Source organism: Indicator indicator, chromosome 29 (assembly GCF_027791375.1).
Source record: "Indicator indicator isolate 239-I01 chromosome 29, UM_Iind_1.1, whole genome shotgun sequence".
Classification (NCBI taxonomy): Eukaryota; Metazoa; Chordata; class Aves; order Piciformes; family Indicatoridae; genus Indicator; species Indicator indicator.
Genome location: NC_072038.1, coordinates 6221762 through 6510119, shown reverse-complemented (window position 1 = coordinate 6510119; position 288358 = coordinate 6221762). Strand labels below are relative to the sequence as shown.

The 288358-nt window shown below is 39.9% G+C and overlaps 4 protein-coding genes across 4 annotated transcripts; 2 read left to right on the top strand and 2 right to left on the bottom strand.

Annotated features, from left to right (window-relative positions):
• Positions 1–17152: 17152 nt before the first annotated feature.
• Positions 17153–40225, bottom strand: METRNL (meteorin like, glial cell differentiation regulator). Its single transcript, XM_054393872.1, has 4 exons — positions 40113–40225; positions 34122–34510; positions 18382–18441; positions 17153–17678 (listed from the first exon to the last, which is right to left on the bottom strand). Exons 1-4 carry the CDS (start codon positions 40223–40225, stop codon positions 17362–17364), a joined length of 879 nt encoding a protein of 292 aa, XP_054249847.1. The 3' UTR covers positions 17153–17361.
• A 16944-nt stretch (positions 40226–57169) lies between these two features.
• On the top strand, positions 57170–166904 carry B3GNTL1 (UDP-GlcNAc:betaGal beta-1,3-N-acetylglucosaminyltransferase like 1). Its single transcript, XM_054394060.1, has 12 exons — positions 57170–57223; positions 57732–57848; positions 57973–58072; positions 62982–63046; positions 72012–72077; positions 87119–87214; positions 134465–134560; positions 143335–143459; positions 150709–150844; positions 160321–160389; positions 162056–162130; positions 166824–166904. Exons 1-12 carry the CDS (start codon positions 57170–57172, stop codon positions 166902–166904), a joined length of 1080 nt encoding a protein of 359 aa, XP_054250035.1.
• Positions 166905–168432: 1528 nt separating this feature from the next.
• TBCD (tubulin folding cofactor D) lies at positions 168433–287075 on the bottom strand. The gene is made up of 39 exons (XM_054393655.1): positions 286883–287075; positions 283697–283747; positions 283407–283504; positions 282606–282707; positions 281889–282035; positions 281056–281111; positions 277685–277817; positions 269618–269663; positions 266718–266850; positions 265418–265560; positions 264766–264826; positions 264125–264199; positions 260787–260881; positions 237106–237262; positions 228411–228468; positions 223041–223070; positions 220097–220182; positions 215975–216055; positions 215168–215241; positions 214129–214246; positions 212681–212741; positions 211242–211264; positions 204391–204422; positions 201943–202005; positions 201492–201568; positions 200287–200368; positions 197860–197978; positions 197320–197411; positions 196421–196561; positions 191814–191897; positions 190414–190572; positions 189184–189322; positions 183163–183284; positions 182089–182166; positions 175619–175708; positions 174625–174712; positions 172909–173018; positions 170004–170088; positions 168433–168850 (listed from the first exon to the last, which is right to left on the bottom strand). Exons 1-39 carry the CDS (start codon positions 287073–287075, stop codon positions 168839–168841), a joined length of 3594 nt encoding a protein of 1197 aa, XP_054249630.1. The 3' UTR covers positions 168433–168838.
• On the top strand, positions 254732–257316 carry ZNF750 (zinc finger protein 750). Its single transcript, XM_054393656.1, has 2 exons — positions 254732–256158; positions 256596–257316. The coding sequence occupies exons 1-2, from the start codon at positions 254732–254734 to the stop codon at positions 257314–257316; spliced, it is 2148 nt and encodes a 715-aa protein (XP_054249631.1).
• Positions 287076–288358: the final 1283 nt, after the last annotated feature.

Below are 288358 nucleotides of genomic sequence, written 5' to 3'. Positions count from 1 at the left end.
TGCTGCCTTCCCAGGCCCAAACCCATAGCACCTCACAGATAGCCCTGCTGCAGGATCTGGCCACCCCCTCTGGCCTGATGGGACCTGAGCCCTATGATCATGAAGGAGTCCTTTGTACCTCTGAAATGCTGTCAGCTTGTGAAACAAAGCACCAAACAGTCCCAAACTCCTTGATGCCCAAGAAAATGAGTAAGCAGAGGGGCTGGGAGTGTTCCCGAGCACGTCTCAGTGGGCAGAGGGGGACTATCTAATCAGATGTGGATGGAGAACAAATAAAAAGCAGCTGCTTTTCACCAGCTCTTCTCCCAACTGGAAAAAAAAATGCATACACATATGAGAACAAGGGAAGAGGCACTGATGAGCTGTTATCTGAATTTATTGCCAGCATCTGACCCACAGTGGGGTCTATTTATTATTTTTTTTGTCTTCCTTTAATTTATGGCCCAGTTTCTCATTGTGTCATGACATCACCGAGGGAGATAGATTTCATAAACATGCACACACATCACACTGGAAACGGGACAAACCCCTAGGCCATCCTGGGCTCCATGTGGCATCACCCCAATAGCTGGCCACAGGCACCCTTTCTTCCAAGAAATCACTTGGTATGGCCACGACAGAGCCATCCACCTTCCAAGTTTTACTAGGCTGAAGGCAGCTTGGAAGCAATTTTTATACCCCACCAGTCTAAAAGCAACTTTGCACCCTTGTGTCCTCTTGCCCCACCCTAACTGCACTTTCCCTCCAAGGGAGCCAGACAGCTCTGCAGTCAGAGATGATTTATGCTGCTTTCTTCTGGCAGTAAAATATATCAAATCCTGCAGAGACTGGGTGGAACCAAAACTGCCTTCCCCATCGCTCGATCCAGGCTCAGATGCAGAAGCCAGTGGTCAGCAGATGTGTGACCACTGTGTTCCCTGGTCCTGTGTCAGCCCAAGACCAGCAGTGCCTATCTGGCTGTCCCAGGAAGGAGCTCTTGGCTTTCCTACACCTAATGTAGACAAGCTGGTGGCAGATCTCTTGTTCCTTAAAGCTCTGATATTTGTTTGTTTGCCTGCAGCCTCCACTTGGTGGAAAACTCAGCTGAAAGGTCAGGGAGGTTGAATTTCCCTCTGCTTTTGGAGGTGGCAATACAAGCTGAAGCACAGGGAGGGCACAGCTTAGTACAGATCACTGTCAGTACAGGGGCACCCCAAAGTGCTTCTAAAGCCAGTCTAGGGAAACTGGTGTGAGAATGAATAGAAACCAGCCTCAAGCCCAGCAGCGATAGTGCAGGCAGGTATTCTGTGGGTCCAGCATCAGTGGCTCAGACTGCATTCCCAATAACTTGCTTTAAGCTTGATTACTTGTAAAATCAATTAAAATTCATGGAATGAGAAACAGGAGATACAGAACCTACCTTGTAGAAAGGGTTTGACCAAGGAGGAAAGAAACTTCTTTCTGTAGAGATGGTGGAATGAGGGAAACAAGCTTACATTGCTCTCTTCATCTGCACAAGGGGTCATTGCACCACAGTGTAAAGCAAGAAACCAAGGCTGAAGAGCTGATCCACAGCAGCAGAAAATACAGGGCAGGCAGGGGATTACAGCTCACCTCCCTTGGGTGCTCCACCTTCTCCTGATGCCTGGGAACCTCAAGCTAGGCCCGTGGCATAAGTGCCACTTCATTGCAGGACAACATGTCTTTTGAGAGCTCAAAAAGTGGTTTTGTATCATCAGGCTTTAGAAGAAGACCAACAACAAGTAATGAAAGTGAATGTGACTTAAAGTCATCCTTTCATATGGTTTCTGAAGAGCCCCAAATTTCAAATATCAGGTCTGGTAGTGTTACCCACACTGAAAACACAGTGCAGCCCTGGTGGACCTCCTCCATCACATGAAAGTCCTCAATAAGAACAGCTAAAGAGGAGCTGACCAGGCCACTGGGATTTAGAGTATTTTCTGAAATGTTTTCCTTGGGGCTTCTAGCTTTCACTTTGTTTTCTCATGTGTAGGACAGAAGTCATCTTTAACAGACACTGTACATGACCTCATCATTAAAATATACTCTCATCACAACTGGAACTTACCCCATTTGTTACCATTGGGTTTAAGTTCAAGCTGAACCCCTGACCTCCTGGCTCCACATTAAGATGCCTAGCAAGCCATTGCAGTTAAGGATGCTATGTAATGAGCCAAATCATCCTTCCTGCAGCTCCAACCCAGCCAGCAGAGCTGGGCTAGAGGTTACTCTGCTTCAATGATTTTCACAGTCTGTCAGAAACATCTTGTTATGTGGAATCCTTATATAAATAGTTGTGAGGTGGGTGGAAGGATATCATGATTAAAGAGTCCTGTCCTGAAGGGTCACAATGTAGAAGGCAGAAAACTCTGTTTATGGATCTACATACAAGCCTCTTCCACTCTCTGCTTTTCTGAAATAGGATCATCTCAAGCCTTCCTCCCACTAGATCAGTATCCAACCACACAACTGACCCAATCTCACAGCATGCTGAAGTTACTCCTTGCACCCAACCAGACTGAAAAGCCCAGACAGAAATCAGCTTAGTATCAGGAGACCAGGGAGCTTACTGACTTGTCCATACAGATACCAACTGTGACTGCACTGGTCCACACTTCTCTCAGCAGAGACATGCCTGAGCAGGGCTCATCCTGGAACTGAACACACTGACCCCACAGAGCTGCTCAGGAATACACATTTTGACATCTAATTGCTTCATCCTCTTCTGTGCACCCATCCTAAAATTCATCTACTCGACTGCTTGGCTCCAGGCTGATGTTCTCAGAAACCTCCCAGGCTCTCCATGGCAGATTTGACTCAAGAGCTCTGGGATAATCAGCCAGTGGAGATGCAATAGCCTCCTCCAGCCTGTTTGCTGGTTAGGATAATTCTTTCTTTGACTGATGATCAAGAGGCTGTTACGTACTGAGAGTGGAGTGATTCGTTCTGCAACGCTCATGGCATTGCTTCAGTGCTTGGCAATTCTGTCTTGTTATCACTGGTGGAGGATTTTACAGGCCACTGACAGACCTTCAAATGCAGCCATTGCTGTGTGGAAAATCCAATTTGCTTTGGAAGTCTCCTGACACAAGGCCTTGTCTTCATGGTCCCTTGGCAAACCATTTTCAGCACATGCACTAGTTCATGACCCTGTGATTTAACGGACATCATTAAATTTTAGCAGAAGAATCCATCACTTTGAAGGAACCCCTAACAAGTGTGTGACCTAAAAGTGAGACCTAATATAGTGGCATCTCCACACAAAGGACTCCTTTTCTCTTAACATTTGGCTTATCTCCATGCCACTCCCAGGTCAAGTTCAGTAGTAAGCCCTCATAGTCAATGCACCATTGAGCTGCTCCAGGAAAAGCAAACAGCATCAATGCAAAAAAATGTAAATGTGCATTTCTTTGCAGCATCCCCTGCTGCCAAACAGATAACAAGTTTATGTAGGCACAGAAAAAAATTCCTATTTGAATAATTATTGTTTGCTTATAAATTAAGCCACAGAACTGTGCCACATGCTGTAAAACAATTTTGCATTAGATGGGCTTACACGGTAGGACGAGAATAATAAACTCTGTGTTGAGTCACCAAATTCCTCACATTCTTTGACTTCCCATTCTGTCTCAAATGTCAGATATCTTGCTGGGGTAACACAAGTGGTAGTGAGGGCCAGGGGTTTGCGTGGGTTTTAATTGTAAAAGCAACATTCTCACAAGAGAAGGACAAGGTTCACAACCCCACTCCGCAGCTTGGGCAGACTGGGGCAACTTCAAAGGCTTCTTGTCTCCCTACTGGGTGTTTTGGGGTTTAAGGCCTCACAGGTCTGGCTGAGGGTCTTCAAGCTGTAGAGCACCCATAACCTCAGGTCTCTGAGCCTCTGCAGGCTACTGTCTTTTCATGGAAAATATGTATGAGAGTGGGTCTGAGTGTGGCAGCCAGCTTTGGGAGGCTGCAAACCACCAAATCGTTGCAGTAGCCTGATGGCTTCTCCATTCCCCTTGCATCAGCTCAAAGCAAAGGCAGAGGGAGTCTTTATCACTTGGAGATTGTTCAGCAATATCTAGGCTTTATTTATAACTTTGGTATTTAAAGATCTTTAGATCTTGTGCATGCTCCTCTTCTGGAGCAGGGGAATCCAGACCTGTGCTAGGTTATGTAGATATCCTTTATGCTTTGTAGCTTTCTTTTGTTTTTCTTCTGTCTTTAGCTGAGCACCAAGGAAGATGATGCAGCTACATTGGGGAGTCAAGAAAAGCCTGCAGGCAATTTTGATGTAAACTGTCTCCCCAAAATGGAAGTGATGCATTGACTTTGCCCCTGTCCTTAGACATCAGTGCTTGGTGAAGGTAGCCTGCAGGAGCTCAGGAAAAGACTGGGAGCCCAGAAGCATCCCATGATGTTCCAAGACATGTGTCTCTGCCTGGATTAAAGAGAGAAATTACCCAGAGCCAGCACAAATTGCTGGATTTCCTTTCTCTCATTCTGGAGAGTAGGTTTGGCCTGTGTCTAAGCAACAAGATGCTGATCCATGGGGTAAAGGGGAGCTCAAGGCCATGGCAGCAGACACACAGATTCAACACTTGCAAGTGAAGTGAAAGCACAGGCAGTCCTGGCTCAGTGGCTGCAGTCCTGGCTCAGTGGCTGCAGTCCTGGCTCAGTGGCTGCAGCCCTGCTCTGTCCAGCTCCCAGCTCCGGAGGAAGCCCAACAGCCCGCAGGAGGACAGTGTGCACCTGCAAGCCTCTTCAGCTCAATGACATGGCCCCGTGCCTGCAGTTTTCCAATGCTGACAGAAAGAGGTTGAGGGTGAAAAGTGAGCTGGGTGGTTACAACCAGATCAGTCGTCTTCCTCCCAGGACCTCTCTGGCATGAGCCTGCTGCACTCTCCGAAGAGGTCTGTGCTTTAGCTCATCTGGCAGGAGCTGGGCTGAGGAGGAAAGGGATCTGGCACCCTGCAGCCACACAAAATCCCAAAAATGTTGAGGGGGGGGCTGTCCACTGCAATTGAATTTTTCTCTACCTCCACTTTTATGTAAGCAGACGGAAGAGGAGAGAGGAGGAGAGGGAGGACTGCACTCCCTGGAGCCACTCCAAGGGACTCCTGCTGTGGTCCACTTGACTGTGATCCACATGACTGTGATCCACCTGACCCATCCACGCTGCTGCAGCCCATCCCACTGAAGCCCACCCCATGTGCCCCAATGGCAAGAGCATTCAGAGCCAACCAAGCCCTGTGCCTCAAGCCTAGAAAAACCACAAATGAAACATAAATTTAGCAGCTAGGGTCTCTTCCCAACTATGACCAATAGAAAACATCTGTAGGGGGGAAAGATCTGCTCATTTAATATCTGAAATGTCAGTGAAACCCAGGAGAAAAGAAACCAAATGCAGCAATGGCCCAGGGCTTCCATAGCCCCCTGCAATAATCAAATATGGCTAATTTGCACTGACTCCTTGTGCTGACTCCAGGCATGGAACAGAAGGATCACAAAGGAAAACCACTGCCAGCCCCTTGGTCTTTTTCTTTTTTCTTTCTTTAAAATTAGGAGCTGAGGCTGACTAGCCCCTCAGAGGGAAACCCCCAGCCAGAAGGGCAGGAGCTTTAAAAACTTAATCCATTCAGGCAAATGCAGAATACTTGTGTTTCAGCTGGAGAATGAATCAGAGATGATTCCCAGCAATCCCTGATTTAATAACAGCAAGAGCTGGCTGCAGTGGAGGCAGCTATATCTCCTCTGGAGCTCTACCTACTGAGCAAATCCATCTCCACTTTTTGAAGTTGATTCAGGGCTGGTCAGGGCAGCATTAACTCAAATCTAAACAGCCTGCTCCCGTCTTTGACAGGGAGCCACGAGGTCAACTGGAAACCAGAGAAAATCTGTTCAGTCATTTCTGAAGGCAAAGCAAACCATGCTGATACCACTCACTCTCACAGGCGCTCGGTCGGCACTTCACTGCCAAAGCACCTGGTCCCCACTGCCTCAGTAAAGCAACCAGAGATGCTTTGGTGAGCTGTAAGGGAGACCCTTGCACTTTATTAACCAAACCCAAGGGTTTCTTTTCAGAAAACCCAACAAAACTCATGTGCAGGGCTGTGGGTGCAACCGAGACCATGTGAGCTCAGCCCAAACGCAGTGGAGCTCAACCCTCCTTCATCTCCACAGAGTGTTTTGGGGAGCTGCTCATATCCATCCAATCTGCCTCAGGGACATTCCTGGTGAAGGAACAGCCTGGTCCTCCAGCTGCCTCTTGTCAAGGCCGGTGAGCTCCCGCGGCTCCCGGGCCAGCGCCGGGCTGGCCGCCCCCGCAGCAGGCAGCCTGCCTGAGTGATAACCACACTGCAGCCATCGTGTCTGCCTGCAGAGGAAGGACTCAGCCCCCGGGAGCTCTCGTGGAGCGTTGGATGGGTGCCAGTGGGTCAGGAGGTCAGCTGCATCCCACTGCTCCTGGGGACCGCTGCCCTTTGATGGACAAGCATCCCAAAGCCATGGTCCCAGGGAGACCTGGCCTTGCGGCAAAAGAGCTTTTCTAACCCCATCACAGGCAGAGGCAGGGTGACAAAGTGTGGAACAGCATTGTGGGGATGAGCAGGACATGGAGCCAGCACTCAGCCACCTGGGGCACCCACCAGAAAGAGCATGAGGCTCCTGCAACTTCTGAGTGGCAAATGGAAAGATTCCAGCACTGGGGAGCTGCCTACCCGCTCTGCCAGACCCTTCCCTGGGGCTTCTACTGACTGGGGAGGCATCAAGTAGAAGCACTTTGAAGCAAAGTCACCCTCTGCTCAAGCTGAGGGGCAGGAGCTAAATGCCACCAGTTCCAGCAAGCACAGTGTGCATCATGAGCTTCAGTCACACCTGCAGGTACCAGGCAAGCTGAAGACCCCAGAGCAGCACACACACGGCCAGCAGCACTGCACTCAAGAGCTTCTGCTCTACATAAACAGGATAAATAGAGGGGAAGGGAGGCTCAGAGAGAGGAAGCAACTTGTCCCTGAGTCACCAACAGCTAGAAACAGATTGCAGGTCTCCTCCTCCAGACTTGCTCTCCTTCTCTGTCTGGGAATGTTATTCTGTAGCTGTGTTACCTTCTCCCAAACTCTTCCCCCCAGCATTGTTTCACTCCCCTCCTCCTCCCCAGTACTGAAGTATTTAAGCAGCAAGCCCAGGGTTGGTGGTCCAGCAAGAAATGCAAGCATGGAGGCAACCCCTCTCCTGGGACCAGACTAGGTGGCCTTTTTTTTTAGTTCATGAGGAATTCAATGGGGGGGGGGGGGAAAGCAAATAAAAAGGGGAAGGGGAAAAAAAAAAAGAAAAACAATGTCCAAAGCTTGCTCTTTTTTTTTTCTTTCTTTTTTTTTTTTAATCTCCAGCAACAGCAATTGTTTCTGTTTCCTAATAAATCATGTAGGCCAGGGATGACCAATCTGCACAGCATTAGTATTGTCTCAATGCATTTGTTGAAAGAAAAATAACACTGTGGCTTTGCTGGAGCACACAGGATCTGCCTTCCAAAAGGTTTGTTGATATTAGCCTGCAATCTTGTAGGGCTCCATGTATACTCTGGACTGAAAGAGCTTTGCTGCATTCCCATCCCTAAGATACGGAGAGTCACCAAACCCAAATATTACTGTGAGCAGCTGAGACCTCAAAAGGTCTCTCTTTATTTTCCTCCACACTCTGTTTCCCATTAACTCTTCGGTGGCCTTTGTATGCATTAAACTTACCGAGCCCAGCAGCTGAACTCGACTCCAGGCTGAACTATCTCACATCCATCTAAACAAGACCAACAGTTTGTAATGTGCATGATTTACTCCAACAGCTTTTCCACTGGATGTGAGCAGGGTAAGCCTCCTGATCAGGGGTCAGCTGGGGTCAGCCCAGGCTCCATTTCATGGATAAACATCAGACTTTGCTAGATGCTGGCCCACCTATCAGCAAGTTACTGCCATCATACTCCCCCAGACAGTGATTCTTAGCCTTTCCCAGCATGAGCATCACTAAGGAGCTGTGGGGTCTACTGCACAGCAGATTGGTCCTTAGCAGCTCAGTCCTTTGCAGCTCCCATAGCTACAAGCAGCAGTAGCACCCTGGGGACATTATGGACAGGGCATATGCTTAAAAGCCCCAGGGTTTAGGCAGATCCACATCAGACCACACAGGGGCCACCAAGCACTCCTTGGTGTCCCTGAAAAAAGTACGTTGGATAGAGCGTGGAGAGCAATGCTCGCAGGTCAGTGGTGTGCCCAAGCCCTTGTCTATCTATGTTCCACTTGTGTCATTGCCTACCTCTGAATGAGCATCAGAGAGTTTGGACTTTTCTGACCTTTTTTCTTTCCATAGCACATGCAAACTAGGAGAGCTCTCCATCACGTCCAGAACTAGCCAGGGCATTATCAAGGGCAGCGACAGCTCATACAGGGACAAGGACTTACTCATCCCATCATGAAGTGTCCACAGTGGGAGGGGTGTGGGGTGCCACAACACAGACCCTCTGAGCTGACCTCGTGGTGATTTGAATCAGGTTACCTGACTCACAGAGGTCCCACAAGCAAAAATGACATTTCTGATTTGTGCTCACTACTGGCCCAGCCTCATCTGCCAAGAATGGCCAAGTTGCCCTGCAAATCAGAGAAAACCAGGCAAAGGGAGTCCCAAAAGACTTTAGACAAGCATCCACATGGAGCACTGGCAGCCCCAGTGTGCCTGTTCACACCCGATGCAGACTAATCCCAGTCTGCAGACATGGAAAGAAAAGAGACATCAAGACAAAAGAGCTAACAACAGGGAGTGCTGCCCCACTCAGAGGCACAGCCCAAGTGAGCTGCTGGTGCCCACAGCTCTGCAAATCATAGCATCTCTGTAGCCAGTAAACAATGTCACAACAGATAAAATTTGTCCCCTGATATTTCCAAGAGTCACATATTGTGATACCTACAGCTTTGAGGAAAATGACAGCTTAAATTTGGATGCTAAGCTAAGGCTACATTGATTTTGAAAGTTCAACAACAAGCCTAGAGGGGTTTTTCCATCCAGCTTCACTTCTGCTGCCTTTGCAGCAGTTCCCCAAAACCAGGCTGCTTACACAGGGCTTGCTTAACATCATTGCCCATTCCCTGCTTGCAGAGGGCCCTATGTCATGAAAGGTGAAGCAAAGGGCATGTGCTATCACCAGGGAGATAAGGCAGCAAGCCAAAACAACTCTGCAAAGGTGGGTAGATATGGCTGGCCTGACTCATGGGCTGAATCCACCCCTTTTGGAGGTCTTCAGAAACAGTAGAAAAATGCTAAGTGAAATAAAGGTCAAGCTTTAGCTTTACATTTAACTACTTTTAAAGGTCTCTCAAACATGATTAATACACATACTAGATCCTTTCACCCCCTGGAGCAGTGTTTACACCCATGGCATAAAGAGGCACTTGCATCCATGAGTCAGCAGAAGGCACTTGGTCCCCTCTCAGTGCAAAGGGGCCATTGAACTAGACAAGCCCAGCAAGGGACAGGTCCTTGTGGACCCTATGGTCTGTTTGAAGTGACTCAGTGCTTGAGCCAGACTGACCATCCCAGGTCTTTCTTGTCCAAAATCCACCACTGATACCCAGCTCCCCAGTATCCACCAGGATTCAGGGCTGGGATGTTTGTGTGTCTCCCACAAGAACTGACAGAAATGTCAGTGCTGTGTTACCAGCAAACAGCACCCAAAACATCTCCTGGAGGGTTAAAGAAAACTCTTGCAGGGTAGCAGCATTTGGGGGTGGGGATTTTAAAAGCATTTTTTTTCCACCTTAGGAAAGACACAGTGTCTTTTTGCATCTGGGGCAGAGTAACAGGTGAAAACAGGATTTCTCTGGAAAAAACAGATTAAATATAACCCAGGGAAGAGTGGGAGCACCGCAGAGTCAGAAGAAAAAAGCCCCAGGGCAAGGCAAGCTTGGCCAAACTGCCCCAGCCATCCTTATTCAGGCTCAGGCAGCAACTGTGGTAGCAGCTCATGGACAGCAGCCCAAGCCCTGTGTCATGATCTTATGTCCATGCTGAAAGCTGTCCCTGGGATGGGTTGCTGCCTGAATGTCATCCTCCCACCAGCTGACAGTGCACAGTCTGCTGTCTCCATCCAACAAACAACTCCTGTGCAAAGCACTGACACGTCTCCAAGAACCTCCACCACCCAGATCATAACGAAGGATGTGTTTGTTTGTGTCTCATTCGAGTCCCCAGTTGTCCTCTCTGAAAACCACAGCACAATTCAGCTCCAGGGCAGGCTCCAGCATGGCGACAGCACATGAGCAGTGTGGGAGGTGGCCGAGACCCCCCACCCACCACTGCCTTTCAAAACACATCTCTGGGCTGAGGCGACTGAACTGATTTTTTAATTTATTACTATTTTTTCCTCTCCAGGCAAATAAAGTCTCTGCACAAACCGGTCTGACTCCAGCTGGATTTGGCACTGCCCAAAGGAACCAGAAAAACCGGTTGGTGACGAGGCAACCCCTCCACAACCACCACAGTCCTGGACGGGCACCTGTCCCAGCTCCCCACACCTGCAGAGGTGGCAGTGGCACCCACGCTGCCTCATCCACCCCTTCCTCACCTCTCTCCTTTTGAATTTCAGCAGGGTTCCATGCAGGTCAATAACACCCTCAGCAGGGTAAGTGGCAGTGAGGTTATCCTTCAGCCTTGGCTCAAAATCTGCTCCCCCTCAGCTTATTTCAAGGGGGATAAACACATTTGTTGAAGAAACAGTCAAAACTAAGCAAGATTCAACCTCACATCAGAAGAACCCATGGGGCTGGCAGAAGCATCAGGAAAGATCCATCAGGCTTTCAGGGAAACCTGGAACAGGCAACACACGGGTTGGGGTCAGCATTCCTTTAGCCTGAGCTAAAGGAGCATCATTCCAGGGGGATCTCTGCTTTGGGGATCTACCTCACTGACTCTGCAGGATGGAGGCTGTGGGGAAGGAGAACTGGGCCTGTGCCTCCCAATGCACACAGCACACACCACTGCCCGCAAGCAATGCACTGCTGCGGGTCCTGGAGGTGTAGCCTGCTGCAATGGAGGTGGAGCAGGGAGCCTCACCCAGCACCCCACACACTGCTATTACTAGGAGATCCCTCCAGTAGATTAGATGTACAAGATGTTCCACACACCTCAGCTCAGAGCTTAGGGCTACATGGCCACTGGCTGCAGAGGGCAGAGCCAAAGCTCAGGTGCCCCAGAAGCTGTAAGCTCAGCATGACCTCATTTCCAGCAGGAGACAGGACCTCCATGGTGTGGTTTTCAGTTCAGAAGCTCATCACTGCCTCACCCATCCTGCTCCATAGTAGTTTGTTCTGACACATGCATGAGTAATGCCATCAAAGAACACTCCAGTGAGACTGCCAGCCAGAGGAGGAGCCTCTGTGCCCCTCTTCACCACTGCAATGATGGAGACACAGCAGCAAAAGCAGCTTTGCTGCAACCCACAGTTGCCCCTGTGATCAGTCCAGGCTGGACAGCATGTGTTTCCCAGCAGGTGTGCAAAATGTACACCCAGAAGCAACCTTGGAACTTTTACTGAGCTTCTTGGCTGTTGCCCCAAAACAACCAAGACATGACTTTCCCAAAAGCAACTAACCACTCACTCCTGCTGCACTGCTATGGCCTCTGAGGCCCTGGAGATGCCCTTGGGCTTCAGAGAAGCCAGTAAAAGGCAAAGCATCTGAGTCAGCACCCAGCCCTGGAGAGAAAGCCCTGAGTCAGCTCTGTTGGGAGCACAAGCCAGCACGACTCTCCCTCTCAGTTCTGCTGGCAGCCTCCTCCTTGCCCTGGCAGCACTTCATCAGCCTGCACGTAGGGAGCACATGGGTGAGGCTCTGCAGGCTGGAGACCTCAAACACATGAGCAGTCCATCACTGTCCACAACTCAGGGCCAGTTAACTCCACACGAGGACCAAGGGGTCAGCTGCAAACCTTCTGGAAAAGCTCACAGCAATGTGTACTGTCACCAGCACAGAGCAAGGCTGAGGAGGAGAGCTGTGAACTGGCTTATACAGCATCCATGTCCTCCAGCAGCCTCAGCTCAACACACTTCAGCTGGGGAAAGCAAGAAAACTCTATGAGGAGGCCCCAGCTGACCCAGTGCTCTGCAGCCTCTTCTGCAGCAGTCACTACTGGTGCTCTCATCACTGTTTCACGGCCCCAAACAGGCAGACTCCTAGGAACTGTTTATCTGACTATTCAAAACCTCCTCATGAGCTGGGCCCCTCTGAGGCTTTGAGAATCCCCATGCACACAAAGGCTGGTTGCCACAGCTTCCTCCAGACTGTTATATTTGGAAGTTCTGCATCTCCTCCCCTACTGGGAACAGGGAGAGGAATAAAATCTGAGACATGTTTCCTTAAACTAGGTGAGATAACTACTGAAAATTACCCTTTCTTTTGTCTTCCCTTCTCACTACTGCTCTCACTTAGATCTAGCTGGATATGCCCATGGATGCTCCTATCCCAAAGGGCCAAAAGGATTGTCCTCCTTAGAAACTGCTGCCCAGTCTCAGCTCAGCTACACAATGCAGTGCCCCTATCACAAAGTGAGTGAGCAGTCAGCTGCTAGCTGCAGCAGCAGCCACATGCTGGTGCCAGTGCATGCTACTGGTTAGTGTGCTCCCAGCCTACCTTGGGCATGCCTGACACCCATGCTCACTTGGGCACACAGCCCAAAACTGTTGAGGGGGGACACAAGGCAACAGTTCTCTGTAGCTCTGTTCCATATTTTCTGCCTACACTTGGCCAGAGATTTCCAAACACTGCTTGGGGAAAAATCAAGCATTTGGGTGAAGCTGAGACAGAAGGCTGTGACACCCCAAAATGAGCTTCACAGGGCTGTGCTGTTTTCACTGCCTCTAAGCATCTTGCTGTTGATAGGGAAGGAGGGAAGAGGAAGGAGGTGCTCACAATTACTCACAGGGTCTGCCCCTTGATGAGTCAGTGAAACTCTGAGGCAAATATTGATGGTGAAAGACTAAGAATTGTCTTGAGGACACACTCTCTTTGTTCCAGCACCAGACCATGGCACCACACTTCTGCCCACCTGTAGCCAGCACCTCTGACAAGCATCACTAGGAGACTTTTCCAGTTCCAGAAATAAGTATCATCTAATTAAGGTGGTGATGAGCAGGAGGAGAGCTCCTATCTCCTTTAGAGGTCATTCAAATCCTGTCACACTTCAAAAGCAAGGTAGGTAGGAAACACCTGCAGGATTGCACCACAGCATGTCCTCAGGTGCACAGCCTCCTCCCAAGCCCAGGGACACTCCTGGGTGCTTGATGCAAGAGCCAGATCACTTCCCCTGCCTTCTGCCAGGTGACTCACTTCAAATCACATCTTTCCCCTCTCTCATTTCAAGCAGCACAGGACCAAGAAAGTCTCTCTGTGCTGAAGAAGACACTGAAGACATTGACGTTTGCATTCAAGGTGCCAACAGCCTGGCTGCTATTTCGCTTCAGTGTGGCTGCCGTGTCCTTCCCTACAGCCTGTATGTGTCCCTAGAGTGGGGAGAAGAAGCTATTGCACAGAGGATCAGACCACAATGCACCCTGACAGAGGAGACAAATCAGGGCAATTCCTTCTCCTGCAGGGCTCAGGCTGAGCCATGCTGATAAGCAACATCTGATGCTTCCCAGCATAGAAACTGGGATCACTAGCAGGAGTAGACAACAGATCTGAGGTAATTGTGTCAGCAATAGAAATGAGGTGGATGAGAAGTTGCCTGCAAATGTTTCTGATCTTACTAATAACTTGTCCCAAGGGTGGAATTGGACATCACCCAGCAGTGCAGGCAGTGGGGCACACACCTCCTTGCAGCATGGCCATGGCTCACATGTAAGAGGCAAAGAGTGATCAGCATAGCTTGAAGAAAAAGATCCTGTTCTTCCTGAAGGGGAAGCAAAGAGGTGTTTTAGTCCAGATCCTCTAGCCTGGCTGTAGGCAAACCAAGCATGGCCATCTTGCTCCCCTCCATGTCAGGCACTGAGGTTGTGGTGTTTGGACATGAGCTTGTCTCTCCACAGGATGAAAGAGGGCAAACCTGCCCCCAGGCAGGCAGCATCTGATAGACCTCAAATAAACTGCTGTAGACACCCACGTGAGTTTCTCAACCTACTTACTATCTGTCACCACAGCAAGCTCTGTATGGCTCTTGCCTAGGAGATGACTTAGTTCACCAGTGGGCTCATTACTTGTGCTTTATGGAAAATCAGAGAAGCAGAGGGTTACCATGGAAAGTGTTTTCACTAACAATCCGAACCACAGGCTTGCCAAAGTTCAGATGCAAAAACACATCAGAGGCCTTGTGCCTATTTATGGGTAGTGCTGCCCAACTGAAGGGGGCTCCAACCAAGGCAATTCAAGTTCAGGAGCTCTGCTTTCTTAGGAACAGGTAAGTCAATCTGTTGCTTTTAAGAGCAATTCAATTATGTTAATTAGATATCAAGAAGAAGCCCTTCATCTTCAGAGAGCTGGAGTGGTAAGAAAAGCAATGCTTTGCAAGCACCTGCTCCACCTCTGTCCTGAGTCACCTTCAGCCAAGATTTTTCATTAAGTGGCAACAAGCATGTCCTCACCTAATGCTGCACCATGTCATTTGCTTCTCATTAGAGAGTGGAGCCAGCACATGTGAGCAAAGGCTGTAATTTTTAATCCATCCTTTCCATCCCTGACTCTGCTGTCAGATAGGTCAAGCTGTAATCATTTTTCAAAGACCTAAGGGTGAGCATTTGGGAACTGGATTTTAGAGCAGTGGGTGGAATGCCTGCATTAACCTCCTGCTGTACAAAGTGCACAAACACTTAACTATTGAGATGTGGCAGCAGAGCCTGCAGCTGAGAGCGAGTTCTGCAGTTACTGATGACTTGCTGGGGATGATGCACATCAGCCAAACTGAAGCTGCAGAGAGCAAGGCTCAAGAAAGGTTGGGGGGGGGGAAGGGCAGAAAATGTTGCAGAGCAAGATCTTAATGCCACTTTGATTAAAGAGTTGGGTTCTGAGCAAAGTTATTGCTCATCCAACCACTCCCTTCGCTGCTCTGTAATTGTGGGCGTGCAAGCACCCCACAGTGAGGTGGACACGTAGCAACCACAGAGCCCTCCAACACTGCAGCTCAGCACTGTGGTGGAGCTGAGGCAGAGCAAAAATCAGCAGGGCACTATTTCCTCTCCTGCCAAGGACTTCTAGGGAGCTCACAGGACACAGGCAGCTTCCTGGATGAGAGCAATTCAGCAGGGAACAGACCAGCAGTGGTGGAGGTGGGAGAAAGCACAGCCCTGCTCCTCTCCTTGGGTGAGCAAACAAAACAGCAGACTAAAGAAAGGCACCAATTCAGTGCTTGGCTCCTAGTGTGCTTCAAAGAGTATTTACAAACAGGAAAAAAAAAATCTACAAACAATTTAAGCTGCCATAAAAATCAAACTGCAGCCAAAGCCTCCCTGGCTGAATTTTCCTAGTGCTGCCTTCACAAACACTGGCTGAACATTTAATTCAGCCTCTTCCCCTCACTCCCGCAGCCTTGCATAGGAAAGGAGAGTGGGCAGGTTGGAGACAATTCCAGGAACATGTTGTTCTCCCTTCCTCATCCTGCCAGCAACCACTCTGCACTGGAAAGAGCTCACAAAACACAGCAGGAGAGGAGAGGTTAGATGCAGGGCTTCTAAGCTAACTCAGGAGTTAGTTCATTGCTATATCACCAAATCATTTTTAGAAGCCTACAAAAGGCTGGCTGAGATCCCTGGAAGTGGAAGCAGTGTTGCAGAAGAGAGGTTGGGGCAGGCTGAAGACAAGGAGTGAACCATTTCCCCCTCCTCCACCAGTCCTGGCCCATTTATCTTAAAGTAGGAGAGGGGAAACCTTGACCTATACAGAGTAGGGTGCTGGGTTTGGTGTTTTGTTTACAGGAGGCTGGAAGGCAGCAGAAATCAAAGCAGCAGATAGAGAGGTTCTAAATTGGGTTTAGAGGTCTTTGCAGAAGTACTCACCATCTTCTGGAGCCTCTTAGGATCATCTCAGCAGAGCTAAAAGAAACCCTTTTCCAACAGGTCCTCAGTATGAACCTTGCTGAGAGAAGTCTATAGCCACACTTACAGAGAGATTTGGGTCCCAACTTCAGGGCAGTATTTTGGTACAACCCTGTGGTTTTTCACCCTCAGTAAGCCTCATAGCACATCTCTGTCCCATCCATCTTGAAACTGGCTGCATCCACCCAAGAGGACCATCCTCTGAATTACTCCAGACACCCTCCCTCAGAAACAACAGTTACGTGAAGGAGATAGAAGGGTCCTGTCCCCCATGTCTCACAGGCAGGCACCAACATCTGCCTCATGCCAAGCTACCAGCCAGCACAATTAAAAGCTTCAAGCGAAACATTAAGGGGCAGCCTGCTCTTTGGAGCCATTCCCAAAATAACCCCATAGGCATCAGAGAGAAGAACACTTACAGCCTTGCCTGGACACGTGTCTAAAAATCTCCAAAAATAGCTCCTGCTTCCCCCTTTGAAAAACACTGCGGTTCCCAATGCCTCACAGGAACTCTGTTTCTGCTCAGAGAAGCCACAAAATACGTGAGCAGCCCAGAATTGATCTATGAGCACATCTGGACTAGCTGAGATTGGCCTTATAGAAAAGTTAAAAAAAAAAAATCTTTTAAACAGCATATGTCAAATCCAGGGACCTTTATTTCTCTGGAATGGAAAGAATCTGCCAGCCTGGACAAAAAATTGCAGGCATTGATTCTACATTCTTTCAAATGAAATGCAAAAAAAAAAAAAAAAAAAAAAAAAAAGAAAAAAGAGAGAACACACACAAAAGGGTTTGGTTCCATAAATTTCTGTCAAAAGAAACAACTTTGATTGTACACCGAGCTTTCTACAAAGCATCAATGTTATGATGCTTTCCCATGCTCTATCACATCCCTGCCCATTTAATACAGAATATGCCACACCAAATGCTACATCCACCTGAAGACATTTTAAAAATTAGTATGAAAAAGATACAAAGGCAAGTTGGCTTTCATTTGGGGTTTTATTAAGACGTGGGAGTTGTCTTTGTTTCTTTTCCTAAGGAAGTCACTAAAAAAATATAATAACTTAATTCATAAGGACAAGATTGGTTAAAAATCCAGCCTTGCTTGCTTGGCAGCCTTCTGAGCTCGTACCTCTGTAGCTTCCACCAGTCTAACAGCACTGCAGGCTGCAGATGTGTCCTGTGGGGTCTCAGCCTGCACTCCAGATCTGGTCATGCTCTCAGTTACCAGTTTTGTTCAGAGTTTTCACCACGGCCAGGAAATATTCCTGACCTGATGTTAAAAGCAATCTTCAGCCAAACAGGGGAGTTCAATCTGGGCCAATTTCACATGGGTTTAGCCCTTTGTCTTTTGCCTCTTTGTACATCCTTTGGAAGTCTTTAAAACGAGGGGCACAGCCTAACCTGGCCTCCCCAAAGTGCATGCGTCCTGTGAAAAGGAAGTCACCGTCTCCTGGTTTCACCCCACACTCCAGCAGGGTCTTTATTTGTCCTCGCCAGTTCCCACTCTCCCCTGTGAGCTGAAAGACTTTGCTCTTCTGCCTGTACAGTTTGTTTACACTGACGAGAATTACGGACTCTTGCTCTTCTGCCTGGTTTGTCACATCCTGAATGGAGCCTCTGATCACTGGAAACAGGGAAAGGAGATAAGGAAGAGTTACTCAAAACCCCTCTCTGGAAGAACCAGATCCAAACTCAGCCCCATGCAGCCAGGCAGTTGAAGGGGGACTGCGTTCACTACAGAAGCCCTAATTTTGGTCCTTTGTTTATTTTCAGAGTCCAGTTCCTACCAGTAACCTCCAGCATACATTTGTATTTGCTAGAGTTTATATTTGTAACCTGTCCACATAATTAAATTTGAACACATAAATAATTACAGCAGAAAAATAGCATCCATCATGACAAAGAGATCTATCCAGATACATACTTAATGCTCCTTTACTGTTTTTCAGTCATTACAGATACCAGTTAACGTTAATTTCCCCTGTAAAAAGGGAAGCACAGAAAATTCTTGAAATTTTTGGTCTTTCTTCAACAGTGCAATTTAGGGCAGCAAGTAAAGGCCACTCTTAGTTGCATCTAAGTGTTCGAACTTTTACTTCCATTGTGATTGCTGGGTTGTTCTCCATCCACCCTCGGGAAGTGACAGCTGAGTACGTAGTTTTGAGGTCCTTCACTCAATATACAACTCCCCCTCCCATGCACACATCCCCTTCAGACCACATTTACAGTTGGTGGAAGTTGCAAAGCCTAAGTAGGTGTCCACCAGTGTTTCTGAAAGTCACATTCAAGTGAGCCACCCAGGGGAGAAGGAGGAAGGAACAACTCACCAAAGTCACTAGTGCAGACAGCCAAGAGGACCTCTGTGTCACTGCATGGTCGGCAGGGAGCTAGAGAGAAAGGGGCAGAATTAGCAGAGGTCTAGATGACAGCAAATCAACAAACCAGCATTTAAGTTAACCAAAAACATGACAAACACACACAGAGACACACAGAGACCCCCCAGTGTGCATGACACAGAGACAAGTGGCCCAAAGACCTGTCACATCTCAACCATGCTACAAAAAAAGGGGGTTAGCCCTTAGCCCCCATGTCATTTTTGTACTGAAGTAGGAATATGAATCTCATTAAGGCTCCTGCTGGGATCCATCATCCAGCAAACACCCCCCACACTTGCTGTGCTTATGCAGAGTATGTTTGGATACTGTGTGCATCTGCAGCAAGCTCTGCTGTAGATTCAAAGCTCTCGAAAAGGCTTTGAAGATCATGTGCCTTTTAAACTCGGATGGCAAAGCTTCTCTCTTACAATTTCTACCAAATGTTGTTGGACTATCTCACAAGCCATTGAGTCGATCACCACATCAAAGATCCAGGAGGTTACAGAGTAGGAGAGGCAAAGAGGGGAGGAAAAAACCCCAGCGCATGTGTTTGAGGGCGTCGAGGCAAAGCGGAAACTCGAGCCCTTGAGCTCGATCTCTTCGAGCTCAAGCAGCACAAAGACCATTTCCTGTACTGCTGGAAACATTTGGATATCTGCACTAATCTAATCAATGCAAGAATGTGGTTCCTCTTTGTACTCAGCCAGCTATTTCTGAGGAGAAGGTACTGTAGTTGCAGTACAGATGTTTCTCTAATACCCTGTTGGGTTCAGGAATTTGCTTACTCTCAGGGTCCGCCCTGCCCAGTTAATTAAGTCTATCCACCAGTGGCCCAAGGATCAGAGCCCACAGCTTTCACTTGATGTCATCTTGAAGCAGCACTTCCACTTCAGTCAAAAAAATGAAAACCCACCAAGTGTCTGGGTTAGTGCAGGCAAAGCCTACAGCAAAGCAGAGCTCTTGCTGGAGATGAGACAAAGCATAGGAGCTGCAGCTTATTTCATCATGCTTTCCACAACCAACCCCCAAGTTAAAGCCACCCCACTTCTCCCCACCCTCAAAAAAATTTAGTTTTTGAACCTCAACATCTGAAAACACTTAAGTTACCAGATTCACAAATAAGTCACACCCTTCCTCTCACCCCTGCCTGCTTCCTGGAGAAGTTTATCCACTGCCCTAAGAAGCAGATTCAAAGTAGTCTAAACAACGTGGAGTGGCTGCCTGTGACACTCAGCCACCGTGAACCCTCCTCTGTTGGACAGCACAAGCCATTCTAACATAAGACACAGCAAATCTCTTATTTTTTCCAAGGTCCCAGAAAGGCAGCAATCCAGAAAGAAGGATTATTGAACCAAATCCAAATTTGCCCCAGTCAGATGATTAATACACAGTGAAACATGCTGTTTAATAGGATTAAAGAGAACATAAAATGCACATTTCTGGGCAAAGATATTTGAAGGAATAATTCAAGAAGGTTAAAAAGCTCTAAAAGAGATAAGGGATAGGCAAAATAATTTTATTAAAGCAACTGAATCAATTGGACATTAGAGATTGAATGCCTTCAGGGCCTTCAGACAAGTCAGCCTTTACCACCCTTCTTTTCCCCACATAGGATTTCAGCTCTCTTTTTAGGAAAAGTTTGGAAACTTGTTAAGCATCATGGGAAATACAGAACTAGCCAAACTCTGTGCATAACTGGAGTATTATAATAAACTCAGTCTAAAGATACTTTAATTTTTAGACACTAGAGATTTTGATTAGTGGCTAGACCAAATACCCAAGTTCCATTAAACAGAGAAAATTATATTAGTCACATAAGATCCTTACTATGGAGCTGCTTCATTTGTGGCACCTACCAAATTCATCCAGGGCTAATATCCTTCTTCCCCAGCCTCCATCTGTCCAAATCAAGACCTAAGTTAGATCAACCAAATGGAGGGAACCTATAAACCTGTATGAATCCTATGGCGTTTTCACCTGGACAGAAGCTCTAAACCAAAGCACAAATGACAGACATACTGAAAATCCACAGTCGGATTTCAGACACTGGATTGCACATATTTTGTTCTGCAAAGGTCTAATAATAAAAAGGCATCTTGTCCTTTTTAAGTCTGAGTGAAAACAGTCTTGGTTTAGACCAGACATCTCTGTAGTTTGTCCAGCCCCATCAGAAAATAGGAAAAAAACCCAACATGACTAAGCCATTTTTGTTCCCTAAAGGAGTGCAACACAAGAAACGGCATTAAAGATGAAAACCAAACTGCTTTAAAAGTGGTTCCTTCCATTTAAATAGACTGACCCTATAATAAATCAAATGAACAAATCTCCACATATACACAGAATCAAATAACCTTAATTGTGGACTCTAGGCAAAATCCTGCATACTTTTTAAATGAAAAAGGAAATTAAAAGTCCTCAGCATTGCTCACACTAGATCATCACTTCAGATCCATGCTGACTCACAGCAGTTTGGTGGCACACAAGCTTATTTAACAACCACTTACCACCACCCATCACTGCAATACCAGACATATGAAGAACAGAAATCCTTTTCTGTGGAACAACTCCCACATCTGCATTCACAGAGTATCAAATATATCTTGCAAGTGGCAAAACCAAGGTATGCAAGCACAGATGGAAAGCGAGTCATGAAGGATTACTGACTGCCGAGGTAAATGGACCATTAAAAAGCAAATAACATTCACTTGCTACAACCAAAGCTTCACTCCTGCACAGCCTCATAAAGGAAACAAAATCCTTAGGAGGAGGCACTGCCTATACTTTCTTTTGAATCACAGCCATTAAGGAATCTGTGTGTTTATGCCAAGAGTTTGTGATTTTAGCTGCAGTTCTGCACTCTCCACCCTGGGATTGGGCAGCAGGTGTTCTCCTTCATCACTAGGTCAAAACGACACATGCACCTCAGGCTAAAATAGGAAACTATCCTTATAACTACAAGAAGAAAATATACCCCAAGCCTTTCACTCATACATAGCAGGTGAAGATGTTCCTCTTCTGGGGACAGGAGCCCAGGTACCAAACAGGATGGCAGTGCTTCCCAGCTGCCCGAATCCCTGGGGATGTCTCGAGGGCTGCCCAGGTTCTCGCACCCAAAAGCAAGTCTATGAACTTGCAACAACAATATCAGCGTCAGCTGCTCCAATTCCTTTAAACTCAATAAGCCAAAGAGCCTTAATTCATACAGCAGCAGGAGAAGGGTGGAAAGAAAAAAAGAGAGAAAAGCAACGTTTTATTGAAGTCTCTAAACCCCAGATGCCTATAACTCAACTCCACCACCGGTGGCATAAAGCCTGCATTGTGCACGTCGGCTGCCGACTCTCCTGGGAATGTCTTTGATGGATTTTGACAGTATCCTGACCTGAAGTAACCTGAGGCAGCCCTCTCCCTCCAACCCCCCCCAGTCCAGTGCCTCCAAAGGCCTCTCTATTCACCTCCCCGCAGAGGGAGATGTAATTACATCATTCCTCACAAGCCAGCAGTCATGTCCCAGCTGCTTTGAGCGATTTGCCCTCTGAACCTGATGTTACCGAGGAGGACATGGCGATACTAACAATAGACCACACTTGTTGGCCAACAGCTTTGTCAGACACGATGCTGGTCCTCTCCACAGGGAGGCAGAAATACTCAAAGAGGGACTGAGGAGATGCCATGAGCTCCAGAAGATCCCTAGCTCAGCTAACACCAGAGAACTGAGTTGTCTATAAAGGATCGTCCCTAATATTGAGGATGGATTTAAGTGCACCTTTAGTGCCAGTTTAGCATGAGTCTCCTCTGCCTTGAGAGCTGTGGGTAGATGTTGCTGTCCTGTGTCAGCACACACACACACACAACTTCAGTTCTTCCTCCTTTGGTTTATGACATTTGCATGCAACTCCTCTATTCTCTGCAAATAGGAGATGGGGGTTATTTGAAGGGCCACCAACATAGCTCCCTGTAGGACCCATCCAAAGTGAGAGGGGTTGGCTCTGGCTACAGGTGCTGCAGAAGCCACATGAATGGGCTTGATCTTGAAACACTTGTGTTTCAACAGCCACCCGTGGGTCTGACTGACCTTACTTTACCTTAAAACCAGCTTCTAACCCCTAAATCAGAAGCCTCCTCTCTCCTGAATTTTCTCAACACTCTCCACAACCTCATAAGTATCAACAAGACAAGATAAACCAGGCTGCACCTCTCTAAAAACTCTCCCTAAGCTCTGCTTACTGAGCCCAAAAGACCTTCTCCATCCACCATACATCTCTGGGTAGCCTCTGTCGAGCAGGCAACACACACAGGAAGAGAAACACCCTTCAAGCAGAAGTGAAAATGTTTGACACAAAGTCATTGCAGAAAACCACTTCACCGAGGAATACCCTTTGGTTTTATGAAGACGCCTGCAAACCTGTGCGGTGTGGTAGAGGAAAGGATGGTGGTGGAGGGAGGCACAGAGCTGGTTTATCTGCACTTCTAGTTTCCGTGGCATACATCACCCACATGTTAGTCTTTCTGAATAATTCTTTGAAAGGCAATTAGACCTTTTCAGTATCAAAAGCTACTGAGGAGGCCCAGGTAGGGTTGGAGTGTTATTTTCTGTTAGTTCTAAGTTCAAATCCTTTGATTAAAAGAAGTTAATCTTTCTTCTTGCACAGTCAGCAGAAGACATGCAAACGGTCTTGTTGCAGTCCAGGCTGTTTTAACCTAAGCTAGGCCATACTGCAGCACTTCAAGACATACCAGAGTGGGGCCACAGCAAACCCATCTCTGGGCTGAAAGCTCTCAGGCTGACATCAGCATTGGTTCATATGGAACAGCAACAACAAAAAAACCCACCCACCCACACCCTTCAATTCTTGCTGGCAGCTCTGTGATTGAACCCATACTGGAAAGGACATCATAGGACGAGTCCCCTTCCTGGAAACACAGAGTAGACTTCTGAGAGCAGATCATAAAAATAGAGATGTGGTTTCTCCAATGATGGTGCATTTCTCAGTCATTTTTCTGAGTCCTAAGCAGAAATTACTGTGTCTCCACTGATAACTGGATCTGTGATTTAGTTGGGAGACAACAGTTTGAGGACAAAGATCACATGAGCAAGAAAAAATAATCTTGCCCTGATCCTTAGCTGATTAAAAAGTAGAATAAATCCTCATAATTATTTCTTCTTAAGTTAGCCTTGGCTTTCTCTCAGAAGAGACAGCACTTCGTGAAACAAACATCTCACAGCTCCTATCTCAAACAAGATGCAGAGATGTGGTACTAAGGGATATGACAGTTAGATATTAGATAATGATTGGAGTTGAGGATCTTAAAGATCTTTTCCAATCAAAATGATTCTATGAACAAAATGACCTGATACTTTGCCGTGAGGGTGGTCAAGAGTTTGTCAAATGGTCAGGTTTACCAGGCTTTGACTAGCCAACCCCTTAACCCCTTTCTAGATACACCTTCAGCTTTCCTCACACCCTCAGAAAGCTCTTCCTGAGAAAGTCAAAATAACATTCAATCTCAAAACACTCACAACCTCCACACTGAAACACCACCTAAACTACATCAATGCATCTGCACCTCAGTGCATCTCAAATTGACAATGAACATGCTAGCTGGGAGCTCAGGCCAGCAGAGCTTCATCCAGCACACCTGCATTTAACCTAATACCTGCAGCAAAGCAGAGGGAAAATGTGGCCAGATGACACAGAGCATCTCCACAGCTGGGCTGGAAGTTACTGACACCCAGTCACAACACACAGAGGAGGTCTCTCATCACTCTTTTGTTTCACAAGGTTTTCCTGCCTTTGGATGGGGTAGAGTTTCAGGGCTTTCTGCAAGCACTGCACTCTTTCCAGCATGTCAGTAAGAAAAGGCCAAGTCAGGGAGCAAACACAAGAGCTAAAGTCAGGCTACTCCCAGCCCCTTAGCTCAGTAAGACTTGGACACAGCATCTGAAGGGATTGTGCTTCTTCAGTGAATAGAAGATTAATGCTATGAATAACACACAGAGAGTTTAGTGCTCCTCTGAAGGGAGAAGAATTTGTCCCCATATTTGCTGTAAGTTAATCTGAGCCCCTGTGCTGAGCAGAAAAAGCAGCTTACAATAAAAACCATGAGGAAACCCACAAAACTCAAAGGCTTCAGTCTACAATCAAAACCTCACCAAGATTTGGCATAGGACAAGACGGTGATCCAGCAGTTGGACCAAAATCATGATGCTGCAATGGACATGCTCCCCAGGCTTCTTTACATGAATCAGGGATATTGGTGATTTTACTTCTTCAGAAAAGAAAGAGTCAAGTCCAGTCCCTTGTTTTAGCTCATTTCTAACATTCAGTTCAACTTGTACACATGGACCAGTTTCCAGAAGTAACTGGAAAATACAGATACTAGCCAAGAACAATTGAAACCTGCAAATAAGTTTAATGAAATGCAGACTTTCACATACTGTGGCATGGATAGTGCCAAGAGAATCAAGTGAATACCACTTCCTTCCTGCAAAGAAAGAACAGAAAGAGCATAGTGTAAGCCTCACCGTTAGATATGTGATGAACTTTGTGTTCTGAGACATGGTAAGAGATCATGAGACCAGGAACCAGAAATTTATCTTTTCACAGAAATATCTTCCAAGAGGGTATTAAAGTCCTTAAGTACCAAAGATGACTATTTACGTAAACAGCATGAGGAAGAGATTTGGTACTAGGCGAGATCCATTGGCAACAGCTTTCAAAATGAAGCTTGGCTCTGTAGCTACAGAGCATGTAAGGATCTGTTGGGATTGCAGAGTCAAGAGTTCCAAGATGCAGCACCCATTCCAAGAAATGAACTGAAAGGTCAGCTAGAAACACAAATAGCCATTTATTAAAAATAAATAAATTAAAAAAAAAACAAAACAAAACCAAACCACAGAGCAGTTTTTATTCAAGCAGCTTTAGACACTATTGAACTCTACCTCCAGGAGCAGGAGATGCATCAGCCTAGGAGAAATTATGAGAAGTGTCATATTTTTGAGACACTCCTTCCTGTCCCACCTCCTCAGGGCTGCTTATTGATCTATCAGGGAAAACTAATGCCTGTCCCCAAAACCAGCCTGCTTCTTTCCCTGCCTCCCCCCTCCAGTCACATGGGGCCAACAGGCACAGTTCAGCCTCCATCTTTATCCTGGTTCCCTCCACTCTCTCTGTCTCATGGCAGCATCTGAAGAGCAATACTGGGTTTTGGACTCCTACATTGCTGTAGCAAATCTCAGTGCTGGGGTGGGCAGCAATGTAATGGTAACAGGACCAGCACCGACTCTCAGCCAAGCTACTACATTTACCAATTACATCACCAGCTTAATAAAAATCTCCAGTTAGTCAAGCCTGCAATGTATTGTGTCTAAAAATCCCTACTCAGCAGATCACATTCTCAGTTAAATTCCTTCTGTCTGAATTGCAGCAAAAAAGAGAGAGCCTAGCAAACATGAAGTTTCTCTGCAACTCTCATAGTCTACATTTCTGTTCAACCAGCCATTTGTAACCATTTCTCTGCTTTCTCTCTCCCCATTCCTAACTGCAGCTAAAAAGGAAAGCTGCTGTATGTGCACAAGACACCAATATAAAGACCTAGAAATACATTTATTTATGTCACAGGAAATCTCTCTCTCCTTTCTTGAACCTACTGCTGCTGCCCAAGGCAGGTAGGAATGGGAAGCACTGGGCTGACATGAGGATGGACATGGTGCTGAATGTGGATCTGGATGGTTGAGGAACACCTCTGGTCTTCTCCAACCTTGCAGCAGAGGAAGGGCAGGGGCAGGACCTCTCTCCTGGCTGCCCCACCATAGGCAGCTGCAGCATCACCTCTACACTGCCCATCCTCTCACCAGCAGTGCAGGACCACAGCAAATACTTCTGACTCAAACTCCACAAAGATTCGTGGCTTGGCTCATCCCCTCCTGAAATTCACTCACAAAATATTTTGTTTTTTTCTCCTAAAGAACATGTCCTTCCAAAGCCTTGTGAAAGCATGCAGTAATCAGATCAAGGAAAACAAAGTTATAAAGAAAGTTTTGATGTCTTGTTTGGATTTTGTCTCTGATAGCTATCAAAACACTCAGCTGAGATCTCATACAGTGCTTGCAAGGCAGAAAATGCAAAAGGAAGGTGTTTTCACTCTGGTGCCCTGGAGAAGCTGTGCAGCCAGGAACATGGCTCTGGTGCTGGAGCTTCACTCTGCCCCTGCCAGCACTATGGGAGAGGCTGGAGCCAACACCCACTACCAGGCTGGAAATCTGCCAGGAACCCAAAGCCTTCCCATCACTCTCCTCTTTGGTCCAGTCAATTAATGCCTCCTATGGAGCAGGAGAATAGAATTAAGTAACAAGTGGCTGGTTAAAGTTAAACCCTGAGAGTGGAGTAATGACAGATCAAAGATTAAGTGAGACTTAAAAAGAAAAAAGAAATAGTAGCATATGTGCACTCACAGCCACACAGGTCTCTCCTTCCCGTTTCTAGAAATCAAAATCTTTTTGGTATGTGGGAGAGCTCAGAAGGAACAGGGCCAGTTTTCACTGTGGAAGGGCTACATCTCACAGTGAGATCGTCAGTGCTGTCACACTGTTCTGTTAACCCCCAAAAAAGTCACTTAAGATGTTCTATAGGTAACAGGAAAGCTGTAACATATAGCACCTTTCCTTACTTAATAGCACACATTTCTTTGTCATATTGTGATAATCCAGCTGTTCTACAGAGTTTGGTCTTTTTTTCCTTATACAAACTGGAACAATCTAGGGGAGAGGGTTAAGGCAATGGAAACCCAGGACAGGATCCACATGTAGATCCCAGCACTAACTATCACTACCAGTCTCCCAGTAGCAGGGCTTTGATCCAGAAAGGACACAGGCACACCTCAGGGCTGACACCAGTTCCAGGAGTCAATGCCCACACCCATCTAGGAGTCAGAGCAGTGCAGACAGACACCTGAGGAGGTGCCCATTCCACAAATTGGAATCAGTAGAAGTTACTGCAGATCAAAGCTGCATGTCATACAGCAGCAGCTTTTCTGACCCAATATTAAACCTCCCAAGGTCAGATTTAACTTCTCACAGCTTTGGGTCCAGGGTAGCTTCTAAATATCTGTGCACTATTAGAGTGTATATTTTCTGGCTTCTAGAGCAGATAAAAGCAAAAGAGGCTTTCTGTCGTGCAAATCAAGGCTCCAATACAAAAAAATTGGTCAGTGTTTGAGTAAGTTTCTTATTCCTCAGGGAAGGTGGGGGGCGGGAAGAGGAATGTGGTTCCCCCGCCCTCCCAGCCCTTCTTTGACTACAGCCTCAGGAATTAGCAAACTAAACAGTTTTGCAGAGCAAGCACTGAGCATTATTAAAGACTGCCAAGCAACACCGTTGGATTGCAAATCTGTTTGAGGGACTATCTTCTGTAGTACATAAAGGTCAGCGCAAAGCAGAGCCCCAGCTGCCCAGACAATACACCTGACTGCTTATTGGTTTTGACTGCCCACTGAGTTGGGAAATCAGCTAACGGCATTCGTGGCCAGTCTAGCAAAAATAAGCTATTTTCTTCCCCCCTGTCCCCTGCAGCTGTGTATTTATCATTGCAGCTCCATTGTCACCTCCTCTGCCCACTGCAAAACCAGCTACTGTCGTGGCAACATCAAAGGACAAGGAGAGCTAGAGGAGACTGCTGTCAAACTCATTTTCTTGGGGAAAGAGATTAAATTAGGGCATCCCTCCAATTTGGGTGGATTTTGTTTGTTTGGGTTTTTTGGGGGTTGGGTTTGGTTGTGTGTGTTTTGTTTGTTTGTTCTAGGTGACAACTTCTCAGATCAGCTTTTTTGACCTTTTTGAGGCTCAGATCACCCTTGCTCAGCTTAGGAACATGCAGAGCATGTGCATTCCCCAAACATCAGAACTGTACTTGGAAATCATTTCACACAACATGAAAGCCTTTGCTTTGCTCTGACCACTTTAGATACATGAATAATCAGAACAGGTTTTGACCTCCTCAAAATTAAACCCATTCTAGGCTCTGTTAAACAGTAGCAGCCAGCCTGACCACTTCAGATGCCAACCCATGACACTGTTCAGCCATATGCTCTTAAAAACTATCTTAAAAAATGTAGCCATGTAGCCCAGTGCCAGCATGTCAGATGGTCACAATGACTCAAGCAGAACCTGTGCTAAGCATAAAAGGTCATGAGGACTTCAGTGCTCCAAGCACCTCTTTCATCACCTCTCCTGCTAATGGCAGTTGATGAGCAGAGTGGGGACAGGCTGTGATTTCCATCCTGTGAATACCTTGGCAGAGTGGGCACACCAGCCACAGCTTTCTGCCCACTGGCCTCTGTGACAAAAAGCAAGAGTGTTTCTGCTCTGACAAGGTGAAAAATACACCAGCACATCTGCTGCTTCAGGCTACAAAGCTTAATGGTGCATTCAGCCTCCAAGAAAGAAAAAGCAAATTGGACACTTGGGAGCAACCAGAGGAAAGGATGAGATTAGGAGCCTGCAAGCTGCAGCAAGGACAGCACTCTTGGAGGATGCCTGCAGAGGTACAGCAGACTGGTGCCCCACCTCTGCCAAGCCCAAACTGCAGCAGAGATCAAAAGTTAAGAGGGGTGCTTCAAAAAGTTGCCTGTTAGTAGCACTGGCATAGCCCAAATATTTATGAGCTTTCTTAATTTCCAATCTGTTTTCTCAGGCCAGTGAATTAACAGCATACAGGAAATAGCTGGGTACTGGTAATTAGTTAACTGGATTTATCCGGTTTTGCCTGGTTTTTCAGACACCCACTGGAGTGCTGCACCTTCTATCTATTAATATTCTCAACCAGGTACTCAGCATTAAAAAAGAAAGTGTATAAAACAGTTACTAGAACCTGCACTAAGTCAGTAGATGCCATTAAGATAAAGGGACATTTCTGTTAAAGTTTGACTTCTTTACTACACACAAAAGCAGGTGGGTAATGAAAGGGCCTCCAATTTACCTCCTGAGCTCTACCAACCACATTACAGACATCCCCTGAGCCTGCAGTGGGAAAAGCAAACTCCACAGCTCACAGAAAGCTGGATCCAGAGCTATAACACTCTTGAAACACAGACTTGGGTAACAAACTAAAGGTGGCTTGATGGGAGAGGGGAAGAGGACTCTAAAAACACTTGGTCAGACCTACAGATTCTTGTTTCAGACTAGTTGAGCAGAAGCTGAGGAAATTAAAAAACAAATTGCTCTCAAGGGACCTTCACATTTTTCATAGGAACATAATCCAAGCAGCTTGCTGTGGTGTAAGGTACACCTAGACCAGGAACACTGCTCCACTATAGCTGAGCAACTCATGTGGGTCCATTCCCCTTCAGAAATCTTGTATGAACTGTATGGACAAACAACACTTTTGCCAAAACCTTTGTCTACTTGCCAGCATAGGTGGTACAGCAGAGATTCAGAGTGTTTTCTTCCAGCAGAAGCAGAAAAGATTAGAATCAACAGAATTCAACAACTAAACGAGTTCTGCTGCTTCTCAAATGGCCTCAGGCCAAAATGTCATAGTGCCTCACTTCTTCAGTTGGGCAAACACCATGGCTTCACAGCCTTACTGCAAGTATGAGCTGAAGCTAATGGACCATCAGTACAGCTAGGAATTATGTGGGGGTCTATCTAATAAAAAACCTAATCTGAAATCAAAAGCACTTTCAGTCACCCCTCGCTTTAGGTATCAAGAGGACAATGCACCCATCGAGATGTCTGAATTGTCAGGGTGATGCTTCTTAGGGAATAAAGTGGTGACAAGCACTGTAGCACACTTGCCTTCACTCCTCTTCCAAGCTGAAGAGCCTACAAACCTCTATGGATGTGCTTTTTTGCTTGTGCCTATCACAGTGAAAACCTTCCCTTACCAAATTTCAGCAATCTGGATGAAGGCCTAGCATATTACTACAAACACTTCCTACAAATAGGGGAGTTTTGAGAGAATGGGATAAGGCAGACTCAGAGCCAAGAGAAGGGTTACAGCCCCCAAAATCTGGAAAACTGTAAGACTGCACTCTGCCATTCAGCCTTCCAGAGAAAACAGAAAGGCCAATTCAGAACCTCTGTATGTTTCCTACTGAATTATTTGCTAGGCTCTGATTAAGTGGGAAAGAGTGACTGTAAACTAATAAAACTTGAGGTTTTCTAATTAAACCACAGGCACCCTGCCAAGCATTGTTGATTTGTTGATGCACCCTGCAATGTCAGGACTCTGAGGACACAACAGGTCATTAAAGCATTAAACAGATGACTTATACTCTTTAATCTGAGCTGGGATGCCAGGTTAGGAAGAGAGAGTAAATTCAAGGGCAGAGTCCAATAATTATCACCAGGAAACAAACACACCATTTAGGGAAAGTGGGGAGAAGTTGTTAGCAAGTAGTTATTGCACAAGGAAAGGGCTGGATTCCTGAGCCCCACACCTGGGGCTTTTATGAGTTGTTTCCCCTGCTCCCCAGTCCTGTGAAAATGGTGCAATAGTTGTGACTTTTCGTCCTTCATCATCAGATGAAGCACTGCAGCACTAAGTGCACAGGCGTCCTCTGCCCAGCCCTGTCAGCACATCTCAGTCCCCATCTGCAACAGCATTTCACATCTCTTATCTCTTCACATGTACTGCCAGCTCTGCTGAGCCCTGTCAAACGCCAGCTGAGACAGGAGCAGGCTTGGTTTTTCCAGCATGCAACAGCCAAGACACTGAAAGCCACATTTGTGAGCAAGGGACAGACGCACACAAAATGATAGGGGTTGGAAGGGACCTCAGGAGATCCAAAGTGTGCTTGGAGAGAAATAAAGAACCTTAAATACAGTTTTCAGCTCCTTTAAGGTCAGCTCTTGCCTCTGGCTTGAGCCTCCTTTCTGATGAAGCAGCCACCAGTGATTACAGTCAATTGACTGTAAACTTCCTCTCCAAACGAGCAGCTCAGTAAAGGGCATTTATTTGGAGGTTTCACAGACAAACTAGAAGCAGCTCCAGAAGAAAGGAGGTCCACAAACTGCAAAGAGTCCCAAATATATTGCTCTAAAGAAGCCTCACAAGGCAGCTATTTGGCAGTTTCCCCAGACATACAGATATTTATAGGAGAATAAAAGTGCTCATCTGACTGAGTAGTGGAAAGAGTCATGTATGGCATTTCCATCGTCTTTCCACCCCCCTGCTGCCCCTCCCCAGAGTCTGGGGAATCCAAAAAAAGGCAAGAGAAATAATTTAAAACACAATAGAGATCCCTAATTTGCCCTGAGGGCTCTGCTGATGAACTATTAAAGAGCTTCTTCTGTGCAAACAAGACACTTGGAGCGTGAAGCAGATATCCTACCAGATTGTTTTATAGGACAGCACTGATATTCAACCAGTGTCTATTACAGCTGGAAATACAGCAGTCACAGAAAAAGTGATTTAATATGCCTATCAAAAAGGAAGGCTGTAATTGGAGTAGGTCCTCAGTCTGACTTCTGAAAGTTGCTGAAGACAACTCCCATTAGCTTTAAAAGTCTTCAAGGTTTTATGTGGAATGAAGAGCAGTTAGTTCTGAAAATGCAGCAGTTGGTGCTGGCTTGTGATGTCAAGTGTGCCAGCAGTGAGTCCTCTTGATATTAGCAAAGCTCGGGAGCAACCCTAGCTATGTGCAAACTAAAATCAGCTGTGATGAGCACTGTTCCTCATATATAATTTTTTACTGCATGCAAAAGCAATTTCAACTTAAAAAAAATAAAGAAAGAATGAATGAAAAAAAGTTTAGGACTTTTCTTGTTAAGTTTAAGTGACTCATCACTAGCCTGCCTGTGTCTCCATCCTCACAGCTTGTCAAAGAAAGAAGCACTGAATCTGGGAACATTCTCCAAATAACTAATTAAACAATGTATTTAATGTCTTCTGCAATGGAATTTTACCACATAGCTAACATTCTGCACAGCATATTCATCTCTGCAGAAGTGATCTTACTGGGCAGCAGATGCCCTGCTTCTTTCACAGTGCTTGCAAAAAGTAGAGGCACAGAAGCCTGCTTAAAATGCAGAACCCTCGATACTAAGCTACAAGGTGCATATACAGCAAGAGTGAAAAAGGAACATTAATCTTGGAATAGCTGTGTTTACAGGTTTTTGTTTCAATGGCAAACACGCCATCTGCCAGCTATTGGGGTTACTGCATTAGCCCTCAGCCAGTCACGTCTCACTGAGGTAAGAACTGTTTGTCTCAGGCCAACCAAGATCTGTAAAATGAAATAAATAAATAAAAAACAACCACCCCACATCTCAACTGCTGTGCCAACACCTAAGCGTTAGCAAGGCAGTGAGTGTACACAAATACACAAACACAGAAATCCAGAGTCCTGGTGTGGAAGGGAGCTAGGGGAGGGGAAAGGATGGGACTCAAGTTCTGCAATCATCCCAAAAAAAGGAGGAGGAATGCAATGCCTGGGAGATACAGCTGCAGTTTAATTAGCCACACCACTGCTTATCAAGTAACATCTCAGGCAAAGCACATGGCACCACTACTGCAGAACCTAGACAGCCTACATTCAGCATCCTGGGCTCACTTTACATCGAGTTTTACCCTGGGCCAAGCCATCTCAAATATGCTGTGAGGACTCATCTCCCCTCCAGCAGGCTGCCTTCACTCTCTACTATTTCAAAAGAGAAACGTGGTTGACACCACGGCCTCCCCCACTTAAAATACCTAAGCCTTGAAACCTCCCCAGTCATCTGGGACAAACTACCCCAGATCTGCCATTCCCCAGGCTATTCTGGAAATCTCCCCTCCTTGGATTCAATGATAAAAGCTAGAGGCAATTCTGAATGGAGGAGATGCATGAAGCTGATAGAGAATCTGAAGAGAATTTCCCCTTACCCCCCTACCATCCTCCAGAAATGCTAGTTTTAACTCTTCTCAAAGTAATTGATTAGCACAATTAGGTTACACCTAGAGCTGTTGTTCCCAAATGGTGTTTAACATGCGATTTAGCATCAGACTTTACAGCTCTTTCAGTTTGTCCACTCCCTTTTCCTACAAGCTTCTAGTTGGTGTAAAATTCCTCCCTACAATACTAGCTTTTCATAATGGTTGACAGAGAAGACAACGCTGGCACTGTGAAAGTATTGTCATGGTGTTGAAGAACTCTGCCATGGCACAGTAATGCTCAAGAAAATGTAATAGGCAAAGCTGAGGAAGGAACACACCATCTTCCTTGTTTGGAAAAAAAAAAAAAAAGCCATAATTAGGTCAGCAAGTAGCAGTAGTTTCAGAGAGGAAAAAAAACCCTCCATGGAAAAGGAGTTCCTCCTTGTTTAAATGTTTATTATTCAAAACATGCAGCAAGGTCTTAAAAACTGAGTTAAAAAGTAGTTAGAAAACTGTTACAGCAGGGCTGGGAAGCCCAGTTCACACTGGAGTTCACTGCAGGGTAAAGCCAGCTCCTGGGATTCACCCCAGGCCTGTTCAGGGAAGAAAAGTTCACAGTGTAACCCTTACAAATCATTTGGAATACAGCCTGTGCTACCAGCTTCCAAAAACACAACAACAACAAACCATTAAAAAAATAAAATCAATACTAGTCTGTTTATAAAACATGTCCTTAAAAGCACATGAAATTCAGACCCAACTGCTTTCCCCTTCGCTCACTGCCATCTGTTATACATCCAATACACTAAGTGAAGATATGGCCAATATCCCAGAACTCACCAGAAACTGTGTGCAAATCAGATGCCATCCCCTTGCTCATCAATTCGTACTGGAAGCCTGTAATCTTCCTGCTAATGTCCTGCTGAGGAGTGGCCTCAATAAACAGGCCCCCCTGATCATAGCCAAAGCAATACACCTTACTGGGGCTGCGATCTCCATCTCGGACCAAGAGTTTCAGTTCTCCAGTTTTTTCCAAATAAATATTTGCTCCTGCAGAGTCCTTGAAGGGTTTTATGCAAACAGTCAAGTGTTTGTAAGAGGCAGGTGAAGTATTGGGTCGCAGGTTGACAATGAGGGCTCCTGTGGGATACATCCACTCTATCGACCCTTCAGAACAGCGGAGGTAGACCTGTTCAACATCCTTCTTGTGAGACTCATGAGTTAAGCCACTGGGGAAAGAAAAAAAGGGAAAGTTAGAGAAATGACAGAGCCAGTAACATGACTGTCATAACTTCAAACCTTCAAAGACCCACATCAACAACTGCAGGAAACTTATGACAGCATTGAGGATCAGACCATCCAGCTCAGCAGCAATCAGAAGTGCTTGTCTCTTACAAGTTTAGTATTATGGTATAATTCTAAATCCTCTTCCCCCCCCCCCCCAAAACAGTCAAACCACTAGTAATTGACTTCAGAATTAAATAGGATATAAGCACATGATCAAAAGCAATTAGATTACCACAGCCCCAGTTACTGCCCATCAGCTGAGCTGTGGCAAATGACCTGGTGCATACTGAGTGGAACACGTACGCTTGAACTCCCTTCCTGGGGGCTTAAACCAGCACCTTCTCCAGCTTCGCAGATCCAACTCCACCTTTTTCCCCCAAGTACTTTGTTCCCCTTCCAAGTCCAATGGATCTGAAACTGGGAGGGATGCCAAGCTTACACTATGAACTGCACCAAAGGGATGTTGTGGGTGCTGTTGATACCCTCTGCTCCAGCTGGGCAGCCCAAATCTCCAAATTGGGATGTAGGGTGAAGAAAGAAGACACACCCCAGTCATAGCTGGGGAAGCACTGAACTGTGCTGCTTTCTTTGGTATGTACCTGTTTCCCCACTCCTCCCCAGTATGAGGTTTCAGTTTAGCATATCATTTTACTGCCCAGTGCTGGTGGGCGAAGAGCTGACACCCAGCTGTGGGGGTTCAGCAAAAAACAAAGGAACACACGGCCAGTTACTACTGCTGAGGCACAGGGCCACCATCAGTCCTGTGTCCTTACCCAGCTCCATGGCCAAAAATTAACACCACAACAGAGATGAGACAGGAGAGCAACATGGGGATTCCAGAGCTAACTGCTAGCAAAAGGAGAGCAAACTGCCATGCTTAAGCAGGACAATGAGTAAATCCCTGTGACTTGCTTGCCCACAGCCTAAACTGAAAACAGCTCAAAACAACCCTTGGTGCCCAGCATTGGTGCTGGACCAACCCTACAGGTTCTTCACCCCAAGTGACTCAAAGCACTAATATGACACTGCATGCTGTAGGCACTCCAGTTAAAAGAGAGTTGTAGGAAGCCTGGTTTATTTGCTGCAGTATTTGGGTCATTAGGCAAAAATTGTTTGGCCCCTGTCCTGTCACAAAGCTATTATGCAAGTATGAGCAAATCACTTCACCATCAAGCCTGCTTCTCCTCCTACAGTTTGCACAACCAGTTGCCAAACATAAGCATCTTCTACGCTGTGCCTGCAGAGCACCACCCAAAATAAAATTCTTCAACACAGCTCATGAGTCTGCTTTGCAGAACTTTAGAGAAGCTTCACAACATTCCCACTTGTAGGCAGATGAACCAAAACAGGGAAAAAGAATAATTTAAAAGGATTAAGTGACTCATCTGATGTTATACAGGAAATCTGTGGCAAAGAACATATTTTAGTATAGCACAAGTTCTGGTTTCTCAACAGAAATCTCCAAACACACCGTTCCTCATCCCAAAGATATATTCAGGTGCTGAATAGGGTTTAAATTCAAGTCAGCATTTAGAAAGTAACAAGAAGCCATGTGTAAAATAAGGGGGGGAAAAAACCCAACAAACATATGGTTTGCATTTACTGTTGATGTGACTCATTATTATGAGTGTCAGTGTGACCTACTTGATAGAGGTTACATGAGGAAGCGCAGGAAAAAAAGTCATATTTAATAACAATAGTGCCTAAAACCACATGCTTTTGAATAATCTTGAAATCCACAGCAAAAACACAGATGAGGAGAAAAGAGGGGGCAAGTTTTTGGACCCTTTGTTGCCCTCAAATTCAGTAGTACTTAACACATTCAGGAAACCTAACTTGCAAGGGGATATTTCAAGCTGACTGTAAATCCACATCTACCCCACAAAATCAGTTTTCACCACAGCATGCACGTGATGCCACTCAACAGAAAACACATAAGTCTGTTTATGTGAAATTAAAGAGTGTAAAGCTTATCCCTCAGCAAAGGGCAAAAAAACTGTGCTCACACATAACTTATTCCTACTCAAGACATCACAAAACAAGCTGCAGAGGTATTGAAGGACTTATACTGGCGAATTCCACTCTGGAGTCTGAGTGCTTAAACAGAAGGAAGGTACCAGAGGCAAAACTCTGAACTCATGCAGTGAAACTGCTGTTGCAAGTGATCCCAACACCACTGAGGCTGTGAATTTCTGCCAGAGGAAAAAGCCTTAACCTTCATTTTGTTCAAACAAAAAACAGGGTGGACTCTGAAATTATCTTCTGAAAGCCAATTATATCCCACAGGCAAGAGTGATGCCATTAGACAGATACATCAAGCACAAGTACCTGTACACATTAAGCTGTATAATAAAGGATGACTCAAAGTTCAGCAGATTTCAAAATACGTGCTCACATTACTTAACAGCAACCACCATCATCCAGCAAAACCTGTTGCTTTGCTTTCTGTCCAAATGACATGTCACCACATTGAGAGATTGTTTAATGTCTTGTTTAGTTTTCATTAGCCAGTCATCAGACACACTATGGCCATAAATTATTGGAGGTCCAGGAGCCTTTTTTTTTTTTCCTCCCACAAGTTCATTAGTGTTTGTGAGGGTTTTGGTTCTTTGTTGGTTTTTTTTCTTTGTTTGTTTTTTTTTGGTTGGGTGTTTTTTTTTTTTTTTTTGGTAAGTATATAAGGAGATAGGACAGCTGTTTCATGGTTGCAGTGATGGATGAGCCTCCCATTCAAATATGTGGTGTTTATTGGGACTTCTACAACAAGCACTACTTCCTCATACCAATCCATGAGGACAACCTGAATCTCTGCATTTGTCTCCTCACTTTTCTTGCTTTCTGGTTTCAGCCATCCCCCTATATCTGCCCAGAAAGATCTATCACAGTATCAGTGCAGTAAACAGGTATGGTGCAACGGGTGTTCTTTGGGAGCAGAAGGAACATTCACACTACTTCAGCTATTTACTTTATCTTTCTACTACATTGCTCTAAAGAGCCCTAGAAGTACCTGTGTCCTTCTAACACTCCTCAATGGACACAGGGAACTTTTGCTCCCAACTTGGAGTTCTTAATTAAAGACGACAATCTAGCGAGCATAAACGCTTCTTCAGAGCATCCAGTGGCAGAGAGCTCAGGATTGATGAATGCCAGCAGCCACATCAAGAGCTGAATCCTTGCTCCTACAGCATAACCCACCGGACTAGCATATTCTCAGCATGTCACTGAAGCACTTTTGCCCAAAGTATTGAGAGGTGACTGCAGTAAGAAAAGCTGGTTGCAGCAAGAGTAACAACCAGACACCATAGTGAAGATTCTGCTTTCCTCTGAACAAAGCTTTCCCCTAAGCTCTCTGCCAAGCAATTTATTAAGATGCTGCTATAGCCTGTTGAGTGTACTTACCTGCAGGTGTCAAGCTGTGCATTGCATCACATTTCCCTGGAAGCATGAGGATTGCCTATAGAATCCTAGTGAAGCACTTGTACTATACTCAGGGACATAAGCTTATCCCTTTTCCACAAGCTAATGGTGGAAAAAAATAACATGCAGAATATTCTACTTCTAAGACTGTTGCTTTTAATATAGACATGTATATAAAAGTGAGAAAACACCTTCAGGTTTGCTGTAAGAGATGACTAGGCTCAAATCTGCCAAAACAAGACAGCTTAGAACTTCACTCTGGGAAGACAGACTACATTTTGGACTCCAGCTCATAGGATTTTTAATGTAGACTATGTTTTGAAGTTATGTGATGCTTTTTACCTCAACTGTTTGGAAAACCTTTCTGACCCATATAGCTCTTACTGTCCGCACTGAAGTATTTAATTGGGTGGTATTTACTGGTATTACCTTTCTTTCCTTCTTAACAGCTAGTTTTTCAGGACAAAGCAGATGATACTTAATGGCCTGAGGATTGCCAGCTTTCCTGACAACACAGATTTGTTACCGGTAAGGCCACAACTGAACTGCTCTGTGCAGTTCCTTCCCTGTGCCTCCAACAGTATCCTCATGAAGCTGTCACCACTTTGGCTCACCAGAGCAACAACAGGTGTGAGTCCAACCTTGCATCACCAGTTCACCTCAAACTCAGTTACAGGAAATGATATTTCACTTCTCCCCCTGCCAAGCATCACCTCTTTAGCACTGCTTATTTCAGCCCTGCTCAAGTGACATGGGTGGTCAGCACTTGCTCCAAGAAAATAGGACAAACAGGATGGGATTACAAGGGTTTGTCCTCACTGCTGTTCCAGGTGGTAAGGTCCAGCAAAGTATACGCAGCCAGGATGCCTAGGGATGAAAGTAGGTACAGCTTTTGGGGTGGGGAGAAAGTTGGTAAAGCAAAATTATACAGTTAGGAGTTTGCCACAGAACCAACACATTTGATGTCTATCAAACAGACTTGCCTTCAAGTGGATTCACTGCAATTAACCACAAATCTGTTGTCAGAGTCCAGGCACCTGCATGCATCAGCAAGTAATGGATAAAAAAATTCTTATGTCGAAAGTCAGTCCAGCTGTTTCCCTGCTTTGAATTCTCCCTACTCCAAAATTCCCTACTGATGCAAGCTAGCTAAACTTATATTTTAAAGAAAGTCAGATTTGACAGAATTACTTAGTAAGAATCAAAACATTTTACTCTCCCAGTACCAAAGCCCGACCCAGCAACACTTGTTTGTTAGCAGAGTCACTTCTTAAAAACTGTGAGCAGTGGAGGAGGTCACAGCCCCAACCACACACGTTAAACTTATTACAAACAATTAAAGCAAAGATAATTTGAGAGATAAACACTTGAGAACTGAAGAGGTTTCACAACGAGTGCAATTAGAATAAATCAGAAGCGAGGCCGCTGTGCCAGCCCCTGATCCCAGGGGCTCATTCATCATCACCATCCTCCTCCTCATCATCATCATCTCCGCGGAACGAAGTGCGGGATGGCTTCCCGGGAGCGGCAACGAGGACTGCGGGGCGGCTGAGCGCGAAGTGGCGGGACGGGTGGACCCGGGCAGGTGCGCCGCACCCCAGGGCCGGTCCTAGTGGGCAGCGGCGAGAGAAGCCGGGGGCGATACCGGGGCTGCCCCGAACGCGGCGCGGCCGCAGCCTGCCCAGCCCCGCGGAGTCCGCGAGCGCGCGCAGCGCTGGGGGCCGCGGGAAGATGGTCGCGGGGAGAAACTTCTCCGCGGCGGACACGGCACCGCCCTCCTCTTCCCCAGCCGACCGAGCCGCGCTGCGGGGCAGAAGGGAGCCCAGCGCGCCCTGATCCCTCCATCCCTCTCCTGCTCCGGGGGCCGCTGCCCCGCGCCATAGCGGCGCGCCCCCCGAGATCGGCCGGCTGCCCGCGGCGGATGGAGAGAGGCAGAGCCGGCCGGCAGCCCCGGCTCTCCGCCTTGAGCCGCATTCTCTTCCCCAAGCCTCGGCCGGGCATCGCAGCGCTCTGCGCCGCGGGAGAACTCTCCCTTTTGTTTTCGGTACCACTTCTTCCCACGACAGGGCGGGAGAACAGACGTGGCAACTCCTGCTTCCCCCCCATCCCGGCGGGGTCTGGGCTCACCTCCCCTTCCAGTTGCACAGGTCGCTGGAGTACTGAGCCGCGGCGCCGCCACTCAGCAGCAGCCGCAGCCCCAGAAGCAGCGGCAGGAGCCCGGCGGCCGGGGCGCTCCGCATGGTCCCCCCGGGCCCGGTACGAACTCGGTGCAGGCGGCGCGGAGCGATGCCCGGAGGCTCGCCTACATGGTGAGGAGCACAGTACGGCGGAGCGGCTACCCCATGCCCGGCTCCGCGCTGCGCCGCTTACAGCTCGGCTCTGAAGTTTGCACCAGCTCGCTGCGAGCTCCCAGCTGAGGGGCGGGAGCGGGCCGGCCTCCCCGAGCCGCCCGCAAAGAGCCGGCTCCGCCTCCCTTCCCTCCTCGGGGCCGGCACTTGCTGTGCGAGCAAAACGCGGCGCGGATCAGGAACCGCAGCTGCCCGCGGCCCGGCCCACCCTATGCGGGAACTACGGCTGCCTCCCCTTGCAGGTGCTCTGGCCTGGGCCGTGAACTCACTGTCCTTCCTGGTGCCCTGCTGCAGGCTGTCCCCAAGCCCGCCGGGGGTGTGCAGGGAAGGGGTGATGCTCAGAGCCCGGTGAAAGGAAAGGGTTTCGTTTAGTCGGGAAAAATCCCAAGAAAGTGACTCACTGCCTGTCCTCGGGCAAGGCGAGGTGTCAGCAGCGACCCTCTCCCTGTCTCCGTGCATAGCAAGGTGCCAGCAATGATCCTCTCTCTGACCCCGAGCAAGGAAAAGTGCTAGCAGTGACTGTCTGGCACCTATACATGGTTAGGTGCCAGGAGTAACCCTTGCTGCAGTGGGTTCCTCTGCCCACAGCAGGATCTTCGTCTGGGCATGATCCTGCATGGATGGAGGCTGACGATTTTGCTGGAACCTTCTCATGTCTCCACTTACAGGGAAGCACTTGGGACTCGATCTTATTTATAAAACTCTCCAACACCTGATGACCACTCTGGATAGCTCTTTGTCTCGTTTAATGCTCAAATAGCTGACTTTAGGTATTTAACTCTTGGTGGCAGAGACTCTTCTCACAAAAACCAGAGGCAAAGAAATTCCTTCCAAGATGTGAGGGAAGTGCAGGGGTGAATCAGTCCAAACTACCCAGGCCAAGATAAATGGGGAAAAAAACCCTAGATGTGGGAATGGGGTAGGGTGAGAGGATGGAACTGCATACAGACTGCATTCCAATATGCCAGGCGCCACATATTTCTTTCAGAGAACCATCAAGGGGGTTGAGATTGATATTGGCCATCCACAGATAGGAGAAGGGTTAAAATATTTCCAGATCACTGAGTTTCTCAGCCTCTTGTTGTTCTCTCAAGTGTCTGTCACACAGCTTTGTTAAGGGCACTGAACAGATTTTTCTAGGTGAGAGTTCATGGATGAGTATTAAACACTGACACCCTCTTCAGTTTGGTGTCTTACCCTCCTTGGTGCCTTTTAAACCACCTTGGGAAACGTCCTGGTGCTGCCAGGGAGGATCCAACGGCTAAGCCAGGATATCACAGCTCTGAGTGCTTCCTGCCTGCTTCTGCACCCAGGATGAAATCCTTCACAGTGTGTCCCTTTCCATTTGCGGGTTTAGCTTTTCATGTCGTTTTGTTTGGTAAATTACAGGTACTGTTCTGCTGATTATGAAGTATTAACATAATTACAGTAATTATGTCCAATGATGCAATGCATGTAAACATGTAATTAGCATGCGGGGACAACACCGAGCAAAGTGATGACAACACCCAGTGATGCAAAATGCCTTATTCTCCTGGTCGTGTGCAGTGACACAGGCTTTAGAGCTCAGTGCCTTGATTATTTCTTTAGAAGAAGGTTTTGTTAAAGTGTTTTGCTTCCTCCCCTCATACTGGAAAGAAAAGCATACAGAGAAAACACCGCACTGCTTTATTCCCTGGTGTGTTTATGTGTGTGACCCTCTGCATGCCTCCCCAACATCCCCCCCTTGGCCCCCCACCCACTTACTGTATCTGATTTCCTTTGCAATATTCTAACTCTCTGCGTTTGACAAAACAAGCAAGTGCCCAGGCAGCTGCTCACGTTACACTTTGGAACTTTTGAAACTGTCTGAAAACTGGGAACTCTTAAGATAGAGAACAGCTTGTGCTGTTTTGCAGGGGGTACTGCCTCTGGCTTTCATTCTTCATCTTTTAACTCAGAAAAGGTGGCGGTATTTAGTTCTGAGGACACAGAAAAATAACAGCAATGGGGGGGGGGGGGGAAGTTCAAAGCTCCTCCTGCCCCCCATGCCTTCATGATGCTGATACAGTCCATCTGCCCCAAGATGATGAGTCTTACAAATGAGCAAAGCCCAGGATCGTGGCTGCACAGCCAGCCAAGGATTCTGGGTGCAGAGCCTGGGGTTGTGGGCACAGGACCTGTGTTCCTGGCTGCAGAACCATGCCCAGGTTAAGCCTTTCCCAGTTCAAAAGTGAGGGGCAGAAGGAGATAGGGAACCTCTGCAGTGACTGGGGCTGTTTGGTTTGCTCATTTGCATCTCAATCCCCACAATACTCTTCCGGCTACTCACAGCTATTCCATAGTAGTGCTCTTGGCTGAGATCTGGGAACACGCTCAAAGGGTGAGGCAGCTTTTGGATGCACTGAGCTGTTTTCTGTTTGAGCTGTGAAAAGCAAACATCTTTTCAAGAGAGAACATTCTGAACAGTAATTTTTTTGCATTTACGATTCAGAAGGAGCAGAACTTCAGTGAAATCTGGGAGGAAAATATTATATAATGTCTAAAGGAAACATAAATCCTCTGTAGTGAAGGCTTCACACTGCTCTGAAAAAAGAAGCCACTATGTTACTATACTGGCCTAATGTGGCAGAACTGGAGATACAGGTTCTGGAAACAGCTTCATACACTCCAACACTTCAATCCCAAAAAAGATCCACTGCCTTCCTCAAGAAGCAACTCAAAGATGAAGATCTACACAGTCACTTCAGACACTTGCTTCTAAATTCACTTTAAGTATTTGCTTGTGGCAGCTACAAATGCTGGCACAAACAGCGGTGATTTTGAAAGACTTGGAGAACAGGCAGCTGCAGGAGGAGAACCTGTTGAAGGAGGGATGACTAATTTCCTTCAGTACTCAAATGTGCAGATTTGGAGAAAACAAAATCCAGTGCTGATTAGAGATGGGCTCAAGCTTAGATCTGGACTTACATTTTTCTTCAAAGCATGGCTGCTCTTAGATCCTAGGTATTAGGGACAAAACTCTCCTGCCAAGCTAGGACCCAGCCAGAAGGCACAACACTTTCAGATGCAGGATTTTGGGTTAAGCACATCTCAGCTGAACATGCAAAGCAGTGTGGCAGAGCTAATCTGATGAAAGGTCTCACTCAACATTGCTGTCCCATAGGGAATATATACAGGAGAACTCCAAACTCCTTGAGAGCCATGCTGGTCATTACCCAGCCCGTATGTTGCTTTCACCATGTGTCCCCGTGTTTTGCAACTTCCAACCAGCTCCCTCTCAGCTGATTTATTTTCATGCTACTCAGCTTGCAGGAGGTGAATCAGGTTCTGTGGTTACAGAGCAGACCCAATGGCCAGTGCATGGTGTGCAGCCCCTCACTGGCTGCCAGGAAGGGAAATCTGAAACTTTAAAAGGAGGAGGGGGAAGGAGGAGAAGGAGGGTATTTTCTGGAAAGGAATAGCCATAGCTAGACAGCATGCATAGCAAAGCAGGAGGGAGGAGAGAGTGGTCTAGGAATTAAAACAAGCCACAAAGAGGACAATAGAAAATTAATACAGGATTAATATGAAAGAAACAATTTGTAAGTTAAATCTGGGAGACAGGAGAAAACAGAAGAACATATCAGGGAGAAGTTTGGCAGCTGAACAGAGAGTGGGAAATTTTTGTGTGCAGAGAGAAGGGACTGTGTTACTGGCTCTCATTAAATTAAAACTAGTAATGAAAATACACTCATCCATAACTGCATCCTTCTGCTTATTCCTGCTTACTTATGTAAGTGCCGGTATCTCAGCATAGTTCCTATTACTCCTAAATTGCTGCTACTCATGGCTTGCTAGTATTTTTTAAATGGAAAAGTTTTGGCCTTTGGAATGTAACAGAAAACGACACAAAGAAAAAAAAAAGGCAAATGTTTCATGGAAGAAGTTCGTGTTAACTGCATGCCTGAAATCAAGTCTCAGGACAGCAGGATTTCTGATGGAACTGTGTCAGTTTCGAGATTGCATTTTAAGGAGAGAGGCAGCATGACAGAAGTGTTGAAAGAGGGGGCGGGGGAGTGCTGGGAGCGAAGCTGCCCCTCTCCCCTTGGACACACAGGCAGCCCTGGAACAAACAGCTACCCACTGAACTGGCAGCTCCTGCTGCACGCACGATCCAGCTTCCGCCTCTGGATGTTTGCGTTGGGATCCCCACCGGCTCCCACCCAAATAATGAGCTTTGCTGTAGGCACAAAAGTGAGACTTAGACTTTCAGTCTTAATTGTCAGATAAACAGAAAAACTCTAGGGAAAAAGAAAAAGAATCATTATATGAAGAAGTTAATTACAAAACATAACACCATGATAAATAAATAACAAAGTGGAGATGCCTAGACTTGTGATGTGGCCAAACCAGTGGGTGTACCTGAAGTTATGTCTATCAGCTCCTGCTGCACCAGGCAGTGTGAAAGCAGGGGTGGATGCTACCTCTGCGGGCAGTGACCTTCACTTGCCATGAATTCTTTGGCATTATAGGCAAATTGGTAGTTTGGCTAATGCGTACAATTTGGGGTTTAAATTTCCCCGCTTAGAGTTGCTGGCAAGTAAATGTCCCTTTCTGCTCATGGTCTTTATTTCCATCTCACAGACATGGAGTAGGGACTGACCCTGGAATTGAAGCAGGGAAGCCAGGTGTGCTCCCCTCCCGTGGGTGCCCCAGAGGCAACAAGAGCAAAGCCCCTGCAAAATCAAGTGACTCAGCCAGGAGAGAGCTGAAACACCTGTAAGCACCTGCCTCTCCATGCTGACTGCAGAGGGAGACTATGCTCCTGGCTATGCTACTCTTAATTCAGGTACCTCAGCCAGCTAAAATACATGCAGATTAGGGAGCATGAGCAAGGTGTGATCTTGGTCAAGGAGTCTAAAGTGGACTAAGGATTAAATCAATACTCTGTGATAGAGCTAAGCCCCTAATTTTAGGATACCAAGGTCCATTTCATTTTCCCAAGCTACACAGGTTGCTTTTCATTAAGCAAAGGGCCACAGCAGCACAGTGCCAATGGTTCCAGGGCTTTATCTCAGTATTTCTCTCCCCCCAACACCCCATCCAAACACCTTGGACTGTTCAGCAACCCAGCCTAGGCAGACAGGAATTTGCATTTCCCTCTTTGCACATCAAACTGAAAAGCAATGAAGGGAATGATGTCTGGACCCAAGCAGCCTATTGAGAGGATCAAAAAGGTAACACAAAGCACAAAAGATGGCTAAGAAACACAGATCATTTGCCATCCCCACACAGCGAAGCTGTCTCAGGACCTGGGGACCCAGGCAGAGGATTTAGTGCCTAAGCCTAGAGACTCCTCTGGGTTGCAGGCATTAACTCATGCTTGCATGCCTGAGACCGGATAAAGCTGAAGTCAAAACCAAAAACCTCTAAAGAGGCCTCAGCATATTGTTGTTTTGGGGATAGTCCTGCACATTTCATCCACAAGAATTAGTGTTTTCTTTTCATTTCACAATAACCTAGGTATTTAAAATGTCTGCCAAAAAGTACTCAGAAACCCAGCATTTAATCTGAGGACTTTCAAGAAGACCAATTGTTTATTTCTCCCATCTAATGAACATTAATTTCCTGTTTTAGAAAACGTAATTTATGCCACTGGTGAAGCTGATATTTATCTTGTTGTGTATCCTCTTGGCTGGCTGGCTTTTTCATTTTCACCAGTTCCTCCAGCCTGCATACAGTCTGCAACCTGTAGACTCAGTCTGTGCAATCAGTAGTCCTTCAAAGGTAGCCAGAAGTTTCCAGTACATGGTGGGAGAATCTGACAGCAGAGGACAAAAGTCTGAATCCATTAGTAGTCACTTTTCAAAATAAAAACAAAGCTAAAGAGAATATTTGTAACACTGATCTGAAAACAAGAATGTATTTTCCTTTCTGCTTCAGAACTTAGACAAAACTAATGCGAGTTACACTAAACAAATCCAGCCCTTGCCAGGATAAACAAACATTTGCAGTCTTGTTTGCTACATGCCTGTCATGAAATAAAGACACTGACATGCATTTTAATGCAACTCTCCTACAAATTGTGAAAAAAATAATTGTGCAGTGTGTATTCGTTGCTAGGTTACTAGAAGGGAAGAGAATATTTTTGCAGACATGATGAACTAACAAGGTAAATAATTCAACTTCATCATTTGCAAATTTCACACTTAATTTTCAACAGCAGGTCTTTTCAGAGCCGAGTTCAACCTCAGATCTGATGAGAGGGTTTTTTTTTTTTTACAGCAAGGCTGACAAGCTCCTGCGAGCCAGATTTGGCCCATGGGGTAGTTTTCATATGACAAACTTTCCCCCCTGCCACTGAATCAATGTAGTTTTACAAGAAGCAAGGCAGCAAGGTTTGCCCAGTTGTTATTAACAGCACATGAGTTTTCATTTCTTCTTGAACTCAATCACTCACTAAATGAGTAATGTCTTACCAAATATTGCAGCATTAACAGAGCAAAGTAAAAGAGCTCTCTGTGCACACCCAGTCTGTCTGCACAGTGCTCCTAGCAGCGCCGTTCCGGGAGGAACAGCACTCATGGTGATTAAAGCAGATCAGGGATTGTCTAACTAAGCCATAAATTCCGACATTATTACATATTTGCTTAAGGAAAAACAACGGATCAGATCATGAAATCAGATCTGTGCTGCTCCACAAAGCAGGGTCCTTTGTGCTGCTTTGTGGCAGTATTTGCAGGGTAGATGTATCTGAAGGAAGGGGTAAAGGGCCTTGCCATCCCATGTCCTGTTAGTACCACCCAGCTCAGCAGCAAGAAAGCTCCTCCAAAGAGATCTGAAGCTCAGATGACAAACTTTCTATTTTGCAAAGTTTCCAGATGACAAACAATACATCTGCTGAAAGAGATTCTGGGACATTGCTTTTATTATTTGCTGGTGGAGTGGGGTTTTTTTTGTTGTTTTTTTTTTTTTGCTCAAAGCATGTTTTGGCCCTCACAGTTTCATTAGGTCAGATTACACTCTCATTTAGGTGCCTACAAATCTGACCACAGAAATGCTTCACTGATTAAGTAGTGGACTGAGGAAGAGACAAGTTAGGTTCTCTGTCAAAGTCTCCACCCAGTTCCTTGCAAGACCTTCTGAGAGTCATTTCTTGGTATTATGATGCAGAATTTAGTTGATGAGGAACTCTGAAAATCAAGTGATACAAATTCACTGTGGTCTGCCAATTTATTTTGAGTGGTGGAAAAGACAAGACAACAGGAAAGCTCAAAGGTATGGTAACAGGCTTTGTTGAGGCTAAAAGGGCTTAATTTGAAATGTCCCAAGGACAGTGACAAGCCATGAAGTTTAATGAAAGCTGACAAGTAATGACTAGCAAATTAGAAAGTATCTTTACTCAGAAACACCATGAAGCCAGGATAAATCTTAATATTTTTAGAAGATGCTGTTGTCATCCAAACTCTCTTTTAATGCTTTTGGGAGAAGACCTTGAAGCAGTACTTAAGTATCAAATCTTTGCTATCTTGGTAATATATATGTCTATGTATCTTCTGTTTTCTCAGGCAGGATTCTGGCTGAAAATCCAATCAAATCCATTCAAGGGTAAAAATACTTTGAAGGAAAGGGAATCCTCCCCACTGTTGTTTGCACTAGATACTTGTGCTCCTACAAAGAACTGGAGTAGGTCTTTTGTTACATATCAAACTTTATCATTCCTTTATTCCTAAGTCTCATGCTGACAAGACTGGGTTGGGCCTTATGTGGACCCGAATGCTGGACACAAAAATCTGGCAGCCTGTGCTTCCTTCCCCTAACAGTGACCTGTCTCATGCTACCTAACATGTCTTCCAATCAGATTTCTGGACATCTCATTGATCAGCTAGATCAGATTCTGTTTTAAAATTATCTTTCATTTAGACTGAAAGAACAAAATTAATTTTTTTCTGTACTGGAAGATTTAGCTCATACTAGTTTACAGTCCTTTTTTTTTTCCTATTTGATCCAAGAATGGTGGACCATTTCAAGAAAATAAAGTAGAACTAACCCACATGGTTGATGATCTTTGTGTCTCTAGTTCTATTTCATTTCATGCCTCCCTCACTTCACAGCACTATAACCTTTTTGAATTGCCCTCTGTGATATCCACTCCTTCATTGTTGACCATTGCTCACTTATTCATTGCTTGTTGGATCAGCTGGGCACTTGCACAATCAAGCCTTTGTTATGCTTTCAGACAGGCTGCAAGTCACAATATTGAAGCAGCACAAGGGCTGTTTCCTCTGCTGGTATTCTTTCCTGGCATTTAGGAAGATGGCATACTAAACACATGAAAATGCATATAAAGTAATTATGATAATAATCCATACAACAGCTGTCATTTAACTGCCTACACTGTATCTTTTCCCCTTTAATTGTCACAAGAGAGTGTAGTTTCCAAAACCATGAAGAGTTTTTGCAAGTTGGTCAACTGAGAAACAAGAATTTGCCTCTTTGAAAAGCACAGCAGAGCTCAGGTTCATTTAATGGCTTGGTAGATGACGGCTGATGATACACACTTAGCAGGAATCCTAGAAGAGCCATTCTCTCCAACCAGTTAATTGGCCAAACAAAATGGAATGTAGTTTTCTAACTAATTAGCACTGACAGTAATGAAGAGCAACTGCAGGGACAGTGGGAAGATAAAGGAATGCACATACCAAGGTTCTCCAACAGTATGAAATGTCAAAGTTCAAGTTTACACGCATAATAACCACAAGTGGCACACAGGTTGTTGGGTGCATAAATAATCTGAGAACCTAAATGAGAACACTAACAAATACAACTTTGTACAGTTGGAGGTTCTAAAACAAAATGAAACTTTTCATAGGAATATTCAGATACCCTAGTATTTAAATACCTGCAGGATCTGCTTCTGGGCCATTGCTATGCAAGGAGCTGGACACCTAGATATCCTTGAACTCTGTCTCAATAGGCAGAGTATTGGACATAGCACAAGCAGCAACATTAATAAAATGCTATTTTTAGTTGATTTCACTTGAAGGCAAAAGTAGGATCTTGGCTTCCCAGATAGGGAAATTAAACCTCTCTCTCTTACAGTAGAAAAAAGAAACACCTTATTTGGGAAGGGAAAGTTTACCTAGAAGTTAGGTAGCTGGGTTGACTATGCCAAAATAAAAGTGTGCAGCAGAAGCAAGCAAGTAAGGATTTTGTCATAAGGAGAGAGAAGCAGAGTCTTTTGTGTATGGTCTTTAATTGCAGGTTCTGATGGCATCAGGATGATGTTACGAGGGAGCCTCTAGACAATGAAATAATGTACTGTCATCTCTTATATCCTCCTAGCACAACAATGTAGCCTTCATAGATCTACTCCTAAAACACTTTCAATATCCAAATTCTATCTGTAGTGTTATGTCACTGAAGATGTCATAACCTTACCTAAAAAAAAACCAAACCAACTTGACACAGTTGTCAGTTTATTCACACAGAATTACTACGAATTGATAACATCCTTTGAAAGGACTGTAATTCAGACAGATTTACTGAGATCTAAAGGGCTCCAGATCGTCCTTTCCTTGCCCTCTCACATACCTCAATGCAAGCAGTCCTCTCAGACTCTCATGATCCACAGGGCTACAGCCCCACAGCTCCCCTGAAGCAAGGGAAAAGCAGCAGTGCTGTGCACACCTGAGAGCCTGGTGGGTTTGTCACCCCCTACTCCCCACTGCATCCCACACATCCTCCACTTGAGCTTACTGGCTCCAAATGAGAATCTCTCTATCACAAGACAGATGATCTCACACCGGGGTTGTGCCTCCATCTTCCCCACAGCCCAGAAGCCACATGCACTATTGGATAAGATGGTAACAAGGCATCACAGGTACCATTTACACAGCTTGTTGGCTTGTTTCCTCATAGACCTGAAGGTCCCCAGGTTAGCAGCATATTTGTCGGGCTGTTCAAAGGTCTTCCTGGCCTTGAGAAGAGTTACATTCAGAAAAGAAAGCACTTACAAATAGAGTAACAGCTTTTCATTGAAAAAGAACAGTTTCCTGTGTCTGTTCTGCTCACATCCTGTCAATTTTCTGATGAGAATTACATCTTTACTACTCTTTTACAACACACAGCCAAATCAGCTGTAAGGGAGTAAGCAGCTCACTATGTTAGCCTTTGTATTATCAGCAGTATTATTAATTTTAATGAAGCTGTAAAATCTGTTTTACTGAAGATGCACAAACCTGAAAGAACTTTGAGTTTCATAACACAGGGCGAGTCTGAAGAACTGGCATTTGTAGGAAAATGGAAAAAACAATCTTTGAAAAGGAAACAAAACTGAAATGGAATTAGTCACAATAAAATGTAATTTAAGACTCACTTTTCAGAGTAGATTAGTATTTTAAGAATGACATTAAAAGATACAATAAGGTATGATATCATAAGATGTCTTTTATAAGGTAGTAGAAAGATTTAAAGAACCTATTGAATTCCATTTTGAATGAAGATGTATTAAGTAAATGCTGCTGTATTCTCTAGAGCTATACAATTCTTGTAACCTTTTCTTTGGAGGCCTTTGGCTAACTCATAATTCAAAATGTTACTCATTTCCCTTCCTGTCTGTATGTCATATAAAGATGTGCATCCAATACATTGTCTTGTGGATCTCTGTGTATTATACACATCCCAGTTCCTGCTCTGTATACATTCCTTTGTAGGGATATGATTTATTTCTTTAAGCACTTTCCCATCTTAAAATGTCAGATGCTTCCTGTACTTATATACAAAGTAGTTTAAGCTCCCAAAGGTACTGAAGTTCAACAAAATTTTTACTGTGGACAGTATGAATTTACTAGTGAATCTTCGGGAAATACACAAATCCACCTACTTTCCTCAGCTCTCTGGCATAACTATATTTCATAAGTGTTTAATTTTTCAATCATCAAAGAGAGGTATGGTTTTGAAAAACAAACAACCTACAGTGAACTTTCTAAAGGTTTATTCCTCTTCAAGCAGGAGCTTTGATTCTCAAGGGTTATCACTTGTGACACACAGGAACTTGTCAAGATTAGGAAAATGGGACCTCACGGCTAACTTTTATCTATTTCCATTATCTGAATCTTGCTATCTTTTGTAAATAAGACTTTCCCCCCCCACCCCCAAATAACTTACTTATAAAGCTTTTTGGGTAAGTAAGGAAAATACCATTATTACTTTACTGGGTTTCAGATTGGTTACTTAATAACAAACCCAAACTGCATAAAGTGAAGTGATTAGACCATAATCAGTTTCCAGTCACTGGGTTCTTCAGCATATTTCACCAGCAAGAAAGTAAAGGTGTTTCTTTTCAATGTATTTTTAAAACACAGCTTTATATTCTTTAAGAAAAGATTGCCAAATAAAAGTCTAACTTTGCATAACATTGCTCAGTTACTGAGCAAAGAAAAACCTGCAGTGGTTTTTTTCAGTTCTATGGAAGAACTGTGCCTCTCCCTTTCCACTATCTTATCCCCTGCAGTTCTAGTGCCACAAAACCACACTAAACACAGAAGTATTCTCTACAGCCTGTGCTACAAGCAGTGAACAGAGTGGCTCAAGGAGAGCAGGGAACCTCCAAAATATTGCACTGTGACCCAGCAAGCTGAGGAAAGGATGTAAAATGCCAGTGCACAGGGAGTGGGATGACTGGTAGTGGTCAAGAAGAGTGTATGTTTGGGGGTGTGGACTGGTACTGAAATGAACAGCATCTTTCTAGTTCACCCACAAAGGTACACAAGTCCAGTTCTCCTGTTAACAAAATATTTGTGACATTTGCCAGCTCCTGAAAACAACCTCGGGCTCCTCAGACTGACTCATTTTTAAAAAGAAACAAGTAACAGTAACATCCTCTGTAACAATAGCTAAGGTTTCAAAGACAGAAATATATCTTCTCTAGAGAGCAACAGTATTTTCCACTGAGCTTCTTCAAACTCATCATGCTGTAAGAAGCTTTCTTCAGAGCAATTAGCTCTGTACTTTCAGCTGAGCATTTGAAGTCTTCAGTACACAGGGAAATTGGCCCAAATAACTCTTAGGTACTAGTCCCCACTAATAATAAAAGCTCTGAAGGCCCAAGGAAGGTATTAGCAACACTTGTGTGACTCCCTTAACAGGGTGTACACATGTAACTAATTGGAAACCAGTAAACAATTCTGGTATTGAAGCACAAAGCAGATAATCTCACTCACACTACTTCAGTCATTTTCTTCTCATGTGGCTGCCTGGAATAAAACTGTTAAAATACTGTTTCCCTCATGCAGAAAAAGATCTAGGGGATATAATAGATCACAAGCTGATTAGGAGTCAACAGTGTCAAGTCATTGTGAAAAAGGCAAACACTGCACTAAGCTGTGCAAACAGGAGTATGGCTCACAAGACACGGGCAGTAATCCTGCTTTGCGCAGCACTGGTACAGTCCCAGCAGGAGCACTAGGTCTGGTGCTGGGTCTCATTCTCCAGTGGAGATGCAAAACACCAAGAGAGAATCCAGAGGAGAGTGATGAGAATAAACAGAGGCCTAAAGCATGACCAGCAAGGAAGGACTAAATGAATCAGATGTCCTTAGCCTAAACAAGAGATCAGGACAGTAGGGAAACATAACAACACTTTGCAAGTATGTAAGTTGTGGCTGTGCAGGGGAAGGGAATGACTTGTTTTCTGTGTGCACGGTGGATAAGGAAGAACAGGTCTGGGACAGAGTTTGCAAGCCCTCTAAGGCAAAGAAAGAGTTAAGATAGGCATTAGCAAGAAAGCAGCTGAGAAGGCACACAGCTGCAGGGGATAAAAACCCTCGGGAGAGGGCTATCAGGGACCCCTGAAGGAGGGGGTTGAGGGAGCCTCTTAGATCAGAGGCACAGGCTTAAGGGATGTTGGGCTGTCCCCTTTATGAGGCAGTCTAGTCTTATCTGTGGCAGGTCACTGGCCTCCTCGTTTATATTGACTCAGAGTGTTTGATTATGAAATGAGTAATTTTTTTTTTTAGGCCTATAGAAAAGCAGGATAAGGTCCTAAGGTTGTTTTTTTAAAAATAGCTCAGTGAAACTTTTAACATCTGACCTAAAGTCTGGTCAAAGTGCTGAATCAACTAAGGTAGGAGGAAAGGAGAATCATTTTTGCCAAAGAGAAAATATTGCAATGCCTGTTATTAATAAAGGCCTCAGACTGAGAAATTTTACTTTGGGAGCTTTCAGTCTGTGGAAAGAGAAATATAGCAAAAACCTTCTGCATAAAAGGGAAAAGTTCTGCATTAGGCTCAGGTTCCACAGCTCTAAAACCAGGGAGGTGGCAGGTATCTGGATCTTTTTGCTTGGGTGAAAATATCTTAAGCCTGCCACATTTGAGGGGGCTTGGAAACCACAGCAAAATGTAGGTTGGTTATTAAGAAATTCTTTCCAAGGGTAAAGATAGTGAGGACTGTAATAAGCAGTCTGAGGATGTTATGAAGCCTGCATTATTGGAGGAAAGCTGCTGAGAAAAGAGGAATGACAGAGCTGATCCAGTCTCAGGAGGGCAGGACTAGATGAGCTTCTGAAATCCCACTCTGCCCTACAGTAGTATAATGAGAATTACTGCATCTCTTTTTTCTTGCCACTCAACTGTGATGTTTTATGAGAATGACTGAGCTTTTTTGTGGAAGCTCAAAGCATTCTTTGAATAGAAGTGGCTTCAAAACTAGCTCTAAGCTGAATATTTCACTCACTTTTTTGAATGATCCTTTTGACATGGTGTGCTCTGGAAGTGCTTTAGTACTGGAGCTTGTAAATTCAGCAACAAACATATTGGAAGAAAACTCTATACTTACTCTGCTATTGCAATTCTGATACAACTAAATTAACTTGCCCATATTCTCCACAACACTGACAGATTTGTTTGTAAGAATACTTTTTTACCTCAATTACAATTTGACCTTTTTGAAAAGAAACTAGACTTGGCCTAAATAATCCCCACAATACCTTACACAAGAAAACTTTATTTTAAATAAATAAATAACAGAAGAAAGAAACCAACTCCTAGTGGAATCAATTGATATCTGTCTTCACAAGTCAGTAGACCTAAGCTGTCCACACCAGACTTCTAGTCTGTCATTTTTCAAATGATGAAGGTGAATGTAAAGAAAGCAAAACAACTCTTTGAGTGTCTTTCTGCCAAGATGAGGAAAATTTCTATTTGATAGCTAAAGCCTCCAGAAGTTGCAAGTTTTAGGTTCATAGTAATAATCCTCAAGAAACTATTTTATCAGAAATAAAGGCTAAAAAATAGTGTGATGTGAAACATCTTTAATTCTGTAATGCCTTTAGTTGCAAAAATGGCTTTGTGTGTTCTTCCACACCGCTCGGAAGGATCTGCAGAGCAATTGGAAGTACTACTGGGACCAAACTGTTTTTGCTTGTTTCTAAATGTGTTTATTTCAACAGCATGAGGAGATCTCTTTCCATTCTGACCCACGTGAAAGAGGCATAGGCACCAAAGCAATAGACTGTCTTTTGAAAAATGCTTAGTTGTCCAAGAACACAGACATGCCTGTGAGATCTTCAAAGGCCAGTAGGTAACAACCTCACAATGGAGGTTAGATGCTTAGGTTATGCTGAAAATCCCACTCAATAGTTTCTGAATGCTTGTGGGCCTTTAAAAGTCTGTCCAAAATCCCCCCAAATGAAAATCAGATTGTGATCAGATACAGAATAACTTAGAAAACATTTCTAGTGGTTTTGATTGGCTCTCTTTTTCCTCGGGGAAGGAAGCATGGGTTTTGCTCTGCATTTTGTAGACTGCTCCGCATAATGAGGGTCTGGTCCCTGACTAGGACTTTTGTTTGGCTCAGCTCAAGTAAAGCAATGCTCTGCTACACTTTCTTAGATAAAGCAAGGCATGCAGGCAACATAAAAGTGCTAGCAGCCTTCGTCGCCAGAAAAAAAGAAATGATCATATTTAGCAGTGCTGTTCACAGAGAGATTAAACTCAGGCTGGATGGAGAGAAGCTGTGTAGATAATTTGAAATAGATTCCAAGGGTGAATTACTGCTTGGCTGTCTTCCTTACCTCCTCAGTTCTCAGATTTGTGTGCCAACAAACATTTTAAGATAACTCTGCTCTGTTTGCTGCTTGAATTGTCTAGCTGTTTAACAGGCTCTTCAGATAAACAAGGGATAATCTCAGGATTTTGCTCAACAAAGATTGCTTTGTGCAAATTTAAAAAATTCTGAATAGGTTGTTGTATAGGGCCTGGTCTTGAGATCCTTTTTTAGTTGTGAATACTTTCAAGGGAGTAAGTGGTTGCACAATTCTAGTTTCAGTAAGTAAATGTTCGATAAACGATTATCATTACCAAGTGTTTTTCAATTTTTGAATGTTATTTAAAAAAAAAAAAAAAAGCGCATCGGTACCATGGAACAGACCAATCTTGACCAAGAAGAGCTGACTGGAGAGATGCAAGTGAAAAATGTAATTTGAGAACAGGTGGGAAACTGCAGACACCGTTTACTTAATAAATCGGTGCTTCTCTAGACGGACCCTTAAGCCCTGCCACCGCCTGACCAGCACACCCCGAGCCAAGCCAGGGGGATGCAAGAGGCGATCCTGCACTTCAGAAGGCCACACAGCAGCCGCCGACTGCAGCAGCCTCTTCGAGCAAGGGGCAGAGTCGGCGGCTCGCTCTCAGGGTCCCTCCAGCCCGAAGACGAAGCAGTCTCCAAAGAGCGGCTCGACCCTCGCGCGCTCCCACCCTCCCCTCAGCTCTCGCTGCCCGCCGCTTCCCTAGGCTGTCGCGCGGCGCAGCACAGCGCTTCCGGCCTCTCCAGCCGCCATCTCTATCGTTGTTCCGGCCGCTGCGGCTCCCCCGAGTGCAGACGGAGCAGGCTTGAGGGGGACGAAGCGGCGGCGGCGGAACCGGCAGCGGGGGGAGACGGGTGCGCTGCCCCGTGGGGAGTTTCTCAAAAGAAAATCGGGTGAAGAGCGGGCACCGCCACACAGCCCTGCGTGTCAGGCGGCCGCATGCCCGGCCGGGAGCGCCGGCTCCTCCAGGGCGTTCCGGGCTGACTGTCACCCTCTCCTCCCTAAGGGGCGGAGACCGCCATGGCGGAGGCGGAGAGAGCCGATGGGAGCCCCACCGCAACCCACCGCCCTGTGGCCCCCCGGGCGCCGGTGGGGCAAGGCTGCGCTGTCCAGGTGGTACGTGTCAGGCCCGAGGCTCGGGCGGGGAGGGGACGTCTGGGCGGGCGGCGCGCCGCGGATTTGGGGACGCAAGTCCTGAGCGGCTGCGGCGCTCGAGCAGAGTTCCTGCTGTTCCTGTGTGAACTACCTGTTAAACATTTCACATTCTGCCCTTTTTTTTGCTATATGTAATAATTCATTTTGCAGTGAACTGTTAGTTTCAGCTTCGTGACGGCAAAACTACATTACTAAAATTACCTAAAATATCTCCAAGTCTTGCCCTAGAGTGTGGGCAGTTCAGGGAAAAACAAGTAGTGTAACAATGCTCAAGTCCAGATCTGATTCATAGTTCTGTATTTTAACTGTTGCACTTGGCTCATAGGCAATGAAAATGCTCCTCTGTTGGATTCTGCTACAAAATGATAATTTTAACTCAGTTGTCACTCAGTTGATCTTGTAATGACAAGAATACATTACTTGTTTGCAATTTATGTCCTTGTGTTGTCTCAAAATTGCTTTTAAAGATCTTTATGTGTATTTCTGTGGTTCAGTATTATGGTGGCAGTTCAAATGTATGAAAGGCTGCTGCAGAGAGGACTAGAATAATAATCTGTGCTGGGATCTTGAGATAGTTGTTAGCATAAACTGAAGCAAAAGGACTTCAGGTATTGGGAAAGTATTCCAAATCCAGATGATTTTAGAAATTGCTTTAGCAGGGTTGGTGTTTGAGTCCCTGGAGGTGATGGTTTGTCACCAATCATACAGCTGTAGTTGATCTTGTTTTAGGCCACGAGAAATTGACATGGTCTCGAGTTTACTACCAGCTGCTTGGTGTTTTAACTGGGAATCTGCACCTCTAAGTTAAATAATGCCCTAGTATGTGGTTTTTTCCTCTTTAAATGAATCAAGGACATTGAAGTATTCTTGTTTAGTCACATGATGATAACTGCCAATTTATGAATGCCTACTTCAGGATAAGTACCAGCTGCAACTTCCTTTTGCCAAAAGCCATCTTCTAGAACTCAAAAATTGAAATAAAAAAGGTTTGCTAGAGAAGAAAGTAAATAATGTATTTATGATGAAAATAACCTTTGCCTACTTTTGTAGTCTTAAGATGCATGTTTTGTGAAAGCTTCATAAGGATCTGGCGCTTCCCCTTTTTAATGATTATTCTTATACTGTAAGTAAACAAAAATAGTGCTTGCTTGACATATGTTTGGAATCTTGCTTGCTGTTTGGTTTTTCTTTTGTAGTCTGTCATTGTGCCTGTTCACAATAGTGAATGCTGGTTAGATGAATGCCTGAAGTCAGTTTGGGAACAAGATTTTAAAGAAACCATGGAGCTGTCAGTTTTTAACGATGCCAGTAAGGTATGTTGCAGACCTTATTTCGATTACTACTCAAATAAACACTGCCTCCAATAGGAATTTTTGGTTTGGACTTGTGTTTGGTCCACTGTACAAGTTTAAAATAGCTGCATCTGCATTTCTCTAGGATGGTTCAGCTCAAATAATTGAGAAATGGAAGATCAAGTTGGAAGATGCTGGTGTTCCTGTAATCATTGGTAGTAACGATTCCTCTGAACCTCGAGGTGGTAGGTATCTCAATAGTGATTTTTTGAGGGTTAGGTTGTTTGAAAAATGTCTTTGTAGCTGCTTGCTTTTCAATGGAAAAAAACACATTATTTTCCAGAGTTCTCTGTTCTAAACTCTAACACTTCAGAATTTCACCCTGTTGGCTTTGGCTCTGTAGAATTTGTTTATATGTCTAGGAAAGATGGACTTGGCTTAACACTTGTGCTCTACTCTGCAAAAGAATTTTGTTTAATTGTAATATACACAATCTTGTTAATGCTTACAATTTTACTGTGGCTTTCTGATATCAGGAGATGGGTTTTAAGCAAAAAAAAAAAATCCCCAAATTTCTTACATAAAGACTTAAAAGGTAAACACATATCTTTCAGTATTGTAGGATAGACCCTGAAACAGAACCAAATACATTTTTTATATCCTTTTGATGATCAGGTTAAAACAGAGGTTTCAGAAAAGCTTTGATGTGAGCTAAAATTCTCACCAAGGCCTAATTATTTACACAAGGGGGTAAATCAGTATGTTCAGTGAGCTGCCAGATAGGCCTACAGTATGATTCCCTATTGATTTACATGCTAATATTACTTTTACCCACTGGAGGAGGTAACAGACATATCTATCTAATAGTTTTTCTTTTGCTTGTGTTGGTTACTTAATGTGTAGGGGTTTTTAGCAGACAAGCTTGCTAATAGTAAAATAGAAACACTGGTGTGTTGGTCTTTGAAGAAGCTGTTTTTGAATGGCATTGAAGTTAGAAGATGATGTCTGTATTCTGAAGAACAACAGGACAAAGCAAGCAGAACAGTGTGCTCACATTCTATATGGGAGCTCTATAATGTTTCATTCTCTATTTTGTGACAGTGAGTAACAGGTAGCAATTGATGCAGGACTGTTTTCAAATGCGTGTATTTCATTTCACTTGTGTTTTGGAAACACTGTAACAAAATCCTGTAAGTTTCTGTTTTTTAACAAAATATGTTGTTAGTAACTGGAAAGAAGGTTGGGCTTCTTACAGTCTCCTCAAAATGTTCTTCTTGCAAAACAGCCCAGTTCTGTTTCAGGAGGATTAATTTTCATTTTGTTGAAACGTGAATAAATTGGAGTTTGTCCACTGCATTCATCTGCAGCTTGTGTTGGCTCCTGGCTTTATTTACTGTCACTTCTTTTGACTATAGACTTCTTTAAAGCTGTTTTTTAAACAGTTTTCAGACCTGCAGTACTGAAGTAACACAGCATAACTGTTACTATAAATATTTTTAGTATTTTAATATCCCTAGTATGAACCGGTGGTGTTTTGACAGTGCAGCTTGTAATATTAGCATTATTGAGCTGGTGATGACAAAAGACAGACAAGGTTTCTGGAAGGAATTTTTCTCTTTTGGGCAGCTGATGAAGCTAGAGTTGAGCAATGTCAAGAATTACTTGCATTCCTGGAAATTTATCTATCTGTTTTTGCTTCCCCTCAACTATTCAGTGATCAATCTCCTTTCAGATCATACTTCTCTTACTAGTTGATGATCTAGATGCTAAGTAGGTTGCAGTTTCTCAGACAAAGAATAATACCAGAGATTGTTAATTACAGTACTTAGGAAAGTTGGCTAGGAAGGTTTTATTATTACCATCTTGTTATAGCATGTATTTTTCACGTTTATAGAACATTTTTCTGTCCATAAATTCTTGTTCCTAACAGAGTGTTGCATTAATTGTGTGTAAACTAGTTTTTAATTTGGAAGAAAACAGAGTTGCAGTGTTTTGACACTAATTTCTGTTAGAGTTCTAAAAGTCAGTTCACCTTTGCACTTCAGGAAACTGAACCTAAAACTAAGTTTGAGTTGTGAACTGCAAGAAGTATATCTTGCTGTTAAGGGTATGTCAGATTATTTTTCGTTTGAAGATGCAATGGTCAGTGTTGGGATGGCTGAAACCTGAACAAATCTTTAATAAATTGGGGATGGGAGATGCAGCTGTGAGCATTGTTTTAGATAATAGTATGAAATGCATAGTTCCTTTAAAAAAACAAACCCAAACTTATTCATGCGGAAGTCACTTTCAGGTCACCATTAGAATGAGGACATCTTTTCTTCATGGTTGTTACATTTTAGGAGCAGGTTACTTGAAATCCATAGTATTTGTTTGCTTTCAGTGATTTACTTTTATTATGTTAAGGGCTAGTTACAACTGTAAGGAGTCTTTCCTTTAAAAGAAGATGCTTTAGTACAGAAACAATGTACTAGTCAGGCTTCACATCTTCAACTATTTACACAAGATGAGGATTTATTTCTGATTCTTTTCTAACATGTAAAAGAAAGGAGGGGAACCTAGAAAAAAGAAAGGGTCACTTGCCTAAAAAAAGGAAACCTTTTTCTTTCCAAGAGTGAGGAATGTTAATATCTCACTGAGGCTTAAGTTTTTAAGGCTGTAACCATGGTAACAGGCTCTTTTCACCAAGAAAGCAGGCCTTACAAAACTCAGAGACCTGGCACAAACATTTGATTTTGTTCAGTGGAGTAATATTAAAGAAAATATTTTACTCACGCCAAACATAGGTTTATCATGGTGAAACAAATTTTAATATCTAGTTTCTTCTATGGGGAGTTATATCTCTCGTATTAATATTTTTAAAAATACATGTATTTTCTTCTCTCTCCTCAAAAAAAAAAAGTATATGTACAGCTTCAGGATAGTTTCTGTTTTAATATCAGAAAAAATAGTTTCCAATTTTTTTCTTAACAAATATTAAATATTTCATTATTTGACTTTTTTTATTTGAAAATGAGATCTGAAACATTTCAGAAAGTTCACAAAGTAATGTAACTATCACTTTGTACTTGCCTTTGAATCTCCTTCACTTTTCCCCTACATTATTCATTCTTAGTACTTCCTTCTTTTCTGCTGAAAGTTTTTTAGATGTTGGGGTCTACTAATGACAGCACTGAAAAAGGAGTACAGGCTGCTTTACAGCTGGCAATGGTGTGTGAGAGAATTGATCTGACTGATGTTGGGCAAGTTTAGTTCTATTCTGTTCTTTTACTTCTTGCTTTAGTAGGGACCTTCACAGTATTGGGGTTTTGCTTGTTTGGCATGTCCAGACCTGCTAACTTGCATCAGTTGTTTTCCAGTAGAACTGTTCATGCCAGGATTCAGCTCTGCTGTTGTGGTAGTTGCTGACTTTGCCAGCGGCTTTTTTACTGCCAGTAGGAAGGAGAATGAGAGTAACTGTACTTGTTAGATTGGATATTCATTTGTGTATGAAAAGTGTTATGTAAATACACTCGAAGATAATAAGTTCAAGAAACCCATGTTGACGAGAAGTTAAGGTGAGGATTAAAATACTTAAAACACAATAGAAAAGAATAACACAGTTATAAGGAAGAGCCTTTATTAGTAGTGTTCTGTTGACATAATGTTCCTTTGAGGCAGGAAGAAATGCAGTCATAAGTCTTGTTCTGTGCTTAGACAACTCAGCCAAATAGCCAAGGAGCACGTGCATTAAAACTGCATGAACCTTTGAGCCCAGTTAAATTTGTTTCCTGATTAAATTTAAACCTGCATCACATAAAAAGAGTAGAGAATTACAGAAGTCTGCTTTTTTTTCAAATGCACAATTAGGAACTGTAGAGATACTATTATTTAAAATTACCCTGCTGCACTTCATGGTGAGATTTTCTGGCTTTAGGTTTCCAGTTTTTCTGTTAAATAAAAACCTCACAGTACTGCATATCTGGACATCATTGGGTTTGAATGTCAAGGCAATCTTGCTGTATTCACTGATTTGGTTCCATAAATACTTTAAACAGAGCTTAAATGTAGGATTTGTGACTAAGTGGAATTCATATAGCAATTTTCAGAATAGCACAGGATAGGGCATGACCTTTCCTTACAATGCTGTCCAGGAGAAGAATTCAAAGGGCAGAATGTTCTTAGGTAGACCTTGCCTACATACAAACATGTAAACACCCCTACCTTGCCACAGTCCCATCCTTACCCTTGGCTGTGTATTCCAGGTTTGGGGTTTTTTTTTGTGGGGGGGGGTTGTGTTGGGTTTGTTTTCTTTTCTTTTCTTTTGTTTGACCCACCAGTGCTGTATCTGCCTCAAAAATTAAGCTGACAAAAAAAGTTTTCTTCTGGTTCAGCTTCCTGAAATGTCTTGGTAAAAAAGGGGTCAGAAACCAAAAGACAGTGGATGCCAACACAGTCATTTGACTGAATTTATATTTCAGTGTGGTCTTCCATAACATGGTATAGTGTAAATAAGCCAGGTTCATGCTTCTTGTATACATCTTTCTGCTTTGGATCCCCTCTGCATTACATAAATGGTGCATAAAGGTTTTGTATTTCCATGCTTGCATAACAAGCATAAAGGAACAGAACTTTTTTTGGAGTTCTTCTGGGAACCTGGTCCTCTGAAATGAAGAATAAGTTGCCTAGCAATCTCTTGTTATTTCTTTGCCTTTTTATCATTTGGTACTATTTGTTATGACTTAAGAGATGAAACTACACACAAGCAAGGGTTCCCAGCAGCTGCTCATTGCAGAGAGGTTGGGCTAAGTGACCTTGAAAGTTCCTTCCAACCTAAACCACTCTGTGATGTTACATGGTAGGTATTGGATGTGAAACCTAGGGTCCTGGACTCTTAAAGATCTGTCTTACGTGTTATGTCCTTGTGGAGGGCTAGCAAAAGTAGTCTGATTCTGCTTGGTGGTAGAAGTCTGAGATATAAAACTGAGAAGATGACTGAAATAGACTTACTACTTAAATATCTACAAATTACCCCATTTTAAATATGAAAAAAAGGTGTCCCTGACTTAATACACAATTTCTTAGTTCTTTTTATCTGTTTCTGACTGCACTAAGATTAAAAAAAAATAGAAAGGTAAAAAGTGCCACATAATTTTATCTTTCCTTTCTCAACAGTTGGATTTGCTAAAAATCAAGCAGTCATTCAGAGCTCAGGAACCTATCTCTGCTTTCTGGATTCGGTAAGTTAATGCATTTTGTCCAACTTTATTTTGCAAATAAAATTTTTCTGTTTTTAATGCAGCTGTTGGTTTGCCTTAAAGATAAGCTGTTTAAAGGTGGTTGGGCTTTAAGAATGCAGGTTACTATTTATAGCTGTAAAGTTGTTTTTCAGCTTGTAGAAAGCCTACAGCCTTGCATCGTTCTTTGATCCTATAGGATTTCACAAGCTATTGTGAGCGGGGTTGGGCAATGTAGGTATTTAGGTGTTTCCAGGATCTTTCTTTCCCACATTCTTCAGAAAATTATATTGATGAGAAACTAAGAGCTAATCTACAGGCTTTTTGATGCAAAATAGGAGAAGTCTCTCCTTCCATCTTGAAATATTTTTCCTGTCCTTTGTTGGATATCCTCTGTGGAGGCATTCAGCTCACTAACCCACAGATAACTATCTGACTTCATTCAGCTTAATATTCAGTGAAGGGTTTCACAAATGTGCATAGCTGATCTGAAGAATGGTGCCATGTGGCTAGGATCAGGCAGGAAGAGCAGGACCTTTAAGGCTCACTGATCTTATGTAATTTCACCTGAAGATTGATTCTTTCCTCTGAATTGGAGCTGAACTATGGTTTTGTGTAGTACTAGGATGAACTGGCAGCTGAAAGTGTAGATTTTCAGGTAGGATTCAAATTAATGTTATGGTTGTCTGTGCTCCTTAGTGTTATGAGAGCAAGGTTATAAACTCTACAGCCTTATAACCACACAGCTTTTAATTTGGGTCACTTTTCAGTTTGGAAATTCCATTTGTTGTGTCAATGACATAGAAGGATTTTTTTGTTTGTTTCTTTCTTTGTTAAAATTTTGTAAATTCCTCAGTGTCCTGTTAGGAAGATGGTGTTAAGTGTTGGGGTATTTTTCCTGAACCAATGCAATGCAGAAATTTCTTGTCTTACCATTTAAGAAATTAAGTATTGCAGGTAACTTTCGTGGTCTTTATTCTAGCTTTTATTAAGCTATTACCATATTTAGCAACACAGCGTGCCTTTTAAAATGAGTTTATTTGAATTTATCCTAGTTCCCCTTTAAGAGTTTGTTGGTTTAGAGGTTTCATTTGTTTTACAGAGTGTATTTCACATAAGTCTCTGGATGTAAGTTTATGGAGGGTGAAGCTTTGAAATGCAGTATGTGATACATATGGGTATATGTGGGTATTTCAGAAAAAGCCCTTTGAACATCCACTGAATACAAAGAACTCATAACTCCATCTACAAATCAGCAGTGTTTGGAAAGGTCAGTTTCTCATATATTGAAAAAGAATTATTTCATCTCCAGTACTGAGTGTCAGTTTCTGTTTCATAAATTGTTTTGAGGAAGTATGAACACAAAATATGCTCTGTTTTTGATCACCTGACTCACCAGATTTTGACAGAGTGTAGGGACATCAAACATGATGCCATGACGTAACTGGAGTGATGCCAGCTTTGTGCAGCTGAATGAACTCAGGATCTCGTTCTTTTTGCTTCACATCAGATAGATACACACCAATGCCATATAATTTATATGAATGATTCCATGGATTTAACTCCTCCTATCTTGTGAGGCTGTTTACACATCTAAAATGGAAAAAAGGGAAATTACCTCTTAGGATTTGCAGAGTTCAAATATTGCAGGCTTGGATAGATACCATGTTGCGTGAGGCATCCTAGGGAGTACTCAGGATGAGTTATGTATGTACTTGTGTTGGGTGAAGTTAGCTGAGTCCTAGAGTTACCATGAGTGAAAAATGAACCCATTATTGTCTTGTCCCATGGAGCTTCATATTTTCTGCCTTAAATCTGTTTAGAGTAATTTACTGAAATAAATTCTGGGTTAGTCTTTCCTTGCAATTCAGACAGATCCAGGTGTTTGGAAATTGCTAGCTGTAACTAGAAAATATAATTCTTTAAATGAAATTAATATTTTTATAGAGAGCTCTTTGGAATTCTTAAATTGTAATTTATCTTATGGTGTTTATATACTGTGCCTCTTCATGCTGCTGTGTTGTTTCTATTTGCCAACTGGATAACAAAACATCAGGGAAACAAATTGCAGCTATTGAGGAATGTAACAGGTGAAGAAATTGGATTTCTTCAATATTATCATTAGCATACATTTATATTTAGTATAACTAAGACTTACTTGAAGTGGTTTGAGAATTTTATGACTTACAGTGTGGATAAGCTTGGAAGAAGCTACCAGGATTTTCTGTTCTACACATCTCTATTCCTGCTTTTGAGCCAGATGCTTCAAAACAGAAGGTGTTCTGAACTATCAGAAGCCTAATCTCAATACAAAAGGAATATTAAATAAGCAGTATTGCTTAAATGTTTTTTCTACTGTCTCCTCTCAGGACTGTGATTTTTTTTTTCCTGAAAACAGATAATAGGAAATGAGTGTGGAAACTGCTACAAGTCTAAAAATTGCTCAATATTTTGGCTATGGTTAGTAAATGTTTTGTGATAATAGCTGAGACAGATGTTGCCAGCTGTTTAACAATTCTGCTTCCACACTCCACCTACCTTCTTTATTTCAGTCAGCAGTCCAGTATCGAGCTCTCTAGGAAGGAATGTTGATATCATCCTTTTGGAATGTGCTGCAGTAATGCCAGGGAACGGACCTTCAGAAGTGAAGCCCTAACCCACATTTGATATAGGTGGAAGATGGAGAGAAATATGACTGGGTCAGTTGTTTCAGTATGTTTCATATAGGTGGAGAAACACATTGAGACTTCTGTATTTGTACCACATCAGAAATGATTTTAGGATTCTGTGAATGTGCAAACATATTTGGAAGCATCTTTGGGAGTACTGGCTCCAGAGAGACTGTTTTGCTTGCCTTTCCAGCTGGAGTCAAGCTGCTTGTGTTATGTCTCTCAACACAGATTTGTGAGGAAAACAAATTGGGAAGAAATGTGGAAAAAAAGGTTACAGAGCTCAGAACTGTCAGAATTTGATCAGCCTGTTCTAGTATGAAGTGGCAGCTGTTTGACTAATAGCTGTTATGGAGGGGTTTTGCTGTGGTGGTTGTTACAGATTTTGCCTCTAAGCTACTGAGGCATTTTTCCCACCAGGAAAACAAGTAGAAAAATCGAAGACATTTAACAAGCTATTCTTATTTAACATTTATCATCTTAGAAAAATCTTGGTCATACCAACAATAGAATGAACTAATTATGCAAACACATTTCACTGTTAGCTTTACTCTTCACATTGCCTGCAGTTGTGACCTTATCTGCCAGTTGCATTGTATTGTAACCTTAGTTTGTCACTTCTTTGGGGTGGTTCCCATCTTTATAATCATTTGCTCAGTTGTATCACAGTGGGACTTTTACACTAAAAATTCCTTTTTCTGCTTCAAACTGCTATTTTCATTGACATTCACTTGAACGTGTCTATGCTTGTATAAAACTGTGTTTCTTTAAAAAGGAACATGCTTTCATTTTGTCATAAACTCTGTGTAGTTTCCCATTATTTCAGGTTTAATCAAAGTGTTGTTGGAGGGCTCCTTCCTGTTAAGGAAGAAATATGAAATGTGTCCTTTTTTGACCTGCAGTATTTCAAGCCCAGTCAGAATCACTCGAGTGCTTGACACATTTCTTTTAGTCTTTTCAAAGGCTCTGTTGGCAATGTATCACTGTTTCTGACATTTCTAGCAAGTTCAAAGATGTGACTCTAAACTATGTTGCCACAGTGTCGCTGCTTATACTTGAAAATGACAAAAGGAAACAGTTAAGTTTTATTCACCAGAAGTGAGAGTGGACCACCACAACTGGCATTCCCATGTTTGAATTGGCAGCTGCTGACCTGTGCCTTTCTGTTGTGAGATTTGTTTGTATGATTTAAATTTGGAATGTTAATTCTTAATTGGTGTGAAATTGCATGCTTTTCTTGAGTTTCAAGTTCAAAAACACTTCATTGAAAGGGTATTCATAAAAGTTTGGAAGAAGTTGGTTGGACCTTAGCTAGCCAGACTTGGTAGATGTTTCAGGGACTTAAGCCTTCAAGATAACTTTTAATTTGCTGAACAAATACATCAAGGTGGGAGCTGCTGCAGCAGCAAAAATTTCCTGGTCAATTGATAGTGATGTTGTATTAAAAGATTCCATAAAAAGACTGTAATTAATTTTTATTGATGGAAGGTACTAATCATTCAGACACACAAGAACATCATGTCTGTCTTCCCATGCAGACCATTTTGTTGCTGCGCTCAAGAAATGGAAGGTGATTAGTAAAGCCAGCTTCTTAAACTCTGAAGTGTTTTCTTTTTTGCCTTTCCTTCTCAATTTAATTGAGAAGCAGAAACAGAAAAGTATTGTTTTTCCCTATGATCTTGTGTGTACTGACAGATCTTGTCCTGCTCAGGTGAATTCTGTGTGGCCTTTAGAGTGCAGGATTCTAAAGGGTTTAGTAGTGCAGGGTTTCTTTAAAACCCCATCTTCTGGAAAATCACCTCCCATCAGGCTATTTGCTTTGGCAGTGCTGTTGACAGGCCAGTTTTTGGAGGTCCCAGGCCTTTTACTTCAAGGAGCTGAACTGAACAATAGCAAGGAAAGATTTTTTTTTTTTTCCACTCTTGTCTGAGCAGGTGCAGGACAAATGAATGACCATTTGATGGACTGAAAGACTTCAGAGAAGCCATATTGTTTCTCAGTGAGTCAAATATTCCACCTGGTGTTGCTACAGGTTGTATTTGGAAATGCATGTGATTCTGAGTCTGTAATGTGAGCTCGAGAAAGCACTTCTGTACTGAGCTGCAATTAGTGTGAACTTGCCCTTGGTTTTAAAAAGTAGATGTGTTTTGTACATTGAGTTATGTGGTTTGTTTGACTTTTTGAAATGCAAAATCCCCCACTTTTAAGGGAAAATCATGAAGTTATCACTGTGGAACTCAGTGTGGTGCAGACAGGATGGCTGAAGAGGCCAGTAAATGCTTGTCATTTGAATTTACCCAAACTGATTTAAAAACATCCTGAAGCAACAGCTTTGAGTAATATTCTTAAGCTCAGTCTATTGATTGGGTTTTCCTTTTCTTCAGCTAAACATATGAGTAAAGTAAAACAAAATAATTAGCTCAGTATAAATTGTCTGTGTTCTTATAACGAATGGTGCCTCTGCTTGGAAGGAAAGCAACCCAGCTGATAGCTGTGTAACTAGCTTTTCAGATTTGGCAGCATCTGTCCGTGGTGTGGAAGCTGAGAGGAGCAAGGCAGCTTTCTGCAGAAGGGCCACATTCGATAGGGGCAGCAGCCGGCAGAGCGCGGGTCGGACTGAAAGGTGATGGAGATCACGGCCCCCCACTGGCAGAAACACATCTGGGCTTGTTTAGAAATCCTTGCTGGCTTTTCATGGGAAATAAAGTCCTTTTCATTCTCCCATCTTTGAGCAAATTGTTTTCCTACTCAGAATGGACGCTGGAGAACAGGAAGCATGTTTGTAATCAGCAAAATTCCTATAAATTCTAGGTTATTTTGACTGACTGAAATAGGTTTCTGTTTATGCTGCTTTGTTTCTTGCTGTTTACCTGTTTGCTTGTATATAGATATTCAGATGACATTAAATCCAGCTATTACCTGAGATTTTTCTTGATTTTTTTTCACTGTTTGGTGAGTTGTGTCACATGAAAATAGATTTACCTACAGATTCTTTTTTATTAGCTATCCCATTGCAGGTACATGTTTACTGCAGGAATACATTGATCAAGCATTTATGTAAAATCTGGTGGATTTTGTCTGTTCTTCCAGTGCAAGAAATTCTCTTCATCCTGTCTGCCCTATGTCTACTAGGATACAACCATTAAAGAGTTCTGTGTTAACAGGGAAAATTGAATTTCAGTGCAAACTTCTGTTAAACTTCTGGGGTTTTAAATCCAATATTCAGTGTAATCACTGCTAGCCTTGTTATCTTCCCTGCTTGCACCTAGTAGACAAAAAAGAAGTAAATATACTCCCCCTTTTGATAGAGCAGCTACATTTAGAGATGTACTTGTGTGTGTATGTCTGACAAGACATGACTGAAAAATAATTTGGAAAATGCTTGTGTAATTAGTGAGATTTTGTTCTCAGGCTTAGATCCAAAAAAATGACCAAACACTGTTGACTGTAAAAAGCAAAATCTGCAACAGCATTGCTGAATTCAATATCCAAGTACAACAGTTTTGGTAGAAAATTTGTGATGATACAATGTTCAGCTGGATAAAATATGTTGGCATCTTAGTTGTCCAATACCATAGTTGCTTAAACTCCATCAACTCTTACAGTACAGTGAGTGGTTAGGTGTCTCACTTCATCAGTGGCCTCTGCAGATGAATTTTTTGTTTTAAGTCCTCTTATTTTGTGACACAATCTTTTGTGGTTTAATCATTAGAATTTGACTGAGTTTTAAATACTGGTCTAGATTACAACCACATTACTTAAGATTATTTCTGTGTGTATATATTCTGGTTTCCACTTTATGGTTCCCTGCCCAGTCATCAATAGTAAAGAATCTGTAATGTGTCAAAGTTGAATTCAGCAGTTAACTTTCTTCCAGAATTGCCCAACCTGAGTCTAAAAAGCTGAATGACTGAAGTGACTCAGTTTTGTCTGGGTTATGACTTGTATTTTGTGCTGTTCTTCCTCATTGCCTAATTGCTTTATTATTTTGTTTAGAATAATCTCTTAAACTACTTCTTTCTTTCTTCTTTTTTTTCTCTTTCCATGAACCTGGAAAGTATGGCAGGACTATACAGCAGTGCATCAAATGTGTTAAAACTAGTCATAAAGAGAAAAAGACAGAATTGTGTAACAACAGCAAAGTATTTGGAAGGATAAGAGTTTGTGGAGTTTTCCAGCATTAGAGAACAAAGATGTATTAATAAAAAAAAGGCATTTTGAAGATTTTATGGTTATAGTGCCCCTGCTTTAGCTGGATTTTACGGAATACTGATGATCTTGATGATAGCCTAAGACCCCAATCTGTAGCCTTGTTAGTTTTGCCAATAGCATCAAAATGACACAGTGTTTTGTTAGGGGGAACTAGACCCTTCCTGTCAAGCTGTCAGCTTAGAAAAACATCACATTGACCTGTTCGATGAGTGGAATATTTGAATTTGGTTTGAATGCTTTCCATACTCATTTAACCTTTTTAAAATCAAGTCGATTATTTGTCATTTTGGCAAATGTATGAGCTCTGTGAAATTTATTTCTGTTATGCAGGATCATAAACAGTGGAATCTTTGAGCACAAGAGCATATATTGTATTAGTAACATTGTTCTAAGGTTTTTGATGGATTTATTCAACTTTTTTTTTTATTTAGCAAGATGATGTCGAAGAATCCTAAGAAATTTGGAAAGAAATGAACAAAGCTCAGTTAAAATAGATATCTTTGTTTCTATTAAAACTAGGGTTTAATTTAAAAAAAATCAGCTCTGCATTTGGCATAAAGAAACACAATTATGATTCTTCATATGGGAAATAGGGTAAATATTTTATGGAAACATTTTCTTGATAGAGTGCCTGAATTCTGGCGCCTCACTGATAAAGTGAATTAGATGGCAAATAACATCGTTGTAGTTTTGAAGTAACTGGTATACAGGGGTTGAACTATCAGGGTTTTATTTACAACTCTTATTCTTATTACTAAATATATCCTAAATACAGAATACAAAAAACTGCTTTTGACAATTCCTTCCTTCATAAACTTGCCTGTGATAAGGGTCACTTTTATTGGTTTTATCTTTAACCTTGAATTATATTAAGTAGTTGAATCTACTTCTAAAAGTTTTTTTCATCCTTGTGTTTTTTTGATAAAACCATAATGTCACCTTTTTATCAAGGTCATTCAGCCCTCCGAACTCTGGATATTTTGTTGCCATTGATTTGACTGAAAGTTTTAATGTAAAAGTTTTTGGAAATTAATTTTTTTGCTTTAGTAGGAATCTCCTTAGAATGATTTTAATTAGAGGAACTAGTTAAAAGAATGGATGTAGAACAGGAATTCAGGGTTCCTTTGAACTGCATTTGCCTGATAAGACAGGGCCATTTGGAAATACTCTGAATAGAAGGAGGCTATGTTAGATTTAAACAGCAGCTAAGACTGAACTGATCCTTGGATAGGGAAGAAGTGTGGCACAAAATGGAAAACGAGACAGGCAGAAACCACAGGAGACTAAACTTAGGGAAGAAAGTTTGTGCTACAGTTGGGCATTTTAGCAGACTATAAAACCATATCCTAGAAAGGATATAATTTTGAACAGGAAATAACATAATTTTGAAAAGACCATCTGTCTGTTCAAGGGAAGACAGAAAGGTGGCTAACTCTTTACACGGCAGCCAGTCTTTTTGTTTGTAAAGAAAATTGAGCTTTGTGCTACAGGTGAAAGAAATATTAACATCAAATTTAAAACTAGGTGGTATTTTAAAGCCAGTATGAGTATGGGGTTTGTTTTGTGTTTTCGTTGGGGGTTTTATTGCTGTTCCTCAGAATTTTATCATGTCCCAAATACTACTTTGGTGCTCATGAAATATGACATGATAGATCTAGACACTGGAGGATTTTCCTTATCAATGAAACAAGGTACAGCCAGACTGCAAAGAGCATTTCCTCACATTGCTGGAATGTCTCAAATCTCCTGCTTTTAATCAAGGTTAGTTCCTTGTCCACACCTACTGCCAGTACAGCTGTTAGAGTTATTATATAGAGTTGGTGAATTTCTCTAGAATATGAAATGTGTGGGTGTCTGGAAGATCTATGTTGAGATCACAGCAAAATTGTCGCATAGTAGTTTTGATTGAATCCAGTTTGAACAGGATTGAGTTTAATCTACTGGAAGTGTGAAGTCTCTTAATGTTTGTTCCATTTGTATTTCTGACTGCAAGCCAGTAAAATGATGTTAATTTAGCAGCATATTCTAATGTGTGTCTGAGTACTGTACCCTTTTTCTCTTCAATAACAGTATGCCATTTATTCCAGGATGATGTGATGATGCCACAGCGGATTAGGCTGCAGCATGAAGCTGCCATTCAACGCCCAAACAGTGTGAGTACTTTTTTCTTGTATTTGTGTGTTTTTCTTTTACAGAGGGCCGGATACATCTTTAAAAGGATATGAAAATTTCACAGTAGGGCTGGTGGAGGCAAAGCAATAACCAGTGTATTCTTTTCCTTTATTTTTAATCCTTGCACTGAATAGTAGCTTTGATTGAACTTCTTCCGGTTCTTAGTTTCTCTCTTCAGTAATCCAAATGTCATTATGACAGTAATACTGTTTTTCAAATCAGTGTACAGGTTTTGCTAATGTATGTCATGTAAAGGAGAATGCTGGTTTTGTGTAGCGTGAGAAGCTGCAGAGGACTGGCTACAGCTATAGTTTATCTGTTCATATTATTTAAGGTACTGTGAACCGTGAAGGACGTGTGGGTTGGTAGCACTGATAAACTGGCCTGCAGTTACACTGGTGTTTCTCCCTATGTCAGCCTACAAAAAAGAATGAAGAATGACATTCTTTATTCTTGTGAAATGAACTCTCAAAAACATTCTGTGAGATACCTGTGTTATGATCTGCATGATTTTGATTTTTAAATAAATTTGTGTGATTAGAGCAAATGTTCTTTAGAGGGTGTTTGTGTATATTCTGCTTACCTGAAGATAATAAATATAAATAATTTGTCCTGGCAATTACTTTTTTTGTCAATGTTAGTGACATAGATACTCTTATATAAACTTGAAAAGTGAGTTTGCATTCTTACAAGCAACGTTCAGCAAAAAAAGTCTTATTGCAACTTCTCTGACATTTGTGAGATTTATTTCAGTGTGCAAGAAGCTCCTGGAAAGGAAAAGTCAATTGACTTGATCTGTCAAGTAGGTATTTCCTGCAGGTCTCAGAACGAAAGAGACAGTTTTAGGATTGTCACTCTCTGGGAATGAAACACCTTTTGAACTTTTCTTCTGAAACAGGCTTGCTTCAAAGCAGAGATGATTGTGGTTGTTTCACCTGAGGACTGTCTGCCAACAAGCTGAAGATGGTCTGCTAACAAGCTGGGGACTGTCTGCTGCTTAGTGGTGGGATGTGTACCTGCTCATCACACCACCTGTATTTTGGTCTCATGAAATCTGATAATCCTTACAGTGTAATTTATCAAATGATAGTTTTTGTAGCCCCTGAGCAGCAGTTAACCTAATTTGCATGATGAACATAATGAAATGATGCATTGAAGGTTGTTTTTGTTCTGATGTCAATCAGTTAATGTGACTCTGTAGTAAAATGCAAAAAAAACCCAACCAACCAAAAAAAACCAAAACCAACCAACCAAACAAACAAAAAAAACCCAAAAAAACCCTGGAAAGGCAAGTTGATCCAGTGAGCCTTCTTATGAAAACTAGTGCTGAGAGCTAATATATCTCTCACTTGTATGACTTCTTTATTTGGATATTAAGACTTTAAAAAAAAAAAAAAAGAGTAATTTCAACTAAATAGTTTGTAGTCTTCTAGAAAACACTTAAACTGCTTTTTTATAGTCTGTTCTACTTTAGTGCCTAACAGTTTGAAGTATTTAAGTGAAAATCAAATAACTAATACTGAGTGCCCGAGCAGACTGAGAGGTATGTCTTCATGATATAGTTTAAGCAAAATACAAACTTGTGATCCTGTTTTTGTGTGGTACTTGAGACAGGTTGATGTTGACTGGATACCAGACGCTCACCAAGCTACTTTATCAACTCCCCTTCTCAGAAGAGTGGGACAGGGGGAGAAGGAAGTAAGCTGGAAAACGCTGGTGGGTGAAGTTAAAGGCAGTTTAATAAAAGCAAAAGTTAAGGGTGGGCATGGAAGCAAAGGAAAACAAAAGATTCATTCTCTACTTCCCACCAGCAGGCAATGTCCAGACACTTCCTGGGAAGTAGGGCTTCAGTACACCTACTCATTGCTCTGGAAGACCAACATTGTAATAATGAATGCCTCCGCCTCCGCCCTTTCCTTTCTCTTAGCTTCTGTTGCTGAGCATGATGTCATTCTGTAGCAATATCCGTTTGGTCAGCTGTGGTCAGCTCTCCTGCTGTGTCCCTTCCCAAGATCTTGTCCACCCCCATCTGCTGGCACAGGGATACTGGTGAGAAATCCCCCCTCAGCAGTAGCCAAAACACAGCACCTTTCTAGCCACCAATACCCAGCGCAGCACTGTGAGGGCTCTCTAGGGAAAATTAACTCCATCCCAGACAGACCTAATACACTACTGCTGCCCTCACAGCTTTTTTTGGCAGTGACCTTGGTTTTCTTGTTTTTTCTTTAGACTTCTGCTGCTTTTTATTTTCTGTTAGTTCTTGTCTTTTAGGTGTAAGGATTTTCCTTCATTGTTCTTGAACCCTATGAAGGCAAAAAGGCATCTGTGTTTGAATGGAATGGAATGTGTGTTTACATTATACAAGTATAGAAAATGTTTGTAATGCCTATGTGGAGTACACTTTCTAGGTTAATGTTGTATTACACAGAATTCCAATTCAAAGGCCTGAAAGAAGAAAGGGGGACATATCCATCTGTTCAGTTTAATCCCCAGCTCCCCAGTAGTTCTGACACATACTGGAGTTACTTAAAGAGCAAACAAGTTGACCTTCTGCCCACAAATCTACTAACCAATGTCAGGGTGGACTTCTGTTCTTAAAAGAATGGTCTCTACTGTCCTCAGAATAATTATGCCATTGAATTTTCTGGCCTTGGAAGATGGTTGGGGATGTTTGAATAAAGTTCTGTTCTGTGTTTGAAGTTCTGACCCTAGCTTCAGTCATTATGACAAGCCAGAGTAGGTGGAGGGAGAGTTGGGGGAAAAAACAAACAAACCAACCCCCCCCCAAAACAAAACCAAAAAAAACCCAGAAGCATGAGAAATGCCAGTGAGGCAGTGAGCTTTTTGGTTTGTTCCTGGAATTCTAATTTGCAGACTTGGACTTTCCATTGTTTTGCAACTTCTTCTGACCTGGATTTTTGACTTTATGTAGTCTCAGTGTACCATCAGAAATTTAATTCCTAATCCTGGCCTTGCTGCTTCTTACTGAGAGCCAGATTTAAAGGCTGGTATTCCCAGTGGGCAATAGTACTGGAGGCTTCACTCTGCTGTCATCACTACTATAGATTTTCAGATAAAAGAGGTTTCCAAAACACTCCACCAAGAGAACTCTTCTTCCAGATCCTAGTGAATCCCTGAGGTTCTTCCTCTTTCATGTTACTCTTAAATGTTGCTCTTCTCTGACTTCAGCCCTGGCCACTAAACACCAGAACCAAAGACAGTAGATGCTTTTGTAATGACTCCCCAACTAGTTGTTCTTCAAAGAAACGCATGTGTCTTATCTCTGAAAAAGCAGGAGGCTTGCCCACAGGTTCAGGTACCGGAATGTGGCTGGGATAGCTTCCTGGAGCTTTACTAGTCTCATTTCCTGTGTTGTAGACTACTTAATCATGCTTTAAAGAGCAAGAGCAAATGAATTTCTACTCTGTTGAGCTGTTCTTCTCTGGAAGACTTAAAAAAAAAAAATCTCATAGGATGCAGTTGTTCTCTTATTGGTAACATTTAGAGTGGAGAGTTTTGGATCTCGAAAGACAAATTGCTAATACATTGTGTTTTTATTAAATGCAGCTCTCTAGGCCCACTGCCATCTTGTTCTCTGGTGAATATTTTACATTATCTGCAAGTCCTGTTGACAACAGTTCTATAAATAGGACACTCAAAAGACACACGTTTTAAAGACTTTGCTTATTTATATTACAAGTTCTTCGGCTCTGCTAGCTCTATATGAAAACCTGCTTTGAGTAGTTTGAAAGTTTAGGGACATTGTACTGTCTGCTGCTAGTGGAATAGCTACCAACCTTTTGGCAATGATTGTCCAGTGCACATGTGTGCTTATGTTATGCTGCATACAAGCCAGCAATGCTTCCAATTGCTTGTGCTCTAATCAGATAAGGAATGCTTTTGTTACTAGAGAATGAACAACTGTTACTAAAATGTCTCGCTCTGCTTTTTGTTTACCCTGCAAGCAGCATCTATCCCACTTATCCCAGGGTAAGGCAAGAGTTGCTTATTTACCAACCACAAATCATGGATGCTTTGCTGGCAGCTCATGAGTAGGAAGAGTCAAGATCACATTCCCCTTAATTCTGAAAAAAAATCAGGCCTCCGTATCTTATTTTACTTATATTTGTGTTCTTCTGGAGGAGTTCCAACGTTGCGTACATACTAGTATTCTGTTGAACAAGACTTCTGGGTTTGGATTAGCCCAGGAAATTGTTTTCCAGACTACACACACACAATGCAGTCTTTCATGCTTTTGTCCCACATTTATCCTGTTACTTTATTTGAGCAGAGCGGTACCCTTTAGGAACTCCTAAAGCCTTTTGTTTCAGTGAGAGAGGAGGTTGTTAGCAGTATCTGCTCCCAGGTTGTCTTGCTGGGTGCTCGCATCAGAACTCTAATTCTCTCACCTGTAATTTCTATGGGCTTGCTGAGGTGAAATTGCTGGATGTGGTGTGAGTAGGCTCTTGGAGATCTCTATCAGCATTAAAGAGCTTCTCTGGATTGTGCCCACACTTTGGCACACTTTGCCAAGCCACTGTGCTGTTATGGAAGTTTTCAAGAATAGAGCAGTATTTGGAATAGTATTTCAGTTTTTCTTTTTCTTAAGGATTCCAGATACTGGAAGGAGAAAAGAAGGGTGCTAAAATGAAATATACTATTCGTATTCAAAACCCACTGACTTTCTCATCTGTCTTAGAACCATATTGAATATTTGTGGACCTGATATTGTCTGCTGGGCATGGTGTTACTTTATTCTTTCTCTCACCAACTGTTTAATTTGAGTATATGTGTGCCCCCACAATATGACTGTTCACATGTAGCTTCACATTTTTATATCTCTCTCTTTCTGTAGAACTGCATAGAAAATAGCTAAGATCTTCCTCACTGTCTCCCACAAGTTCCCAATAGCTGGAATCAACATGTGGGCAGTGGAAATAAAGAACATTTTTTCCTTTTGTTTTCACTGGCTGGATAAGAGGTGAATCTGTACCAGTGTCAGAAGGAACACCTTTCCTTTTGTTGTAAAATTACTACCCTCTCTCTGAAGCATGTAGGATACTTATGCATGTGAGAGAACATTGAGTGTAACCATTTACATTTCTTCAATGAGGAATATTCACTGGTTTGCATCTCTAAAGCAAATTTTTGGCATTTCTGTAGCTTGGATTTAGATCAAGAGCTGCAGTGCCTAAGGCCATTTAAACCTATTGCCTTATCTGAACTTATCTTATTGGTGTTAACCAACTGCCTAAATTCTGCATATCTTTGAAGGTTATTGTGAGTCTAGGATTGTTGATTGGATTGAATGAACTTGGAAGAAGGCATGGCACTACTGGTTGACAGACCTGTTCATCTGCCCCAGGGAAGCTGTAAACAAATATGGCACAATCAGCAAATGAATAGGAGAAAGGAACAGTTGAAGGAGATAGCTGAGCTTGAGCCTTTCTTTAAGGTACAACTCTAGGCCAAAAGAATTCCTTGTCTCTCCCCTACCGGCAAGGGAGCTTGCTTAGAAATGAAGTTGGTGTTTTGTTGGTTTTGGATGTTGTTGTGTTTGCTTCTATTTATTTATTTATGTTAGATCTGGACACATTTCTTGATTTTGGAAGTTGTAATCCAGTAGACAATTTTTGTGTATTATCGCTGTACCCTGGGCCATTCTACTTGCCTGGACTGTTAAACGTTTATGTTGCATGCTAGAAAGACCGATTTATTTCCCCCTTCATCTTTACCTTTGTGCTTACTGGGCACTATTTTGAGTAATTTCACTTTCTCTTTTTTTTTTTTTTTTTGTGGCTAAAATATCAGTTCTTTGAGCTTCCACCTTAGCTATTTAAATCAGTATCTGAAATTGCATGTAAAGATCTCAGCAGCAACAGAAAGAATACACAATGAGTAGGTCCTCTCTTGCAGGTCTAACTGAAACAAAATTTCAGTGGTTTATGAAGCAGGTACTCATGTAGAATGGAACTTTTAAGATCAGCATGCCAAGCGTTTTTGTGGCTGTCATGATAATGAGATCTGATTCTTTTTCAAAACACCTAAAGATTGACAAAGCCATTTTTACATTGGCAAGAGGCAGGGTTTTATATGAGTTAATCCATGAGAGCACCTCTGCAGGAACGGTTTAACAGCTGTTGAGCTTTGTTTCGTTCCGAGTGCAAAAAGATTCATAGACCTTCTTATATCGTCTGTCAGTAACTTCCATATTTTAGATCTAGCTCTCCTCCTTGGCAGGAGGAAGGTTATTCTAGGTAGCCTGGACCAGTTTCCATATGCTGTCTTGCATATCAGAGCAGCTCTTTATGTCAGAGTGTGCACTGATTGTTTTGTATACAGAAAGAGCACTGTGTGTAAATATTGTGTTCTAAGTGATTTGTTTTGCCCAGTAGTTAAGACATTGTTTACACCACTAGTAGAAAAAACATCCAGACAACTGTTTCCATCTATCAGGTGTGTAACTGAACATGTAGAAACGCTTGTGATAGAATTCCAGTGCAGCATCACTCACTGGTACACTGGATCATGCAACAGAACCTTTCAGTGCAGCATTTACTGAGCAGCTGTGCCATAATATATCACATTAATGTGGGGTTTTTATTCCTGCTTATCATCACAAGTCTGGAATAAAGACAGAAGATTGTTTTATCAGTCTTGTGCCAGGCCAGGCTGTTTCATGATGAAAGAGAGCACGAAATAGTGAATAAAAATTGGAAGAAAAAAAGGGAGGCTACTTTGTACATTGGCAGTCAACAGTAGCAGTTTGAGAATATTGGCAATCCTCAGTGCATAGTGATTTTTGCATTCCACATTCCAATGGAGTTAGGTCACCTCTGAAAGATCTTAAAGCTTTTTGTCTGCTCTGTCTTCTTATTAGTCTAATATTAGTGTAGTCCTGAAAATAACAGATTACCCTTCAGACTACATGCTGTGCTTCCTCTTGTGTGCTTTCTCTTGGGAGTCAAAATTGTTATTATATAGTCTGGTCATTACATTGCACTTGGACTTACTCTATCTAATGAACAAAGCATCCTTGTTTGTATGGCTAGAGCCAGCAAAACCAAGATAGTGCATGTTTCCTTCACCTATGTCTTGTTCCTAAAATAGTCTTTTATTACATAGTACTACTTGGAATTCAGCATCTCTAAAACTTGTATGGATTGTCACGTGACTGTTCCTGGTACTTTTTTTTTTCCCCCTTTAACTGGAAACCATACAAAGGAACAGTTTATTAGATGTTTTGCTGTTCTAGTGGAGTTAAAAGTCTGTAGGACGTTCATCAAGAGGTGACCTGAGGTCTAAATGTGTTCATGAACTATTCAGCATATTTGGATCACAGTATGATGCTGCATAGTGAAAAAAATATATGTGCTATATTAGGAGTACATCTTCACAGTGGAGGGTTAGCAGGCAGAAGCTTGCTCCATCTGAAAACTCTGTAGCTGTGATTAGAGCAGTGCTGAACCCTAGCTAGTATTTCCAGCCTTACAACAGCAAGTAGCAGGGCTTGGATCTGCTCTCACAGCAGTTTCACAACTTCTGGTCAGCTTGGAAGATGGGCAGACTGGAGTTATATCTGCCTATAAAACACTCTCAGGAGCATTAGATCAGATCTTGTTTAATTCAAGTAGTGTGATGCAATGGACAAGAACTTCATTTTGGAGTGAGAAAATGCAAATTTGCCTCCAGAGTGGCTTTGCTATTCTTCATCTGCTGTTTCAAGGAAGTAGTCAACAACATTGTTTTGTAGTCTGAGCCTTTATTCTTGAGGGATTTTATTACATTTTCTCTACTTAAATTAGACAGTGTTTTAGTCTGGAATGGGAAAGTAGGTAAGTAGTATCTTGTTTGTAATTTTGCAGGTGTGAAAAGGTAATAAGCACATGGAAGTTTTACTAGGCTATCATTAAATGTAAGTACATAATGTTGAAATATTACCTATCTGTTCAGTGTGATAGGTAAGTCCCTTCATTTCAATTCTGTCCTTCCTGTGTGCCACAAGTTAATGGCTGTTGGTCATCTCTCCATCTATGTCTTCTATTGAGCTCCAGGTCTTACCAATCACTCTTGTAGTGTTTTGTCTCTAGTTGTTGCATATAGCTTATAGATTTTTATTTGATAAATGCTTTTATTTTGTGTAATAATCTTTGTTTCTCCCTGGTTAATTCGCATCAGCTTTCCTTCTGTCTCCCTTACTCAGCATGTCTGAGACAGATCAATGTGTCTTGCCAGGCACATCCTAGCAGGCAGTGCCTGAACAGTTTAGCTTTAATATAAGCAATAAGTCATGTAACAGCTATTGAAGAGAAAGTAATTGGATACTGGCAAGTATAGATGAATAGTTCAAATTTGCTTGCTTACCCCTGTCAGTAGGAATTTGCTCCACTAATGGACCAATTAGATCTAAGGATGCTCTAGTCCATCTTTGGTATGGACAGAGGAAAAGGAGATTACATTCCTAAGGTGATCACCTACAATTGTTGGTTGTCCAAAGTCACTTTACTTTTCAATGTAGGAGAAAAATATGTCCAAAGACATATTTTCCTGAACTGCTCTGGTCATTAGAACTTGAATACTTTATACTTAGTCTCCATACACTATGAAGGAATGGTGACTCTTCCACATTTTTCTCCAGCCCATGGAAAATGTAACTGTAAGTAAAGGCTATTCAGTATAGATATTTAAAAACAAACAAATTATACTTGCAACTTTGGGAAGTTGTCATAAAAGGCTTTCAAAAGTTATTTATAGTATTTCAATAATCTTCTTTTGGTATGGAGGGTAGAAACCAAAGCAGCAGTTGGGTTAAGGTTTTGTTCTGAAGTAGTGACAGGGAAGTATATTTAAGATGAGAAAATATGATTCCTTTTCTTTTTCTGCATTGAAGAATATGAAAACTCTGTCTGACAATGTGAGAGTATTATTCTTACAGTAGTTTTACTTAGTTGGGCCTTTCCATGTACAGCATCCACATATGCTGGAATTCAGCTGTGTCTTTGCTTTTTATTAGGCAGCTTCCTTAAAGATTCTCTTTAATTTGGTATTTCTGAAAAACCACAGTGCATTTTCAAAGTCACAATGTCAGTCTAAGTCTGTTCTACATTTAATCAAATATTCCAAATGGGAAACATCCCAACTTACACACCACTTTGTAATTAAACTTGTGTTTAATACAGCCTCCACATGCCAATAACTCCATCAAATGATTGTGATTACTAGAGTTTGATATTCATAAATGCCTGACTTCAGTGCAGGCTTTCAGCATATTTCATTTCTTAAAATATGTCTGCAGTATAAAATGTTTGAAAATCAAGATCCTTTCCTCTTTGTGTTGGTATTTTGCTGTGGTGATAACTATTATGAATCCAGTCATACTCGCAGAGCTACAGACGCAAGAGAAATTGGTTTTAAAAGAGAAATTGTGTAAGCATATTGCTTTTTTTACTATTTTGAAGCTTTATGCAAAGGTCTGGTTTTGTAAGCATCTTGAGAGGATCCAAAGAGTTTACTTAATTTGCATCAAACTCAGACTGCATGTGTACTAGCCTTAATATAGAGATTGAGCCCTTAGATCTTCTTTATTCCAGGATGGCAGATTTTCACTGAAGGCTTCTGGGGCCTGATGATTTTTCCTACCTCACCCAGTTATGAAAATGTTGGGTCTTACTCACCTTCAAAAAGGACTTCTGAAACTCATTTCACTTGCTGCAATATCTACAGATTTGCTGTAGTATCTCTTCAGTGACACTTACTTGAAGTTTCTCTGGAGGTGTCATGTTCATATTCATGATTTTGTATGCATGACAACATCAGTTTTAGATGCACGTGGTGTGATGCTCCGCTCTGCTCATTCTGATTACACCACCCTGACTTGTTGTTTGTCATATAAATTCACTAAAGAAAATTCAGACTTCCTTGGGTTTTAATTACTCTTTTTTTTTCTTTTTTATGTCCTAAAAAATAAACATACAACATCCTATTGTGGACTTTGAACTTGAATCAGTTCCAAATAGAGCGTTTAACAGGTGTTCTTAAAAATGGGTTACTACAAGATAAGAACATCTGTGGAAATGGATATTCATCTGACCTAAAGGAGTCCCTGGGGAGTCAGCACTGTCAACATATTTTATAATTTTAAAAACATGTTTTAAATACACTAGGGTGTGTTTTGTATCTTTACACCTAATGCAAATTACCTCACAGGTGTCATGTGTTTTGAAGAAACTGTTTCCTCCCTTGGAAATGGAGGGAAGAGGAAATATGTTTTCAGGCTCCTGTCAAGTTTTCATCTGAATGTAGGGATCTGTTTTCAGCGTCACATCAAGTGAGGGGGAATGTGTGGAAATTACTACAATACAAATAATAAAAGTAGGGTTGGAGACAGTATGGGTGCCATCTACTTTTCCTCTGTATTTGAAGATATAGGAATGATTAACCAAAGCTGTTCTTAAATGTTCAAGATAAGGTAAATGTCTCCTATTAGCTTCTTTAGTTTAGGAAATTTCCCTCTGTGGGTATTCATAAAAAGGCTCTTTGGAGAAAAAGGTGTTGTGCACCAGAGGTAATCCCCTCATGTATTGTTTGCTATTCCAATAGTCTTTCTTCTCATAGAACATGATTTAGGATCAGATGTCATGATACTTCTAATTAAAGCTTCTCTAAGTAGTTGGTTACATTATCTTCTAGAAGGTTTATTTAATTCAGTCGTATTTCTAACATGAAACTCAGCACTGCACACTCTCAGTGTGTAGAAAATTTTGTACTTTATATGACCTTTGAAAGCTGCATTTCATTTAATACCATAAGTTGAGGAAAGCAGTTTATTTTGGAAAGGAAAGTTGTGGATTTTTTCTTGCTAAAAATGCATATTTTTCCAATACCTGCCTCAATATCATTATTTATCAGTAAATTAAAAATCATATAAAACAGAGTTCCTCAAAAGAAGACATCTTTTGTGAAGAACTCATATGTATATACATCCAGCACCTACTACCTTACAGAGGTAGTACAGAGAGCTTTTGCCTCTCTTGATTAATTTCCTTTATAAAACTAGGAAAAAAATGGATAAAATTGAAGACTAATTAATTTTTTGATCCTTATTTCCTCTTTGGAACAACAGGAGGATTCTGACACATGAGCTGTCTCATGAATAAGAAAAACTCTTTTTGCTAGAGGAAGTAGTAGTGATTTAAAAATAAATAAATAAAAAAATGCCACATCTGCAGAAAGTGTTTTGTTTTTAATTACTGTCAACTCATTTAATCTTTGCTTCCTCTCACCCACTTCCTTTTCCATGTACAACGGAAAGCACAGAAACATAAACCAATGAAAATAAGATCCATCTCTACCTGAATATTACATTTTAAAACAAACTCTAGCTAAAAGTTGAACCAAATCTTGGCATGTAGGCAGATGACTCATGTTCCTGCTTGGTATAGAATGCTGATTTCTTAAATATCAGGTATATAACTGAAATACTCTTGTATTTTAGTGGAACAGTTTTGTCACCCACAGAACAGTGACTGTATGTGCTCATGGTACAGTTTTGTAACATATGTAATCCTGCCTGCTTCCTCTGAACGTGATTATATCTGTGAACATTGTATCGATCAACAAGTTGTTTCTTACACATAGAATTGTAGAATCATAGATTGGTTTGGGTTGGAAGGGATCTTCAGAGGTTATCTAGTCCAACCCCCCTGCAGTCAGCAGGGACATCTTCCATTATATCAGGTTGCCCAAGGGCCTGTCAAGCCTCACCTTGAATATCTCCCAGGATGGGGACTCAGCTACTTCCCTGAGCAACCTGCTCCAGTGTTCCACCACCCTCATGATAAAGAATTTCCTCCTATCATCCAACCTAAATCATCACGGCTAATCTGGTGTACTGTGACCAGTTTCATGAGGGACCTCATTATTCTAGTTTTATATTGTTATTTTTACCGTTTTAATTGCATTATAGTGTAGTGTCTTTATAGTGCTCAAACTCCTGAAAATGTTCTAAATATAGCAGCATGAAGTAATGTTCATGACTTTGATTCTGGTAATCTTATTTAGATAAGGTTAACTCCACTCCTAATCATGTGAAATGTTAGAGTTCTTAGAGAAGAGGTCCAGGTGCCTAAACATAGACATATAATACTATTTTGGCACTTTAGGCTGAGGTCTTCTAGACAGGATGGGCAGATACTGGAGGCCTGGTCCTTAAGTGAAGTAGAGGCCAGGCAGGACCACAGGACCATAAGCTAGATGATTATATTAGACCACAGGGGAGCTGGAGGAAGCTGTTTGTACTCTAAATAATTCTAGTTTGGATTAGGTGGGGGACTGGTTACATGAACCATGCTTTACTGAAGCTGCCTCAGACGCTCAGGTCAAATTACTCTTATGCTGATGATGTTTATCTTGCATCTAATAAGTCAGAAATCCCAGTCATAAGTCAGAGTCCCGTTGGCAGGGGAGTGGCACAGCTAAAGAGCAGAACGGTGTGGATTTTTTTTGGTTGAGAATTGAGAAATAAATTGGATTGCACAGCAAGAATGTTAAGATTTGTCTGTAAAGCATCTTTTACGATGATGCTAAAAGCCATCTTGAGGGCTGTTGGTTCTGAAAATGCAAAGAAAGCAGGAAGTCTGTGCTGTGCAAAACATTTCACTGTTCTGTTAGGGGAGAGGGAAGTGTGAACATTTCACTTCTTACAAAATGTTAACTTTGTTATGCTTTTGTAGTTAGTTATTTTCCTGCTGTGTCGCAAGATCATAACGTCACTGTTCTTGGTAACAAGCATTTGTGTGTTAAGTGTACTTTGCTGTAATATGATTATAACTAAAGAATGCTGTTTTACAATACCACCTTCTGCAGGATGGAGATCCCTGCTTTTATGTGCTATGCTGAAGGGTTTGGTACCTGCATGGAAATACCAACTCTGGCTTTTTTGTTCCCTTGCTTTTAAAGAAAGGAATTGTCAGGTGGTTGTGGGTTTGGTTTTTTGGTTTTTTTTTTTTTTGTCTGAGGAGGAGGAGGAATGAACACAACAATTCAATTTGCCAGTGAAATAATAAATTGTAGGAATAAACAGAAAGCCTTCTGGAAAGAAATGCTTTAGTTGTGTCTATAGATAGCACGTTTAGGTACCGTTTCAATTCCAAAGGCTCAAAGTATTTTAAGAGCTATAAACAGTAAGTGTAGAATCACTGTTAGAAGCCAACATTCAGCAAAATAAATTGGAGAGTGCAGTGGAATTATCTATGATTATATGGAAAGAGGAGGATATTTCAGCTAGGCATCCAAGTCAAACTCTAGAAATTACAAACAGTGATGTATGATAAAGAAAAGAGCTGTCAGGATCCTATTTAATAGCAGTTATTCTGTCTGCCTTCACCTCTTCTTGAGTGTTTGTACAGATAATTGATCAAACACATCCAGTTTTCTTTGGAAGCATAGGGAATTAAGATCTGAACCAACTGGACTTTAGGGAATTACAGACCTTTAGCTGAGCACCTGGATTCAGCTTTTTTTCCCCAAGATTGCTTAAACTAGCAACAGCATTTATAAAACTGGTCCGACTGGTCAGAAATTAACATGAAAAATATGAACCTCTGCTTCTCATTTAAATTTCAGGTTGCTTAGAAAGAATTGATTGCTCTTGCTAATTGACTCTAATGTGTTCAGAAAAAAGATTTGAGAATCTGCTTTTTATCTCTGACCTCCTTAAGGCTGTTTGTGATTCTATATTTGTTCAGCTTAGGCTGTGACATTCTGAAAAAAGAAACTTAAGTTTCCATACTTAAGTTGTTCCAGAATACCTTTGAGGGGAAAAGTGCTTTGTGATTTTTTTTTTCTAGTCTGACTTTTATGCATGGTTTTGTAAAGTTTATACATGGTTTTGTAAAAATCACAGGACCTGCAAGAGAAGGTGGGATTTAAAGCTCTGTAAATAGAGAAACCTGAAAGATTTAAACTTGCTTACATTTCATATGAATACTTAGGGTGGAAAATAAATGGAATTTTCATCACTGTTCTTGAACAGAACTTGATTGTCTGAAATAACTGTTCAGAAATGCTAATACCTGTACTTTGGTGTTAGTTCTCAATGAACTAACACATCCTCAAAATCTGGAAGAGAAATGGACAGTTCTAGAACAACAGGAGTTAAGTGGTTCATATAAACCAGTATCATCTTCCTTTGCATATCCAATTAAATCCTGTAGTACTCTGAAGGGTTGGAGCAGAGTAGCAAACTGCAGAGTTCTGTATAGTCACACTCCTGGATTCTCCTCAGCTTCTTCCTTTTCCAACCAGACATTAGTAAATAGTTTAGTGTTTGCATGAAATGGCATTAATATGTGTTTGTGCAGTTACAGATAATACGTAATCCTTCTAATATTCTGTTTGATATATTTTGGAAGCTATTTGTTATGCCAGTCAGTGTTCAGAATATTATTATTTAACCCATACAGATATAGAACAGTATTAGAGAAGAAAACCTTGCTCAGATGGGTGTATGAATGAATGATTCAGTGAATGAATCAAAATGGGGTGTCTGCATTGTTCTACCATGAATGAGACAAATCAGAATGGCATTTTTTCCTTATTTCCTATGAATTATAAGTAACATGCAGTTTTATAGGATATGGCACTGTTGGTACAATTGTCTGGTGTTATCCAAGGTCTAATTTTCATTGGACAAACTTATTTTGGTTGAAATTTTGCGTTCTAAATATCTGCCTTTGGATGATTTTCCTTTGAAAATTTCAACCAATAGGGTTCACATACTCCCAAGACTGAGGCTATTGTAAAGACACTTCTCAGTGTTAGTGTTCTAGAGACCTTTGAAAGCCTCTAACTATTCAACGTTTGAGCAGAGCGTTCTGTATTATGAACACAGAAGGGGGCTAGTAAGTGCTGTATGGATAATGCTTGGATTTTCTATGTTCTGAATGCTTATTTTAAATCCTGTTTTGTTGCCATGTGGATATACAGCAGTTTACACTATGTAACTTATCTTATTTTGCTTTAGATTATTGGTTGCCAAGTCACAAGGGAGCCACCGGAGTCTACTGAGCGGTATACTCGTTGGATCAATAATCTGACTGAGGAACAACTTCTGACACAGGTATTTTTGAGTCAGCTGTGACTACAGCAGAAAAGGAGAGCAGGAGGTTTATTTAGATGGATTTTTTTTCAGTCATTAACAATACTTGGTAACTTATTAAGGCTGTCAGATTCTTAGATTTACAGGCTACCCTTTCCATTAAGAGACAAGGTTTTGGTGCACATGATCATCATGTAATGAAGCTTCAGGCTGGGTTTGGAGTGGGCCTTACATTTCTCACTGCTGCCTGTGGCTAAATGCATATGCTTTCATGTTCTAGTCTTCTATGGTACTGACCACTTCTATATCTGTTGAAGTTTTGCTGGAGATCATTTTAAAATATCAGTTCTTCAGGCATTAAACCCTGGGCTCTCTATACATATTTTTAAGTCAGATGTGTCTTGTGCAGCTGAAGATGACAGTTTTGGCTTAAAGAAAGGTTGTTTCGTTAGGCAGGCAGCCAGTGCTGAACTAAAAGAGACTTTGGCAAAAACTAATTAAACTGTGGAAGAAATCAATCTAGGTTGTGGAGGAATGTGTGTACTGAGAATTATAAGAAATCTAATGGATGCTTAGCAGAAAACATCCCAACAGGCATTAAGAAGCAAGTATTTGAGGTTGGGTTTTGTGATGTTATGCTAAGAAGACATTTGCTTTTGATTTTCCTGGATTTAAGTGGCTGAAAACGATTAACATACCCTTGTTTGTTAGACTTCATTGTAAACTGTTTTGTGTACCCTATCCCCAAAGACATACTTACAGGCTCTGCTATAGTCACTGTAACAGAAGAGGTAGACCTTGTTTTAAAATAAGCAGAGGTACTAGGGTTCCCTATAATTCACAAAATGAAAGTAGTTACAGAAGTTACCCATGGGATCTTTGGATCTGCCTTTTGAGTTGGCATTAGAAAAACATTATAGATTTAACCCAGTGAACTTATTTGACAGCAGCATCTGGATCACTGTGTTAATAAAGGAAAGAAAATTAAAACCTGAGGATATAAAAACTTGTCCTACACATTCTGAAGTGTTTCATCCAAGTGGCCTTTAATCCAAGATGTCTTTCATTAATTAAGATGGAAATTAAAAGAAATATCTTAATCTTGAGATTATTTAAGGGGAAGCATGCAAAAAGAAAATTCTTTTTACGGTAGAGATGTATGTCTGCTGGAAGAGATTGTTTAATATAGTGTTTCTAATAGTAGGGCACAAATACATTGACCTTCTCTTTCTTTAGCTCTCTTTCTTTCTCTTTCTCTTCACCATGAGAATGGTGAGAGCCTGGAATGGGTTGTCCAGGGAGGTGGTTGAGGCCCCATCCCTGGAGGTGTTTAAGGCCAGGCTGGATGAGGCTCTGGCCAGCCTGATCTAGTGTGAGGTGTCCCTGCCCATGGTGGGGGGGTTGGAACTGGATGATCCTTGTGGTCCCTTCCAACCCTGACTGATTCTATGATTCTATGACCTGGGAAGTTCTTTACAAGCTTATGTGCCTACAGACGTCTCTTAAAGTCTTAATCAAGCAGCATGTACAATCCATTATTTTTACATATGATTTAGATTCACACATTTTACAAATAGATGAGGAATTTTGGAAAATACATTTGGTTTGGATCTAGAAGGCTGCATAGAAGAACTTATGCTACTTATCCACGAATTCATTAACAAAGTGAGAATTATAGAATCACACTATGAAGTGATCCTAATTAATTTTTTTAACTGGTAACCTGTTCCCCACCAAATTTAACACAGAGAGAGAAGTTCCTCAAAGACACTCACTTTCTGAAAATTCTGTGGAAGTTTGAAGCTAGGGAAGTTTGTACTGCACCAGCTGCAGCTCATATGTCATTAAGCACCACAGAATCCACTTTGAGGGAGATTGTAGGTGCCCAATCACAAGACAAGCCTCAGCTGTGACACACGGCTGCAGGACATTTGGCTCCCTGCTACTAAGAGGACTGCTTGATTTCTAGAGAAGAGTGGTCAGCAACTGGTTCCTGTCCTGGCTTGGTATAGGGTCTTTGGCTCAGGAGTTCAGGTAGGGAGGTAAATAGGTTGCTTTTTCTTGATTTAAAATATGGGGAGGTGGAAGAATTGGGAGTAAAAGCCATCTTATGTGGGCTCTAATAATCGGGGTATGAATCAATTATGTAAGGTTAGGCCTGATTTGTTGTCCTCCTTTACTCTGGTGCACCATACGTTTTGGGTTGGGTGTTCGTTTTAAAACTCCCAAAAAATCCCAATAAAAGTATAATGATGGGCCTTTGCTAGTGGATTTCTAGAATCTCTGAGAGGAGCAGTCCTTCAGGGAATTCAGGAAAATTGGCTTTAATTTACAGCGTATTGTTTGCAGCCATTTCCTGTAGTGCAAGAATGTTCAGCTTTTTTTAGCTGTCTTTGTACTCGGTGCCCAGCTTTTTTTCCAGTTACTTGTGTTGCATTTCTGTATCATGCATATGCAGATTATATGTGCTGTAAATTGGGAAACTAAGCAACCAGTTAAAGAAGGGCCAGTTGTCAAGATCATGTAATCCCCTATCATAATATTGATGTTGTTGATCAATAACATCATACAGCATTTGATTGCTTTGTTATACAGGGACTGCAGTCCAGTTTGGAAAAGGTGGGTGGTAGCAGATGTTTTGTTAGGTGCTTGGATGGCTTCATATGCCTCAGTGCTGGCTGCTGGGTTTATATCACTTGAGTCAATACCAGATTTTTGGATCAAATGTCCATCCCCTGTCCTCATGCTGAGAAGATCATTCAAATACAAAATGCTTTTAGCATTTTAACTTTTCTTTTCCCTTAGCCATGGCCTCTTGATGCTTACTCATCCATTAAATGTTTCTCTAAACAATTATACTGTAACATTCCAAAGATACTTTATGGTATGCGTGAAATTTCAGAATATATACCCCAGAGAGTGTGGGGGAGGAAGAGAGTACAAAGAGAGAATAATGAGGAGAACTTATTTTTAAAATATTAGTGTCTGCTTGTTTAAGGTCATCTTCTGTATAAACAATGAGGTATTAAAATATGGTTTTATAGGTATGCTGATATAAGCCTTAAAAAGACATGTATATGTGTTTGGCAGACTTGTTATCTTTCTGCCCAACAGGGAAAAATTATAATTTTAACTGTGCAGTAAGTGCAGAGCAGAGTGACAGGTACAGGAAGAAAATGAGCAAACAAATGAGGAGAACTGACTGTCTGATGTTTGAATAAGTGAAAAAATATAGATTAAAACTAATCCTCTAGGATATTTGAGTGTGAATTGTGCTTGAAATACACTTGAAGTTTGATCATGCAGCTCTTCTTCTACACTTGAAACTTTACTGTGCTGTATGAGTAAAACTGTCTGAAAGGTTTTAAGGTTGGATTATTTACACAAATATTTATGCAAGTGGTTTTTAAGGATTGTTGCTGAATTGCACGTAACACAGCTGAGTCTATACCTGTGTCTGTTAAATCACTACTTCTGGTTAGTTTAGTCTCTCAGCCTACAAAGTATTATATTAAGCCTGAAGCATAATTCCATCTGACCTACCGTTTTTCCTCCCCAAAGACAAGAGCCTTCTCTGCTTTCATATGGTGCTTCATTTAGAAAGCAGATGGCAAGCTTAGAGTGACATGTGAGTAGCTGCTTGCAAAAAAGAGTGGGCTCTATGGCTGCTGAGACTGGAGTGTCCTAATGGAGAAGAGTAAGGGTCTGAACAAAACATGATTCTACATGTCTGCTGTCCACTGTATGGATGTGGTACATGCTGGACTGGCAGATTACCTCAGAGCTCTTAGTCTTGGATAAATCTGGAATTTTTCACAGGTGATTTGTAGTTCTTTCTGATAACCAGAACCACCTGACAGGAGACCAGTAATTGACATAGACTTTTGCAGCATGCAGTCTTCTGTGCTGTCACTGGTGCCTGTTAAATTTAGATGATAGGTTTGAAAGTTGTGCTTCTCTGCTTAGTAAGTCTTCCTTAGAGTTTAATATTTGATAAGAATTCATGCTACAGCATGAACAGCATTTACTACAGATACTCAGTTTGGAAACAGATCCAGTATGTTGGTTTAGTCAAGCATGAAAGGTGTTTTTAAGGCAAGAAGGACCTGATAACATAACTGGAGCTTTCCCGTAAATTGGATACACATTGACAATGCAATATTGAGTGTATCTCAAAAGGCAGCTTCTTACTAGGAAGAAACTGTTTGGAATAGATTGCAGGTAGAATCAATTTTCCAGGTGGTCTACAGATTGAATATCTCTACATTTAAGCATCTGATTTGTCTGTTAGCGGACCAGAAAATTCCAACTTTAAGTGCTAGGGCTGACTGTCGATGTGTTAGAACTGAAATATTATTTGAGGTGGCAATCTGAGAGTGCCAGCAGTGCCTGTGCTCTGATTATGTTAATAAAGGCAAAAGCTGGACATAGGGCAAGAATGTTTTACTTAAGAATGAATAAAACATGAAAAGGCTGATTGATACGCCCCTGCCCCCCTGTATCTTTGCCAATATTAATGGCTCACTTGTATTTGTTGTCAGCACTCGATGTGATGCTCAGCATTCCCATGGATTTTGTTACTGTTTTGTCTTCCTGCATCCATGTTATCTAAAAATGAACCAAAGTCACAAACTGGTTAGTGAGAGCAGGTTCTATTAGTTTGTGTGAGATTAAGGGTATACCATGTAAGGAAAAAAAAAAAAGTAATTGTCCACTTCCTTTTGTGGTTGATCCCTGTCCTTCTCTGGAGGAGAATGAAACAAATTTTCACAAGCTAGTCCATGTTTTTATTTATGTTTGAAAAAAAGTGTGTCCAAGGGGTTCATGGAGAAAGTTTAATGAGAAGTGACTTACCCACATCTGTGAACCCCAAGCACAATTAGAACTTCCTACTGAGGCTTTATGTAAAGGCATCTCAGAGCCCATTATTTTTTGAACTTTGAACTACTCCAAACCCATTTCTGAAATGTATACAGATTTTGCTTTGTGTGTTAGCAGTTATGCATGAGTTTAAAGGTGTCTCACAGGGGAAAGACTGTTAATTCACTTGGAATTTTCTTTTTCATGTGTTGTTGGATAATTTGCATGCTTAAACAAGGCTTGAATGTGGTTCATAATACAAATGTGATGTTTAAATGGAACAGAAACATTACAATATTGTAGTCCCAAATTGCTTTTGTACTGGAAGCCTGGCTTTGTCCAAGAAGTTCTTGATGAATACAATCTTAGAGTGTGATGGATACTTGTATGGCAGAAAAAGCAGGGTATGATTTCGAGGACATTGAAATTAAGCAGAGAGAAAACAGTTCATCTCTGATTTGAGTTACAATTTGCTCCAGCTGATGATCTTTCCTTGTGGTTTAAGTAATTAGCATACCAAAACATGCAACATGTTTGCATCCTAAAACCCGTTTTTCTGAAGACAGACGGACAGGTAATGCCAAGTGTAAAAGGAAAACTGTTGAGAATTAAATTTTCAGAAATGTAGGGTTTGTTTTCCAAACTATTATCAATATTTATGTCTCCTCAATACCTCTGAAAATTACTTTGAAAAATGGTGCAAGAAGTTAAAATAATATCAGGACTTGGTTGTCCAGTTAGGGTCATGGATGGAATCGGCTAATAACTTCCAGTTTCTGAATGTTCTACTTGTTTGTCTTCTGTATTTATCGTGTAGATACTGTAGCTTACAAATGAAGTGAGCTTCACTTTGAGCTTCTACTTCATTGCCTTTGATAGCTCAAGGAGACTTCATTTTCATCTAACAGATGAGGGTCAAACCCCAGTTTTGTTTTAAAATGGTAGGTGAGGTATTGAAGTAGACTTAACTAATTTTTTTTATCTTTCAAAACAAAAGCCTACTCCAAAGACAAGTTTCCAACTAATTTAGTGATGTTTATTTTTCAGTTGGTTCTCCATCTGTGAGAGCACAGAGCAGATACACCCTCAACTTCCTGTCATTTGCTTTCTTTGAATTTGAAAATCAAACTGCTGATTCCACAAAAAAAAAAAAGGAAATATTTTTACTGAGCTGTAGTGTAATAAAAATTATTGATCTCCAGCATGCTTTTACTGCAGCGCAGCTCCCTGTTACAGCCTTGGATGTAAAGAAGAACATTTATTGGAACTGGGTACTGCACTGCTTTTCATTTTTTCACTGTTTTGAGACTTGTGCATGAGCAGCAGTTAAATGGATTCTATTTATTAATGGAAAATAACTTCCTTTTTTTGGGGCTCAGCTTCTAGTGGTAAAATGTCTGGGCCAGGTTTTCATGAGAGCTCAGTAATTTCCATAGTAATTGGAGTGGCTGAGAGTGTGAGCATCGAAGTGTCATTTCTGATAATGGACCAATTTGATCGACCGCAGTCAAGATTTTATTTCTTAATATTTTTTTCATACTGGCCTCACCCTGCCATGTTTGACATTTGTCTCTACAGTAGTTCTTGCTTTTTTTGATTCTTAAGGAAGCTGAATTTTAAAGTATTTACGTGTACCATATCCTCTCATGAGCATTTAACAGTGTGTTCTGCTTCCATATTTGAGGCCTTTTTAGTCTCTGTTGCAAAAAAAACCAAAAAAAAACCCCAAAACCCCCCAGATTCTGAATATAAAATCCATTTTGTAAGGATTAATTCAATTTTTTTTTTTCATAGTGGAAGTGTGACAAATTGGAACATGAGGTTTTATTCTATTTGTACAGCCTTGGCCAAATGTGATTTAGAAGTTCTTGAGCTGAAGTTATACAAATTAAAAAAAGTAAGCTTTTCAGGGCATTAGCTTGGATCAACTGTGAACAGTGTATCCTTTTTCATAAATAATAGATATTTGTCTTGTCATTAATATTGCAATGACATGGTCTTAAGTTCCTCTAGAAATAGTGCTGGTGTATGCAGCTCCCATTTTGAGAAGAATCACATGTGAAGGAGGTGGAGCAGGCATGTGCTTTGTGGTTAGCAGAGGGATAACCAAGCCCTGGCCCAAACGGAAATCGGAGCAGTTGCAGTGCATGGGGTGTATAACAAGGAAGGAAATGGTCTTGCATCTGGCTTCTAGTGTAACTGTTGGTCCTTTGCCACTTCTCTGGATGAGTTGGTTTCTATGATGTGGGTGGATTTAACCTTTGCATCACTTGCAATGACTGTTCCCACAGTGCAGGAAAAGGCAGCAGAGGTGCAATGTAAACCAAACAGTTTATACCCTTCATTTTACAAACAATGCCTTAAAGAAGTTGAAAACTTGGATGTTATTGGTAAACAAAATATGATGGCTTAGTAGTTTCTGCAAATTATAGTGACTTTTGTCAGAGCTACTGCTACAGAAAAACTAATGTTACCAGACTCTTTTATTAGACGTATTTGAAGTATTTTCCAAGATTCTCCATTAGTTTTCTTGAACTTAGTGTTGAATTTACTGGAGTTAAGCATGCCTGTCAACATAAATGATAAATGTTCAGAAAATGTGCACAATAAATTATTATTTTCAGGCATATAATTTCTTAGCATGGCAGGAGGACTATATTTACTTTGGCTAATTCTTTGCATACGTGTACTGCAATAATGTCAGAATGAAATAAAAATAATAATGAACACATTAATCTCAGGATTATGATTTTTTTTTTTTAGAGTGATAAAGACAAATTGAGACAAGTTCTTGCTGTTTAGAGAATGTTTTATATTTTACTTAAAAAACTGTTTTTAATCTTTATCATTTTGGTGGATTTATTGTGGTGCCTGTATTTTAGCTTCTTAACCTTGTAGAAAGTTTATTCCTTATCTGATTAGGGATTTTATGGCAGAATGTGTTACTAAAAGCCCTTATGTGGGTTCACTTGTATAAAAGTGATTTGTATCAACATAGCTCATAGTTACATCTTCATTCCCTGCAGCTTCTATGCAAATACAACTACATCTCTACTAGAGAGCTGCACTGCTGTAGGTACACTAAAATATGTGAAAGTCTCTGTAGCATAGCTGTTTCTTACAGGAAAGTGTTTGTGCCTTGTGTGACCAGATAGATTGATCCTATAGTGCAAGAGCTTTGAATTGGTGTAATGTTGGGGAGCTTTGGACCTGTATGGCCAGGTCTTATACTATGTGTTTTCTTTTGCTAAAGCTTTGTGCTGTTTTCCACTGTGGACTGCTGGAATTGGTTGTTATGGCCTTGACAGTGTTCAGTAGTTTTCCCTTTCCCACTTCTTTCTCGGTTTCATCTCTTCCCCTGAAAAGGTTTTGTGTTTTCCTGATGCTTCACCAAAGAGCCACAAGTTCACTATATATTCCATTACCCATTAATTTTGCAAGGACCAAATTGCTTAGTAGCTTCTAATAAAGAAATTTAAATGTTACCCACCCATGAGAGCAAGAAAGTATCAGATTAATAATCATCTTCATATTCAGGAGAAAACAGTTCTACATCTGTGAAACGCTTTTTCTATTGAGCCAGAGTCTTGGGGAAAATGGTCATCAGGTTGGCAATTGCATTTAAACAGGTTTTAATGTTTCTGAGAGAAACCAGACTCTTAAGTCTACAGACCTCTGCTAAGCAAAGCTAAACTCAATGTGGTCATACACTTTGACACGCTTCACTTAGAGCGCAGCCAGACCAGAAGGGTAATGCTAAACCCAAGCTAGCAAGAAGCAGTCTTACTGTCACAGTATTTACATATGGGAAACTGCAGGGAAATTCTCAGCTTTATTATAATAGAAGCAAGAAAGAGTCATTGCAGTGTACACTTCAGCAAGACTCTAAAAGGACCATGTTTAGCTTTATGCTTGCTGCTGTTCTTTTTCTTCTGTGTGTTTCTTGGATATTTAACCTAAAGCAGAAAGGCTGTCTTCTAGTTTTCTCCAACATGCAGCCAACAGTCTACCTAGGCTGTGCTTAGAGCTCAGTCTAGAAAGCCTTGTCATGTTATGTTCCAGTCCTGGAAAACTGCCTGAGAATTATACTGGTGAGCACTCATTCCCCTTGTGATTTGTTCTTTATTCTGTTTCCACTTTTTTAATTTTATTATCATGAAGAGTATTATCACCAATGTTTGCTGCACACAGGGCCGATGGCAACACATCTTTTATTTTTTTTCTTCTTTAGCCAAGCATGGTGACAGTCTAAAACTGTAGTGTGGCCATGTCTCCAGAGTTCTATCCACATCTTTCATATTCACATGCTTCTGTAAAAATAAATACATAAATAAATCTGTCATTGTGGAATGAAGATAGATTAGAAACTTAGTTTTAATTGCTCGACAGTCTCAGAACCACTGATGGCTTGCTTAAAAGGGTGGAAAAGTTGAGTTTTCAAGTGATAGTCCTGCTGTTCTATCCTCAAGTGTCCATCTTAGTGAAACTCAAGTCATATTCAATGTGTCCATTGATATAGCTGCAACCCCTTCTTCTTCAGGATTAAGATGTTAGATTTGAGTTTTGTTGTACTTGACATGAATCAAGCAATCAAACAGAGCTACCTCTCATGGAGGTAGCTACTATGGAACCCACACCAGTGGACCACTTTGCTACTCTATTTGAAAGCGATGTACTGTCTCAACTGCCAACATTTATTTGGACACCTCATTTAAGAAAGTAACAGCCAGCAACATTAGCATTTCCTACCTAGCCCAAACTCCAGTTTAATGGCATCTTTCAGAAGAATGTAAATCTTAACCTATGAACCAAACAGTCTCTCTCTAAATCTTGGTGTCAGATTACACATTTAAAAAGAAAAAAAAAAAACCAAACTCAACAATCTTTGGAGTCAGTAGGAGAGATTTTTTTTTTTTTCCTGTCATAAAATTATTCATAGATCTGCAGAACAGATGTTGGCAATTACAAAGAGAACAGAGGCCAGTCTGTGGTCAGCCAGCAAGCTCCATTTCACGTGGGTAGATCAAGGCTCAAGGCAGCAACTATTTCCTGTCAGCACGCTGGGTGTCAGTGATAGCAGGTTTTGTGGGCTATAGCCCAGTTGAGTTATACAAAGTCACTTTTGTGAGGCCTTGGTTCTGTCCCTCAGCTGGAAGAATAATGGTGCTAGAAGGCTCAGTTCTCAGTGTTGTAAGATGTGTGTATTGATACAACATTGTGGGTTAAAAACTTTCATGGGTTTTGTGTTTCTTTGCTAGATGCTGTGCCTCCTTTTAGGAAGTGTAGAACAGTTGACCCTTTCATTTACTGCAGCCATTGCCACTGTGTCCATTCACAATTTAATTATTTTAGCCTCACCCCTATTTAAAGCATCATTTCCCCAAAATGTGGTGCTGGTGGGGGTTTTTTTGTTTGTTTTTTAAGAACTTAAATGGTAGCAATTTTACTGCAAATTAAAAATTAAGAACTCTTATCCTTTTGCCTTCAGTTTTCTTTAAAATTCTCATGGTTGCAGGTGACCTGGGGTGGGTGACCAGAGGAGTCTGTTGGCAGCACCACTTGGCATGCTGGTAGAAATAGTTCAAGTTCTTTTAACTACTGAGAAATGCTTATAGCTCATTTTGTCTCAGACAGGGCTGGTGAAGTAGTGATGATGCTGATGCCACATCCAACGAATTTCCGTTTTCCTCTTTGTTAGTAGAAATCTGTAAATAACCATCTATTAGTGACAGGAAATGAATATTTTCTTCTGCAAATAACTAATTTTGATCTTCAAGTGTATCAGGTAGTGATGGAAGAAACATCCCTTAGCCTTTTGGAGAAGATGGTAAGAAGCAAATAGATAAAAATATAGCTTAGTGGAAGGAGAAGAAACTGTGGGCCTGGCTGCTCTTCAGCATTGAAAGATGATTCTAGAATTGGAGATGGAAACAAATTCTGATGTTTTGCCATATTTTAAATTCACTCTTTCTTGGCTTTTATAATAAAGCCATAGCCACAGAACATGAGTCAAGTGTTCATGATGGGCCTGTCCCCTTGCTGTTGTGTACAGCAGAGGATGCTACTGCACACAAAGCAGTGATAAGTGCCAAAAGCACAGCACGAAACTATTTCTTAAATAGATGAAACCGATGCTACAGATAGCAAATACACGTTTTGTTATTCAGAAACAAAAAACTATTTTCTGCCTGCCTGAGGACAGCATGCACTTCAGTGTTTAGCAAGAAAAGGGTCCCTGAGATAAAATCTACCCTGTTCTGTGCATGACTCAAATCTTGGGTTGCTAGAGCTTTTTTCATCAAGTAAGTAATGTGAATAATTTTAGACTAAAGAGGAAGGAAGAAATTACATGCCTCAGTAACAAGCCTGTTTGCTCTAATACTTTGGTTTCAAGTTCTGTATAAGGGATAGGTGAAGTCCAAAGTCTCCTTTTATAGCAGGATACCAGGTGCAAGCAGCTCGACACAGAACACAATTCAACTTTCTCTTTAGTGAAAATGCTAGCATAGCTTGAGTCTTAATGGCAAACTGCTGTTGCTGGGGAAGGGCTTGTGCTAATTTGTTAGGAATAAAACATAAGCGATGCCAATACTTATTAAATATTTCCGTATGACAGAGGCCAGTGCGTTTGGTGTGTGACTGGAAGTGCCATACAGCCACGGGGCTGCAGCTGGGTTGCATCCCAGGGAGAGAGAACCTCACCTATCAGCATGAGCGAGGGGAGAAACCTTCTGAGCCCTGTAAAAGCAGGGCCAGTTATGTATTGGCAGTGACAGTTTCCTGTTACTCTATAAATATAAAGGTATCTGTGCCAAACCACAGGTTTAGAATGTGTCATGCTGAGTTGTTTACCTGCACATTAACTGAAAACTGTCCATTGCTTCATACTGATAATGCATAGATAGGCAATGTCTAAGGTTATAACTGATTTTGAGAAGAGTAAATGTTTGGTGACTATGGACATTAAGGCAGTATTTAACCACAAATGTGTTGGAAATGGTATTAAAAGAAATAATAGCATGAATTCTAAGTTCACAATTATCATCTGCCTTCATTAAATTAATTTCTAAATGTTTATTAGTTACTTAGTTTTGTTTGTATCAACACAGAAGCCTTAAAATAAAGGTTCTGAAGAGAAATGTATTTATATACACTGATAAGAACTTCAGCAAAAGGACTATTAGGGTGCTAGGATTGATAGGTTTTGATATATGTGATTAGGTTTAAAGTTTGTAGAAAGAGAATTTGGCGTTTGGGGCGAAGGTTGATTCTGAGTTTATTTTTGAGGAGGCTACTATTGTTTGTATGGCAAGAAGACATCGCTTTGCTTTTAATTTTGACTCAGTCTGTTTACTGATCAAGTCAGAAGCTTTCCACATTCACCAGTCAGATTACAAGCTAAATGGTTACCTTATTTTGTGAATTTTGTGGGAGGGCAGGCTGATGTACAGTCTTTGTGACACTGGGACTTTGTAGTGTTGTTTGTAGCACCTTGAAGAATAGCCTGAAGTGTGACCTTTTCTCAGCTTTGACCTTTCACCAGGGAGCTCTATAAAAATGAACAATGAATTTTACAAGGAAATAAGTTTTTTGTTGTTTTTTTTTTTTAAACCATTTTTTATTTCTGCTACTGCTTTGCATATTCTGAAGATTGCTTGAATTTCACTGCAGTATTTGTCTGATATATTTGGTTAATTTTTTCCTGGTGACTTTAGTGCTTGTTAGTGTTAGCTGTCACCGACATCAGTAAACCAAAAGTGTTTCTTAGTAAGATTTTTACTATTTCTTTACAATGATAATAAATCAAACAGGTTTTGACTTTTAAAGTTCATCAAACCTCTTTTTAAAGCAAAAAGATGTTGTTTCTACATTATGTATGTGAAAACTCAACATCTGCTTTACTGACTATGCACAAATAGGTGTGAAAAACTGGCATAGAAAAGTAACTTATCTACCTCTTGCAAAACCAGACCCCTGCTCAGGAGGAGCTTCCATAATTGCCTTCTAAAATGTATTTACATTTTATGCCTGTTTGAATTTGAGATGTTTTACCACTTAATTATGTCACTGGTCCTTCAATAAAATATAACAATGATCATCTGAGAAAATCAGAATATTAACAACTGTGCTACAGGTAGGTAGTTCCTTGAGAGAGTCATGTAATTTTATTAGACTCTGAGTTTTAAGGGAGCTGTACAGACAAGTCTAAAAACATAACCGAAGTATATTTAGTCAGTATTTCAGTTTCCTGTAGCTCTAAAAGGCATGAAGTGCTTCATTAATCTTAGTGCAGAGCTTGGTGAGGGGAGGGAGCATGGGGGAATCATTCTAATGATACTTGAAAAATTTCTTCCACTTCTGCTAGAAGCAAGGATGTTGTGGCTTTAGCCATCATCAGGAATAGGCTGAGGAGTTGTCTGAACATGCGGTGTTGGGCAAATATATACTTCTGCTGGCTTTATTGGTGTGAAATATTTACTGTTATTTTGAGGCTTCTAATTGTAAGAAATGTCCAATCAATGAGAGCTCTGGGTTGTGTACGTGTGCAGAGGTAGTCTGTGTATGCAAATCTTGTGCCCTCTTGCAGTCGTTTTACATAGACACCAGTTGCTTTAAGTTTGCATACCTTTTGACCAGAACTTTGCATTCGTTGCTGTTCGTTCATTTATAAATATTGTGAATGTTAAAAATAGTTTGTTCTTAATGGGTTTGGGCACTCTTGCAGGGCCAGCATGTATTAATTTGAAATATACTCTTGACAGATGCGCTTGTGTTATCCTGAAAACTTGGAGTATTTGGTTTCTTTTTAACTTTTAGATGGGAAATTAGATAAAGGTCACTTTAATATCTTTTTTTTGTAATTTATCTCAGGAACTGCTACTTGTACTTTGTTTTTATTCTTTTCTACTTTAGCAGGTTTGAAGCTTCTGAATCTGATCTTTTAGGTGGATATACATAGAATTTTTTTTTTTTAACTGAAATTTTTACACCCACAGCTGCTAGAAAATAAGAGAGTATGTGCATGTGACCACACTGAGGTCTGGAAAAAGTATGAATATCCAAGCAAGCCAGAGGTTTATCTAAGAGGAAGAACACAAACCAATTTGAGTACTCTGCACAGCTGTTTCCACTGAGGTATTTTATCCATGTGATACTGCATAAGAATTTGATGCCAAAAGTAATACGTAAAGTTTTTTTTAATCAGTGGCATACACAAATTGGTTTCACATGGTCAAAAGCTTCTGCATTTCAAAACAAAACAACCAAAAGTTTGGCTCATCTTGCATTTGCAAAGTACTGCAGCTAAGTGACAACTACATTTTCTGAATCATCCAGTAAACATAAATCAAAAGAACTGACAATTTTTATGCCTTTCTAACTGCAAGAAGGTTTTTTCATTTGCTAACAATGTCCATCATAAAAACTTTAGTTTGAACTGGAGGATGCTGCATTTAGAGTTTTTCACAAATTAAATAGCTATTCTAAGTGGAATTGTATTGTCTTAGGCACAGGTAAGCAGATACTGCTTTCATATTGCTGTGCATGTAGGTCTCTAATTCTCGATTTCCAGCATTAGAAGTGTCTAAGGAATGTTCAGTAACACACAGGATGCACATGCTCCAGTGAAGGGAGGCCAGTGAGTGCTCCAGTCCATGTGTTTGCAGATATCCAATGACAAAGAAAATGCATTCACTAGGTGGAAGTGCAACAGATGCCAAACAGCTGTGAATCATCTGTATTCTGTTATGGGAGAAGTGAGAACCTTTAAGCTTGAACTGGAGAAAGATTTTGCTGTTTGTTTGTTTGTTTTTAGCCCAAAATGGCTGGTTTAAACCATTCTCTCCACTCCTAATTGCATTTGTTTAGTTAGTTGTCCTTAGATTGATAAATAATTATTCTGGCTGCCAGTCCCTCTTAAAGCTCTTCAGATTGTATCTCATTAGAAGTCAGTAAAAACAAAGTGTCAGTTTGAAAGTAGGATCCTGTTTTGTCCTTGTTAATGTCACTTGACATTAAGTGCCCGCAAGTGGCTGACCTTCACACCTACCACTATAAACAACTTAGGTCATGTGCACTGATCTTGCCTGTATGATGCCATTGGACTCTTAGCCCTTTGATACCCAGAGATATCCTGCTATGGTTCAGTTCGTTTTCTTGATGTGCAGGATTCTGCTGCTGCCTCTAACATGTGCAGTCCGTTTTGTTTGGCTTTCCTGCTCTGGCAGATGATTTCTTTGTATCCCCTGGGTTCATCCACTTCTCCTCTGCATCAACCACCCTCCCTGCCAGAATTCCCTGCTCCATGAATGCAGGCATAATTTGGAATGCAATTAGAAAACAAAATTCCTCTTTCTCCTTAGCCTTTGATTGTTTTCAATCAGAAAAGAATAGTTTTAATCCTAAATGCTTCTACCTTCCTCATCAAACATGAATAGTTTTCCCTCTCCCACCCTGACAGCTTTTTTCCTTCAGTTGCAAGGTCCAGCAATCTTTTTGCCGAGCTCAGTGTGTTGTTTCAACTCCAGCGCACAAGTGCTCCCCACAGACACACGGAGCATTCTTAGATGCTTGCTGTGAAACCCTTGGAGCATATCACACTTTAATGGTTGGCTATGTCCACTGGACAGCAGGACTGCTGGACGCCAGGAATGGGATAAGAGATGCTGTGCATGTGGGTTTTGTTTTGTTTTTCCACATAATTGGCGAAAGAAAGGATTGGGAAGCATACTGAGCAGTGTGGTTTTGAAAATGGTCTTGAAAGATATGGGGAGGAAAGAATCTGAAGTGAGAGAAGGGAGTTTAAGGAAGGTGGTTTGTAAGCAGAAGACTGAGAGGAGAAGGCAGAATTAACAACCCTGACCTGTCTACTGTGGCAACCAAAATTGCCAAATATTTCCAAATCTCATGGGGGGGTTGTTTGGTGTGGCTTAGTGTGAATTTGGTGAACCATGAAAAGAACTACAATAGCACTGAGAAATTGGTTGTAATGGTAAAAAATTATGATTAAAAATGCCAGTTACTGTTGGAGCAAAAATAACGAACTGTATGATTTTTCTGGATTATCTTCCTGCTCTTGCTTAACAAGCCTGACGCACTCGAATTGCTGTTCTGTCCTTTGTGAACTGAAGCATGAAGATTCAGCAAGGGTGTTTAGGCACGTTTGGATCAAAGGGACTGGTGTGTGAAAGACTCTCTGACTTACTGTCACTATGGCAGTTTGTGTATGAAGGCAGCTTGGAATTTTCTCTGTGCAACATTGTTATTATTGTTGGTGTTGAACAAAGGGTTATTTATTTTTGCTTCAGATAGGGGAAAAAAACAGCTATGTGAGTTTTGATGGCACTTTGTGAATGCAAACACAGTAAGATAAGGTTATTCAGTGTTTTGCTTCCTTCATAGGCTCTTCTTCCTTTAAGTTAACTTGGTGTTGTCTCTGTCCTTACTTCAGAATCCGTCTTTGACTAATAACATGGAAGAAGTGTGATGTCTTTTTGTCTGCGTGTGTTTTAAAGCATGTATTTTAGGCCCCAGTGTATTTCCACTAGACACTTAACAGCTTAGAAGCCAGTAGGTGTAGGTTTGAATTGACATTGGTTTTGCTAGCAAATATGCTTGTGTGTTGTATATTGGACATTTTAGGAAGTGCACTGTATTGCTTTCTACTTGATTCTTAATTTAAACAGTAGCATCTTTAAGGTGAGCACTTACGAAACAGGTTTGCTTTTTGTAGCTTTTAGATCCACTACAGGACTGGGTATGAAGCAGGTCTTTTTGTACACCAGAATCAAAGAAGACACACAATGCTACAAACTTAATAATTCTGACAGTTATTTGAGAGAATTTTAGAGAAGATACTCTATGATTTAATGTGATCATGATATGAAATCAGCTACAAGTGCTTATTTCCATGGTGCTATGCCATGAAATAATCCAAACATCATTTTTGGACTTAATGAGATGAGGTCTTAAAAACCAACCCCATCCCCTAAAAAAAACACAAACCAAAACCAACCAACAAACTAGTACTGTCTAAGCAGATGAAGAAAAACATAGAGTTCTTGAGGTTGTGCTGCAAATAGTCACATGCTTCATGAGTCCAATAAATTCAGCGTATAAAAGAGTATATTCTTAAAAAAACCAACCAACTAATTTTGCTAAAAAGCCAAGTGGTCCCATCACCTACTGCTGCAACAGAATTCCACTCTACTCTTCCTTTCCAGCTGCTATGAAAATGCACCATGCTATATTTTGGAGAAAAAAAGACCTGTTGGATTCCAGAGTTAGCAGGGGGTTTAGAAGGTTTTTCATCAAGAAACTTACTTAAGCCATTCCTTTCTTCTCACAGGTTAGAGTTCTAGTTTTGTTTAAGTCACTGTCTATATTTCCATGGGCTCTGGGTCACCCTGGATACTTTTTGCCTTCTTACTACAGACATCATCACATGCTGTGAGTGTTAAAATTACACTTTCTTAAAGAAAAAAAAAAGCAAAAAAAGAAAATACTACTTCAATTTGTACTGAGCCAAGATACATTCTGTTGATTGCTTGTTGTCTTTAGAGACCAATACACAGTTCAGAGTATTTCTGGGTCAGTGATTTTTCAGTTTTGATGGTGGAGGTGTATAGACATATGCTCCAGTGCTTTTATATTGTGTTTCCTTATAGGCCTTTTGAGAAAGAAGCAGAGGGATGTTTGGCTAGAAGGCTGGAACTTTTATGTGCAGTTGACATAGTTAGGGCACTTTAATGATGTCTGTCAATAGCTCCCTGAAAAGGAAATGGAAATGATGTTTATAAAACAACACACTGTGTATTTCCAGAAGAATTAAGTGAAAGGCAATGTGCAAGAAGGTGAGGTAACCACAGGCTAACGTACTTCTCTTTCTGTCACTGGGCTTTTCTGTCATGTCTACTGTTTTCAGGCAAGAATAACAAAATGAGATGATGTTTGTATTTTTCTGCCCCTTCATGGTGGGGAATTACAGGTGGATTCCAGTTTGTGCTACGTATGTTGTGGCTGGCTCTGAAGTTAGGTTTAAAATGCGTCATTTCTGGGTATTTTATTGAGGCAGATAGTTTTTGGTGAGAGCAGTGTCCTAAGAAGCCTGTTGTGTTCTCTCTGTTCTTTCCCCCTATGATGTCCTGCAAATTCTTCCCTCTGTTTTTGGCTTTTGACTGTATTTTTCATTTTAGTTTTCTCACAGAAGACCTTAAAAGGAGAGAATAACGTGTGATCCATTTGTCAACAAGTTCTTTAGATGTGTAATTTTTGAAAGCATAGAAATTCTGATTTAAACCTTAATGCAGGAAAGAGACGTAAAAATGTTGGGAAAATATGTCTGGAAGACTTGAACCTGACTATATTAAAAAAAAAAAGCAAAACCATAATTTTTTAAAGGTGTGATCAAGTCAGGTTGCAAGAGATGATGAGAAAATAGGCACTAGGAACTAAGGCTGTCAGTTGTTGTTGTAGAAGACACTAGAAGAATAGCAAGAAAAAGCAGAACTGAAAGTCAAAATATAGTAAAGGAAAAACTAAATTTCCAATGAGTTGATAATTCCAATCAACATACAAATTCAAAGGTTGTAGTAAGAACGTTTTTTAGCAAGAGGAAGTTATACCTCCACGCAAAATCAAATTCAGCCATGCAAATGTGCCCATAGGAAGGCTCACTGTGCTGGGAAAGGTGGCTAGGAATGGATAATTTCTGTTGCTCTAAATGATTTGTTGTGGCCATCAAATGAAAAATGATAAATGAATTCTGTTGTGTGTTTTTTTAAAATTAATTAATTTAGAAATGTAGAGGTATTGGAAAAGCTATAAAATCTTTTGTGTAAAATCTGTATTTTTCTGTGGTTTACAGCTCTTAAAAAATAACAGCAAATCACAGTTTGTGATGAGTTGAAATGTTGCCAGAATGGTGTGATTTTATGCTGTCATATGTCATGTCTTGTGAACTATAATATCTGAAAAGGCTGAATGCTGCTAAAAAGAAAACGAAACTCCTACCACTACCAGGTATTACTGAATTACTGCAGGATGGAAACATGACAAAGAACTTGAAACCGAGACTGTTACCACCACAAAAGCTGTTTAATTAAAAACCTGAAACAACACACCAAAAAAGCCTAGACCACCTGTCACAGACTGATGTGCAAGTGTTCAGAAGGTGATACTGGGAGGTGATGCAAAAACACACAAAAAAAATACCCCCAAACCCCAGACACTCAAACCACCAAAACCCTAACCCTGTAGGGTTTCTGTGTGTGTGTGTGTGTGTGTGCAGAGAAGTTCACATACTCTGTATACATAGTGGCAAAGCATGACAGAGAAGATGGTTATTTTTTATTATTTTTTATATAGTCTCTTTGCCCCACAAAAAGATTATTAAACAGGAGTAGAACTGAAGGTAACAAAGATTCACTTGCAATATTTCCCAGTGAAGGACAAGGGGGGAAAGAGATGGACCATGAGTTTTCAGGCCCAAAAACAGAGCAGGCAGATCACTCCAACTGACACTGTTGAGAACTGTCTGGAGCGAGATGGAAATTAAAACCCAGGAGATGCTGTGGAAATCCACAGGAAAAAGCAGGCTGAGAAGTCAAGTCAGTGGAAGTAGGTTGTGCTTCTGAACAGTGTAAACTATTAAGGTTATTGACATCGCCATTGTCTCCACTGAACCAGCTCTCAGCTCCTGTGCCTCTGTTATTGAGAGTATCATGGCAGATTGCTGCATTTCAGTGTCAAATAAATGTTAACAAACATCAGCTCTGTTCCACTGTATGGTTGATTTATATTTCACATCATTGCCAAAGTAAAGAATGAACTGAAACCAAAATCCAGTGCCATCTAGACTTTGGATGTGGTTCTGGGATTGGAGATCTGTGTTGCCAAAAAAAAAAAAAAAAAAATCTTGCAATCAATTAAAAACCCACACTCCATAATTCACTGACTATTGTGTGATTGTACAGAAGCTGGCTGGACACTTCTAGTGGGAAAAGCCAACAAGAATTTTTCCTTGTGAGATCTTTCCAAGTGCTTCTCTCAGCTGCCCCTGTAACAATAAGCAAACACAAGACAATAAAAGACCATGGCTAAAATGATTGAGCCTAAATTACAAGATTTATGTAACAAGGTAAGATTCTTCAGAAGAGAGGGATCATGAAAAAAATCCTTTAGTTTTTAGTAGAAGTGCTGTATGATATATACAATATAATCAGTTTTGGGAATCACATTTCTCAGTAAGAGATTACATTTTGTATGTGATAAATCTTCAGAAAATAGTAAGCTACTGTACATAGGAAGAGTACAGTCTGTGCTTCCAGGGCATTTCCCAAGATAAATTTCCTTCATGAATAAGGCCTTTAGTTGTTAACTGTTGAAAGGAATCTAAAAGACCAGACCCATAGGGTTTTCCAAGTTGAACACTACATCAGAGAGTTCATTATTATGCATGCATGTAAGATCAGCTGCTCTGTGGTTTGGTGCTTGTGTCAGCATTTTTCCTATAGTTATGTTTATTCTTAACTCTGTCAGCTGCATAAACTGCACACAACTCTAAAGATGTGGTGGATTTTAACACCAGAGGGAAGTGGTTCTTTTTTTAAAAGTTTGTTTATCTATTTGGTTTTCTGGTAAAGTGAACAGTCAGCCTTACTCTGCCAGCTCAGAGGGGAAAAAAGAATAAAACCCAGTATATGAAGGTGGTTATCAGTAGTAGTAGATGAAGTAGTAGCAGTAAATGTAGTATCAGTAGCTACTTTTTGCTCACAGTACTAACGATGAAGCAGATAAAGAATTTATTCCTGGATTGATGTCAAACCAGTTACCATACAATATGCAGTGAGTTATGAAGTGTGCACATGAATTTTGGTTTAAGATGGTCTATTCTTTACTGTCCAACAGAAAATAAATACCAGCAGTGACTAGGAGAAGGAAAAAATGCTATTGACTGTATGACTTTCTTAATTTTGCACAGAAGTGACTGAATTTAACTATCTTTATTTATGACATTATAAAGTAGCTGTTATTTCACTGCTTTAGGCTCCAAGAAAACAAGAACAATGCATATGATATTTGAGTAGAGTGCTTGTTTGTGTAATCAGGGAAAGAAACAGAAAATGTTTTCAGCTCATTGTCAAAAGCCCTATGTCTGGCATAAATTTATTGAAAACATGCATTGTGTTCATTTAAAAGCCATTATTATTCTCATCTCAGAGCCTTGAATTGTTGATTTTTTTTTTATTATTATTTTTTTGTCCAGCTTGTATTCAGCTACTTCTTTTTCGAGTATATTTTTCTAATAATTGAAACTGAATATGAATCCCATTTGGTTGCCAGCTCAAAGATTTGGAGTTTCAGGCTTTCCATGGAAATAAGTGCAAGCCTCTCTGAAAGACCTCCATGCTGAAGGAAAAGTGTCTGAATTAGAAACAGATTAGATTTTTTTTTTCATCCTTTAAGAACTCACACCACTCTGCTGGTTATGTCCAAGAGGAATGTTCTATTCTTCCATTGCCTTCTTCCAGTCTGCGCAACAGACTACATTCCTGCAGTTGTTTTGTGTGACATCTTTCAACCAGCTTTCATGATGGCAGCATTGCCAACTTGCTAGTTTTTTCAAAGCAGAGTAGTCCTCTCTCCTTGTTTTCAGGAGAAATGCAGGTTATGATTACACCTATTGCAAAAGCAAAATTTGGATTAGAATGATGACCTCTACTTTACTCACTTGATTGGTTTTATATGTGGAATTAAAAGTGAAATATGATCAGTCTGAAATATTATCTAACTGCCAGATTAGCTCAACTATTTACTTGGAACACAAGTATCCAGCTGTACTTGAAAATTTGAAGTAAAAACATGTGATCAGTAAGTTATTTTCTGCTTAGAGCTGAAAAATGCAGCTTTTATAGTATTTTTTCATGGTGTTAAGTAGTACTGTGTAGAGAGAACTGTCCTTACTTGGGAAGTCCTCTTCTCAGAAGTCATGGCTTGCAGACAGCAGGTAATATTTCACGTTGGAAAGTAAGTGGTCAGCACTGTTGTGACTCCAGGTCATTTTGTGTTGGATCCTTTATGACTGTTTTGTGGGTAATGCTGTTGCATGACCTACTAAAGTTGTAAGGTAAGCGTGTAGTGGATTTCTAGTTAATGGTGGGACTGGAAGTCTGTCTGTCTTTCTTTACAAAGCAACAATGGCATAAACTTTGTCTTGCAGTCAATACCCATTTCAGATTAAATTTAGCAATATCTTGGCTTCTGTATTTAAATGCACTTCAACCTGTATTCTAAAGCTGTGGTTCTTTGACATTTTAGTTTACATAAGTGCCACAGCCTCTCTCTCCTTTCTTCACGATCTCACCCATTTCCTTGCTGGTACAAGGGTTTAACTGACTTCTTAATGAGCCAATTCTTTACAAAGAAAAGAAAAAAGACGTTTTCCTGTTTGTTTAATGTACTGAACTACTTCATCCAGGTGTGGAGGAGCACCTGTGCTGGCACAATGGAGAGAGGAGGTAGAAGCAAGGCAGCTGGTTACATAGATTGGTATAAGGGTTACAGCCTAAAGTTCCTTAAGAGCTGCTGAGTCTGTCGAACAACTCCCTGTCACCCCAAAAACCAGACTACCAGTAGGGCAGCCTGGCACTCTTTCTTGAGCCACTTCTGGTGCTCATCTCCTGAATGAAACATTTTTTTGCTTGGCTAGCAGCCTGAATTGACTTGCTGATGGTTTACACAAACAGCAGAGCTGTGGCAAGGGAAATGGTGGGGAATGTGTGGCCAGAAGAGAAAGAGCAGCAGATCATCTTCATAACCGCAGTGGTGTGCAGTTACGTCAGCTCAGGCTTGCAGAGCTTCACGTTCATGGTGCAGCTACATAATGCAGCAGAGCTGATCTCATGGCTTACTGCCACCAAAGACTTCAGCCAAGCCCCTCCCTCTTTCTTCTTCCCACTTCCTTTTTTTTCTTGTTTAGTGGTATCTATTTCTGCTTGCTTTGCAAACTGAACCAGTTCATCATATGGCTGAAGGAGTGCTAAAACCAGTGCAGGGAAGGGGATGGACATTTGAGGCTAAGGAAGGATGATGGACATGGGCAATATGGACCCACCTCTTCCCCTTTTGGCTATGGATCAGCATAGTTGAACTCATGGTGCAGCACTTTCTGTCAAAAGGGAGAGTGGTAACAATATGACAGAAGTTAGTTAGCTATCCAAATTTCATTCCTTTGTCTTGATGAGTAATCAAATTCTGTTAGCACCTCTTCATTGCCTTACTATGTTGTCATCTTTCTAATGTCACCAGGCCAGTCACTCTTGCCCTTTAACCTGGTTTTCAGAACTTAGACTTGCCCTAGTTTTACATCAAGAAATAGAATAAACCATAACTGACAAAGAAAATTAAATATTTGATTCATAGGCTTATGAGTATGACTTATGGAAAGTTCTGCTTTTCATTTAGCATTGTATTACTGATGTGTGGGTGGAGCAGTTGGGTGAAGGGTAATCTCAGTGTTTGAAGTATTTTCAGATAAAGACTTAAAAGTTGTATTTATAAGAAAAGTGTAAACCAAGATAACATCTGGAGTAAGAAAAAAAAGAAAACCTGCATCTTTTGGCTTCCTGTTTAAAAAGCCAGTCTGACAAAGCCAAAAAGAGGGATTTAGCTGAGGGGAGCGTTTCTGGTGATGATGATTTTTCTAACAGGCTGTTTATAAAATAAAGTACCAGACAAAAAAATGACTGGCAACTGTATATATGTTTCAGAAGAAGATAGGTGAATAGGTCCTGTGTACCTAGTCTTGTGTTTTGTAGGTGTATAAAGCCTGTTATAAGTATCTTAGCTGAGCCTCTGCTGAGATAAGAGGTTTGCCTGCAATGCCAGCTACCTTCCTCTAGCTTGGCTTGCAGAATCACATTTCTATGAAGGCATTCCAGGAAGATAGGAGCATCCCCTTCATTAAGAGAAGCAGTGCAATGTATACACAGAATTTTTGTGATCAGGGCAAATGTCTAATTGCAGGTCTGGCAACAGTAGAATTTAAGGCTATTCACAGCTGAGATATTGTATTAGATAGCTAGGCATTTAATAAAGGATTTTAGCAATGGGTTGTGGTGATTATCAGCCCTTTTCCAGATGTAGATGTGGCAGTTCAGTTCTGAGTTTACAGTATTCTTGCACTATGACCAAAACCTACATGATATTTGTCTACTAAAATCCTTTTCTTTTTCAATTTGAGATGATCCTACCTTGATGTTAACTGTACCTCTGAAATTTTCCTGTGTGTTTTGTTTCTGGTTCTTTTCATCTTTAATTAGCAAGCATGAAGGAAACCAGCTTTAACATGACAGTGCTCTTTAACAGTTGCTAGCAAAGGTTGCTTGCTGATGCAGTGAAAGTGTATTTTGCTGCAAAACATAAATTGATTATGATTTTACTAGATTGTCATCTTCAGTCATTTCATTGCTTTATTCCCATGTCATCCAAATACATTCTCTTAATCTATTTTCTTTTATTTCTTACCAGTTCTCAATGCTCATGGTTATGTGGCATAGGAGAATTAGCCTCCTCTGTGTTAGGGAATCAGTAGTTACATCTGTAAATTGTAGCACTTAATGTGATCTTAATAAATTGCAATTCAGCTTTAGTTTTGTTAGGGAGTGTAGAACATTTATATGTCCAACATGCTGTCCATTAGGCCAGCATCCTGTGATTAAAATGCAAAAGGGCATGTTTTTTAAAAGCTTCCTGGGGAACTTGCAGAGGTAATTTGAGGCAAGTATTTCTAAAGAAAACAACCAAACAAAGTATTTCATGTGATATAAACTTAGTCTTATCTAACAAAATGGATTTGTAGAAAATGGAAGCTGGGAATCAAACTCTAATGAACTGAAGCAATCCTCTCCTTCCTAGTCCATGGAATTTTAATTTGCTCATTTAGAAAGCTTAACAGTGGTTATAGGAACATACATTTACCAGGACTTTAAAGTCACCAGCACATCTAAGGAGTCTGAGACACCTGGAGGCCTTGAATAATAATAATTGGTATCTGTGAAGATTTTGAAATCTGCACAAAAGATGGAATTTTGAGTGGTTTAAACCTTTATTTACAATTCAGTACTGACAAGAAGCTGCTGAAGTCTCTCTCCTCCCTTCAGTCTCTCTCCCACTTAACCTCTGAATTACCGAAATGGATGGAAATGTAACAGTCAAATGTTGCTGTAAGCTTCGAAGGCTCTAACAGGAGTTTAGAGGTGGTTTCTTAGAACTTTCCTAACCTTCTGAAACTCCTAAAAATAAAAAGAAAAATGTATTTATATTTGTATCCAAGATTGTAGTGAGCCCAGTGTTAAGATTAAAAAACTCCCACCAAACTGGTTGCAGCAGATGCAATTTTGCATTTGCAAGCTCTGAGTATTTTTTGGCTCCATGCGTGTACACATTCCTACACAGGTGTCATTTGAGTTACAAAACAAAGATGTGGAATACCAGTGGGTTCCTAGTACTACTTCTTTTTATAAGTATTTATAATGTTCTCATTTGGAAGGAACATTTAGAAAGTTAGGAAAAAACAAAAGTTTTGCAGTATAGGTGAGGATGTGATGGGATTTATAGCCCTGACAAGAGAGATGAAATTCAATAAGAACTTCTATAATGGAACCGTAAAACATTGATGCTGTGCATGTCATCTCAAACCCTGATCACTTGCAAACAGCCTGGTCACATTTTTTTTGACCATATGCAAAATACTGCATTTTTCTCTTGCATCTATGCTGTGTGTTTAAAGCAGAAAACGAAAACAAACACGGGGAGCTGTGGTTCTTGTTTACTGTCTTTCTAACAGCATTAGATCCTTCTTCTGAGTATGTCGTGCAGGCAGCAGAGTTTCAGATTTACTGGATATGTTCATTTCACTACAGAAACCTTGGGTTGTTCCAGTAAACTTATTTCCTCCCGAGTTTTGCATATTCCAGCTATTTCTGTTTTTATAGCTGTGTAGAATCCAAAGCTAGGTCTTAAGGATCTGGCAGTTGGACATTCTGATGTCCTTCCTATGTCCCATTCCTCTAAGAAGGATACTTCTTTGCTCGTGGTCTGTTAAGCATCCTGGTTGTTAGTGTGACCTAACTTGACTGGGCTGCTGTGTGAATGTCAGAAGTGATGGCTGTATTTGCTTTCACTGGGCAATGGAGGGAAGTTCTGTATGGTTTTAAAAATAGTAATCTGTCTTGTAAATAGTCTTAGAAGTCTTGTTTGACAGTTTATTGTTTAAATCCTTTAATCTAGGGAGTTTGTCTTTATGTAAGATTTCTAGCAAATCTGGGTTCCCTCTTTGGGGAATTACAGAGAAAATCAAGAGTGAAGTAAGGCAAAACCCATGGCTCCAGGTGGAAAACTTTGAGGATTCACTGTATGTGAATCCCAGGTCAAAGGACTTATCTATTAGAAAATGTGGTAAACTGCCATCTGTGGTCGAGGAAGAAAATGACTTTGATGTGTTAGTGCTGGTAGATTTCTGTTGTTTCTTAGATTGATTTAGGCTCTCTCCCAGGCTCGTGACCAGTGGGTCATGTCTCTTCCTGCTAATTAAACTGAATGTATAATACTAACATTTCTGTGACAAGTTTAAAAGGCTGTCAGATGAAAATGGATCATGTTTTCAGCTGGTAATGGTTTGTTTAGCAGCCTAGATGAACCCAAGATATCAGAGAGATAACTGAGCAGATGAGTGCACTGCTCAGTCTCATTGAATCTGCTCTATGGCTTTTTGTTTGCTTGCACATGCCATGAGTGAAGACAAAGAGTGGACTTATGCTGACTCCCCATTATTATTTTGAATAGTTTATCTGAATTTTCAGGTGGATGAAGCTGATTATTTGTTGTTGACAGAAGGTCTGTGTAAGGAACTTGTCCTAACAAGCCATAATTGTGTGATTAGGAGAGTTTAATAAAGAAAAGGAATTCTAATTCGTTCTTAGCATTTGGTTTGTTGACAGTTGATGTCATTTTCATTGAATGAAATCTGTCAGTGGCACTTATATTTTTTCAAGCTATTTGAAAGTACTGGAGTTCTGAAGGTCTATTGTTTGCATCCAAAACCTGTAGAAATCAGAGAATCTTCTTCAGAAAAAGTAGAAAACTGGTTCTGTTTGTCCTTGTCCCAACAGTTAATCAAGGTCTGTTTTTTATAACATGCTCTGTATTAACATATTAATGCTGATGTATTCATCTTGAATAGGTTAAGGTGATAAAGACTTACTTACTACATATTGTTCAGAGTAGTGTTAAGAGCAAATACTAGTTTTCTGCCCTGATTGATTATTGTAGATTTGCATCCAGACTTATCAGTGACTTATGAGTCTGTAGAAGTGGAGGTGTCTAGGTGGACATTTTCCTTCTGTTATTTTTGAAACAAGGATGGCAAACACCTGAACTGATGTATTTTTCTGAGGTATAAGGAGGGTTTTTTTTTAGTGTGATATAAAGTTAAAAACATTAAAAAATGCCTTAAAATATTGGCAGCATCTTCCAATAGAGCATAGTCCATAACAGCAGAGTTTCTGCTAACAAAGAGGAGGTACAGGATCCTGGCTTTTGAAATGCTTTGGCTGTTCCTCTTAACTTCTTCAGGGAAGATGGATCTTCATTGCAGACCCTCTAATGACAACAGTAAAGTAGATGCCAGTGGATAGCGAATCAGGAATACAACTTTCTCACCTTAGAAAATAGATCTCTGTAAGTAAGGCTGCTAATGTTTCAGCCTGTTTATTAGAAATAAAACTGAAGCATGAAGTCTGCTTTCCATCATTCTGATTGCTCTGCTAATGGCAGTCAGTGCTCTCTGTGAGTATTTTCCACATGCATGTTATCAGAGGTTTGCAAAGCTTCAAGTGGTTAGGCTGGTTCACCAGATACTGAACTGTCAAGCTAAGGACTCGCTGTGGGGGAGGGAGAAAGGTGACACAGAGGGGAGGAAAAAATTAGAAAAGAGAAAAAAAGGGGAGGGGGGAAATCAGTCTAATCATACTACTCTAAACTTTAGAATTATATAAGCTTTTTTGCTGAGAAATAATTTGCATTTTGAAAAGAGCATTTGTGAAATTTCTGTAGTTACTGAAAAAAGTTTGATAGCACTGATTTTTTTACATTCACAAATATATAACAGATGCAGCTTCTTTTATTCATATATTACTTTTGTCTGCTTCGGGAGAAACTGTGCAGGGCTCCAGCAATTTTTCTGTAACAATACAAAATAAACCTGGCAATAGATAATTTCTCTCCCAAACAAATAGTTTTCTAAGAGAAAAATTGAGATCACTTCGAGCTTAAAATTATTTAGGTAAATTCTAGGTTACATAAAGAAAAAAACTAAAAGATTGATAAAATATGGACATAACCAATACATATGTGGTTACTGTTCCAGTATCTTTACAATTTATATCTTTATAGCTGTGTAAGACCATTCTCAGCCTGTTCCAAAAATAATCTTCCAATCCACGTAATAACATTATGAATCTGTAATTGCCCTCTTTGCCTCCATATGGGTATGCATTAGATAGAATTAAGTTAATGAGTCTTTTTGGCTGGGGTCTATTTTTTAGTTGGGCATATAAATTAACTGTCAAAATGGAGCATTTTCATTTTGACAGGAAATTATTTTTCTTACAGTGAAACATAATTTGCGATATAAATACATGATGAATTGGGCATTGTAATGCAGATGACCCACTGGCCTTGTATGCTTTCTGAAGTTTGGAGTTGAATACTGGTTCATAGAAATTCTTATTTGAAAAAGAGAAAAAAAAAAAAAGAGAGGAGAACTGGGGAGAAATTCCCACAGCTCAAAATATTTCTGAAGCTGCCTGACAAAGCAGCTTTAACTCTCTGTATAGAGCTTTCTCTAAGCAACTTGGTGGGTCTGGCATAAGCATCAACTTTGAACAAGATTTTAATTTCTAATCTCTTTTCCTGTCTCAATACTGAATTATGTTTAGAGTTTTCAGATCATGCTTGCCACAGTGTGGTGCAGGGAAGCTGCCAAAGTCTACAGTCTACAATTCTCTGTATTGATTACTGAGAGGAGGCATGCTCCTGACTTGCGTGGAGCTGCACTGAACCATTCATCTCAGTGTTTCATGAGAGAAGCAAACTGTTTGCCTCATTTCTTGAAGCAATACTTTAAATCATCCTAGGTCCTACTCTTCTGCCCTAACCTTTTGTCACAGGACTGGCAATATAAGGAGATTAAGACAAATGCTACAAACAGTATAATTTTGGAACATAAGGTGTGTGCTTTTATCATGGCATCTTTCTGTTGTCAATGTATTCCTGAAGCATTTATTGTAAACAAGCACCTGTCTGACAGGCAGCAATACTACTTATAAGTGAAAATATTTACTCATGGGCACCAGGCACCAGATCTTTAGATTTAGAAGTCCTGTGGGGTCAGCTTGGAACAGAATTTGAACAATTCTGTCTTGTTCGTGGAGGTGTGTTCTTACCCAAAGTCATGTACAGCTTTCTGCTTAGGCTGATGTTTCTAAAATGGATCCATTCTACTGTTGCATGTTTGCTGTGAGATAATGTACGTGCAGAAAAAGTTTACATTATGCATCTTTGTTTTACTAAGTCAGTGACCGAAAGGACAAAATTGAATTTTCCACTGCTGGAGACTTGTGCAGTTTTTAAAAAGATTGCAGGAATTGTACCCTGCTCCTGTAGTATGGTCACATGAGGCAAGTTTTTACAGGGAAACTCCTCAAATAATGGAAATTGATGGGCATCCAAAAATAAGAAGCTTTTGATTGTTTGCAAAAGATGTTTTTAGTAACTTCATGAATCTTGCTTTTTTTCAGGCTGTCCAAATTGTACTGGTAGTTATTTCTTTGGCTTTATTCTGATCCCTAGCTGAGACTTCACTAACTTGTTTCTCTAGTTTATTTAACAACCTGTTTTCCTTTATGTTTGTCCTCTAAAGGAAAAAGAGGTACCCACACAAAAAAGAATGAGGCTCTTGCTTCAGCTATTGTTGTCTGGAAGCTTTTTACCAAATGCGTGTAATTAAACATGACTTATTAACATAAGTCATCAGTATAACTCCTAACAATGTTTACTTTCTGAGAAGTGCAAGACAAGAAGCAATAGGAGCCTTTGCACTATCAGGATTTACTATCCATCTTTTGTGTGTATCTCTGGAGTCATGTGCAAGTATCAGCTCTTGAAAAGAGCTGGGGGAAAAAAAGGCATAAGTATTGGAAATTAATTATAAAAACTGTCAGCTTTTCTGTGTCTCTTTTTCAAAGTATTAGGTACTGATTGCTGGAAAAGCCTGGTTAATCTGCTGAGTTGAGATCAAAAGGAAAAAAACGCTTCAGTTCAATGTAGTGTTGCCTAAGATTTATGGATCCTGTGCTGCTCGTTTGGTTTGTGTCTGGTTTTGAACTGGTAATTCTGGAGTTTGGCAGGATATTTTCTCAATAGAGGTCTGCTTGCTGTCTGGTGGAACATACTTTGAGCAGCAGTAAAGTAGGTGGAGAAGTACAAGTGCAATTTCCCTTTTTTAAAAAGTTTCTTCCATATACAGAATGACTCCCAGTAAATGAAGTATCAAATGTAAAAGGGGATATTTGAAATCCACCTCAGACTGGCAGAACTCAGAAATGTAGTACTCTCCTCAGTATCCATGTGTAGGGATATTTTTTTTGCCTTGTGGAAAGACTACTGGCTCAATAACATGTGGGTGTGTTTTGAGTTGAAGGCTCTTGTAGAAGATCTTCTTGTGGTCAGGGTCTGTGTTCTGGAGCACAGCATGCTCCGTGTGCAGCTGGTCTGTATGAAATAATTGACAGTTCTATAGTCCAATTGTTACACTGCTGCTTCCTGGAAGAGACAGATTAGGTTCACCAGCTTAATCCTCAAACATGTGGTCTATATTCAAATATGAAATGAGGCGTAACTGTGAACAAGCTTTATGTTTGGTTGGATTTATTTTGGTATATGCCAAATATATATATTTCATGCAAGTGCATCCCCTGGGTTCTCTTCATAAGTTGCTACTGTGACCCTTTCTATCAGGCCAGCGTCTCATTTCCTCTTAGTCGGAATGTGTTGTGTGCTGGGCTAAACCTTAAGCTTCAAGCAGGTTTCATTGAGTGTTAGTTTGCGCAAAGGCAAATTGAAACTGTTGGTTTTCTTTACTCATCTGTTGTTCTTGCTTTCTGTGAATCATAAACTTCCAGTGGAAAAAAAGGTAAATGCAAATGGCAGGGAAGTAATTTTTGATCAGTAAGTGATATTATTCTCTCCAAGTTCTGTGTATCATGTGAGATCTGTTAAAGGGCCTTTGATGATATATTCTAGTAGCCTCTAGAGCTCAGGAAAGAGTGAGAAAAAGTATTAAAATTAATTTACAATTTTCTATTTGATGTGGGGTGGTCTAGGGTGGGCTTAGGAAGCTCATCAATAAAACCAGATCAAATTAAAACCAAATCCACACATTTTTAGTCTGTAAATGCAGACATTTATAAAATAAATTGGTATATCATGTTACTTTTGTTTTTCTTTAAGATGACTTCATGTGAATTAGACTCGACTGTGGAGTTACAAGATCTGTTAGAACATGTTGAGAGGTATTAGCCTTACACACAACATCACCTCTTTTGAGTTCTGTAGATAGGCAGACTTCGGGGTCTTGTGAGTTGTTTCTGTTATGGGATAAACTGATGAAAGCAGTAAATATTTCTTGTCATAGTCTGGTTTCTTTACCCATGTGAAATAAATATTTCTCTGTTGTTGGGGTTTTTGTTTGGTTTTGTTTGGTTGTTTTTTTTTCCCCTGAATAAAGCATAGAGAAGCAAAGGTAAGCAATTTCTTTGCTCGTTGTTCCCAGCCTTGTAGGTTTTTCTGCAGGTTTTTCCAGTCTTATCTGTAATTTTTGGGTCTTGCCCAAGGGTTTTTCATGGAGTGCTTTTATCTCCATCACTTTCTGCCCCCAAGCTCTGTTTCTCTTCACTTGTTGCTTCAGTTACCTGTTCGGTACTGAAACCTGAATATTGGTTTTGGGGCACACAGGTCAGATACTGTGATTATCACCTTGAGAGAGATTTCAGCAGTCTGCACCTGTCCAGTGTATGAGCATTGCTAGTGTGGAATGCCTACATAGGAGGCTGTCAGTGTCTCTAGCAGCAGAGCCAAATCTTAAACTTCCATTATCTTAGGATCTTTCTCTTGTAATTCTACTTGTGATTTTTTTTTTCTAGATGACACTGGTGTTTTACCTTTTCAAACAAAAAAGAAAGAATTATATTCTGTTTTCTTCTCTTCGATCAGAAGATTGTGTTAACAATTTCTTGTTTAGTGCGAGACCAAGAGAGAAAGGTGACATAAATCATCTAGGAGTTCCAAGAGCCTTTCTTATAAGTAAAGAATCTTTTCCTTACAGGATTGAACCTTCTGGTCTGTTGAGTTACTTGAGATTTTAGCATCACGTTCTGTCTTTTGCTGAATTTAGGGGAAGCTGTTTACTCTTCTTAACTAAGGGCTAATTATGTAGTCAAGCTTTTAGTTTGTAGATAACATTTAAAAACCCTCATGATTTTTCTCACTGATGGCAACTACTAAGAAAATAACTTCAAATATTTGAAAATTTGCTTGAGGAAATTGCTTAATATTACTGACAGGATGCATAAGCCCAGTTTTAAAAATCATTTTAAAAATACAGATGAAGGTATCTTTCCTTTGGCTGGGATGGAGTTAATTTTCTGTATGGTGTGCTTGGTATTGGTTGCTGGAAAGGTGTTGCTAACACAGCAGTATTTTGGCTGCTGATGATCAGGATTTCACAGCAGCAAAGCTCTCTCACCAGCTTTTCCCCCTTCCAGTAGGCTGAGGGTGGGCAAGAGGTTGACAGGGGACACAACCAGGACAGCTGACCAAAGGATTGTGTGACATCATGCTCAGCAATAAAAGCTAAGGGAAAGGAAAGAAGGGGGCATTTCTTATTAAGGCATTTGTCTTCCAAAGCAGCTGTAATGTGTACTGAGACCTCACTTCCCGGGAAGTGACTGGATGTTGCCTACTGAGGGAAGTAGAGAATAAATCTTTTTTATTATTATTATTTTTCAAAATTCATTCCCATGTGCAATCTTTACTCTCTTTTTTGTCATTGTTTCTCCATTAAGCTGCCTTTGTTTCAACCCATGGGTTTTTCAGTTTATTTTCTTCCTGGTCTTGCTGATGGAAAAAAAAGTGAGAAGAGCAGCTTGGTGGGCACCTGGCAGCCTGCCAAGGTCAGCTCAGCACACAAGATCTGGACTGCCTTGGAGTTGTAGGACACAGGCCGATGTGTTACAGGACAATTTATCTTGTTTATGAAAAGCAACAACAATGGTAAAGTAATAGCTGTAAAAAGCTCATACTTTCCTCCAACTGTTGCAAATGAATTATAGCACAGGCCCACATATAATACATTTCTGTGCTTCTGCAATTACTTTAGAGCTGCAGGGTTCATTTGCAGTCCAAGTGCTCATTTAGGAGCAGTGCAGAATTGAGTGGATTGGCCGAAAATGGTTTTGAAACTGCACACTCATGAAGACCTTCAAATGTAAAGCATAAAAGTTCTTAGTTTTCTCTTGCATGAGTAAAAGCCTTGATTTCATCTTTGTGTCAAGAGAATAGTTTATTTCAACTAAACAGAAATATATGGCACATAAACGTTGTTCCTGATAAGGCTGTGAGTTTTAATATGGAATGGGTTTGGGATTTTAACTTTTGTTGTCATTTTAAATATTGAGGTTTAAAGTTGTTGGATTTGTGAAAGCAGCTGCAATGCTGAGATCTGATTGCAGTTGGCTAAGGAGAAACTATGTTGAATTAGAGAATACGAATTACCTAATTATTCTGAGGAAGTTAAGAAAAAAAACTATTTAGAGCAATGAAACTGTTGTAGTATTAGGTGATAAGATTGAAAAACAGTGAAACACTAAGATATTGTCAAAACTAGATGTAGCTTGATTTAAACAAATAACTTGAGCTCAGTTCTCCTTTTTCTTAAAGGAAAGGAATGAAATGCATGAAGTACAATTAAAAAGCAAACCTTTGTCTTAGTGTTCATCACTGAAAAAGCTTTATTATGGAGATTTTCACAGGGTGGTAACTTTTTAAATAACATCTGGTAAAACAGAGCAGTCTGAGAAGAACATGTTTCCATGTACCCACTCTTCTTTCATAATATTTCTGACTTATAATATTTAGCTTAGTATGATAAACATTGAGATTAATTTCAGTAAACGGCTCCTGAAGTTGGAGTGATTTTATAAAGTGTCACCATTAGGAAATGCCTGGGTTTGGAGCTGGGAGTGTGATGGGGTTGAACTTGAATAAGCTGGCTTGAATCACTGTGTAGCTCAAAAGTTAAAGTAACCCCTCAAGGTACATATCTTTTTATTTGAAATACACTAATCCCAGGATCACAGAATGTTAGGGGTTGGAAAGGACCTCGAAAGATTGAGTCCAACCTCTGTGCCAGAGCAAGATCAATTAGAATAGGTCACACAGGAATGGGTCCAGGAGGATTTTTAATGCCTTCAGAGAAGGAGAATCCACAACCTCTCTGAGCAGCCTGTTCCACTGTTTTGATGCCCTCACAGTCATATAAGTGCATAAATAAACTAATATATAACAAACTCCATAACATTATAGTTTGTATTAGTATACTTCTGCCAAAAAAATATTTAGATCATGAATACACTGAGCTACAATGAACATTTTGTTGTGAAAGGTATAATTAATTAGCTTTCTAAGGTTTAGCAAAGGAAAGGATGAATTTGAATAATTTGTCGTGCCACTAATCTTAAAAGTTTCCTTTTGTTTGTTTATTTCTGTTTGGGTGAGGAGGTGCTGGGTCTAATGTTGCAGCAGAAATGAGATAATCCAGGTATGAGAGTTGTTGTAGAACATGCACATTGTGTTATTGGGAGCTGTTTGACTGTTGGACTGAAAAATATTAAACAGAAAGCAAGGCCCTGTGCAGCTGCGACAGCATAGGAAGTTTCAAGTTTTCTTCCTTTTCTTTTCTTGAAGACCTTGTTATTTTCCTGTCCTTTTTCTTCAAAGACAGCTTGGGGTTGGTTTTTTGTGGGTTGGTGGGTTTTTGGGGTTTTTTTTGGGTGGGTTTTTTTTTGGGTTGTGTTTTTTGGTTGTTTTTTTTTTTTGGTTCCCTAAAGCAAAACTGGGAGTCACAGTGTTCTGTCATTTAATGAGAGGTTCAAGCATAAGAAGAAATATTTGAGTTTGTGACATGAAAGACAAACTGCTGCCTATTGTCATCCCATTGGGAATCCTGCTGTGGGGCTGCTATGGAGGCAGGCACTTCTGAGAAGGTGATGGGGTGGGGCAGCCAGAGGGGCCAAGGGGAGTCAGCAGCACAACTGCTAAGGGAAAGGATGTGCAGGAATTTATCTAGACTGATAGCCTGAAAGTTGGAAACTCTGCAACTTGAAAACTGAGAATAAGCTCAGCCAGTCACAGAAATACCCAAAGTAATATGATAAGGCTGTGTAAAACAGCCTTTGTCTTCTGGTGGTGATAAAATAAAAACTACTGTTATTGTTTAGCAGGCTTCCAAAAGAGGTGGTTGATGCACCAGGTCTGCCAGTGTTTAAGAGGTGGTTGGACAGTGCCTTTAATAGCATCCTTTAACTTGGTCAGCCCTGAAGTGGCCAGGCAGTTGGACTAGTTGGACTCATAGGTCCCTGCCAACTGAAATAGTCTATTCTAGTCTTGTTCTGCACTGTGTGCATGAAAAGAGGAGTTTTTTTTAAATTGCAGCTGTGCTTTAAAATTATTTATACTTTAAAAAAAAACTTTCAGGTACACTTTCTATGTCCAAGTGACCTGGTCTTTGGACAGGCTGTAGTTGAAAGCCTCATAAATCAGCAGAAATGCCTTCTGTACTGGGTATGTTGCTTCATTTGATGATGAGTTTTATCCCAGGTTAAAGCAGTGCCAAATTAATTTTGCTGACTCATTGATCTGATGGGAAGCCCCATGTCTGGGCTTGGCATGGCGCTGTGCCCAAGCTAACACACCTCCTCTCTCTGAGACAGCTGTTGTCTGCCTGCAGAGGGGCTTGTAGTTATGTCAGGAATGGATCACGGAGCAGAAGTTGTAAACATTACATCCAGTTATGCACTGGCTGCAGTAATTCTACTCAAGTCAGCAAAGGTAATCTCTATTTCCACTGATATAAGTGGAAACAGAAACATCTTCCAGTTGACTTAAAACACTCTACAGCCCTTCTGTGTCATCTTTTAACTTTACATTTTGCAGATACTGTATATAAACCTGGGTTATGTCTCTTCTAAGTGGCAGTTAGTATAAACATAATATCTTTGTATAGAATGAAACATGTGAGAAGTTCCCCTTGGAAATGAAGGAAAGAGGTTATTATAAACAACCTAACTCAATTTAAAGTGCTTGAAGTGTCACATTTGCTTCAACGCTAAAAACTTGGCACACCTGGTGCAGGGAAGCAGCTAAAGCATGTGCATGGGTTAAAGTAAGTATAGCTCCCTCCTTTCCTCTGGTACTTCAGTTAAATTGTTTTTTTTGGTCTGGAGGATATTTTCTTTCCTCCTTCTCCATGACTGTTCTACAGTGCAAAGAGCAGAATACCATACAGCACCGTATTCTCTACTTCTCAGAATTGTCACACATTTCAGTGAAGTAGGAAGATGAATTGAAATTTTAATTGGATGTCTTTTCACTTTCCTGGTGCTTTAAATAGCTGATGTCTTCTCTTCATTTTCATTAGCAAGGTGGAAGACTTGCCAGTTAGAATCTTTGGTGTGTTTAGAAATGATATTGCTGAGTTGGAGGTTTGAGTCAAGAGAACTGTAACTGGAGTTCCCTCTTTCTTCTTTGGCTGGTACCTTGGTGACCATTTACTGCACTAACACAGGCTGTATTTCATAGGTCCAGCATTGCTGTCATTTTTCACAGGGTGTTGGTTGAAATATACCAGAGTAAAAAGTCTTGAAGGTATTATACCTCATTAGTTTTATGGTCTTTTGACAGTATTTGAAGGGTCTTTTGAAGGGGAAGAACATGTTTATTATCATGAAACTGGGTGCGTGGCTAAAACACTTCAGCTGGTTTTGGAAGATGGAAACTTGCAGTTCTTTGGTTGAATTCAAATTAGCAAAGAAGACTTGTTGCTAGTAGAGATGTGAGTCACCTTCACAACAAATGCAGATTTTGTCCATGAGTTGGTGTATTTTTTCAAGATCCTTTCTCTCTTTAAAACTGCCATCTTCTTTCAGTCTCCAAAGAATTTAGTGGGGGAGGGTGCAGAATAATGCATGCACATGTGAAAAATTGCTGTTCATGTACCTCAACCTAGGTGAATATTTAACTGTATGCAGCTTGCCTACTTGCAACTGAAACGATGGTTTCCTGAATTAGGATCAAACAGATTATTTCTGACCTGATGCTGGTTTTGGAAAGTAGACTCTTTTACTGCAATATGTGAGTCCTTCTGATTCTATAGTTTGTTTTCACATAGGATTCACTGTGAAGTGCAGTTTTGATAAGAGCAGAGGGCCCCACTTCCAAAAAAAAAAAAAGTTATAGTGCTTATGTGGGCTATTGTTAAACCAAACCAGAGTCTAATTACCAGAGTTAGATTTGCTGAGTTTCTTGTGTGGTGCCAGTATGTACATGTTCCTAAACTGGATTCAAACCAGCCCAAATTGCCTGTGCTAGCCAAGAGGAACTCAACAGAATGTGTTTGGGGATACTGCAGGGCAGAGATGCCTTGACCTGAGACGTGGGGATTTGTGTGTCTTGCGCAGGCACTCAGAGCTTCATGATTAGAAATCATACATGTTGCTAGTAAGAAGCTTAATTTCTCATACATTTCAGTGGAAGTGTAGAGTCAAAATAGTAGTTAAAAATCCTAATGTCTTAATGCAACAAATATAAAGAATAATAAATATGTAATAGATGAATAGATATTGTTCATCTACTGATTGGGCTTAATGCAAAGCTAAGTTAGAGAAAGCCTTGATTAATGCTCTTACTCTTTTTTTTTTTTTTTTTTCTTATGCTGGCATTGTACTTGAGCTTCAAAGTTTAGTTGTCACCAAAACCTTATTTGCTTGTTTTGGAACCCCCAATGCTCCATCCATGTTGGTAGAGAGATTTGCATTTCCCTATAGGAATATTCCAACTGGTGTCATCTCTTGCTATAGAAAGGACCAACCTTCATAATAATTTGCATCAATGATTATTATAACAAAATGTAAAGAAAGGTTGGATTTCCTGGAGTGCTCTGTTTTTTCTTTTTCACAAGTAACATGTAAATTTCTTGTTACCAATTTTATGGACTCTTGGGGAAAATGAGATTGAATCTAAATTTTACAAAGCGATGACAGGAAATTAGCATTAATACGTATTTTTAAGCACAATGTTTATAAGATACATCGTTACTGTGCTGTTGTGTTTTACATTATCTTTTGTCAGAAATTGCAGTTCAGAGATTTGAAGCCTCGTTTAAACCTTAATCATTTTTAGCAGGATGTGTGTGACAAACAAAGGTGTTTATGCTGAGTGACCCGTGAAACTTTCAGAGACATAAATCACAAGAGCTGCTCACTAGATCCTTCCCAGCTGCTGCTATAACCAGATTTGGTTTTCAGTATAGCCAAATGTGCTGTTCTCTTTTCACATTTTGAATTACATGAAGTACAGTTCTAGCATCCAGCATGTTTCCTCCACATGCTGGAGGCTTCCTTTAGGTACTTATTTTTCCTTTGAAATAATAGCAAGACCCTTCTTGCTGCCACATTTCTGCTATGCCATTGCCATTTACTAATGATAAATGCTGAGCACCAGATAGTACATGTCTGCTCTCCTTTGAGGTGTCAGTATTTCTGCAGGACAGGATAAGAAAAAGGTATTAGGAAAGAATCTATAAAAAAATCTTTATCTGTGTAGCAGAATTGACTTCCTCAATTCTTTGAACATTTGATCTGCGCTTCGTATTCTCAGATTCACCTGGCATACCAAAGCACTTTTTAGAGACAATTTCTTATTCTGGGAATTCATTTAATCAAATTGAGAATAATTCTAATAGTCTGATTATTAGAAATGTTTGGATACTTGAGGCTTAGGCAAATATTCACCCATTAAAGCTGGCTACCTGAACTAGTGAATTTAAAAGCCTCATTCTCCAGGAGTTCCATTGTATTCATTAGAGATGGCAACAGAGATCTTAGGTGAGTTTCCCCATGGCACTAATTCTCTGTGGTAGGGAGGACCCATGTTGCCTGGGCTACTTGCTTGGACATCTCTGGCTTCAGATGACTCTGAGCCCTAATCCTTGCTCTTTAATGTTGATTTGTATTGCTATAATTGGAGCATAAGGGCTTGAAGCTAATTCATACCAGCCTCCACTTGGAAGATCTGAAGCTATTTATTACCTTCTTTCTTATCACTGAATTCTTGAGACTTGCAAAATATTTTAACATGCTGGATAGATTGAATGACTGCCTGTCTGAACAGTAACTAATTCAAACCAGTGAGGAGGAATGCCAAGTTCAGACAGAGCTTAACATAGGAATGAATGTCAGGTGTGATGCATACTAAGAGCCCAGTTTCAGAGGTATGACCTTCAAACTCTGCCCCTGCTATGAGAGTTTTGGTTACAATGGTCACAAGTAAAAGGAAATGTTGATTGGATTGTAGGCTGGGAGGCAGTGAAAGAACCTACAAAATCAAATCCCACATATAAACCCATCAACAACTTATTAAGGAGGCTGAAACAAGAGAATGTAGATAAGAAGGGAAAAGCTTTGTAGGGCTCTCAGCTCTGTTTTTTCTCAGACTTTTACAAATTGATAGCCTGTTTCTGTGTATTCTTAGAATTGGTTGATGTCTCTCCAGTTTTGTCTTCTGCAGTATTGAAAACCCAAGTGTTGTAACAGATCACTGGGTTCTTGACATATATTATGGCCCCTTCATTATCAAAAATGTGTGTGTATGTAAAAATGTCTGCAGAGGTATTGGTTTTGGGGTTTTTTTCCTTTTTGTTCCTTCAGTTAGTATGTATCATTATGACAGTATGTTGTGGGGTAAAAGGTTTGAAGCAGTGTGCAGACGGCTAGCATTAGGACACTTATGTAGAACAACCCACTGAAGAGTTTAATTTCTCCTCTTGTGAAATGCATTGTGTTGCTATTTCTTGCCCTAGCAGTGAAATTTATTTTTTCTAAATTAATTAAAGAACCGATTTGTATTTTCTGTCTTTTCTTTGTTCTCCTGGTCACCATTTTGAAGTGATACAGAATGCAAATCCGATGCTCTTGGGGCATTCGAATGTATTGGGTACTTTGATACCCCCTAAAGAATCATGATATGATGGAAGACATGAGGGAGCAATTTAGGGTAAAGTTTGCTTTGATTTCCTAAATAAAACATTCTACTATTGCAGCTGTTAATCAAATAATCAGAATCTGTAGTCTAAGATCTGATCTAATATATCTTTTTTTTTTTTACCTATTCTAAATGTTAAAAGCCTATAGGGGAAAAAAGCACACACAAAAGAAATACCAGTTGTGCTAAAATAAACAGAACAAGTTTCCATGAATATTTAGTATTTCTCATGTGGATCTTTGCCTGTCCATTAGCACACAGTTGAACTCTTCAAATATAAAAGTGCTGTCCTTACCTACAGTTTTGTCTTTGTATTTATTGCAGTTAACTAATGTTTATCTGTCCCCCCACACTTTCAAATTGCATACAACTGTTAGAATGTGGACATTTATTTCAAAAGGAGAATCAGTGAATGTAAGTAGGTAGGATATGTTATGCTTTTGGATGAACACAAACACTCAAAATTATTTTGTGTTTCTCAAAATTTGAGACTTACAAAGAGGTATGTTCACAGGTCAGCCAAACATTTATTTTAGAAGGTGGTATGTGGAAAAGTTTCATGTGTTGCTTTTAATGTGAATTTGTTTTTCTTTTCACTAGTAAGTTTTAGAGAAGCAAATGACTGACTTGTTTGTTAATTCAGGACATAGCACTTTCCGCTTCAAAAAGCAGGATAATTGAATCATAGAAAGCAGGATAGTCTTATTTTTTGCTGTACACCATGTAGGGAGATGAAGCTGGAAGAGAAGTCATCAGGGAGATGTATAGGAAAAGAAAAGATTACTGAAATGCTCAGCCAACAGCAGCCTTTACTTTCCTGGAAGCTGGCAGTCCTTACTAACAAAGCAGGAGGTGTTCCTCAGAAGCAGCAGTGTGAATCCAGAGAAGCTAGCAGGGTTCTCTTCATGGTGTATATGTTGTTAGCTATTACATATTATTGAATAAACCACAAACACAGCTGATTTTATAGAAAATGAATGATACTTCCCAATAATCTTCCAAGCACTACAGATTTTGTCACTCTTTGCAAAAGCAAAATTGTCCTGTCATTGCAAAAAGGACATTTATACCATTATTGGTTTTTCATAGATCTCCACGATTATAATCACCGTGTAAATATGCATTTTATTGTAACCACTTAATGTTTCAGTTGTGTTGCTCAAAATTTAAAAGACCTATTCCTTCTTCAACTTGAGAAAATGCTAAATGACATGTCCAAAAGTCAAATAGATGATGAATTAGAGGCATGGATGTTACAAAGACCACTTTTAGTAGCTTACAGACAAGGGAAAAAAAAAATGAGACATGCTAAAATCATACAGGCTATTGCCTTTGCACCAGGTATTCTTTTGGCTTCAGCAGTAGGTTAATTCATTGTCATTAATAGATAAAAGCTTTGAAAAAGACAAGAAGAATGGTGCTTGTTATTGGTTTTACTGGGAGCATTCAGCTACAAGAAAGAGAGATATGGCAGTGTAGTCAGCTCTCAATTATCCAGCACAGTAAGGCTGGCATGGGCTACCTCACATAAAGCGAAACCACAGCTAATTGTATTATGCATCTGTATTACACTATAACCCCAAAGTTAATATATTTACCTTCAGAAAATGTGTAAAATAGGTAGGGTTCAGTCATTTCTAAGAAGCCTTTAACCTGCATTTCATCCTCTGTGGTACTCTGTTGTAGCCAGAGATGTCAGGAGGAGGTGAAGCTAGGGTAATACACACCCTCTAACTCATTTCAGGTGGTGGTTTCATATCCAACAGTGCAGAGACGTTATTAAAATTTTGTATGACACAGGGAATGCTATTTGTATAGAATGCTATGTTTGGGTCTTATGGTTAAATAATTACAAAGGAACTGTCAGTTTTTTGGTAAAAGTGAAGGCCCTAGTGACAAGCACTAAGAATGTAATAAGCCATGAGGGACAATGGCATTACAGCACTTTAAACAAATCCAACTTTTTTCTCCCAGCTCTACTGTCCATTACTCCATTTTCCTCCCATTACTGTTCTGTGCTTACACCATGAGAACTGGAAGTTTCTGGATCACAGGATGTTAGGGGTTGGAAGGGACCTCCAGACATCAAGTCCCACACCCCTGCTAGAGCAGACCAAAGAATCTAGCGCAGGTCGCACAGGAACGCATCCAGATGGGTCTTGAAAGTCTCCAGAGGAGGAGACTCCACAGCCTCTCTGGGGAACCTGTTCCAGTGCTCTGTGACCATCTTCACAGTGAAGAAGTTCCTCCTCATGTTGAGGTGGAACCTGCTGTGCTGTAGTTTATATGGGATGTGGGGAAGTGGGGAGCAGGGATTTGTATGAGAGATTTGTGTGTTGTATCCCTTTGATTATGTATGCTTTAGACAGCATTAACATTTACCCTAAATGTTTTAATGAAAAGTTTTTCTTTTCAATCTCTTCTGTATTTTTCAATACAAAACTAAACCAGAAAGCAAACATCAGCTTTTTATGTAATAATATTTATGTCCTGGTTAACCTTCTGGGCTTACAGGAAAAGAGCCTGTGTATAAAAGCAAACCATCCCAATTGCTGTAACTGAGCCTGTATAACTAGGGTCCTAATAACTTTGCAGAATCTTTATTTTTTATGTATATTCCTGGCACTCCATAAATCATGTAATACTTTATGCAGGTTATTCTAACTATGCTGTTGACTGGCTGCACCTTTGAATAGGACGAAGTTGTTTTTTATTTTTTTACATATATTTCAGAGAAGTGAACTGTCAACCATACAGTGGCTGTGTAGGTAAAAGTATCAAAATAAATTATTATTTTTACAGCTTGTACCCTGATGTTATTGTTGGACTCTGTGTGTGTGGAAGATTTAAGAGAACTTTGACTGAGAAAGAGGGAGATCACTCAACTTTTATAACTTTTTTTATTGGTATATTGTTTTGAACCTCAATTAAGTTTGGAAATGTTGGAAGGAATTGTACTCATAGGTGTCAGAGAACATCTCTGCAGTGCAGTACTGTTGTTCTCCAGCTATATGCTGGAAAGCTGTATGGTCTAGTTGGTTGTTACAGAAAACAAACATTGTATGCCCCTTCAAACAGCAGCAGGAAACATTAGACAGATGAGAAAGCATCATCTTACAGCTGCTGTCTTTGGTTCCATTCTTGCAAAGACTCTGTATTTCCTGCACACTTCAGGAACATTTCAGCCATCATTAAGTCTTCAAGTCCAGAGGAAATTGTGGGAAGCTTTCGGTCATAATTTTTCCAGGAGCAGGACTTCTCAGCACCTTCTCAGAGGTGCTGACTGCTCTCTGCTTTCACAAGCAAGTAGTTCTCAGGACTCTGGAATTCTTTTTAATGAGTTTTGTTGCTAAGTAGAGTTTGGGATTGTGAAGGTTTAAGTGATGCTGATTTGTAGTTAAAGCTGTAGCAGAATGCATGCATTGCCCTTTCAGTATGGAGTCTCATGGCATGGTTTATTTCTGAGATGTACTTCTTGTTGTGCCAGATCCCAGCTTCTTTAGAGCAGGGATTTCCACCTAATGTGGAAGCATGCAATGATGAGGTGATACAGGCATTTATTTGTATAAGTGTATGAAAGGGTAAAACAGTTCAGTACAGTATAAACTGACTGAATGTAATCCCTACCAGATTGGGTGTTTAGGTTCCCTAAGGCTTAGTAAAGTTTGCTGTAATTCTTATTTTCTTTTATTTTCTGTGTTTGGATTTTGTTTTGGTCTTGTTTTTGTTTGTTTTAATTAGATTATTTGCCCGCCCCCCTTTTATTTTTTTTTTTTTTTTAATAGGATGAGGATTCTTCTCTTCCCTACCTCCCTTACCTCTCTGTCACACTAACACACACCTGATTCTGGATGTAAACCTGGTAATCTTTAGTAATCAGATCCTGGTACGATCACTGCTGAATTAACGCTTTGGTATCTTGACAGAGAAAAGGAGTCAGGGCCCTTGATTAAACAGGCTGGTCTTGTGAACTGCCTGCTGTGCAGAATACAGAGAGGAAAGCATAACGGGATAAGGTTGTTTTACCATCTGCATATATTCTTTTGGCACATTGCTGTTAGATTTTGATTTGCTGGTTTAGGAAATAGAACTTTCCTTGAAGTGTTACTATAAACACAGGAATGCCTTTCTCAGTATTGGAACTGAAATTTCATATCATGATCTGAAGTGAGCATCAGTGGGGGCCAGAGTTACATGTGCTGTTGACAGCTTTGAAACACAATAAATGAAAATCACTTAATCAACTCTTTATATTATTTAGATTTATTTTCAGAGAGCCTCTATAATAGCTGAATGTAATTCAATAGCCAAACAGTTAGGAAGAACAAACCAGAGTAAATCAGTTTCAATTGCTTGCTACTTGATCCTTGGAATAAAACCAGATTACAATGAAAGTTCTAAATAATTTAACAAATGCAACACTGAAATAGCAGCCTGTTTGTGTTACCTGGAAATTGATGAAGACCAGTTTGGTTATGACAACTCTGTGTTCTGAGGAAATCTAAATCTAAATAGATTTATACTTTGATCTACAAGATCTGTAGTTAGTTTTTAAAAAATTGGTTTCATGCAACTAGATTATGTTCAGACAATCTTTAAAGCAGAGAGCATCCTGTAATTAATAATTATTATTAAGCATTAATTTACCAATACAGCTACATCTGAAAGGTTCACAGGTCCAAACTGTTTTTCAATATACTGAATTAACTCCTTGAGGAAACCAGAAAACCCACTGAGGTCCCAAGGTGATGCAGGACATTCGTTGGGCAGAGCTGGAGAACATTTCCATGAAAACTAAGCAAAAAAACAGTTACAGAGCTGCATCATCATTCAAATTTTGCCTTTGATTTATTTTCAGATTCAGGCTGGCATGTCCTCTTTGTTTCTCTTATTCCAGTCCAGGCAATCTAAAAGTTTTATAGATAAAATCTTGAGTGGCAATCTCACAAAGTGAGAAGCTGCAGTTTTTCTTTTCTCTCTGTTTCAGATTTATGCTGTGTGGTTTTATTTCCACTATCTAGGTCAATGGAACACAGAATATCTAAGATGTTTGGGATGTGTGCTCTTTGCACCCAAGCATGACTAATCACGTTGAGCTACATCTTCAAGATTAAGTGCGTTTATGTTCTCTGATGAACCAGGCTGCATTGAGGAAATGGCATTCTAGCCTTTCCAAACACATTTTACATATACCAATAGGCTCAAGACTTTCTTTTGAAGATTTTTTTCTTCCATTCAGAAGTGAGATTCAATGCATTCTAGCCTAGCTTTTCTCCTGCCTGTTGTTTTCTTTTGGGATTACCGTTTGGTCATTGTTCGGTTCAGGCCATACTCAATTGCCCTTGTAATTAGTGCAGAGCTAATAACCGTGTGCAGAGTAATCATGTCTGCTCCCATTTTCAGGGATTGTTTTGACTCTTTCAGCTTCTACTGACTTTTTGGGTGAGTTTTTGACATTTAGCACCTCTGAGGCTAAGTGTATTTTGGTTACGAGCAAGCTGCTAATCTGCTAAATCGTAGCTGTTAAGTGGTAGGATTATTGTGACTAACTATGACTGCCTAAAACGTGTCTGCTTCAAGATGAGTTGCCCTAAAACACATTTATAGATGGTGAGGTTCTATTGTTATGTTCCTGGAGGTAGCATGCACTGCGTTTCACCCTGAAGTGGATGTCTGTGTCAGGTGGTTCAAGTCATAAAAAAAAAAAGTGAGGCTAGATCTCCTGTTGAATTTTGATCTCATTTGTTTGGAGAGTTGGTCTAAGACTTTGTAAAATTTGGGGATTAAATCTGTATTTATCTGTGGAAATGGAAGCTGCCAGACTTAAGAGTTTAAGGAACTCCCTCCAAAGAGGACCTTTAAAATAGAAATTCTTACACACACATGACACAGTTTAAATTCATGCACTGACACTGAAAAATGCCAACTATACAGGAATATCAAGATTACCACTAGAGCTGCAGTGAAATCATCTGCTCAGAATTTTCATTAGTGTTTGAAGACTGGCAGTAATTGTGAGGTTTCTTTGTTCTGCCCTTGTAAACCAGGCTGTGCTCTTTATTTCCTGGTAGTTCTTGGAAGCAGGCTCAGTCTTCTGTTTTAACTTTACATGTTCTGCTTGACAAATCCAGTCTCTATTTTGCCCAGATACTTTGTCTTGAAATAAAAGAAGGAGCCAGTTTACCTTCCAGAATCTAGATTCTAGTTTATTTCATAGTTGTGTTTACAAGAAGTTTGTTTAATGCTGCAAAGGCTGACTTGTGTAGTTCTTGCTTGTCACTAGTCAAGGGAACAAATTGAAGCCACTCTCTTTTCAGTTTCTAAAGCATTTTCTTACCAACATCCTTGTAAGGCAGGTACCACTGGGTAGCAAATCCATAGTGCTCTGGTAATGTTTGAAATAAATAGCATCTTACTTGCCTGAGCTTGATTAAGATGTAAGTGTCTTTGACAGAAATAAAAGATCAATGGAAGGAAAATTTCTACTTAATATCTATATAAGGAATATAAAAAGGAAAATCAATATACAACCATTGTGGGGCTAAGTTCAAGAACTTCGAAGATTCTTCTCAATTCATTCACTTCAGTGTCAACATCCCCATTATTAATGCAAGTGTCACATCCAGTCTACTTCTCTGTATTTCTAATTTGATTTCAAGTATTCTAATTTGATATTCTAATTTGATTTCAAGTGCTCTGTATGTGTTGCAGTTTATGATAGAAGGGAAGGTTGTGAAATATGAAGCAGGAAGTAGATTCACCTGTTGGGCTATGACACCTCAGAGGTGCTGGTACACACTGCAATTCAGAAACTAAATTCAAAGTGCTTGCATTTCCTAGTGCTTAAAACTGCTGATAGTTAACTATAGGCAAATGATTTGCAGGATTTCAGGTGTGAGATCTACTTTGTTCTCTGAAAGATGCTGATTTTGGTACATTCTGGTAATTAAGACTGTCTTTTTCCACCTTTTTTCCTAGGTATTTACCTCCCATGGACCTACAGTGATCATGCCAACCTGGTTCTGTTCTCGAGAATGGTTTTTTCACGTGGGAAAATTTGATGAGGGTGGAAAGGTGAGTGACGTGGATATGTAGTCCAGGAACCATTGTTCTCCTAAGGGCAAAGATTTATTATCCTGATGGTGAAGAACAAAGGAGTATGGGAGGTCACAATGTGCCATAAAACTACTATCATTAAGTCTCATTTATCCACCCACTTGTCAATCTTGGTTCTCAGGCTTGTCCTCTTATGTTAAGTAGCTTTTCCTCAAGAATCATGACTGAGAAGTTACGAATTAAATGACTGTTACCTGAGAAGTGTTCCTCCACTGACAGTTAGCTCTTCCTTTTCTAAGTAGATTTCTTTTTTTGTATGAATGCAATTTAGTTGCTTTAGGCTAATCAGCATTTTTATGGAATAAAATCCAGAGATGTCTGTTGGCAGTGTTTATTGTGGTAGTACTAGACCTGTATTGGCAAACAGGTCTAATTCAGACATGCTTGGATTCATTCTCTGTGTTTTAGACCTGAGGGGTTTTGCTTCCAATGTTGTTGGTGAGATTTTAGGACTGGAATGGGTAGTTCTATTCTGGTTTTTTGGTTGTATTTGTTTGTTTGTTTGTTTGAAATTATGTATACTACAACATATTATGATGTTAAATTTTTTTATAGCCTCTTAATGGAGTCCTGTACCATGCAGTGTGTACATACACACTTGGGCAAATACACATATCTACATGTGTGTCTGAGGATACACAAATATTATTATTTTGGCTGCCCAAAAGAATTATAGTTTAAGGAGATGGCAGACAGAAAACAGAATTTAGAGTGGTGAAAAGATTCACCCTTAATTACATGGCTGGTGAGTGGAAGAGTTGGGAATGGTGCCTGGCTCCAATACAATCTACATATGCTGACCCATATGCTTTATTTCTTCTTTATTATTATTCCTTATCATTGTGTTTTCATTCTCTGAAGAATGTTTGACTTAACTTCTTGAGCATTGTTAGTAAGCTCAGAAAAGAAACAAAGCAAGCTAAAACATAGCAACAATAGAACAGCAAGCCTAATAATAAAGTTCAAGAGGTTAAGTTAAACAGACTTATTGTTCTGTGCTTTTTGCTTTGAGTTTTGGAAGGTGGGTTTTTTTCTGGGTTTGGTGATTTTTTTTTTTTTTTCTTTCTTTTTTCTATATAATTGTGTAGAAACTATGCCACTGACTATTCAGATGCAATACACTGACAGTCTTAATCCTAATGATTTTTCAGCTACAATGCATGATATGTCTTTCTGGTTCTTAACATTACCAGTGATAAGTTAAACTTGTTGTTTTTCCTTCTTGTGAAGTGTCCAACATGTCAGAACTCAAACTCTGGGTGATACAGAGGAGCTTCAAAAAAAAAAACAAAAACAAAACCCACAACAGAAAACAAAACCCTTATGAAAAAGGGTGATGACAGATCTGAACAAAGCAATGAACATAAGCGATGAAGTCAAACCTTTGTCCTGCATGGGTTTAGAGGACACAAAATCCAGTCCTAAATCTTTCAGCGTTTAGCACTGTATTTAGAGTTGATCCAACTCATTTAGTTTGAAAAGCATTCCTTTGAGCAAAGAAACATTTTCCTCTATGTATCAATAGAGCTGTTATAAACTAACACTGAGTACTATTAAGGATCTTATGTGTGTGTCTATGTTCTGTCCTGACCCATGATTTGACTATATTGATTTGATCACTTCCCTCTCCATACTTAGGTTAGTATTTAAGTGTGACCACCTCTAAGTGTCATGTTGCTACAAGAAACAGACCAACAAATCTCCACATTTCAGCCTTCTCCATTTGCTAAGCTGTTTCTATGCCAAAAAGCTGCAGTTCCTATTTGGAATGAAATCCAAACACCTGTTCTTCATATTTCAGCACTTACAACAAATGGAAGATAATTCTTCTGTGGATGAAATTGCGATTTGATGTTTATGTTAACAGTTAGAGTGGACTGATAGAATATAGATATATAAGCTGTAATATAATATTTAAAAATTATTATTCCAGGTAGGTGTGCATGTGTCTCTCTGTCCATCCAGGCTTTGTGACACAGATTTAAAAAAATGAAGCAAACCTCCCCTACCTGCCCTGGTTTAAAAAAAAAAAAAATTTAGAAGTCAGGTTCTTTGTGGTCAAGATCTACAATTGTTGGTGATTTATTCATTTTATGTAGTCACTGTGCAATGCCCACACATGATCCTAAACAGTATCTTCATAAATGGTAGCTAAGAACCTGACAGGCTGGCTTTATGCACTGGTTACCTAAAATGGTAGAGGTGTTACTTATGCAACCTCTCGACATATGATCATTAAAGCAGAAGTGCTTAAGACTAGTTGATTTTAACAAGCTCTAATGGTGTGCTGAGACTGAAATAATACAATAGAAATGGTCGCAAGCTTATAAAAATACATTTTAAATAAGATCCACTGTTAGGAGGGCAGTCATGTGAACCATGTTTCTAAGCACTTTTTAGGAAAGTAAAGCAAAAGGCATCATCCTGTTGTGCAACTGGTTTGGATAAAGAGTGCAGGAATTCCTTATTGAATGAAGTAGCAGAACTTTACTAAACCCTTCAGAACTCACATGTGAAAGTTTGTGTGTGATATTATCTGCATGATTTCTTTGGCTTCTGTTCTTTTTGATGTCTTCTAACAGCCAGCACCATTGTTGAAAAGTCTTAACTGTGTCCAAAAGTGTCACAAAACGTTACACTGAGCAAAAGTGCACTTGGTCTTGTATGATACGAAAAGCAGATTTTGAATCTTTATCATCTGTTAGAGAACTTAGAAAATTATGTGCAGTGGTAGATGTGGTGTCTGTACAGGCTAAGCAAAGGTATTCCTTCAAACGTTTGATAGCACACTTCCATTTTCATACAATACCCATGTTTTGCAACTGTATCTGACTGACCTTGTGTCCTTCCAAAGAAATGTGTTCTTCAGGTGGACAACAGTTTTTGTTTGCTGTTAATGTCCAAATGGAGATCACAGGCAGGACACATTTATTTGTCTCTTTTGTCATGTTGTCCTTTTGTTCTAGTCACTTGTGTTTAAGGGCGTTAAGCTAAACCAGCCTTGTTTGTACCTTTAAATAAATGCTTGAGGAAATCTTGAGTACCATAACTGTATAAATGAGCATTGCTAACCTGCAGACTCCACTCTATGAAACGTGGCAAATAGCATAGTCTGGGCTTTATTCAAGCACTATTATTCTTGACATCACGACTGTAATATGCCACAATTGATTCTTTCTCTAGAGTTTTACCACAACTTGGTCCCAGATTTCCTGTCACCTCTATATTTAACCTTCCTTTTTAAGTGTATGAAAACTAAAAATAGAGTGACGGCCTTAAAGTTCTGTGCTAATCTCAGAGTGTAAACAGGGGGAAATTATTCTTAATGAGCCCCAGATGGAACAGCATATTATAAACCACTTCTGGCCTTTCTGAATGCAAACTGTGGCTCCAAACAAAGTGTCTGGAGCTGGGGTTTGATCTATTTTTGTGATAAAAGGTCACAAAAAACCCCTCAACTTGAAGAGGTGTCAAAATACCTTTTGGTGCACAGGAGACTCGCACATGCGGTAAAGCTCTAAGATAACTTTGTAGGCTGTTAGGTGCTAACTAATGCAGTTTTTCCATTTTTCTGTGCCAAAGCACACAAATGTAATTCCCTCCACAAAGGCAGGCAGCTGCAATAACACCTGAAAGGTAAAAGGCTAAGTAGGAATTTGGGGGTTTGGAACAGGAATTAAAATATGGTTGGTCTGTTAAATAACCCATCAAGGTGCTCTGGGGGAAAATGTGGCTAAAACACAGGCACTAACGTTTATGGCTGAGCAGGAATCAGTATTTGATCTAAAAAAGGAAAGAAATAGTGGTGGAGCCAATGATTAATTACACTTGATAATTTATTTGTATACTCACCCCATACTTCCTGTCAAATGACAGTTTTTGCTAGTCTGTTATTAAATATCATTTAGAATTTACCACCTCCCTTCCATGTGACTTCCCCATCGTCTTTGACTATGTTTGTGTGCCAGTACATTTGGATGAAAGCCATCTTTTGGAGTTTGCTCTATCCCATTATTTCCCAAAGAACAGAATGTATGTTACAGGCTTCAGGTCTCATGTCAAGGAGAAATGATGTGAAAACGTGATTTGATTGGGAGCCAAAAAATGAAGTGACAGATCTGCAGGAAGAGAGACTTGAGACTATCTTGGATAATCCTTAAGAGAAGTTATTAATAGCTATTTAATATGGAGTTAGCTTGTGGTTAGTCTGCTTGCATATTCCTGGTAACCGTCCTACAGGAAGTTAAACTAAGGAGCATTTTCAATTAATGATAATTTTTCCCTGAAGTAAATAATTTCAATTAGAAGTTGTTCATTACAAAGGGAAAATACAATTGACATTTAATACAAAACTTGCCTTTAGGGAAAGACTGAAGAATGGATAATTCTTGATAAATTATGTCCTTTTTTATTTTTTTCTATTACTTTACATTAAATTGGGGAAGTGCTGAAATTAGTTATTTAGTGTTAGCTTCCAGCAGCTTAGCTGTTCCCCATTAGCAGCACACTGAACAGCATTTCTTAGTAGGAAAGTTTAATGTCTAACAGAACAGCATTTCTTTCTGAGGCAGTACTTCCTCTAAAGTAGGGACTCTTCTGTGTTCACTTCCACATATGCAGCTGTTGGCATATGAATTTAAAAAGGAAAGAAAATAAGTACTTTTTTATTTTCCTTGCTTATCATCTCTACTTTGTTGCTAAATGACTGTGAGTTGGGACTCTTTCTTCCCGCTTAATCATAGGTGGCCATTTGATCTGCTTTTTAGGCAACTCTAGCGTCATATTAATAGTGAAATGTTTTTCTGTTTTAATAAACATTCAAAAATGTGCAGTGTGAAATGAGTTAGTTTAAAAATTAGCAGTGCAACAAACTCTTTCCAGAGTAAGAAACATGTTAGCATGGAATCAAAATTGACTTCCTTTTTTATTCATCCTTTCCATTTACAGTTGCATGCTTCCCTGAGGAATTAAAGCAATTTGGTTTATTCTGTCCATGAATTACCTTGGTGATGCTGTCTGGTTTGCAAAATGCACCAAGTTATAGCCTTGTTTTTCTTGATGCCTGTGATGAAGATGAAGGGCTAAGCTTTTCCAAACCTTAAGGTTGCTTTTTTCTTGTGTGGATAGATTTAATTCCCTTCTCTTGTTTGCCAGTGCTTTTTGTTATAAATGCAGGCATTCTTGAAATAGAAAACATGGTGTTGGGTTTCCCATTTTCATTTGTTTCTGCTTTCCATGGGCTAAATCTCCACTGGTTTTACTCATATGGATCTGCCACCTCTAGTAGAGTGCCTTCTGCTGGAAGATGACAGGGGAAGAGTACATGTCAAAGATAATTAAAAGACTGAGTGGAGGGGGGAAAGAGATGGACTGAGGAAGTTGGGACAGACTGATTCTGTGGCAGACTCAACCTCCTCCTGTATTATAGGTTTAGCAGCTGATGGAGGCTGTTACATTGTGTGTATGCCTGTGCAGCCTAGTGGTAACTACAGCATGGTATCTCTCACCAGGTGTTACTAGTTACTATGTTACTGCATAGAGGGCCACTTGTTCATAAAAGGCCTCCAAAATTGCTGATTATTATCTTCATCCCTGTTGATGCTCCTCACCATTACTGATGGGGGAGCTGCAAGCCAGAATTGCTTGTTGTAGTGGTAGGTGGCTTGCACTTCCTTGCCAAATACATATGTTGAAAATGCTGTGGTTAGAGAACTGTTTGATGCACAGTGATCTAGGAGTGAGAAGCAATAAGAAGATAAACAACAGGAGAATGATGGAGTATTTAGTGTGGTCCCTGAATAAGGAATTACTTTAACTCAAGTTAGATTCTGCTTGACATCTCATTGTGTATACCTGTACAGCCAACCATCAGCACAGCAAGAGATACCTGCCCAAAATACTGAGTAAACACAAATCCCTCCCCTCTTTGGTAATATTATGTTCAAGTAAATGATAATTTTTGCCTGTGGCTAGAGCATGCTGGTTAGAACAGAGCAGCTGAGGTTGTTTTTTTTCACTAGGAGTTGTAATTGGCAACTGATGAATACAACCTTGAGTAAGGGCAGGCCAGTGAGTTTATCCTGTTGTGCAGCAGAGCATATAGGGTTGGGGTTTGCCTATAACATGGAAAATTTTGTAGATAGTCCAGTAATGTCTACACCGTGCAATTTAATTGTATTTTTTAATGCTGAAAACTATTTATGTGGTAGCTTATTGCTGAAATGCTGCATTGGTAATTGATACTTTAAGCTAGTATTATGTTTCCAAAAATAGATTCAAATATCCCTTTTAGTGGTTAAACAGCTTTTTCTTCGAAGGTTGTGGTGTCTGACAGAGACTCCTGGTGGTTAAAATGCCATCTGGATCCAATAATGTGTCTCAGTTGAGAGGAAACTCTTGTATTGCAACAAACTTACACGCTCAAGAGCCATGGGAAGTCCCATCCCTGCAGGATCTGTAACACAGTCAACATCTTTCCTGCCCTGAAAAACGCACAGCAGTGCTGCGCCTTTGTAATGTGAGAGGCCACTGCTGAGCAGAGCAAGGCACCTGTCGGTCCTGGAGCTCAGTGTGCTGGGTTTTAAACTCCTTCTACCAGCCAAAGGAAAGCAAAAGAGCACTTGGAGCCAAACAGCGTTTGGAAAGATCCTTTTGCAGTAACACTCCTCTGTTAGTTACATAGTAATGATTGTCTTGAATAGTGTAAATGCTTATCCAAACCAAAATGAATTGCAGATACTTACGTGATATAATCGTATATCTGAATCAAAGTATGACCATTGCAGTAAACTGACATGTGCTACAAATTTGATGCCCTGCCTGACACAGTCTAGGGTGCAACTGGAAAAGAGAAAAAGGTTTAAGTTGAAGTCCAGAATAAGAAAAATATAGAAAATATAGAAAAGGCTACAAGAGAAATGTAAAGAATTTATAGGGCTTTTTCCTTAGATTCTTCATGACTCTGGTTGCTGTCTGCTTCTCCATCTTCTGCTAGATTTCTTTTGTGGCTTTCAAAGTAGGATCATACAAAGCATCAGCTGTATGAAGTCTCTCTAAAATTGCAGCTCTTAACTTAGAAGTCAGACAAATATCTACAAAGACAAACAATAGCTATAGATAAGCTGCCCTTAGAGCTGAACCCATTCTGTTCAGAATGTGGGAGTGTGGCCCAATCCAGTGTCTTAAATCAATCCATCATATAGTAAAGTCTGGAGCTGCAGAGTAGAGAGCTTGGTTTGGTTCTGTTTTCTCCCAAGATGCACATGTTCAATTGAGTGTTTTGGATTTGTTTCCCAGACTTCAAAGCTTTTTTTTGGGCTCATTTCTCTTCCCCTCCCCACATCCCCTTGGCCACTCGGTCTGATGGATATGAGAAGCAGTCACTCAACTGTATTGCACTTACAACTAGAAGGCCACAAGAAACCACAGAGGGATTTTGGGTTCTGCACTTTAATTGGAAAATCTTCTTTTCTTAATTATGGAAGAAACTCAGAAGCTGGGGTAATGGGGAAAAAATGCAATTTATTTTTAACTTGTGCCTTTATTATTTTTGTGTTGAAATACCTACAGCTGAGGTTGAGGGTTATGCTTCTGTTGTTCTTGTATTGATACTGCTTACAGAATGAAATGTATTTCCATATCTTTCCCTTCTTTTCCATCTTGACTTTGTCATGTTATAGTTCAGCTTTTTATCGATGCTACTTAAATATTTTATTTGGCTCACCTGGTTTTCTGCACCAGAGATTTTTAGCTTGGTAAAAATTATGTGACCTTTTAAACAATGGGTTGGAGGAAAGAAAAAGAAGTATTTAAACATAGAAAAATCAAATGTTCTAGGCACATTTCAAGAAGTTGCACCACTGAAAAATGCTACCTTTTGACCTTTGGTATAGGGCTGTGTGGTGCCTTTAAAGCTGGGTTTATGCTTTCATATGATATAACATGCAGTTGAATTCTATGTGTCAAAACATTGTCCTTCTGACAACTGTCTTTGGCATGAAGATTTTCTGATTTTAAGGTGGGAAATGTCTCATGTAAATCTTAATTCTCTGCTATTTCCTAAAGCCTTACATATATATCTCTACAATTCTAGGAAAAATTTTGCACTGTTTTAGCAGTGTTTCTTGCAATCCCATCAGGAGGAATGTACCATGGAAATAAGTTGCAATGGGAAAAAATAGTTTTGCTTTCAGACATTGCCTCATTCTGAGGTTGCTTTTATTAAGATCTCTTATTATGGGACTCGATTAACGTTTCCCTAGTAGAGCCCAACTTAGGTATTTGTGTGGTGACCAAAGAAAGAACAATAACTCTAGTAAAAAATAAAGCAAAACCAAACCACTCTTCTGATGTCACTGATCCCTTTCAGTAACCTGGGTGGTTATGTGGTGCTTCAGGTTTCATGATCAGTTCAGCATTTGAGTTTCTCTCTTTCAGGACTGACCTGTACCAAGCTTTATATCCCTGTCAAAATGGGATGATGTTTATTTTTCTACCTCTGTCCTTGTGGTCAGGCATACTTAATTTTTGAAGCAGCACTGCTTGCTTTTTAAAATACCCTTATATTTTTTAAACAAATGTTTAATGAGCCATTAGATAACTTCATGGAGACATACAGGAATAACATGAATAAAATGTTATTAAACCTTATTAATTTGGTAACAAAAAGCATCTCTGGTTGTAACTCTGAATACCAGTCACTTCCTGGTTTGAAATAACTTCTTCTCTTCCAGGGTGTTCCAGAAGATTTGTTGTTTTTTTATAAGCATCTCCAAAAGGGTGGTGAAGTCTTTCGAGTAAATCGTTGCCTCCTGCTGTACCGTTACCATCCCCAGGCTGCCACTCATTCCATCCTAGAGTAAGTTGCATTTTTTTGGTAGAACTTAAAAATTAACTGAATGTTGAATGATTGGCAGCAAAGATGCCTAATCTGTTCAAGACATCACACAACAGAATAATTAGCTAGCTGTGTTTAATTGTTATTTTGTTTGTTTTAAGCATGACATATGTTGGTAGCATTCTCTTTTGATGGAGGAAGCTTGGATTTGTATTTGTTCTTGCTAATAATTTGCTTTGGAGTAGCAACCTGTAATGCTGGAACTGCAATTATGAATTGAAATCATATTCAGATACTACTGCTGCCCATGTACCAGTGCTCACGATTTAGTGAGGCATGAGGTTTGTCAATATTTGACAAATATTAAAAATATTTTGAAATATTTGAAATATTTTTTTAAAGTTTTGTCTTTGTTTCTGAAGTATTTTCATGATGGGTACTGTAGGAGCAATGAAGCATTTTGGGGACTCTTAACAGCAGTACTGTTCACTCAACTTCCAATTACCATTCCTTCAGCTGACAGACTGTAACTGTGAGATCTCATAATTTGCCTGAATAACCTCTTTGGTTATCTAGAACATCTGAGTTTCTTACCCTAAAAGCAGATTAAGAATGCTTTATGTAATTATGTATCTCATCTTCTGAGCATGGCAAAAGTGAGAAGTGAAGCAGTAACTTCTTTAAAAGTTTGAACATGATTGTAATAATATATTTGAAATCTAGTGGTGAGATTTTATTGGGGGTTTTAATTAGAGTTTTTAATAGGTGTGGTTTTGATTCTCATATTTTTTTGCCATGTGAACTGTAATGTAAAAGATAATTTGTTAATTTTAAAGCTTCATTTCCAAACAGTCTTGGTTTTGAAACAGTAAACAGAAACTTGTAATACCAACAAAAACCTGCTTTTGGGGGGAAAAAAAAAAAATAAACAAAAAACCCCCCAACAAAACCAAATCCAACCCTAAACCTTTAATCTGATAATGTGCTGCATTTACATAATATTACTTTCCTATTTTAAAAGTCTGAACCATCTTAATCAGATAATGAGGTTTGAAAAATACCAGAGGATGTTTAGGAGTAATTACCTCAGGTGCTTCCTTGTGAGCTGTTTCCTACTGCTTTTAGAGTGCTGCTCTGCCCTTAAAGACAACATTAAATTGTCAGTTACTGATTCCTCTACATGCTCATTTTACCCAGGGCAGACATTCTTTGTGCTCAGAGGTCCTGCACACTGAGCCAAAGTTGTTACTTTCTCTTATGCATTGACATTAATGAAAAGTTATGTGAGTTTTATCGTCTGTTAGGAGTCCCACACCCGAATCACAATGGTAGTTAAGTAAACTGCTTTCTTACTGATGAATTATATAAATACGCTTTTCAGGCAGTCCTGTTTGTATGGCTTTGTAGAACTGACTAGTAAAACTAAACATTTTAATGGGTATTTTAGTTGTATATCACCATATTATTGTTTTACTGCAACTACTATAGTATTCTAGCATAAATATCATGCTCATGCTTAATGTCACTGTAGAGCTTTATCAATACATTTATATGGTTGCATAAGTACATAAAAGTCATTTAACTCTGAAACAGTCATTCCAAGCAAATGGAAGATATGATTTGGATTTTGCAAACAAATCAGAGGTAAGTGATTTTGCCTTTCACTGGTGTTTAAGGGTTTGGCTTGTCTTGTAGCATGTGATCATTTTGTCAGTTACAAACTTCTCATCCATGCATCGTGAGCTGCTAGAACTCTTGGAAGGCCAGTGCTTGTATCTGTGGGAAACATTTTATTCTTGGAAATATGTTTGTTTTAAATTTACTGCAAGCTGTTGCTTATTCGGATCTACAAGGTTGTGTGGCACAAGCACCCTGAATTGCAACATACTGAGAGAATGTGGAAATGCTGTAAAGCTCTTTCAGATGTGCAGCTTGCATGTCCAAATTGGCGCTTGCCTCGTCTCATTCTAAGAAGTCAGGCTAGCCACTCTTCCTGTTGGCTTTTTGCTGGTACTACTGTTGTTAATATTTTGTGCAAACTTTCAGATATGAGGTTGTGTAACATCTCTTTGTACTGGCCTGTTCTCCTCTTTGTTGCCTAAGCTGTGAAGGGTTGGCCAGCGTTTGTTTCTAGAGGTTGAGGTGCACGTTGAACCAAGACATCAATGGACTCATCACAAAGGTTTAAGTTAATTTAAAATCGGTCTTTCCTAATTTGCCTTTTGGTCACCCCACCTTATTTAATGTGTGTTCTACATTCTCTCAAAGTCTCTTTTTCTAATGGTGTGTTTGAGCAATTTTCTGTGGCATTTTGCCTTTTGCCACTGGCCTATGTTGTCTTTGAATTTTCATAGTTAGCCTAGACCTTGATTTGGAAGCTGTTAACTCATCAAGCAAATGAATGCCTTGGCTGAGATTAAAATGGTGTGTGTAGGAAAGCTGATTTTTTTAAATGTATTTATTTATTTAAAGACATTATATGCCTAGTTTCAGTCTTAAAAAATTAGAACTGGTTAATAGGACTTCTTTTATACAATACAAAGCTGCATGATTCAGTCTTTTCAGCAAAGGTAGCAGTCACTTGTAGCTTATTATGGGCTGGTTTCAGTTTAGTCGAGTGTCTTTGATTACCGTTTGGGGAAAAAAAAAATGCCTGATTTTGCATTTTCAAACTTCCTGAAGTATTTATACAACTTGGCAAGTGACTTTTAGTTCTTTTTATTTAGCATGTATAACTGTAAACACTAACGATTTTTAGGTCATTTCCTATGATTAGTATCCTTCTGGAACAAATAGTCTAGAGGTGCAAGTATCTGTGAAGCAGGAAACAGAATCTTATTTACATTCTTCCTTTCCCTGGAGGCATCAGACTGCATTAGTAAATGTTTTGGAAGTGTGACAGAATCAAAATGAAGTACAGTGTCTATATTTAGGTTTCATTAGGTGTGTACAGAAATGTAAACTTTCTCATTGTAATTCCATCTAAAATTTGTGTTGGATGCCTGCTAAATGTGAATGCGCAATACAAGGCTTGAGAAACTTCAGTGAGGAATTTACAACACAAAATCCCCCATATTGTATCTCTTAGATCTCAATCATTTTATCTTACATTACAGCTTGTCCTAGGGCTGTGTGTACTTTGTGCTACATAGCTACATTACACTCATTTGCTACAATATCATAACTGGCTTTATAATGAAAAGTATTGGAGCAAGAAAGTTTGGCGTATAATAAAAACATTGTAAAATGCCAAAGGGGACAAAAAGGAACTGTGTTTAAAACAATGTAGCTCATTGCAAGATGAAAGTCAGCTTGGAACAAGCTGAGCAATAAAGCATTGTACTTGTCATGAGGACAGGCAGTTGGGACAGGTGGCTAACCTTTGCAGCAAGTTACAAGCTCTTGGTCAAGAGAAATTTAGTATACACAGAAAACAAGGTTTGTACCTTCCAGCTGAGATTCAGGTGATGCCATTTTCTGCAGAAAAATGTGCAGTGTACTTGCAGGGCTTACAGTAATTTTGTGTGCTGTGTATTCAGAATGAGTCCAATACTGTAAGAGCTTGTTCTGCAAAATTACCAAATGACATCATCTATTGAAACCATCTGGTTGCAGGCACTGGAAGCTTCCAGTGTCATCTAAGCAAAGGAGAACAGGCACTTGGTTTGAGACACATATTTGGTTGTTGTAGAGGTTCTCTGAGGCGTGGGGCTTGTAGCTGATGAGCTCTGGAATGCCTGCTTCATTTCCTGCAAAAATATGCATCCAAAAATAGGCAGGAGAGAGGAGTAGCGTAACGTGTTCCTGTGCAACTGCAGCAAAGATGAGGTCAACTGCGTTTTTATCTTCTCTGCTTGCATTTGGCATTTCAATTAAACATGGAAACTAATGACCTCATTAGATTCTTGAAAAGTAAATGGCATTAACATTGATAGTTTCTGTCTTTCTTAATAAGCCTTTCATGAAAAATAGGCCACAATGCAAACCATGCCTGAGTTAATGACCCCTGACCTGAAGATGAACTCGGACGTTAATAGAACCTATTAACAGTGTAAATGTAATAACTCAGTGGACGATATAGTCCAGCAATTAATAAGTTCACATGAAGTTCAACAGAACAACAACGACAAAAAAAAAAAATCAGTTTATTTGTCGGTATGGTCAAGGTTCAAGTGGGATTCACTTCTGATTGTAAGGACCTTGAATTCTGTGTGCAGGACTAGCTTTAAAGAATCTGTTCCTTCAGCTCTCACTGATTAAAAAGTTCTCTGTTTTTCCATCTCTGGATTCTCTATCAAGTGAGATTCACCTATAATACGGAACTCTCTAATCCTACTATGAATAAAAAGCCACTGGCAGAGGCAATTCACTTAAGAACTCCTCATCCTGTCTGGTGATACCCAAGTAGCATGCAGGACCAATGTCTATGGAAAAGGTCAGATGTATGGATTTATAGCATTACTGTGGATGGTAATCAATACCTAAAATTCCAGTACTGCTTAGGATATTGGGCTTGTATCCGTGCATTTCTCAAGTACTTGCACATCTGTCTTTGCTCTGTTGATTCACTTAGGCAGCCTCACTGGGGGAAGGAGGGGAAAGGCAGTCAAACTATATGGTGAGGTTTAACTGAGCTCAGGCACTAAATCATATAGCTTTTATTGTCACATTATCTTTCATTTAAAAATAGGAGTGGAGCAGATGTTTCTTGACTCCTGTATTCAGTCAGTAGGTCACCACACTTTTTAACAGAGCTCCATTGTTATATTCCTTGGGTGGATGGTATGGTAATAACTACTTAGGCCTGAGGAACACACTTCATAGTCATTCTCACCCACAGCATGAATACCCTCATTTCACTCCTGCAGAATTTTGGCTCCTTTTCTTCCTTCCAGACTATGGAACTGATGAGAATTGAGGGGCCATGGCAAGTGAGATCTTAGGAAAATCACGTGAGCCTTGAGAATGATTTTCCAAGTAGAAAAATGTATACTTGTACCAATTATTTTTTTAAAGAAGTGACAAGAAAATGAAAGAAGTGGGGAAAATCACGTTCTGCAAGAATCTGGGTCAAGTTAAAGTATCAGCACATGGTAACAAACTTCTCCAGTCAGAAGAATTTGTATCCCACCTTCTGGCTGAGGAAAATCCTGTTAATTGAATACAGGCTAAGTAATGATACTGAAGGCTGCTGCGAACCAGCTTACTTTAATCCTCACTGTCACAGGTAGGAAAAGCAGCTTTGAGTTGGGATGATACCTCCTAGTTTTTGCTGGTGGCTATGAATATGTAATAATGCAAAATCTGAATATAGCTGTGAGAATCATCTCTGGGTAGTGGTTTGTACAGCTTCTAGATAGTTTCAGGCATTCTCTTTAATCATCCTTTGCACGTTGCTACAGTTCCTGCCTGTTGCACCTGCACTGACTCTGAAAGGGTGGGAAAATGGCATTCCCTTATCCCTCAAGGCAGGAATCCCAGTTATCCATGCTGGAAACATCAAAATGTGTGGCAAATTAGGTGAACCGGAAACCTGAAGGGGATAACTGAAACTCACTTTTGACGCTCCTAACCGTTTGCTTCAGCATGAGAGATGGTTTGTGCAGGACACGCTTCCACAGAGATTGTCTGAGGTGGTCATTCTAAAGCTCAGTCACAAATTCCCTCCTTAGTTCTCTATTCATCTGATGGTCTTGGCTTGCACTGGTAAAAATTTAACTCAGCACTGCCAAGTGTTTGGTAGAACTCAAAATTTTCATTAAAAAGGTCACACACAATATGGGGATCTAATTTTTGAAACTCTTCTGTGAGTGCTTTCATCAGAATGCCTCAAAGTGATGCAAGCTCACAAGAGCTGAGGACACTGGCTTCATTTTCACCACCCAAAACAGGCATTTAAACAAGCCACTTACTGGTGCTTAAATGCAGCTGCCTGACAAAATTCCTGTACTTTAAAAGTGGTTCAGTTTGGAGTTTAATAACTTTCACATCCTTTTATTTCTGTGTTCAATTCTCTTGCAGGCTTTCCCCACATGGATTTTTCAGTATAATATTCATTGCTAAGATTAGGTCAGTAAATCTGCTTCAGTCTGGAATGTTTGTGAGTGATTACCAACAAGATTTGGTCTGCTTGAATTTTACCTCTATAGGGACTTCTATGGGCTACAGGCACCCATTGCCTAGACAGCAAATGTGTAATTGTCTGGAAGTGACCAATATGGAATGTACAAGGACATCTCCAGGACAATTAGAAACATTTCCTGTGAGCCTGGAAGTAGTTTCCAGGGTGCTATACAACTAGAGCTTGGTTGATAATCCTTTTTCTGCCTTGTAAGGTAGCCTGATTTTTCTTTAACTTTCTTAATGTTGCAACTGAAGTGGAAAAGAAACTTGCCTGTGTCACTCAAGGCAACAGAACAGATTCTGCAGTCCCTTTGGAATGCAATACAGTGTTACCCTTCTGAAGTCACATTTCAAAGTAAAATCAGTTTTAAAACCTTTCCATTTACATGTAAAGCAATAATCCTCCTTTTTAGAAGGTCTAAAATTTCCAGTAAATTGATCCTGGAAAAATATTTGACCTTCATATTTCTTTCCTTTAACTTTTCTTCTGGGAATATAGTAAGCTCTAATGAACTTGGAAAAAAGCAAGTGTCAAAGGATGCCAGCATCAGCTAAAGCTTTGGAACAAGAATGCAGCTTGTGCCTGCATTAGAAGAGATTTGCAATCAAATCAAGACCTTTTTTATCCCCTCCATTAGTTGAAGTGCTGGCACACAGCCGCGGTTCTTGATAGAGCATGGAAGTGTAGTATGGAGTAGGTGTTCTTGGGGATTTATTTGTGTGAAGTTCTTCCCAATTTTATCACACCACCATCGATGATGAAGTGCTAAGCAGGATTTGGCTGTGCTCAAAGATGGCACACTGGGCTCTGGAGCCAACCAACATCCCCAGTAAGAATCCATATGTCTTAGTGCTAGGAGAGTTGTATGCTTTTCAGACTGTAAGTCAGGGCTATGAAAGAACACCACAAATAAAAAACCAAATTCCTGTCATTGAAGTATTAGAAAAGTTTGCTAACAAACTTTTGGGAACAGATTAGGATACCCATTAACCTCAGTACCCACAAATAGGTGTGATCCCCCCCTATCATTTCTGAATCAGTTTGGTCATGTTTCTCTGTGTGTGAAAATGCACATATGTCTACGTAGGTACATAAAAATGCCAAATGCTTTAGGGGTCAAAATCTACCTTTTTCCTAACTTTCCAGGGAAACCATCTGGAATCACCGAGTCAGGTTTCTTGAAGACAGAGTCCTGAGCTCCTGGACGTCATTCACCATTTGGAATGCTGGCAAGCAAGGCAAGAAGCTCTACAGAAGCTTGTCACCAGCTAATCGGAAAAAGGTGAGCTCCTAAGAGTGGGTAACATCTGCACAAACCCACTTGTTTCTCTTCCATGTGCCTCCTAGCTGCTTTTAACATAACCAAAATGGCATGAGCAATACTTTGTCCCCAAGTACTAAGTACAAAGTTGGTCGTTAATATAAATTGGGGAAATTCTCAACATTCTACATATTCTTCTTTGACAATGCTACATTGCTTACATATTACATTTGCCTATTTAGAGTGTACAGTGTGTATGTAGTGCAACATATGCACCTCTGTCTCTGCTTGCTGGTAACTAAGCACAGCAATGTATCAGATACTATATATTGTTGAAGGCCTGCTGCTGTGTAACTAACCATCTAGTAGCCAGGTACCCCAGGTGAGTAGAACAACTCTTATTTGGATGATATGATACTAAACTACTTTGCTGAGGATTAGTCATGCAGGTATAATGTTTTTCCAGTTCCTACATGGATGCTGGACCTAAACCCTATCAGATGCTGATCAGCCTGGTTTGTATCACAAGGAGCAGTTGTGTTGTACCTCCCTTTGGGAAGCTGGATTGTTTAAAACTAGGAGTGGGATGAAGAGATGAGTAGAAACTATTGTACATGACTGTCTCATTCCATTTACAGTCAGTTGAAAATGATTCTCAGGAGAGATTTGTCTGAGAGTTTACATACCTTACTTTTATAGCATTTTCTTGTGTGTAAGAACGTTTTGTTAGATAAAGGCTTTAGGACTAATGTCAAATGGCAGTTTCTTATCAAGAGCCACAGAACATTCATTTTATTACCTAATGTGTTTTCTTTTCTTAAAAGTATGGATAGGAAGACAAGACGACAAATACATATAAATGTGATTAATGTTGTGGCTCTCAGACCACACACACACACAAAAATAGAGGAAATGTGTTTACTCATAGCTGAAATGACCAAGCAGATGTGGGACACACTCATGCAGTAAATATGTAACACAAGAACTCAACCTGAATTTCCTGCTTGATGCACCAATGCCACTCTCCTTTCACTGCCATTGTGTAGCAGTGGGTAGACTGTATGAAGAAAGAAGGTGAAATATTGTGTGCCTGCAATCAGTTAACTTGTTCAAAGAGGACAGACCTGTCATTAAATGTATTGAGTTATCTTGGTCATGCAGTGCAAGCATGCACATGACTTCAGGGTGTTTATGAGAACCTTCTCTGTCACTAGTTTTTGCAGAGCACTTTGTGAACTCCACTGACTCATCAGCAACCATTGCACTTGTCTGTCTGCAAAACTATGAGAATGAGAACATAAGTTACAAGGGAAGAGATGGCAGCCTGGCTGATGTATTTTTGAGATGCTCTAGAAAAAGAGATTGTGTTGGGTTTGTGGCACTCTCTCACCATCTTAGGTGTTGGGTTGGGGTCTTTTTCCCTTTCATTTTGTTTCTCAGCCCTTTTTGTGCCAAGCCAAAATGGAGATTGTGTTAAGTTAGAACACCTCTCTAGCTTTGGGTTGCGTTTGCCACCTGCTTCTATAGGTGACTCATTTTGGACTTCACATCCTGTTCAGCAAACACAATGATGATTTGAAGAGGTCACTGCAGAAATGACAAAAAGGGCAAGAGAAAAATAGTATCAGTTGGGTTTTACCATTTTTCTGCCAAAGAACCAAAGCCTGCCTCTGCTGCAGTAAGGCCAGGCTTCACTCCCTGGTATGCTAGCACTGTCAGCATGGTTCTCCTTAACTGGCTCTTGCTGTTCATTCCAGCTGACCTTTGCTTAACGTTTGCTTTGGCAGTGTTGCAGCCTGTGATGCTGTTTTGCTTCTGACAAGGTTACAATTGCACATACTCCAGTTGTAGTTGGATATTGATATATTGCACTGAGCACTAACCCATTGCTTACTGGATGCTCCACCAGACACATTGAGCCAGCTTTATGTGCCAGATGCAATTGCACTTGCCAAGTGTGACTCATTTTGCAAATGTACTGCAGAAAGCTACTGATCCTTAATACCTTATACAGACTGGTCAAACTTATCCACTGTCTGACATGCTCTCTGAAGTATTCAGAGGTTTTCTCAATAACAAATGAAGGTAAATAGCTTCAGGAAGTTGTTTGTATCATACTGAGAGTAGAAGTCTAGTTTTTAGATAGCTAATTTCTGATACATTAGAATTATCTGTAGCAAATTAAGTATTAGATTGATGTCAATATTCAGACTCCTTATGACTCCCATTGTAACTTCTTAGCTTTTCCAAAAGTGAGATCCCAAGTCTGTCCACCTCCATCAGAACTGAAGCTTAAATAATATACCAATTTTTCCCAATATGTGGTTGGCAAGAGGCTGTAGAAGTAGTTAAAACATCTCACTTCTCCAGGTGCTAATCAAAGGATTACGCTGCTGGAGTTTCAGAAAAGAAATTAATAAACTTTTCAGTAGGTAATTTATAGCAGTTTTCATTTTATTCTAAATTAATAATAGTAAAAGAAGGGTAGTTAAACTCCATGTTACACTTAAACATCCTACAGGTATTTTCTGACTAATCTTCAGCTCTTGCCAGAGACTTTAAAATCCCATATGAACAAAGGTTGTAAATAGTTGCTGCTTCATCATTTCCAACCCTAAAAAACAATAAAATACTTTTCCTGTCTCCCTCTCTGAAGACTACCTTAACATGATTTAAGCTTTCATATATTCTGTTAATGATGAGAACACAGAGAATCAGTACAATCTTGTATCTAGAAGTCGAATCTAGTGTTGTCTTGTAAATGGAGGCCTTGGGATATGAATTCATCAATTATGCAAAACAGACACCTTTAAAATAAATTCTTAAAGCCCCTTAAGACAAAATGTGATGTAACACAGCAATAAAATTACCATTTTCTTCTCTGAAGGTCTAGTTGTGTGAAAGAGCGTGAACTTAAGAGGTCTAATACTCTGAAATGCACATGAAATTGCCAAAATAAGCTGTACAATTTACCTAAGCTGTATAATTTAATTGTCTAAACTTAGTTTCACTTGGTTTTGTACTTTAAGTCAGTTTAGCCTCTTGAAAATGTCACCTATGCTGAATGTCACTGTTGCTGCATCCTTTTATTGGGATTCAGAATTTCATTAGATGTCATGAGACTGACCTCAGTTGGCATGGGGAGTCACAGCAGGGTTGTTGTCTAAGTTGGCACTAAGGCACTAAGTACCTGTAGAAAATTTGGGACACATATTCCTAGAATAAAAAATAATCACTCCCTCCCTTCCTTTCCCCCCTCTTGCCCCCAACCCGTTACATACAGTTTGTGTTATTTTGTAATGATGAAAAAAATCCTAAACTTTTACTAAATCTTCAAGAAGGGAATTAATTAGTTTGAACTGTCAAGCTTAGGGCATATAAGAAAATATATTTTCAGAGAAAGAATGTTTGTAGTGTTTTTAGAACCTGATAAACAAAGCAGTTGTGTTTCTTCTGCCTAGGGTTTTGTGGGATGTTTGAAAATTGTCAATATGTAGCTTTGTTTCTTAGAAAACAAAATTTTGGCAATTCCAGGAAGCAACAGGCTGTGTATATGTTCTTACTTAGGACCAAATTATTACTTTAGTCTGTTTGGAAAACAGTCAGAGTTTGAATGATGGCTGTGTTAAAAGAGAAAAGGACACCTAAGCAATATTCCCTCCTTTCCTTCAGACAGCTGTATGGTGAATATTAAAGTAATGCTTTGTCCCCAAAGAGCTCAGGCAGAAATCCAAGGCTCAGTATTTTTGCTAAACAGCAACACGAGTGAAAAATTATTCAACTAGTAAGTTTTTTATGAATTAATTACCAGGATCTCAGTATTCTTAGGGAAATTCTGCTTCCTGACTGTTCCCTTTTTGATTCATGCAGTTGACACTGGTTCAGTATTTGCATTTCTGCAAGAATGAAGTCAAACAGAACTTTTTTTGTTTAAAACACATCCGTCTGGTCTATAATTTGCAGCTGAAGATGGAAACCAAATGTTTTGGGGATGCTACATATGCCTGGAGGGTTTCTGAGCTGTCTTGTCTGCTCTTGTATTCCCCATCAAAAAAAGGAGAACTTCAGCATTAACATTTTGTGCCATTTACGATTTGCTGAAAATAGTGCTCAAGGAGCTAACAGAAAGGGAAGGGGAAAGGACCAAATAAGCCTCAGCTAATTAGTGGCATGGAAACAGTCATAGTAGGCAGCCAGCCCATGAAGTTTCTCTATGACAACCTTGTCTGCCAGTGGCAAACTTGAAAGCTTCAAGAAAGTATTTTGTACTCACTTTTTCCTAGCCCATTAACCATTTAAAATCATCTGTTAGTTTACCTTTTTCGAAGAGCAACATCACTAGATCACGTTCTTCAACTATGATCCTTCAGCTCACTCAGAAAAGGAAGAAATGGTTAAGTTTTGAAGCATTTTAACTACTCTGAACTATTTGAATAGCAGTAGGAGAGGCTGAAGTGGGGACACATGACAGCAAAGAAGCAGAAACAAGGGGAAGATTACACCTAGCTTGGCTGTGGAGGGAGAGAGAACAACAGCATTGAAAGTGAGTCAAGAGGCTACAGAACAAGGGGAGAGATGAAATTCAAAAGCTTTGCCAGGTATAAAGCGTCCTAAAAATGACAGGGGGCAAACCAAAATTTTGGACTGTAGCAAACACCTCATGTTGAAAGATGGCAAGGAAATCTCTGTGCAGGTGCAGCACAGGAAGATGTGCTTTTTGCAGTGTCCCTTTTGTCAGTACAGAGCCATACGTGCTTGAGAAATGATTGGCAGAACTAATGTAGTTATTTGCTCCCAAGAAATTAGGGACTTGCAGCTAGTTCCCACACTGTTAGGTATAGACAGTTGCACCTTGTGTGTGATTAGGGAAATTCAGTCTGCACAATATTTAGAAGCTTGTTTTGCGTGTTGGATTCTGGTGTTAAAATTCTCTTGAGCAACTTATGTGTATGTGCAAAGAGGGAAGAGACTGCTATCTTCAATGGAACAGCGTCTAAGTGGAGTCATGGAGTGCATGCTTGGAATGTGAAGATACCCACAGCTTCTGTCAAGGCTGTGATGCTAAGGAACTAAAATAAAAGCAGCACCCTGACACCGAAATTCACTCAGGTTGTGAGGGAGAGTTGCTTTGTCAGTTTCATGGTTCTGTGTGTCCTTTACTGGAAGATGTTTATGCCTCTGCCTGCCTCCTGTCCTGCTTGCCATTAACTGTTTCTATTTAAACTTGCATTTTAATGCTTTCAGTTACTTTGTTTAGATAGCAATGGCCAAAACTGATTTAACTTTTGCAGAGATGTGTATTAACATGCTTCCAAGGCTTTATATAAGTTTGAATGAAAGAGTTATAAATAGAAGAATCAACAGGGTCACTAGAAGTTTAAAATGAAAGACTGCATGAGATGTGGAGAGAATGCAATAGAGAGGATTTGCTCATGTGGATTTTGTAGAGTTTGCAGGTTGTCTTCCTCAAAGATAATTTTTCTGAGACCAATTGATATCACGAGGAGGGAGAGGAGACAATGTGTAGGTGACCATTTACCAGAGAGGTTGTCCATTTTTTTTATCATGCTGTACTGTTTTTCTCTCTCTCATAAAAACTTGCCTCTTATATCCTTCCAGCTAGAACAGATCTTCAGAACTTGCTGTGATTCCTGCTTTCTGTACATGATCACTGCAGACCTAAAGCAGACCACAGGTGAAAATGAGGGAAAATATCCTGTGAAGATCATTCACCATAAAAGGACATTATTAGGCTGATGAAATCTTTCATTTTTTTTCCATTAGGAAATCAGAGTGGAATGGGAAGTGTAAGGAAACATTCTCTGCAGTAGCCAACAAGACAGTAAACAAGTCAAGTATGAAAGAAGCTATGAATGCTTGTGTAATAGCAGCACAGCCCTCACAGCTAGGTAGTTACAGCTGCACCCCAGGCCCACTCTTACTGGGTTGGTCGTTTGGAGTAGGATTAATCTGCTGCCCATTAATCTCCTTTTACCACAGGGAGGTCTGATAGTCCCAGCCTGTGTGTCCTTCACACAGCTGCTGTGTATATTAAAAAGAACCAGCCAGAGAAGTGCTTTTATCTTCCCCAAATGTGTCTTCCCTAGCAGAGATTTTTGAGGTGTAAATATCCTATCCTTTGAGCCATATAAACTTTTGTTTACAAGGCAGAAAATTCTTTCTCCTTCTTTCCTTACACCACTGGTGTGTATGTTGCAATCCATATTTATAACAATTGCTTACAAGAATTATAGTTTGTGTATCACAGACACCTAACTGTCTCTTCAGGGTTGAGAGAAAGAGTGTAGTCCTTTTTCCTTAGGAGTTGTGCAGATTTTTATGCAAGTGATGTTCAAAGCAAAAATATCTAATCACTGTTTATTATCTTAAAACTGACGTGTGATCTGAGGACTTTATAAGCTCCAAAGGTGTCACATTGTTACAGCCATTGCAAAAGACACATTTTCCTAGAAGGAAGGGGTGGAAAAAACAACTTAAGACTGCTTTATAGCTTTATAATTCATAGGTTTGTCCCTGGGAGACAGTAGTTCATGTATGGGGAGATGGTTTTCATAAGAGATAGAAGAAAGAAACCCATTAACACGGGAAAATAAATAGGTAACTCTGGGTTTATCCTAATAGTATGAAGTAAATGGCTCATGTAACTGTGCACAAGTCCTGTATTTAGACTCCAAAGATTTTCTTTAACTGGAAAACAAATAGCGTGTCAGAAAAACAGTTGACTTAACGTTCTGGCCACCCACGTGGTGTAGAGTCTGGCAGGAAAATTGCCCATTCAAGTCTGACCTGTTTTGTAATACTGTAAATATCAGATCTGAGCTGGCTGAAGCCATTGAAAAAAAAAAAAAAAAGGTTGCAGTCCTTTTCTTCTTCCAAGGGAAATTTGTCACAGACTTACCTGTCAAGTTTTGTTTCTTTTTTCACCCAGCTGCTGTTAGCAGGAGCTTTGTGTGTTAGATCCTCTGGGGGTTAGGGGGGGTTAGTAGGGCAAAGGCAGTCTGCAGAAATGTCTACACTTGGTGGTGTGAGTTATGGCACAGGATGAGAGGAAGTGTTATGATTACTGGCAATCTAGTGATACAAGAACTGTCTTTGGTTCTCTAACACCATCTGTGCACCAGTCTGGGCTTTCTGTTAACTGCATTAGAACAGGCTGAAGGTGAGCAGTGTGACACCTTCCAGCACAGATCTTCCAGCTGACTTCTCAGTTACTGACATTTAAGTGCAGATAGAATTGCACTTGACCTTATGTCAAAAGTTTGGGTGTTTTGGATTTAAAAATCTGTAGCAATATTAGAAGCTGAAAAAATATCTTCAGTTACTGGAAGGTAAGTCAGTGTATCAGATTGTATTTACTCCCAGAACTCTGTGGGGCTGACACTGAAGGCATCCTGCTCAGTTTTGTTGATAATGATCACAGCTTCTAGGATAGTAAAATGTTAGTGGTGGAATACAGGAGAATTTTAAAGGTGGTTAACACAAATGAAAAGTTTACAGCTAAGTAACCTCCGTTTCCACTGTAGCTTCTGCTTGCTTCCCTTCATAATGTATTTATATATATATATGTGTGTGTGTGTACACAGATAAATAAGATGTGCAGAGGAAATCTTGGGATGCAGTTTGCTGTGCTTAGTCCACACCATCTGATACTTCAGCATGGTCATGGAAATAGGGCCAGGGATGTGAAGTGTGTTAACTGGTGTGTAAGAGAAAAAGAAAGATGCTTGTTCTTGGTCTTAGTACTTGAAGGAGTTGCTTGTGTTGGCTGCTGTACATCCCAGCCTGCATCAGCCACAGAGACCTTGTGCAATGTCTAGTCAATTCTGAGTACTGCCCTACAATACCTTCTTTTTTTCTCTTTCCATTAAAATGCCTGAAACTAGGGAAGTGTCCTTAGTGTGCTCCCTGCATCAGGATCATCCAAAAGAGAAGCCTGGATCTGCTGGCCTGTAATGTCATTGTTTTAGTCATACAGTCCCAAAGTGAGAAATTAACGATTCCTTAATGTTCTGTTATTTTCAAGCAACCTATTTTCCAGGTATGACTGTCTGCCTCTAAGTGGTTCCAAGGGCTATCCCTGCCCACCTCCTCCAGCCTGAGCAGTATTTTCCATGCTGGCTTTGTATGCTGGTGGTGTTTAGCCATATTTGTAGTCCCTTGATATTTTCATTTGAATTCTCTTTCCACTGTTCCTCTGTAGTTTTGCCCTCAGGCTGTAAAGGTGGCACTCTGTGTAGGGAGTGAGGGGCAATAAAGAATGCAAAAGTTCAGCATTATGTCACCAGTGCTCCTGTGGCAGTGCTTTCCTCTGCACAGAGTGAGGTCACTTTAGGTAAAACTATCTTAATCACAGGAGGAAAATGTGTGAGAGAGATTTGTAGGCATAGAAAGCAAGCCAGACTTTTGCAGCTTTCACTAACTTAATAAATTAATAAACAGCTGTTTGGCTTTTCAGACTTTCTCAGCAGTAAGTGTTGTTAATCAATTTTTAATGCAACAATTAAAGAGATAGGAAAACTGCTATCCAGCTTTCACCAGAATAATTGATTACTGCACAATCTTAACTATCTCAACTGTTCTGCATCAGTGTAAGAGTTTTGTGTAGATAATACAAATAGATCTAATGGAAGTCAGGAAAACACAGCTATGTTTATTGTAAAAGTCTTCCAAAATGTTACTGGCAACCTAATGCTTCAAAAATGAGGCCACTGTGTATTTTGGATCGCAGACATTTATCCTGCCTGAATATTTATGAGGAATGCAAATAAAAAAATCCATCTGAAATACTTGGCAGCTAGTGCTGCAAATCATGCTTCCAGAACTACAGTAAGAAAACCCAAACGAAGCAGTAATTATATGTGTTTAAACACCAAATCTGCTGAACGTTTCAGTTGAAAAGTAGAAAGTCCAGAACCACACAACTTCCCAAAGTTGGTGTATTTTGGCCTAGAATCAAGGGTAGTGTTACCAGAGCAGGCAAAGCAATAGTGCAGCAGAGCTCTACTGAGGTGTCTGGTGGCAGATGTTATGCTGGGGGTGGGCAAAAAGAGGAAGGTTTGCGTTATCTAATCTTAGGTGTTTTGTACAAGTGCCAAAATGAAGAGTCTGGTCTCTGGTGTTAGTGTATTTGTTGCTGCAGGATGAAGTTGTTGATCTCATGGATGTTTTCTCTTATACAGTCAATAGCTTAGATCATCTGTTCTCATGTTCCTAAAACCAAAATGTGCTCACACACAGCTTCAGAATTTGCTCATTTAAGATACACCTGGAAAGGATTTAATAGACGTTGAAGCTCTGCAGGAGGAGCCTGGGTGCTTTGCCCTATGCCTGTGTTCATTCTCCTGCCTCTATCACCATAGATACACTACAGGTGTACATTCTCATCCCTGTAGCATTACAGACATAGATACACTACAGGTGAAATACCTGCTGGCAGCAAAGAACGGCACTGAAATGCTCTGCTGCTGTTTTGCCAGGTAACTGCGTTTTGTGATGTGGATGGGAAGAAAATAGCAAAAGGATTCTACACTTATGAAGAATCTGAGGTCAGTTATAAGTGCTCTTGCATTCTGAACTGTCATCTGAAAGTGTCTGGGAAATGTGATGAAAGATCACATCACTGATCTTAAATACTGGATAGCAACTCATTTTGGTGAGGAGGCTGTGACAGAAGACTAGATAGCTGGGGGCTGATGCTGGAATGACTTCCTGGAGTCAGTTCAGAAAGACAAAAACACACTCTGAAAGGATTCTGATGATGGCATAAGACGCAGCCTTCACTAACAGTATTTTTCTTTTAAATGGGAATAGACTTTGGCCAAATATCTTTTAAAATAAAGCTGCTGTGAATAATTGTAACCTATCTGTATATTATAGTCCACATGAATAAATGATAGATTCCTCTGGAGCCTAAAATTGTAGGCAGCAACAATTTATTCCGTAGATGAAGCAGCAAGATGTTTATATGGCAGTAACCAAATGATATAAGAAAAAATGTTGCATTATTAATTTCATGATAGCAGTTGGCTCAAGCTGGAGTAACATTTTGTCCAGATTCAGTTCCTACAACAGCTGGTGAAAAGAGAGGTTTTGGTTTCACTGGGCATTGGATCAGACCCTGTGAGCACCATCCTCTGAAAGCGCAGCCCTGCAGCTTCTCCATCTGACTGCAGGGGTGGTCTGACCTCAGCCACACACCCCCACTGCTTTGTTTATCATGGGTCTAGCAGCCTTGTGGCTAAAGGATGACCTGGTTCAGTTAGCTGATCTGGCAGAAAGGAAACCCTCAAAAGAAAAGTTTTACAGCAAGTTACTTCTGAATCAAATTACCCTGGGGCTGTGTGATCCTTAGATCCAATGGGAACAGCTCTCAAAAGAGGGGAAAAGGGAGAGGGGAGAGACCTCAAATACAGCTTGTGGTTAGACTGGGTAACTGTCAAGTCAGGTTCTGTACTGGGAACCTAATGAGTGCCTTCAGCTGCATGAAAGCAATTGGAATTCAGGATTTTGACCTGGAATAATGAGGACCTACTAACTACGAGCACAGTAATACTGGCAGCTAATTGTTACAGATCCTGGGCATTTGTCTTCCTAAGACAGACCCATCTTCTCAGACCAGTCTAAAGATTGTGCTGTACCCTGTTGGGAATGCTCAGAAAATTCTGCAGCTTGGATCCATGAAGTCCCAGTTGAGCATATGGCATTTAACAGCTCCCAATGAGAGGGAAATATTCTCCTCTTTTTATACACTATTCTGCCTCTCTATGCCTCTCTGATGGCACAGCAGCTGATGCAATTCAATAAAATACTAGAAAAGTAACCTTCCAAAACCAAGAAAACAACCTTTTTGATGGGGTAGGTTATTAAAGCAGCATAACCTGCAGTCAGATGAGAGACAGAATGGTTTGGGAAAGAGTTTTAGCTTGGAGGTGAGGAGGAAGCAGAAAGCTTTTCTTCCAACAGCAGAAAGCTCTTAATTCAGGTCTGGTGTAACATGTAACTTAATTCAAAGAAACATAACTCTGCTGACAGGTTATGGCAGGAACACAGAGGGTGCTTGAGTCTACTGGCAAAGCAATGAGCATGTAACCAGCTGGACTCTTGAGCATGGAGTCTGAAAATAATTTTGTCTCCTTCTGGTAGCTCTTAAAACTAAGCTAACAGGTAACACTGTGTGCCTCTCTACTGAACTCTGCTGTTTTTTTCCCACAGGAGAGAGCAAAACCAAAGGTTCCTGTATGTCATTTCAGAGATGCAATTCCACCCTTCATCATCTGCGTGAAGCTGGTGAGTGCCACCTCCAGCCTTAGCTCTATGTGCTAACCACTACTTGCTCAGCATGCAGTTGAATGGCCTTGTTTATCAAATGGATTGTTCAGACTGTCAGGGATTTAAAGCAGCAGCACTAAGTAGCATTAAGAATATTAAAAGGTACAGCTTTTGCAAAGGAGCTTGGACCTGTTTCACTTTCTTGCCCAACAAATAAGCACAGATAGACACAAGTGAGCATGTACACTTGGCCACCTGGCCTGCCTTAGTTCTAATATTTTGCAGCCTTATGTATAGCAAAAGCTTTGTCTTTTACATCAGGCCTTAAAAGCCTTTTCATTTGGCACTGCAGGTTCTGAAGCCTCTTCTATGCCTGACTGTGGTAACTTTCTTATTTCAACTGGTTTAAGTGACTAAAGAGCATCACTAGTTATTTTACTGTTCTATTTAAAATAGCAAAGCATGGGGTATTTGATAACACAGAAACCTTAAAGCAAAATAGCAAATGCATTCTAAGTGCAAAAAAAGTCTCTAGCAGTAGTTAAAATCTGTAGCTCTAGGTAAACAACAACATTCCAGTGCTGTTCTAGATCTGTTCAGAGATTGATTAGCTGAACCTCCTCTGCTACAGTCTGCTTTTAACTTAGCACTCCCAACTTTACAATCAGCTCTGAGATCATAACTGAGTTGTAAAGCCAGACTGAAAGTACCTTAGGGCATTATCATGTACTGTTGGTTGATAACTCTTGGATAAGTTGGTAATATTACAACTAATTTAATTTTTCTTACTACATATAATGGTGGGTGGAAGTCCCTAGACAAAACATCTGTGCAACCTGTTACAAAGCACATTTAGTTTGTGAAGCCCTTACAATGAGACTATTATATAACATCTTGCCTGAAGACTGCTCTATGACTTAGTTGTGCTTTCGGTGTGTTTTTCCAGTCATGGCCACTGAGTTTTTTCTGCTTGCACATTACAGAACACTCCAGGCCATGGTATCAGTTAAGTAGTGCACAGCATGTTCTTTGGAAATGCAGTTTGACCTATGGGAGACAGTTTGAGTTTACAAAATTACCAAAAACCCAGCAGAGAGAGAAAAGGAATGGGAGGGTTTCAGGAAGCAAGCAGCAGTGCTAAGTCTCACTCCAGAACCAAGTTTGCAGGACTCTCCTTTTCTCCACCGCTGGGTTTTGCAGCTGATCTTAAGAAATGGTGTTCAACAGCCTCTTTCAGCTGCTCTCATACTTGCTTCTATGTCTTTACTGGCAAGAGTCTTAGAAGCCATGAAATTCCACTCCTACTACTCACAGGGTTGTGGGTGGATTGCAATGGTCACAGTTTGCAGTACAGTTTTATCATGGCAAGTTGTTTTCTACCAAAACAAGGCAAGCTGATGAGTGTCTGTGGTTTGAAAAATATTCAGGTGTCTTGTCTGCAGCAGTTATCAATCTTCTAGACCTGACACAGTTTCAAAATGGGTTGAGAAGGGCAGAATATTGAACTTCTCCATTCATCTGTGTTGATGCTGTGCAGGTCAGGTATGATGGGTTAGGCTTTGCTGTGTTTAGAAGTTGTTTGCCTTGCTTTCTGTGCCCACACTTGAAGGGCCAGCTAAACCAAACCTTTCCACTTGCTTTTCCTTAATCAACTTCTCTACATTTATTCTTCTAACATCATTTTTGGAAGTGAGAGCATAGGACAAAGTAGGGAAGGGGAGAAGTGCATAAAATACTTACGTACTTAGAAAACAGCTTCAAATGAAAAGTGTCCCTTTTTTTTTTTTGTCCTAGCTATTGCTGCCTCTCTGGTGCCATTCACCCAGATTTAGCAAATCAAACAGTGCAAGAGCTTTTGCTGTTACAATTTGCAGACCCATGGAATGATTACATTTTAAACATGAAATTCCTCTGCAGAAAGGGTGCTGTCCCTGTGCATAGTGGGGGAGAGGGGAACAGAACTCCTGATTTCAGGAGGTTACAGATGACCTGGATTTTCAAACTATTTAGGACAAAAAGCTTCACCCAGCTCCATGTCAGGTCATGCAGTAAGCAAACATACAAAAGCCCCAGAGATGGTGTGGACATTCCTTGTGCAGACAGCTGCCCAGGCAGCAGCTACACCCTAGCTCCATGTTGTTGTGTGGAGCTGGTGGAAGTTTATGCAAGGCAGAGTTAGCTGCAGATCCTCTTAGCTAATTTCTTTAGAAGTCAGTAACAAATTAACATCCCAGCCTTCTGAATTTAGATTTATTATTTACCAACATAAGTTCATCACCTTCCTTCTGAAGAAGAAAGTGTCCTGGGGCCCTTAGTCTTCTATTTTACTGTTCATGGTTGGGCATTATTTTTAGCTTTGATAGAGACAAAACCTGCATGTTTACATGGAGCTCTAGAGAAGGTAATTTGAAGATCAGAGATGTTTATTAAGTAGGTTGTTTGCAAGAAATTACTCTGCTGGCCATGGGTTTGGAGCAGTGTTTGCTGATTTATTTTTTTCAGGTGGTTCCTCCCTCACAGGTGTTGCTTTTGTTGAAGTATGAAATAATTTTTGAAAATGCAGTCAGTCTAGGTAAGCTTTGCTTAGGCTGCATTTTAAAAGGGCTTCACAAAGGGCTGTAGCTGAAATTCTGCTGTGAATTTGATTGTTGGAGAGAATAAAACTGTGGCTTTAGCTCAGCTTTAGCAGCAGCACCACTTCACCTGAGGGTCTGCTCTGTGCATTTTCTCTTGCCTTGAGGTAAAGCAAAAATGCTTAGGAATAATGCATTGTGCCCTGGTTTGGCAGGGGTTCCAACCAAGTGCTTGAAATGAAAGGGATTTTTATTTTTATGTCTTGGTAATTAAAGTGGTTTGATTGTACAAAGCTGTCAGTAAATTTACTGTTAGGTCACTATTGTAAATCCCTGCCTTGTTCTCTTACCTTGGTATTGTGCTCTGGGAATGAAAGATGTGGTTTTAACTCTCCCATTGAATTTAACTCTGGGCTCTTTTTATATACTTAAGTTTTTTAACCCTTCTTTTAATGCAGGTTGATTTCCACCCCCCCCGCCCCCCCCATTCAGCAAACTAAACACAACTGTTTCATACCCTGTGTCCTAACTTGTGAAATCTTGGGTTGATGAAATCATTAGTGGAGGCTGAAGGTCGTAATCAGGGCCTGCATTTCTGAGCAGAATTCCCTGCTGATGTGAGGGGTATGCTGAGCAAATGGACCAGTGACAGTCTGGGATCTTAACTGAATTGCAAAACTTACGCTCAGTTCTTCAAAGCATTAAATACCATCAAGTGTTCTTGATTTCAAGAGGTAAAAAACCCAAACATCTTTCAGAGCGTTATTGCTCAGATAAGAAAGTGGTTCCCTCAGGTAAGTGGAGCCCTTGTTAGAGAGCTGAGTGCTGTGGGCCCCTTCCTGCCCTTCTCCAAATTATTCATGAGCTGTTCCTGGTTTTTCATGGTCAGTAAACATCAGAGCTCAATTATGAATTGTATGGCTGGTGGTTGTATTTTGTGGAAGTTGTGGATCAGGTTATGTTGTCTTTGTTGGCATTGCTGGTGAAAATGGAAGAACATGGCAGGGAGGTGAGAACTGGACAGGAGAAGGGGCATTAATCTGTGATCCTGAGGCACAGAGCACTGGTTTGGGCAAGAGGTTTGAAATGTACTGGTGCAGTGTTTCCTTTCCTGTTTAATTTCAGCAGAAACAAAGCAAGTAGACAGGTCAGCTTGTTTTGTTATTAGGTTCCCTGCTGATGGAGATGGCAGTGTTCCTTGACTGGAAGGCTTCCAAGCAACACCCAAATACTCGTGAGCATGTTTACAAGCAGTTCTGCTGATGGGCCCAAGGCAAGCTGGGAAGCTGGATGTACAGTCCTCCATGTGGGACACAAAGCTTAGTTACTGAACTGGGGTTCACTAAAGATCCCAGAGCAATTGTTTGAATCCAGTTGCTCCAGCCAAAGTCTTCCACAGCTTCAGCTGGACTCTGGTTTTGTAACTTCCCCTCCTGCAGTTCTGCTGTGCAGTGTTAAACCTTTGGTATTGCTGCTCTGGACCAACCACATGAACACTGATTATCTCCTTACCTGCCTCCTGTAGGTTTAATTCATTGTTTTATTAGATGACAGCTGTGGAGAGCAGTAGAATTAAGGACTCAAGGTAGGCCAAAGTAGAAATGCTCAGAAATGCTGAAGCTAGTGAGTTTTCTTAACAGCTCCATGGCCTTCCAAAATTGCTTATGGAGCAAACAGGTTCCTGTGCAGATAACATTAACTAGGACTTAAAAGGAAACACCTTTAACTATGCAAAATACTTCAGTTGCTTGATGAAAGGCTTGGTTCATCAACCAAGTTAATCATTGTTCAAAATGGACAGAAATCACAATTTTGTCTATCTCATTCTCTTGGTCCAGTCTCTGAACATGCCTGTGTCAGGAAACAGCCTTTGCCAACAGCTGGCTGTAAGCTGTCCTCAGCATAGCCCTGGTGTGCTACAGAGCAGCAGGAGGAGTGGTCCAGCATCTCCTCCCCCATTAATTTGAACATCAGTTTTTCACAATACATCAAATTTTTGGTGTATTTCTGGCCCTTGGTTTATTTATCTTTAGTTCTACAAAAGGGACTTTCTCTTGTGGTCTAAAAAAAAAAAAAAAAAACACACATTACCAAAACCTGTTACAGGTTGCTCTAATTCTTGTTTTCTTTTCTCACAGGATTTGACAGGTGGAACATTTGAAACAAACCTGAGCATGCTGAACTTGAAGGAAGGGATGGATTATTACCACTTCAACTAAAGCCAAGGTAAGGCAGTGAAACTGAAGCTGTGTTATCCTCTGTGCATCTGTGTGCAGGAAGAACAAAGTGTTTGGGGGCTTAGAATTTATTACTAAAAGTTGTGCTTCCCTAAATTAATCTTTGTGCAAAATGATCCCTTTCCAAGGGAGGTCCTAGTTACACCACAGATAGTACTGTTTGCTCATTTCACCGTTTCCCAAACTCTGTTGGGTTGTTAAATTGTATTTCTCATTGAAATAACCATCAAACACAGGCCAGGAGCTCACAAGAGGACTGTTACCATAGGGAAGCCTTAAAAATGCACCAGAAAAGCCTGTGACCACTGCAAGTGTAAAGAGAGGTTTCTGTTAAACACTGCTTGGGGCCCTCAACTATTCCCTGCTGCTGGCTCATTCCTGCTTCCAGGAGCAGCAGCTGGTGCTGGCAGAGGTAAAGCTCTGGGCAGGGCTAGGCCAGAGAGTGGGCAGTGACAGCCTCTGATTCAGGGCTGTGTGAAAAGCGCAGTCATGTCTGTAACATCTGGCAGCCAGATGATTACACACACAGCTGCTTGCAGTTTTCACTGGACCATCTCAGGTCTTTTGGAAGGAGAAGGCTTTGCCACACAACTCTTGTCTGTCTTCCAGCAGGGACCAATAGGTGTAGCTCCACAAAACCAGGATGGTTCAGGAATGTACTAGAAACTTCCACAGTACTGACAGTGGAACAACATGTGGGGGCCTTGGGGGCAGGAGAGTCTCTTCTGCAGTCATGCCCTGAGGTGTGTGCAGCCAACCAACCAACTCTATCTGTACAGTATGGAAACTGAGTTCTGTTTGGTTTAGAGGTAGTGAGGAACAATGATCCATGCTGAATTTCATCAGCCTGCAAGAGCAACTAAGAAGTATTGAATAGTATAATTTACAGTTACCTTCTTAAAAAGAAAAAAGAATCTCGGAGACAGGTTGTGGGAAATGCAGCAGATTGTGAGGTACTTGCTATGAACTGCAGCAGAGACACTGACCTGATTTTAGCTCCCCTCCCCAAATATTTGCTTCCTTTCAGCTTTTTAGAGGGGGGGGGGGTGTAGATATCTCTGTATATCTATCTATGTATCTCTGCACACAGAGTCAGCCACTGTTCTAGTCTGGGATCCTGGGATTTAATTGGACCCATGGAATAACAGAGTGTAATTAGAATATCCTGCTGCCTGTGCATTTGTCTTTCCCACCACATTGGTCTTACTAAAGAGAACTGTTACAGCCATTTAATTTGATGGCCAGTAAGAAATGGTCTCACTTCCTAGCAGCTGCATGAAATACTGATTCACCTCTGTTCCTCAAGGGAGAAAAACAAGGTTTGAGTCAAGTCCCTAAAAGCTGGTTTACCACAAAAAGCATTTGCTTGAATTAGTTATATAGAGCTCCATGTGAGGTTTTGATTTTTTAGCTGAAGTGAAACCTGGATTTTTGTTCAACTGTGACATAAGAATGAGAGACTTACCCACAGAGATTCTTTATGTTCAGGAAGATTTTATTGTCGCTAAGTGCTGCCATTCTTGCCTCCGAAAACCAATTATTTTAAGAGAGGGATGCAGTGAGTCAGGTTTAACACAAGCTGAATGGCTCCATTCAGAGTGGCAGAAGTAGAAATCACTGACATCAAAAACACCCAGGTCAGTGGGGACAGAAGGATGCAGAGAACCTGCCATCTTGTGGCTACAGATAATGAGGTTACAAACCGAAAGCACGATGAGTCTGTGTGGCCTTCCTCTGGTGGACCTGCACAAAGCTTTAGGCACAAGCTCTGCTCTCCTCCTCTTCAGGAACGTGCTCAGCGGCGGGTGCTGAGGATCCAGTTTGTCAGGACACCGCAGTGCAGGCTCTGCCAGGCCCAGTGGCACCTCGACCAAGAGCTTCAGCTTGCAAACCAGAGGCCAGAGCCTGTGCCCTCCTTATGCTGAGCTCTACAAGAAGGGAGAACAAGAGGTCAGGGAGCTTTAATACTCTCCCAATTAAGTGAAGTAAGTGGAGAAGCTGTAATATTTACAGTCTTCTTTAACAACTTAATTTTTAACTACCCTGTAGCAAATTTTATTTGTCCAAGTTTTAAAGGAATGTTAAGTGTTGATTTTGTATGAAATTAACTTCATTCACCTTTTCATACTGTTGTGGTTGGCTTCCTCTCTTTCTCCTCTGTTCTCAGGATCTGTGAGCTCTTGAAGAGCAGCAAAGTATTGTGCACTCATGTGAGTACAAACTGGCTGCTAGTAGGGACACCTGGACAGCTATGCAAAGTCCTTCACCTTCAGTGAGTATCACTCTCAGAGTGAACTCCAGCAGTTCTCAGGGCAGGTGCAGGCTTAACTTTGTGCTAGTTATACTATTTCCTTATGTTAAAGGGGGACAAAAAGGTGAAGGTCCAAATTCAGCACACAACTTCCATATGTCACATGGCACTATTTGTAGCAATTCTATCTGAAATACCTCTATGGATATTTGGCTTTGTAAATTGCCAAGTGAGCACATGTTCTCTACAGCAGGAACAATTCTGCCTCCTCATCTTTGGACAGAAAGGAAAGGAACCCCTGAGAAAAATCCTTACCAAGCAGAAAATTCTGTACTTGTGACCTTCTGAGCAGATGGGCAATTCCAAACTATCTGCACTTCACTGAAGCTGGATCTTCGTGAATAGGTGCTCTGTCTGCTTACAGATGTAGTAACTTTTAGCTTATATTCTCCCTCTCAGGCAGTCATAGAATTCTGTGGTTTGTGCCTCTCACATTATAATTTTGCTGCTTTAAATTGACTGGGAAGTTTTTACCCTTTTTTCTTTCCCCAGAAAGGGCAGATGAACAGTTTCTGAAACATCTGTACCGTGTTATTTCATTCTTGCATTTTGCCTGAGTAAGATGTCACACTGCAGTCTGGAATGGTGTCAAGAAACCAGACTGGAAGGGCTTAAGACAAGAGTCTTCAGCACTCCCATAGGTTCTGTGGTAAGCTGTGGGGACACTGAGACGTTCATGAACCACTGAAGGACTGCATCTGCTGTACAGGAGGGGGTTTAGTGAACAACTGATCATTAGCAGGTTTTGGGAACACATTTCCAAACCTTACCTTGGACACCAGCTGTGGTCGGGGCACTTTCAGGAGATCACAGAGACAGTTGCGCTTCTCTCGCACCACTGGCAGCTCAGCTTCCCTGCGAGAGGAGGCAGCTTCAGTTAGGTCAAGCTGGCTATGTGCATACAGCTGCTTAGGCTGGCCGTGCCCATTACCACAGTACCACCTCATGCACATTTCAAACTGTACAAGCTTTTATTGTGTCACATCTTCAGAACCTGTACCACTTCTGTACCATCTTGAGCCAGACAAACCATAAACACACAGCAGCTCTTCCAGAGGGCAGAGCAGGCAGTAACCCACCCAAAGCTGTTGCTTCTAGGTTTTTGGATTCTCAAAAAACCAATCCTTCTCCATAAACCTTTTGATTAGAAGTTCACTGATTTATTCTGTAAAGTTGCAGCTCCTTTTAGCTTCAAGAAGCTTCACATCAAGAATTTCAATGGATTTGAAGAATACTCAACATCTAAATAAACTTTCTCCTCACCTAGAAAATCCAGACTTAACCCTTGTGAGTATTTTTAAAAGTTTCTGAAATAGCAGGATGTTATGATCAGATAATTTCCTTCAGACGTGTCAGTTAGAAAAAGCCCCCAAATGCCAAAAATCCATACAAACAACATTCTTCTCCTTGTTGTAAAAAATCCACCCCTCTGCCTGGAATGTGGTGGGACTGCCAGTACTGCTCACCAACTCAGTGCAGTTATTTTGCTTTCCTTATGTAACAACTGTAAATGAACTATTAAAAATGGAGCTCTTGGCATACCAAGAGTCCAAAACCACAGAAGCAGCATAAAGGGCAAGTGAAAAACAACCTGAACTACATTTTATTAAGACACCTTAGACAATTTGTCATATTTAATGGTTGAAACCTTTCTGTAACTTAACAAAATTGATTATTTATAGAATAATTAGAACTCTGAATTTACAATTGTATGATAAACTCTGCAGTTCCACCAAGGAACAGATAAAGGTATGCCACTAATTATCATCTGCCCCAAATACAGATTCCCATTTGGCTTCCTGCTGGCAATGCTTTTTGTAATTTGGAATTTACTGTCTGAGTTTGCTGCTGAGAGAGCTTGAGAGTAACAAGCAGCTCTCCCTGACACTTAGCAATGGCTTCTTCTGTAAACAGCTCAAATCTACCAAGATAAAACAATTAGGGTTTAAGTAAACTGGCTCTTCATCCTTAACGTTAGTGTGGTGGAGATCCTGCAAAGGGGGAACTGAGAGCAAGCCCTAAAGACAGACAGACAAACTAGGCAGCCAGTCACACCTCAAACATGCCAGTAAACATGAAAACAGAATAGGTAGTTTTCTGAAGGGGTCTTTTGGAAGCTCTTTGCTTTGCTTTAGTAACCCATGGATGAGAAGAGCTGCTGTGTCTGCTTCTCCTGCAACAGTTTGGTGTACACCACTCCTAATTTTGGTATTGTAAACATCTCTTGGTGACAGCAGTAATCTAATCCTCCTCCATTGTTTCTGCTAGTGTTCTTTATGTAACCTCTGAGCAAGGCTGCTTTTCAATTCCCATTTCATAGGCAAGCCCTGAGTCACACTAAACACAGCACCGACCATGCAAATGCAGTTAGCCAGGTCATGTTAACAACAGGCAGAACTGTTGATAACCAATTCTTCAACCCTGAGTCTGCTGCTGTATTTTTGTACTGGAAAATTCATAAAAACAGCAGCAGCCACCCCTCACAATGACAAACTTGGTTTTCTTTTCCCGAATATAAAGTTATTTAAGCTCAGGCACAGAAATAAACTAGAAAGTAAATAGAAAGTAACTAATGTGAGCATGAAATCTGAAAATATGTAAACCACAACCCTAAGGTACATTTGTTCTCTGAACATCTCTAGGCTAATTTTATTTCCATGAAATGTTAATTTACTATAATGACTAAATAAAATATCTTTTTTCCTATCCTGTCTATTCTCATTAACTTTGAGACCTCTCTGAGGCAGGGTGTTGTGTTAGCAGACCCATGACCCAGGAGCATCACCTTTAACAAGGAAAAACATCCAAGATGGCAGCAAAACTAACAAATTAATATCTCAGGACTCTTTGTTTCCTCAGGACCCTGAGGCATGCAGTTGTTTATAAACTTTTTCCAGGTGACTATAACGCACAATGCTAAAATTTGGAAGACAGGGATAAAAAACAATGCCAGAATTATGGTGAGTATTCCCTCCTCCTATCTCTTCAAAGGTGAAGACAGAACAAGGTCCTCCTGCCCCTGAAAGACACTTTGCTGCTTTGGTAACTCTTGCTCCTAAAGAACAGGACCTGATATTACAGGTAACAGTAGGGAATAAATGAGGTGGGTTGAAGAGGAGTGTTTGTTTAATTCATGCAATCACGTGCTGGGAAACAGCTAAACTGTTCCAATGCAAAATATTTGCTTGAATACAACATTTGCAGCATTTTGAGTAATTACATTTCATGGGAGATTTGAGCTGTTCTGCTAATTCTGTTGTTTCCCAGCTTGCAGAGATCCTTCCTTTCCCAAAATCCTGCCAGGGCTCATAAATGCCAAGAAACTGTCTGTGCAGTTGAAGTTTGACTGTTAGCACAGCTCAGTCATGCTCTGCTTCATGGAGACTTTCCAAGATCTCCTCCCTTTTTACATTAGAAAACTATGGATATTTTACTGGATCTAGGGATGACCTTTGTACATCCCACTTCCAGGGGGACAGGGCAGGAAAGAGCTCTTCAGAAGAATTCTTTTCAGCAGTGCTTTTCTGGCCTAGAACCAATGAACAGCTGAAACCAGGGTACCATTTCTTACAGCTTCCTTTGCCATCAGCCTTCAAAGGCATCGACGTTTTCTTAAATCCAAAGGCACAAAAATTATTTCAGCTCTTATTAATATCTGACAGCAAATTCACTTACCAGTTGGTATCACTGAGGATGGTCATGACCTCCTCCATGATGGCAGGATCAGTGATGTCACTGTAGGTTATCAACATTTCATAAACTTGACTGGCTGTGGTTTTCCGGATCTGGGGGCAAGAGCAGAGGAAGCTTCAGTCAAGTATCCAGAGCCCTCAGTGGAACTGCCCAGTGCCCCTACTGCTTCCTCATCCTGACAGTCACTTTCTGTACTGTCCAGACATGCCTCTGACAATGATTTACAGCAACGAGGGACTGAATTTCTGCACCTCAAGGAAATTCATACTACTATGTGACAGGTTGTGGCCATGCTGTCACTATGCCTGCACTGAACTCTTGCAGTATTTCACAGTAAAGCAGCTACAGCTCTGTCCCCCACAGGGACCGAAGTCAAATGGTTGAGACTGGCCCAGCTACAGAGAAAGGCTGGTTTCTAAAGTACAGTGCACAGGAAGACAGTAAATGGATGACAGCAAAACTTCAACACAACCAAACTCCGCTAGGTTGGGGTTTTTTCAGTAAAGCCTGGTGATAAGCAAAGGAAGGCAAAGAAATCCTAGGGGCGTTTCTGGAGAACTAGTGCCAAATTACATCGACCCATCTGTAAAAACAAAACATTTATGATGTAAAATACCAAACCCCCATGAAATTGAAATGATCTCTCTTCAGTTCTTACATTGTGCCCTTCCTGCAAAGGATTCCTCATGTAGCAAGTCCAGACAACATGGGAACAGCTGGACTAAAAACCTGGACTTTGCTGAGCACCACCAGATGATTTCAACCTTATCAAGAAGTAATTGGCAAAATTAATCAATGTTAGAGTGAAGAACCCTGGTCTGCATGGACCAGACAGCAGCTGTTCAGGGTGTCCTCAAACCACTTCAAGACCTCATGGGTTTCCACACTTCCAGGGGCCCTTGCTTTGTTTCTCCTGCAGTCCTGACCATAGCTGCAGCTCAGGGGCTGCTCCTCACATAGCTGCAGGGGTCCAAGGTGAAAGCCTTGCACTGACCACCACAGCACAGAGTTGTGGCCCATGTTTGGCTATCACTGCACCTCTAAGTCAGGGCTCCCAGCTCTGTACACTAAACAAAGCCCCTCCTCTGAAAAGTCAACAAAACCTTTAAAGGACTATGATAACATTGCAGCTTGCATGACCTTCTCTTACACATCCAGAGCAGTAACGTGGGGTTTATGTCCTGGCTCAGTTAGTTACATGAAAGAGGTGAACTCCTGATACACTTCCCTGCACTGTACAGGCTTTTGTCACACCTGAAAACAGGAACAAATAATTTTCCTTGAACCAGAACTACTACTGTGCTGCTGCTGTCGGGAATGTCACAACCCAACAGTGACTTATCCAACAGGAGCCTTCAAGCACTAATTGCTGAACAGATCTTCACTGTGCTAGGGGCTGTGTTGAAAAGAAACAAACAACTTAAGCACCTCACTGATGTCCTGAGGTCCCTTCCAACCCCTAACATTCTGTGATTTGGACAGAAGGTGGAAGAGCAGTACATGGTGCAGCCAGCTATGCTGCAAGTATCCAGCTGCCTGTTTCAGATGGCAGCACTGCAGGTAGCAGACTCTTAATAAGTAAAACCTGCTCTACCCATTAATACCTGATAAAAAGAATGCTGCTGCAATGCTCTGCACGTTTTTTCCCTTGCACCTTAAATACTACATTTGCTAATGTGCAATGTCTTCAATACTTACTACAGGAAATGGATGGCAAAGGAGGAGGAACAACTGAAAGAGAACTTTCTCTCTCATGTCTCCTTCAAACTGAATCAGGCCACAAAACCTAGAAAACAGAAGGAACAAGCAGACCCTGTGTTGTAACTGCAGAAGTGCGTTTTGAGGATCAGAGTGAAGAGCTGTATCAGAAAAAAGGGTGGGAGGGGAAGGGTTGCTGCCCCCAGGAAATCTCAGTTCTAAAGTGCTGTGGGAAAGCAAACACTGAGGGAAGGGACTGAACCCCTGGCAGGTTCCTGGGATGCCACACATCTGTGCCAACACAAATACAGTTGAAAGCTACCGACTGGCACCAAAGTCTGGGAGCTAAGAACCACGAGTGAGCTGAGGTCATGCAGCTGACAAAAGCAGAGTGTGGCTGTGAGGTAGGTCAGAGGCAAGGACAACTTAGGAACATGAGGCTGCCCTTACTTTTAGGCTTTCCTGCACTCTGAAAATACTACCAATAAAGAAATTAAATGTAAGGCAATAAAATCATCTGCCAGGTTTCTGCCAATGACCCTTCCTTCAGCTTTGCACTGCTTGCTCTTTTGTCCTCCTTACCTTGCCCAGTACTGTCTGTCCTGACTTGCTGCATCTCTATTTTGCCTTCTCTGCTATGTGAACTGAGGATTTGACCTCAAGCCAGGAAACTATTTTGCAGATGTTTCCAGCTCTTCTGCCTTCACACCTGAGATCTAATCAATTATAGCCATTTTGCATTGGCATTGAGTCAAACTCTCTATAGGCAATAAGGAAAACGATCGACTCATCTTTAGGAGTATCAACAACATTTTAGAAGTACTCACATTTTATCAGATCCTTCAGTGTTTTCACCCCAACCACCCAGAAGTACACAAACCTCTCACCACCTTGTACTAGAGGTATTTGTGTGCATTTTCCATTTCACATGGACCAGCCCTGGCTTTCTTCCCTTTCTATGAGCAGAGAGGATTACTTTAGTTCATCGACTCACACTCCTATGCTGGAGCGAAGCTTCCGGATGTCTTTGGACCTTCTGATCTCTTCTTTACAAAGGTTAAATAACTTCCTGGAAAAGGGATGGCTGTTAAGTAAAAGAGAAGAGCAGGTTTCAGCAGACTTTCAAACACATTAATGATTGCAAAGATGCCAAACAAACATTCAAAGGAGAATGACAAGACAGAGCACTGCCTGCTTCTTCCAGAACAGCACAGCCAGTGCTAGGTGGACCGTTGCTAAGTTTGGCCACCACATTACTGGGCTGAGTGGTTGGTTTGCTTTTAACAGGGAAGAAAGTTGTATCCATTATTTACATTGCTGCTACCTGGATGCTGAGACCTGAACTACCTTAATCCAAACTGATTCAGTAGATGCATGATAGCAGCCTAGCCATGGCTTGTGTTTACAACAAAACACAGTACCAGCAGAAAACCAAACAAAAATTATTTAGTCTGTGTACTGTTGTGGTGCTTGATCATTCCTCAAGGTCTATCAACCAAACTTTACATAAGAGGATGAATGTTGCTCTTAAATGCTCCACCATCACAGCCCAAATTCCTTTAGCGATTCCAGACAACGTAATTAAACACAGGGCTTACAGCTCTCAGTGCAGGAGTCAGGAAGCCATCTTTAAATATATTTAGCAAATTCTTTGCTTTTTCTACCCAGTCTGGGAAACCTGAGTCTCAGGGCTCTTTCCCAGACACTCATACAAACACAAGTATTGTTGCTATATTCCAAAGAGCTGTTAAGGAGATGTAAAGAGGGAATATTGCTTTTATCCCAGTACAAATTATTTAATCTTTTACTTGCTCCACTCAAAGCTGGAGTGCCACAACTGCAAAAGAAACTATTTCATATTTGTCTAGCAAGCACAATTACCTCTAGACCACATAATTCTGGAAACCTCACCACACTGTGTATGTAAAGCAGGATGCAAAAACACTTCATTTTCTGCTACCATGGTTCAAAAGCTGTGGATAAAAACTACTCAAAAAAGCTTCAGAGTTTAAGCTGCTGAAAACCAGAACATTTAGCACAAGATGTTTATAGGAGTGACAAGATGTTTTGTTAAGTTAATGCACCTTGTTACACACAGTTTTCCAGACAAGACCTAGTGGTTTTTAATGACTTTAAAACAAATTCTTAACAAAATCCTGCTCTATACTGAGAAACAGAGACCTGGTTAAAAAAGCTGAACAACCAGCCATGGAAGCATTAACCTAAATAATGTCATCTGTGGCTGTCTCAGTGTTGTCCAGAAAACCACACAGAGAGTAAATAAATCCACCAGGTTTCAATCCTCATATTGAGGTTCCTAAGTCATTTTCAGAGCTGACAGTGGCTTTCAGGACTAGAGAGAGTCTTGGGAGCGTTGAGTTCAAATATCCCCATCAGATGCTTACAGAGCAGGTCTGAGGCCACCCCTTGCCTGAAGTGACACCAGCACTCAGCTAGTAAGGAGTATGATAGGCATGGCAAGCATGTACGTAGGAGACAGGATGAGAATGATAGAATGAGTCTGTGTGTGCCCACAGACACTGGTTTGGCTGGGTTAGAGGAGAGAAGAGCATATCTGCTCTCTTAATGTTATATTAAGAGGAGAGATGGTTTTTCTTACCTTGGTGGAATTTCTCCTCCTCCCAACCCCAATTACACAAAGAGACTGTGTAGACAACTGATTGTAATTCCTGTGCTGCATGCCTGGCTTTCAGCACAGAACAGCAATAGAGCAAATTAGGTGAGAGTTAAACTGTTTGAACAACAGGGACATCACTGAGAAGCAGAGCAACAAGGAGACCACTTGGAACAAGAGCATCTGGAACAAATTCACTACAGCTCACCTTATAAGCAGCATTCTGTGTTTAAAACAGATGCACTTTCCTCTCTGTCATTTGCCAATTCCACTTCTGTAATAACTAAACCTAACCTACATGTGATCTCAAATGACTCAAATAGCTTGGCCTCTTTAAAGGAAATTGAGAAAATTCCTTCTCCTGTGTGGGCTCAGTGCCAGCAGAAACAGCCTCAGCCTCTGGGGAAAAGGGATCAGTCTGAATTCTTTACATTAGGTAAATTGGGCACACACAGTACTGAGAGGTGTGGGCTTCTTCCTCTGAAAGGTGAACTTGGTGTCAACAGCTCAGCTGACATCACCTGGGGTGGCTGTGAACCAGCTGACAGCCATGGCTTCACTCAACAGCAGTGTGATTCACAGGGATGCCATCCACTGGGACCTTGAGAGGCTGGAAGGCAGTGCCAGTGTCAACCTCATGAAGTTCAACAAAGCCAAGTGCAAGATCCTGCACCTGCGTTTGGGCAATCCCAAGCACAAAAGAGGCTGGGTGGGGAATGGATAGAGAGCAGTCCTGAGGAGAAGGACTTGGGAGTGCTGAGAAGCTCAGTGTGAGCCAGCAATGTGCACTCACAGCCCAGAAGCCAAGCACATCCTGGGCTTCATCCCCAGCAGTGTGGGCAGCAGGTGGAAGGAGAGGATTCTGCCCCTCTGCTCTGCTGAGGTCCCACCTGCACTGCTGGGTCCAGCTCTGTAGTCCCTCAACACAAGGAGGACATGCAACTGTTAGAGCAGGTCCAGAGGAGGTCACAAAGATAACTGCTTTATAAAAATCCATGGGAGCATGCAATGCATAGGAATCACTAGCAGGAGACCAGTGCAGGGCACAGAGCACCTTAAACCACTGTAATACCAGCAGAAAGATACTACACAGAGACAGGGCATTAGTGCTTCTGTGAGTATGTAAAAGAGAGACACACAGGGAAGAGAAATGCTGCTTTTACTGACCACTCCAGAAAGCCCTGGATCCTGAAACGTCCTCCAAAGGCTACTCAGCTCACAGGGCACTGGCTATCAGCCTGACCTTCCTGTACTTTCTAAGGAACCAGCTCTCTGCCCAGGCTCTTGGCAGGCTGAGCATCTCTGGTGATCATTCACTCATGAGACAGCAGAATGACTCCTGCAGCCACAGGAGCCATAACCAGAAAATCGTGCTCCAGAGCCAGTTTGGCAAGTGGCTCCAGTGCACTCTCCTTTATTCTCCCTCCCCTGTCCCAGCAGGGGGTTGACAGTTACCACTATCTTTGAAGAGTAGCCCTGGTGAGTTCAGGAAAGCCCAACATGCTCCTCTTCCTTAACAACAGCTCCGTTTGGAGCACCTTGCCCCTTGCCTCCAGCAGTCTCTGATCAATTAACATTCCCTACACTATGATGAATGCAGCTCCACAAACTCACTGCACACTGAGACGAAATCAGGTTTCAGGTTGTATCCCCACAGGGAAGAAAGGACATTTCAGCTGCAAACTACCACCCTGTTTGGGCTGGGAGGAAGCAGCAGGTGAATGACACTACAGTTTCACAAGGAGAAGCAAACACCTGCAAGGCTGCCAGGAGAAATGCTTTTCCCCCTACTTCCCCCTGCCACCTCCCTCCTTATTTTGGCTCAATTTGTGAGCACACAGCAGAACAGATCCAGAACAGAACCACCTCAAGCTGGGTTTTACTGAGAGAAGGGTATTTTTAACCTGGAACATTTCTCTACTGCCATTCATCATGTGGCTATACAAACCACTCCTGCCAGTTCAAGGGAGGGGAAGCTCTCGTGCTGGACATGCAGGTTGATGCCACCATCAGATGAGGATGAAATGCTGGCCTGAAAATTGGCAGGGAGAGCTTTTCTGTTTATACTACAGAGCCAAACTAAGCCAAGTACAACAAAGAAAAGCTACCACTGACAGAGCCTTTTGATTACCCCCATGATGCTAAAGCTGATTCCTTTCAAACACCACTGGACAGGTATTTACCTTACACTTCCCTGCTGGCAGGTTCAGCAGGACCCTGGCAGAGAATTGATCCACATGTGACAAATCTCACTTCAGATACAAGCATTCATAATACCATAGTGGAGGAGAAACACACAGTGGTTCCTTTTCCCTCCTGCACCAAGGTCACAAGAGATCAGCCCTTCAGAGAGCTTCCCAAACACAGAAACTCATCTACAAAACTACTAACTGTCAAGCTGCCTGTTCTGAACTTTATGAGCTTTATGGTGTGAAGAAGCAGAACACACAGCAGTTACACCTCTGCAGGGCAGGAGTGACACCATGTGGCAATTTCCTTTAACAGGAGCACTGAGCTCCTGGTCACTGTCAAACTCATCAGCAAACAGCTACTAATCCTGTTTAAATTAAGGATTTTACCTCTCTGGAGTGCTAATATTTTATTAGGAAAAAAAGAAAAAGCTCCAGGACAGTACACAACTCCAAAATGCATTTGCAAATACCTTTTCAACATGACAGCTGACTATTAAACAGCTGGTGAAGGCATAATCCTGATGCCAGGCATTCTGCAACCCAAGTTCACCCTGTTAAAACCCCACACAGCCCAGTGTGGTAAGAAACGAGGGAAGGAGGTGAAATGGGAGCCAAGCACCCCAAGGAACACTGACATTTCATTCCCAGCTTCTCTGAAAAGTTTTCATTTACTACATGACAAGCAGGAGGTTCACAGCAGAAGAACCCACAGGGAAGCTGCTCCCCAGCAGCAAGACTGCTCTAAAAACAACCATGCACCTCATCCCCTTTTACTGCTGGCACACTTTGTATAGAGTATCTGAAACCACGTGCACACAGAGCCTCTTCATGTCACTGAGCAGAGCTCAGGCTCATTCTGCAGTGTTTTTACATCTTTATGGCATGCTGCTTTCAAGAGGGAATAAACAGTCCCACTGAGGAAACCAGGCCCAAAGTCACACTTTTCATCTATGCAAAAAGGAGTAGGTGACATCCAAGAGTGTGGGGGGGGGGCAAGTCCCAGAGCCAGGATCAGTATTTATCTGTCCCTAACCACACCCCAAGGACACAAGCCAAGGTAAGAAAAGGCAAATGTTGTACCAAACACAGTCCTGGGTTCCTCAGGCAACCACAGCCAGGGGCTCTGCACACAGGCTCCCAGAGCACAGCACAGCCCTGGACCTCAGGCTCTCCATGAAGCACATACCTTGTTCACCTCTTGACCATACAGCACCTCTATCACCAAAAATCTGTCATATGCAGGAACTAAACTGTCTCTTTCGAGCTGTTTGCAAACCTTCTGGAGCTCTGGTCCTCCTCAGTTTTTGTATGATAACAAGTTCTGCTTCATGCCACTATTTCATTCCATTGTCATGGGACTGTATCATTATTACTTTTTTTGTTTTCATCATCAAACTAGAGCAGCTTAAAAAAAAAAAATTCTCCCCTCCCCCATAATCTCCCTGGATTTGATTTCAGGCCTTTTTAATAAAGCATTACAACAGCACCACAGGATTCAGTTTGAGTCTGACACAGCAAACACAGTGATGGTACCACAGGCTGGCTGTTTACTGATCCACGACATGGGAGAGAGACTTCACCCGAGGTTTCTACCACAATCTATCATCTTGCTCACCAGGGAAGACTGGAGCCTATGTGGAAGTCCCCAGTCACTGGTGTGATCACCAAAGCAAAAGTAATATTCATTCCATCTGTATCTGACTCATTTTAAATTCCCATTTAAGAAGGAACTGCCAAATTTGATTTATGAGAGATTATTCAAATACATGCTTCAAAACCAGAGTAGATGCCATTAAAACTTTTAGAGTGATGAAAGCTTTTCCAATTTATCTTCTGTGAGCAATTCCTGAACCAACAGATTCCAAATCCAATACATGTGCTCCTTAGGATACAAGTTGTGCAAGTCTGCAAATACCTACAGCTGTGCCAAGATGCAGCCTGAGAGCATCTGTGGAATATATTTTAGTGTTATTGAAACTAAAATAATTCCCTTCTGAAACATGTGCAGAAAAATGTGATTTCAGACTGGAATATCTTACTCATGTTTATCCATTCCAGTCTTCTGGAAAATATTTAGTTCAGAATTCGATGGGGAAAAATTGAGCTGTGCCTTTTATACTCTTATCAGAACCTTAATTAACTTCTCTGGGGACAGTCACCTTACCAAAAGCATCAGGGTTTTGCAAGTGCTACCTTGCAGGCACACTGCTCTGCAGCATCACAACAGAACACTGCCATGGCTAAAGGCTGACAGCACAGCAAGGAATATGTCCCAGAAAGCAGGCTTTTAGGAGGCTAGGAAAGAAAGGAATGCTAAAGGATCTGATACTGGCCCAAGTCTGCCAGGAGAAACATACAATTGGCAGTTTGATTAATATACTGGTTGTTAAACAATGAACCAATCACCAGTTTCTAGACTGACAGGAGTGCTGAAGATCTTACCCAGAGAGTTTCAAGGCTATCTGGCCTTGAACCTGTCACAGCTTCCCCACTTCAGGACATTAAAACACTATACCCATACACACAAGTCCTATGCACCCACATCTAGACCAACATTCAAGCAGCAGCAGTCAGGGTAAGACTGAAGAGGCCTGCAGCAACCTGGAAAATCAATAAAACAGACTTTCAGTGACTTACTTCTCTTGCATGGTAAATATATCGAAGCAGCCATTTGCCAGCATTTGGTCCAGCATCGTCAGGAGAGGCACAGACACCCTGATGAAAGAGAAAAGTTTCACAATGTAAATACAGCTCTTGGCAAACATAGAGACACTGTTTTTAATGAGAAGCCAAGAAGCTTCCTATCTACCTACACATTTAAATTAGGACTGTGATTTAACCAGAGGAGTGTTGCTTGGTAACTTCTGTGTGCTGGCTAAATCTTCCTCATTGGCTGAGAAGGGGCTGCTCCGTTAGAGCCAAGAGGAAAAAAAACTAATTAACAACACTCCTGGTTTAAACTTGCAGGGTTCTGACAACACAATTAACAGTAGTGGAAAATATTAATTTATTTTCTTGTATATAAACAATGCCTTCCACAAAACATATCACAAGTTACAACTACAGGGAACTATCAAATGAACTGCTGTAATAACCATGGCCAAGTTTTCTATTTCAAGAAAGATAAAAGAGAAAATAAAAATAAACCAGAAAATTCTATTAATAGTTGTGTGCTTTCTTCCTCTAGGGAATATTTTCTATTTTGCACATTTGACAAATGAGGCTTAGAGAAATTAATCTCATTCTGCAAAACGAGTCATCTCTAAACTGGAATCTTCACAAGAAAGTTATACTTTAGCTATTTGTGAATAAAATAAAATATAATACACAGGGCCTGGACTGCACTGAACACTGTGCAGCAACATACAACCCTCCCTACAAAACCTGGTTCTTATCACACTGTGCACAACATCAAACTACACTAAATGCAAAGTATTAATAGAATCATTTCGGTTGGAAAAGACCTTTAAGATCACTGAGTCCATTCTCTACCAAGCCTGGTGCTAAACCAGGTCCCTCAGCACCACATCTGTTCACAGAATCTGTTCCACCATCACTCCTGTGTAAGGTGTTTTACCAAGGGCACTGCTGTACCAAACAGATGTATTGAACCAAATGTACAGGGCTCAGGCACAGCAGAAGAGATGTGCCACACACCTGGCTTCAAACACCCCTGCTGCTGAAGATGAAAGAGCCAAAGCAAACCATTACCGGTCGTTCCGCAGGTTGTCCTCAAAGACCTGCAGCAGTGTCTCACAAAACGTTTCCATGGCACAGGAATCATGCTGGATTTTCTTCATGTAGTCAAACAGGCTCTGAGCAGAGTATCTGAGCTACAACAGAAGGAACCTCACATGAGGGCACAGGGGATAAACCCAGCTGCAACACACCAACACACACCAGAACCCCAACCCTGCCCCTCACTGCCCAGGTGCATGCCACACTGTGAACAAGCCCTTCAGCAGTGGCTGAGTGACAACATTTGCCAGGAAGATGGCTGGGTTACTGCCATCAAACATTGTTTCAAGGAAAAAGTTTTGTTGGGTTTTTTCAAGTTTTGCCATTGTAGGAAAAAAAGACCACATTAAAGGTTCATTATTTTCCTTCTCTGAAAATAAACCATCCCCAAACCGCTATATTATCCTGCTTGGCTTCAAATAATAATAATAATAATAATAGTGTTATGGCTCTGAGAGTTAAAGAGTACACAAGGAGTTCAAGAGGCAATATTTATGCAACAAGCTAGTGTAACTGGAGAATGCAGGCAAGCTTCTGGGCACGTGGTGCAGGCCACACAAACTCAGGTTAAAAATTAAAACCGGCTCAGAAATAATCACTCTTGGTGTAACTTTGTCACGCTCCTTCAGAAAGATGGCAGCAGGAGGTTCTAGTGCTTATGTTCCAGGCTCAGCTGCCATCAGCCCATTTGGGTCACACCAGCTCCTCCATAGCACTGTGTTTGCCCAGCAGCTCCCTGCTGTCATTGTCCCAGCTCTCTGGAGTTGCAGCGTTCCTGAGCCCAAGTCAGGCTGGGTTCTCCTCTCCTGGACCTGCAGCACAGGAGGGGAGAAGGCAGAGTCCCTTTGGGATCCATGTCCCCAAGCATGGGAGATCCTGTGGGACCTCCCTTTCCTGTGGGATCCATGCCCCCAAACATCCATACTGAGGAATGAAACAGACTTCTTCTGCCAGAAGTAATGCTGGGCCCTGTGTGCTGAGTATAAACTGTACCCTTACCCTGAAAAGTCTTTACAGGATATACAATTGTAAGGACCAGAGGTTTCCTGAACGGTTAAACCCTGATTAATTATTGTATACTACCCTGTAAAACAATCTGGGCATTTAAAACGGAGATGAAATATCGTGTCTCTATACCTTGCACAAGCAGAGCTCAGCTCTAAGCAGAAGAAAGGTTAAATCCAAGTCAAGACTCAGGAATACATCTTAAAACCCAGATCTCTCCTCATTTTCTGAAGAAAGCTCAGCCACTCAAGGCTTTTCCTGCTGATTCAAACGACTGAGAAGGCAAGAACGGGCATGAAAGCAAAGGGCAAGCCTAGCTGCACGTAGGATGTTCCAAAGCTGTGCAAACCCAAGAAAGAGTAGCAGGAAAATCAGAAAAGCTGTGTAATGAAAGCAGTGTTTCTTCATTAGAGAGTAATTAAGCACCACAGAAGTCCAGGTGTGGATAAACCATCATAAAGCTGCTTGGGAGATTTTTAAATGGGACATTTTCCAAACAGTCAGCACAGACCACAGGAGATTTGCTGGAGGAAACTCCAACACAACAAGATAAAATCCGTATTTCCTCCTCAGGTCACCACTCCTCTTTTCCCAGATAACCTGTGAGGACAACATCTGAGCTATGACTGCAACTGCTCCCGAGTCTTTGCAGAGAAGAGCATGGCCACATTTCTTCCTATGGAGAACACAATTCACACTATATCAAATGTGTGACATTTACCTTTCCCTGGGGTTTCACAAGGACTAGGAAAGGAAATTAGGAGGTTAATGGGTTGGAACTGGGACAACTTTGGATAAGAATTTAAAAGGAGGCCTGAGAATGACCTTGCTCTTATTAAACAGTAAAAATCAGCGTTTGCCAAGCTTGACTCTCCCATCATTTAAGCTAATAGTAGACACTTCAATGACAGGCAATACATGATAAGGCCAACAGTGTTCAAAGAGACCTATTCATCTGATGATAAAATTAAATCCTAGGGATTTTACCTCCTGAACCAAGGGACAAGTATGAGGAAGTGCAGCTGCAGCAAGGGCAGGAGGCAGCTACAGCTCTGGACAGGTGCACAGTGTATCCATAAGGTGTCTGCACAAGCCTGCATGAACCTGTTTCCTAGTCAGCTTGTTGCAAACCTGGAATTCAATACTTCTAAACAGAATCTCAAAGCAACAACTGGGGCTGATAACAGCCAAAATAAAATTATCTCAGGCATGCAAGTTTGTAAGGAGCAATCAAAATCTCAGCTAGATGTCAGCCACAAAGATGTCCAATCCACACAAGGGCTCTGACTCTCACTCTGCAGTACCATCCTGGAGAGACCTGATTAAAAAAAAAAAAAAAATCCAGTGGGGCATGACAAGAAAGGAAGAGCATGTCCTGAAGATGCTCAGTAGCCTGAAATACCCTACTGCTTGCCAGTATCCCATTAACCAGCCTCCTCAAGGCCCCAGGTATCTTAACAACCTTGAGTCTTCACCCATTGCACCACAGATGCTGGCTGAATTCAGATGTACAGGTAGTTGCTAAAGGCTCAGTATTTCACAGAAGCATTTCGAGAGAGCAAGACCTGCTCAGAGTCAGAACACTGCTCTGACACGTGCAGAAGAAACCTTGTTATGCCTAATAAATAACAGTGGTGTTGGATCACCTCTAATCCTGACAACTTTACAGCACTGAAGTGGCAGCAACCTCTTTTCCCAGTAACTACAGAAAAAAAATTAAGTACCATTCAAATTTTAGCACAAGTGAAACCTTGTCTCCCTTGTTTGACTTGCAGCATTCCTTTAAAAATCTTCTGAAGCCAGTAACTCTAAGACTCAGGTCAGTGACATTTGATGAGAAGTAGGAACATGAAAATTCACATGATTTTGGTTTTCTTTAGAAAAAGAATGCCAGAAATTATTCTCAACTGTATTTTGCTCAAAGATTGTCAACCAAAAAAAAAAAAAAATTAAAAGGTTCAAGGCCTGTTCCTTAAAACCAAATATGCTTTAACACACATATGCATTCATCAGTTTTGGAAGTGGCTACTCCAATAGTTACAGGTCTTTGGCACCTCATGTTGGAAGCCTGGGACTGGCCTGGGAGAAAACTAATTCTCCAAAGAAGCTGCTCTGTCCCTTTTTCTTTTTTTTTCCCCCCTTAACACTTCTCTGTACATTGTGAAATGCAATTTTGACTCTTTATGGGGACAGGGAAATTGCAGGACATTCTGTGCCTTAACAGAATTCTCAGTGTGGTGTAATTCAACAAAAATGAAATTCTATCAAAATCATATCATGACCCCTGTAAGTAGAGGGTTTGTGAACTGGAGAAAGAACACCATTGTATAGTTCTGATTTCCATATGCTGAGAGGACTTTTTCTGCAGCCATAAGAAATATGCCTCATGTGGGCCAGATATATAATTAGAAGATTCTTCTACACAGAGAACATGCCCTTTGAACCAAGGCAATGTAGCAGAATGCCAAATCCCAAAGGGAATGACATCTTCTGTTTTTCCAGATCACTTCAAATGCTCCAGCTACAATTCTTTCAGCAATCGTGCTGCCACCACAATGTTTCTGAGATACCCCACAGCTCATTTCAGAACATCTCTTTTAAAAGTAAAACAAAGAACTACTCTTGCTAAATATACTGCAGAGCAATTTTAGCTATGGAAAAATAGCCACTGACCACTCAATTACAATGGAGCCTTTCTGCTACTGGTTCCCCAAGATGACTTAAAGTGACATTTGAACTCAGATTCTCCCACAGCACACAAGAAGTTCCTCACTTTGTAGTCCATCTGTGTCTGTGCACATATATATTTTTAAGTGAGAGGGGAAAGAAAGGACCTACCACAAGAACACACAGGGGTTACTGCAAGAATACATATTTCAATAACCATCTTCCTTCACCCAAGAGTTCAACAATTTGCATCTTTCACATGGATTTACTAGGAACAGTACTTAAAACTTGCTATTAATGCTTTTAAATCAGCCCCTGGATATTCAGCAAAGAACACTCCAGGCTTTGATAGAACAGTGAAACAGGAGCCATTGTAAGACACAGCCATTCAGATTTAGAGATCACTTCTTAAATATGAAATGTAATTCACCACACACTGCATAACTCCAAGTGAAGCACCCTACAACTGGAGCCTCCCTTGCACTGCTATCTGGCTCAAAAGAGAATTAGGTCATCTTCTTTCTAAAGCCAAAGTCCTTGAGTGTATTTTAACTGGAACAAGCCTTCAGTGTTAAAGAAAAATGCAGGGTCACAGAAAGTTAATATTTCAAAACTGTATTTTGAAAACAGAAGACTTCCCTTAACTATACTGGCAGATGGTAACAAGGGAAGGGTGCTAGGAGTAACTGAACTTTTACAGTTTTCAAAACCAAGCACAACTGGAACTTAAGGAACAAACAAAAGATATTAAACTGTTGAATAAGAATTTTTCTGTGACCTCAGTTAGCAGCCAGAATGTCTGTTTCTCCACACATTTTCTCCCTTTTTATACTTCTATGAATAACTTCGGTTTTGGTGGAGCCTCCTATAATTAACTGTGTTTGACTAAAAGCTGAATTTCATGTGCATGTCTACTATTAAAGAAAAATCTGTTAAGAGTTACATTGTCTATCTGATAATTACTGTCACAAACCAACAAGCATCTGTTTTCAGAGTTTTAAAACAGCTATCCCTACATAATTAGTTGACATTTTAGAAACATTAAAACTCTCAGGACTGGTTCAAATACATGAGGCTGCAGAGACACCAAATCCTCAGCTACAAAAACCCCAAAGCATATGGACTTGGTCCCAAGCACAGAACCCACAACACCCACCAGAACCCATCATTTGGGCATACTTTGAACAGCTCATGGTGTGCCTGGAAAGTGGAAGCCATGGGAGACAAGCTCAAAATGATTACCACCCCCCCAGTTCTGTGAACCCAGCAGGAGCTGTTCTCCCTCCACAAAAGCTCTGTTTCCTGACACAGCTCTTTTCTACCAGCTTTCTTAATTAGAGATGGCAATCTTAATTAGCAACACACTTAAACACTGTTGGGGTGCTGACTCGTGACCTCCTCCTCCTGTTACAAGACCACTGCAATTTAAAGACTTAACTGACAGTCCAGAATATTCTGTTACTGGCCTGCTATTTCCCTCTAGTGTCATACTGAACCATGACCTTACACCAGCAATTGTTTTCATCTATATTACATCTTTGGCTACATCAAATAACAAAAGAGTTAGAAGCTGAAATATCTTGGAACCACAAATTTTGAACCTAGCAAGACAAGCTGTAACGTGGGGACAGGAGATAGACTACAATTCTAACACAGTCAGCAAGACTGGCAGCAAAACAAGACTACCAAAACCAGTGATAAAGATACTGTTCAGGCACAGAAGGATGAAGTAACAATTGCAAATCTCAGAGGATTCAGACAGACATTTAAGTGATATTTGGAATGCAACTTCTGGCATCTCTGGTAGAAAGTGTATTAAAAAATATACAATCTGAACCTGCTGCTAACAGGTATTGATAACGCCACAGTTAACAGCTCAAATCAGGTTGCAAATGAAAACAGGCATTCACCTCAGTTACTAAGAGCAATCACCTTGCATTTAGCAGTCACAACATTTAGCTGAACAGCCCTTGCTCCATTAATAGCTTGGAAGGGTGAGCAAATCAATGCATTAGTTGACAAGGCAAACAGGCTGGAACTCTGAGGTTCTATCAGGCCACGAGATGAGAACCAAAGTGTTCTTACTCCTCATTTCCTGCATGGTCAGGAAGTCAAGGAAGTGATACTTTTAAACAGGAAAAATATAAAGCCCACCAGGTTTAAAGGATGACTTGAGTTCTTTAAAAATAGTATCTTACATGGGAAATGGTCACAGAACTACCCTCTGCAATACCCACTGCAACACACTTAACACTTCAGCCAGCAGTTTTATCAGGTAAGTGCATTCTCCTAGCAGAGAGGAAAGCCACTCTGCTTCCTTACTGTTGTCTCTGTCAGTCCTCCAACAGACACTGAGAGCCCCAGCAGCACGTGGTACTGGTACGCTGGCAAAGCCAACAGCTGGGTGATGCGAGGGAAAGCTTCTGATGCAGCGTTCCAGTTTAGAGTCTCTTTCTCTGACCTGGGGAAAAGGCAAGGGAAAAAAAAAAACCTTATACATGTGTACTGCCTTTGCTCTCCATTCCTTTGATAGCTTCTCATCCAGTGAAGGAAGTATCTGGATTACCTAAAAATCAAGTTATTCCTTGGCTTTTTGGCATATGGGGAAAATACGAATCAAAGCTTCAGCCACTGCCAGCAAAGTGAAGCAATCTTCACATCCTTGTTCCAACTCAGAAATGAGATTTGAACCACAGTTTCCTTTTCATTTGCACTTTTCTCTACACCAAGGGAACAAGTTCTCTTTCTTGTGCTCCATTCAGAGTTCTCTGCCATCAACACCTAGTAAACAACTAATTCAAAGATAGGCTTAGGGCAGGAAAGGCTGACACACATACACCCCAGCATTGTGTGGATTGTATGAGATGGAGATTTTGCTGAATTAAGAGAACAGGGACACCAAGTCAGATGCTCCTTGCCCCAGTCAGACATGATAAACCCCATTCAGGAATGGGCTACTCTAGCGAGAAATTCCATCTTGGAAAACTGCTGCAACTAGACCTTGGTTAAAAAAATACAATTCATTAAAAATTACTGTTATGATCAATGTTTTCCAGTGTAGGGGGGAAAAAATTCAGGAAGGGACTGCCAATAAATTCCATCTCTCCCATTATGAATGAGATTATAAACCAGACATTTTATAAACAGCAGGATGACCAAACCACAGGTCACAGCAGTTCTGTTTTACTGATGGTCTCCCATCTACTACTGACATGAACTCTACCACCCCCACAAAATTGGCTGATGGGTTCAGACATTATTTGGGTTAATCCAGAGAAGACTTATGCAGCATGACCACATAAGACCTACTGCCTTAAAAAAGGATGGCTTTAATAAGAACTCACAGGGTAAGAAGTTCTTCTGAATATTTCATATGTTTACACATATTCATTGGACACTTCACTGAAATTCTGGCAAACAGCACCAAATATTCCTCAAACACATAGAGGGCACATGGGCACAAAGATCATGTCAGGTTGCTTCTGTTAGGTAAAACTGCATGCATTAATCTTGGAGTTTCACTGGTCTAGGATGTGTTTTTCCATATATTACCTTGGAAATATCCTCTCCAGCTCCTCTCGATGAGGTATGTGTGGAACTGGAGGATGGTCAAAATGCAGGAGAGTAAGGAACACAGATCCTGCATGAGCTCGAAATTTATCTATTTTTTCAGCTGACTGTTGAGCCAGCCAGCACATAATCTGTTTGCAGCTGCAAAGAAGAAAACAATTAATCACATAATTTAATCAGCAGAACATGCATTTAAATAGTTTCAACAATATAATAAGCATCCTGTTATGGAAGCATTCTGGTTTAACTCTTCATAATGAAAGTACAACTGATTCAAGATCAATCTGGTGACAGAATCTTTAACGTTTTGTCTTCCACAGATCAATTAGAAACCATCATGATGTTAAATATGACAATATTTGATATTCACATACCACCTTCCACCCAACAAGATCGGAAGGTGCTTTAGGGTTTGAATGAACTGCTACTCTTCAGATGGAAATAGAGTAGGACTTTGAGACAAGCACAGTTTCAAGGTGAAAAAACTGCACACCAAGCAGAGGACTAGATCTATCCTAAATCTCATATATCCCAAAATTAAACATGTAATAATGAATAATCTAGGTCTGCAGTAGACCAATAGGAGGAAGCCCATGGAGAGAAGGCACTGGCTGAGTAGTGTATTCCTAGAGGATCCAGAATTTTCCTTCAAAGAGTCCTTCAAAGTTTGGGATTTTAAAATTGAAAAAGGAATAATGTAAATATTCAGCTAATCATTGCAAGCTCTGTCCATAAACCAACACCATTATTAGAAAACTTTGCTGCAGCTCAAGCTATGCTTAAAAACTGGAGTATTTTTCTTTTTGTTTACTACTAAAAGTATGCTGCCATGAAATTAAAAATCAGAGCCCAGTGTAGATTATCTTATTTCTGTACTTCTTTACTAATAATTCCACAAAGAAGACAGAAATTAACACAAAGTCATCTCCACATTTTATCACATTCCAAAGAAATGATGCAATGCTCTGGATAAGCAGGCAAATTTGCTTTCTACTTAAGTGAACAATACTGGCAAGCTCCCCAGAGGCAGCAAGCGTACACCAAATCTCCCAGATGCACTGTGTTCCAAAGGTGGGACTGCCACCCAGTTTCTCTCCATAAAGTCAGTCTCTCTGAAAAACAGATGCAATATTCTCAGCATCTCTATGGGTGTAAAGTTTGATTCATTTGTATCAAAAGCTTCATAGAAGCATAGAATACCAGGTTGGAAGGGACCTCAAGGATCATCTAGCCCAACCTTCCAGGGTAAGAATACGGTTTAAATAAGAGTTCTATCACATTCAGACAAGGAAGAAGTCTACAGTATAGAAGCAAAGCTTTCTTGTATGGACTGGAATGTAGTTACAGGAGATAAGAGACAGAATTGAGTACAAGTAGCATACATGTTGGCATTAATTAACTGTGCTTCATTCTGCACCAGCAGGAGCGTCACTTCCATTAAACTTGTCATAGCAGCTTCACGCACCCTGTTGAAACAGAGATCCATTAGTTACAGCAGGATTTATTCCAAGAATGGTACATCAGCAGTTGAGGTAGATACTGACAAAAGAAAATAAAAAAATAATGAAAGTGGTGACCACTGAGAGCAGCTATCAAAATCTGGGAGGAAGAGGAGTGTGCACAGTTGTATCTCCAACCCCGTTCTGTCAGGTGAAGCCCAGACAGCACTGAGGGTACAACAGTCAGCCTAGTTTCCAGGCAAGCCTCCTTCCTCACCACCTTAGTTTTAATTCTAGCCAGATGTCACCAGAGTCATTCTTTAAGAAGGTTAAAATTGATAATGATGAGTAATATTTGCTGTGCAAGTAGATATATTTAAACCAAAATGCTTTATCTGCTTCAAATCTTCTTCTAAAAAAAGGCCAACCTGCATTTTGATATATTTAGGCACTATTAAGTGTCATACTCTTGTAATTTTTCAAGCTTAATATTTTCAACATTAAAAAATGGTGACTTAGAATGACTTCAATCTCTGTGCTAAGTAATAGTTTTATGAAAAAGATTAGCTACAGTAATACTAAGTTGTTCCTGAAATGCATCTCATATATATGGTGATTTTCTGCCTTAAAAATGTCAAAATAAAATATCTATATATAAAAGATGAAAACTGTAATTTCAGTTAAAAAATATAAATCAATATGTTTGTTTTAAACCACATGCTTTGTCAATATAAGTGTTATTAAAAGTAGTTTCTTTCTTAAGATATGGGCAGTACTATCATGGATCTTCAGCTGGTTATATGATCTTGAACAGACCAGGACCAACACATTAATCACGTTAGTCACTCATGGCAATGTCATCCTTTCTCAGTAATACTTAATCCAAAAGAAGAAAAAGAAGTGAGATATTTGAAAAGGTACACCTCTAACTGTGAAAAGCAATACTCTTATTTCTGATCTCCAAGCTAAGCTGAAAATAGTTGTCTATACAATCTAAAACTGGGTGGGACACGACTTATAGTGGTAAAAAAGGTAAATTACATACTTTTTTCCTAAGCAGCTTAATACAAGTTTGGTCATCTTTCATCAAAGTGTGTTTTCCTAGTTTCTCATATAGTATCTGACTATAAGATATTAGTGTCTAACACCTGTAGACAGATTGGACAAGTCCCAGCAAATAATCTGTCAAAAGAAACCCAGAGTTTGCATATGGAAAGTAAAGTTGGTTAAACTTTCCCACGATTTCATTAAAGAAGAATAAAAATTGGACACCGAAGACAAGGCCTCTCCAGAGAAATGGAAGCTCTCACCATATCTTTCTATCTTAGTCTATGGTTCAGAAGAAACGAAATGAGAACACACTCATAGTTGAGAGACCACAACAGCATTTAGCAGCCAGCAGTTTGCTATGAGAAAGGATTCCCCTTCCCCCTTTAATTTACATGTTTCTTGACTTGACTTTGGCTGGCATTGCTTAAAAACAATCTGGAACTCAAAACACATTTGAATTTTAATGGGTGTTGAGAGTTGAACTTTCCTCAGGATTCTTTGCAAATTTCCACTTTGCAGAGTTTTGTTTTGCTTTTAAATTAAGACATAGACAGAAGGCTAAACAACAGGTACGGGAACTTAAGTGAGAGCTGTCAGATGTGGAAGTTAACTTCAATACCTAATTATACTTAGCCAGGTTCTTATCTACTTCAGTATCTCATTTCGTTTTGAAAGCAAACAGCTTAATATCTCTTTCCTTTCTGTGACTCCCCACCCTGTATGGTTGCTCTTGCATTTTCTTTCAGCTTCACCTCTCTCTCGTGTTACCACATTCCTTGAGCCAGACCCATTCACCTCCAGCTCAGGAAGGAGGAGAGGAAAAGCCAAGCTGCTTCTTTCCTTGCACAAGCTGGAATGACCTCTCTTGATCCTTACTACTTTGCATCCTTGTTTCCTCTTCTGCATTTCAGATGTCAAACACACCTCCTTTTCTCTGATTTCTTGTCCTGTGTTATCATTTCCCTGCCATATGACAATGTTAACTACCTCTACTGAAGGCTGAGGAACTGGGGTATCACTACACAAAACAAGAAAAATACAAACACAAAAATATTAACTCAGGCTGATAAGAGCAGTCTGGGTTATTTGCCCTGTGTATTTTTCCAATGGATTTGTCAATATTGCAGTGAAGTCCCCTGAAGGCACAAGCCAAGTCAGTTAAAAAAGTGCCCAGTACCAACATGGCACGAAACACCTCCCTTCTGCTTTGTGCTGTAGCACTTACACTTCACTTTCTGTTCAAAGACAGAGCAGTTATAAATAACTACTGCAACCCACACCAGAACTGATGAGATCTCAGTCACTGATAATGACACTCTAGAGCACAAGCACCAAAGTTTGACAGCAGCATAAACTACCCAATGATTGCTGGCAATGAAAATCTCTAGTGTGACACATACTGTACCAGAAAAGCACAATCACAACTTTTCCTCCTACATAAGACAACAGTGGGTTGTAGGGTGTGTTACAGCAGCTCCCATTCCTCATGGATTATCATGAACTACATTATAAATGTTCTTTACAGCACCTGTCCCCATGTTCAAGCTATCTACTGAGCAATCCTAAAGAGGAGAATGCCACTGTAATTAAGTCTTTTCTTTCAAAGCAAACCTGGGGCTACCAAATAAAATAACACTAAAGTAGAGAGTGAGCAGGACAGAATTCTTAAACAGATGTAACAAGAAATATGAGGCTAACCAAAAAGTTCCCAAACTCCCACAATGTGTACTTGGCATCAGGTACTACCATGCCGGATCTGAACAGGGATCAGCATGCTATGCATGGCTGCTGAAGCTGAATGCAGCCACTGCTCCAGAACTGAGCTGTTTTGCTTGCAGCAGGGAGAAGGGAGCAAGCAACTGAGACTGTTTTGGCCACAGAAAGAAGCATGGTAAGCAAGGAGAAGTGCACACCCTCCCTGCAAGGCAGCAATTAGCATCACAGGTCACAACGATCATCTGTGAGCTGTGCCAGCTCTGCCACAGCACCAGTGTACCTAGTTTGGTGCCTTTTGTTTCAGTAATTCTCTGTGTCTCCTACCTGTTGAGTCTCAGCTGTCAGATGAGTCTAAGTTGCCAGTTACAATATAGAAGATGGCACTCTTAACTTCAGTTTAAACTTGAGTTAAACTTTAGTTAAGCTAAAAGGAAATTGCTTCATGTTCATATACTAAAGCTGAAAACACCCTTCAAAGAAGGGGACAGTGCCTGAAAAAACATTCAAATCAATTAATTCATACAAACACACTGCAAGGATATAATGGAAACTAAACACCCAAGCCCTTTATGAGACTCAGCACTGTTAGACAAGAGCTTCTTGACTAAACTGGGAAAATAAGGAAATCTTTTCAGCCAACAAAATTATTTCATGCCAGTACTTTTCAGGCACTCCCTCCTTCCTGTCTGGAATAGAATAAAAGCAGAGCCAGATACTAGATCTGAACAATCAACAGGTTGTTAATTTACAATCCTGAACACCCATCTCTGTACTCTGAGATGCCTGATGCAGTTGCCAGACAGGTCAAATGTATACTACCCTACCACACAAAGAGTGTTACCCATACTGTTAAATAGGGCTGATATTTTCTGTATAGAATCCTACCTAAAAGTAACATATTCAATAATTTCAATATCTGAATATGCATATACAAGACAATAAAAATGAGAAGTCTTTGTTGAAAACAACATTTTACTTAAAGTCAATTAAACAACAGACAGCTAACCTTAATGTAGCACATTCATTTACTTAGTTATGGCTTCTCTGTACAAGGATCCTTACTGCTCTGAGCCTTCTGCATAGCAGCAACAGTGTCACGTACTTTAAATCTGCAGATAGAGGATTTATTCCTGAATTCTGATAATTTACAACTTTCTGTCAGCAAATACTATTTCAGGCTAGGCACACCACAAAAATATGACTGCTATAGACTTAACCTTCTAAAGGCTTCACATTAGTAGATATATTACTGCAGATCTATGATTTAATTGTTCTTGAAGTCTCACCGCTGGAACAACTGAAAGCCTACACTTCGCAGAGTTTGTAACGCCACAGCGCATGCCTTGACAATCCGGCACTAACACCTTATGCAACTGCTCCCTCTCCTGGCACAAAATCCCCACAACAACACGGTATAACGAGTTCACCAGGCAGAAGTAAATGACTGACTTGAAAAAAACAGAAATAATGCTTTCAGTCTCGGCACATCTTACAACTAAATACATTCCTGATATTCACAAAGATAAAACAATGCCAGCAACAAAAGCAGAAGGCGGCTGAACGACAGCTTAAACCAAAATTGTCTCCATCTTCCTAACTTCAAAGGCAAGGGACAAATTCTCATCAGCCTTTCACTTCCTACTCCTCTTCCCCCAGTGTAATTCTACCTAGACGCAAATCTCCAAAAGCTTGGAGCTTTTTCTAACAAGTTTTGAAAAGACAGCAGGTTTTAATCAAACAAAGGCAACAGCTACATTTAAGTTCTGGTTTGTAAGGTGCCTCACCATCCTCCAACATCTCCTCGGCTGTCTGTGGTGTAGTCAGTCACACCACCAAGCAGTGTAGCATAAATCTGAGTAACGTTATCTTTGCAGACATATTCTTCCTGGGATCCTTCTCCCTTTACACCCATTGTCTGGCAAACCCTTTTAAAAGAGAAAAAGAGAGGGGAAATCACAACACTAGCAAGGAGAAATATTAAGATCACAGCTTTGTTCCATTGCTTAATAAAAATCCAGTGACATGAAATGTTCTAAACACCTCTAACGTCTGCTACAAACTGTATGAAGAATATTTCTGAGCCTGTTGTGCTGAGGATTTCTGTGTTTGGGTTTAAAGGAACACTGGGGAGGCTAAAAAGTCAAGAGATAAGCAGACTGTTTTTATATCCATAGTATAAAATTACTTGCTTCAAGTAACTGTTAAGTTTCTGAATTCTCCTTGCAGTAAGAAAAAGAGCAAAGGACTAACACAATGCACACTGAATTTGATATTAAACTTTTTTACATTGGTTTTTGCACTGTAACATTTTAAGAGCCTGTGTACATGATTAACACTAACTACACTGTGGAATGCCAATTCAATTTCTTACTAAGAAAGTCCTTTCTTCTCACTAATGCTCAATAAATCGCAGTCTGCCAGAGGTAAACTTTAAAATACACTCAGCTAGTCAGTTAATCAGAAACCCCACACCACCAGAGTTGTACTCCATTCTCAGATGAGTGATAATCTTCCAAGTAACAGGTATTGAATAACAGAGACACAGGCAGTCCCATGCTAAAAATGTGTGTATCACAGTGAAAGTGAGTCCAAGAATCATGCTAAAGGCTCACAACAGAAAGCAGAATGAACAGGATTCTAAAGAAAAAGTAAAATTAGAGAAAAATGAAGATGATAAACATACTTTGCAATTGCTATTAGGGCATCTCTTCTGGATGCTGCAAAGCTCACATCTGCAGGAGAAATTAAGGTCACTTTTTTCAAACCTTCCAAAACCTGGAAAAAAAAAAAAAACAAACCAACAAAACTTGACATTTGAGATATTCAAACCCAATGCATTATTTATGATAAATGTTACATTCAGATCTTGTATTAAAAGGAGCTTGATGATATAGGAGAGAACTAATCAGGCAACAGTGTTTGGTTTCTCACTGGGACTTGTCAGCATGCCTCACTTTTCCCTTTGGACAAACGCTGCATAGCAAAGGGATAATTCAGTCTCTGGCTTTTCCATTAGCACAATTAAAGCTGGACTAAACTTTAATTATTGGAATGTATGGCAAGCTAAACTCATGATCATTTTCTGGAGTTACTGTACATTAGAATCCAAACCCCTTTCACAAAGACCTTTAATTATGATCATTATTATTTATTTGATTACCACTATAGGTTTCATTTAAAATACATGTGCCTTCTTCTCATTACAACAATTGTATTTGTTCACCTGTTGGAGCCTGCCCTTCAGCAGAAACCTTGGAAGAGCCCCAAGAGCTCGTGAAAAGCCACAACGAATCATTTCCTCTGTGTTTTGCAGTTCTGAAACGTACTGTGTCACCAGCTCATCTAGAAAAAAATACAATTGCAGAGTGAGAAGCAACTACCACATCATCATCATCATGATTACAGATTCGGCTAATGAAAAAATACAGCAGCAAAAGATCCCCCAAACAGAGCAGCTAGGAAAATGGAGAATTTGTTAAATTAAAATACAGAATATTTTTAATTGCCTACAGAAAAAAAAAAAAAGATAAAAATTTTAAGATGTTTAGTGTTACATGATTGAATTCTTATTATCTAAATATGAAGTCAGACTTTTTGGACAGACTAATCCCAGTCATTCAGAGAGAGAAAATGACAGTTTCCAATTTAAAAAAGTTATAATGTCTTAAATATCCAAACAATAAGCACAAATACCTGCACAAACACAAGGGAACAAGTTCTTTTATGTTTCCAGGTCATTGTTTTCCATAAACAGACAAGTGTTCAGTGTTAGGAAAGAGATGTCTCTGGATTTGTGAAGGTCAGTTATTTGCCAATTGTCCCTCAGAAAAGTCTTAATTTGACTTAGGGTTTAAACACACACACAGACCATGCCTAAGCAATGAAGTAACTTCAGAGCACTTTTTATAGGGAGACAACAATAAAGTTGGGCTTTTTTGCAGGAGAAAGCTCAAAAAGAAGTGACCACTGGCACAGAGATGCTGTGCTCAGATTCTGTACATTGGCACATAGCAAACAGGGACAATGGGATTCCGAGCAGCAGAAGAATAAACTCAGCAGGGCATGAAAAAGAAACTCAACAATGAAAAAAAGCAGTAAGAAGAAATGAGGGTGAATGAAAAAGAGAACTGTATCTATGTAATTCTGCTGTTGCCTTTATCCTGGACTTAGCAGACAGTAATTCCTTTACCTGATTTTTCAGCTACTATATTACTCTCTGTAACACGCAGAGAAAACCAAGGTACTCCAGAAAAGTTTAAGAACAAACAAGATAGCTGCAACAGACAAACTGTGGTTCAAAAAGAAGGGTGGTCTTAATTGCATTACTGGATATGTCCTTTTTAATCCTCAAAGACACAGAATCAGAGATCCTATGGAGATTACATAATTGTGCCATGGCTTATTGTCATCTAATATTTAAGTGATTGAGCAATATTTGCTAGAGGAACAAAAAATAGTTGCCATAAGAACCTACACATTAATCATAACCCATGACAAACTTTTTCTGTTTTTCACTCCCTATGCAATCAGCAGGCCTCAACTAGCTCCTGACATAAGGAAACTAGGTCCCTGTCCAGCGGTTAGCAATACCTTCACAAAGGCAAATTTAATTCACAGAAGGAAATTAAAAAATTTCCAAACCACTGGAGTGTAAGATAAGAGTCTTGAGGCCATAGGAAGATGTGCTGCTTGCTCAGACAGCAAGATGATCTTAGACAGTATGACTAGGGGAAGTCTTCCCTTTGATTGATGTAAATTTAAGATTGACTCTTTAGCCAAATGACATAAAATTAAGACATGACAAGGGGCAAACGAGCAGCTTGTTACTTGAAATGACTTAGTAATTATGCTAGCAAGGGTAATGCACATGTTAATATTCTTCCAAATCTTCAGCTTCAGAAAACAACATGATCTATGAAGCATCTACAATATTAATTCAACACAACCCATCCTGAAAGAATATTAAGAGAAAGCCATCAACACCAAACCAGAACATATTAAGACAGAAAAAATTATACAAAAAAAAGATGAAAACTAACAAGAGGCAGAAGAAGTGACTCAATAAAACTGCAGTCTTATAGGGTCAGATTCAGAATGCCAAACACTAAAGTTTGTGTCTTCATCTTAATCTGTCAAGCCAAAGTAAAACACTGGTTACATTTTACCAAAAGCTTGTTTCTTTTCTTTCTCCTAATCTCCTTAATCATGTTTAGACCTGCTCACACTGACTTACATAAGGCATCTGCATTGTCATTGAATGTCTCCTGCACTGTAGCTTCCACACATACACCAGACATTGGGGTAAATATTCTTAGTAGTGGATTTCAGTCCCACAACATGCAGAACTTAATGGTCATTAATAGCTTTCACTGGTGCAGATATGAAAATACACAAGTTTTTTTTTCTCAAAAGATGATTGGATGTATAATGACGACTCTGCTACCATGCGTGGAAGAGGCGTTAGAGCAGCACGAGGCCAAATAAAAGACAGAGGTGACTACAGATTTTTTTTAGAATAGAAAAATTTCCACCTCATGATTCTCTGCTCTAAATCATTTCAGAAAGTCTGACAAAAAGTTTTGCCTGTATCTACAAATCTGAATACCACAGCCCAGTATTTTCTGCCTCTACTGTAAACATGAGTCATTACCCTGTAGAGCTGGATCAGCTTCTCCCTTTTCATTGATGTAGTATTCATTACACAGCGCGGCCAGTGCCGAGACTGCAGACTCCTGTAGTAACAAAGGCAAAATTGTAAACTTCATGCATTTACTAAGATCACACTTTATGACAACTGTGCTTAGAATTAAAAGGTTAAGGAAAAAAAAGTGGATTATTAAAAAAAAAATAATTCATTCTTTTCAGCTACTGAGATCTACTTTTTTATTTCTTCCAAATACTGGTGTAAGAAGAGTTGAAGAGGAAATCTATGTAAGGAAAGAACAGATTCTGCTCTTATTCATTCAAAAGTACCAGTAGGCTAAACTAATATTTAAGACACTAATAGTAATGTATCAGCTGCATTTTTCTCAGTTGAAAGACCTCCAGAATGACACAGTATTTCAAAAAATAATTACTTCATCTTTAATATACTGATAGCAGATCAGTGAAAAACAAATCACCTTTCCCTAGAAAGCTGTTGAAGGGAGACAGTGAAAAAAACACCAAGGACCGAAGGTTATAAACAATCCCCTGCAACTGGCAGTGTTAAGTTCATGTATGCACACCAGCATGAAACACATCCACCAATGGATTTAATATTCAGAATTAGAGTAGCTCGAGATCACAGCAAAAGGATTTGCAACAGGGTTTAATGGAAAATTTAAGCTCATTGTCCTGAATAACTCTGGTTGATGACACCAAAGTTCTTACTGTTAACAAATGCTGCCCTCAACACAACAGGCCTGAGGACATCATCTCGAGATTCTAGTTCTTAAAAAAGTTTTGTGAAAGTACTAAAATCAGCATACCTTACACACATTACAGGTGCGCCAAAACAGAGGCAAAACATCCAATCAACGTAACCATACAGCTGACAGTGAGCAACTACAAGTAACCGCCAGTGACTTCTCACCACCCACCCAGTGTCAATGCCAGCACCCGTCCATCACTCTGTCCAAAGGAACCTACAAGGAACAACCTCTGTGGCAGCTGTTCAAGCATTCATCAAAAAGGTCCATTTGACTTTTGAAGAATTCAATCTCTTTTGAAAAAACATAATCCTTCTTACCACTCTAACAAGCAAACGTTCAAGTACCAATTAGATTCCTTGGAAAATAATCCAGTGGCAGAAAGCAAAACTATTTCTAATTCTGTATTTAATGAGCCCACATGAAGGAGAAGGAATTATTGTACCTTTATATGCTGTTGTGCAGCGCTTGAAATAAGAGGGAGACTTTTTAGGCTGTCATTTATTAACCACTGCCAGCCTCCTGCAACAGGATGGAAGATAAACGGCATTAATTTTTCTTACTCTCCAAACTTCAATATTCAGTTTTAGTTTTCACAAAAAAAGGCAGTTATACAAATTGATCCATTTCTTTGGTTTTCCAAATAAACGAGGTTGTGATTCTCAGTGCAAATATTGCCTCTGGTGACGCTGGAAAATTCATGCTAGTAAAGAGCCTCAAAACAAATCTTCAAAGAACATCACCGTTTGTTGCACTATTTGTCTGTCTTTCTAATATTTTTATGTTAGGCCACCCAATCCCTCTAATTTTGGTTCTTTGAAAAATATCATTTGTTAATACTTCAGCTTAATGAGTAACTACTAAGATAATGGAAGGTTATTTAAAAGATGACATACCGATTATTGGATCTCCTCTAAATGGCATTTTTGACAGTGACAACTTTTCAATTAAAGTGCAGACTGTAAGAAAATAAATTTGATAACTGGATAAATGCAAAAAAAAGAAAAAATAAGAAAAAAAAGAGATAAATTACAGCAAATTTTAAGACACAACCACATTAAGATACATTAGCATTACTTTTGCAAATAGAAGTCCAAAATATGTGAGATTAGAAACTAAAAGGAAACGACACTTTTGATTCTTACAAGGGTTGTGATCATTTTCATCAGGGTGTCTAGCAATAGGACAAGGGGGAATGGTTTCAAGCTAAGGGAGAGTAGGTTTAGACCGGATCTTAGGAAAAAGTTCATTCAGTATGAGTCTGGGGGGAGTCTGGAATAGGTTGCCCAAGGAAGTTGTGGATGCCTGCTCCCTGGAGGTGTTCAAGGCCAGGCTGGATGAGGCCGTAAGCAGCTGAGTGTAGTTGAGAGGTGTCCTTGCCCATGGTGAAGAGGTTGGAGCAGATAACCTGTAAGGTCCCTTCCAACCTAAGCCATTCTGGGATGATTCTATACAACAGAAGCTGCAATGCAGTAACTGACTTCTGATATGAAAGTCCCATCAGTTATGCATATCCACTGCATGGTGCTATGTTTTTTTGACCCCCCTACCATGTAAGGTGCATATGTACGTACCAGGCACATTTCTGTTTCTCTACTAGTCTGTAAATGGCTATAAAATATCACTGATAATAAATCAACTTGGATAAAGATAATCCTACAGCCACTAAAAAACTACTCAAATATAGACAAAAGATTTTCCTGCTTCTTAGCACTTTTTTAGGCCTTCGGGGTGAGGCATCTGTTAGCTGCACAGTGCTAGGAGCTATAGAATTACATGCAGCTTTATTTGCTTTGATACTTGGAACACAAAACTGTCACTTTAATAATTAAGTTCTCATTATTTTTAAATCTATACAATTAAATGGGTTCTAAGCTTACAACACCCTTTTCAGAATAGCAGTTTCAAGGCTGTTTTGGGGAATAGAGATCAACACAGTAAACTGCGAACTTTTACTATACAATAGATTGACTGCATTGCTCAAGTGAAAACTCAGCACTTGAGGAATTCAGTATCTTTAACCTCCTGATGATGAGTTCCAATACAGCAGATGGGTATAAATCCATACCCACTATCTAACTGCTTTAGAGTTGGAGGGCTGGTGGAGAGGAGGGAAAGAACAGAACAGGCTACTATATGATGCCACCTTTTTGTTTTCCTCTCCTCCCACAACTTAATCTTTGAATCTTACTCCAGGCTCCGTACACAGTTCATCATCTTCTTCATTTATAATCAACTTAGTGGGTTCCAAATCTATTCCTGAATTCAGTTCTCACTATGGTAATGTCACACAATCAGGCCTCCTGTGCTGTAATTCTATTCAATATTGTATGTCAGCTCCTTTGTTCTAATATTTATTCACAAAGTTAAGTACAATGTGACTAAACCCAAGTCTCTAAGGAGGGTTCCTCCTTAGTTCTCTACCCTTCTTCATGCTCTATTGTGGTTCAGACCATCATCTTCATTAGACATGCAGGCAATCTGTGGAATATTTTCAATTCTTCTCTTATTCCACCTACACAGCTGTATCATGCCAAAATAGTGTCATTTGTACTTCTCCAAAATGATGAAATATTCCCCTGCTTAAAAGCTAAACCATACTACAACAACTTAACTGTTCTTTCAGACTGCAAACTCATTCAACAACTGCAAAAATCCCCTTGCCCCCTTCACCCCTTCTATTTGATCACCCTTCCATCTTGGTACTGAAACCCCTTTCCCCACTGAGTTTGGATGGGCAAGCCACGTTCAAAGCTGGGATCTGCTATGTAGCACTTCTTTAACTCCTGAGCTGGAAACTCAAGTTGCTGTAATTTCTTTACCCACCCAGGCTACCTGGATGGGTAATTTTTCCTGCAAAGCCTTTCCTTTAAATACTGGTTCTGTATGTACCAGTCTTCAAAATCCATGGGAACAAGCCATCACCTTTGCTGTGATACAACCATTCTTCTACGGTCTGTCTTCTTCACCTTGCACACACAAGTATGATGACAAAATCAGTCAGATGACGGCATCTGCCTTAATGGACATATCAAAACTCTTCTGGAGAGAAATCCAAATCAATGAAGGAAGCCAATTCAGCCCTGAAGAAAGTTCACTGTGTGCAATGATGGAAGAAGAGAATGCGTGACATCAACCCAAGGCTTATTCGCAAGTGTGCTGGCAACCAAAGTTTGGTGTACCTACATTCTGATTGGCCTCCAAGCTTTGTATTTTTGTCATTACTGTGCAAAATACATTTATGCATTATTCAACAAAACATATGCAAAACAAAGTGGAAAAAGCAAACAGAAGAATTAGTTATTGCACATATTCTGTTTTCACACCACAGCTGTGATACTCACCAGCTGGTCTCATCAACTCTCCACCCAAGCCCCTGCAAAGCAAAAACAAGAGTCCTTAGAGAAGGATCTACCACAAGAAATCAGAGTGCATTGCCTGATGAGACAAAACTCCTCAAAAACATTTCAGAATGAAAGCAGATCACAAAATACCTGCAAGTCTTTGCAACTGTTGTCTCCACTTCAGCATGATTTTTATCAAACCTTCCTGAATATTTAACTTTTTTTCTTCCAAGAACATGGCCCCAGTCTTTCTGTTTTTTAATGTGAACAATAGAAGACTGTCAAGTACACTTTGCTTTTCTTTTCACTTGCTTGAAAAGCATTTCAAACATGTGGGATTTGCTACAGGAATTTTCAGTCATACAGTCTCTATGAGCTTGTGACTTCCACAACTGAAAAGCAGTTTATAAACAAGATCATCATCTCTGGAGCATTAAGTAGAAACTTCACTCACCAGTGCCTGCTTTCACAAAAGTTAACTGGTTTACCCTCCTGACAGTTTCCTCCCCTTCTCTCATTATCCCCTCCTTCACTGCTGAAGCCCCATCCCAGGTAATTTTGCATTCATCACCACAAGTGAGAGGGCAAAAACTTCTAATATGCCAGAAAAGAGAGAGAAACAACTGGCTCAGGATGCTTCAGATCCTTCCTGTAAGTGTGTGTTACACAGGGATGGTCTCACTGGCTTAGACCTCAGGCTTATCCAACCTAGCTACCCTGCCTGAACATTAACCTGGTTACTGACAGCACTAGGAAGAGAAAGTCTGAACTGGGAGAAAGTGAGGAGAGGAAGAAGCCTCCCAAAATGGCATGGCCCATTTCAGTTCTTCAGCCTCTTGTGTCTCTGGGCAGAGACATCTCCTCATCCTGCTGAGCAATGTCTCCTGGTGACACAGATATCCCCAAGGTGCTAATGAGCACTGCTTGGGGTGTTCTGCTCAGCGTCACCTTCTGTGGCTTAATTTTTCCATTTTATGAACCTTTGACCCCTGCCCTTCCTTTGGATATTTCCTCCCTCGGCTCCTTATTCTTGTCTGCCTTCACTTCTGCTGGAATATTTCCTCCCTGAGGTATGCCAAACCCTTAATCACCTGTTTGCATGGCCATGCTCTGGCAGAAACGCTCGGCAAGGGGAGGAACAACAAAGGCTTTTTTGTTTATTTGCTTGGGGTTTGTTGTTGTTTTTTTTTTTTTTTTTGAACCTTTTCTTCCCTCTTCTCCTCCTCCCTCCCCACAATAAAATTAGTAGCTATGCTCAGAAGGCAAACTTAGCAACCCAAACAACTCTTAGAGCTTTGTTCTCCAATTTATTCTTTTATGAGCTTCAAAAGCCTAAACATTTTAAACAAGTTTTTCCATTCTGTACAAGTAGGTGCCTCCTGTAACATGCGCTAGAGTTTCTGACTGCTCAACAGTTTCTCTGGTTTTTCAGGTAACACAGAAATGCCAGCTCCACAATACTCTCATTTGCCTTAGATCAGCACTTCCTTAAATTGGGAAACTTTTGCTTTTGACAATCAATATATTAAGCTCAATGTTATAATCCACAGCTCAAGTTTATCATCGTAGGAAACAAGCACAGATTCCACCTCTCCAGGCTGATAAGGTCTTTGTATTATCCACCCCACCTCCCTGCATCTGCCATGTTGTCTGCTGCCCAGCTTCTAAAAAATTTAGAATAGAATACAGAGAAGTGATGCAAGGAGTCAAGATAGTGGCAAAAAATAGACGAATAATGTGACAAAGGCTCCCTCTTCAATATTTCTTTTCCCCTCATTTTGTCTTTACCCACTCCTTTGATTGTCTGTTGTCCTACTGCAAATGAGTATAAAATAATGATCTTCTATATTTGGTGTGCAACAGAGCCTGCTGATGCAAGGACTGAGATACGGACTTCTGTTCCAACTACAAAGCAAGAACTGAGTCATAAAGGCTGCTCTTCTCTACTTCTTCACACTGTCAATAAGGAAGTCAGGCCACTTAAAGCTACTCTTATGTTAATAACTTGACAGCTATCCCTTCCTTTGGCATTACATCAACTCAATTTAATTTCTGAGTTTAAAGCTTCACTGAGGATTGCTGTCCCTGTTGAAGTATGAAGAGTGGTGGCAGTGATTTGCATGGTAACTTCTGTGTCATGCAGACACTACCATGACAGCTGCCTGTGAGGGCACTACAGTACCATGTGTGCTCTGCAATACAAGTCAAGTTATTTCTTGCCTAGACATGACAGGAGGGCCATCAATGTATCTAAAATTTTTCCCCTTGCCACTGCTCATGCATGTTTCAGTTTTAAGAACTGAGAATTCTATCACCATCCTAGATCTCTTTTCTGTCAGTCAGTCAAACAAGATGTGTATGCATCTTTCTACTAACTTGATCTTGCTCTGCAGGATTTCACTGAATTAAAAAGATACAGATCTACTTAATCCAGAGATTCTGAATTCTGCTGTCAGTCAGTATTCTCTCTTTTTTCTTCCAAAGACACAGCCACAATTGCGTCATGTTATTATATGTACCTGTTTCAAGGTTTAATTATTAATTCAATTTGTAAATTGACTGATGCGGTGCCCAGGTCCCATGAGCTCCTAAGTATTCCTTCCTATGTGCACTTTCCACAGCAATGCTTCTCTCCTGGAAATATCTTATGATGAGTAACAATTTACTTGTAGAAAATATAATAAAACATGTATAATTCCTTGTAGACCTGATAAATGGAAACTGCTGACCTAAGAATATTGGTATCTATGTTAAAATCACATAGGCCTGAATCAGAATCAATGAGAGTGTTGATTTCAGCACCTGCAGAACTTCCAAGGTACTTCTGCAGATTATTATTTTTGTAATTATTTAAAACCTGCTTCTCTTGAGATGTTCAGAATCAATCTTTAAGATTATAAAAATAATAGTGACTGAAGCTGTTTAGACTTGAATAGCATCTACATTTTCATAAACTTCTGAATCTGAAGTTCAAACTGCTGGAATAGCTGAAGAGATTCACTTGCAAGTATTCAACTTCCAGGAAGCTAAGAACACCTGCTGAACACCTCAATATGAATAGTAACCAATTGTTTTCCATGGGAACTCTTTGTCCCAAAGAGAATTGAGCTACCTTAAGAGCTCCGAATTGTACACTTAGTGGGCTTTGGAAGTCCAAAATGGATTTATCACAAGCCACACATAGGAGGAAAGAGATACCTCTGAGGATAGATGAAGAAACTGTACATTTAATGAAGCTCTTATGATCATCCCTTGAAGATGCAGAGAATGAACTACACTAAGATGACAATCACTTGTTTTTAAGTTAATGGAAATTCATATGCTGACTATACCTGTTTTGTATTTTGTCTTAACACCAGAAGACTACAGGTGAAATCCTGGCTCCATGAAAGTAGGAGTTTGCTCAGTGAGTTCAGTTAGTAGCAAAATAATTTCATCTTCTAACTCTTCATAACATAATATGGCACAACCTCTTAAAGCAAAAAATAATTTCAACTTGGAAGAATTGTAAAGACGAGCTTTGTTGCAAGGCTGGAATTTGCTGATTAAGTTAATATATCTAAAAACCTCTTCTACATAGGTGACTGCCAAGAAACATATTTGCCCTGAAACCATCAAGATTAGTTGCAACCTTAAAGGTTTTTTTAAATGAGATGAGTTTCTCTTTTGCCTAGCACCTGTCAACACCCACAGGCTACCTCACTCTTTTGGAAAAGCTCAAAGTCTGAAGATGCAGGTCCAACTTACACTGACTGCTACTCAAAAAACCAAAAATTGCTCATCTCACACAGCTGACAGTGTAATACACACAGCCAGTCTCTTCATATGTTACAAGAATGAGATCAGAGTAAAACTCAGCATGCAGCACATTGCACTGACTGAATCACCCAGTGTGGGAGTCGCTACCAAACACTCTGCATCCTGTCATAGCCAGCTCTGACAGGAACCCTGAAGGCCCAACAAATAGAACACTTGCTGAAACACAGAAGTGCAGTGCAACTACCTGGAAGAAGCCCAGCACATCTATCTGCAACACTTCCACATCCGTCCCTGAATTATCCTGTTACCCAGCTCTGTGTATTAAGCTCTACACCATCAGACTGACTACAAGAAGGGAGGTAAAAATTATTCTGAACATCTCTTCAGTTGAATGTTCATCCAGAGCCTTCTATTAGATGATGTACTTTTAAAGACTCTGATCAGAACTATTAAAAATACTTTTTCTTCAGGACTTTTCTTATTGAGAAGTAGTACAAGGCCTTAGATATACTACAGAAATGTGTCTCCTACAAAACCCCATATACTAGCCATGCTGGTTCAGTGGAAGCTTAATCAAACTGACCATTAACACTGTGTTTAAACTGTCAGATTGCCTTCCTATTCCAAGTAAGACAGCTTAAGCCAAAAGATGCCACAAGTTTTTGCCTTAGTTTCTTATATATAAAAGTAATGTTTAAAGGAAATAAAATACAGCTTGATTTTTGTAACACTGTAACCCATACAGATCAAAACAGGCACAACAGACAAATACCCTGTTTAAGTGGGATGGTTTGCATATGACTTGCTGTAACTAGTGCCCATTGAATAGAAAAAAGCAGACTCACTGCGCAATACTCAACTGGAAGTGCTCATGCAAACACTTCAACCAACCAGCTCCTCAAGACAAACTAGTGCATCAAACATGTCAGAATCAGGACTCGTGGAAGGAAGCAGATACTGATGTGCCTAGACTTGCTTTCTCCTTTTTCAGCAGACTATGGTAAACCCAGAAAAGTATTTCTCCAGGAAGACACAAAGATACTTGCATTTGTGAACAAACGTTCATACCGTAGAGGAGAGGATCTTCTACAATTAACACCTTGGGTTGGTTCAGCTATGCTCAAAACTGAGAGAACAGGCAGTAAACTCAAAATTTGGGCTGTCTCCTGTCTGAAGGATAGTTCATGGCTATCATGCAAAAGCAGACTAAAGACATTACAAGAGCTGCTGAACAAAGTAACCTAGTTAGTTATACAAGGGTCTTCATTACAGCACTTCAGCTTTATTGAGCTGATGTACTTACAGATTCAAAGGAATACTGAGCATTAGGGCTCAGTCAAGATCCATTTTCCAGCTTACAATTTATAAATGATAACTTTTAAAACAAATAAATAAATCACAGCATTTTTTATGCTATAGATCCTTTTCCCACTTCCTGCAAACAGCTTGATCGATGCATCATCATCTGTTTGGTGCACAAAATACCTAATAAATAATTGAGATATGTGGCCTGATGCTTTTGTGTTAATGCAGAATAAAAACTAGAATCACAAATAAACCAGACAGGTTTTCAACATTCCTAGGAGATGCTGTTACACCAAAAATTCCCAGTAGCAATTCTCAAATGGAAATCTTTGGAATATTACGCACAATAATTACTCATCACGAAACAAGTTTGGCTCGTTTCGCTAAATGCTTGCCCAGCAATACTCAAATTGCTGGTTTGTTTTTATAACCCAGTTTATTTTTCTTGTCCTATTTTAAAATACTACATGCATAACGATATTTTAAAATATGGATTATAGCAGACATCTCTGTCTCAGCCTAAAGAACAGAGTAAACAGCTGCGAAGCAGCTTTGCTTGGAGTTGAATTAGAAGTCTTATCTAGAATGAAAACATTTCTGTAGGCATCTTATAAATACCATTAAGTGCAAGAAGTGCACATTATGACAAAAACAAATTACACCCAAGCTCCACCCTGACATTAAAGAATATATGGGAGCCAAGACAGCCACCCACAAAGACACTAATATACAGTATCAGCATTAAAACCATCTGCCAGTGCAAGCTGACTTTGGAGAGGAAGTTTCTCATCAGTATGTGCAACCCTCAAGAAATAAACTCTGAAGAAATAAATTTTAACATTTTCTCAGAAAGTTTCAGGAAACAAAAACTTATATAAAATTTCTTGAAACTGTAATCAACCATTAGACAACAAACTAATAAAGTCTATTTGTTTTAAGGTATGTCATGTGCAGAGAAGTGATCTAAACTGTCCAAAACCTCAAAGAATTTGGCAGTTAAAGCAGAAAAAAAATCCTCATCTGTATATACAATTGTTAGGGAATAAAAATCATTAATTATGGTCTGATTTCCTTAAATTTAGGAACAGACTCTGAAATCACATACAGTTTTAATTCATATTTACTTAACAGTTACTTAGGTAAACTCCCTTTATTTCCTGGAAGCTTCAATAAATAGGAAATGAAAAACAACTCAGTGAAACCTCATTTACATCTTTTCTTTGGCACAAGAGTTGAAAAACGGCATCAAACCTTTTGTAATACTCTTGGCCTACTCATTACACAGGATGAGGAAAGTAATTCTAGAATTTAGACAGAAGTTCCTTTAAAAAAATAAATAAATAAATAGTGAACTCATTAACTTATTAGTTAGAGGTCATTTCTATAGACCTGTTTGAACCATACACGTACTACAGTACAGGTGAATAATGGGAAAGAAATCCATCACACACTGCTGCAGCCATGGATTACTGAGCAGGTTCTCTTTAACATTCTTTCCTTTCTTCAACTGCTTCTGTCACAATACTGAGACCAGTACTTACCACTTTCCCATTAATCTAACATGCCTGTGAGACGCACTCGCTAAGCACCACAACCATTACAAACCAACATAAGCCTCTGTAATAGGCAGGCAAAGCCAAAAGAATGCATGTGCTTGCCTTCTGATGAACCAGGAGAGACAGGCAGTCTACCCTACAGTAAGGGTAACTATCTTGTGCAAACCAAAAAATCCCAGGATCCTACTGCTTCTAACCGATAGGTGCCAACAGGAAAATCCATTTTCTTACCTGTACAACTGACGACTGCAAAGCTGAGGGGAGAACAGAAAAAGAAAAGCAACAAAGATTAATTTTAGCATAGTTTGCTTGATATAGGTGTTTTCATTTTTCCCACTCCCATGCAATGTCTATATACTGTGAGCTAAGCAACACTTAGGATTATTTTAAAAATAATATTCCACAGAAAAATCTTTTTAAAAACTTCTGTCTACTCCTTTGAATTCCACGTTTTAAGAAAATCAATTTATCGCATTCATAAAGCACTCATTTTAATTCCAAGTCCTAGCTGCTCCTACACATACCCTGGATACTAGTTTGGCTTTTTAAAATACTTTTGCCTCCACAGTTCATCCTTTTAAATTTCTGATATGCTGCATTGTCTGAAAACTGAAAATAACTGTTAGCTACAGATCAAACATGAAAAGAAGTAAACAAAAATTCAAATGTGACTGAAAAACATTATCACATTGCTAACACTGCAGTAGGCCATCTTCAAAACTCAGAGATGACCAAATTTGTGTATTAAAACCCCCCAAATCCATATTTTTAAAATGAAAGCGTTCATACCAACTTTGCAGATCAATTATAAGAACAGATTACAGCAGAATCATCATAACAACTTAAGGGCAGTGTAACACCACAGACACTGCCGATCAAGCCCTCAGGCTTTTCAACATAAAGTTAAACAAGGGCAAAGATGCCTTTTCAACCTGCACAGAAATAAGCAAACACCTATGTGCTGCTTTAAAGCTTAATGGGGAAATGGCGAAGCCTGATCTGGGACTAAAAGTACTGCAGAAAAAAAAGTAACAGTATGAATAGTGAAGTATTGTCTGTTCCATACGGTGAAGAGTCAAAGAAACCAACCCAGCAATGTGGGATGACTTAAATTAAAAGGGACAAGTTGGGCAAAATAGTTTCTGTAGAAGTATTTTAAATTGCTATGAGCAGGACTTTGAAAAGAGAATGACTTTTGAAGCATGTAAACAGCTAAACTACGGATGCAAGGACTTAGCAATGAAATCCCAATTAAGTAAAGAAAAATAATAAAAAAGAAAGAATGGATTCACTGGGAGACCTCTCAAGCATGGTCATTTAAGGCCACGGCCATACATCTATCTGCAAGGTACTGATTGTGTAGATATATAAAGGGAGAAGAAACACAAGGGGAATGAAAACCAAAGCCAAAACCCATGCAGAAGCGTAGCATAAAAGCGCTTGGGCTAAAAAGCTGGGAAAACAGAAAATTACAGTGGATTAAGATGCATGGTCAGGGACATGCAGCTATTAAAATGTCTGGAGCCTGTGTCCAAATCCCTGTTTGTGAGATTGTTTACTTTTATCAAGGGGAAGAGGAACCTGGAGAACAACTGTCTTAATGGTAAATATCTGTTTTAAACATAATGCAACATAGCAGGTAAAGTGATACATTTATACTTGCTACAAACCTCTTGATGGATTTGTTTAAGTCCCTCCAATGATTTTTCATTGAAATAATATGTTATAGATCTGTAAAGGTAAACAACATTTTTAAGACTGATTTCCTAATCATGCTATAATAATCTTTCTTCCACAAATACACTGTGCTTTCAAACAGAAAACCAATCATTTCCAAACTATACTTAACAGAAATATGCAATATTTAAATAGTTTAAACATACTATGTTCTTTCTTTATCATGTAGCAAACTCATTCTTAAAAGAACTTGCTAATAACATTATAATCACTCTAACTCTATAATATTATTATCATAAATAACCCTTCTTAGCTCAGTTGCTCACCCATGATTTTTCCAATTTCAAGTACTTCCTACTACTAAAAATGGTCTGCATTTTCTTCTCTAACTTTTCAACATACTTGAAAAAAGGAAATATTAACACAAAATCTTTTAATGGACATTGCTACAAATACAATTCCTATTTGTCAATAATTAAAGTCATAACAATGAGTGCACACTTTTAATATCTGTTATTTGACATCATCTCAGTATATTTAGCTTGTACAAACAATGAGAACATGGAATTTGTTAGATGTCACCACTTTAGATATCTTGGTATGATTGCATCAGAATGTTCTCAGAAATAAAATAAAAAAGGTTAATTAGAGAGTAATTATCCAACTTTTGAATGAAAATGATCCCCAAAGTCTGCTTTGTATCGATGATTCCTACAGAACTCTATTCATATTCAGTGAAGTTTGCACTCTGGAGTCTTGTTTTCCACTGCCTCGATCTTAACAGAACTCATCCCAATTTAAGTCACGCTAGTAAAAAATTCTACTGATAGCAGAACCTCCAAATTCTACTTTTTTTACAATAATGATTTTCAACCATTTTTCACATGGTTCTTGTGAAACAAAGAAAAAGTAAATTACTCATTTCTCTAATGACAACATTAAAGCAAAGAATTTTTTTCCAAATAATCCTGTCAATTATTCTGGCTACATCACCCACACGTAATAGGGGTGTGTGTGCACACAGACCCATAGATACCTCCCTCTCTGGACCAACACTCACCAGCAGCAATTAAATCAGTCCAACTCAATAAGCTGCTTGAGGAGATGTTTCTCTAATATTGAAGACAAAACCTGCTGTCCTCTTCCCAGGACTACAGCATACTTCTGGGGAATGAGGGGTTTAATCTATCCTTAAATTATGACTTAGAACTCTCCAAGTAGGGCAGCAAATAATCTCACTTTTCTGACAATGAATTTAGACGTAAGTTTATAACATCAGTGAATAAAATATGAAAGCTTGGCATGACTGATCAAAACAAACAAAAATTCCATAGAAAAAGAAGTTCAGTAACATAGACATTTCCATAATTATATTCAGGAAGCTTTCAACAGAGCAGACATGAAAGGAAAATCTGCAGTCAAGATAATCTTGTATTTATACCTATTATTCTCTTCTGCTAGTTTACAGAGTGCATGGGTGATCTCAGCACAGGCAAGAATTGCCCCATGGCGTGTGTGCAGATCTGTGCCCACTGATAAAGGCAAAAGTCTTGGCAAAACTGAAAGAGATCAAATAATTCATTAAAAAAAAAAAAAAGACAAAAACCAAAAAACAAAGGAGAGTTACAGATCACAGTTTTAAATGTCTGCCTAGAAATAATATGGGAAAATAATTTCCAGATAGTCAGGCCAGTATATCCTGGCCATGATATGAAAACCAACTTTAAAAATTTAAGTAAATTCCAACAAAGCATAGTAAACCACACCAGGAAATTTTGTACTCACAACTACCTCTCTGTTTGGAGTAAATAAAATCACATACTTGCTATTAGGCACTGGGCCAGCTGAGCAGTAAGGGAAATGGCACTTGTACTTCCATGGAATTCTACTTCCATGTAAACTGCTACCTTTCCAGCCCACTCTAGGGAGCCAGGTTCACCTGGGTATCAGCTGCTGTCTTCAGCCACATTAAAATGCAGCTAACTCATCCTCAGAACCTTGAGTGGTCTGAGCAAATGATCCTGAATTCATGCTGAGGAACACTTGATTACACACACCCCAGTCAAAAAGGAATTCTTCTGAAGATGTCAGACTGGACAAGACAAAACAGATTTCCCCCATGCTTGATGCCATCAAAGCCATATCAACAAAGCAAAAGCCAGGAATTCAAAGGCTGGATTGTTGCAACAGAACTACACCCATTTATTCATCCCAGAACTGGAAGGGTCCAGTGTAGGCAAATAACTCAAGTCCAGTTCCCAGTGAAAAAAGAAACAACAAAAAACACCTGGCAGTATTTTACTGTTCTTGCATAAAACCTGAAAAATGCTAAAACTATTCGTATCACTACATTGTGTAAAGTTGCAGGGGAAATCTAAATTTTCATTAAGTCAAGGTGCATGCTTAAATCTTCTTAATACATTTTTGCTACCTAAGCTACAAAGCTTGTTTTGGCACACAACACAAAATTCGTTACCTACCCACACTGGCCATGTATTCAGGAGCCTGTGGAGTGAGGTTATGTAGAGCTTTGGTTGAAAGTTCTCGAATAACACTGAGGATGTGGAAAAAAAAAAAGTTTTGGATTTGTCTGGCTTAGTAATTTAGCGGAAGCAATATATTTATAAATAATGATGTCAGGATGTTCCTGACCAAAATAAAGACCCCAACAACATTAAAAATCACAGAAGTTTCTGTCAATCCTGTGCTTCCCACCCTCAAAAAAGCCAACAAAACTAAACAGTGGACCAAACAGACAGCCTACAGCTAGCTTTTAGCTGTATCAATAGAAGTTATTGCTGAAAGAGACAAAGGAAAACCTAAGTGTGGCTGGTAGAACCTGAGGGCTCATTCTATGCATTGGCAGGGATACTACAGTAAACTACTATTATTTCTCATGATGCAAATTATTATCAGCACTGATCTAATCTCATTCAGGTTACATGTACACATTTTAATCTTCATGAACACTGAATATGACTAAGCACCATCTCTATGCCTGAAATCTACTTTAATTATGATAATTATATGGTGATGGTGTTTACCCCTCACATACACTATACACCATATAAATGTGTTTTATTAATCTATTAAAGAGATTGAGGTCGTGGTAAAATGACAAAATTCAGACACGTTTTAAGTGACAATATGTTAGGTAGATGTAGATGGCATCAACTACTACTCATCCAGTTTCCTTCAGTCAATTGCTATTGCAAGCTAGTGTAAGTTACAAAAATCACTCAGGAAAGCATGAGATGCAGAACAATCAGCAGACTTTATGTACTTACCTATCCCAGTGGTTAATCTTCATGTTAACTAAATGATCAATCATTGGCTGTGTATACTCGGGGAAACCAGCAATATAGACACTGAAAAACAGATGTCCAAAGACAGAGGTCACAGAAGCATCATCTGTGTGCATTTTAACACAAGCTACTCCAAAGATATAAGTCCTTCAGCTTTAAAGCAACTAAAAAAAATTACTAAAATAGGGCTTCACCTAAATGAGATGCAGCTGAACAAAACAACTCAAATACTTAATGAAATATTTAACAAAATATTGAAAACCAACTTAAATCACATTTGCAAAACCTCTATAAAAACTACTGTTCAGATGTGGGGATCTTATCAATGTCTATAAATATCTGAGGGGTGGGTGGTGAGACAAAGGTGGCAGCCTCTTTTGGGTGGTGCCCAGTGACAGGACAAGGAACAATGGGAACAAGCTAGAACACAGGAGATTCCACCTCAAGATGAGGAGAAGCTTCTTTACAGTGAGGGGGATGGAGAACTGGAACAGGCTGCCCAGAGAAGTTGTGGAGTCTCCTTCTCTGGAGACTTTCAAAACCTGTGGCCTGTGCAGTTCCTGTGTGGTCTGCCCTAAGTGATCCTGCTTTGGCAGGGGGGTTGGACTCGATCTTTCAAGGTCCCTTCCAGCCCTTAGCATTCTGTGATTCTTTGATTCTGATACAAAAAGCCTAACAACAACAAAAAGCAAAAATAAAACATTCAATTCCCATTGTTACACTGCAGTAAATCTAGATGTGGATATCTACTTACACAGTTATTTCAGACTGGAGAAATATTACTTTTGTAATCTGCACCACACAGTATAATTAAGTTATAGAAAAAAATATGCTACATCTTCATAAATACAACTGTCTAAAAGTGAATATAGGTTTTCAATTTATGCTTTAAAAAGAAAAAAAAAAAAATCAAACATATACAAACAGTCAGCCCTGACAAAAAAAAGTTAAGGCTACAAAGTCACACCCTACCATGTGAAAGATCCAAATTCCTTATCTAGGTAGCCTGTTTAATTCCTTAACTTGACAGACACACTTGCTTTACAATCTTCAGAAGCTTTGACTATTGAAAGCTAAGGTCAACAGAAGTGAAATGTTTTTCCTTAGAAAGTTAATCATCAGTAGATGTGTTTGTCTCCAAACAGCATGCACAAAGGGATGAAATTAAAGACACATGGACTACCCTAATTTCACCTTTTCATACCTTTTGACTGATTAACTGCCCAACCATAATAGTGTTCCACTAATATATGTGTGTGTGATTAAAAGCAAAACAAAGAACAAATACTGCTGCATGCTACCATACTGATATCTAGGTAATTCATCAGAAGAGTAGGAATCCTGAAATCCACAGCACAGACCTCAGTCACTCAAGCCAGAACAGGGCATAGAAAAACTATCTACTCCTACTGTAAACCCTAGAGAGGGGTTAGACAGTTGGTTTAACTGGTTGTCGATGCCAGCAGAGAAATAATAATATCCACTGCTCTTTGGTCCCTTTCCCTGTTGTGGCAGAACATATCGTAACACTTGCCCTGCTTTTTGGGTCCTAGTCTGAGCATTCCAACCATTTTCATCTGAACTTGCTTGCCCAGCTAATCAAATCTGATCTCTTCAGCCATGTCTGCAGTGTAATCCCACTTTCAGTTTTAGTTTATAACTACCTTTAATTACAGTCCTCATCTTTTGTATCCTGATGAGTAACTAGCCTTCCTGATACAGTGTTGCTAGTAAAAATCTTTTATCTCACTCTACTCAGAATTAACTCTCTTTCTACCAAGCACAGAACTCCTGGAAGCACATAATTTCTCACAGTTCATGCAAAAATGGGTTTCCACTACCTTCCATCCTCAGAAATAAGATTATGATATTTGAGCTGAATCCTCCAAAGAACATCAGTCAAAAATTCAAGAGAGCATCCAGTGTGAAAAACTTGCATAGTTAGATTTGAAACTATATTACCAACTTTTTATACACACGTATATATATATCATATAAATTATATGATACTGCCTCTCTACAAAAATATATAATAATTTATTACTTAAAATCAAATTCAGCTGTAGAAGTTGACACATCTTTTTGGAGCTTTTATTGCTCACAGGAATCCAGCAGTACCAACCTTCACACCTACACAGCTTCCTTTCACACAGCAGCGTTACGTACAAAGTGTCCCAGGACTGTTTTATCTGGGTGGGGAAAGGACAGCAAAAGATTCTACATCTAGAATATGAACCTCAAGCAGCTTTTTCCAGCTACGTAAACAATTACATCACCCTAAGCCATACTAATCAGAAAGGTCCATTTTTCTTGCTAGATCATAAATGATAAAAGTTTTCCATGCAGTCAGATATAGACTTATACACTTTTCCTTTGATGTTACTCAGGCAAAAATAAGGAAATAATTAAGTACTGACCCACATAATTACATCTCACTAGAAGAGCAAAGTGGGGAAAACTTTTAAAAGTAATACAATGAATGATACAACAAATACTTTACAAAAGAGTTTGATTAATGACGCTGAATATGGTTTCAAGGAATCATGCTACTAACTAAGATTATTTATAAAGAATTTACACATTTTTTCTTTCTGTTGCACAAGTTCAAGAAAGGTACAGGAGTGGGAGAAAGACTTCTACAGTAAAAATATTTTCACTATATAAGGCTGAAAAAAAATCACACTAAAAGGAGTAATAAATATGCATTTGAAAAGAAAATTAAAAATTAACAATTCAGCTCTCAAAAAGTAAGGAGAACATAATTAGTCTCCAAGCCAAAATTATAAAACAGGAAAATAAAAAGTGCTCTTTCAATTTTGAATATTTTTAATCTTCTACTAGTACAAAATGCCAGATTCAAAAGCGGCACCGACGTTCGGTGGCTCCAGAGCGGCTTCAAATACCAGTCCAGTGCATTTCCCCATCCCAGCCCAGCAGATGAGAGCTCTGGGGAAGAGTGTGGGAGGAGGGTGTGGACCCCAGAAGGAACAACAGTAGGTAAAAGGTGAAGATATGGGCAGACTGCAGCGATGATGCACAAAAGGGACAATATGGAGGTGGACAGATTTTTAAAAATAGAGGACAGAGAAATCCAGTGCAAATTGTTTGAAAAACTGGTCACTGGGCGTCACAAAGCTGGCAGCAGAGCATTAGCCATCATATATGCGGTTGCTATTTCTCTTCCCCAAGAATATAATCCCCTCAAGCCTTTCTAGCCTGTTGCCTTCTGAGCTTCATGCAACTCCACAGGGCAATTTACCTGACCTGTCTTAAAGCGGTCTGAATCACCTTCTGTAGGTGCCTGTCTCTGCATTGGCTATGGAGAGAGGCCAGACACCTAGGCGAGACTGTCTGCCTTAGACAGCAAAGCTAGAAACCAGCCCTGAGTCTTTTTCATCTTCTCATGAGGAAGTGCAGTCTTACGTTCATTTTAGTCACCCTGTGCACCCAGCGTGCCTCTGAGTTCCCCTGACTTCAGCACTGCTGTATGTTGAGATAGTTGACCAGAACAGAAGGCAATATTCCAAGACAAGCCACTGATCAGCAGCAGCAGCACCACACCAGCTTGGTATTTCCCATTATGTTCTTTGCAGATTCCATACTGCAGTGATCAGCTTGTATTCTCAAACACTGCTGTATACTGTGGTTAGATTTTCATTGGAAAATATAATCACTCAAGTTAAAAGCCTATTCACAGGCCAAAAATTCACCACCTTAATGCAAGGTAATTTTATAAATGGGTGGTTTGATTGTTTTTTTTAAACCCACATTGGTCTGTCTGCCATCATAGCAGCCTCTCCTTCTACAACTCTCCAAAATCCCCTAGTCCTCTCTAATCTCGATCATCGTAAAACAGTTTTGGGACACTTGCAAGTATTGCCTCTTGGCTGCTGCTGCCTCTGCATAGACAAGGAAATCATGGCCATATTTTCACCATGTCTTATGAACAATAAGCAGTTTGCTGCAGAAATTAAAAAAAAAATTCTAATTTATTCAAAACCAACTAATAAATGTCATGTTCAGTAACGTGAAACAATCAGACAAATATTTCATTATGTAAAAGAGGTGCCACATGTTTAAGAAAACTAATGTTTGGTAACTTACCTTATAGTCAGATAACAGTTAACTCTGTTACCAACAGCAAAGTAATCAGCTGCAGTTAGAATGTCTATACCATGTGGAAAAGTGCCCTACAAATACCATAGGAAAGAGGAAAAAAGTAGGAAAACATTATTTTAAAATGTAAAATACTTCCCAAACAGGCAACATTGTTGAAAACAAACCTCCTCCTACTACACTCCAAGCACTGAAAAAAATACAATTTCATTTCTAATTTATAGCAAAATCACTTGTACTAAAAGCAAAGGATATTGGATATATAAACAGCAGAATCATTGGCTTCACTTACGAGGCAGTGATAAACAGCCCCAGTACTATGGGACCAGCTAATAAACTATGCAACAGCTTTCAACTCCAAGTAAAATCCAAATATCTAGTGAATGTATGACTAGGTATGCACAGAGAAATTATTTCTCTGAAAGAAGGTTCAGATGAATGCAAATATGTTTTCAGTTTATGTGAAGGTACAAGTACCTGCTGAGAGTTGTATGAAGTACAGAATTAGAGATTCAGGCACCAAGAAATGCATCACATACATATAGAAGTTCGATTACTTCTATTTGTTTCTACTTACACATATATTTTATCACTTACTTACTCATGAACTAAAAAAATGGGGGTTAGTTTGGTTTTAAAGAGAACTTCCCAGCAAAGCCTGAAACACTGAGTCCTACAGACCTATCACACTTAAGACATCACTGCTCAAAACACTCTAGATTTAGAAGACAAATTATCTTTCTAAATACGAAATAGCTACCTAAAAATTTGCCTTTTTATATAAGTAATACAATTCAGACATTCAGATTTTTGATTGGCTCTGACTGATTTAATACAGTATTATGCAGCAAGGCTGTTTTGGAATGGAGAAGGCAGCACAGCCTCCGCAAACCATAATTAAATCCAAATGGAAACCAGCCAACTGAAAGACACTAGGCTCACTTACAACAGGGACAATCATATGATATTTAAGCAATAAGGCTATGTGGAAGTACAGGTTCTGGATATGATACAGTTTTGTTTGTTTACAGCTCACTCATCCTCTCCACATTAGGATACAGCCATGCAAAAATAGTAGAAAATATCTCTATATCTAAGCCTGAATAATTAAAGAAGTATATACTGCAAGCAGTGGGAAGCTGTCAGTCACTACTGTGGAGGTCTTGTTCTGTGAAGCATAAAGGCAAAATTAAAAAACCAAAACAAACACCACCACCCAAACCTCTGGAATCTGACTGAACCAAGAAGGAAAGACAAAATATTTAGGGCTTATCCAAAAGACCTTCTCAGAAGTGAAGTGGATGCTCTCTTCAAAAGTCTACTGAAACAGTGATTAGAGAGAAAAACGTACACACAAGCAATAACTCTGTCTGGTTTATAGCCAAACATCAAGGCATACAATGACAAATATACGAATGGAGAAATCACAGCTAAACAATTTCAATCCAAGCTGTCAGTTGGACTCTGCTATTTATTACTTGGCTGTAATTGTGCCAGTTTGATGCCATCTCACCGAAGGTCACAGTGCCACAGTGTGTCAGTGAGACAACAAAATTACTGACACCAAGCTCATGAGTACAGAGGTCATGGCCCATGGGAGAGAGAGTTCAGAGGAAAAGCTAACAGTTTCTACTCTGTTAGAACACTTAAAACTCACTTCTCCAATATAAAAGTTTGTCCTACTAGACATTTGTACATTTCTCGGGATTTATGCTTTAAAAACAAGCAAACAAACAAAAAACCACACACACACAAAAAAAATTTGTCTAACTTTTGATTTCCATTTAGTGTAAGTTACAGTGTGTTCTTTGCAGTGTGATATAGTTCTTTCTTTGAAGCCATGAAAGCAGGCTCTTGGGTTCAGGATATGAACTGTGAAGGTGAAGCAGGCAGAAACCAGGAAGTAAGCACGGTCAAGTTTTTTCTCCACCTATTTAGTACCAGCACTGTTAGTTCTGCTGGAGAGTGTGTTTTAGCTCCTTCCAATTCAGAGAAAGGGTGCTTTCAACATATTACATCCAGGAAAAAACTACTGAGGGTGTATCTACTCATTAAGTAACCATTTTTCTAGGCAATAAGGAATGGTACAGTAAATAAAACTTCTGAATTTCTGTAGGAACAAACTGGAGACTAATGAAACAAAACCTTACTGTTTCACTGCAAACTCCTTAAAATGCCAGCAGAGAACCTGAAGTTGTGTGTTCTACCAGCACTAACATATTTGAATCATGGGTCAAGGTAGAATCACTATTAGTAAGGAAACGTTTCGGTTGGAAACTAACAACTCCAACTGAGAAATAAAGACCTTCACAGAATCTTTGCTACATGGAAGCAGTTCTAAACCTCACAGCACTCAGGACCCCTAGCTCACCTGGAACTGGAGCCACACTAAGGTGTTTACTTCATTCAGTACCTCACAATGTAGAATCAGGCTGAGTTGCTGAGTGATGACTAAACCTCTCCAGGGCAGTAACTACAGACCCAGGGAAGAGTCACGCTGGCGTCTACTTATCACAGACCTAGTTCAGTCAGGTCACCAAAGATACCTACCTTCTTCCTTCTAGTCTTCTTGCACATTTTCTCTGCAATTAACCTAATTCTATCTAGAAACACACACAGCAGTTACAGACCCATTGTTCTAAAGGAATAATACCCTGGCTCATAACAGAGAGATCTTCAGGAATGGTATCAGGGAAAGCTAGACAACATTTAAACAAAAACCCCTTACAGGGATCAGAGTACTAAAATAAAACTCACATCTCAGAAAAATATTCCACAAGAAGTTGTTTGCTGGTAACAAAAATAATTATTTTGTGACATCCTTTTACTCAATTTCTCTGAAGCCACGGAGTCTAAGTTTGATTTTAGGCACTACGCATTTACAGTAACCTCCAAGGCACTACTGAATGAAGATTCAGGAAAGTTACCATACCTGTCTCCCAACATTCTCCTGGAAGGCAGCCTGAGGAACAGAGAACAAACACAGCAGAACGAGTCAGGTTTGCTTCTTGATAAACACCAGATGATGGATTCAAAACACACAACAATATAAATGACCCATGGCTTTTCTTTTTTAAATAAAGTAAGCTTTGTCAGTAGAACAAGCCCACAGGGCTTTTTTGTTTCTGCATCTCTATGTTCTGCTGTTCTTAAAGCTGTATGTTGCATGACAGCAGTTTAAGATTTACTAGTAGTAAGCTAGTCACACCCACAAGAGTGCTTTTGGAGTACTGACACAAGGATTTGCACTGGAATTGAAAGTCAACACCTGTAGACAGCAGAAATTGAGACAGCTCACTTTTGTTGGACTATTTCAACATAATTTGCTAATAGTAGGCAAGACACACATCTAGAAGGACACTGAAATACTGAAATCCTCTGGATACTTCTCTTAGGAAATGTCACTCTATCCACAAACAGGCACCTCCAGCACTTGTCACCTGACAATTTAACATACATGGGGGAAGTCCCAAACTTCACTGAAAATGCCACAAGAATTTTGACAGAGAGCTTCTGCATTTCCCACATACATACAGTACAGATGTGATAATCCACCTGTAAAAACCAAAGGTTAAGTTAGCTCAGCAAGATCTCATAGTCTGCATGTGGAGCAAGCACTCCCACAATGCAGGGGAAGCAAGCCCTGCTGTGGCCAGAGTCTCCTGGTGCACTTGTGAGGTTATGTCTCTCTAGGGTAACGACTGCAGTTCCTGTAGACTTGCCCAGGCTAGTTCAGCTCCTGCTTGCAGTGTATCCATTGCAGGACACGTAGCACAGGCTGACTCGAAACCACTCACCCACCACCACAGCAGGTTTTGGAGGCCACCTTAGCCTCTCATAGTCACAGTGCCCCTGAGCTAACCAGTTTAAGGATTGCCTTGGGCAGAGCTGCATGGGCTCTCTGCCACAGTGCCGGCAGGGTAGATACACCCTTGGGCAACACATACACCAGCCTCCAGAACAGGAAGACGAGCTGTAGCAATGCCCTGTGCTTGTGCTTTATTGTATGCTGGAGCCCAGATCTGGCAGGGTTTTTTTTTTTTTTCACTCCTCGCCTCTCTGCCAACACATGCTCCCAGTGAGGATTTGCCAGGACATAGCTTCAAGTCACCCTGCATCATTTACTTACTTTTACTTACACATTAGCTTTAAATCCCCTTTTATGCTACTGAGACCCTTTTACTCAGCACTGGGACGTTTCACCAAGGGTGACGCTCTCAGCTATCATACCCAAGGGATTTAGTGGTTTAATTGCTGCTCAGACAAGTGCCTTAATGAGAAAAATCTGTAAAGCTTGTTTGGTTTTCTTTTTTACATCAGAAACTTTGATACCCAAACAATGTAAATCTGGTCTCAAACTGGTGAAAGTTTGATTCCACTTAAAATACAGCTGTGGACACAGGACTCAAATACACTGTGGTAAAACCATTGTCTGCAGGCCCCCACCCGTTTTCCAATGCTGCAGCAGACTAGCTATGGTACACAAAGATTTCACAAAGCTGTTTTACTTACTGTAGGAATTACTAAATTCTACTGCTGTATCACCATTTACTAACTTCCTTAGGAAAAATAAAAATCATGAAAATGTAAGAAGTAGGCCAGCAGGACGAACAAAAATACTTAGTATTCATCTGATGTAGTCTAAACATCCAATTTACATGTTAATTTACATCTAATTGATTAGTTTATCTATAAAAAGCATCCAACTTTAACCACTGTTTAAAAAGAGAGATCCTATTATTGCCTCACTATATTTGTCAATGATTTCAATGTGATAGCATTGGAGAAAAAAAAAAAAAAAAAATCAGTTACAGGGTCTGACATTTGTGTTAAGAATTTACAATTCACAGAAGTATGAAGAGATATATGGTAACTAGCAGGTGCCTGCATACATAGCTCAGTAGCCATAAAATTTTCCAGTTGCAGGCTAAAACTGTATAGTAACTTGTTCTACAGCTGGTTGTGGGAGGCTCATATGCGTCACCAAGAATCTCTTGCAGCTTCAGCACTGCTATTGTGCATTTAAAGAAAAAAAGCTAAAAGGTGCCTCTTCTGCAAATGAGTTTTCAGCCAACAATGAGGAAATTTACTGTGAAAACCAGGATATTCAAACAAACTCAGAAAAAGTCCTCAAAAGGATGTAAAACAAGAACCCTAGAGACACATCTGGAAAACATCACCACTGGCTTTGCAGACAATGCACATTCTAATTGTGACAATTTAAACACATCACTGTTCTAGGAGAACAGCATCTTAGCCCAATTTTAGCAACAAAAATGTGATATGGTAAATTATTTTTCCTGGATCTGAAGGAGCACATTCAACAGAAAAAGCTAAAGGGAAAACCATCTGCACAATTTTTTTCTGTGAAAGCTTTGTGAGAGACAGGAAAATAGCAATATGAAAATAATGAAACCTATTGTCCATCCAAGTGAAAAGGCCATTTTCTAGAGCTCATTTCATGTTCACAAAATTCCTTCCTTGTTCCTATAGCAATCTTTTAAGGTTTCACAAAAGATTTTTCTTCATAACACTTAGGAGATTTTCAGTAACTGAAAACATTACTATTTCAACCATACTTTCAAATGACTGCAAATTCTTAAAATACTTCAATTGTTTTGCAATATTAATTTTTCATTTTTCATGCAAATCCCTTCAGGATATGGAAAAAATGGATGTAAAGATCCTAATTTAAAGATTCCTTGATATCAGAATCAAGGTGATCAACTAGCCTTGTAGTCTGCACACTTTGCTTTCACATAAAACCTGAAAAAAATTTTTTTCTAAGTTATGACTTCAAAAACTATCAACCAGGAGGATAAAAAACAGCCTCTCTTTTAAGATGTCAAAAGCTGAATGGAGCCCAATTCCAGATCATTAATTCATGTGATGATTCCTTATAATGATTATTTATGAAAGAGTTGCATAAGTCAGCTCAGGATGCTTTTGGAGCTTCAAAGAACAGTCTTGTTTTATTCTTTCTAACCTCAGGGTTCAAAATATCTCTGTACACTATTTTGTTTTATTGGTGCTCTGCATTATAATATATTGCATATTATAACAGATGGAAAATCTAGTAAAACATGTTTATTTAAATACACATTTAACTGTAGTGATGACTGGAAATAATTAGGACTCCCAGGTATTTTTCTTCAGAACTGCAGTAATGCCTGGAAAACACAGAATATTTTTTTGCCTGCCTTTCTAAAATAAGAAAAAGGGTTTCTGTACTCTCATAACTATCCATCAGAATAGCAATTCAAGCAAAATAGTTCTAAATTAGAATGTACTAATGAAAAAATTAGTAAGACCGGAGGTAACTGAATTGCAGAATGCTCAATAGCTTGGTTTAGGAGAGGAACGTGAGAAGAAACTGTACTGTAGTTTGTACTCATTTGAAATATGGAAGCACAATTTGCAATAAGCTTATAGCATCAGCAAAGGTATCTGATTTAACACCACATTTCATTGTCAAACTACTGGTTTATGCTTAAACATAGAAACATGATGAACATTACACATGACAGGTCAAGCAGTACACTTGTAGTAGCACTGTTAAAAACAATGTCTCTTATTCATGTATACTACTACTGGTTCCTAGGACAAATTCCATAGAGCAAATAAATAACTGACTTATCACCATCTATGCTCCTTAATGTTTCCTGTTGTTCTTAGGAAAGCAAAGAAAAACAAACTTTGTTTCCCTCGAAGGATTTTATTTGAATACAGTCACTTGAATTAGCCAGGAATAGTAAATTGTAACATTTAGGGGTTGATGTTAAAAAAGTTGGTTGGGGCTCTGAGCAACCTCTTCAGGTAGAGCAACCTACTCTAGTTAAAGATGTCCCTGCTGACTGCAGGGGGTTGGGCTAGAACTTTAGAAGTCCCTTACAACTCAAACTAATCTAGGGGACAGTAGTATTGCTCACATTCATCAGTTGTACACTATGCAAAGAATATGTTCTATTGGTTCTCAGCAATTTACAGTATCTTAGCTCCCAAGCTTTGGTTTTAACCTATTTAGACAAAGTGACTTGTGATATGATTACACAAGCAACTGACTCATTTCCCCAGTAATTATGCCACAGCTTCATTCAGCAGCTTAAACTCTCAAGCAGAGGTGTGGCTAGAAAAAATAAGGATGCTATCCAGATATCCCTGAGAAATCCCTCTTATGTTAAAAATATGTTAACTTTCAAAATTTCAGTCAAAAATTAAGACAGGCCTGTTAATTAATTTGAATGTTCCAAAGACTTTTGTTTGGGTTTTTAATTTTTTTTTTAATGCATTCACAGCAAAGTTTATTCCCAAGGACAGAGAAACCTGGTTCTTTGACAGACATTGTTTGAGTTAATACAGTTACAGGGTGGGGGTTTCTACCTTTGCATAAGATAATTTACAGAATCATAGAATCATTCAGGGTTGGAAGGGACCACAAGGATCATCTAGTTCCAACCCCCTTGCCATGGGCAGGGACACCTCACACTAGATCAGGCTGGCCAGAGCCTCATCCAGCCTGGCCTTAAACACCTCCAGGGATGGGGATTATCTGCTAAGACAACTCGTAAGTCTTTAAGAAAAAAAAAAAAAGAAAAAGCAATTTCAATATATACAACACACTGATTTAAATTCTCAAAGTTTCTCAAGTCCTAGAACCTCTCCTCCAAAAATTCTCTTCCATTAAGAGCCATCATGCATTCTTTTCAATTCTCAACAGCATAAATATTGTCTGCAGGAAGGTTCCACAGAGTGCACTTTGGTATCAGTCCTATTAACTAGATAACACTGTCTAATGGATTTATCTCTATCTTTCAAAAATTCCCAGTCCTGCAGGAAGAGTTTTATACAACAACAGAAAATATGTTTGAAGGACAGAAATTCTAGGCATTTTCAAGTTACCACAATTACAGAACAACTGTTGCTGAACAATGAGAAAAGTGTAACTTCACAAAACTTAACAGCTTGGTGACATGAAAAAGACAAGATGTTTGTATACTTGTAAGACACTTTTGTCTTCGATATGGTGACTAGAAAATGCTAAATAGCTCTTTCTTAGTTACTTTATCTTAACCATCACGACAACAATGGAGCACATTGTGGACTCTGGCCACAAATCGAGATGTGGACCTGTGGATTATATAACTTAAAATCTGAATCCACATCATATTTCTAAGGATTTAAAAAAGCATGTTTTTGCTCACATCACAACATATTGTTTATACACTGTAGTTCCACATAGTTAGTCTATAAATTATTAAAAGAAATTTAAAAAACCCATAAAAGTTAAAATGTAGTAACTTACAGAAGCAGCTCTTCTGCAATTAACATCCCGATCAAATATGGCAGCAATAACCAATGCACTGAGGAAATAAAATGTTTAGTATTAGTACCACAAACATGAGAACACATCTGTAACACCATCATCTCAACATTTAGACTTCCAAGCAGAACACATAGCATTTCCTCCAAGGAACATTATTTACAAACACGGACTAAAGTTGGAGTTGAAATAACCATGAAATTTCCTCCTTTCTCTAGTTTGCTGTGGACAGACAACTGCCATCCTACTGTATCAAAGCAATTTAAGGTGAAAGCAAATACATTTTACTGCATACAAAGGGTTTTTACTTTAAATATATAGCAGGAGGTTAAACTTGAATGTAACTACCACCTCTAAAGTAAGACTCATACAGCGCAATTTTAAATTAAAACTTGGAAATACAGTTTCTCAACAGCCAAATGCACAGCAAGTCTTATGTAAGGCTTAAGCAAAACTAAAAGTTAAGCAACAGAAACTTGCAGCTATCTCTACAAGAACAATCACATCCTGTAACTAACAAAAATCAGAAAACAATATGCAAAACTTGCTAAAAGGTAACCTGCAAGATAAATTGCAAATCAGTTTTTTTTTAAAAGGTGACCTGTAGACAGAGTGGCATGATTACATGAAACTATTTCTTTGTGCATGAACCCTGCAGAGTTTAATTCTTCTACCTCAAAAGAAATGCCACACAACAGGACAGAGAGAATATATCCCAAGACAGAAAGTCTACAGCTTTAGAAATCCATTTCCAGCATTCAATTAACTTCAGTGACAAATAAACATCACTTCAGGAGAATCATTTAAGCAGAAAATTATTCTTTTCAAACTCTGAAACTCATCATTACATTATTTATTGACTTCAGGCAAAACAGGAAATAAGTAATGGCTGAAAAGTAAATCTAAGATACCTTTGCTTCAGCATAAAGATATTAATTACACTGATAATATCAAGCTTCCCTGGGTGGCAGCTATCAGTTTCCTACAGTGAAGAATACTGCGTTGTTAAAATTCACTGAAATGCACAATCAGTGTTGCCTCTGTAATTTCAGTTTATCTCCATCAAGGAAAACAAGTGACAGAAAGCAAGAACAAAATGACAATAAACCCCAGTGAATTATTCTAAAGACAGTTAACACTTTCTTATTGCTCCTTGCACGAGCATTTCCTCTCACTGCCACACAGACACTAGGTGATAAGACAAAAAGGAGGGCATCCAAGCCATAGCAGCTGGAAAAAGCAAATGTTTGGGAAGCAATGCATTAGGAAGTAGCACACATAGCTAGTTGCTGACAAAAGTGCTGGGTCACACGCAGCATCTTCACACAATCTTTGCTAATCTTCTTTTCTGCCATACAGAGAAACTTAATACGTCTTAAATGCCCTTTAAAAATGATATATTTTTAATACCATGAATAGCTCTCGTAAATCTTTTAATTGCAGAAGAGAACATTCAAAACTTAGGAATTGGATGAAAATCATCCTGGAAAGCAAAAAGAAGCAACTTTCTGCTTGATGTTTCCAACTACAAAGACTAAAAAGATAAAACGCTATATACAGTCAATCCTTCAACATTGTTCTCATCTGAGAAAATAAAAAATTCACAAAGAAGCAAACAAAACAAAACAAAAAAACACTTCTCAAAAACCAAAACTGCAATAACAAACCACCATTACGCTACCAAAACAAGTCCGGAAGCTCAGAGTCCAGACTACTGCCCTTACTGTGTCAAAGGTACCCTGAAGTGTTACAGAGCATTTCTGAAGAGGTGTGCTGGGTCAGACCAAAATTCTTCCAAGTCTTCTTCTTGTCTCTGACAGTGACCCAAAAGGGACACGTAGGGATGAGTGTAAGGACAGACGTATGAAATACTAACAAAGGTTATGCAGTCTTTTCAAACTGAAAATATTAAAAAACCAGCACTGGATAATAAACACTGCTCCTTGACTCTCATGTTTAGACTTAAGAAGTGGTTTATTAAATATAATGGTAAATAGTTTCAGGTTATTACACACAAAACCTCTTCTTATAATCAAACTGTACTTTTCAATTTTTTTCTTATTCTTCTGTTACCTTGAGACAACCCTGTATAGGTAAAACCAGGAAAACAACATACTGCCTGTATGATGCCACCCGCATTACTCAGTGCTCCAACTGAATACTGTGTTGAAGAGCCACAAAAGAGAAAACCCAGGAATTTTGTCATTGCCTCCACAGCCCCATACTCCATTCACTGTTTTATGTTAATCCATTTAATAAGTATTTTAAACTTATCAAGTTTATACTTAAAGAATAGTTTATACACAAAGAATTTTTTTCAAGTTAATTCCTATTTGAAAATGCAGACAGAGTCTGCTGTAACACAGGGATTAGCAAGGAAAGCAACATGTCTAAGATGAAACATGTCTAAGGTGTCTTCACCTGTCTGCTTTGTCGTGGGAGTTTATGTGATACTCTACCAGGATTTCCTAACATAAAGAAACTGTTTATGTCAAACAAAGTGGGATTTTTTTTAAGCTAGTTAAAGAATCATGTCTTGACTTGCCTGAAAGGTACCACACCTGACTACTAACAGGTAGAGCAAAGAATGGGTTTGCATCTTGCAGTCTCTATGAAACGCCTTTTGTAGTTCCTTGAGGTATATTTAGTCTTATGCACGGCAAGCAGTTGAGCGTGCAATAAACACAAATGGACTTGAAAAAGCAAGTTCCAATTCTATCAGTCAACTAATGATTCTCCTTTTCTTCCCTATCTCTTTCCCTCTCTCCCAAGTACTCACTTAACTGGCTTTAGGGAAAGTTAAAAGGACTTAAAGCACGTCAGCGGCTGGCTCACTTCCTCAGACCAACACCAACCTCATTACCTTCCCCTGATAAGCCAGAGAGAATCAGAGAGCAGAGACCAGGCAGGTGATAGACATCAGAACAAAGAAATATCAGGTCACCTTCTCCTTCTAAGCACATGATGTACCTGACAATACATCTGAATTTCCTTTATCACCTGTAGCAGGCACCTCTAGTCTACACTAGTCACACAGGGCAAGAAGTTTATCCTAGTGCTAACATCTGAGAACTTGCTGCTCTGAATTCAAGCAAACCACCCTGATGCTGCAAGAAGAAAACAAACCTCAAACACTCATCACAAACAAAATGGTTTTGAGCAATCCAAGAACTTGAAAATAGGAGAAAAGACCAGGTCCGACTAGCATCATTGAGAGCTACTGCAAACAGCCTTTTTTGCCCCTCTTCAGTCATGGCAGTACCCAAACTGGAATGGCTACATAGTGAGCTGGATGAGGAACACAAATCTAGGCTTAATGAATTTTTCTTTTGCTAGCTTTTCTTTTTAAAACCTGAGAAGGTTCCAATTTCACTTTATCACACATGCGACTGTGCTATGCTTAACTGCAGGCGCCATGCAGGTGAAGGAGTAAGCAAAAGAGGCTGCTTCAGCCAGCACTGATGGGGCAAAAGCCACCCAGACTACAGGGTCAGATTTAACTCCTCCTGTTTCTCTAGGCAAGAAACACTGCATATTTTCACAGCCCCTCTAACCCAGCTTAAACTGAGCTCTTACACTTTCTGTAGCTACCCAATGGCTTACACTGTTTGGTGTGTTGCTCCAGTCCCAAAGTTTTGGTTGTAAAATGATTAAAGTATAATAAATACACAAGCAGAAGTGAGCAATAAGACAAATGTTCAGAACAGGAGCTACAAATGCTATTAAAAGAAGAAAAAATAAAAGGTATATGATGCCCCTGCAGGAAATAAAAGTGCAAGACACAGTAGGCACACAACTCTCTTCTGAAGGCAAGATTCAAATACATAAAAGAAAGCTATTCTCAATATTTCATCATGGTACAAGATATAGCTCAAAGCAATGCTTCAGATTTCCCCAATTCTGCAGAACAATCTTGCCCTGGAGCAAGCTACATCACTCATCCATAACCACACCTTCCTATCCCCTCCCCCTTCCCTTCAAAAACAAGGCAGCACCACAGGGAAGGCAAAGCCTCCTGAACTCCTACACTGCACGCACAGTGTGCATGAGCATGCTGCTGAACAGGAGACAGCAGCTCCGGTCCAGTAATGATTCCTTTACTGATTACCTACACCATAGGATGACAGATGAATGAAACTGTTCACTGTCCAACAGTTGTGAACAATTCAGATAGCCAGCAACAATTTAATCACTAATTGTATAATGGAGTAGAAACACATATGGTTTCCTTTTTATTTTCTATTTAGATTTTAAACAAAACGGTTTAGCTTCTTACTGTGCACCTGCCACTTTACAGACAGTAACTTCCACACCCAAGGGAGCTGGAATCAAATTACTTGTGTTTCCAAGTTACTAAATTAGGTTTAACTTTCCTACTAAGTAAGCATAAAAAGAGAGTATGCATGTAAAGACTGAGAGAGAAAAAAATCTTGGTCAAGCAGAGCTTCTATAAAGACATGCTTGAATAGCAACTTCAGTACATGCATTTCAAAATGTAGTAAAGTTATCCTGCAATAAAAGTGAAGTTTCATCTAGTTAGCCAAGAATTTTCTTTTTGTGGCCCACTAGTTTGAACAGATCAGGCAAGGTTTCAGAAACCAGTTTAACTAGACTTTAAAAACTAAATTAGCAAATGTGACTAAGTCTGACTTGTTGAAATATGGATAGGGATAAACTGACATTTAAAATATGAGCCAGTGCTATTAGAAATACTCTCAGGCAGGAATTTCTAGTAAGTGTTCTGTACCTCTTTATTTTTGTTTAAGAAGAGTGGCAAGGTCAGGAAGGAAAAGGGCTGACTTATGATCTACAGCAATCTAAGTCTAACTTCAGCATTCTGACAATTTCATCACTTCAAAGCACTTTTGTAAGAAAGCAGAGAAGAATCAGCTATCACTGGATATGGAGACATATTTCTTTTAAAACACAAATTTTACCAAAAAAATTAATTTTATGCAGCTTAGGGTGATTTTTCACTACTCAAAAGTGAAATATTTATGTACCCTGACTACTGAAAATACAGAAAACAATCATAACACAACGATTTGCAGTCAAAAATAGGCCAAATCCTCCCCCACCCCCAATTCCTCCTCTGCTTTAATCTTTAACTACTGTACCACAGCCTGAATCGGTTGTGGGGTAGGACCCACCTTAAGTATCATACTTCTGGTGTTTTGGTACCCAAGTGAGTTTCCCAATAAGGTACACTAACATGTGCCAAAGGCCATGACATGAAGCAGTTCACTAATTCAAAACCTTCTAGTTACCCCCAGTTCCAGCTCTACCACACTGACCACCTGGTCTTTCAAGTCCGAGTGTAGCAACCAGCTACTCATGCTCCAAGCTCAGCACTGCCTGTGTTCCTCCAGCCAGTCTGTGAATGAAGGATAAACTACTTGCCATTTCTAGCACCAGGTCACCAAGTTCAGGACTGGAATCACTCATGACATTTTCTTAAGGAGACAATATTTCCCTTCAGGTAAGCAGTCTCTTATTTTTCTCAAAGAATCAACTAGCTTATATGCACAGAATTACTATGGTTGGAAAAGACCATTAAGATCATCAAGCCCCACCATTACTTAACTCTACCAGGGCCACTACCACATCATATCCTTGAGCACCATATCTAGACAGCCTTTAAATACACGCAGGGAAGGCAATTTAACCACTTCCTTAGGCAGCCTCTTCCAGTCTTTGATAACCCTTTTGGTATAAAAGTTTTTTCCTAATGTCCAACATAAACCTCCCCTAGCATAACTTGTAGCCATTTCCTCTTGTCCTATCAGTTGTGACTTGTGAGAAGAGACCAACACCCACCTCTCTACCACCTCCCTTCAGGTAGTTGTAGGGAGTGATAGTCTCCCCTCAACCTCTTTCTTCAGACTAAACAACCCCAGCTCCCTCAGCCGCTCATTCTCAGGACCCTTCACCAGCTTGGTTACCCTTCTCATTCTTACACAGGCAGATGTTTTTGCTGTGTAATTCAGCTCACAATGGATATTATGTACTTTGTTTCAAGATGCTGAGTTGTGCATTTTTCAAGGGCAGCAACAATTTGCTTGTGGCTAGAAGTATGACTCTTCTTTAAGTAAAACAGTGACACACCTAAGGCTAGATTTAAAAAAAAAAAGCTGTATGTAATTATCAGCTTGCTGACACAATAGGTGAAACTGTGTGTCATACTTTATTTGATTTCTTTTTTTTTTTTTCACCATTTCTCTTTGGAGTGGCAATTCTACCTTCAAGACCTGATTATATTTAGAAAAGGTATGGCCAACAAAACTACACAGATTTTTAAGGAAAGCCTTAACACAAATAGTTGCTAAAATACTATGCAGCTTTGTTGGAAAACTAAGCATATACAAACCACAATATCTTATAACTGATCACAAGCAATTTTCAGCTTCCTCCTTCCACCCACCCTGTGTTCCTCTCCACCAACTTATTCCAAACAACTGAAGTTGCCATAGCTGGCACAGCCACAGTGTTAATTGGCATTACTACCATAAGTAGAAGACAGCAATTACTTTCTTTGATATTTTCCTAAAAAGAAAAGATGAATTTGTTTTCGGAGAAGTCTGAAAGCCCAAAGACAGGAGCTATTTCAAAAACAATCTTTGTGACAGAAAAAACAAAATTCCACAAACCATGACAAATAAAAACGGTGAGCTTGCATCTAGCATATGGAGAACAACCTTATTATGCACCATGTAGGGTGAAAGGAGTAAAAGAAACAAACTGCTCAAAGCATCATGAGCAGAAGAAAGATTCTAATAAACACAAGACTTCCACACTCACACTTAGGCTTCTTTAACCTTCACAAGGAACAAGCTTGCCAGACCTTAAAAAAACCTTGAAGTTGTTGAACTAAGTCAAGAGATGGAAGCAGAGAATTTATTTTCAAAAGGCTGCTGACCAAATCTACAAACCCCACCAGTTTTGTACCAGCCTTTTGTATTGGTATGGCTATCCTCATGCTGAAGATCTGCTCATAGTGAGAATATGAATGAATCCCTGTGAGATTGAGGACAGCAGTAAATATCAGCCTGCTGGAAACATTTGTCAACATTCTGGTTGTGGGTGTCATGTGTCTTCATTGCTACCATTACCTGCATTGTTCAGATAAAAATAGGAATACAACACAAGATGTAATCACATCATTATTTCACTGTGAAAATATGTCTTTACATATCTTTATGTTCAGAATTTTATACTATGTATAATTTACCATGAACTCAGATAGATGGGAATTCACTGTGACTTCAAAATAAACTATTTCCTCAATAACTTATTATGGCAAATACCACTATTTCTAGCATGCTTAACTGAAGCAGGTCTCTTCTGAAGTATTGCATTTTCTTTCTGAAAACAACCCAGAAACAGGGAATGCCATCATGTTCTAGCACAGCTTGGTGTTACAAGACTCCTCTCCTTTAGTAACCATGCTACTGTAGATGAAGCATCATCAAAACAAGGTGAAACTGCTTTATGTCAGGGGCTCAAGGCTAAGATGTCTTAGAATTTTTTGTTTGTTCACTTTGGAGAAAAGACATGATGGATTGAAAAAAAAGAACAGCAGCAGCATTTGGCCTTAAGAAATTTGACAGCAAGTTCTTTGACAGAAAGATTTTATCAAGGTCACAAAAAAACCCCAGGAGCAAGTACCACACAGATAAGAGACACTTGTGTGACCCTGCATTGAAGAACCAGCACTGGGAAGCAAGGATACAAGGATGAAGAATAGCTGAGTCCAGCAAGGGCACAGCACATGTTCAAGGAATAAAAACAGATATGTAAGACTTGCAAACTATCCCAAAGAACTTTGAAAACAGGTTTTAAAACAGGAAGAAAAAGTCACACATTTTTGGGGAACCTGATGAGCTAAGCAAGTTTCCAAACAGGGCTTTATGGATAAGATCGAAAGAGCTCTGTCAGCAATCCGGAAGCAAGGCAGCCCCTAGAAGTGGAACCAGATATCCAGGACCACAAATCCATTGTAGAGAGCAATTTATTTTTTTTCCTTTTAAAAAAGATAATACCAAATGGCTACTGATCAAAACCCCTCCAGTGGAAACAAAGATGCCAGAGTTCCTGCTATCAATGACCATACTAAAACCCTGCCAAGAAACTGTTAGAGGCTACCTCTTTGTGTTTGCAGTGCAAATCACCCTTAAAGACACCTTGAAATGTCAGCCAATGTGCTGCCAACAAAAAGACCAAAACTAAAGAGAGAAACTCCCGAGCAAATAGGAGTAAAAGAAGAAGGGGAAGAAAAGAAAAAGGTAAAACCAATTTGTATCCACAAAAATATCATCAATATTATGTGAAAAGCTGCATCAAGTTCTAGTCTACAATTTCAGTATTTTGATTTGGAAATATTTTTTTTTTATTTTACTTTTGAAACAAAACCCACAGACTGAAAAGTAAATATGTGCATACATTTGCATTTGACTGTGAGTAGTTTAGTACTGTGGTCCTCCCTAAATGGACATATCACTTGTGGTCAGTATTTGATTTTAAATATCTTGAAGACAAAGCTTTAGACTCCTAGATTGTTAACTTCTAGAAAATGAAGACTTTGACTATCAAATTAACTGCTAGCTCCTTCCTAATTAGAATAGAAGGTTAGAAGAAAAATTAACTGTAAACAGCTCAGTTTCTTATTGTCACCACTTACCTTGAAATCTGATTAATAAATGGTATCAGTTCTGCAGGATCATAAGCACGAGCAAAAGCCCAGCAGACGTAGCACGCTGCGTCTCTCACATTGGAGCCCACGCTGCATGCCCCTCTCTTCTCATCGTATGTCAGAGCTTTCAAAATGACAGGAACGACTGTTAAATTAAAAAACCAAAAAAGTACAAAAGCAACAGTTAGGACCATACATTGAACAAAATCAAGGTGTAAGAGCATCCAATGATCTTTAGAGAAAGGACACAGGATGGAGTTGTGTGTTCTGAACGAAAAGAAGCATGGCTCTTAGTATGTGCTGATTTCAGAGTCCACTGGAAAGAAGAGGTTTTTTTTTTTAACCCATTATTTTGTTTCTTGGTCAGCAGCAGTTTATTTCCTTCATATATAATTCAAATTCTTATTCAACAATGCTTGTGAATCATCAATACACCAACCTTGAAAAGGATATTGTTTCCCAACGTAATGGGCAATCTGAGAAACTTTGGACTGAGCATGATTCAACAGATTCTAGGCCTCTAAGAGATGTCTCTGTGCTACACTTTGAATGAGCTCCAGAGAAACTGCAGCTGAACAGAGCGTAAGCCCAAACTGAGCCACAGGATACCATTGCAGTGGGACAGCAGCAGAACACACCTCTCTCGCTGCTGCTTTGGGGTTCTTAATGATATTGGAGAAAACAGACAAGCAGAATAGGAAAATAGAAGTAAAGGCAAATGAAGATCCCAGAGTCTCACCACAAAGGCCTTATAATACAGGTACTGCTATTATAGGGACATGACAAAAGTAAACTTGGGAAAACAAGTAGGTGATGAATTTCACTTTTATGTTTATATCTCCATGAAAACTGCAGAAGCAAATAACTTTTTTTCTGCAGATGAGAGAGCTTCTAAAGCCATAAAGAAGAATTCTCTTACACAATTCTAGTAATATACTGCCACAGTTTAAGAAATACTATTTGTATGCAAGACTCCCCAGAGGGCTTTCTTTTGGTATCTGCAAATCCAGATATCTAATTTGAATACATCTCTCTCTAGATGCCATGTCTTTAATAAATGACTATCTGCAGAAAGAACAGCCTCTGGAAAAAAAAAACCAACACAAAAACCCCACAACATCATCTCAATTTTCTTTCTTGTATCAAACTTATCAAATGCATCTTCTTTTTCCTTAGAAATTACTTGTCAAAAGGTGATCCCATTGAATAAAAAATGAGACTGCTGAACTGTATTTCATTAGCAAACTGTGCCCAGATATACTTAAGTGGATATAATCACAAAATAATTAAACTTCAGTGTAGAGATGATCACAATGTACCTGTCACTTTAAACAAAACATAAACAAACAAACAAGCACCACAACTGGAGAAGTGTTAAAATGCCATTTAAATTCATTTTAACCTACTAAAGAAAATAAAGCAGTAATTAGAGGGATGGACAAGATAGAATTATTAGCAGCATAAACACTACAACACTACATGGGAAAAATAATAATTCCCATTCAGGAGCAATGATGTAGCAGAAACTGATGGATATTTCAGCACATCCCAGTCCTGAAAGAAACTGCAATAAAAATCTTTTAAAATGTTGACTAGCTTGTTTTGAAAAAATGCTGCATCAACTGATGGGAAAAAAAAAAAAAAAAAAAAGCACTTGCTGGTTCTACAGGAACACTAAAACAAATGCCAAAGGCTATTTTGCAAAGCTGCTGTAAATTTCCTTCAGCACATGTTGATTGCTCCAGCTTCTTTAGAGAGCTATGAGTGCACCTTCATCTCTCTGTGCACTGAAATGGGGGAGAGGGACCCCCAAGCAGCTCCCCATATTTCTACCATCTCTATGAAAAAAAAAAACAAACTTTTTTTTTTGTTCAACTCAGGGCACCAACTTCCCAAATGACAGGAACAGTATCAAATGGCACCTGGTCAGTCTAGATGGAGGTGGTGCTGCCAGGGGTCTGTTACAGCAGACACTAAGAAGATGCCAGAACAGCAGCACTATTATTCTGAGCAGCTCCAGCTTTGCCCATTATCTCCATCAGGCCTTTGGATTCACAGCTCTTTAATGTGCTACTCCTGTGTCTGGGACTTGAAAGATTGCTGCTTTGAGAGGAACAACATAACTGCAATGTCTGGAGAGGGAGGTTATGAAGAGGAAGAATGGAAAAGTGGTGGGGAAACAGGGAAAATAAGGTGCAGTAAGGGCTAAGTAAATATAAATACAACAGAGACAATAACAAGGAAATACTGATCTAGGGGTCATCTGTTAAAGTTTTCATGCTATCACTGGTCCAATATTTACTGGGGAATGGTGGACTATGGGCAATACTACATAAAAACTGCTCCTGACATACCTATGTGTTTGAAAAAGTGGGTCCAGCTTTACATTTCTTGTTTGTATTTAAGAGACATAAAACCCCCAAAGAACCCCTACCAAAAATTCCAGGTTTCACTTCAGTCTTTAGAGTTCTTCAGACACAATGAAGGTTTTTTTCTGCTATAGCTTTCTGCAGTGTCAGAAGAGCCTGGATGAAGGAAGTCATGAAGGAGCCATACAGGAACAACCATTTGTAGTATTTGGTCCACTGTAACTGAAAGATCTTAGAAAACACCTTCCCAATCTAGTTTGACAGACTGTGTTTGCATTTTCATGTATACTTTGTCTTCAGTCTAAGCACAAAATACTAAACTTAGTTTTATTTAACATTTTTCTCTGATTTAAACTCTTCACATTCACACTCTTCTAAAGCATTGTTGGATACACAAAGCAGCAATGAAGTTCAAAGTTTTGTAGTCATCTTCTATATTTTGTATCTGTTATTCAGCTTCAATTCACCACTATAATCACCTCTCAAATACTCAGTATGGTGACAGTGTTGGACTGTGCTGCTCTGTATTGCTTCCATTTTTTGGATTTAAAATGATGTCAAAATCATACTTAAAATCAATTGATCAAAAAAAGGAAACAAACAAATCCAGGAGAAACTTGTTTTAGTCTGCAGAATGGAGACAAATCTCTTCATTTCTGAAATTCTGAGCAAGCCTTTTTTATTTTAAAAGTAGGAGGCTGGGAGATCCAAAGAGACTTAATTTGCTACTTAAAGTTACTATTTCTTTCAGAGATTGACATTAAAAGTTTGCCATTAAAACCAGAGGATGAATTGTGTCCACTCTCAACCCAATTATTAAAGCAATATCCACCTGTTTAGGCCTGTGAGCACTCAAGAAAGTACAGTCACCTTTACCTGTAGCCTAGAGGTATTAATAAGCACCTGCTACACTCCACCCTGCCTTACCTAACAACATAACTGCAGGTTGCAACACAGCTCTTTGCTCAAGCCTTGTGAAAATAAAGAAACAACTTCTGTCTTCAAAGCATTACAAACAACAGCATTCCCCCCCCCCCCCACCTTATACTAGATACAGATTTCACAGTTAGTTTGGGTTTTAAACACAGATTTTAAGCAATCAGATGCTTAGCACCTTTCAGGTGAAGGCAACAGACACTAGGCAACTAGACAAGAAACTGATGGAAGACATTCTATCCTGAAAGGTCACATAAATAAAAATGCCTCATACTATGCCTTTAAAAGCATCCCTTACACCAGCCTCACTACAACACATGCCATCAGGAGCCCTATGTTACTTCAACTGCAGATTGGGGGGGGGGGATTAATTATTTATTGCCATGTTTATCATATAAAACACAGAAATATAGCAATTAAACAAGAAAAAGCTATTCCTTAGGTCTTGTCTCTACAAGACAATTGCAACATTTCACGTCAATCCCATTTTGTTTTCAACAGATATTCACTGGATCTCAAGAATTGTCCAAATTTAGTTTAAAACTAAATTCTTAAAAGAGCTTAAGCTCTCTTAGATAAATATTTTAATATTACCCCTTAGATAAATCTTAGATTTTGATATGGACCATTTATGCAGAGATACCTTCTCAAATCATAAATTGCAAAGCCTTCTACTTTAGAATTATAACCTACAAGAAAAAAAAAAAGGATGTGGGCTATTACTGAAGGAAGTGTTGCACACAGTGTCATTGTAGGAGCAGCTAAGAAGATTGCAATTAACAAATGATGAAGCTTAAACACAGAAGTATCAATACAAAGTAATAATAATTTTATTCCTCAAACTCTTCTTCAATGCAATCTAACTCATTGCAGAAGTGTCCTTTGCTAGGTTCACCCTCTCCGTGAGCCTCAGGCATAAAAAAAAAATACTGTCAAATGTACAGCATGTCAGCTCCTCCTGTTTTAAACAGCACACCTATCAATATCATTCATATGCTAAAAAAAGAACTCTGACTTTTCTGGGTAAAGAATTACAGATTTGAGACCATATGCTGTTACCCGGCACTCTAACCTCTTTGAGCAGAGGCAGGTCCAAATTGCTCCTATATTAATATTTAATCCATCAACACAGGTGCAAACAGATAATTTCAGGTTAGGCCCATTATTAGAAACAGATATTTGATTAAAGTTCTGCCAAATAGTTCTGATTTGCTCTCACTTTCTATACAAACTATCAAATTCAGAATCTGCTCTTAAAAGACTGCTTCATCCAGAGGATTTATTCTCCAGGGAGGATCAGAAAATGCATGTGCTGCTTTGGCTACTGAAAACTACCCTGTGTTCCTGTGACATGCTTTGACACTGCAGCCTGTGGGGCAAGTGCCTAAAAGTCTGTCAAGAAGTGGCCTCTCTCACTCCTGCACCCAGGTTTGACCTAGTTAGGAGATTGCCAGGGAATAAGGGTATCACAGTTCATGCATGTTCAGAAGGCATGTGAGAATTTCACAGCTGAAGCCTCTCAAGCTGCCCCAACTTTCTCACAATTCCTCCCCCAACCCAGGCATATAAGCTATATATATATGCATATCCACAAACCAAATAAGCATCTTCTAACCCGTGACTATGAAGGGCTGTGTCTGTCTGCTTGCAATCTCAGTTCAGTCTCTCCCTACGTAATGAATTAAAGGAGTCTTTAATTATATGATCACGTGTTATTTTTTTTCCATAGACCTATCTCAGTCAGCACACAGGAAAGACCTGCTCTAGGATGAATCACAGCTGGGCAGCCAAGGAGATTGTTGTCTGCCTCACTGCTGAGGGAGGAAAATAAGCAGCGCAAAGACCTGCTTTCAGGCAGAGAAGGGATTGTTGGTTAAGATGGATGGTGCCCCAAAGAAGTACATTGTAACTACATCTCTGCCAAAGACTTACTGTTTGGTATCAGTCACATCACTTCAATGCAGTATTTAAAAGAAATGGATGTTGGCTCTTGTTTCCTGGGTGTCTGCTTCAATAAACTAATGGCAGGTTTGTAAAACTGCTACAACACTGAAACAAGCGTGAGCTTTTGAGTATGGCAAGAGGCCAATGAGGAAGCAGACAGATCTGGATTTTGGCCAGTCTATCTCAACATCATTATTTAATGCCACCATAACTCAAAAAGTTTAAGCACCCCTACCTGACTACACTGGAAGGCCTGCAGCTGACCTAAGACAGTATTGATTCACCTTCTCTGAAGCAGATTAATATTTTGGGGATTCCTCTGCCTGCTCACACCCAAGGCCATACTAGAGACCTTCATACAGGTTCACAGCTAACAGAGCTCTTCCTGTAACTTAACCAGGAGCATCTGCACTTTAAGGACATGAAGAAACAAGCTTATGAAGGAACCCTACTCAGCAAATGAATTACTTTGAAGGAGTGCAACATCTCTGTAAACCTTATTACACTGCATGGCAAAAAAGAAAAATCACTGAAGAAACCCCAACCTTTAGGCTAAGGTTATGCAATACTGAGAGATAAACCCTGCAGTGAAAAAGCTAGAAGCAATTCATTGTCATTTATTCCCTGCTCAGTATTTATACGAGTTCCCAGTTGTGCTGGGGGAGGGACCTTTCCTGCTACAGCTTCAGCTATGGCATTTATTATTCTTGCTCATACCTGCTGACTAGTAGAAAAAAAAAAAATCTGCACTATTTATAATGCTTCCTGGTTAATTTGAAACCGATTACATTGCCACAGACATTCTAACTTTTAAAAATACTATTTTCAAGATCATGCATCATTTTTAAAGTTCACCTGGGTGTTAGAGAAGAGGAATTCTTCTGTAACCAGCCTTTCAGGTTTGGGTGTTCTCTCTCTTCTAGGAGTCCACCTAAGACAGGTAGATCTTTTTTCTTTTCATTTCTTCCTGTATCTATGATGAAAAGTACCTGGAACCTTGCCAAAAGCCTCACAATTCACTACCACTACAGAACAGACCAGCACATTTCAGAAGCCTGACTTCCTGATGTGTCCTCTTCCCAAAAACCCTGGCAGCTGCAAATCACTATCACAGACCATTTTCTGGAATATGAAAACACAGAGGGCAATCCTTAAAAACAGAGTATGTACCGAGTTTAAGATATTACACAATAGATTTTGATAGGACTATTTAAATTCTACTCTAACTGACACCTCTTTCTAGAACACATTTGAAAGCAGAATTACTTACACACTTTTTGTTGGGGTTTGTGATTTTTTTTTTCCCCCTGTTGATAAATAGCACAGTCAAATTGAAGAAACAAAAATGCTTCTTTTTTTCATTGTATATTTTTCAGACTTTGGGTTTTTTTAAGTATATCAAACTATGTCCAAATATCAGGAAGGCTCAGATAAAATACACAGGAATCCAATCCCTTATAATTAGCAGCATTCTCTATACCAAGAACACAAATAATCCACCACTACCACAGAACACATATCCACTCTAGCCAAATAAATACATTCAAGAGAAGCTGGGGGAGTTTCAAAACTGCAGACTGTAAAGTCATGCATACAGAGATATTCCTTCAGCACTGCAGCATCTGCTGTTGAGATTAGCTGCATCTCTATGAAACCTTCTGACAGCAGAGAGCCTCCAGTTCATACCAACTTTTCACCAAAAATATACCTGACAACAAGACATTTTTAAAACCAAGAAGAAGAGTCAACTGAAATAACCAGTGTTTCCTATTTAAAGAATGTGCTTATCATTCAGGAGAAATAATGCACAAAATGTTTCCCTAAACCTAAAAGGGACTCTTTGGATACTGGCAGCATTGTACCTGACCATTCTGGGAAGTTTAAAAGCACACTGACTTTGTCACCAAATTCCAAGGAATCATAACCTTGGCAAACCCCTCTCAAATCTATCTTAGCCCCTTCGATAACAGACTTCAATGCTCCCTACTCTCTTCTTATACTTTTTTGTTTCTCCTTTTATTCTGAAGGTAATTTATAAAAAACAGAAGAAATAAAGCCCAGTTCCACACAAGTTGGTTTTTGGGGGGTTTTTGTGGGTTTGTGATTTGGTTAGTTGGAGTTTTTTTCCCCCTCTCTCTATTTCTACCCTTTCCATTTATTCTGAGATTAAAATTTAAAAAAAAAAAAAAAATCAAAGATTTGGATCACCTGCATTGACCCACCAGTATCAGACTTCCAAATCAGCCATTCTCTCTCATTAGCATTATTGCTTTCTGTTTAAATGTTGCTTTCACTGTTGCCAGAGTTCAAAAAGGAGAGAGGGACTGTTGGATTGCTTCAGTCTGTTCACTGTGACTTGGTAAGGCAAGTAGGCAGACCAAAAATAACGTCTTTCTATCTGGAATCCTCCCAAAACAAGCACTAATTCATTGCAAGTGTAACCACGCAGTTCTTCCTATATCCTTTCCCTGGCTTCTTTTTGTTCCTCTGCAGAGAAGCAAGTATTTCCAACTTCATTTTAAAGGTATCTGGGTTTATGACAAAAACAGGATCACACAACGCACAATGAGCAAAACAAAAAAAAAAAAAAAAAGGAAGTTAATTGTACCTGTGAAACACCAAGAGTCCTACCTCTGATGTGTGATTTTAGAGACCTTCTCTGGCTTTAGGCAGAGAAAAATTTAGGCCCATAGCCACTGAGCAGATACAGCACTGACTATTCAGTGGTCAGCAAGCCATGGAGAGAGTTTAAGAGCAGAACACTTTTAATCTCCCCACTGGCATATGAAGAAGACTGAGGAAGTTTCGTGTTCCTATAGATGACACACCTTATTAACTAGAAAGTTTACAGCATGCTGTCATCAGGAGAAATTTTAATAACGTCCTTTCACAAGCAAACCAGAAATTCAAGTAAACTAGGATTCTCTTGTTTGTTTAGTGTTTATCCCCACCCAATTAAATAAAAACCCTATAAATAATAGTCTGAAGCCTACAAAACCACAAATACAGCACAAAACAAAAGATGTGAAATCATACTGAAACCACACTGAAATGTAAGATTTTTGGCCTTAACGTATGCGGTACGGTAAGAAATATTTTATTTAGGATCTCATATATCATGAGATCATAAGAGCTTAAATGACTTCTGCCTATTTTGCTAAAAGTTTTCCTTACATGCAAATTTAGCTGCGTGATCCATTCTAAGTACAACTGCAATTTTATAGCAAGACAGCAACGTGGAACTTTGAACTTAGACGAATTATATTTCAAGAACTGCAACATTAGTATTTTTTAATGGAGTAAGATAAAACATCAGATGTCACTTGCTGGGTTTTATTTCCCATTTCTAAACTGTGTTGAAGTAGTAGACAATATATAGCAATCAAATATTTATAAGATTTGGTGTTTCAGAGAATAACTGAAAGCTAAACAGATTTTGAGTCTAGGAGTATTCATTATATGCTCTCTGCTCTCTTCATGAGTGGCATCAGAGCAACACAATGCCAATTATGCCTCAAAGAAAAATCTGAGGCACTGACTTCCTACATACTAGAAATGCATATGGCACAGCTCTGGTCCTACTACAAAAACAAACTTCATGTAGGCAAAAGAGAATTATCTAAGAAACTCTAGCATAAGTTTGGAAATTAAAACAGAAAAATAAAAAGATTCTGTATTAAAAACCAAAATGACACAAAATGACCACTTTAAAAAATAAATACTAGATTTTGAAAGGGAATTACAACAACAGCACCAAGTAGAAAATGAAGAAACGTACGTTTCACATCTCTGTTAGAATGACTGGCAACAAAAAGAATGATTATTACAAACCTCTTCTTACAAACACTTCCTAGTTTTGCCTACAGTCTCAATCTCTGATGTTACCTACTTCCCCCAAGATGTTTCACTGCCTAAGGCTGAGGATGGAAACCAGAAGGAAGATCATCCTAGTTCCAGGCCAAACAGTGCAGGCCACAATAAATATCTAAAAATATGATCTGAAGTTGCTATTAACTGGTGAGCTTTCATTCTTTTCCCATACAAATAATTTGCTCTAGCAATCATCTACAAGTGGCTCATCAAACATCAGACAGGTAATCTGCCCAGACATATCTCCGAAGTCAGGGACTGAAATAATTTTGTAAAAAACAAAGGCACATTTCAAAGGTGTTATTTGAAAAGCATTAAGACTAATAACTATTCATATGGGATAGAAGAAAATAATTATGAAAATATTGTACAAGATTCATAGAACATTTTGGGGCACAGCACGAGTTACAGCAATTACATTCAAATACTTTTGCCCCCTTCTGGGAATGGTATGGAATAACCTAGTTCAAACATGCTAATACAGACAGTAAAATCTGTTGATAACTTCAGTTCAAGTGATCAAAGAAAAAAAGGCCTTTCTTGAACGTTTAGCTCGAAGCCACACATTTAGATACATAATTCAGATCACAAAGATAGAAATTAATATTGCCAGTCACACAGTTCTAAGATGTTTCTCATATGTGGTAAGCTAAGCTACACTAAGTCCATGTCTATCAGTGTTCAATTGCATGAGATCATTCACATTTCTCTAGAAAGATATGGAAACATTGTTGATGATTGACAAGAAGTGAACATCCTTTGAAAGCCAGCAGCAGAGTTTTGACTGATAGGAAGTAGAGACAAAACAGCAGAACACCTTGTCACCAGCACCATTCTTTGTGTTAGAGCAGAAAGAAGAATTATCTGATAAGCAGAGGGGCTGATAACTGACCAGAGCAACACTTGGCAATCTTTCATACATCTAGGGAATGGAATTTTGAAGTGCAAGAGGAAAATGAAAAATAGGTAAGCAGTGTATCAACAATAGGTGAAGTTTATCCCATTTGTATGTAAGGTTTCTGTAAGATACTTTGTTTTCTGTTTAGTGCTAAAGCTGAGCCAAAAGAAAAAATAATATAAAAACAAGAAGGAAAGTTGTATCATTTATAGAATAGCAGTTTTATGCCACAATAATTAACCCTATGAAATGCAACTACAGCTAAACATCTATTTGATACTGAATTTTAAATAAAACTTAAAATAAAAGAGGTTTCTTCTACACCAAGGAAGACAAAACTAAAGCTTCAGCTGTCCAGAGAAATAAAAAACAATCACTTTTTTTTTTTAAAAGGCACCTTTAGAAAAAATATCAATAAATCCAAACTTCACTGTGTCAATCCTTGTGCTCCTAGTTAATCTGGCTTGGACTCAGGTACACTAAAAAATGTGCTACCAGCAGGTAACTGGGTTCAGTTTATCTAATATTCAGGATGAACATATGAGTTAACAAATATGATGAAATATCATGACTGCAATCAAGATCTATCACTTCTAGAAGCATACACAAACAGAACCTCTCACATTCTTTTTCTGGGGTCCACCACTGAGTATTCTACCCCAAACCTGGATTGCTAATATTCAAGCACCACGAAAAACAGCATTTACATGAGCTACCCCCTCCCAATTTTACTTTGTTCACAGCTGATTTCAGCTGATCTGACTAACAAGAGCAACTTCCAGGAAGTAGCTAGACTGAAAATAGTTTCCTGGGGTCAAGGCAGCAACTGGACAGCACATCTGCCCTCCATAGTGGATCAGGGAAGGGGTAAAGAGAGAAGGGGGTGGGAAGGGAAACAAATCAAACTTCAAAAGCTGACTGCCTCTAACCCAGCTCAGTCACCAATAGTAAAGGAGTGTTTCACTAGCTTTTGGATCTAATTCTAATCAAAGAAATCTACCTCCACCCCATCACATGCAATGAAAGAAACCTGATGGTACCCTCCTTCAGCTACAGACAACATAAAATGCTCCATGTTTGCAGAAGAAAATTGAAGACAGTTATGTAGATTGCTGGCACACAAACTTACTGACATGAAAGAAAGGCTATTAACCACTGAGTGAAGACTACTGAATAACATCTTCTCTTGAGAATGCAAAGGACTTCTCTCCCCAGGTCTTTTCAGAAATGTTTTTGAATGCAGACATTGCAAGGGCCTTCTCTGCAAGCAGAATTTTCTACTATACTACTCTTCTTCAAAACATTTTATAATGGAAGAATGATGGGCCACAAACATACTTGTTATTCCATCTAAAGCCAAATGATTTACAACCAACTGAACAGTAATAGTTTTACATTGCTAAATTGCATTAGAGGAACATGGTAATAACAACAACAATAATAATAGAAATTATTGATAAAAACCCAAAAGCCACTTTTCTACCTTAAAAATCAGAAGATTACTTATATTCATGAAAAATCCCCACAAAACTCCATTGGTATAGCAAGGGGAAGGATGGTGACCTGCACACCTAGACAGGAGAAAGTAGGAGTCCACAAGTCATTCCATCAAGATAAAGGCCATGCTTCTAAGATTATTTTTAAGACACGGCTTTTTATTTTGAAACAACTTTTTACCCACTGTCTGAACAGCTCTTGCAGTGCCAATTTCCTCAATAATGGTCATTCAAAACCCCATACTTTTGAGAAGTACAAAATTCATCATACTTCTAGATTTAAAAGTTATCAGTAATCTGCAACTGTCTTATCTCAAGAGCAGTGGGTGAACAAGAGAGTTAGCATGTTCAATCAGCTGAGTTTCAGAGCTCTGAACAGAAGTCTTCTTATAAATCAATAACATGAGAATTGGGAAGCAAAACTCAGTTTGTTTTTACATTCAGTAAACAGGAATGCCTTGTAACAACCAGTACCCAAGAGATTATTAGTTCACTGAACAATTCAGGAATATCACTAGATGACTGGTAAATGCACTAATAAATTTGTCATTTATGAAGTCTAACTAAAATGCCACTAAAAGTAAGTACTAATATTCATCAGTGGCTGATTAGTCAACTTTCTCCTTTTACCACTCAATTTCACAGCTCCTAACCAAACAAATAGCCCTGATGATCAATGTCTTACTGAGGTGACTCCATTTACAGGATCTGTACATTTGACTGTTGATTATAGGCAAGCTTTGGCAGGTTCCTGTGGCAAGCAAGTTTGCAGTTAGTTCAGTCCCGCCTTCAGAAAGGAGACTCATGAAGGACAAAGATTTAAATAAAAAATAGAGAGAGGAAGAACAAAAAAAAAAGAGCAAGAATATTAAAGCTATAAAGGCATTCAATATAAAATGTCAGCTTCTAATAAAAGAGTAAAATTACTTTTAAGCTTTGCTAACCCCTGTGTACAGTCAATTCTGCTGCTCGTGAGTCACTTCTACAAAAGTGAAATATATTCAAAGCTCAGTATATTACCTGAGCCATTTTTGACCCCATATTGCAGATTGCTACTCAGAGGAAGAGACACTACAGTTTAAAGTAAAACTTGGTTGTTGGAGGGCACGAAAGCAACAGGAGCTCTCTTCGATAGCTTAGATGCCGAGGTAATGCCGAATGAAAGCAGTGGACGCAAACAAATGAATCGTAGCTTCAGGCTGGAGTAATATCAGGTGCATCTCTACACCCCGAGGGCTCAACTCCTACACTTCTTAAGTCCCTCCCCCTGAAACAACCTCCTGCAGTTTCACTTAGAGATCAGGCAGAGAACAGGTACTTCTCTCGCAGCAGTGACAGCTACAGCTTACCAACAGTGATCACCTTGAAGGTTTCAGACATCTATGTATCTGGTAAGTACATTTCTTTAGAGCTTTTCTTTTTTCAAATAAAGAGCGTTCATGTTAACACTTGAAAAGTAACTTGGAGCTCATTTCTCAGCTGTCTCCAAAGCCTAGGTTACTCCTAGCAGGTGCATTTACTATACCAGTTTAAGCTTTCAGCAGAAAGTTTCAACAGAAGAGGGAAATATTTTAGTTTGAGAGAAAAACTAATTCTTGCAAGTCTTTACAATAATTAACTCTTGTTGGTGAAAAGTGCTTTAAGCACCTTTTTTTCATAAAGGAAGTTAATGTATTATACTGAAGTATGACAAAAAGCTGTATTGCTTAAAATTGCTATGTTTACCAACTGTTGTTCATACAGTAGTGTCAGGTTAAGTTTGTAAGCCTGCATGAAAAGAAGCTACTCCGCTTTTCATTTATTATTTTTCCAGCTTCTGGGAATTTAGCACAGAAAACTGGATTGGTTTGGGTTCTCCTCTCTCCAGTTAGAGGGTGATAAGACACTGAATTATTAACTTAATATTTAGAAAATATTTTTAGTTCTTACCCACGCTGCCTAACCAACTTCTTTACTCTCTATTTCTGTGCTTCCTCTCACACGCGCACACACAGAGGCATTCGCACACGCAGATTCCTCTTGGGTCCCTGCCTTCAGCACACACTTCCCTTCCAGCCCTCACCAGCCCACTCCTCTCACCCATGTTTCCTCCTAATTAACAAACAGTTGCGTTAAAATTTATCTTTCAGTTTAAAGGAACTGGAAGTTTAGAAGGGAGTGGTAGTTAATCACTGGAAAATCTCAGCTAGAATAAAACTCACAAATCTCGTTCTTGCAACACTCTAGGTAGGTGACAATGGCATGTCCTTGAGTTATGCAATAATGCCACATCACAATATTTTAATTATAGCATGTCCTTCAAAATGTTCCACCCCAGTGAGTACTCCTGGTCAGAGAGATCAACATCACCAAAAGGATACTGTAATAATAATGCAGGGTGCATGACAAACTGTTACGTAGTTTGCTACAGCAGTGTCCTAAAAAGAAATGTAATTACCATCCCTGCTTGTAATAAAAGACATTTTGAAATGTCCTCTTTGATCAACTGGGCAGCTTGAACAATTTAGACTACTTAAAAACAAGCTGCACATCTCTATGTACATATCTATGTGTGTTTGCATGCATGTATATGAATACCTATGTACGTGTCTGTATATATTTATACCCACATACATTTCTGTTTATATGTTTATACAGGCACACAAAGTTAAACCATACTCTTGTTTTCTGAACTTGCCAATATGTTAAAGGCAAGGAGGTAACAACAATATACTTTTAAAAATAGAAGAGAGAAAACTTGCAGCTCACAGTCTCAGGTTGGAAAGGGCTGCAAATTAGAAAGCCGTGAGGAGAGACACTGTTGACAAGAAAAACAACTAAGACAACTTCAAGTTTAACCAACATTATCTGAACAACCTGTTTTCAATAAAACTACAAATAATACTAATACTTTTCCAAACTAGAAAGAAAAAAAACCCATAATAATAGATAACTATCTACATTTCTAAAATGGGGCATGCAGGAAATAAATTCTCAATCTAAAAAAAAAAAGTTCCATAAAAATGATCATTCTGCTACTGACAATTTTCCCCCGCATATTTGAAGGGCATCACCAGTTACAGCATTCAGGTGTAAGGAAAAAGCAATTACATATCTTCAGTTTTCTTTCTAAGACAAGATTTAAATTTTGGTAGCACAAATCATACATTGTACCACTGTAACAAACTACCATAAAGATAGTTTTAATTGGTTGCACCTATTTTAAATCATTAATATATTTTCCAGCTCTATGGGTGGGATCAAATAGTTTCAAACGTTTTAAATTATGAAATAAGTATCTCTGCCAGGTACTCCTGTGCTTTACTTAGAGATTGGAGGAGAAATTATTCTTCTTGTCTGGGTTTAAAAGTATTTCATTACTAGCATATTAAAACCATGAGAAAAAAGAAAGGATTAAACAGTAAAAGAGGGAAACAGAACATTCATCTGGCTGACACTTGCCTAAGTTTACTGAAGGGTAAACACCCTTTCAAATAAGCTACTTGTTCTACACCTCTCCAGTCAGAGCAGCAGGTTCTGGGATCACTGCTGTCTGCCGGCTGAGCACGCCAACAAAACCTATTAAAAAAACCCAAGCTGCTGTAATTCTCTCCCGCTGTACACATGGCACAGAGGCTCCAGTGCTCTACATTTCTAACATTAAAACTGCAACCATGCATTTTATCTTATTAAGAAATGGTAGTTAATACTCCGTTGAACAGGAATAACTTGAATCAAAGTTAAATACCAAGTACAAAGTTGGGGCGGGGGGGAACAGGACACACAGGAATTTTCATCATTAAGCAAAGGAAAGCTAGCAGAACAAGAAAAGCTCATTAACATCTCTTTATTATAAATGCTGCACCTGAATGCAAATTCAGACTGTTATCATAAATGGTTCAGCTAAGAATGCAGTGGAGTTTTGACAACAATATCTTTTTTTCAAGAATAATTAGTACAAATACTTCCAACAAGATATCAAGAACAACAGGTACAAGCTGACTTGATCAAGTCCACTGCAAACTGTCCACGTTAGTTATACACCATTAGTCCAACAGAAATGCAATGAGCTCACAAAAGGCAGAAATTAAAGAACAGTTCCCTGTCTGGACCTCCCCTCCTACACCTCATTTTTATTTTTTTAAATTAGTGCAAAAGCATTACTGTTAATATTTCAAAGGATTTCTGACTATCATTATTTAAAATATTTTAAAATACTTACCAAAAAAATTAACTACCATCTTAACCAGACTTCAATGACAAGATTCTAATGTGCTGTTGTATAATTTAATATTTTCCCCCTTTGTTACAGTATCCAACTCAAACAACCAAAAAGCTTTGCTAAAACATGAAAAACAAAAAGCTGCTTCTCCAGACATTCCTTTTTCTTTAGGCTATTGCACATCTAATAATTCGTTAATTTTAAGAAAAAGCTTGGTTGTTTTTTCTACCTGCAAGGCAGCTTTAGATTTTTCAATTTGCCTTCACAATCACTATTCTAACAAAATTAATATTTCTATGACATCAGAAACAACATTTAACACAATTTGTTAGAATTACAATACCTGATGGAACAAGCAGCAATTCTGTAGCTCTGCCTTCAGATTCCATAATGTGTTGCATCTCATTTTCTGTTAAATAATCTCTGATTTAAGAAATGCAAAACATCTCCACTTTAACTAAAATCGCACAGCAGGTAATTGCCAGCAATTCTTTTCATAAACTTCGTATTTTAATACTAATTCCAACTTCTCTGTAAAAAGTAGCTTTGTTTTTTTTTAATAAAAAAATAAAATAGAATTAAGCTATCTAGTCACTCTTACAATTAGTATTCCTGTAGTTTCGGGTAACACAATAGATACAGTACGTGGTTTTGCAACAGTCATCATTTTGATAATGATGCCTATAGTTCATGATGAAATCATCAGTTTTTAGATCTCTGCCATAACACATCCTATAAAATCATGAGAACTTGACTCTGAGAGTTTCTCACGCCTTCAGAATCAGTGAACATAATGGAACAAGCTGATACAAGCCCTCCTGACTTATCTACTGAGCAAATCATTAGGCTGTGTAAAGTATCCACAACCTTAGTTTTTCTTGAGAAACGCAGATAGATCATTCCCCCACAAATCAATGACTGTCAGGCACTTTTTTTTACTTGAATTAACAGACCTGTGTGTCTGTGTGAACTCATGTGCAATGTGGAAGGTGCTACATTGCAGAAAATTGTGAAATGTGTCTATCAAGCAGAAGGTTCTATTAGTCAGATACTGCAGCACTCATTTCTCTTAATTGAATTAGGAAGAGGAAGAAAATTGGTGTGGTTTTATCCTTCGAGAGATTGGCCACTTTTGAGGTATCCGTTGAGATTAGGCTGTTAGGAAATGCCATGCCAGTTAAAAGAGGGGGTTGGTCAGTTTCTGAAAGAGCCAAGTCAGCTCCCCAAGTGCAACCAATCCACTCCACCCGCATTTCACCAAAGCAGGAAATTCCCTCCTCTCTCTCTGCAACCTGCCCGACAGGCTTGCCCCATATCCAGCTGCTGCCAGGACCTGCCTCTTCTCATCCTACCCACCTCCACTTCTCTCAACAGCTCCACCTAGATTTCTACTTTCATCTTCTGAATGAATATTCCTTCAGTTTTCAAAGAAACTCCTTCAAGCCTGTAGCAGTGGCCAGTGACTAGCACTGTGAAAAATCAGGCTGCTTCTCTGACTGTGTTTAGGTAGGGAAGAACATCCAAGTTTAACGCATGTCTGTCCTAAGTCTGGCATTCAGCATTTTTATTTTGCTTTAAAACCCCCACAAAACGCCACACGTAATATGAGGGGGAACACAGTTAAAAGAATGTATTGCTTTTTATTTATTTATAGTTCCACTCTTTCACTACAGCTAATTTTAAATTTTGTGTTACAGCTCCAGTGCTACCAGTTGCAAAAGAGTTGTTTTCCAGCACCCTCTCTGCCCTGAGACACCACGGGAATTGGCTTCCTCTCTTCACCTGGGAAGGATTCTAGAAACCTGAAAAACTGGAAACATCAAGAGGCTAAAACTGAGGAAAGCTAACCACAAGAAAGTTTTTATAAAGAACCATTACACTTAATTGAAGCAGAAAAAATATGAGTCTCCTCAAAGAACGTAAACCAAAGAAGCCTCATTACATCCCAAGACCACCAGGAAAGCCATTTAAGTACAAGTGCTTTCAGTGCCCCTTCACTTGCAATGAGAAATCCCATCTTTTTAACCACATGAAGTATGGCCTCTGCAAAAACTCCATTACTTTAGTATCAGAGCAGGATCGTGTTGTCAAGTGTCCAAAGTCCAGCTCCTTGGAGCCCAAACAGATCAATCAGCTCGAATCTACAGTCAAACCAACTTCTTCTAAATCTGTCACAAATGGACTGTCAAGTCTTGATTCAAAGCCTCAATACCCTTTTGCCAAAGAAGATGCCAAGGAAAATGTTGAATTACAAAACCAGACAACAAACACAGCAATTCAAGGACAAAAACCTGTGATTCAAAAGGAATTAACCCCTGCCAGCACTACAACAGAAAGCACTATAAGCATGCAGCCCCTTTTGGACAGCATTGGAAGGCCCTCAGCTTTCGTTCCTGTAGGAGAGCACAGAGATAGTAAAGGCCCAGAAACTAGTGAAGTATCTGAAATGATATCACTCCCTAACAAAAGTTCACCTTTTCACACTAAGTCTGCATTTCATGCACCAAGTCACCCATGGAAAGCTGGCTCTCCTTTCCTCCCAGAGTTTCCACATAAAGTTGCTCCTACAAAAGGCTTTGGTTCCATTTCACCTTACATGCAACCAATGATTCCCGAGTACTCGCCTCATTTTTATGAGCACAGGTTGGCTATATACACACCTTACTTGCTTCCAGGTAACTCAGAGTGTGAAAGCTCTGCTCTCTCTGTCTATGGCACACAAGAGCAAAGACACTTTCTTCCCCACCCTGGGCCACTTCCAAAACCTATAAATCCATCAGTGTATGAACACTATCGACTGTTCCAACAGTATCACTCCACTCCTCCAATAACGTACGGATTTTGTAGGCCAACGGATCCTTCATTTTACAGATTTTCACACGTAGCTGGTATCAACAGAGATCAAAATTCTCATCTAATGGAAGAAACTACCTTGCTGTATCCAGCTTCTTTAAGTCCATCTCAACAATACCCTCTAAGTTCACACAAAAAGCAAGCTGATTATGAAAAAGAAATTACATTACTGCATGCCAAAAGTCATTCCAAAGATGACCAAAACGAACGAGAGAATGCTAAAATGAGCCCTCTTGCAGGAAGCGCAGCAACAGGCTCCCCTGGCAGACCTAGCCCCACCAACTTCACACAGACAAGCCAGGCATACGAAGGCTTATTTGACCTCTCTAACAAGTCATCTTCCACATCACTTGGCAAGTATGATCAACCAGAAGAAAACTTGACAGCTTTCAGACCTGTGAGAAAAAGCACTGATCAACCAACTCCACTTCAAAGTGTGCAGATGCAGCAAGAGAGAGGAGATTCACCTACCAGGTAAAATAATAAAATCACTTTGCAAATTCTTGTCTGGTTTACTAGGGACACACAGACAGATGGACACATTCCATGCAATGCCCCTAAAACATATTTAAATTTAAAGCACTGAGATAATTTGTTCTATATTAACTGTGCAAAACAGTGTACAACCCATAGTTGCTACAGGGAGCAGACAACTCCTCCTCCTCAAGTTTATCAGGTATTGCCAATACTATTACTAAGCACCTCTGTGTATTTTGTACATTTTTTTGTACATGTAATAAGTGGCTGTATCACAGCCATGTGTATGGCAAAAGGGACTTAGGGAAGGTAAAGAAACAGCAAAATTGTCAGACTTCTAGCCAGGCTTTTTCTTCTTCTTCCTGCCCACTTCCTCAGCCACAAATTAAAAGAGCAACTGATAGTAAATTCTCTTCTCTCTTCATTTCTTTCAGCATTAACGTCACTGATGAAGATTCCCATATGCAGAACGAATGCTGTAACAATGAAGGCTCGTTATCAAACACGGAAGAAGACACAGGGATAGCTCCACTTAATCTTTCAAAAAAGGCTGACACAAACCCAGGTCCTGTTCACGAGCATGCATACAAACCCACAGCCAAAACAGAAACTCAGAACTTCCTAGAATTGCAAGATGTGCCTCTGAACCTCTCAGTAAAAGATTCCTGTAACACAGCAAGCCTGAAAACATCATTCCACAGTCCACCTCATGATACTGGTGCTGCTACTTCTCCAAAAACTGAAAATGAAACTTCTGGAGCAGATGCATGTAACCCCAAGAACCTTACTAACAGTGCCTGCAACAAATCCTCTTTCACAGCTCATGGTAATGAAGCTCAAGATTTAAGGATAATGGACAGCTGTGATGAGCAGAAACAAACAGCAGCTGTAGCCCTCTGCCAGCTGGCTGCCTACAGCCCCAACACAGTCAGAATGGACAATGAAGGGCAGAGTCCTCAGGACAGTAATGCTTCATGTACCGAAGCTACTCTTAATTCTTCGGATACTCAGGATACCCAGTGCAATCAAAAAATAAAAGGACAAAAAAGGACAAATCAAAGAGAGTCAGCAAAATCCCAGCAAGGCACTAAAAGAGCAAGGGCAAATGACTGTAGCAGAGTCTTCACTTTAAGGAAGAGAACAAGAGTCTCTTAATACTTCACTTTCCAATGAGTTTCTGGTCACAGAAGCCAGTTACCAGCAACACAAAATTTCTGCAAACCACCTCTTATGGGTATTGGGGCCTGACAAGATACATTCGGTCTCTCCCATGTAAATAATGTTCATAATTTTATATTAATATTTTGAAGTAACTGAATTTTCTCTTGTATAAGCTCAGATTTTGACGAGTGAATTTTTGCATTCGTTCCTAAAGCCAAAATATCTTAGATAAATCTTCGAGGTTTTTTTGCCATTGTATTAATGTAAAATAACTTTTACAACTTCTTTTCTTAAAAGATGTTTAAGCTCTAGAAACAAAAACATGCTGTCATAGTTTTTTTTTTTCAGGCTTAATTTCATTTAATAGGAGGGCTTTTTGTCTTTTTCTTTGAAACACTTTTTATTTCACTGTGCTGTAGTTTAACTAAGCTTAAGATTAAATCTGTTTAGAATTTGCTGTAAAAACTGTTTTGTGTACAAATGCACTTTGCCACTATGCCATAATACAAACCAACAGACCAAATTTTGTTACTCAGAGGTGACACCAGTTTAAACAAACTGATTCAACCCTTGTATAAGCAAGCTTTTCATATGTTGACCAAGAGCAAGGTTTAAGTTAAACCAAAGAAAGCCTATACCAATTTAACAAATGCAGTTTATGTTCACTTTCAACTGAACCACTATGAAAACAACACTGAAAATGTGATGATCTAAACAGTTTAGGTGTCTAATCCTCTGAGGTTAAACAGACACTGGGCAACCTTTGTACTCCAAGCCTAAAAGGTTATTTATATAATTTATTTCACCTGAGGCAGGTCTTATTTCAGCATTCAAGTATCACCAAGGATCAGTTTCAGTGTCCTACATACACCCCAAATCTATTTTCTGCTTCTATAAATGTGTATATAAACTTGCAATTTTTCAAATAAATCGCTGACCTGTACATAAAATATATGGAAATTCATTAATGAACACAGCCACATCCGCAGCACTATCTGTAACACATTTTGAAGAAACATAAGAAATTGTTAGCTACATTTTTCAGTTTACAAGTATAATTTGGCATGGAATACCATTCAACTTTGAAAAAGGAGCTTTCTTCAGTGAAAGAAGTTGATGATACAGATTCATTAATCCATAATGTAGCTCCATAGGAAAAACCAGATAATTCCCTCCACCTTAAAGCTGCTGTCCAGCTTATCCACACTTCTACCAAAGTTTAACTCAAATAAGGCTGTTCCACTGTATAAACACCTCATGTAAATGTTCACAGCCTAAGTAAAACAAACCCAGACTAAGTATTACTCACTTCAAACTATGGGGAAACAGTTCTCATTGGTTCATTAGGAGAAGAGACTCATCACCTGCCTAAACTTCACACTAGTAAGGAAGCAGAGCTGCATCCAGTGCAATGCAGAGTTCCCAGAACAGACTAGGCTTTTCAGTTTTGTCTTCTCTCAACCAAATAACCTGAGCTCTTTCAGTATTTCCATGTCAGTTATTTTCTATTCCTCTCAACTCCTGCTGCTAAAGGCTGGCTTTCTTTAAATAACCTTTTATCTGTGATGTCCTAAGATGAGTACCCTGTATCACAGTTTTACTAGCAAGTAAGACAGAAGGGTCTTACTGTTCATGTCTTCTTTTTCACCATCTTATTCCACTGAGATAAATAAAATTGTTGGTTGATGTGGATGACTCACAACTCCTAAGTCCTTTCCTGCATAACTACTGACTAGAAGGGACTCACATCTTTCATTGTGTAGTTACTTATCCCTAACTAGGAACACTACTATATACTTGTCCTAAATTCTTAAATCACTTTGTTAAGGACAACTTAAACATAAGTCTGCCTTTCAAAGTACAACATAGTTCCTCTAAACATCGTGTTAGCTTTTCTTCCATCCTTCAGAATTCATTCCTTTGTCTTTCTCCAAATCCTTATAATCAGTTTTGAATTTCTACATTAATCGTAGATGGGATAACTTATAGAAAGCAAAACTGACTAGGTCAGACCTACAAATTAAACTAGACTATACTGTATTTTGTGTAATATTTTTTCAAAGCAATTTAAATAGAAAACAAGGTCCATGAAATCAAAAGTGGAAAAAATGGTACAATGTAGAGTGCACCATGGCTATCCTGCAGCCTAGAACTGCTCAGCAGTAATGAAGGTTTGACCGTGATCAAGACCAGACATGATTTGTCATTACCAGTTACATTCTCCACCATCTTTGTCTAATTTTATGACAAAGTCTTTCCAAATTTTATCCCAAAAAATTCAGACTATCCTGTTTTAGTCATCCCTCCAAAATATCATACCTACCTGCAGTGACTTTTGCAGTCCTATACAGTATCAAACTTGCATGAAACTTCCAGTTTAGATGAAAAAACAGTAATTCTATTACATGAGGCTATCCTAATTCCTTGATAGAGGAGCACAGTTTGGGTTTTGTCAGATCTAAAATGGAGGCTTACCATTGGGGGGTTTCTCATTCTTAAAGTTCGGGAGTTTTAACCGTTTCATCTTTATCACAGAAGTGCAAAAGTAATTAAAAAAGAGCCAACTGAAGTTGGCTGCACAAAAAACTCTCACATGCAAAAGAGAGACTACATTGGACATGAATTCTTTTTGCAGAGACAGACTAACAGAACTGCCTTAAATGAAATTAGCTTCTTCTAGAACAATTCCACAAATGTTCAGAACAGCAAGATCACTTACTAGTGTGAAACATCAGGTTTGAAGCGCTTTTGAAAATTAGCGCTCAACTTCTCTGTCCAACACAGGAGTACCAGATGAGACCAAAAGAACCATTTAGCTCATGATACTACTGTAAAAGTGCTCAGGAGTAGATGTGCACTACTGCATTATGCTTTTGTCACTGCAGCTCTAAAAAAAACTGACCAAAATCACCAAAGAGAGAGCTACTACTTGACCATTAATACCTCCTTGTATGTATGTTGACACATAGAGAACACACACAAAAACAATTCCTTTGCCCTGTTATTTTTCTTTCTGTCCTGGTATTTCAAAAACCCATTAAAAATGTAAACAGTTCATGTATAAATTACATTAAATTGGCCTCTGAAACTTAATCAGAAACAAACAGCATAAGCTACTAGCTTTCAAGTGCAAGTTAGTCATCAATTATTTAATGTAGTCTATTTACATAATGACACTAACACAACATAGAGACATACAGAGTTATTTTTATATAACTGTACAAAGAAATATGGGAGGGAAGAAGAAAGAAGAAAACCCCATGAAATTAATTTAATTTCAGAAAGAAAAATTTATTAAGTATAAAAAGACACACCCAAGACAATGCTTTTGACACAGATATCCCCATAGGCGTATTTTTTACTCTAGAATTCAATACTACAGTCATTATTCAGCACACTCACATCAGCAAATTCCAGTCTGTTGCCATGCATTCAATCTCTAACATTCAGCAACTAGAACTCACCATCTGAAATTCGCGAAGGCAGTAACAATCCTCTTCTGCCTAATTCAGCCAGAGCCAGGCATCCACCATGCCATGCATTGTCTGTTTCCTGGAAACTAGTTTTAGAACAAAGACAAGGATTGTTGAGACCAGCCTAAGACCAGTTCCTTTTTGGATTTAGTTTTTCATGGTGAATTCCTAGTATTTTAAAAGACACACAACCCACAGCAGCATGTGTTTGTGTTATTAAACTTGCTAGACTTCTAAAATATCAGAATGACAAGCTGAAGATGTTTTCTTTCCCATTCTGCACAATGTAAATGCTGCTGTAAACACAATCAAATAAGCAAAAACCCCATTCATCAAATAGAAAAGTGACCTCAATACAGAAGAATACAGTACCTGAAACTCATCCAGAGAAGGAAAACAATTTTCTAGTACACTGGCAAAAGATGCAGATTTATAGAACATACCCTAAAGAGCTAATGAAGTTAGTGCCAAACACCATCCTCAACTAGCAAAAGAGCTTCAAGGGATAGTTTCCAATAAACACATTATATGATCTTATGCAGTAAGCAAGCAGTGGTGGTTATCCATCTTCAAAAAAAAAAAAAAAACAAAACAAACCCAAATCACAGCAACTTATAGTGAACACTGTAAAAAATACTCAGAATCATAGAATCACAGAATGACTTAGTTTGGAAGGGGCCTCAGAGATCATCTACTCCAACCTCAATGCCATGGGCAGGGATACCTCTCAACTAGACTTGATTGCTGAATACTACATCCAGTCTGGCCTTGAACACTTAGTCTCCCTCATCTTAACACCATTCCTCTTTGTCCTATCACTAGACAGACTGGCAGATAAAGAAGAGGAAAGGGGAAAGGCTGCACACTGCACAACTAAACATGCAAAAAGTTCTTTTTGCATTACACAAAGAATAAGAACCTAAAAAATAAAACACTGAACAGATCAGTCACATGAAAGCTCCCTGTTGCCCAGTATCCTGTCTCTGCCATGGACCTACAGCAGATGCTTGGCCAAAGACGAAGCATAAAGAATCATTCCCCTTTTAGCAATTGACAGCACAGACTTCCCAAGCCACAGGCTGCAGTCAGAATGTCATATTTAATAACCTCTGATGGGACTCTCTTCCATTAATTTGTATAATCCCTTTTTGAACTCCCTTTACACTTCTGGCTTCCATAACATCCTGTGGCAATGACTTCCACAGTTTAATTATAATCGCATGAAAAAGCACTTCCCGATGCTTCCCAGCTCTCGTGTTATGAGAAAGAATAAACAATTCCTCCCTTTCCCTTTCTTTCATATTTATGATTTCATGTATCTGCATTAGATCCCTCCACCTTTTCTTTCCATGCAGAAGACTCTCCATCAGTTCACTTCTCAGTGATTCAGTTTTGTTCTATCTTCCTTTCCCAATCATATCTAACATTCCATTTGCCTTCTTTCTTGTGACAGCTGCTGAGCACTCCACTGACACTGTCAGAACTATCAGTGACTTGCAGTTCTCTTTCCTGAGCAGTAACAACTGGTTTACAGCTCACTGCAGTTTGTCCTAAGTGTCTTAGTTTGCATTCACTGGAAATTATATTTCATGCGTTGTTTGCTATAAAGTTACTTAACTTAGGCTTAAATAATATTTCTTTTCTGCCACCTTTAAGTTTCACCACATCAGCTAGATTTAAATCATCAATTGATTTCCTCACTCCATTATTCACCTTTGTTTCCAAGATCCTTTTTGAATATATTAAATAGCAGAGTTCACCTAGACCCCTGAAGGAATTCTACTGATGATTTCACATTACATTGTGAAAAAAGATCACTTATTCCCTCCCTTTCTCTTGTCTTTTATGTATCTACATACAAGAAATCCTTTCTTCTTATCCCAAGAGACAACTGATAAGCAACTGACTTATTTTTGTTTTGGTCACTAAATATTTAGTGCAGGAATACAGAAGATTCCCTTTGTCCTTGTCTACATTTGTTCCCAGCTCCTTTTGAAGAAAGCAGGTCACTCAGTTATTAGTTGGATTACTCATGCCTAGGACTTGAAAAACAAGGAAAGAAAACACATTGAGTGCAGGCCTTTGAAGCTCCAAGGATAATTGAGATCAGCGGCACCTCTTAAATTAAACACAGTAGCACAGTGAAGTAGTGGCTAAGTGGATCCTTTCCTTGTAAGTTTTTAAGACTTCATACCTTTTTTTTTTTAATGTGTTACTCTCTGAGCTGGTATTGTTAACTTGAACTCACAAACAATATAAGACTTTTTTAAAAACTGAGTACATCTGAGTGATAAATTGAACATCAGCAACATTTTGCTGTTAATAAATTCTTTCTGTTACTAGATCATTCTAAACACTGGCTTAGAACTTACAGTTCAAGTACTCAATGTACACCTGATGAGGCATTTGATTTAAAAAAAACAAAAAGAATGTGATTCTTGTTTAATAATTTAGGGCTTTACATATTCTACATGGATGCAAACAAGACATCCAGCAATAAAGTGCATCAAAAAACATCCTAGCAGCTACATGTGATCAAACTGAAGTTTCAGCTAGCCCCAAAGCCTCTCTCTGACAAGGCCAATAGCACATGCCTTAGCTATAGTGTAAGAACAAGCATATTTTAGGTATAAGAACAAGCATATTGCAACACTCTCCAAAACACTTCCAGACTCTGGCAGATCATGGACCTCTTTTTTGTTCAGGCATATACTTTTAGCATCCACAACATACTGTAGTAAGAAGTTAGAAGAGTTCAGCTATGTGCTGTGTGAATAATCACCACCTCTTCTTGATGGCAAACCTGGCAACTGTTCCTTTAGTTTCCTTCTCATAAGATAAAATCTTGAGGGCAGTAATTCCCACACTGTTCACTTCAGAAACCTCCATTACACCCCACTTATTCCTCACTTTTCCTAAATGTTTTAGCCTTCCCTCACACAGAGATTGTTTCCTATATTCAGTGATCCTCCGAACCCTTTTGAATAATCATTTCCAGGTCTACTGTTTCTGAAGATGCTCACAGCACTCAAGACATGAGCACACCAGAAATTTTTCGAGCAGCAAATTAATGAGCATTTTTTATGTGTAGTTTTCCAAAGTGTAACTTCAGCCCTTCCACAAGGCTTTAGAATGGGGTCAAGTTAAAGAATTAGGAATAACTTCTTTACTGAACACCTTCAGGACACCTATGCCTTAGAAGATTTTGTAACCTGGGAGAAATGCAACAGAATTCACAGATTTTTAGACCTTTCTTCCTAATTGTTGTCCTCCTGCTTCATAAACAGATCTGTTTCAGATGCATGTAAAGCATAAAGTAAGATTTTTACCTAAAACAGTCCAACAGAGATGCAATCACGTCATCTGCTAATTCTTTGGGAAGTCTTCCAGTTATTCTACCAATTCTACAGAAGTTGAAAGAAAAAAAAAAAAACCACCGGTGATTCATTAATGCCGAATATGATGAGCAAGTCTTATATAAAATTTAGTTACTGGAAACATTTTCCTCAAGATTCTCACAGATTGATATAGAATGGTTTGGTTTGGAAGGGACCTTAAAGACCACCTAGTTCCCAACTCCCTGCCCTGGGCAGGGACACTTTCACTAGACACAAGTTGCTCAAGGTCCCATCCAACCTGTCTTTGAACACTTCTAGGTAGGGGACATACACAACCTCCCTGGGCAACCTGTTCAATTGTCTCAGCACCCTCACTGTGAAGAGTTTCTTCCTCATGTCCAGTCTAAAGCTACCCTCTTCCAGCTTCAAGCCATTACACATCATCCAATCACTAGGACTATCCCAATCAGAAAAAGATACAAACATGGCTTTATATCATGAGCTGTGTTAAAGCCATTTGAACTAACTGTGAATGCTGACAATATACACACAAATTATCAATCATGGATCACATCAGACTGCATTTCTATGCTCTCTACTTCAATTTAATACAGTAAATATAAGAAACCTACCCCTTTGCTGCAGACCACCTGACAATGGTGTCCTTGTCTTTCAGTCCAACCAACAATTGCTCTGCAGATAATTTCAAACAGAACAGATTATTCTTACTTAACAGCAGAAATATTTCTTAAAATGTTTAAAATACATTTTCTTAACATATCTGTCTTATTTTAAATAAACACATTTGTATTTGGATTTCTTCTATTTGTCACATGAGAATGTTTCCTAAAAGCCAGTTTGGTTTGAAATGTTAAATACTGGGGAAGATTGAAAACTGAGGTCATGTTGCTTTTTTCAGTGGTTCTTTGAATTATTCAGTTATAGAAGTCTTCTGATGCAATTTTTGCCTATGTATTTGCAGTGCATCCACCAGAAGCTAGCAGAAGACCTGTGGATGACTGCGTGCTAATACATTATTAGAGAACACTGGTAAAACGTACGTCAATAACTCCATCCTCCAACTCACCACAATAAAATTTCTGCCTAAGATGCTGAAATCCAAATCATTTGACACAAATATAGTGTATGGTAATCAGTTGCAGAGACCGAAATTTTATATTCTTTCCAGTTGACCACGTTAGCATGTGACTTTCTTAGCCTTAAGCAGCTTCTTTTCCAATATATGTTTAATTTGCAGGCAATTTCTGTCCAGTTTTAACACACCTACAACATTTTCAATCTCTCCTGGAATGTCATATTCCTCTTCATCATCAGCTTCGTTAGCAGCAACTATCAGCGCCTTATTCGGCACAACTGGACCCTGAGCTTGTAGATTGGCAGCCAGAGATCGACAGCCACGCTGATATCTGAAACAGACACAGTTAATTTCTTTATCTGATTTAATTTCCACCTGAAATAGGGGCAAAGTGTCAGAAAGCCTGCTTTACAAGTTACTACACCTCTCAGTGTACAGCTCTCCAGTTATTTAGTGGTTGCTTTAAAGGAAAAGTATCCCACTCCCCTTCCTCTTGACCCAGTTGTCTCGTTTCCAAGATGAGAAGAACTAGATATTTAAATGGCTCCTTTTCATTACTCTCCCTTTCCTGTTTCAGTATAACCTATTTTCCATTGCTGACAATAAAGAAAGGGCATGGAAATTTTGCCTAAAAACCTCACCAAAACCAAAAAAAAAGCCAAACAAAAAAAATAAAATCAACTTATTAAAAATTGTTTTTTAAATGTTAAAGTGAGCTTAGTACTTTCTGACCAAGCTGTGCTCAGATATTTAGCCTGTGGTACAGATACATTCTTACAAAAGATATACTTTACATGCTAAGCTGACTTTTGCCATTGGGCAAGGTACACTCTCCACCTAAAAAGAATTTTCTATGCCTAAGGACGTTCTCAAAAGTTGGTAAAAGAAACACAATAAAAATAGTCACCAAGGGAGCCTGCAATTTTAAAATATCAGTGCGAGAAATCTCAAAAAGACTTTGCCCTCTGGCAACAAGTAAAACCAGACACCAAAACCTGACTAATATGCAAAACCGAAGTGGGATTGCAAACCAGTTTTCCCCTGTGAACTTTCTATCAAATCAGAGCAGGGCTATGTAATGGAAAATGTTATGTTCCCTCTTACAAAATTGTATTAAATCAACTTCAGTAGCAAAGGTCACTGTGTTCCCATCTTTACCAAGTTATGCATTATATAGGAGCAGGCTTCTGCTTGTGCAATGTACAACATGAAGAGTCAAAGGATTTGGCTTGTCACAGCACTAGTTTACTATACCAACATGGGGGGAAAAAAATACAGAAAAACTAAACGCAGCAGAAGAAATCTACTTTTTCCAAAGAGCACAAAGAAGAATGCGTTTGTTCCCACATAACAAGGGGACTGATTTCTTCTTTTATCTTTTAGGGGAGGTTAGGAGGAGAGAAGGTCAGCAGTCAAATAGATTTAGGTATTTTTAAGCTTTTTCAGTGCTTTTAGACTTATTTTGAACTATTTCAGCTTGAAACTAACCTCCACTTTGCTACCTTTGGTTTCACAAATGTCAGTCCAAGTCGCTGAACGAGTTTCATCCCCAGCTTGCGAAGAACCATCTGATTACTTTCTGACAGCTTGCAGTTATCAAGACACTCAAGCACAGTAGCAGCTGTAAAAGAAAATAAACATGCTAGGAAACTGTTTTTAAAGAAACCTCAGTAAGAACATTTTGAAACGGTTCAAACTTTAGTAGAAGATTTGGATTTTTAAAGGTACTCCTGAAAGGCAAATGTCTTATAGTCTACTTGTAGTAGCTTTGACACTGGTCAAAAAAAGCGATAATATCCTTTACCTACCAAACAGGAAGGTTTACTTTTGGCTATGAAAATTATAATGAAACTAGATTCTGAAAGCGTTATGCTAATTCCCACTGCATGTAAAACATTCAAGTATCTTTCAGGATCTAAGAATTTTCAGCAGCCTAATAAAACCAGGAGTCAGGAAATCCAACTCATTTACTCTGCAGCCAGTTTCTGAACACTAAGAAAGCATTCCCTTTCCTCATTTATTTTCAGGCAGCACCATCTTTATTCCTTTGGCACGGAAATTTTTATGGTGATGAATGTCCATAAACAGCCATGAGAAATACTGTGTGTGTGTAAACAGCAACAAAACCTTTCATTTGGGCACATCAAAGGTAACAAAGTTATCTGTCCAGCAAAGTGAAAAAAATACACAGACAAAAGAGAATCTTGAATTAATGAGTATGAAGTTCCAGGATTCAAAGTCTGCACAAGGAACACATTCTTGTCACAAATAAAAATCCTTCTGCATTTTCAATCTGAAACAATTAATGATTGCTTTGAAGGCCGGTCATTAGTTAATACAGACTAACACCCTGGGCTCTGAAGGACCCATTCTTCCTGCTACAGGCACTGCAAACACGGAATCACACTGGCAAAATACTCTGCGACCTCTTACTCAAGTCTCGTATCAGGATTTTCAAATCACTGAGATGAGAGACATAACAAATGTTTCCAAGTCTGAGAAACTGCAGGATGAGAATTAAAATGCTCCACAGTCTTTTGGCTTATGATGCATCCTGACATGCAGAAATATTATTGAAATAATACATGCAGACAAAAAGGTCAAGCTAACAATGACTTGAATACCTTCCAGCAACCTGGATTTGTTTGCAGTTGTAAAAGCTATGCTGGCTTAGTAGGAAGAGACCGCAGAAACATCAATATTAACAGATAGAAAATAAATAAATAAAATAAAAACCTCTTCCATGTCCTTCCAACTCTTGAATCACTAAAATACTTCAGACCCATGTAAATGGATTCAGAATTAGTGCTTACTTTTAAATCAAGTTCTAGATTGCAAAAGATTTCAAACAGTATCTACCTTTGACATTTTTTTCCTACTTACCAGATCTGCTATAACCTGCAATAACTTAAAGTATTTAATTTTTAACTGTCACATTTTCTTATCCCAAACAGTTTCTGCCTAAATATTTGCCTTGTTAGTTGTGACCATTCTATCTTTCGTATGCTAAATTTGTTCATTGATATGTACCTGACCTTTCTCTTATTACCAGACCGATAACTACTTAATATTTATTCTATATGCCATAGATCAAAACATCTAATTTTACCAACAGGGTTACAGTTGTGAGCTGAACATCATCTTTTCATATTGATCGTACAGTACTGTATTGTACAGTTGCATCTTTAAAATTACTTATTTTGTGTCATACCATATGTTATTCAGCCTGGTTATTATCCAGCTGATCTGGCAGTCTTACTACTGTGTAATCTTCCACAGTGCTGCCTGTTACTTCAATGTGCTGACACTCCTCAGTATTTTCTCTTTGTTCCTTCCCAGCTGTACAGCACATGTCATTCCATTCTGTTTGTCTTCACTATCTTATCTCCATCTTTACCCAGAGCTCAGGCATTTTGTAAGGAAGCCTCTGCATGTCAGCTTTAGTAACTAGGAGAACGAAACACTGTTTCCAGCACCAGAACTATGAACTTTCTTCCCAACGTCAAAATAATTCCATTAAGTGAAATTTTAAGCTTTCTAAAGTGAGTTTACAGCACTGCTTGATTCTTGTGAATAGCAGAAACCCCATTTCTGGTGCTTTGATAAGCTCCCCAAACTGACAAGGTCTTTTGTAGTGTTTTGTAATTAGCCTCTCTTTACTGCTATCAGTAAAACCCTAGCTGTCTTCGCAGGCAGTTCTGGCCATATTCCAGGATTTTCAATGAGCTGAAAGTAATTCCAACATACAGCCACACTGTTGAGAAACTTCTGTGCTCCCCTTCTGGATACCTGTCTAGCCCTAACTGCACCCATTACACATTCTTTCCTCTAAATACTTATTTCAACAATATCACTGCATGAATCCAGCTGGGTCCAGAAAACAGCAGGTTCTTTAAACTTGGAGTTTCCAAAATCCTGTGCTTATGTTAAACTCTGAAGATTTTCTGCAAAATTTTTAGTAGGAATATGTATAAAACCAGTTCATGTTCACCTGAATTTTTAAGTGTTTTCCACATCTAACAGTTTATATGTTCTCTGTTTAGCTCCTGTATTATAGAAATGACCAATGAGATCACCTGCCAAATTCTTTAATGAACTGTCCCAACCCAGCCAAGTTGGGGATGTCCCTGCTGACTGCTAGGTGGGTTGGACTAGATGACCTTTAAAGGTCCCCTCTAATCCAGTGCATTCTATGATTCTATAATGTAACATTCCCCAGTGGTGTCTGCTCCTCCTTGTCACCTCTTCCTTTTTTTCCCTTTTTTTCATTTTGCACACTTTATAGCTGGATTTTATTCTTTGCAACAACACCTGTTATCATTTTCATCTTTCTTTCATTTTTGATTGGAATGGCTTTAAAAACAGCAATCAGCATATTATGACCTTACCATAGGGTAAACAGTCTTCTCTTTTGCCATGTTTAAACAACTGTGCCTGCAATTAAAACGGGGAAAACAGACGTGAGAACATAGACTTTCAAGCACAATATATTAAGCATGTAGTTCTAAAATACGTTTTCAGGTACTTGCAATAATCTGCAATGTTTAATAATTTGAATAGCATAAAAGGAGAAGCGTCTCATGGTGCAGTTTTATTTCTCTGTAACTAAATGCAAGTCAAGAATAATCCAGCTCTCTCCTCCACTCTATACACAGGCAGCTAACTCAGGGAGTGGAGTTGGCCAAAAAACCAACCAACCAACCAAAAACAACAAAACACTCAGGAGAGAATGAAAAAAAAAAAAAGCCACCAGTTTTCAGCCAAGTCAGCTCTCTGAACCATCCAGCTCAGTGCCTGGTCACACAACCTCAATGCAGCTGCAACCACAGCACCTATTAAACAGCTCATGTTGCTTTGAACCTCTAAAAAGCGAAGCAGAATTTGTAGACCATGAACAAAGGCAGAACAAGTAGGGGAAGCCTATATCCTCTGTGGGACTTCCTAACCCTGTATGCCTGCAAACTGAACAAGCCTTGCTCACGATTTAGACACCCAGCACACAATACATGCCAGCACTATGGCCACTGCTAAGACCAGGAAAGAACAGGACTGGTGGACACATGGGAGTGAGCTTAGTTATTAGCAGCAACTACACACTGACAGACAGGGGGATGCAGCACAAGCTGAGTATTTTACTCTGCTTCTCCCACAACTTTTCAGAACTCCAGGTTAAGCTAAACAAAATCAGCTATGGAAATCTGTGATTGCAAGCATGCTACAAATACTCCTCCAACAACCAATTTCTGTGCTGAAGCTTTTAAAGAAGCAAAGGATAAATAAAGAGCTTCTGAAATAATTTTATATACAACTGAATATCCCAGAAAGATTAAGCCCTAGCATTATAGTGAGACAAATGGACTATTAGCACCTGAGAAAAACATGTTACACATGGGAAGTTTCCTCAGTTCAGTTAGTATGCTTGGAAACTACTGTGCTCAGACACTTAGTTTTCCTTGCTTTGTCATTCATCAGAAAAGACATCATCTTCAATAAATATGCCTGGGAGTTAAACAAGAACAGACTTACCTGAAAAATATGTACTTTCTCACACATACCAAACACACACATGCCTCCCATATTGCAGGTGTGGTTAAGAGCAACAAAGGCAATAAAAACACCTTTAGGCTATGTACCCATTCTGTTCTGGTTTGTTACTAAATTGCATTTTAGGATCCTAAATTAGTACTTTTGATTAGCTCTACAAGCCATATAGGGGCATCTGATAATACACATGGAATTATTTCAGACTTTTAATGCTTTCATGAGTAACTACGCAATAGTATAAATACAGCAATGTACTGTACCAGTATCTAATAAACAGGGTTCTCAGAAAGTATTTCCCACATACAACAAAACTCTGCTTGTATTAAAAAGCCTAAGGAGAAGCAAAGATGACAGAAAATCTGCAAATCTTTTGTATAATTAACTAATCTGGACTGCCTCTGTGCTGAAACATGCAGAAGCTCATTTCTTCATCGCTTTTTTCCCACATTCTGCTTTAAAAACCCCTCAGATGTTTTTTCACAAGGGTAGTAGGTTCATAGCTGATGCCAGGGGATACTGCAGCATCTTGCCTTCACAACTATTTCTTTTTGTAGAAAAACACAGTTAGGAAGGCTGACATTCTTTGAATACAATCCTAATAATTTGGAGGCAAACAATATACAGTGTAACTCCTGAAGCAGAAATAATGTAGACTGGTTTGGGTTGGAAGGGACCTTATAGTTCATCTAGTTCAACCCCACCTGCCATGGGCAAGAACACCCTCCACTAGATCAGATCGCTCAATGGCTCATCCAGAAGGATAATGTAGAGAAACAGCTTTTAAATATAGCCTTGAGAATGCTCCTGGACAAACGCATTTGGATGCCTATGCTCACATTTCTCAGTATACTGTCTAGCTCCTGCAAAGACAGGATAAAATCTTCCAAACTTCAACACATTATCAGTCTTCGGTGGTTCCTAAACTCTGGAACCTTTCTACAAGTTTCTCTGTGAAATTTCACATCCTTAAGGCTAGCTTTGAATTCAGTTGTGACTCCTCAGGAAAAACATAACTAGAAGGTACCACCCCTAAGTAAGAGGTGGGAAGAAATCAACCAACGCGCAAGCAGGAAATGAATAAAAAAAAAAAAACCTCTTCAAATACTGTACAAGAAATGTCTGTAGTCCTTTTCTGAAAACAACTTAGAAACCAGCTTCACACACCTATGGATCAGTTTAGAACTTAAAAGATTCCATTTCACAAACATTTCTGTTATTTTCTAAACAAAACAGGGAAATACACTTGTTTCCTTACAACAGGCTCACTACATTTCTAAACAACAAGCTGTTTTCAAACCTAATATTCATCACAGGACATATATTCTCAAAACACTGCGAGGATTTATAATAGACTTTCAGATGTTAAAATCATCACAGCGATTGCTGCAAATCAACTGAGATATGGATTAATTGATTTTATTTTGTTGATACAAGTTTCTAGGGGAAATAAATAACCAAAGAATGCCATAGTTACTGGGTTTAATCTAAACTGTAAAAAATTGGTCCTTAATTTTTTTTGTTGTACAAAATATGTTACCTATTGATTTTCGAACAAACTGAGCTGAAAAAAATCATGAGTCTGGAAGGAAAGAAAGTTCTTTGTGTCCACTAATGTACACAGCAGGTCAGACATAACCATCTATCAGATTACTGCTGTTTCAGCAAGTGATACTTGAGATATTTTTCTCTGTCACAAAAGTTTCACAGTCATTTCAAAAACATTTTTTTATAGAAGGAAGTAAGTAATAGCTAAACTGTTGAGAAGCTACTCTTTAGATATTCAAGACAGCAGGAAGACCAGTGCCTGGGTTTTTTTTTTCCTGTGTGTAGAAACATCATGAAAAGTTTTCATTACTTCTTCATGAGTCAAAGCATGCTAAAGTGTTCAGAAGCCAAAATTTCCCAAACTTTTGAGCTTAGTAGAGACGTTTTTCCGAGTAAATAAAGCAAGCACTTGAACCCTTGTTGACATTTGGTACTAAAAAAAAAAAAAAAAAAAGTGAAGAGTATCTTCTTCCAGTATATGCCACAGGTAGTGATGCAAATGATGCGTGTAAAGCAAAGTTACTGTCTCAGAAAAATTGTGCGCACCTAGAGCTTAGGAGGGTTATGCTAAAAAGAAAAGCACATAACACATGAACAGAAAACATTTAAACAAATATCGAAAAAAAGGGCAAATCAGCCTTACTGTATTCAACTTAAACTTCCTGCCTTGAAGGAAGAGAAACATCCAAGGTACATCATTTCAAAAAATCTGATACACACAAAATAATTAATAAGCTTGGTTTGCCACCTGCACAGACATTTTAATGTCAGCACCTAACAACACCAAAGGTGAGGAGCCTGCCTATTGGAGTATCCAGGTAATCAAAGTTACGCCACGGTCTCTTCACTTTAATGAGGACACACAGCATACATCAACTTACCCAACCTGTTGAACTGTTGAAAAGTATGTGACTCCCTCTCTTATAAATAATTAAGCCACCTACAAATTAGAGAAAATCAGTGGTGTGCAAGCAATGATGACTGTCAAGTCTGGTTTTGCTTTAGAAATAGCATGGTGCAAGGAAAACAAAGCCTAGTTTCTTAGTAATCACAGAAGAAACACACCACACCTTCCAGTTGTCTGCATAACCCACTTTAGCCCGACCTGCATGAGATATATCAATCAGGATCATCTCCAGGACATGTTCCCCAAGCTATACAAATCACCATTAAGGGTGCCCTGACTGTTTGGTAGTGAGTATATCTTCCTGTCGAGCAGGAGACGCAAGTCTGAATCTACCCTCTGGTTGTAACCAACCGAGTCAAGGATTGGAAGGATAATTCCAGCCTCTATGGGAAGAGAATTAAATGCTATCTTTCATTACTCTGGAGCACCCTCTAGTAGTCATACAACATCCAGGGCCAGGGAAAGCTATCAGCCATCCCTGCCTCCAGGCCAGATCTGAGGAGGTAAACAAGGGTGAGGGAGGACATGCTGTCAGAATAATAAGTTCATCTGAAAGTAAAGAATATTTAGTGCATTACCTGTGCAGCTAAAGATAAAATAGGTTAAAGCCCTTGTTCTTACTATGTCTTCAACACAAGAAGTAAGGAATACTTAAGGAATTCTGTAGGTCATGTATTTATCAGGGCACTGATCATCAACACAGTACTTAATGTGACAAACTTCAATATGGAGTCCAGTTAAATGGGTGGCAAAAGGTATTCAGATGTCACAAGATCTTATTCACCAGTTGAAAGCTAGCAGAATAGTTCCTCTCCATCTTAACAACGCTACCCAAAAACATACATTTAAATACTTGGAAAAAATGGAAAAAGCAAAAGATCAGCAGCTTGAGCGAACACTGTTGTGACAGGAAAATGAAACAGTCTAATGGTAACAGAACTTCTGAACCTTGAACTAACCACACTACTGCTGGTGAGAAGCAACAATCTCAGACAAGGTGACATCAGAATAGTTTCTGCTGTTCAGAAGGATAAGAAATACAGCACTATCAGAAAAGCATCAGTGCCCTTGGTATCTACAGATGTAAGAATTTTCTTCTCCCATCCCACTGCTTTTTGTCCACCTGTATCACCACACAACTAAGCCACAACACCTTTTTGAAAAAATAATGCCAAAAGACAATTCTAGCACAGCTAATTCTCTGAGAATGCCAGAAATAAAGAGACTTGGGAAACATTCTATTTGGAAATAGTCTATTTTTGTGCCTCTGGGTCTGAAAGAATAGACTTAGAGAGTTCTTTCTTCCCCGGAGCAAAATTTACATAAGCATGTACCTCTTGCTAAATAACTTTTGCATTAGAGACAGCTCAGGGAAATGCCCTGTTCTTAAGACTCTCGAGTTTCATCAGATCACTGTGCAGGGCGTTTTATTTTTTTTAATTATTACTCACACTTGTATACTGAATCACTTATAAAACAAATAAGGTTTAATAAGTTTCAATGCCCAAGGCTACCTCAACATGATGACATCTCTGTCACGCAAGAACTGGGAGTGCTACACCCTGCAGCAATAACTAAAAAGCTGTTTGATATAATGGCAGGTTTAAAAGCAAACCTCCAGACCAAGAGAATTTAAAATGCAGATTCTTGAAACAGGTTAGAAGTTTCCTTCAAGTAAACAAATCTTATATAAAAAAACCCCCAAAATTTAGCAATTTCTTATTAATCCAGCATTGATAATCCTTCAAATACACAAAGTATCTATGCACAAAAGCAAATTTAATTCAACACTTCAGTGTTAGTTTCAACAAAAGAGGGCAGTTTTGAAAACCAAATCTGACATACTGTAAGCAGATTCCTGCCAGTGCACACCTGTTGTGAAATGATCTATTACTGACAACAGGTGTAAAGAAAAAAAAGAAAAAAGCAGCAGTGGAATTAAAATATGTAATGCAAGCTGCATGTTCCAACAAGAACCATGAAACAGTAGTACTTGTTCCTCACATAATGCTGAGTTAGATTAAACAGTAGCATACCTAATCACCAAGACTTAAGGCCACAAGAGGCAGATCAAAGTGCAGCAACGTTGAACTACTCATTGCGTACCTAACTTGCAGTTTCAGTTCATTGAAATGCAAGAGTTTCAGCTCTTTCTAAAGCAGTTTTGCCCTGCCAATCTTGCTACAAGCTACTTCCTAAGTGCAGACCATAAGCAGATCATAACCTGACTGAAATTCACCCTGCTAGGGGCAGTCCTAAACTGATCTGATGAAGAGAGAAAGGACTTTTTAGCCCTGCTCTCGTGGGTTACATTCCCCAAACCTGCAACATTCCCAAAATCTGCCTTGCTGTACTGACCAGAAACTGAAAGATTCTGCTGGGTTTTTTTCTCCAGCTTGTTCAGACAGAAATGCTCAGACAAGTACAATTTGACCCTTAATTTGTTAAATTGCTGGAGGAATTTTCAAGCTTGTTGATGAGAGCTTCAGTTGTCCCTCACGAAGATGTGTTCTGCTTCACACACTCAGCAAGTTCTTATTCTGTTTCTGTACAGACTGTTACAATTTTGCATGTTTAAGAGAAAAGGCTTTCTTATTTTAAACATTGCCTTTATTTTCAGTCAGTATTTTTGGTTTAACAACACTACTGTTACAAAATCCTTAATATTAAATTCTAGACATAAGTACTTCTAACTTCATTTCAGCATGTCTGTGTACACAGATACCTGCACACATTATTCTGAAAACCTTTTTTCCCCCCAAATGATAGAATTCATGCTTATATTGTTGGTCATGAAATAAAAAAATTGAAGACTGAAGAAAAGTCTTTAAAAATTCAGACTCGTCATAGCAGCTGGAACAGGAGCTATGAGCTGTAGGATACAAATAAAACTGGTCTGATAAATCATTTCTTCTGTGCCAGAGAGGAAGAAGAAATCACATAAATGCAAGGTGGCAGGTCTCTGCTTCCAGGTATATTGTATCACATTCTAGTTTCGATTCTACTTGTTAAGTATTCACCTGTTTCGCTTAGTATGCACTAATGAACAGGTGGATAGAGCCAAAGCCAAACTCAAAGGAATTATGACAAAACACTAATGTATTATACATCCTGCAGGTCTCATCATGTACCTAGAATGGCAAACAGTCAGTCTCCCTTTCCAGATCTGACAATAAAATGATGAAACATCATTCTGTCTTTTGAAACATACTGCAATGCATACAAATACTGCTTCCTCCTGCTTAAGCAGCAAGACCTAAGCTATTCTAAATATAGATCATTTCTTGTATCTTCTGATTTGGAAGAGCTGCTACAGGAAGAAAAAAATCCAACCAACCAAACAAAACAAAACACCCCCCCAAACCACACACCACACACTTGTTCCAGAACTTTGCTTTGACTTTGGTAACACTGCATCTAAGTCCTCACAGCTATTACTTGAAAAGAACTGCAAATTTATGCAAATTATAGAAACTGTACAAACAGCTGCAAACTCTTCAACCTGAGCAAAGGCTGTACAAGAGCCTGTCATCTGACTCTGCCTGCACTACCTCAGCTTTGGTCAACAAAAGCAGGAAGGAACCCACACAACCACCCACACAAACTCCCCCATTCCACCCAAATATATTTGGACACCAACACTGGAACAGACATTACAACTGTCGTTCAAGTATTTCAAAATGCACCTAAACACTTCTAAGATTATGGAACTAAAAGAAAGCTTTTATACAAAGATATTATTAGAACCTGTAAGAGGAGTGCTATCATACAGCAGTGGCTCAGGCATTACAGATGTGTTCCTATGCATAGCATAGAAAATTTTAAATACTAAGAGTTCAGCTAAGTCATGAATTATTGTTGTTTCACAAGGAAAGGAGCATTTAACAAAAAACTTCAAGTTAGCAAGCTATACCACAGTGCTTGCATTCAGACTACTGAAAGACACTGTCTTACAAGTTTCATATGTCTTACTAAATGCATTGAGAAAAATATTTCAGTTGAAGAATGGATACAACATTCAAGAATTATCTGCATTCAGTTAACAGTTCTAGAAGGCAAGGAGAGACCACAATTGTTATCAGAAACCCCAACTCTTCATTTTGTAAATTTCTAATTTGTTAATTTATTTCAAAGATTTTGGTCAAAGGAAAAAAAAAAGAAAAAAAAGAAAAAGAAAAGCAGAAAACAAACCCAAACTAAATTACAAAATCACTACTGATACACAATTAGATATTTAAAATCATGGGTATCCATACTGGAAACCTCACTTTTGTTTGGCAATGACAAGAGCATTTACAGAGACATACATACATGGGGAGTCACCTCTTCACAACTGTTGTGGGGTAAATTCTAGTTGTGCATTACCTTATCCATTTTCAATAGGCAAGAACCTCTCTACAATGGCAGTACCATAAGATCATAAATGCAATAATTTATCTTTTAGAAGAACTGTATTTACCAGGGCCTGGAGCATGCCATTGATAACCACTGTCCCCTCCATGCTCTGGAAGGAGGATTTGGATAACATGGAAAGAGTCCAGTCCAGGAAGTCTGCCATTCTTTTCTGCCTGACATCATGGCGGACAATAAATCTGTCAGAAAAAAAAAACCAAAAAAAAAACAACACAAAACACTGCAGTTACCAACTTCATGACTCAAAGAAAAATAGTTTCTCCTGCTATCCAAACTGGTTGTAGTTTCTAAGAACAACTATCCAATGAGTATTTTCCAAAATCACTTGAGGGTGGGAACACACCAAACCATCAGTGTTTCTGTCTGCCCTTCTGTTTCTGAGCAAGCCTCTGACCCAGAATTTCACTTTCTCTTCAGACCAACCTATAAACTTGGATTCTAGAGATTTCTTATCTCAATTATAAAGCAAGATACTTTCCTAAGGTCTAAAACAAAAATTATTTCCATTAGAATGACTCAAAAGCTGAAATAAATAGGAGGATTCTCCACCATTCTCACCAAGAACAGCTATTCTGCTAATCTGAAAACTGGTGCAAATCAAGAATTGCTTCATACTTCACTGCTATCAGCCAGGCCCATAAAGAGTTTCATAACACAGCAGAGAGGACAAAGCCTTCTTTTGCACAATGAGTGCTGGTAAGGAAACTAACCTGCAAAGTAGATGAACTGGTTCCTAGACCCCCTCTCAGCCTAAGGGAGTTGAAATCTTAATTTCTCTGAGAACTGCCCTAACCTCAGAATAGAAGCAAGACAAAGATGAGCCTCATCTCCTCCTACTGCAACCAAGTCACTGAGCAGACAGAAAAAAGAATTCACGAAACAAACTCCAGCTCCTTTGCCCTATGAAAAGTAATTTACTTTGGGAAACAGGAAGTCTTGGATCCCAATGTTTCTAAACTTCACTTGAAACTCAGAAACATCTTAGAACAGGAACCAGCACCTAGACTTCCTCCCATAGGAGTTTCCTGCTCAGCATGTTAGAGAGTTAGAGACCTGTATCCTATCTCTGTCTATTCTAGAACTTTTGTTTTCATGCCTACCTAGCAGTCCAACCTAAATAAGATGGATCTCATCTCAACAAAACTAGGCCCACTCATTAAAGAACTGTTTCAGGATGTAAAAGCAGTGAATTCAAGTGCACCAAACCCAAAAGGTCCTGGTGAAGTGGTTTAATCATTAAGCTATTTTGCAAATGGTGTTTTCATGATAAACGGAATAATTATAAATACACTAAATACCAATTGTGCTCCCATTACAGCCTTACATACCTTGATGCAGCTGGGACCAGAACCAGCTTAACCTATTCTATCACATTATTTGTTATGAATACATACTTTTAATAAAAAACTAACGCAGCCAATAAAATGGAGGTGAGGGGAAGAGAGGACAATTGCTAATAACATGCCTGCACAGTACCCTGTGTTAGGATGCAAGGCACTTATGAAATCCCCCTGAAATCTAGGGCTGAGCACTGCATGAACACAAAGTTGTGCTGAATGCAATGCTGTAGTCAGTGACATTACCACACACGTTTCCATTAGCAATTTAGTTCTAGACACCCCGGAGAGCAAGAGAAGTGCAAATTCATTTAATAAAATGTGATGAAAGAATCTTTTAAAACTACTGCTATCCTTACTTGAGAAGGTTTCCATACTGAAGGTACCTTGAAGAGTCTGTCTCAGCCACCTATGGGTGGTTGATTTAGGTATATTTCTGGGATTTTAGGAAGTGAAGATGATAAAAGGCGCACATGAATGCTCAAGACTAATTCACTCAATGTCACACTTTCACCTCAATTCCTCTGCTTCCATCAGCTTGTGACAAAGCAGATTACCATGGCAGATACATAAAAATTCCAATTAGCACTTCCCAAACAGCTGCATAAACTAATTGGGATAAGGAGACAAACCTATGTTCTGTCACATGGAAATAGGTGTGTATAGACAAGATTATTTATTAAAGGCTAGTCAAATGATTCACGCATTCACTTCATTTTTCCCTGAACTATTTCAGAATAAATCGGAAATGTACAGGACAACACAGAACTCTGATTCTAGTCTCAGCTCCTTCATGTATTTTCTGCATGATGCTGTCAGTTCCAAAATAAAAAAAAGGGTTTGTTTTGTCATCACATTCAAACCTGTAGCATTATGCTCACTAAATACACATTTCTAAAGCACTGACTCCTGTGACTGAAGTTCAGAATCAATTTAAAGTAAGTATATGGAGAGTTGTTTCCTAGAAAGTTCAGATGCCCTTCAATAAATGTTTTGTTTAATGATTATTTGGATAAAATTAATCCCACGAGTTTAGTGCCTCTTAATCCAGAGAAAAACGTTAACACAGATTAAATTACTGTTCAGGAGCCATTCACATCCATTACCATTTCATCTTGTTCCCTAGAAGCTCTGCTCCTACAGCTAAACTGACAAACCTGTGTCGGCAGAGCCCTCTAGTGTAGACAGAGCATATGTGAGTGTGAAGATGCTGGGGTTTGCTTTAGAAAAAAAAAAAGAAAGGGAAACCAAATAAACTAAACTGACCAAAGCCCTCTTCTGTTAGAACATATTGGATACATGTGAACGAGCACAGTTTATGATCTTTGTAATTTAGTTTCATACACATCACAAATAAAAAGAATCTCCACTAATGCTCTGGGACAGGAGAGAGAGAGAGAAGTTTATTACTCCAAACTTACAAACAATCCTAGCATCAGTATTACTGAAATGATGCCAAAAATGTCAGAACTGCATCTCTGTCACAAACTATTTTGTACCTGAACACTAACAGGTAAAACAACGGGGTTTTAAAAGCTCCATTATCTGTCTCATTTGATGAATTATTTGACAACAACAAGCCTAAGAAAATCGAAGTGCTGTTTCCTGGGTGAGAGAATGAATACAGTGACAAGAGGGATTTTACAATAAATTCTAGAAATATTATTTCCTTTTAAATAACTTCAGTTCTACTAGAAACTATCAAGTCAGTACTACAAGTATCAATTCTCTGTTTACCAGGAAACACATTACAAATCAGAAGCAACAGAATATAAATGTATCTTTCTGAAACCCTGTAGCACAAACCAGTTCCTAGAAGGCAATTTGAATAGTATCCTGTCAACAGTGAAGATCTGTATCACTTGTGATAGATACCTGTTCCTCTAGTAAGCAGAAGAAAACAAAATATTTTCAATAATAAATACACTACTGCATCTGATTCAATCAAGTTTAACATCCCACATACAGCTGGCAACTTCCAGTCCTCCCATTGCTGTCATTAGTAGTAAGTCAGAGTGAAAAATGGTAGGAAAAATAAGAGCTTTTTTCCTTCCTGCCAAGAAGCACAAAAGAGACTTACTTGGAAACCAGTACAGCAGCTGCATCTCGTGCCTTATCACTGACAACCAGGTAACACTAAAGGTAAAAGAAAACTAGCTGTAAAATAATTCAAGAATTCATGGTGATTTAATAACAACTATGTAACAACTTTGGGTACAAACAAAGGACTCAAAATTTATGATTATGAACTGTATTATGATTATATATATTATGCAGTTATAAGAACAAACTGAACTTAAGATGATAAAAAATTAAATTTCCCATGTATCTCAGACAAAAATCACCTTTCTAGTGCCTTTCAAAGCAACTTTACTTCTATAGAAACATTAACTTAAGTCATATTTGTGCTACTACCTACCTACAAGTGACAAGCTGAAAGTGCAAAAAGCATAAGCTGTTCAGGTGTTCTGCTGCTTTATCTGAAAGGGATGAGGAGTTAGCCACTTTGGCTCATGCCTAGTGAAACTTCATTGAAATTCTTCATGCACTTACAGCTTCCAATCTTACTCACCCTGCTCTAATGCTGATTTCCTATAGAAATCAAATTCGACTTTCAGAAAAAGCTTGCCAGTATTTTCAAACACTAAAAGCTGTTTGCATAATCCAAGGCATGCACTCATATCAGAAGACAGTTTATTAGTTCAGGGAAAAACAAGTAACAGCCTCATCTGACACTAAAGCAGCAAAGCACATGTGGAAGATTCCAAATCTATAGGGAAATTCTTTACAGATCCCATACAAAAAATATGACCTTCAATAATATTCTAAAAGATAATGGATTACATATTGACAGATTAAAGCCTAAGAAGAACAGCACAGGTTTGACAGTATTACAAGGTGCATTACACTCACTTTTGCTATATTCAGGATGCGATCCATTGTTGGCACACGAGTCTGCCCTTCCTCTGTACCAACATTCCCATCAAAACGGGCCAGATCAAAAGGAATGAGGCAGATTATGGAGAGCCATAATAAAAGCATGTAACGAGTTTCCCAAGTCTGGAAAAGAAGAGTAAAATAAAACATGCACTCCAATTCTTGGAACATATTCCAACAAAGTGCCTGGAACACAAAGTAATCCACCACCTTCAAGGAACTTCCAAAGGAAGATGAAGAAAACTCCAAACCAGAATGGTCTAAACCACCAAAGCAGACAGACCTACAAGCGATTCCAAAGAAGAAATATGTAATAAAATTAATAGACCCTCACTTCTGAATCTGAAATCTAGAAAAGACCACTTCTTGTCAAAGGAAAACTGCATGTTGCCATTTTCATTTTCCTTTCCTCAGCCCATTTGTGCCTCCAGTCACAAACACAAAAGAAATACATTTTCTTCCCTATTTTTATGTACTGCTTTCATGGGTGTACTGAAACAACTTGAGGTGTGTTTTGAGAGACAGACAGGCAAGAAGGAACTTTTGAATCTGAACAACTGCAACAGCAGCAAAGCGATCAGAACTGATAATGTTTATTAATTTTTTTTCAATTTTTTTTTTCCTTTTTCTTACACCGTTCTAATTTTTTTCTGCTGGAGACAACAAAGTTAAATAAGTACAGCAAGATCTCACCTCAGAGTCTTTTGGATTCTGGTCTGCAAGCATATCCAAAACAGGCTGTAGATCACTCACTTCATGAGGAAACAGTGGGAGGAAACGTTTGTACCCTCTCACCTGTAACAGAAAATTCCAACATTTAGTAAGGCACCTGGCATCATCAGGTACTGAGGGAGAAGACCCTTTGAGGAACAACTTCTGTATGATTCTCCTGTAGTAAAACCAGTAAGGATATGAATTATGGTCTTAAATACCTTGAAATTTTTGCATTATTACAAACTTAAGAATTAACCGAATGATGATCTTTTTAACTTTAAAAACGAGGACCTCTGAAGACTGTCTACTCCAGCTAAAGCACTGTCAACCATAGCAGGCTGCCCAGGACCATATCCAGGGAGGCATTCAGTATCTCCAGGGATGGGGATTCCATAACCTCTCTGACCAATCTATTCCAGTGTTCCACCCTCACAGTAAAAAAAAAAAAAAAAAAAATTCTTATGCTCAGATGGAAATTTCATAATTTACCTAACTCTTCATCATACTTATGTTGTTTAAATCACTCAGATCTCAATGTCTGGAATTTTTTTTTGCATTCAGACCTTGATAATTACTAGTCTGGGTCATAACATAAGCCATTGTGAAAACGAGAAAAAAGGGAACCTATCTTTCACAGTACAGTTTTAAATATTACATTGCCAATTATTGACTTATTTTACTATTTTTGAAACTGAAATTGTTTCAAGATATTTAACAACAAAGAAAATATCGGCAATTTACACATTTTAATTACAGAATGTTAAATTTGTGGGGTTTTACCTTTGTAATGATGTAAAGAAATTTAAAAGCCAGGTGGACTAGCTGGGGAGGAGATCCCTTGTCCCGTGCTATATCCAACAATGAATTCATCATCCACTCTAATGAAAGGAGAGGAAAAACAGTGAGATCATACGCAGCTGAATCTACAGTTTCTCATACTTCTAGTAAGAAAAGGAGATACTCCTCAGTAATATCAAGCACAGCAATCTTGTCATGCAAATATAGACCTTATAGTTTAACAGATTTTCAGGTCTATACAGACACAAATTATTTCAAGATGACATTCCTACCTAAGTGGCGATCCAACAAGTGAGGTTGCTCCTGGTACTTGTCCATAATACCTGGAAAGGAAAAAGAGATCTATGACAACCTATTCAAATTAAAGGCTCTTACATGAATTGTGAGATACATCCCAACTCTTTGGCTTAAGATTTCAGTATTCTTGAGCTAAATGTTGCCCCCACCTGTGAGCAAGGTCAAAAAGTAAGAAAGCTACAGGTAAGTAACTGTAAAAAACACAATCTGTCCACTTCTGTGGTGCAATTTTTTTATCTACACTGAATCATAAACTCCCTTCCAGGAGTCTCTCAAATCATTGTGGACAAACCCCACAGCTAGTTGAAATAAGCAGTTGCTGTCCTTCACTGCAGGGCTCTTTGTGGCTCTCCCTTCCTAAGCACAACTTACCAGCACACTGCTCCTGAGGGAGCTCTGCAAACAGACGACAACATTAAACCAGGGCAGATTGCAGCCGTTCCAGGTGTCCCAGCTTTACCTTGCACTCCTACCCACACAGCAATCAGAATACTGTTTTACACCTGTCTGCCTTGCTCTTCACATCATCTTCATTAACATACTGATCCCACTTAGTTTTGCACACTCTACTTGTTAGCATGTCAAATTACTGATTGTCTTCAAAAACACGAGCACAAAGATATCTCTGCATCAAGAAGTCTCCCCAAGCATGACACTTTTCCAGCTCTGATTCTAGCACAGCCAAGGGGAAATCCTCCCTGGACACATGGGATTTCACCACAAAGCTATCTGCCATCTCATGCCTGGAAATGCTCAAAGGTATAATTCCACCAGTGAGGATCTGTACTGAAACAGGGTACAGGCATTGCAAAACCCTTATCTTTTTCTTTTGAGCTACCTGACTACAATAGGGAATAAAAAAAAAACAACATAACAGTACTGTGCAAGTGAAGGTGCTCTGCACAATACTCAGAAATAGGTTTTGTTTTGAAATACAACACAGGAAATTATTCAGCAAAGAACAAACAATCTTTGACAAACTTTCAGTTGGACAAATACAGCTGTAGCTGTTGCTATCTGTGCTCCTCAAAACTTTTCACATTATCTTGCTGCCAGTAATATGTTGTTACCTTTCTTTTGGGAACTGACTTGAAAAAAGACAAATGGAAATTGAATATTGAAATGAAGCTAAGAACAATTTGCCAATTTAGAGAAACAAAAGCACTTCAGTTTAAACCTGGAATCAATGAAAAGCTGCTACAGAAATGAGAGTTGGACTTCAGAAGAAATCATCAAGTGATGAAGCTTTATGATGGAGATTACCTGGGTCATTTTCAGATGTTTGGTCACAAAATAGGTTTCAATTAGAAAATTAAAATACTTTCATAACTCCTCTTTTTCCTGCACTTGTTTCTCTCTCAAACAATTTTGCTCTCTCCTTTTTCTCCACTTGTCACATCAACACTTAGATTTACTAGAGCTCCACTTCAGCAGTGCTGCAGTTGACCAGTGGATGACTCTGCACAACCACTTTCAAAACATCAGCCACTCTAACAATATCTTTTCAGTAACCTGAGCAATTCCACTGGGATACCATAGAGCTGCCTCCTATCAAGATGGATGCCTGAGCTCCTAATCATCACTACCTTCCCACTATGATTAATGATAATTTAAACTAGTACAAACAATACAACTAGTGAGTACAAGAAATTCCACCAATACTCAGAGAAATAGCTCTCAAGCAGAAGTGGAATTTAACAGAAAATTCCTTACCTTGCCCAACTGTTTTCCCAGATCAGTCTGGCAAGCTAAAATAAAATCCTAATGCTAAATGCTAAAGAGAATGAACTGGAAAAAAAAAATAAGTTCTTCAAATGTGATAATTTCAAAAAAAAGGTCTTCCTTCATTTTCCTACAAAATTATGGTTGCACACTAAGTTATCTTCCACACTTCTGTTTCACACAAAAACATGCATCATGTTTCTGTGAAGGTTTTGGAGACATCACTTGGAAACCACTGTACCTGATAATTAAGTTTCACCATTATGTCCTACACATTTAGCCTGTTATCAATTTTGGGCCATTTTGCCCAAGAAAGATCAAATGATACCTTATGACATAAATATTATAACCAAATATTGAACAACACATATACAGTGCCTATCAGTTTAAAAAATGTTATTATTGTATTTACTGGGCAACGTTATGCATGCAGTTCATGAATACAGTTTAAACACACAGGCAGCACCTAACATATGAAAGATAGAAGCACCAAGGTGATCAGCTGAAGTAGATGATGGCCTTCCAGACAAACTGTTTCAGAGGTGGCTTTTCTATCCCAAAGTTCACTATTTCACCTGATATTGAATGGTCAACACAAATACAAATTGCTTTCCCAACAGTTTGATGTTAATTAATCTTCTCATATGGAACAGTTAAGTCAATCAAGTATAATACTACTGAGTTACTTCTGCAGGGCCAAATTTCTGAATCTAGAGTTTTCTAGTTTATTGTTTGCCTATCCAGTTTCTTTTTGTCAAAACCACAGCCAGTGCCATCAATATTGTGACTGTAAATTTTTGCAATTTCAGTATTTTTACAGAAGTACTTGCAAAACACCAGACCACTCCACTGAATTTGCAAGCACCTGAAATTTAGGATTAACTTTTGCAAATCACCTGGTCAGAATCCTGAAGCCAATGCACAAATGTGGATTATAACAGGCTAATTATCTACAGCACTGACACGTGCACCTAATTATATCACTCCTATGTTCAGCTGCAAACTAGAAACAGAATAGCTTTCATTATGTGGCTTGAAAGCTCAGTTAGAAAGTCAGATCCAAGTTGTCTCCACTCAGAAAAATATTACCTCTATGGATGCACTTTTAACAGTTACCTAGCCACAAAAATACTTTATTTGGCAGATATACAAACTAAATGAAATTATTGCCTGCACCTGAACAGGAAACTGGAGACTAAACATGGATCAGAATTCAGATTTCTTAAATCTGACCTAGGTTTTTACTTACAGTGGTTAAATACCATGTAATGATGCAATGACACATCTAAAAAACAACATGAGTAAAGAACTAAATCTTGGCTACCTGTTGATAAAGTTCTAGCATTATTACTCATCCAAAATTAGTGGCTTAGCCCTTTTTTGGCAATAAGTTCCTTTAAAGAATATAAGAACATGCTCCCTGTGGATAATACACTTACCTATGAATTTTTCCACAGTCATTTCTCGAGTCACCAGATGCCCAAAGGCTCCTTTCAGATTACCAATGAGCTCCTTGACTTCCTGACTCTCTGTGAAACTCTCCAGGATGTTTCTCGTGGTGGTGATACCCGACTCCTGATTCTTTTCTTCATCCAGCTCTGCCACCTCTCCATCCATCTCGCCCAAAGCCATGTCCGAGGCCGGGCCTCAGGACTTCCTGCAACAGCCGGGCAGAGTAACAGCCAGTCAGTGACACCCTCCCTCGCACTGGCAACGTGGAGCTCAGCCGACCCCTCCCCAGCGCCGCTCGTCCCTCCGGCGACGCCACCGCCCCTCACACACGGCCCGGCCCGACTCCACCCGCCACCATGCGGCCCACCGCGCCCCTCCCCAGCAGGAGCAGAGGAGTAGAGGCCCAGCCCAGCTCTACTCTTCCTCTCCACCTGTCCCACACAGCCGGTGGCTCTAGGAGGGTGGCGGAGGCACCGGCGACAGCACTAGGGACGACGAGCGACCCCCACAGCCCTCACTCCCGCCGCGAGCCGGAGCTCCCGCGCGTATTACCCTGGCAACAGCCGCGCCCCTCCCCAACGCCTGCCCCGCGTGCGGCCGGGCACGCCCTCCCTGCTACGGGGCGCCGCGCGGGACCAAACGATGAGGAGACCGTAGCTCAACGGTGCGCGGTCCTGCCCTTCTGCTGCAGAGCGGGCGGCTGAGGGGAAGCGGAGCGTCCGCCTGGACGGAGAGGGACTGGCGCGCCTTAGCTTGGTTCCCGTGCTTACGGTCTCTTTAGTGAGCTGTGAGATGATTCTCTTCACGTCGGCCGGGGCTCGCGGTTCTGCCAGGCCGCGAGCGCGTAAACTCTCCCGCGGGGAAGAGCTGTCCTGATTAGGCCTCTCCAGTCATTTTGTATCGGTTGCAAAATGCAACTGGATTACACCGTTTTTCCTGGTCGCCTCCATTGCTTACCCTGCCCCCGCTGAAACACTGAATTTTATGGCTAATACAATAACTCATGTTCTAAATCTCATAAATTTCCGGAAACAAAGTTTGATGCTGAAAGCTACAACAACAGAAAAGGCAAGGGAAGCAAGGGAAGACTCCAACATCTGCCTCCTCACAGCAGTTACTATCTCTCATGCCAGATTGTTTCCCTATCGCTTTTTCAGGAAGGTATTTGTCATATTTCAGCCCAAGCCGTTCCCCATCTCTATCCACTCCTCTCTTCCCAAAACACTTTCACCCCAGATACTGAATGGTTTACCAGATAACAGCACTACTTGTCCCCTTCTTGCTCGATATATTGCAAATACTAAAACAGTGTCGTTGATGTCTAAAGTGGACATTGACTAAGTCACCTCAGGTGATCTTTTCACTTAACAGAAAATAAACGTGAAGGATCATTCCAGCTGACAAACTAAAACAGGTGAGATAAGCCACCTCCAGAGGTGCTCATTCCATTCTATTGGTTTTAA

What these genes read in the sequence shown, in the direction of transcription:
- METRNL (XM_054393872.1), bottom strand. Translation starts at nt 40,225, where the DNA reads ATGCGGAGCGCCCCGGCCGCCGGGCTCCTGCCGCTGCTTCTGGGGCTG. An exon ending in TGATTTGCACACAGTTTCTG is followed by an intron (nt 18,442 to 34,121) that starts GTGAGTTCTGGG and finishes CTTTCTCTCTAG; the next exon opens with CTCCCTGCCGACCATGCAGT. An exon ending in TGTCTGCACTAGTGACTTTG is followed by an intron (nt 17,679 to 18,381) that starts GTGAGTTGTTCC and finishes CCCTGTTTCCAG; the next exon opens with TGATCAGAGGCTCCATTCAG.
- B3GNTL1 (XM_054394060.1), top strand. Translation starts at nt 57,170, where the DNA reads ATGATTTTAGAAATTGCTTTAGCAGGGTTGGTGTTTGAGTCCCTGGAG. An exon ending in ATCTCTGCTTTCTGGATTCG is followed by an intron (nt 63,047 to 72,011) that starts GTAAGTTAATGC and finishes CATTTATTCCAG; the next exon opens with GATGATGTGATGATGCCACA. An exon ending in CCATTCAACGCCCAAACAGT is followed by an intron (nt 72,078 to 87,118) that starts GTGAGTACTTTT and finishes ATTTTGCTTTAG; the next exon opens with ATTATTGGTTGCCAAGTCAC.
- ZNF750 (XM_054393656.1), top strand. Translation starts at nt 254,732, where the DNA reads ATGAGTCTCCTCAAAGAACGTAAACCAAAGAAGCCTCATTACATCCCA. An exon ending in AGAGGAGATTCACCTACCAG is followed by an intron (nt 256,159 to 256,595) that starts GTAAAATAATAA and finishes CATTTCTTTCAG; the next exon opens with CATTAACGTCACTGATGAAG.
- TBCD (XM_054393655.1), bottom strand. Translation starts at nt 287,075, where the DNA reads ATGGCTTTGGGCGAGATGGATGGAGAGGTGGCAGAGCTGGATGAAGAA. An exon ending in TGAAGGGCAGGCTCCAACAG is followed by an intron (nt 197,412 to 197,859) that starts GTGAACAAATAC and finishes TTTTTTTTCCAG; the next exon opens with GTTTTGGAAGGTTTGAAAAA. An exon ending in ATCCTCAGTGATACCAACTG is followed by an intron (nt 170,089 to 172,908) that starts GTAAGTGAATTT and finishes CTCCTCTCGCAG; the next exon opens with GGAAGCTGAGCTGCCAGTGG.